The following is a 243,793-nucleotide window of genomic DNA, read 5'->3' as shown; positions in this document are numbered from 1 at the left end:
CTTTAAAATTGGCGTCTTAAATTGGCGAGGAGGCTTAGAATTGAAGACGAGAAATTTCCATTCTGCTTCTTTGCAGATTATTCGCCATTTTTCCGTCTTTTTATGCTCATGTTTTCCAGCTTTTTTTCTGTTGTTATATTATTAAAAGTCATGGAAAAATGAATGATTATATTCAAGGCCGTCTTAAGAGTATCATGGGCCCCCAGATCAAATGGTTTTTTTGAAACCCTACCTGGCAAATTCTAGAAAATTTTAACTAGATCTCATTTTCGTCAGGCAGTGTCCGGTGGGCCTATGCGTTAAGACGGCACTGATTATATTATTAAAAGTCGTGAAAAAATGAATGAATATGAAGAGCGTACATTTTCATCGATCCAGAGGGTAAACTATCTCTACAGTCCTTCGCCGAAATCCAGTAGTTAAGCACCGATTTGCCCTTAGCTGGCCGGTAGTTAGACATTTCGAAACTATCAGGACTAAGGACTGTTTTTAGCATTTACTTTGGACCATAACTATAAGGACTGCCCAGCACAATTTCGCGCTATTATATTTAGCGGTGAAATATGCTGTTTTTTTTATGAATTAAAATATATGATAAGTTAACTATGTGATAAGCTAAAATAAAATTTGTCCCGTAAAACGGTAGTGATATGACCACATGTCTTCTTGCTCTGAAGGTTGCGGTTTAAAAACCGACATAATCGCAGATGACCTAACACTGCCGATACAGGAGATGACCCGAAAAGGCATAAAGCTCTGTATAATTAAAGAAGAAGAACACGGCGGATGGCGTCTGCTTCAGTTCGACGTTCATCTGGGATTGAAGTGCCGAAATTGCCTCCGCTTCCCGAATTCTCGAAAGATTCTTTCGAGACGAAGGTCAGCGAAACTGTAATTTTTGCCCTCGTTTCTTTGTATGCATTTATTGAGATGGCCGTTCCTTTTCTATTCAACTTTTAATGAATGTTTTGGGGGCGGAGGTCTGATGTGCACATCAAATGCGCCGATGGATATATTTATGTAATTTTTTTTCTCCGATGTTGGTGGCATATTTATAGGAAGCGAGTGGCCTGGCGGGCTATGGGTCAGGGTGGCAAATTTTGACGAATCAATCAAGATAATTAATAGAATGGGAGAAAGGTGGCGAATTTGCATAGCCCCATAGGCGATGAAGCCAGAAACCCTCCTCTGTCTGGGGAGTTGGGTCAGTGAGTGACCAAAAGAGTAACCTACAGAGCGTAGGACGAGATCACTGATTGACCTAAAGAATATGGGACCAGGTTAGTGAGTGGCCTAGAGTGTGCACAAGCGTTTGAGGGACCAAAACAGCAAGCATGTGAATCACTTAGGGCTGTATTCACCGACATGGTTTAAACTATAGTCACAATTTTTTGATAACAGATCGACACGGATTGGTTAAATTCAGGGTTTTAACCAATCCGTGGCGATCTATTATCAAAAAATTGTGACTATAGCTCAAACCATGTCAGTGAATACAGCCCTTAGAGAGTGACTTGCAGAGTGAGGGACCAGTTCAGCGAGTAATCGAAAGAGTGACCCACTACTACTTAGCCGTACGTACACCTCATACATATTTCTCTGCATAATTTCCCATGAATTAGTAAGTGCAGGAACGTGTTGTGTGTGAGTCATTCTAACGAAATTGGACAAAAAATGAAAAAGTGACTAAAATCCAAAAAAAAAAATCTTGATACTCTTTTATTTATATGGGCATCTTTTTCTCAGCCACCTTGTTGGGCATTTTGCCTGTTGTGGCGTTTTATTTGTATTTGTATTAACCTGCTAATAAATGAAATACAGTCAGCAATGAAGTTTGTTAAAAATTCATGGTGAAAAAAAAAGTTAATTTCAACCATGTTAAGATAGACAAATGCGGCGAGGCATTTTGCTCATTTCAGTACTTGATTTGATATTCTAATGTTTGATAATTGCAACATGTTCCATATATTTTAGTCGTTTATTTTCAACTTGAACAATTTTTTTATCAATTGCATTTTTTTTTTTTTAATTTTTTTTTTTGCCGATTTTATGAGGGACAACAGATTTCTAATTTGTGTCTGTTTTGCAGGAGCACGAATTGCATTCTCAAAGCAGTCTTCAGATGAAACATTACTGCACGTTAATGTGTAACCAAGAAATATGGATTTTGTTTACTTCCCCCTTAACTTTCTGGTTACTTAATGCCAGGAGAAAGACATTTTTGCGTGTTTTGCAACGTTAATAAAATACTGTGCAAGTTGAAAATACACGCTTTTCCAAATTTTCAAAATAGAAGTCTCTAAAGTGAAAGTAATTTTCAATTATGTATTTCTCACAAAAAAATAGCTAGGAGAAAAAGATTTAATAAAAACACTCATCTCTTTTTTTTCCTGAATAAATATAATTTGTGAAAATAATTTACAATTCTAATTGATCTAACCCTTAACTGGCGTTGTGAAAATTCTGTGTAACTGGTGTGGTGGGGTCATTTTAACCCCACCAATATTGTTGCATTTTAAAATCAAGAGTCTTCATAAAAGCAATGGGTTTTTTTTTACATGACTCAATTCATCTGTCAATCAATTCAGTAAATTTTTAGAATTTCTTTAATTATTTTCCCAAAAAATTGATTTTATTAAGACGCACATTCAAAAAAAAATGGAGGAATACATGACTTGAAAGAAAAATTTAAATTTAATAATTTTTTTGAATGCAACTTTCATGATTAAAAAATGAACAGATTCAAATATACTCTGAAAAAATTTACAAATTAAAATGATGTTTACTATAATTTCACAAGCACCAAAATTAGTCTTATTGTAAATCAGAAAAACAGTATTTGCAAACAACACCATGAAATATTTATCCCACAGATCTTGCCCACAATTCACTAACAACACTATCCTCATGCTCCCCTCGGATATCTGATGTTTCACCATTTATTTGAAACCGTTATCGAGAAAACTGGAGCTCTTCCGAGATGATATTTCGATCTCAACACCACAGACATCAGACAAAAATGCCAGCAAATGGTGAGGTGAGGTCATTTTGAGCATTTGAAAACTGATCAATGATAGAGAGGGAGGGAAAAATAATATTGTAAATTCGTTAAGAGCGTGTGAACAATCTGCTTCAAAGGTACTGATAACAGGATGCACCAAATGCATTTCTTTCTCAAGGGAGTGGCATCTTGAGCTACGCGCGAGATCAAAATGGCCCCAAATTTCTAAATATCATGGGGGGGGGGGGGGGAAAGCTGTGGAGAATTTTCATTTGGCTATAAACTGTTGATAAAAAAAATTTAAATTAAAAAAAAAGATGCCATATGAAAGTACACTGGTCCTAAAAAAATGTATTACTGAAAAAAAGAATTATCAATTTAATATTTAAAAAATGGGCTGGGGTCAGGCAGGAGAAGGATATTTCCTAGACAAATGAAAATTTGTTCGAGCAAATTTTAAAAATCTGTTTATGAAAAAATCAAAAACAGAGTGTGTCTGCTGACTTATTAGAAACTAATATAAATAGAACGTGGCAAGAAAAAGAGAAAGTTCTGTGCTGTATCAAATATATGTAATTTAAATTGTGAACAATAAATTTTTATTGCTGGAGAAAAAATTTAGGCTAATTTCTCGAGAATCTCACATTCATGTCGTCAGAATTATGCATGTTTTGTGTTCTAGTGGTGCTGCCATCTGTGTTTCATATTTTGAAGTGAAGATGGTAAATGATTGAATTTGCATATTTTGTAACTTATGTTCTCAACCCATAATATAATTAGGAAAGGTATTTTCCTTATTCTTACGCTGATACAAACCGTAGGAGGGGAAGTTAGCTGCTGCCTCCGGAAATCAAACCTGGCTCTTCTTGCATACCAGGCAAGTGCCCTACTTTACACCAGAGACACAATCTTACTTTTTAGTGCATTTGCCGGTATGCAAGAGGACTCGCGTTTGATTACCAGAGGAGAGAGCTAACTTTTCTTCCTAAGGCTCGTATTGCCATAAGAATTGGGGAAAAAATCCCTTTTCCATTGTATTACCTGCCAAGGAAATAACATTTCTCTGTAGAGCTGCATTATGTTACCATAGGTGTTCACATTCATCAATAACATTTATTAGCAGAGACTATAACTGTGAAAAATATTAATCTTCAAAATGCAAGTGTTAACATTAAAGTATGTTACTGTAATGACCAATTCATATTTTTATTTTTAAATATGCATCAAAATTTTTGTACATGTAATTTATAGGTAGAAGTGCGGGAAGATGAAGAGCAAGAGAAGAAATTCTTTGAGATCATTGATTTTCTGTTGGCAGCTGGATATTTTCGAGCACGTATCAAGGGATTGTCTCCTTTCGACAAGGTTATAAGTCATCTAATGTTAAATTTGTCTCCCCTCTTCTTCAAAATTACATTTAAAAATTTGAATTTTCTTTTTCAGTAACAATATTATAAATGCAGGCTTCTTTGGCCCATTTTTTAAAAATTTCAAAAGTTCATTTTCCGATAAACCCAATATTATTATACCACATCTAAGTTCTTGTAACTTTTTTTATGTTGATAGGCTGTCGTATATTATGTACTAGCTGTAATACCCGATGCTGCCTGGTTTTCTTTAGTGAGGCTTTTTGGGTAATGTGATATCTCCCCCCCCCCCTCTTTCTTCGAGGGGCCTACAAATCGTGTCCAAGTTAACCGCTATGGCGACTTCCTGTGTGACTCATGAAAAAACAAATCGAGATTAAAGAAACGCAGAAATGAAAGTTTTTATCTTTTTGTTATTTAAGTTATCCATCTGCTTGTTTCTGCTTCAAAAAATGCTTAATTAAAGCAGTGGAATTTCTTCTATGTACTTTTTATGGGCCCATAATTCATTTTAAAACATTCTAAACTATATGAATTTATGCAGTTGAATATTAAAAGACAATATAGACATTAATTTTCATGCTTGAAAGGATATAAATAAAAAGTTGAAATCAATGTTATTGCATGGATATCCAACTCAAAAGTTGGTCCGGATAATTACTTCATATTCTGGGCTTCAAAAATCAAGAATTCAATACAATTTTTTAAATTATTGATGTGGTGGAAACCCATTAAATTTCCACATTTCTGCAGTAAAATCGGCAATTTTCACACTGATTTCTATGGGGATTATCCTTTGCCTGACCCTCAAAGTGATGCTGATTATGATTCTGACATCTATTCAAAAAGTCTCATTACTGGGAGGATTGAAAAAGTAACAAAAACCATTATCAAGGCATAAACTATTATACATATACTGGCAGCATTAAAAAAGTGACAAACCATTGTAAAGGCATACACACGTCTGAAACTCATTTCTAGGGAACCACGGTAACCAAAATAAACATTCTGAAAGTAATTGTTGGGGGGCCCAGAAACCAAACCATTTTTGCCCATTTCTGACAAACTTTTAAAGTAGCCTATCATTTATGTCGGGTCGTGTGTGATATGTATTGTAAAATTTGGCGATGATCGATCTAAAATTGTAGATTTGCATAGAGAACATATACACATTTTAAATTAATTTTATATATATAGATATGTAAATAAAGAACTGCTTTTTTTTCAACTTAAGCTAATTTATTAAATTGAAACAGTTTTGGTCAATGTTATCTAATGGTCATACTGGGTCATTCCCAAAAAAAGTGTACATTCCACATTTCTGAAATGAAGAATTCGAAGTTTAATTTTCAAATAAAAATTGATCTCAAATTTTGGTCAATGATTTGAAGTTTAATATTTCATAAATATTTTTCACTTTTATTTGGTAATATTTTATTTTTTGGGTTTATCCAATTTTTTGAGACAAAATCCATGACTGTCAACCATCCACCATGCTTGAATTTCTGTCAAATCATTCTCAAAATGGCCCGTCTAAAACACAAAAACATTCCAAAATCGGACGGTTTCTCTAGTAAAATACATTGCCTACTACCCTACCCATAGGCATACGCAGAATTTTCTCAAAAGGGGGGGGGGTTTGGTTCAATTTTTTTCCCTCAGAGGGAGGGTTTACGTTTTTTCTTGTAAAATAACACTATAATCTCGGCTTGGGGGGGGGGGGGTTAGAACCCCAAACACCCCTCTTGCATACACCAATGACTCCCACCCCCTGCAAAGAGCAGTATATGACACCACAGACAGTATAGTGATAATAAAGATTCACATTTTGATAACGCCCAGCCAGCAACACTTTTTTACTACTTGGTACAAATAATTTTCTTTCCCTATGGTATTTGCAATATGGCACATTCATACTCAGTAGGAACGAAAGTCTCCTCACATTGACTCCAAAAACCAGTAAAAAAGAACTTGCACTCAAGAGTTCTGCTTGTTTATTGACTTTTAATTAATTTATTTATTTTTCACATAAATAAAAATTTCATGGTAAAAATACTTGGAGTTTCAAGGAAACTCTCCAGTTTAAATTTTCCCAGTAAAAACGATTGCTCACTGGGAAGGGAAAAAAGATGAACACCCACCCCCTCCTCAAAATAATCCAGCACACGCTACTGCTCATATATATCTGTATCATGTTTTGTGTAAAAAACAGTTGGGTGAATTAAACAATGGGAAACACATATTCCATTCTTAAATTTGGATAAAAGTGAGGGGAAATAAAAATGTTGCTTTTCTCATAATCAAAGGGATTGCTCAATTATAATGCAGACTGTGACATCTGCAACCCCTTCCCAGCGCAAGCATGGATCCAGAAGAAGATTGCCCTCAAAAGAGACAAATGATATTGGGAAAATTTGTCTGACCCGCGCATGTTACATACAGGATGATTTGGTATACCTACACAAAAAAGCTGGGTATACACTGGACCGATAGCTATTCACAGCTGAAGATGCCTGCCTCAACTCTGTTTGCAGCTGCAGATGTCTATTTCATCTTCATTCACAGACAAAGATATCTGTTTGAGCTTCATTCACAGCTGAAGATATGTGACTTTACGACCGCTCCATTCCGACAATCTCTCACTGATATGAGGGAGAAGCGAAACAGATATGGAAAAGGGAAGGAAAAGAAGAAAACCAAGGAGGTGTGAAGGAAAAGAGACGCTTGGTTTGGAAGGGAAAAAAAAGAGACTTTCAGGACCTAAGGAGGAGGTCATAGATGTGGATATTCCGAGGAAAAGAAAAGAATACATTCATATATGCAGTTTGTAAATATCATAACTATACAACACGTGCTAATCAAGAGAATATAATATTTCATGATTTTATATATAAACTTCTCATCTCGCTTGGGACTTTTTGACTTGATTACTATGAAACAAACAAACCTGTGGGGTCAGCTGGCCTCACAATATCTGCCTCTCCTTTTTCACAGCTAAAGCTATCTGCATCGGATTCATTCGTAGCTGAAGATGTAATATGACGACCTAGGATTTTTCACAAATTCTTTCATTTCAATTAATTCTTTATTCTAATTTAGGCCCAGGGATCTCAGTTACTAGAAACCATCCAAGGTACCCACTGGCTGGGGCCAGTTATGTTCGCTAAGTCTGGCAGTTGGGGGGGTGGGATCTCCTGCTGTCGGGAAAGAATAGAACTAGAGGTTGGGCTACTGATGTCCCGCATAAATTCTACTTACACCCGTGTGGAGGATACTGGAGCTTGTCGTATTGCCTTCCTGTCCCGATCTTAGGGTCCTGCGGATCGCTGGTGGGGATCAAGCCGAGTCGTTGTTTGACTCAGTATAAAGAATATTAAAATATAATTGTGTAATGTTAATTGTGATAAATGTTTTGCAATATAGTTATACAAAAGAAATATACAGGGTCATCATTTTAACTTTTTCCGGGGGGGGGGGGGCAAAGAACATGTACTCATTGTATGTATATATATACCATTTTTAATGTATTTTCAAAAGTCGGAGGCAATGGCCCCCCCAAATGATGGGCGTGGAAATATACAATGCTTTACCTTCAAAACTGCCATTTGTGGGCCGCAGACCACTCTACGGTTAATAACTTCTTGAGAATTTCAATGTGTAATAGGTCTATTGTTGCTGTCCCTGGCCAGGTCTTCAATGTTTATTTTTTCTATGTTGCCAACTTCCATATGTCAAAAGTTGAAATAGTGTTTTATCGCGTATGATATGTAAATGAGTTTTACTGTCGAATATACTAAGTTTTTACAGGCTACTGATCCAGCTGTCTGGTTGGATCTTGGCATGGGAAGATTCCCTTAAAAGGTCGCCAGTGTGCTGAGAAGATTGGAAAATACACAAACGCACTTAGCGATCTGTTTTAATAAGACGTTTTGCCCTGAATAGGCATACGTCTCTATGTTCTGGTGAACCGACGGTCTAATCAAGTTTAGACATAATGGCTTAGGACCACTGGGCTCTTGTTCCTGTCGGCCATAGCACGGGCGCGTGGTGGAGTGTTGGTCCTCTTGTCTTTATGTCGACCTCTCTTCCATCCGGAAACTTGGTCCTGTATGGTTCACGTAGGATCTCGCCCATGATAGCTGAGCTGATGCTGTCACTGGGCCTCGACTACCTGCAATGTTGAGCTGATTCTGCCTCGGAGCTCGACCACCTGGGACACACTGCGGTAATATTCGTGCAGTAGAAGAAAGGTGCCGCAGACATGGAAATGTGGATCTCGTCTAATTGACTGACAGATTGGTGAGATCTTATTAAATTAATGTGCAATATTTACTAAAGTTAAAAACTCTAAAAAATTATTGTATTTATGCTTAATCCTTTTACAAGGATGACGTCACTCTCCGCTACCATACAAAGGTTTTTAACAACTGGCTGTTGCGAAGATATATTTTGGAAAGAGAGAAAATTCAACTGCCCCTGCGGGGAATTGAACCCCACGTCCTTTCACTTTCCGGGTGAACGCCCTAGACCACTAGACTACAGAGGCACCGAATCTCTCAATCTTTCCTTGGAGCTCGTGTACACTGAAAGGGACCGTACATGGACGGCCGGACCAGACTCAGGCCAAGCTCACAACTGCTTAATCCTTTTAACTGGTTCCAAAAAATTTAAAAACTTTAATGTTTTTTAATAAATCTTATTAGTGGAACGAAAACTGTGTTTCATTGTAGTCATTCGCAAATGCTAAATTTATGTTGGGAAAGATAAAAATAGAATCCGAGATGTAATGACGGCTAAGCAAGCAATCACATTATCGTTACAAAGACACCTGACTCCACTCCATTCGAAGCTAAAGATATCTGCATCAGCTTTGTTTGCCGCTGAATATGCCTGCCTTCGTTCAGGTATGGATCGGGCATGCGATGGAAACAACAGAACCTCCCAAGAACCAAATAAAATGTGAATATTTGTCTGTCCTGTAAAATGTGGGACAATGAAACAAACTTACACAATTCGCCCCTATCATCCTAGATGCACATCTGTCGTAGGGCCCTTTAGTGAGTGTTATATTATATAGCCTTTCCTCTGTTTCGAGTAGCATGGCAAAACCGAACTATATGATTCACCTTTTTTCTCTGTGTTCAATCGGGCATTTTGACCGTCTACGAGAAAAAGAAAGTTTTTCCCTATTGGTTCCATTTATTTATTTCGGCCTATGAGTGTCAGTGAATACAATAAACAATTGTTTCCTATCTTCATATTTCACACTCTTTGATGGTGTCATTTGATCATTTTTCATGCATCATTCTTCATTCTTTGCATGACAGTTGGCCAGAACTGGCCAATTTATTAATATTAGAATTCTAATTCTAATGTTTCCCCCATCGGGAAGGAGCATGATGGGATTAGGAAGCGTGGGTGGGGGAGAAAGGCCCTCGACGAAGAGAAAAGAAGCTTGGTGTGTTTTCAGTTAGTTAGAGAGTAGCTCCTGTGGACTCAAGAGGTAGTTTCAAAGGCTCGCTGTAAGCGAGGAGGACGTGTTAATAGTATAATGTTTATTGTTGAAAATTGTGATTAAACCAAGATGTATATATAAAAGTGGCAGTGCGTATGATTGTAGCAATCAGTCATTGTAAATACACCCGACATAATGTTTTGTTCCATTAACAGAATAAAAGAAAAGGGTATGTGTGCACGGGAAAATATCCAAATAAGCTGATGGTAACTGCTGTCATTCTTTACTTCATTTTCAACAATGAACACTTTCGGACTGGGACATAAAAATCTGTTTTTCCCCCTTTGCTTAGTGGTCATTCCACAATAGATCCTACGCCCAATTTGTTTAGTAGAACCTTGACAGCTGTACCCATAAGAAAAATTGCGTACCGGGTATTTCTTTCAGAAGGGGGAAGGGTTAATGACATGCTTGTGAGGAAGCTTTATTGATTCTGAAAACTGATAAGAATTACTGTGGCACCGACACAAGGAACCAAAAAAAAACTTGAAAAAGAACACATGAAAAACATGAAAATAGTAAAATGCCCTTCATCTTTTGTCAGGTCAACATTGTATATGGAGGCAGAAAAGCAGAATTCATTTTTTTGTATCAATGTGCTTTCAGCTCAGAAGCCACTTTGAAGTGTAGGCGGTGCCAATGTTGGTAAAATTTTGATTGCAAGAAGCAATGGCAGCTCCCAGTTATGGACTGGCCATGCAATGAAAGCTATGCATGGACATGTGTTCTATGTCACTGAACACATGTGCTTTCAAAGTCAGATTTACGGTTTTGCCGTCCTTTCCCATTCTTGTCTAATTTTCTGTGACCACACATTTTTCAAATTTGCTGCCCTAGGCTACAGCCACCCCTCCCCCCCAGTAAATATGTATCTGTCTCTACATCATTCACATGTTTATAGACTTTCTTGGTCACTTATTTGGTTGCCTCACTGCCTTGGATCTTTGCTCTTTAGTGCAGTCTTTTTATCATTCGCATGCTTGAGCACTGTTTTGGTCACTCGCATGCTTGTACTTTAAATCAGTGCTTCTCAACCACTGAATCATGATCCAATACCAGGCCCAGTCATCAGGGAAACTGGACCATGAGTAATTCCTCATTTAATTTTTACTTATAAATTTTCCATTAGTCGTGTTTATTTCCGGGCCTTACACTAAAAAAAAAAAATCTTTCTTCACTCTCGAGATCCTTCTTTTGATAACTCACTGACCAGTTCCCTCGCTTTCTTGGTCACTCCCATGCTCAAACATTCTCTAGGTTAGTGGTTCTCCACCAGAGCTCTGTGGCCACTTGAGAAAGTTAAAATAAATTAGAAAATTTGATAATGTTTTACAAAAAAAGCCTGAGGGGCTCTGCCATAGAAATTACATACTTAAAAGGGCTTTGCGAGTGAGTAAAAAAATGTTGATAACTAGGTGTTCTAGGTTTTTCTTTTTATTACAACATGCTTTTGTTTCAACTGCTCACTTCATTGATCTTTTTACCACTCGCCAACCTGTTCCTTCACACTAGGTCTCTCCCCCTTTGGTCACAAACTCTCTAGGTTTTTCTTTTGGTTACTCATTGACCTGGTCCTTCACTAAGATCACTCTTATGCTTGCAAACTCTGTAGGTCCTCGTTTTGTCGCTCACTGACCAAGTCTGTCAGCAGGCATGTATTAATTTTATATGATTTTACCTACTTTTCTTTCAAACCGAGCACAACTCAGCTCTATCCCCATGGGCAATTTACTATCTAGAGAGTTTTGCCAGAAGTGTAAGTGCGTGTACCAAACAGTCTGAATGTCTATATAGTGTTGTCTGATTTTTCAGTGCTGTCATCTATATTTCAGAAGTGAGTGAAGTGTAAAGATTGAATACTTGTACTGTTTGCAGGCATGTTGTTCTCTGTGACAAGAGACTTTTTAATGGGGAGATTAGCTTGCATTTGCACCTTAAAGTTGGGAATCACAGAAAACCAACTTCAGCCGGCCACCACTATGGCAATGGTGAAACTTGAACCTGCGATGTGAGTCGGTTACTCTGACCAATCGACCACCACAGTGGCGGTTTTACCTAGTGTGGGCTGTTATAGAAATTGTGCCACCCTTCTACCATTCTGCTCTGATTTTCTTGACCATTTCTTCCTTAAATTTGTCAGCCTAGGCTATAACCTGCTAATACCTTTCAAATAGGAACTATTAACACTTGTAGCCTAAAAAATAAAATAGAATTTCTCAAATCATTCCGGCTCATTCATAATCCCCACTTTCTGGAAGTTAGATTCATGGTTACATAATACAATTTCTAATTCTGAAATTTTACCACCTGAATATAATGCTTTTCAAAAAGACAAGTATGACTCTGCCTCCCCCCAAGAGTTTATCTTCACAAATTCTATTCCTCTAACTGAAATTCCATTAGATTCTCACCTTGAAATTGTTGGAGTCGAATGGCTTCAACCGAACTGCTCCCCACTAGCCATCTTTACTATCTATTTCATTCCTTCTTCAGACTTCCACCTTTTTGAACAACTTGAAATAACTCTTGAAAGGTTTTCTAATACACATTCTCCTATTTCCAGAGACTGGAATCTTCCCGGTATTGACTGGAAAAATATGAAATCCCTGTCCGGCAATCACTGAATTCACAACAAAATTTTAGATATCTTCCTTGAATTTAACTTAGCCCAATCAATCTTAGAACCCAAAAGAACCACTTTTCCCTCCAGCTCTACCTTAGACCTTATCACTACCTCCAATCGTATCCCAATCTTTAATACTTCCATCTTTGAGGGTTGCTCAGAGCATAAAATCCCATTCATTAATTTTTCTCTCCTCCATTCTATCCCATCCTATAAACTCATCCTTAATCATAATTTTAGGAAATCAAATTACCCGCTTAAATGTTCTTCACTCCAACTTTAATGATTTCCTATCCATATCCTCTTTTAACGATATTCACACCCTTTGGACGACTTTCAAATGTATTATAGACAAATGCTTAACTACAATACCAATTAAAAAAGTTTCTTCTAAGTATTTTCTTAATCCAGGGATCGCCAAAGGTATTATTCATCTAAAGAGGAAAATCCGCCATATTGCTTTCGAATATAAAATCAAAAAATCCAATTCACTTAAATCTGTAATTTCAGCCTGTAACCGAGACCTCAGAAACCTCATTTCCACCCAAAAGACCAAATACCTCTCTCATTCACTACCCTATTATTTAAAAACTAATCCAACAAAATTTTGCAGTTACTTTAGACCTAAATCCATTGGGCCCCACTTCCCTCAAAATTTCCTATGAAAAGACATGTTCAGAGATGGCTGCCGAATTCAATTTAGTGTTCGGCTCAGTTTTCTCAATACACCGCTTCTCAATACCAATTTTTTTACTCTATTCACAACTCATCCCGATATCTTTCCAAACAGGACATCCTAAAGTTATTGAAAAAATTGAAACCTCATTCTGTTGGCCCCAATGACATCCTAAATTCTATTCTTAAATTTTGTGCTGATGAAGTCTCAGACTATCTTTTAATTTTGTTCAATGTTTCCCTAAATACTGCTATCCTCCCTAGTAACCAGAAAATCAATAAAATCATTCCAATCTATAAATCAGGTCCACTTTCCAATCCCCTTAACTTTAGGTCAATTGCAATTACCTCCTCCTGTTGTAATATTTTCAAATATATTGTAGCAAAAGAAATTCATATCCACTTGGACTCCATCACCTTTTTTTAATGAACTCTGCTTTAGACAATCTCTCTGTACTACCTCACTATTGGCCCTCTTCATCCATGACCTCTTGGGAGCCATCGATAAAAACTACGAATGACTATACTACGAATGACTATTATTTTCCTAGATTTCTCTAAAGCTTATGATAAAGTTTCCCATGATAAACGTTTCCTTAAACTCTCTAACCTCGGCCTCAACATACAATTACTTGAATGGGTGGAGGCTTTCCTAAAATGTTGTAAACAGTTTTTCCATATTTTAAAGATCATAACTCCTCATCTGCCGGCATAAAGTTTGGTACCCCTCAAGGATCGGTCTTCTCCCCATTATTATTCTTAATTTACATCAATGACCTCCCAGAATCCCTTAACTGTACTACTAGGATTTTGCAGATGACTGTGTAATTTACAGTATCGCTCACCAAGAGTCTGATCAAGAACTTTTCCAACATAACCTGACTTTCATGGCTGACTTGTGTTCATTATGGCAGATGCCTATCAATATCTCAAAAACAGTTCATGTGAGAGTTACCCGTAAATTACTTCCTCTTGAATACTCTTACTCCATCAATAATTTAATGTTATCTGAAGTTTCTCAAATTAAATACCTCTGTGTAATAATCTCAGCTGACTTACGTTGGAACAAATAAATGTATGTTGACCATATTTAGAGAAAGATGTATTCGTGTGGGTGAATAATGTATGTATGGGTAAGTACATCTTTCTCTAAATATATGGTCGGCATATGGTCGCCTGATGTCATTTACGAGCCATTACTAGCTGATTGCTGTCACCAACCATGCATGGTACCATTCAGCATATATATGCGCTCCATTGGTTAAATATTCTGTCACTATAGCTTAGTTGATAAAGCACTCGACCGGCATTCGAGGGACCCAGGTTTGAGTCCTGATAGCGGCAGAGATGAAATTTTTCCAAAAATCAGTATCGCTATAAAATTAGCCCCTTTTTCTGTATATCTTGTATGTTGACCATGTTTATCAGAAATGTTTCAACAAACTTTTCTTTCTCTGCTGCAACCTTAAACATTCCATTTTGGATATCAGACTACTCTACTACCAATCATATATCTCTCTCCCATTCTTTCCCCTGCCGCTGAAATCTGAGACCTCCAGTAATATATTAAAACTTGAATCAATCCAAAATAAATCCACCTTATTTGTCCACGACTGTTGCTCATCTTTTGTTTCCATGTGTTCGAACTTATAAACAAACTGAATCTCTTCCCTTTCTCCACACCCTGTTATATAAGATTTTCCATGGTCCTCTCAACTTTGATACTTTGGGTATCCTAGTCAAACCATCCTACATCTAACGAAAACTCGACCAGTCCCTTAAAATAGACCTATTTTTGCTTCTACTGTGACTGCTTTAAATACGGCTTATTTCCTTGTATCATTGGTGAATGGAATGAACTACGCAGCTCTATTATCGACTCCCCCCCCCACTATCACTAGTTTTTTGTCCAATATCAAACAATATCTTGGTCACTTTTAATCGCATCCTCTTGTATAGGGCCCAGGGCCAACAATATTGTATAAATAAATAAATTTTATAGATATTAGATGAATTTGGAATGTTGTACTCAGGATACTGGTATATGAAAGGAGGAGGGTTAACTCCCCTCCTCTGAGCAGATTTTTTTTTGCAGTAGAAATTAGCCCTCTCCTCGGAAGAAGAAAAAGTTGATGATTCCTCTTCCTGACAAAAGTTCTGTGTGCGCCTTTGACTTAGAATGAGTTCACCTAAACTTTGCTGAAATAATAATGACTTAAAGATTTTTTAATTTTTCATGATTCAGCACTTTCATAACTAAGACTTAACGTTTCCAGGGTTTTTCGTCAATCCTGAAAAATATGGAATCAAAGTGATCATATTCCAGATATTTCCTTGGACTTTAATCTCATAAACATATGAGCAATTTGAACAAAAGTAGTAAGTTAGAATAAGTAATCAAAATGAAACTCATAAAAAATTAATTATTATTAATTGATACAAAACAACACATTGGTATGTAGAAATGAGTTCTCACCAGAAGGTTTCAGTACAGGCAAAAATAAAGTTATCAGGGGAGAAAGGAAGAAAAATTGTTTCGCAAATGGCTAATGGTGCTTCAAGCCTGAAGCTATGTTTAGTTATGGGTGCCAGTTACTTATTATAATTAAATTAATCTCTATTGTGACATACTTATTTTCTTGTAGAAATGTCAAGTGCAAATTATTCTTCAATATTGTTGCGAATGTAATAAAATAAGTTATTTTTTACAAAACTTATTAAGATTTGATTTTTTAAAAGTTCTACATTCTCTGCCTGTGTGTTGTAATGAAAATTTCTTCGGCATGTATCTGATGAGATCTTGTCATCTGATTCAATACTGTTTTCCTTCAGGGATCTCAGCTTATTTCCATAACTAAGCTTGAAGCTCTGATTGTATATTAGATGTATGATCCCAGTAGAGAAACACTTCTCTTGTTGACTTTAACAAATTCATCCTCACTCCAAGTATGCAATAGCCTTTCATTCAGAATTGGCAGCACTGGCGTGTGTTTGATGAAAATGGCCACATTTGCTGCCAATTCAATTACGTTATTTCAAATACAAATGCCACAACATGCAAATTGCCCAACAATGTGGCTGAAAGAATTATGCCCATAAAAATATAGACCTCAAATATAACCAAAATACAGCAACCTATACAAAAGCATATATCACCAAATATATATATACAGCCCATAGAAAAGATTATGGTTGTCTTTATCTAAGTATGGATAGCTTCTCGATTTATCCCAATATTTCTATAGTACTTCTTTTTAAATATACCAATTGTGTTAGAATTCATGATACACAAGGACGTGTACTCCATGTATGTATATCGAAATATGGATAGCTTCTCGCTTTATCCCAATGTATTTATCGTGCTTCTTTTTGAAACGTGTCAATTGTGTAAGAATTCCCGACCCCCGTAGGTAAGCTATTCCATTTATTGACAACCCTATCAGAGAAAAATTCCTTGCGACACCACGACCTGGAATTGTCTTTTACTAAATGATACTGGTGTTCCCTTGTTGAAGTAATTAATTGGCGGTGTGTTAATAACTCATGGCCTATCCTATCTATCCCATTGAAAATTTTAAACACTTCCATCATATATCCCGACACCTCCGTTCTTCCAATGTAAACACATTCAAGAAATCGAGTCTCTTCATAGCTCAAGCCATGTGTGCCAACAAGAGCACGCTAGCTCTTCTCTGAGGATGGACAGATACAGATGGACATATACAATTAGTTGAGGTATGGTCTCCAAACCTTACGGCATACTCCAGTCCAGGACTGACTAAGCACCGTAAAAGCGGAAGAATGTGAAGAAACTTTCTTAAGATTAAAACCGAGCATTCTATTCAATTTTTTGACCACTGCTAAACAGTGTTCAGAAGAATTAAGCCGCTGATCCTTGTTTCATCAGGGATTGTAATACCATTCAACTCATAGGTGAAACATGGGGTTATTTGAACCAAAATGAGCAACCATGCACTCAACGCTAAAGGTAATGCTCTATTCATTAGCCTATACTGCAATATTCAAGTTCATCTTGGAGCATCTCCCTATAGCTTGGATTTCCAACTACTCCCATTAGCTTAACGTCATCTGTGAATTTGTTAACAATCCCATCGATACTTAGATCTAGTTTCTCGATTTTTTTCACTTTTAATCGAGAGGTAAATTAAGGGCTCAAGGACACTTTATTGAGGGACTCTACTCTTCACACTTTTTCTAATCAGAAAACCCCCCATACACCATAACCCCTTGTGGCCTATGTCTCAACCACGATTCTATTCAATTCAATAAGTTACTCCTAATCCCAATCTGATGTAAACAGTTCAAGAGTTCACCATGTTGGACCTGATCGAATGCCTTCTGGAAACCAAGATAGACGAAATAAACGTGTTTGTCTTCCCAAAGCCTGCATCACGTGATCATAGAAGCAAAGGAGGTTGGTTTACACATGACTTCCTCATTCTGAACCCATCTCGGTTTTCTGACAATACATTACTCTCGTCTATCCAGTTTACCAATTACCTTTTTTATAATAATTGCCAACATTTTTGAGATGGAGCTCATCAAATTCACTGGATGATAATTAGACACGGTTTCTTTTTACTATATTTTTAAAATATCGTAACCACATTAGCAAGCTTCCAATCCCCCCAAGAAACAACACTCAGCAACACTACTGCAAATCTGCATCTGACTTAAGAAATTCATTAGCACATTCTCTAAGGATCCCATGAAAAATATCGTCCTGGCTTGCACACATATTTTTTACAAGTTTTAGGACTTCCACGTCAAATTTCATTGAGGACTCGCCATTGACACGCCCGTAATTATAACAAACTCCTACCATAAGCTTATGCCGCTTTTTATTTTCAAGCTCAACCCATGTAGATTCAATGTATCTACTCTGTTATACACTCTCTAGCCTGCAAACATGATTTCACATAAATCAAGACCACCAACCCTCCCCCTCCTTTCCTGCCAGATCAATTTTTCAAAAAGTATTGTATCCTGAGATATGTAAGAATGATTCATCCCCATTGTTTGCCCAAGATTCTGTAATGGCTACAAGGTCTAGGCCCACCACAGATATCATAGTTTTTGAAAATCTTTCTCATTTCCCAAGCTGCTGGCATTAATTAGTATACATTTTAATTCACCCTGTGATTTGGGGTCAATAGAAAAGCCATCCAAGTCAGAGGTGGGTAATTCCCTGTCAGTACTGTTATGATTATCACTAACTAACCTGCATTCTCGACTACGTGGTCTGGGAGTAAAAAACCTAACCTAAGACTATCGTAAACTTCCCCGACCCCCTCTTATTTAGATGGATCCCATCTGAACGAAGCCCGAAGCCACCTATCGGTAAATGCAGGAAGCTCCAAGAACGTGACCCCAAGTGAGGAGCAAATGTCCTTCAGGCCTATATTGAATTGGTGGATCCTACTCCTATGCCCCCTACTACCCCTCCACGTTTAAAAAATCATGGCTTTTTCTGCAAATTATTCAGTCCAGTACAATCATTGATAGTTATAAATTTTTCAGAAATTTTTTTTTTAGTCCACGTAGGCTATACTGCTTAGAGCCACCCTTTTGTGGTTTGATCTATAACTCCTAGAGTATAGGTATAAAGACGCTTTATTCATTCCACCATAAAAGTGAAAGAAATGCTAACAGATTACAACTTAAAAATTTATCAGAAAGAACAGGTACCCAATGATTGCGGTTCACCAAAAATAAGATATCTGTGAGTAGAGGCAGATTTATGGTTTTGCCGCCCTTCTTTTTTCTAGTCTAATTTTAACCACTCATTCCTTGAATTTGCTGCCCTTTGCTATGATCGGCTTGCTCTCCCCTTCCCACCTGTAAATATATGTCTCTGAGTCCTCCTTTTGGTCACTCACATACTTGCATACTCTTTTGGTTACTCCCATGCTGACCCACTCTCATTTGGCCACTCTCTCAAGTCACTCATTTTGTCATTCACATGCTTGCGCACGCTCTTGATCACTTTTGTTCACTCATGTGTTTGCATTAAAAGTAAGTCAAGTTCTACAGAATAAGGACGGGAACTTGAAAGTGTGCAAATGTTTGAGTTATTAGCGGATAAACTGCATGGTTTCTGGGTGTTATCGTTAATTACTATTACTCATACTCTTTTGTTTACTCACAAGCTTGGAAACTCTTGAGGTCAATCCCTTGACCTAGTCTCTCGTTCTCTCGGTAGGGTTGGGTTCATGGTTATAAAATTTTGCTGCTATTCTCACATGTACTAATTTTCTTAGCCACTCATTCCTAAAATCTGCCCGTCGTCTGAACTTTCCACTCTGGGCTATAGCCTGTATTATCAGAGACTGCGATCAGCAAAAAAAAAAAAAAAAAAAAAAATGGGAAGAGAGACTTTCAATGTCCATGCTTAAAAAAATTCTGAAATATAAAATGTCATGTTTTTTTTTTTTTCATTTACAGATTCAATATTGATTAAAATATACTTTTAGGGACCTGAGGGGGGAGAAAAATAAAACACCATTCAAGTGCTTAGGGCCTTCAAACATTTTAATCTTCCCCTGTACAGCAGGACATTCAGTATAAAACATTCTTTAATAATAATGGTGGCAAGTTTGACCATGAAGATGTTCGTGCAAATCTGAAATCAAGAGGAGTTCAAAGACTGACAGCTCTCTACACGCCTCAACAGAATGAAGGTGATGTGACAAATGTGAAATACACCATAGATGAAGTGGTCACAAAATTCACGTTATCCTCTGTGAAATATGACCTACGAATCAAAAGCTTTTACATCCGTGGCATAGATGTTATATGGAGTGTGAAGTAGAGATGCAATGTTACTTGAAATGCATTGTTTAATTTTCCTTTATCTTTTGTTATTCTGTTTCAGATGCTATTCTAATAGAGGCCTATAGAATGAAATTAAATGCCATTAATCAGTTTTTCAACCCAGTTTGCCCATGCTCTGACCTAAAACAGGTTTAAAAAGAAGATAAGTGGCATCAGGGTTCATGCTGCCGATCATCATTACGCCAAATCGTATTTGGCAGTGAATTCTTGAGAATTAAAATATTTTTTGTGGTGTTCTGGAATTTACATTTTATATCAGCAACTTTTAACTGTCCATGATTTGCATTTTGATTCATTTTTCCATCTTGAACTTGATATAAGTTGTTTTGGAATTCACATTTTATATGACGCGGTAATTTGGCTAAGGTTCTCTCTCATTTGGCTACAATTTTTTTTCATCTGATTAGCCAAATTACTATAATTGATATAAAGTCACGGGGAACCCTGGGTGGCATGATCACATAACTGCAGTGGAAATCACTGCAGAGAGGAGTTCCTTTTGATTAATTTTTGAAAATAATTGATAGTTGGTTCTTGTGAGGTTTATCTTGTTTTTTTTTTTTTGCTTTTCATTCTCTAGGTGGTTGGAGGAATGACCTGGTGCATTGAAACGTGTAGTGTTGATATTGATGTAGATCTTTTATTTCAAGAGAACCTTACTATTGGTCAGAAGATGTCAGTACACTTTTTTGATAATTTTTCTTTGTGTTAATGTTTTAAATTTTTTTAGTTACAGATCAGTAGCATATATCTGATTTGCATTCATATTTACCAAGTTAACATGATAATGATGGAAGTAATCGTTTTGATTTCAAAACTAATTTGACATGTGATTACACTTGAATTTTCCTGGTTGTTAGACCATAGTCCAAGATATCCCCTTCCTGAAGTTTCACCAACTTCTGTAGCAGACATCTTTATAGGTTAGATGCATTCTTAGGTGTCTGCGACAAGAGAGAAAGGCATATAACATGTAATCCCACAATATGGTTTGAAATGAGATGAAAGTGAATCCTATATGGATTAGGGTTCACAAGTCCCCCCCCCCCCTATTTCTTGGAAAAGTCACTCTTTTGTCGTCCTTTTCAGGTTTCCAGAATTATTCTTTTATTTCCTGGGGAAATTTTTTTTAACTCTGAAACATATATCTCTTCATTGGCATGAGTTTTATGAGTTTTTGTGGTCTTTTCCCCCACACATTTCACACTTTGATCAATCTTCTTCGAAATTTCCCAGAATACAAGAACCCAAGTTGCCTCCAAGCAAAGCAGCTGCTGTTGCAACCATGGCACAGCTTGTTTCAGTATAATATGAAAAGTCAGTCAGAAAAACAGCTCTGGAAGAAGAAAACTGCAACATCCATTTTGAGAATATTGTTTGCTCACCAACATGTGTTGTCGTAAACTGAAGTGGAGAGTGTTACTTCTTCCGTTCAGAAATGAAGAAAATAGGATGCAAACAACACTTGATGCTGATTCCTATGATTACTATTTATGAATCACCTCTGTCAAAAAAGCTCTCAAAGGAAAAAACTTTGAGGATTAGAATAATAAAAGTAACCAGACGGTGGGAACAATATTCCTTATAGGCAAAGGGAAACAAATTGTAATTTGCACTTTTTTTGTTCTTTTAGCATTTCTGTTTTAGCTGGGTGAACTAATTGTGATGGGGGATTTTTTTGTCAGTATAGAGTGGCTCCATCTATTGTGGAAATTGGGGGAAATGATGTTATGAAGAGTGTATGTGCAGGTGTCCTCCTTCCTCAACTTTTGAATCTGGTAGCCTTAATATGGATCTCATTGCTCCAGTGAAGCTGAAAGACATTCAGCAGGATTGGCCAACACCCATCATTATCAGTGTAAACTTTGACACATCAGAGAGAAAGAACCAGCTGTTCACTTTTTGTACTTTTAAAGAGAGAACTCGCCCTGGATCTTGAACAATTCAGCAGTCAAGCTGCTACATTTCATCGCACTAGCATTTATACAGAACATTTGTCAAGAAGTATGTAAATCAGTTCTTACACGTGTATTTTACTAGACATCAAGAAATATATTTCATACAAAAACATCTAAAAAAACCAAATTCAATAACATTTGCATATTCATAGCAGTTTGTGACATAAACTAAAACAGGTTTTTACAGGAATTCCAATAGATTTCAACCAAAACAACCCTACAGTGTAATTGGTGGTAAAATGTATCCTGAAACATGACTTACTTGTTGAAAAATACAAAATATCACTAATCCAGAAGATCATAAATCTATTATAAATTTATACAGAGTTAAGAAAATCCATAAAAGGAATATGCATAGCTAGCACCCTACATGCAGTAAGCACCACTATATCACTGAAGCCAATTGTTAATGAATAATGTTACTGTATCTTCCCACACCTCAGAGGATGTTGCTGGGCCCAGATGTAAGATAATTATTATTATTAGCATTCAGTAGGTACTTTGCTTTGAATGTTCTGTAAGCATTAGTAGCTCAGGACTATGTAACCTGTGCAGCCACACAGGGCGCTGCTATGTGAGGGGTGCGAAATCAACGAAATGGGGGGAAAATAATTACAGAAGAATTTGGAAAAGAAATGTATATAAAATTCAAATTTCAATTTATTAGATGCAATAGAATGAATGAAACCAGGTATATATATATACAATGAATATGCCTGTGTTCATGAAGTGGGGGAATGTAAAGCCCAGAATAAAGGCTTCAACAACAAAATTGTCTGCATTACCTTTCACTATATTTTGCATGGTGTATACAACCCTAAGAGTTCTCTTGGCCATTTTACTGATGCATCTTATATGCCAGATTGGTGCTAAAATGGTCTTGCATGAATGAGAAATTTGTCTTGAGCTATCCCTGTATGTAAGGTTTAAATGTTTTGTTCCATTCTTTAACTGTGTTGAAATTTTGATAAACAGCAGTGTATTTGCAAATCATTATTAAAAACAATTATTCTTCCATTTTATTGTAATTTTCTTCATAGTCATCTCCGTAGTAATGAAATTTTATCTCATATTTGTATACACAGTGCTCTTACAGAAAAAATTGTTGCAGTTCTACCCAAAATGAAGTGCCCTCATTCCCTTGAACCACATCAAATACAAGGATTGGATTTCATACATATTTTTCCAGTTGTTCAGGTAAATTTTCTTTTCAAAATGACATATTGTGTGCGTGCGTGTGCGCACTTGCTTGCTATTTCAAACAACAGTTATTGGTATCTAGTCTCTTTACAGTTGCAGAGTTTCAAGTTGGACTTTTTCAGTAGTAGTTCATTTATACAATTACAATTTTTGTAGTTAATGTCATATTGAAATGCTTGCTTTATTTCAGCAGAATAAATGTACACATGTATTTATTCTTTTATTTTGTGCTCTAGTGGCTTGTAAAGAAAGCAATAGAAACTAGAGAAGAAACTGGAGACTACATTCGGGCGTTTTCTATTTTGCAATTTCAGAAGCAATATTTTATACCTTGTGTAAGTTTGGAAAGATTTTGGTCAATTATTTCAAAAAGTTTGTGTGTAGGATGAAATAATTCTATGTGAGATCAGTGATGTTGAAACTTGATCATACTATTTTTTTTTTCAAACCAAGCACAACTCAGGTCTATCACCATAGGCAATTTACTACCTAGTGAGTTGTGCCGGAAGTGTGTGCCTAACAGTCTGAGTGCGTATCTAGTGTTGTGCATGATTTTTCAATGCTGTCATCTATGTTTCAGAAGTAGTGAGTGAAGTGTAGTGACTGAATGTTCGTACTGCTTGTGAGCCTGTTGCTGTCTGTGGTGAGACTTCTTAACTGGAAGATCGGCTCGCATTTGCACCTCAAAGTTGGGAACCACAGAAAACCAACTTCAGCCGACCACCACTGTGGTGACGGTGGGGTTCGAACCCGGATCGCTGCCATGCGAGTCCGTCACTATGGCCACTCGACCACCACAGCGGCCATACTGACTATTTGTAGAAGTTTGTATGTTTATCTTAAAACTGTCAACACGACTCTGGTATTATAAGATTTTGCATTTCTGTAAGAGAAAAATTGTGGCTATTAAAGTTCTATAAAGAAATTAAGCATCAGGTATCTTAATACATGTTCAGCTCATGCATTCGCTGCTGTGACACATGATGTTTAATGTCAGCGAAAGTTTTTCCCATGTGTTTTATTTCAATTTCAATATGTTTGTGACATGGCCTATAACAACAGCATGGTAAGGAGGGGAAGATAAGAGTAAATAAGAAGTGACACATTCCTTTCTCCCTTAGGAACTCTAATTTCATTCCCAAGAAATGTGCTTGATTGCCAGAGACAATCCTTACAGATTCTCCATGTCTTTTGAACCAAAAAATCCAAAATGTGCATCAATATTTTAGAATTTATGCTGGGAACATTGAAAATTTCTGGCTGCTTAGAACATAAGCGAAGATTGAGGATCTCAGGGATGGGGGACCAAGATGATGATGATGATAATACATATTACATATATACAGTGTTCATTTTTGATGTTGTAGGGGGGAACCCATCACCCCCCCATATCTCAGCCTATGGCTCAAAATGAGCATCAATGATGAAAAATACCTTATTTCAATGTATGGCATATGTATCCTTTCCCCAAGGTTTTGCAGGAAACTTGTAACAAATATATATATATTTTTTTTTTCAACCGAGCATGACTCAGGTCTATCGCCATAGGCAATTTAGTACCTAGTGAGTTGTGCCGGAATTGTAAGTGTGTGTACCTAACAGTCTGAGTGCGTATCTAGTGTTGTGTATGATTTTTTCAGTGCTGCCATCTATATCTCAGAAGTGAAGTGAGTGATGTGTAGTGACTGAATATTTGTACTGTTTGTAGGCCTGTTGCTCTCTGTGGCGAGACCTTTTAACGGCGAGATCGGCTCGCATTTGCGCCTCAAAGTTGGAAACCACAGAAAACCAACTTCAGCCGACCACCACTGTGGCGACGGTGGGGGCTCAAACCCGGGTCCCCGCGATGCGAGTCCGTCACTATGACCACTCGACCAACCACAGCGGCTGTAACAAATATTGCTTTTGAATGAGGAAACAATGAAAGAGTAAATTGTGTGCAATGAGAGGACAGTTTCTGTGAAGTTTTCTAATTGTAAATGTTTGGCTAATCACTACATAAGATCTATCTGATGCTTTCATTTTCATAATTCCCAGGTGTCTAACATGTAACTCTTTCAAGGAAAATTTATGCATCCAAAAGTGCTACCTCTGTCTAATTTTCCCAATAGTGATCAGTTTGTTACATACTGGGATCAGTATTTTTTATATTACCAATAGAATTTCGGTGTTACATCATTGATGCGCTGATTATTATCAATGAGTGTGATCTTGCTTCATTTTTTTCGCAGCTGGAAGCACCTGGCGATGTTCTTTCCGAACTGTTTCCAACAAAGCTTGTCGATTTTGATTTGAAAAAATTCATATAATTCCAGTGGTGTGAAATGAGTATCTGTATGTAATCAATGCATTTCTTGTAAAATATTTTGAAATCCTTGATGTCCTATTACGAGGAAGGTCCCGTGATATTTCATACACTTTCATCTGCACTATTTTTTCTAACGGGATATTATTGAAATCGTATATATTTATGGCATCAAGAGCATGCAGGGTCACACAAACCCTATCCATATTCCTAGTGTTCCACTGTTCATTAAAAACATTTCTTCACAAGTCAGTAGATGTTGTGAAAGACAATCTGCATTTTTATTATTTTTATAATATCAAATTTCATTTCCTACAGTAAATTTCAAATTTCAAGGTAGAATAATGAAATCTTACAACACATAATACAGACTGGCATTAGCATATGCAAAAGGGTTTTTGGGGTTCTAATCCCCCCCCCCCCCCTTGAGCCAAGATTATAGTGTTATTTTGTATTTTGCAGGAAAAAATTTAAACCCCCCCCCCCCCAGAAGAGAAAAAAAATCTGAACCCACCCCCCCCCCCCCTCGAGAAAATTCTGCATATGCTTATGCAGGCACTGATGATGCACACCACAAATGGTGATTTGGGGTCAATATAAATTCAGATCATTGGAATTTGGTACCTTTCTTTGTGGGGGTTATGTAAAGATGTCATAATAGCAGATAATTGAGGAAAATATTCTGCCTCTAGGGTAACAATTTCTGTTCTTTTAACACATTTCTTAACTTTTCTAAACCAGAGGGCCAGCGAAATGTCTGAAACAATTTGGCAGACCACTGAATAAAATATGGGTATCATAAGTTGCAGAGCATATTTTGCAGGGGGTAACTTGTGCAATGCACTTTCTTTCATTCGAGCACAACTGTGGTCTATCGCCACGCGTAATTTACTACTGAGTGAGTTGTGTTGGAAGTGTAAGTGTATGTGATAGTCCAAAAGTGCATATGTAGTGTTGTCTGATTTTTCAGTGCTGCCATTATGTTTCAGGAGTGAAGTGATTGAATAAATGTACTGTTGCTCTCTGTGGTGAGACTTTTAATGGGGAGATTGGATCACATTGATGACTTGAAGATGGGAACCACAGAAAACTAACTTCAGCCGACTGTCACTATGGCGATAGTGGGGTTTGAACCAGGGTTGGATTTTTAACATGACAAACTTCAAAAACTGGTTTAAACTGTCAAAAACCTAAATGAATGCTTTTGGATAATGTTTTGAACACAATTGTGGTATACGATGTGATGGAAAACTTCCTTTTTTTTGAGTATTACAATGCTTTATTTTTAAACATTAATTTATTACAAATAAAAGAAAATATTAATTATAATTTGCAATTTTGAATTTTTTGACATGAAAAGAGTTTAGAACAGATAATATGTATATAATTTTATGGTCTATTTTTTCTACCCTACTGATTACCTGTGTTCAGTTTACTTAGCAAAATATTTTATTTCGGAAACCAACTCAGTATTAAAACAGCCAAAAACTTATTGTCAATGTTTTCAAATAGTTTTTTTTAATCTGTAGATATGTTAAATAACAAAACACTTTTATTTAGATTAAATTGTTTCGTATTTTGAATTATAATTACTGTGTACAAAATATGTATTTTGATACTTTAAATTTTCTTATATGCCCAAAGTTTTATTCCATACTAGCTATAATATCCGGCGCTGCCCGGGTTTTCTTCAATGAGGCTTTTTGGGTCACGTGATATCTCCCTTTTTCTTTGAGGGACATGCAAACTGTGTCTAAGTTAACCAATATGGCAACTTCCAGCGTGAATCATGAAATAAATAAATCTAGATTCAAAGAAACGTAGAAATGAACATTTTTCCTTTTTTTAAAGGGTTGCTAGATATTTCGATTTCCCCCCCCCCCCTGAAATTCAAGTTATCGATCTGCCTGTTTCTGCTTCAAAAATGCTTAATTAAAGCTGTGGAATTTTTTGATGTACTTTACGGACCCATAATTAATTTTAAAACAGCCTAAACTATATGAATTTATGCAGTTCAATATCAAAAGACAATACGAAGACATTAAGTTTCATACTTGAGAAAGTTGAAATCAATGTTATTTCATGATTATCCAACTCAAAAGTATGTCCGGCTAATTATTTCATATTTAATTTTCTTTGCTTCGTATCTCTAAGCGAACTCAATACTTCAATAAAATTTTAAAAATTATTGATGTAGCAGGAAACCCCCACTAAATTCCCACCTTTCTACAGTAAAATTGACAATTTTAACACTGATTTCTATGGGGATCATCCTTTGCCTGTCCCTCAATGTGATGCTGATGAGGATTCTGCTACTATTGAAAAAGTGGCAAACCATTGGTAAGGCATAAATTATTGTAAATATACTGGTAGCATTAAAGAAGTAACAAACCATTGTAAAGGCATATACATGTCTGAAACGCATTGCTAGGGAACCATGGTAACCAAAGTAAACGTTCCGAAAGTGATTGTTGAGGCCCAGAAACCATTGTTGCCCGACAGTTTTTTGACCATTTGGGGCATTTGCCCTGCTCTGACGAAATTTTAAAAGTAGCCTATCGTTCAAGTCGGGTCCCATTTGGTATATATTCAAAATTTGGCGACGATCGATCTAAAATTGTAGATTTGTATAGAGAACACACACACGCGCGCACACACAAAATCAATTTTATACATATAGATTAAAAATTCTCCCACACAGCATCTTTTAATACACTAGTTGAACTCATTTATTCTCACCTAAAAATTTCTTTGCTCAAGTTGTATAAATCCAGAGTTTTAAAGAGTATTTTCAATCAAAGCACACCTGGCAGGACTTGATACCCAAAGCATTGTTTCACACGTTTAGATACAGCTTCGATTGGAATAAAAATTGTGTTATATAAATGTTAGTAAATGTACCATATCATAGCAAACTCAGTTATTTTCACTTTTGCACTAAGAATAGGTTATAGGTGTTTCTTAAGCATCATATACAAGTATGCAAGCTAGCACTGCCAAATTAAAGGACTTTTTTTAGTCCTACAATTGAGTATTTTGATTGCTAGATATATTCTAATGTTATGCACAATAAGGGTATTGTTTTATGTATCACAGTGATGATCTAGAGATAATTTAATAACAGAAATCAGCATTTGCATGTATGGTGTAAAAGAACTTTAAACACCTGTTATGAAAAGAGCACAGCAGATGTTTATATCAGTTAAAGAAATTTTTCAGAGTCAAAAATCATCTTGAATTGAAGAATATTAAATAGTTCCATAGTTTTCCCTTCAGCTTTTATGTTGTGCTCTATTCAAATTGCATGTTTCATAAGAAAAAATATATATATAATTGTCCAAAATGTGTAGAGTATAAAATTATTTTACAATTGTATTAAATATTTATTCTTTGTGTAACATAGTCACTTTAAACGTTACATGCAATTAATGTGTGTATTTCCCAATGGGAATTTTTATGTTGAAAAGCAATATTTGAGTTTTTTTGACATGACAGAGAGGTCTAGGTGAAGGTTTTGTACCAGAAGAGACATGAGACGGTTTTGTTGGGGAATTTAGATAATAAATGACTATAAGAATCAAGAATCATCTGTAATAACCATGAGCAACACGTCAACCGTAACAAAAGATTAAAACTGCCCCGTTTCAGCGGGGGGGGGGAACAGAAATTTCAGCAAGAAAAGTGAGTAACAAAATTCTAAACTTTTCCGTATCATTATTATTATTATGTGGTGCTATTCCTACATTTACACGTGAAAACACATTTAATCTGCTTGTTAATTTTTAGTTTTTTTTATTTAACATTCATTTTTCCCATATAAATTTAAAAAAAATTAAAATCCATAAGTTTTTGAGAGCCATGGTTAATATACAGTATTTTAAAATTATATGTTGCTTTCATGTTTGGAATTTTTTTTTATAAATAAATTTCAGCTGAGGGAAAGGGAAATATTGCGGAAAAATATTACTATGTTTTTTAGTGTTACTTTTACGCGCATTAAACTACATGTAAAAAAGATTTTCTCAATGAGATTGGCAAGAATCGGCCATATCTTAGCAAGACTGCGCCGCATCAATGCATTGGTTAAGAGGCTTTCATTCCCATAGGAATGAGTGATGCGGTTTCCTTGTTCCCCCTTCACTGCAAAGAGTCAAACTGAAACGGACTATAGTGGGTGCTATTGTCAAATAGATTGATCTGTTACGCTATTTTCAATCTATACAAAAATGTGTCAAGTGTGATGTTAAACTCAATCTATAAGATGCTTTGGACTTTCTTCAGAAACAATTTAGCTCCTTCAAAATTTTTTCAAGTTGCATCTAGGATCCTCCCATGGCACACTAGTTGAAAACCCTGCTCTATACCATGTTGATTTCACTGAAATTTTTTCAATAATAATTTTTTCACTGATAATTTTCCTAAAGTGTATTTACACATAGCGAGTGTGCAGGTATATCATAAATGCTTCCGTTTTATGTAGATGAAGAAGGAAATGTTGTAATGAAGTACATGAATGAATGAAGGGAGCGTAGGTGGCATGTTTAAAAAAGTCTTGTATTGATACAAATCAAAAATAGATTGATGTAATGAAAACTTTTTGATGTAATTCAAGCTTTTAAACCAATATGGTGATATAAGTTTTTTTCGTAGAAGCTGTCAAATCTTTTTGAACAGATGAAGTATTCATACAAAGAGGTCAAGGTATTCATAATTTTCTACACTATTGGCTCTAGTTTGCTGAAATTTTATTCATCTGCTTAAATTAACCTATTTGCATTTGTAACTGGAATAATCCACAGATGTTGAGCATCCCTTATGAGCATGAAATATGCTTGTGTGTATGGTATAAAAAAAACCAATTTATTTATTGATGTGTGCAGGGTTCGTTCATGTATATATATCCGATAATTATTTTCAAAATATCAAGATGTATTATCTTTTCGATATTTTGTGTCAAAAGAATTTGGTATTTTAATTGGTAAATGAGTTTATCAATCATAAATTAGTTCATCTGTAAATAAATAAACAGATTTGTTCAAATGTAAAATATTCAGTTGAGAATGGATTAGTACCTTTAGTCAAGAATGAGCTGATATTTTTAGTTGAGAATGAATCTGACATTTTCAGTTCAGAAGAGTCTGATATTTTCATTCGAGGATGGTTTGACATTTTCAGCCATGGATAGGATAATATTTTCAGTCTGGTGTTTTCAGTTGTAAAGGGCTGATATTTCCAGTAAAAAATGGGCTGATATTTTCAATTGCGAGAATGAACAGATATTTTCAGCTAAGAATGATTTGATATTTTCAGCCACAAGTGGGCTGATATTTTCAGTTTCACGTTTTCAGTTGTAAATGGCTGAGATTTTCAATAGAGTATGATTTGATACTTTCAGCCAAGAATGGTTTGATATTTTCAGCCAAGAATGGTTTGATATTTTCAGCCAGAAATGAGCTAATATTTTCAGTCAAGAATGGGCCGATATATTCAGTAGAGGATGTTTTGATATTTTTAGCCACAATTGGACTGATATTTTCAATCATAAATTGGCTGATATTTTCAGTCAAGAATGAGCTGATATCTTCAGCCAAGAATGGTTATTTTCAGTCGAGAATATGGGCTGATATTTTTTTATGGGCATCTTTTTTCAGCCACATTGTTGCACATTATGCCTTTGTATTTTGATTCAAGGATGGTTTGATATTTTCAGCCAAGAGTGGACTGATATTTTTTGTCTCATGCCATTGTAAAATGGGCTGATATTTTCAGTCATAAATCAGCTGATATTTTCAATTGAGAATGATTTGATATTTTCAGTTGAGAATGGTATGATATTTTCAGTTGAGAATGGTTTGAAATTTTCAATTGAGAATGATTTGATATTTTCAATTGAGAATGATTTGATATTTTCAATTGAGAATGATTTGATATTTTCAATTGAGAATGATTTGATATTTTCAATTGAGAATGATTTGATATTTTCAATTGAGAATGATTTGATATTTTCAATTGAGAATGATTTGATATTTTCAATTGAGAATGATTTGATATTTTCAATTGAGAATGATTTGATATTTTCAATTGAAAATGGTTTGATATTTTCAGCCACAAAAGGACTGATATTTTCAGCCACAAAAGGACTGATATTTTCAGCCACAAAAGGACTGATATTTTCAGCCACAAAAGGACTGATATTTTCAGCCACAAAAGGACTGATATTTTCAGCCACAAAAGGACTGATATTTTCAGCCACAAAAGGACTGATATTTTCAGCCACAAAAGGACTGATATTTTCAGTTGAGAATGGTTTGATATTTTCAGTCGAGAATGGTTTGATATTTTCAGTCGAGAATAGGCTGATAATTTTCAATCATTGATGGTTTGATGTTTTCAGCCAAAAATTGGCTGATATTTTCAGTCAAGAATTGTTTTCTATTTTGAGTTGAGAATCAACTGGTATTTTAAGTCAGGAAAAAGTATAGATTTTTTCAAAAATATCATATTTTACCCACTTCTCCAGTTAAATGTGAAAAAGGATTTAAAATATCTTAATAATTATCAAGTGTAAATCTTTGTCAAGTTTTAAATATTATAAATTTTAGTTTACACCATTTGTGAAAACATTTATAAACTACTATAGCTCGACTATTCTATCGAAAATATCAGATCACAATTTCGATGTTAAATGCAAAAAGTTATGTGAAACACAAATTTATTTATAAATATCTGATGAATGTTTTCAGGTAAAAAGATATGTTCTAACTATTAGTTTACATCAAGCCTGAAAATATTCATTATCACCAATATTTTAACTATTCTATCAAAAATATCAGATATATATATCAAAATTATATCGGATATATCAGATATTTTCGAAAATATGATATTTACGAACCCTGGATGTGTGGTGTGTGTGTGATACAGGTCCGATAGTCCATTTGCATCATCCCTCTAATTTCACTAAGTTGCTGATATATTAGATGTATTCATGAATCAAATTAAGTCTAGTTGAGTCTGATTTTCCAATTCTGCCTAAATATTTTTATTCCTATATAGACAAGGTGCATGTGCAATTTAGTAGTAGTAACAAATGATGTAAATAAAAAAAATTCTGGAGGTTGCTTTTTGAAAGTGGCTATAAATTGTTAGTCCTGGTCTAATTTTCTCTGATGTAAAGAAAATGATTATGGAAAAAACATTAATTGAATGATATTTTTTTTTGGCTTGATCAAACAGCAATGAATGAAAATGATGATCTTATATTATATGGCTCATTTATTATAACTAACCATGTATTCTGTTACCAAGCCAAGTAATTTTGTTCAAAAATTTGTTCTTATAATGAGGATGTCAACTTATATACAGGCCAGGTTTTGAGAAGAAAAAAAGTTCAACTAGAGTTTTTTTACCAACACACCATGTAACAGAGAACACAACCTCCAGCTATTCTAAATGCAGCCTGTAAACTGAGGTTCATCTTGCCCGTGAAAGCAAGGTCATCTTAAAAAACATTATTGGAACACAAGCCGAGCAGTCTACTGGGGTCCAGTATAAGTAGGTCACAATTGGTATGCAGTTTCATCTGAGACTCCCTCATGAGAGCCAAGATGACCCTTGAGCCATTTTTACTGTACATGGGTGAGCCCCATGGGTTAAGAAAGCCCTATGCAAAAGGTATTCTTTAGTAATTTATCAACCTGACACGATAAGTATGCCAGTTTGTAGCCAGCGAATGATAACTATTTTGCATATTTATTTTAATTATCTGGGTTTTTTTAGGGGGTTCCTCTTAGACAATAGGTTTTATATTTTTTTAACCTTTTGGTGTTCCTCAAAGAGAAGGGATGGGGTCTGCTTATATGCAGGTTTTAATTTTTTTGTCATTTTTGATGGTCTTTAGGGAGGGAGGTTGGCTTACATATAAACAGGCTCTATATGATATAGTTATTAATACCATTCAATTATGAGGCTGAACTTTCTAAAAATCTCATATATAAGATAAAATAGAAGATAACAAAGATAAGTTGAGAAATTTTATGGATTAAGATAAATTAAGAATAATGGCATGTGACCAATGTAAATGAGTAGTTGATAAAAATTTCATTTGACAATTTATTTTTCTATTCAAATTTTTAGAGTTCCTGTATACCACAGCGTATTTATAAACATCATGCTCCTCAAAAAATCAAACATGAGCAAATGAGAGTTCAAACTACTTTGCTGGAGTACGGAAAGTGAGTTAGCTGAATAACTTGAGTTTAATAAAATTTAAAAATCTACTACTTACTTTTGGTTCTAACAAAATATGTAATTCGCTCATCCAAATGTTAATTAGGAAATTAATTTTTGTAACAAATTCCACTGTTTCTAGTTTTTTCTCGCTTTCGTTAAAGTGGAGTGGTTTTATTATCAGTTTTTGTTTTCTTGCTCAAAGACAATTTCCAAGTTCGTCAAATCATTTGCATAGTAAATAAATAGCATAATTTTGAACTAACTTTTTAAGACTGGTGATAAAGTTTTACTCCATATAATAAAAAATGACCAAACCCTCAAGGACACTAAACTACTGTTAAAAAGGTGTTCTTGTGGTTTTCAGCTATACGGTCTACTCTACATCATGGAGAATTCATGTCATGTTCGTCCTTTAAGATTTGTCAACAAAAATTTGACAATGTGTTGAAGTCACTTTGTTGAAGTACTTTTTAAATTTTTCCCTCCCTTGCCCTTTTTTTGAATTTCTGCCCTTCTCTTTTTCTTTAAAAATTTCTACTCTTCTTCCACCATCCAAGCTTTTCTGAATTTCTGGTCCTTGTGTGCTTTCTTTTTTAAATTTCGCTCATCCTACTTGAGTTTTTCTTGCATTTTAAAATTTGTCTCCTGAATTTCTACACCTTCCTTGTATTTTTTTATGAACTTCTGTCCAAATCATTTTCATAATTTTTTCATCTTTAGTTGTTTCCTTGGCTTCTACTTTTGTTCCTCAAATACAGTGAAACCTGTATAAAACGGAACATCAATAGACTGAAATAATAATAATCCATTTTATAAAGGTGCAAATAAAAGCACTAATCATTGAGCATACTATATTTTGATTTCATTTAAGGCAGGTTTCTGTAGCAGTTTTGCTTGGCTGCATATGGTGTTCTGATTGACTGAGAAATATGAACTTGATTATTACACTGTAATTCAAGTTAACTAAATTATCTTTCAATAGTTATCTGCAGTAATCCCGTAATGCTTATGATTCATGCTTGAATTCAAGTACTAGGTATTTTTTAAAGAAATTGGTGCAATTCGTAATTCATGTAAATTTGAGTATTTCTGCATTTTAATATATTATTCATGTATAAATATGTACTGAATCAGATGTATTCTTGTAAAATTTACAATATATAAAAATGATATATTGTGATAGGTTCACCACCATGCTCTTAACTATTTTCAAACAGTGTGTATTAGGGTGGAACGAAAAAAAAAAAAAATTCGAAATCGCTATTGTAATAGAATTTAAAATATGCCTTTATGTGAAGAAATGCCATTCCTAATTTTTTTTCCCAAAATTCAAACTTCTTGAGGTTCCTCATCGCCTCTAAAGTTTTACGCACGTGTGGAATTCTATAGCATGACACCGCGGAGGAGGCTTTCCTATTCCCATGAAAATGTGATTTGTTAAGTGAACTGGATGTTTTTCCCTTGTTTCCAGTATTCATCTGTAATCTTACCCCTTAACTGAGAGGGCGTATAGCAGTCAAAATGACGACCAGAAGCTTTTATTGACATTTTAGGAAATCCTAAAGAGTTGGATTCTCGGGTCTTGCCCACCTATGGTGATGTTATGCTTTGTTATTTGCTGACTCCACGCAATATGAAGGCACAACAATCAAGAAAAAATCCAGCTATTGCAGACATTCTTGAAATTATCGTGACAAAGATAGAAAATATTTGGAAAATTGCTTCAATTCTTACGGTTTCTCACCAACGGATATGTAAAATTTTCAAAGACTTTTACTGTAAATACAAGAATCTTCAGAAAAATATAAAAGCAAGAAAAGATTCTCAAACTTTCAAGTTGAACTTGAAATCTTTTCACTGCGAAGAACGGAAATTGTTCGACATTGCAGCATGCAGATGTGATTTTGAAGAGTTTAAGTGTGACAAGTTGAGAAAGGTTCCAAATTTAGAGCAAGATTTCTTGCAATATCAAAGAAGTACACGCAAGATGGCCATTGGTCGAGTAGATGTCCTAACAACAAAGAAATTGAAAAAACAATGAACAAAGGAAAATGAAAATGGTATCCCATTTGAAGTCATCTCAAGAAGAAACGGCAGAAACTAGTTCATCAACCATTGAAAACTCATCTATATCCAACAATTCTGAGGAAAGTGATCTACGATATATGAGCCAAATCACAGTTTGCCGTTGAAGTTAGCATTTCCATCTACCAGTACCTGAAGCTGGTCCATCAATCTGTGCTGAAGCAAGTACTTCGTTTGCTTTTGAAGCTCTACCATCCTCACAGATGAGAACTAAATTACCAAATGTTGCTCTTGCTTGTGATAGAATTGGTGTGTCTGATCGATCAGCTGCAATTATTGTGAATGCTGTGCTGGAAGATGTTGGGTTATTGACGAGAGAGAAGACAAATATGACAATAGACCAGATGAAAAGAAGGCGTGAAAGAGCATCACAGAGTGTTCTTTTGCAAGATAAAATTCCTAGAACAAAATGTGCGAGGAATATATTTTGATGGTCAAAAAGACAAAACCTTAGTTAATGTCAAAGAAGGTGATTCTTTCCATAGAAGAACCATATCTGAAGAACACATAACCATATTGCTGGAACCAGAGTCAATTTATCTCGGTCACACAACTCCAAGAAGCAGTAGAGCAAGGGATATAAAGTCATCAATCCTAGACTTTTTGAAGCAAGATTTTGATACGAAGGAATTGATGGCGATCGGATGCGACGGAACTGTTACCAACACTGGTTATAAAAATGGTGTTATCAAATTACTAGAGAAAGAAATAGGCCATCCCTTGCAATGGCTTATTTGTCTTTTTGACTTCAATGAGTTACCTCTAAGGCATCTTGTTAAGCATCTAGATGGATGTTCCATCAGGCCACACGGCCTTCAAGGTGATATCAGAAAAAGTTTGGAAAATTGTGAAAGATTACCTATATATATATATATATATATTGTGATATTTAAACCAATCTCTAATACCCTTCCAATAATGGACAGTGACAGCAGTGATTTAAGTGCAGATCAGATATATGTCGTGGAAATAGTACGGGCAAAAAACTGAGAATCAAGAAAATTCTAAAAATTAGAAATGAAGGATTTTATCAGATGCACAAATCCGTACATTCCATGTTCCGAAAATAAACTTTTCTGCTAAGCACTATTCGGAACTAATTGCATGTGATCAAGTGCGAGTGACTGAACCACCTATTATAAAAAATCAGGAAATGGACCCACAAAAATTATCTGAACCTGCTTTTCTATGCTATCGCATCACACACAAGCAGTTGAACGGTGAGTACGACTAGTAACTGAAGCATCTATTGCTGTATCAACAACCGAGAGTTGTGAAGGCTTCATTCAAGCCAGAGTAAAATCAAGGAGTTCTCTTCCATTGTTCGAAAAAAAAACGGACTATTTTGCAAAAAAGTGAAATGTAATAAGGGTGATAACAGAGAAAGCAATAGAGGCATCCTCCTGACACCTTTATCATCAAACTATGTTTTTTTTTTTTATATAATTTGGAACATGGTTATAGTTTTGTCCCCGCCCCATCCCTCCAAAAAAGGGGTTATTTTATATATATGTAATGTTTACATAGATTTTTATAATGTACACTTAGAAAAGTCTTTTTGCTCGACCTTTAGGGTCCGTGAGGAACCTCAAGATATTAAAATATTTTCCTAGATTTTGGTATAACGTCTTAAAACCTTGAAAGGCATCTTTTGAATACTAAGGCAACATCAATTTCCAAAAAAAGTGAAAAAACACCCTTTTTCATTCCACCCTAGTGTGTATACTTATTGTAAAATTGAATTTAAGATGAATACATTTTTTTCAACAGGAAATTTTATTCCACAGATGTTTTGCAAAAAAAAGTAAGAATAAACCATTATTTTTATTTAATTCTGATACTAATTTCATTCTCTTGCTGTTAAAATCAGAAAAAAATACATCGCTTTTCAAAAGTTTAATACACGATATAAATTTTGAAATAATGAGAGTATCTACCATGATTTTTATTCAGTGAAACTTAAGAGAATTAATGGCAATATATGCAATTATCAAATGATTTATATATACTGCTGTGCAAGAATAAATAATTAATATAATAATAATAAATATATATACACAGCAGTATATATATATATCTGTAGCTTTTTTTCCCCAGACATGCTGGAATAGAATATGAATATACTTTTAAATTCAATTTTGTGAAAAATAGCTTTAAAAAGAAAACCAATATTTTCTAGATTTTATGCCGAGGTGAACTCTAAAAGAAAAGTAATCTATTCTCCGCTGGGATCAAAACCTAGGCCTTCTTGCAAACTGGGCTTAGAAGTTATTACTATAAAGCAGCGGTTCTCAACCTTTTGTGACTCGCGGAGCCCTTTCTGGTGTATAATGTCTATGGGGGAGCCCCGTAGGCATATTTTTTATTTATCAAAGTTACTGATTTCCTTTAATTATTCAAAAAATTTATATAATATTTTTTTCAAATTTACAATTTTTTATATTTTCCTCGAGCGGCCGCGGAGCTCCTGGAGAGTTCACACGGAGCCCCAAGGGCGGGCGGAGCACCGGTTGAGAACCTCTGCTATAAAGTATCTTATCATGGGAAATAAAAAATTAATTTATATTAAGTACTGGAGCCAAAGAGTATAAATAAGGTGTGTGACGTATTGTGTGGGATATCGGAACTTTCGTACAATTTATTTTTTAAATAATTTTTAGAGAATGCATAGATGATGAGATATATATTGCAACAACATATAAACATTGATGACTCTTGGGCTGTGCCACCCACACAGGGAAAGTACTGGATCAGGAGTAAAGAGGAAAAATAATTGTAGAAAAGTTTAGAAAATGTGTTTCTCTCTCTCGTCTGTGAAAACACTCAAACTATATTGGATTAATGACTCTCAGAGAAAACTAATTTTTTATGCATTTTATCTAGCTAGCAACACATTTATGAATTTTCAGGATCGCTTCACTAATGAGGCTTATACGCCAAAGTGACGCGTAATCATGTCTCGTGTGGGTGAGAATTTTGTCTCAAGGCTATAACGAGGCTGCCACCCCTGGTATACAGAATTTCTAAAAATATATATATATATATTTTTTAATTTTTACAAATTTCCAATTTTTTATACCCTTCAAGATGGGGCACCCCCCTAGGCTTATGCCTGTGTGAGCACCCATGGGTCAAAAATACTACCAATGCCCCTGGGCATGTTATTTTGTCATCATTGCTTTTGAGTTCACAATAAGGTTGTGTCGGACCATTGTCCATTAACAGCAGTGCTTCCTGAGGCAACTGTTTTTTGGCCATGTGAGTTCTAACTTATGAAACTTTGTGGAACCATTCTGAAAAAATTGTTTAGTCCATCTAAGCATTTTTTTGGGAATAATAGTTTACAGGCAATGCGTTCATATTTAAATTTTTGAAAGCACAAGGATTTTTGTATTTACTTATTACAAGCAGGGGTAATTTCATTGCCTGTGGCATTTGCAGCAACCATAGCAGTGATCTGATGTTTTTGTGCCTTAAGACCTGCAAAAATAGACCTAGTAAAAGCATCTGAAAACTGTATATAAGTATGCTTTCTGAATCCCTTCAAGATGGGAACATTCAAATTTCAGACAACATATTTTTGAGAGCAAAAGTTAACAGGTGTGTCAAAATGTAGTTATTATTTGTTTTTTGAATTGTAAAAATTAAATGTTTCACATTTTAATTTCCCCTTAATAATCTGTATGTTAAACTTATATTTTCTCCATCTAGTACCCTTAAAATGCTTTCCTGCACACCTGGTTAAGAAGCACTGATGTATAGATTCACTTCAGATTTTCTGAGCAAGGTAGTTCAGGATCAAAACTGTTTCCATAATACTTGGATTGAGTAGAGTGAATGAGATTTTTTTTTTGTAATATGATCATATGCATACGCAAGGTTTTCTCAAGGTGGGTGGTTTTTGCTGCAAATTTCACTTTGAAATCTGAGCTCGTTCTTCTCCTCTGCATACACCGATGTGTGTGATCCTAATTAGTTTGTCTATCTGGAATATTGAATCCAACTTTTAGAAGTTCATATTCACAGATTTCACAAATATTTCTATAAGTTTCAGCAGTGTTATCTTAACTTCTAAAACAGGTAGCGAAGTGCCTCAAATGTGATTTCAGATCATCCATGTTGAACAAACACTACAAAATATTTAAACTATACAAGATCATTATAAAGTCTGAACTGAACATCTTTGAGAACTTTTTAAAGAATAAACATAGCCACCAGCAGATGAAACTTGCATACATAAAAAGTATTCAGAACTTTATGAAGTTTTTTGCTCTTTAACTTAGGTAATTTTCACCCATTGCGAATAAAATAAATCACCACACACGTTACAGGTATAAGACTATAAGTTTTATTATTTTAATGAAACTTAAGAGAGAAATATGACAAATATTTTTTATTTCAGTAGCTTTGATAAGCTCTTAATTTTGTCTTTTTTTTCTTGTTTAATCCCTGCAACACAATCACCTTTTGAAATTTTGTTTCTTATTGTAGCTATTGAAGTATTATTGTTAATGTTAAAATTATAAAAACTGTATTTTAATTTCAGAATCAGGGCAATGAAGGGAAGGAAAATCAATCTGATGCAAGTACAATACATAAAACAGCTGAGGATGAGGTAATTACTGATTGAACTTTTCTTTATTACTGATAAATTAAACCGGTATATTTTTACTATTCTCTGTATCAACAAGTGCTGCTTTTGTAATACCATTTGTAATGCCCCACTCTCCTCAGGAGGAGGAGGGAGGTAAATAGGCAGGTTTTCTTTATTCTTTCCTATCTGATTTTTTAATGGGACTCGCTCTGGGAACATTTCTCTCTAATAACAAGACATGAGAAGCCTTCAAGCTGTGTTCAAAATGTGCCTAAATGTTTGAAAAAAACCAAAACTGTTAAAGGGTGAAACGACAGGCATTCCAGTGTGACATGAGTCTCGGTATTGCTGTAGTCACAAAATTGTAATAGAAAAAGGAATTGAAATTTTGTATATAAAGAGCAGTCCAGTAATGAGAATGAAAACATACTTGTTAGCCATGGCTAAATGTGTATGAATTGTTGATTAATTGTATTCAAATTTTGATCAAATACATTTTTTTTACATAGAAGAGAATCCAGATTTTGATGAAAAACATGTCAATGATGGACGAACAGGAGGTTTGTAAGTTTTTTAACTTTTTCAATGTACCTGGATATTGGATTTCAAAATGAATCAAGTTAAGATGTAGATATAGGCTAGTTTTATTAGCACTTCTTATGTGGACAGATTTTAAACTTAGTGATAAGACTGGCATGTACCATTCATATTGTAACCATGTCAGGGAAAAGATTTGTAATACCCTCACTCATACATTCATCTCATTCTTGCTTTTTCCCCTCACACTAGCACTGTTTATATATCATTATATGTGGTACACTGCACTTAAAAGCTTGTTTACATACGTTAAGTGATTAAGGTAACTAAATTTTAAGTTACCAATCATTCAAAAAAGTGTCCATATGATAAGTGACTGAGTAGATGCTTATTGGATCACTTTTATGGAGGCCAAGGTAACTAGTGCATGCTTATAGAACCTGCTCAAAGGGAGGGAGAGGTGGGTTTTTTTTTTTAAACGTATAGCTCTATTATGCGCTAGCAAAAAAATCCAGCTCAGCCCAGGTTTTCTGTATATACTGGGAGTATTGGAAAAATGACTAGCTGTTGTAAAGAGATAAAAATGTCTGAAAACATTGTTTGGGAACAACGTTAATCAAAGTTAACTTTTCAAACGTCATTTTTCCCCATATTTTTTTTACCATTTCAAGCATTTGCCTAGCTCTAACAAACTTTTAAAATAGCTATCATTCAAGTTAAGTCCTGTTTGGTATATATGCAAACTTTTATAGAGATCTGTCTAAACTTGTGGGCATGTGTAGAGAACACACACATATACAAAAACATATAGAAAATCAATTTTTTGTACTGTATTCCAAGATATGGCAGGCGTTTTGACTACCTCTGCATTGGAAATCCTCTGTGCAGGTCATTGCAGGCAAGGAGATTATGCGAAATCCTTGGGGTACAGAGAATCACTTCTGCTTTGATTGAAGACGCAGAGGAATTTATGAGTTTATTTTCATATGTTGTTAGTATGAGGTGTTGACTCCAGATTGATTTAGTGAGACTCTTAATTTACTTGAGAGATTTGGATTCAAGGGTGTTAATTTCATGTTATCAAGATCAAGACAAAAGCAAAAAAAACTCGCCTTCCCCTTTTTTCCCCCCATTTTTATCTTCCTATTTTATTCACAGGGCTCGGCAAGGGTCACTTTTTTCCCTAAAAGTCACTTTTTTAGAAACTGGTCACTTTTATTACGTATTTTCAGGCCCAGGTCACTTTTTTAGCAAAAAAACCTCGGTTTTGCACGCTTTTCTATTGTCAGTGTTTTTCTTTTCTTCAAGGAGGAACACTTTACCGGTTCAATATCGCTAATTTTCTCCCTCCCTTCATTGAACTACGATCAAAGGCGTCTTATCTTCCCGGGAACATACCGTGTGACGTCAGCATAACTTGATTTCAAGGGGCTTGGAAAGATAGTTCCTTGGTTAAAGAATCGTCATTTTATGGAAAAGCCGGTCGGAAAAAAAAACTAGCATAAAAGGCGTATACTTACAACAAGGAATTCCCCCCCCCCCCACTACCATTCATTCTTATTTCCCCATGTGCTCACTCGTTCTTTCATTTTTATCTTATTTTAAAATTGTTTAAAATTTATTTTATTTGTTTAAAAAAGTTTTAGTCCTAAGGACCGAATTCCTTTCTTGGAGCATCGAGCAAGTTACATTTGTTGTTTGTTCTATCGTTACTTTTTTCTAATGTTATTTGAAATGACGATTTAAGAGAGCCCGTGCAGAAGCTAACTTACGTGCAGCAGGAGAATGCTGAAGCGGTATTAAAGACGTGTATTATTAATATGTATTAAGCGTATTAATACGCTTTAGAGAATACTCTTGTAGCTGGCCAAGGTTAAAGAAGCTCGCAGGTATTTTGAATTTACTTACAATAAAAAAAATTATCCGATTGAAAGTCGCGATCTCTATTTACAAATAAAATTCTTACTATTTTTCTAACTGGATTTAAATCTCAGCAAGAAACCATAGTCCCAAATTTGATCGAGAGGAGAACTATTTATGAAAAGATCACAATTCAACCTGCAATTAAGCATTTAGTTTAACACAAGGGTTCCCAAATCAGATGAAAATTGGTCATCAGGCTGATAAAAACTCAGTTAATGCATTCGAGCCGTAAATAGAGGCGGATTTAACGGTGGGCACACCGAGCGCGCCTTTGGCCCCTACTTTACACTTTTTTCCTAATTTAAAGGGCCTAATATTAATTTTTTTTATGCCCGGGCCGCCAACTGTCCTTTATCCGCTTCTGGCCGTAACTTAATTTAGAGCATCTTCACGATACTGATTGTTGACTTAATATCGACATCTTGCACTCCATTCTTGGTGTTGTGTAAAAAAATCCCATTTTTAGACCTCAGAAGTTATTAGAATGTTTTTGTCTCGAGTCGCTATTATGACCGCAATAGGAGAGGGCAGGGGTCTGGTTCCACGGGTATTGAACGAGGAAAGGTGCCGAGTTTACTCTTTTTGTGTTAAAAAGAGTGGATACCGGCCTCGGGCGATGGTAAATTTTCGTTCGTACTTGCGACCCGGGTTGCTACATACCGTGATCAGATCTAAAACTGGGAGCGGGGGCCAATGCCTTGGACAGCGTTTTTTGATGGAATGGTATATTTAAGAAAAGGCAATAAAAATTCCTTTGCAAAATTATTGAATTTCACAGTCAAGGGGCAGTAAAATTACGTTTCCCCTTCAGAAAAACCAATTGTATTACAACCATGGTAAATCGGGTGCCCTGGGTGGGGGCCAATTCTTTGTTTTTGTTCGTTGAAAATTACGGGAGGAGTCAGCGCTAACGTGCTAAAATAGGTAACCCTGACAGCACAACATCCATAAACTGTATCAACCGCATATATAAACCCTGTATGTCGTTGATTCGATTTTTGTGTTCATTTTATCCTAATTTCCCGATATATTTCTATCGATTTTCGCATATTGCTGCATATTAGGTTGATTCATATAAATTATATATTTTTGTAATTTTTTATGCGCCCTTTGTCAGCCCCTGTGGTGTGGTGGTCAGCTGAAGTTGGTTTTCTGTGGTTCCACAATTTCAAGGCTGCTGGCCTGAAATTGGGAACCGATACGGGCCGATCTCCCCGTTAAAAAGTCTCGCCACAGAGAGCAACAGGCCTACAATATTACAAATATTCAATCATTACACTTCACTCCCAGTTTGAAGTATAGATGACAGCACTGAAATATCAGACACAACACTAGCTACACACTCAAACTGTTAGGTGCACTCACTTTGTTCCAGACTCTGCCACGAAAGCCGGGCTGGAAGAGATCTCAGCAACGGGATAAGTCCAGTGGCGAAGTCCCTGGCGTTTATTCATTGTGCCCTTTGTCAGCCATCTTGAATTGACTACCGCAAAACGGCGATTCCTTGGCGCGAAAAAAAGTCGCCACGTTGGTGCTTACAAGGTTCATGGGAAATTTACCAGGGAAGGCCGTGGAGAGTCTCTTTTTCTGTTAAAAATTACGGGGGGGGGGGGCAGGGGCAGGGGCCAAAATTATACTGTTTTCAGGGGTGGGAACACTGCGCCAAAATTAACATCTTGCGCCATCCTGCACCAATAGTGTATTTTCGTATTTTTCTGCGCCAAATAGCTAATTTTGCTTCCGTATGCCTGGAATTTCGGAAAGGACGGCAAAAAATTTTTGTACCTGCTTACAGCGAAACGATTCTTTCTAAGAGCGTGTTTTATTAAACTGTACGCCTTATTTAAACTATCTGCCTTTCCATCACGATAATACCCGTGATCATGCAACTGAAGATGGTTTGCAATGGTCTTTCAGCTTTAAAGCGCAAATGTGAGTCAGTTGCCGTTTAAAAAAAATTCTCCTCTGAAAGCAGCAGAAATTACTGTAGTCGATCATCACTGAGTCAAATCCCGATGTTTCGTGAAAAAAAATTTTATTCCGGGAGTAAAAAGTGCGTTTCCGCCGAATGACAAATGCTAATTTAGAAACTTTGCAGAATAACGAGTGTCAGATCACCAACATCGCCAAATAACAAGTGTCAGATCGCCAATCTCGCCAAATAATAAGTACTTAATCGCCAAACGTCATGTTGATTCTTCTGAAATTCTCTCCCATTTGCAACAATTTCTTTCCAAGTATGAAAAAATTGAAAACTTATAGAAAATTTTTAGCCCATTTGAAGTGCTGTGGTTCCAGACAGACAATAGTGCCCTTAGTAAGCAAAAATCATCTTAAATAGACTGGTGTGAAAAATTTTATGACAGCCTCTCTTTCAAACAAGCTGTCAAAAGCCTGAAATACCAAAAACAAAAAACAAGCTGATGAAAAGATGTTTGATAGCAAAAGACAGTGCAGTTGTTTTATTTTGAAAAGGGGTGAGGGTTAACAAAAATATTCTTGTTAATTCCGCCTGTAAAATAGTAGACTCACCCACTTTTCCCAGTCCAGCCATAGGTGGAGATAGACTTGAAGATCTTAGGGGTGTGGCACGATGACAATTGATATACAGCATATATATGTATACATCAGTAGGCTGTGCCATTGACGCTGGGGGGGAGGGTGGATTGCCCCTCCCTCAACGTATAATAATTAAAACAATGTAGTTAATTTAATAATTTAAATACTTTATTCAATTTAATAATTTAAATACTTTATTCAATTTAATAATTTAAATACTTTATTCAATTTAATAATTTAAATACTTTATTCAATTTAATAATTTAAATAATTTATTTATAATTCAGTAATTTAAGTAATTTTTTAATTTAATAATTTAAAATATTGTTAAAAATTTAATTTTATAGTTTTTAATCATTATAGTAAATTTCTTAAAATTTGTTGGAACATATTATACAAACCTAGGTATGTAAATCAAATTTGTACTAGTTAAAAAAGTTACATTTTGTATACTGTCATTCATGGCATAACATGAATGAAAAATCCACTGAAATGTAGATGGGACAAATTCTCTCATCAAATTTTGTGTTATTTCATTTTTTCCCCTTCTTTGAATGTGAAAACGTTTTCCCATTTTGAAGTTTTTCCTGCTTAAATTGATTTTAAAATGGATTGTGGAAAGCAACATGGGGGAAGGCATTGCTACTGTTACTCAGAAAGGATGTAATGCAGTTATTCTCTCACACATAGTTGTTGATAAATTTGATAAGTTATTCAAAACTTTTCTGGTTAGCAGAATGCGTTTGAGTTTGAATTAATTATTTCACAGTATTATGTAAAAAAAAAGCAATTTCAATGAGTTCTATTGAAATGCAAAGTTAAAACTAAATTCTATTCATTCAATTTGGTAATAATCAAAATTCATTGTCCATTTGGTCTCTTTCTAAAAACATTTTGGTCACTATTTGGTCACTTTTTTAAACACTTTGGTCACTATTTGCTCACTTTTTTAAACATTTTGGTCACTATTTTCATTAGTCACTATTTTCATGATCCGTGCTGACCCCTGTATTCACCCTTGTATAGTAAAACCTCTCTTTTGTGGTTACCGGTGAGACAAAAAAAATTCATCAGTAAAACGGGGGTGACTATTAGTCAAGCGTTTGAAATGCACTTTATTTTATTTTTTATTACACGAGGGGGAAATTATTATGTGGCCGTAAAAGAGTGGTGACAGCATCTGAGGGGCGTTTGTTAATAGTGCTTTTACTGTATTATAATGTGGTTCATATTATCTGAGCTTTTTAGCCATCTGAGGCAGGGTTGTCAAATTTTCTCCCTGGGGGGACGGGTATCTACCCATTTTGAAGTATTTTTAAAAGATTTTTGGGAGCAAAAATGTTATAAATAATTTCTTGGAACCACAAACACACTTTTTTATAATTCTTCTGACTACCTTTTCATATGTAAGCATTTAGGTGTAAGATTCGTGTATGTAACAAAAAACTGCTAACAGAAAATGTAACCATGAACTTGGATATGTAATATATGTATTATGCCTGATATATAATATGTGATAAACATATCCAAAGAAATTATTGCTTATTTATAATATACAATAATTTTTCACACACACACACACAAATCCTTGTATAAATAAATTGAAGCCTCTGTGAAGAAGTAAACCAATGTATGTAAACTGAATTTTCATCCAAAAAATATTTACATGTTTGCATTACAAATGGAAAAAATTAATATTAAATAAAATTGAGAAGAAGCAGATTAATTCTGTTTTCATGTGAAAATGCAGGAATAGCACCAAATAATAATAATGATACAGAAAAGTTTAGAATTTTTCTACTCACTTTTCTTGCCGAAATTTCCGTCGCTCGACCTCCCCCCTTCCCCGAACGGTATACGTCGATGCCACTTGTTTTCACAACAGCTTTGGTCTTTTGTTACGGTTAATGTGGTACTCATGGTTATTACGGATGATTCTTATCGAGTTTTGTTTACAGCGAGTATTCAAAAACCAAAAATATAGTATTCAGGAATGGAAGAGCAGAGAACTTTAGCTTGGCTATCTCTGGTGAAAATAAAGACACAACTGTCACATAAAAGATGAAAGCCCAGACCACTGTGGACTTCCCCCCCCCCCTCATTTATTTTATCTGAAGAGACACTAAAGGTAAGGGACATCCAGAGAAACAGGTGGGTGGAAGATCGCGTCCGTTCGTGTGAGTGGAAGTCGCGACTCTGTCAACACTCTCCGTGATCGGAAACTAAAACTATCCCATAAACATGGCAAAAAATAAATAATTTAAAAAAAAGGAAAACTTAACCAAAACTTTTGCACCCATAAACAGCCTCTCACAATAGTATCGGCAATCTCGTAGAAGAGAAACACTTCTTGTAATCTATGAGTGAATATCTGAACTCACTGAGCCAGTTTTTGGGAGAAAATAAAACTGATTGAATATTCGTTTTTATGTAAGCCTATAACTGCATGTAAAACAATGAAAAATTGTATCGTTATGGAAAATTCAACTAAATAATGAAAAAATATATATATACAGTATACAATCGTGTAACGGAAAAAACACGACAGTGATATTGGCGGGGAAAATTTCTAGGATATCACGCCAGAGTGCCGTTGCTATGGATTTTTGATAATGGTAACCAATATTTTTTACAATTTAAAAATTTTAAACAAGTAAACATCGGTTCAAAACGATGTTTTTTCAGTATTTTTTTTCAAAATCATAGAAAAAATCAAAATATTCTGTATAAAGGTTCATCTTAAACCTCTGATATGTGAGAACTATATTTTGCGGCGAAGGAATACACTCTCTACCTTTCTCTTCACTGCAAAGTTAACCTGAAACAGACTATAGATGCCGAATAATTTGTAAATTTTGCCAAATAACGAGTGTTAAATCGCCAATGTCGCCAAATAACGAGTGCTAAATCGCCAAACATCGTGTTGAATGTCCTGAAATTTGCTCCCATTTTGCAACAATTTCTTTCTGAGTATAACTGAAAAACAATAAGGAGAATTGGAAACTTTAAAGAATTTGTGTATGTATTGGTTCACTTTGAGCAAGAGGTGAATAAAGAGTTGCTGCAAATATAAATAATTTTGTAAGAAAAATCTTTGCCAGCTGTGGTTTGGATTGAATTGGGGGAAGGATTGAATATCTCTTAGAATTTTTATAATTTATGTGATGCTATTACAAGTCATATTGTTGACCGAAACTTGAAGGTTTTAGAGCACTTTGGTGACAACAGAAAAGTATGGATTATCTGTATGTGGACTGATTATTTAATAAATTCTTATGATGCTGGGTAATAAATCAAAAGTTGTAATTTCTGAACTACTTCTACGTCTATATTTTTCAGAAGAGGGAAAATTTGTTTGGCAAACTAAAAAATAAATTTGCATATGTGCCCCACCCTTTTTTTGTGTGCTGTAAAACTTGTAAGTTATGAAGTTTGCCATGACTCCTTAAAAACTCCTTAAAACTCAATTTTTATTAAGGAAATTTTCTTTAACCCTGATTTAGGTGTAAGATGTACATGTAAAGGATGTACATACATGTTTAAATGAGATATTTTGACCTTGTGGAAAAAGGAAATTCTATTTTCCCCATTTTGCTCAAAAAACCCAGTTTTTCCCCCTAAAAAACATGGGTTTTTAGAAAAACTTGCCTGGGCTGGTTTTTTTTTAAAATAAAATAAACCAGTTTTTTTTGCAATCCTGATCTGAGGTGGGTCTAGTCTACATTAGCTCTGGTGTAATCAGTTGTACATACTGTACTTTATTCTGAGAAACAATTATATTTTATAAGTATATTTGTTCGAGGTTTGGCCTATAAGTTTCTCTATTTCAATTTTTTTCTCTGTTCATTTTCTGATACTGTGAATTTAAAAAACATTTTCTAGAAGTTTCAATTTTATGTTTTTCACAGTATTTCAGTTTAAATTTATGCTATGTTATGATTTTAATTTGCAGAATAAACTAACTGCAAGCTCAGTTGGTTCTATTGTGGGTTTGCAATCTGGAGAAATACAACAGATAGCATCAGTGTTTGCTCAAAAAGTGTGTATTTTTATTTTTGGCAATGTTTTTTGTTAATTTTCATTCATTTCTGATATGCATATGAAAAGCAGCAAGATGACATTTGGCAAACTTTTATTTATTATTTCTTTTCAGAAAGTTGAGTTGACAAATGAGAGTTTAGGCGAGAGAGGTATAGGTGAAACAGAATATTATAAGCGCACTCTTGCTTCTTTGTCACATGAATACTTCGAAAAAGAACAGTCTTTGAAAGAAGTAAGAATATATGAGTTTCTTAACAATACTTTGAGCAAATTTTTTATCTTTATTGTGTTTATTGCTGTGAACAACAAATATGAACACATTTACAGCACTGTATTGAAGTGAATAAATTTCCAAAACTTTTTGAGTGGTGTAAAACTTTTGTACTTGATTTACTTACATACTTGCCAACTACTGTAGAATTTCTGTAGTTTCTGTGGATTTCATAAAATACGGTACTGTGGCAAATTGTGAAAGACTACGGAAGTCCAATTTTTTTATAAACTTCTTTTACTTGCGGGGAATGAACTCTCATCCTCTCGGTTTCCGGGTCATCAGGGTTATTTGGTTTAAACATTACAAGTAAAAGCTCGCTTTGGACGAGTTAGTCATGGGCTTCTGCCAATTAATTTTCAGCGCAAGAGGTTAAGCACCTGGCTATCAGTAAATAAGCTACAACTCAATTTTTCTAAATCAGTTTGCATACTTTTCAGACCTTGGCGAAAGCTGTTGGACACTTTGCTATTGCCAATAAAATTCAAACAGGATTAGTTAAAGTTTGTCAATTCGGTTAAATACCTTGGAGTTTTAATTAATGAGCATCTTTCATGGTCTAAACACATATTAGAAGTCAGCAAATCATTAAATGCCTATATATACATATTTTTGAAAGCTAGGCATTTTGTACCCTTTTTTGCAATGCACATGTTATATTTTTCACTTTTTTTCTCTAAATTAACTTATTGCTTGGAAGTATGGTCATCTACCACTCATGCATCTCTGCAACCCCTGATAACTGCTCAAAAGAAAATATTGAGGGTGATGAGCTCTGCCTCATTTAATGAGCACACAGCTCTTCTTTTTAAACTCTGGCGAATTCTTCCGTTACATAGCTTGGTAAAATATCGATTGGCTATAATGTATGAATCACTACATAAACCGACACATATTCCCTTTTTCCCTATCCCTACACACAGATATCAAACAAGATTCTCTTCCAGAAACTGTCTCCCGACCCCTACAGCAAGAACAAATTCCAAGAAAAATATGGTTTTCTTCTGTGGCGTATTCACATTTGAAATTCTCTGCCATTGAGTGTTCAAAATGACTGCATTTAACCATCTTCTAGATGAAAATTCCTTAGAATGAACAGTGTGCATGTGCTCGTCTGTACAAATGTACAAAAGCACTTGTTATCACTGATAAGCGGTTTTGTTTTCCTTCACCCCATCCTCTCACCAAAAACTATTTTAAAGCATATCTTTGTCAATGTTTCTCTTTTTTATATATTCTGTTGTTTTTTTCAACACTTGTTCTCCACAACCAGACTCTTAAAGTAACAATACCAAATTTTCAAATCGGCATGAGGTCTTCCATTCGTGTCCTTATCAATACCCCTACTTTATCCATACCTTTTATTTTTCCTCCACATCAACAAGCCTTGTGAAGTAATTCCCTTGGTGGTGCTTAAAAAATTATTCTTTTCGCTGACTCGTCCTTCTGAACTAATTATGCAACCAATTACAATATTGGTTGTATAAATCAATTAATATATTTACACCTATTAGGCCGATATACTTCGTTCTTTTTATCTTTCTTTCAGGTCAAAAGAAATAAGATTTATGTGTATCACAAGTACAGAGATGTCATAGGGTCGAGAGCATTTTACTAGCTTTTATCTACTGCTCTCTTCCCTGTCCCAGCTTTCTTCATCACATTATGAATTAACTGTTTTACCATGTCTATTCAAATATTTTTTCTTTCTCATTGCATTTTCTTTCAAATATTGTAAAATATATAATTTAATTGTAAACTCTAATTTGTATAGTATTATCATAATTGACTGGGGACAAATAAGTTATGTTATGTTATTAAATCTGAAGTTTGTCCCAATAATTCTGAGATTATTTTTTCCATTAACTTCAAATTTTCATCAATTATGAACTTATTTCTTTCAAAAACTTAATTTTTTCATAAATTACTACTTTTAACAATTCTGAAATTACTCTTTACCATTCCAAAATTGTTCTCAATAATTCTGATTTCTATCAGTACTTTTGCAATTATTGCTTTCAGTAATTCTATGACTATTTTTTCATTAATTCTCTAAAATTATTTTTCTCAATAATAAAAAAATGATTTCATTAAGGCGTTTTTATAAATTCTGTAATTATGTATACCTTTTAGATGCCAAGTTTGGCCTCTCAAAATGAAATGTGTAGTCTATATAAAATCACTAGCAAAAATACCCGGTGCTTCACGGGTTTTCTTCAATTACTGGGCAGATTGGAAAAGTGACAAACCATTATAAAAAAATTAAACTGTTATAATGGGAGCATTAAAGATGTGACAAACCATTGTAAAGGCATATATACAAATCTGAAACGCATTGTTAGGGAACCATGGTAACCAAAGTAACCATTCAAAAAGTGACTGTTGGGGGCCCAGGAACTATTGTTGCCCGACGGTTTTTCGCCCATTTCGGGCATTTGCCCAGCTCTGACGAACTTTTAAAGTAGCCTACGGTTCAATCCCGGTCCTGTTTGGTATATATGCAAAATTTGGCGACGATCAGCCTAAAACTGTAGATTTGTATAAAGAACAGACATACTTTCACATTTATATATAAGATAGGGTCCCCAGACAACCCCTTTAATGTTTCAAATGCACAACATTACTATTGATTCTGGGAAGCATCTTACAGTTCTAAATACAAAAGTACAGATTTCTGCGGTCAGCTTTTTTTTTGGAATTTAATATTTTAATTTAATTTTGAATCTATGTAAAGTAGCTAATTTCTAAAAATGGTCGGCGTCCTCTGCAAAAAGCCCAGAGGGCCTCGGGTTGAGGACCCCTGGTCATTGTCCCCATAAGGGTGGAGCTGACAGGAGACCTGGGACATTTCTCATAATTTTTTGTTCTTTTTTTAGGCTATAAATTAACCATAGAAGGGCCCTTAAAAAGTGTGAATGGGGGCGGGGGGGGGGGGGCTGCCAAAGATCCCAGCCTAAGGGTCCTACTTTTGGATGTGGGGCCTAAGCGAAGTTGTCATTTGTTTTCACTTTAGTATCTTATATTTTTAGTTTTCAGGTTTCTTCTCAAATATGGCTCAGAAAAACAAGATAAACTTTCATAATTTACTTGATTCCATCAAAGAACCTGAACTGAGAGATAGAGGGAAAAATGCAGTAGAATCCGATCACGTTAGATCCATTCACTATGATAGAGATGATGAGAATATATCTTGGGCATTATGAAAGTGTTTCCAATCAGGCGTAGAATACATTACCATTTTTCATAAAGGGCAAAAATGGCCGAAAACAATTTGTTCGATTGAATGATTGGTGGATTCAAGTTATTCATGGATTTAATACATTAATCAAAGCATGGTTTCTAGGATAAATATGAGTAAACATATAGCATGCGAGAAATAAAAGGCTTTCGTAGCTAATTAGAGGATAATTATTCATATATTTTTAACATTGCATTTTCACCAGTTTGAAGTTTCTATTTCAAGAGCTCTTAGCTCAAGCAAGTCTTATTTAATCATATTTTTTTCAGAAAAAACAATTTAAACAGAGACTCACCTATGTCCTATGGCATTTTCCTTTATAATCTCGCCCAGCTCATGTTTGTTTGGAATCAGCGCTGCCAGTGGTGACGTCACATTAATGTGCCCTATTGTGAATTTATGGCAGGAAAATACAATGATGGTAATTGTCCCGGGCCTTTATCCTTTTTTTTGTCACGGCGATCTTTACCGACTAGCTATAGCGAATGACAAATTGTGCAGTAAGTGCATGTGACTGAACGAGAGAGTTTAAGAAAATAAATCCTGAACTAGAATAGGGTCTGTGATCGAATTGGCAAATCATTCACCATTAATTTTTTTGCCACACAAAGTGTGCAACGTCGTGGCAGGGCTGTACCGTGGATTTTTGCCGCCCCCACAATTCCAAAATTTGATACTTTTAAAACAGAACAGTATTTCTTGTTCCCACCTAAAATGGCCACCCTTAAATTTTCCTCTTGGTGTAGCTGCCCCCACTCCCCTTTAGTTCCAATCCTGTATCACAACGAGCTTGAGGTATTGATTTGCATGCCTATCTGCTTCGAAGTGATTTTTTAAAATGAGAAAATCTGTCAAACTATTATGGGAAGCCGCCAATGAACCATGAGTTAGGCTAGGGAATCGCGGGTGACAAAAAATTGAGAACTACTGGAATTGGGTGAAAAACTTTCAATCTAGGCTGACAATAAAGCAAATAATAAGCCTATAATATCAGACTTCGAAATACGTGAATAGGAATATGGGAAATCCATCCTTATGAAAGGGTCCTTGTTTGGTCCAATGTCCCACATTCTGCAGCAGGACCCTAAGGTGAGATTCTCATTGCACACGGACCATTTTTTTCACGAGCCCCTGTATAGTGAGGCATATTATTTTGTGAAAAAGAATACTCAAGAATTATCTTGGGCCCTAAGCTGGAGCCGTGTTAGTCCCTACTGTGCTTCCCTGCATGAGTATATGGGTCATTGGCTGTCAGAATTGGAAAACCAGCCTTGCAGTATATTTTCACTCTCATGATGGTATATATGTTTTGTCTGTGCTCTGTAATGCAATCAGTAAATTAATTGGTTTATTTGTGCGCATTCTATTTAGACTGTGTTTTCTTCTGATGCACATCACTATCTGGCGATGCGCGCTGTTTCTGACTGCAAACTGTCTATCTTGCCAGTCAGTGCCGATCATTGAATCGATGAGACAAACTATTTGTCACTCACACTGCTCAGCGATGTTCTAGGCTGTTTTGAGTCCACTATTGCTATGCGTTACAGTGCTTCGATATGCAACACAGCTATCGTGCACACGGCTTAAAACGGTTAATAGTAGTTTTGCATCCGTAGGACACGCTTTTAACGTGTGCGAATGCCCCCGCGCAGCTTGTTTTGGAAAGTTTCGTCAAAGGTGCCAAATAAGGGCCGCCATTTCAATTTTTTCCAGGGGGGTACAAAGCACATGTACTCAGTGTATGTTTATATATATATATTTGTATATAAATATACCATTTTTAGTGTATTTTCAAAAGCCGGGGGGGGAGGGGCAATGGCCCCCCAAAATTACGGGCCTGGCCAAAGGAACTCTGATACAACAAAAACATTGTGGGAGGGAGAGAGTAGTGTTGCCAGATGTCTGTATATACAAGCCGCAAGGGTGTATGCAGGGATGGATTACATTGAATATTCATGACTTACCAAGGGTTTAGGTAATCTCGCAAAGTTCCTTAGGGGCATGGAGGATATGGGGTGAGTGGGTGGGTGATTCTATTTGAAAACATTGAATTTTGATTCATATGTGCTGTATATGAATGACCATCTAACAGCTAAGGTGCCTAATATATATATGAACATGTTCAGTTTAACAGGAATGGCGGAGGCATTGGAGGTGTTTCGAATCAGTGAGTGCTCGCTTGTCTTGAGCTTTATGTATAGGAAATTTCAATTTCTGAATAAATTCTGGGGTTACTGAGACCTGTGTCGCTTATTACCATTAGTGCTCGAGCACCCACAGCACTCCTGGTTTCAACACCACTGAGGACTGTGTTTTAATTCTCAATTGTAATTGGCTTTACTAGGTTTTGTTTAAATAAACCATTGTGGGCACAAAATGACTGTGGTGCTGCAAAAATGAACAAATTGAAAATTTTCACAGTAATGAGATTCTGATAGAGAAATTTAATTTCTGTTTGTGTTGTTGGACAGAGCTGACACTTAGAGACATACGTTCTGTATGGTCAATCAAAATATATTGTGTATATATGTATTGACATCATCATCATGCCCCATGAAAAGTTGCAAATGATTAAAATTGATTTCTTATGTTTCTATAATGTAAATTCATTCACATCCCCACATTTCATTATGATCTCTCCCCCCCCCCCTCATTTTTCATTTTATTAACACAAACTCATCTATGGGGTCGTGACTCGCAGTTTGGGAACCACTGAAATGAAAACCGTCCACCATGGTTCATTATGTTGAACGAGAAAAGGTCACCAAAAAAAAAAAAAGTAACCAAATTTTGCTTTTTGTATGTGGTAGACACCCTTTTAATATTCTCTCCTACAGTCTCCGGTCAGTGTGCCTGACTCGGAAAATTAACTCTAATATGAGCATGACAGTTTACAATATGAAACTAGTTGCCCCATTTTAATTTTTTCTTATAAATTCTGCTTGGCCAGGAGTTGACCGTAGACAAATGGATGGAACCTCCCACCCAATGCATGCAAAAGCTTATGGATGGGATCTCGTCTGAGGAAAGAGAAGTCTTTCACTTCAAACGAGATTAGAAAGATGTGTAAAAGGTGGGAATCTGTACAAAATTCTGTAAAAAAAGAACCAATCAAATAGAGCTGTAGCAATGTGCAAGCTATAAATATGTCTAACGAAACGAAAATGAAATTTCTCCATTTCTGAGAAATTTTAAAATGAAGACGAAAGCAAGTGTCATTGGATGGGTTTACAAAAAGAATAAGTTTATAGAGAAAAGTGAGTCCCTAAGTCTGCCTAAATGATAGTTCTTTCTTTCGTCATTTAAAGCAAATTAATTTTTAAACATAGTATTGCATGTTTATATATGATACTAGGGAGGCAAAGCCCCCCTGACGCCTACGGCGTCCAACCCCCCCCCCCCCCCCACCCCCCCAACTCATCCAATGTGGAGCTAACTACTCGTCACATTTTCTTTAATTATAAAGTAAAATATTCCTCAGGCACTGCGAATGCCTGCAAAATAGGCATTCAATTGCCACTCTAATTTCGATAAGCAATGCACTGCCATCATAAATACAACAGCATACTCGGTGCACCGCAATACATACGTGATACACCACGATAGGCAATATAGCACAATAAGTAATGCACCCACTACCATATCAGCAATACAGCGAATTAAGTAGTGATTCACTATATACGGTGCATCACAACACGCAAAACACCACCATCTGCAATAAAGCACAATACTCAATCCACCACTATATGCAGTGCACCCAGTAAGAAATATAGCACAAAACGCAATACATCACCATCGGCAATTCAGCAATAAGTAATCTTATATATAAATGTGAAAGTATGTATGTATGTTCTTTATAAAAATCTACAGTTTTAAGTCGATCGTCGCCAGATTTTGCATATATACCAAACAGGGCCGGGATTAAACCGTAGGCTACTTTAAAAGTTCGTCAGAGCTGGGCAAATGCCCGAAATGGGCGAAAAACTATGTGGCAACAATGGTTTTGGGGCTTCAACAATCACTTTCGAAACGTTTACTTTGGTTACCGTGGTTCCCAACAATGCGTTTCAGACGTGAATATATGCCTTTACAATGGTTTGTCACACCTTCAATTCTGTTATTATAACAGTTTATTCCTTTATAACGGTTTGTCACTTTTCCAATGCTCCCAGTAATTGAAGAAAACCCGGGAAGAGCGCCGGGTATTTCTGCTAGCCTATATACAGGGTATCCTGCAAGTGCTAATGCGGTCTTTATCTCATCAACCGCCCATCGTATAGGTATAGTTTCAATTTAAAAAAGGGTGTTTGAATAATATTTGCTGCACAAGCTGGACGTATGACGTCGCTGACAAAACTGGGAATAAAAATGTTCAACGCCAACTGATGACCTCAATGCTTGCTTCAAATCATCAGCACTCTGGCACGAAGTTAAAAAATTATCATTATCCACCAACATGCGAGTAAAACTGCAAAATGACTCAGCACTGCTATAATTTTCACATCAGTTGACCAACCAGTAGACCCAAGCACTGGACCGATTACGTTCCCAAATGGATTTTGCCAGTTGTTAAACTCAGTTCAAGAACTTGCAGACAAAGTCTTCCCAAACATTGAACAAAATGACCAAAACCATGTATGCCTTTCTGAGAGCGATTCTGGCACTGAAAAATGACAGTGTGAACAAGATCAACAAAAAAATCCTAAAAGTTATTCCAGGAGACTCCACATCTTACAAATCGGTTGACACTGTCACAGACATTTAGTTCTGTATCCTGCAGAATTTCTGAACTCCTTTGGATATTCCGGGTGTGCCACCACACAATTTGACCCTCAAAGTCGGAGCATCTATAATGCTTTTAAGAAATTTGGAGACACAGAGACTCTGCAATGGCAACAGACTCTGTGTGAAGAAATTGCACAATTGCATCATTGAAGCAACGATTCTAACTGGATGTGAAAATAGAAGTCTTCATTCCACGTATCCCAATTATCACCAAAGAAATGCCATTCACTTTCAAGCGATTACAGTTCCCGATTCGTTTAGCTTTTGCCATGACAATCAACAAAGCGCAAGGCCAGTCGTTACCAGTGGCAGGTATCAACCTACTTGAGCCCTGTTTTTCACACGGACACCTTTTCGTCACCTGTTCGCGTGTTGGTAATCACAAAAATTTGTACATCTACACACCAGATGGAAAAAGAAAAAATATTGTGTATTCAGCTAGTGCACTTATATAAATTAAATAAGCAATAAATATGCAATGCACCAACATCAGCAAAATAAGTAATAAATATGCAATGCACCAACATCAGCAAAATAAGTAATAAATATGCAATGCACCAACATCAGCAAAATAAGTAGTGCACCACGATAAGGAATGCACCACAATACGTAATACAGCATAATACGCGATGCATCGCAATAGGCAAAGTACCATACATCGTAAGCACTGCATTACAATAAGCAATACAACACAATATGCAATGAACCACAGTACGCAATGTATCGCATTAAGCAAAACACAATAATACGCAACACACCACAATACGCAATAAGCACTGCTTTGCAATGAGCAATACAGCACGCGATGCACGACAATATGGAATGCACCACTCTTTGCAGTACGCCGTAATAAGCAATACACCCCCAATATAGTAGTATTTGTATAATACGCAATAAGCACTCATTAAAATAAGCAATACAGCACGTGATGCACTACAATACGCAATGCATTACAATCAGTAATGCACCACTATTTGCTGTGCACCACAATAAGCAATATGGTATAATATGCAATCCACCACAATACGCAAACGTGACGTATTGCATCAAGCAAAGCAAAATAATACACTGCACCACAACACGCAATAAGAACTGCATTGCATTAAGCACGTTATGCACTACAGTACAAATCAACAACCAGAATGCACTGCTGTCAGCGAAGCATCGCAATAAGCAATTCACCACAATACACAATACAGACTGCATCGGACTGCATTATAATAAGCAATACACTATGCTAATGCGATGCACTAAAAATCAGCATTGTATTTGCAGTTGCACCACAATAAGTAATACAGCAAAATAGCAATACCTACTGCATTAGCTTAAGCAATACAGCACACGATACATTACAATAAGCAATACAACACAATACGCAATGCATTACAATAAGCAATACAGCACAATACGCAACACAGTGCACCACAATCAGCAATACAGCACAATAGAAATAACCACTGCATTACAATAATCAATACAGCACAATACGCAATGCACCACAATGTGGAATAAGCACTGCATTATAATAAGCAATACAGCATGCGATGCACTACAATGAGTGATGCACAACAAATTGCAATGCACCACAATAAAGCCTACAGCACAATAAGCAGTAGGCACGGCATTATAGTAAGCAATACGGAACACGATGCACTACGTAATGCACTACAATCAGCGGTGCACCACAATACGCAATACACCATACAATGCGCATACTGCATTGATGCATTACTGCAATACGTAATACACCACATTCACCATATTGCAGTGCAACACAATAAGCAGTTGACACAACATTATAGTAAGCAATACGGCACACGATGTACGTACAATATGCAATGCAGCACAAAACGCAATGCACCACAATACGTAATGCAGCACAAAACGCAATACACTGTAACAATAGTTGGGAACCTTAGAGGCAGGTTTGGCAAATTCCCCAATCTCTTATTTTTGAAACATGTTTATATAGTTGTAATTGTATAATCTTTAATAGAATTTGTTATCTTACCTTTTATAACCGTGCACGGTTAATTCAATTAGTCTGATATTTTCATTGTTCATATTCCGGTAAAATGTGTGATCTTGATCACATCGCCATTCTTGATCCTCGCATCGCGAGTCCGTCACTATAACCACTCACCCACCACAGCGGCTTTTTATGTAAGAAAGAATGGCAGAATTGTCTATAATTGCTTAGCGAAATCCTGGCTTACTAATTGTAGTTCTAATAACTCAAATTACCAGTACAGTGGAACCTCCCGTAACGAACACTCCCCATTAATATGTAATGCATGTGTAATGAGTAATGCATAACAACACGCAATACACCCCACAATAAGCAATACAGCTCAATATGCAATACAGCACTATACATTGCAATAAGCACCACAATACGCCATAACCACTGAAACACGATAAGCAATCGATGCACTATAATCAGCGATGCACAACTATTTGCAGTACACCACAATAAGCAATACAGCCCAATAAGTGCTGCATTGCAATGAGAAACACGGCATGCGATGCACTATAATGCATAACAATTAGCAATGCACCAATAAGCAATACAGCACGCGATGCACCACAATATCTAACTATATGCACACAATACAGTGCAATACACAATAAGCAAGGCACCATAATAAGCAATGCATTAAAATAGGCAATACAGCATGCGATGCATTACAATATGCAATGCACCAAAAATGGCAATGTACCACTATTTATTTACGGTGCCTCGCAATACAGCATTAAACGTAATACATCGCAATAAGCGAAGCACCATAATATATGCAAAAGTACTGTATTACAGTAAGCAATACATCACGCGATGCGCTGCAATGCACCACAATAAGCAATACAGCATAATGCGCAATGCCACACCATCGGCGATTCAGTGCAATAAGCAATGCACCATTTTAGGCAATGCAGCACAATAAGTAGTGCAGCCTTGCATTAAGGGCACCACATTAAGCAAGACAGCACAATATTTAATGCACCCTCAATAGCAATACAGCACAATATTTAATGCACCCCCAATAGCAATACAGCACAGTGCTTATTGTACCACCATCAGCAATACAGCACAATAATTAGTGCACCACCATATTTAAAGCACCGCAATAAGCAATGCACCACAATATTCAGTGCACCACATTAAGCACAATACGCAATACACCACAATAAGCAAAACAACACAATGCATAATTTACCCCCATCAGCAATACAGCACAATAACAAATACACAGCCACCGTAGGCAATACAGCACAATAAGCAATGCACCACAATATGCAGTATACCATAATACGCAATGAACCACAATACACCATAAGCACTGCATTAGAATAAGCAATATGGCACGTGATTCACTAAAATACGTAATGCATAACAACGTGCAATTGACAGATATTTACAGTGCACCACAATAAGCAATGCAGCACAATACCTCATGTACCGCAATACAGCACAATACGCGATGCATCGCACTAAACAAAGCACCATAATATGCAATGAGCCATAATAAGCCATAAGCACTGCATTACAATAAGCAATACAGCACTGAGTGTACTACAACGCGTAAAGCATCACAATCAATAATGTGTAATCAGTAATATTGTACACCACAAATAAGCAATGCAGCATAGTTTGCGATGCATCGCAATAAGCACTATAAAAAGCACTATAGTATGCAATGCACCACAATACGCATTAAACGCTGCATTACAATGAGCAATACAGCACGCGATGCACTATAATATGCAATGCGCTGCAATCAGTAATGCAGCACAATGCGCAATGAAAAGCAAGTATTCATCCTCGACTTAAAATGAAACCTGTCAATTTCCTCCATGATGGTTACCTGTCCAATGTCCCGCCCTGGGTACCCGGACCCTGTGTGTTGGGAGCACTGGGGATGTATACATACCTTTGGGTACTTGCACAAAACTTGGTCCCTACAGGTCAAGCGGTTCCCGATGTGTTCAGGAGTTAAATGGAAACTTGACCCAAAATCGTAACCGATTTCCGTCACTCAAAAAACGTCACCCACTTCCGTCACTAATTTTCGCAGTTGCGTAGAAACGGCCCATTTCGAGTTTGTGATTTTGTATTGTAGAGTAGATGTATATTATATTATTGTGTTGTATTATTGAATGAATGCTGTTTTTATTAGTGATTTTTATATGAATGAATAATTGTGGAACAAATTATCTGAGTTTGATTTGTTGATTTGATTCGAACAACAAGCTTTTCAGATAATGAGCACGTTATTGGAACAAATTAAGCTCGTTAACCAAAGTTCCTCTGTAATAGAATATCTAATGATTTATGGGCATTGTCACTGTGGATGGTGTATTTCACTTCTGACTCGAATTGAACAAACGGTTGGTAATTTAAGATCGTTTAATTTTTAGAAAACTATTTACACTGGTTAACAAGATTAATTCTGCATCATAAAAAACACCTATATCCACTTGCATGAGAGCAACACACTGAAAGGAATGAGGTCCTGAGAGGGAAACTGTTCTACTTGTCCCTATTTTTTGCCTCTGATACCTATGCATCAGGAGGGGCATATGTAAGTTCTCAAGACTGATCAGGCAGAAAAACGTGTGTACTTATATATAATACATGCTTATATTATGCATATAAGTTAATACATGTATATACTCGTATTGAAACACTAACTTTGATGAATTTTCTTTCCAATTGCAACCTTTAATATGTTTAAATTATGTTATGTACCTTATATTATTTATATTATATATATATATATATCATAACACATTTGAGAAATTTATATTACGAGTTCTTTTTGAATTGTCTACAGCTGTAAGGGCAACACAAAGATTAAATTTTATTACCATTTTGATCTACCTTTAAACTCATATATTGCAATCACCATAGGAAACAGATAAGGAAGGAAATACATGAGTAGAGCTTAAGATTCTGTTCAAGTGACTCAATGACAGCTCCAAAGAAATGGAGACTTTCTACCTTTATTGTCCCTCTAAAGCCAGAACCAGGGGGGTGGTGTCTGAATTTATGCCCCCTTCAAAAAATATGCAAGGGAGTTATTTTTTTAAACAAATTGAAAACTCGTTCTCACTCTGCAACACTGTGAGGCATAGTTAATATAGCAAGAATAACTTTCATATAGTAGAGGGATTCACTGTAATAAAGGATATACAGTAAAATCCTTCAACAGTTGCCACTAACTGAACCATGAAAATGTGGCCGTTATTGGGAGAGGGTTTTATTTCTAAAAAACAACTAAAATTTGTGATCCACGTACATAGCATGTGAAATGACAATCTATTCTGTAACTGATTATGATAGTTATATAATTGATTGTATTAAAATATATAATTATATTTTGATAATATTAACTGATCGACCTACAGCACTATTATGTCATTCTAAAATTCAGGCTTGCAGTGCTCAGGTAGAACACAACAAGTGAGAAAAACTGATATGGAGACGAAGATGTTGTACCAGCAACCCCAAATAGTTATTCGTTTACATTGGACCTTCAACTACACCAGTGTTTCCCAAAGTGGGCAATATCATCAATATCATAGCACATCCCTGGGGGCGATGGAATTATTCAAAGGGCAGTAGAAGTTATGGGGTTCATATAGGATCCTATGGGTTGGCTGGAGTTCGGGGGCGATGAGAACAAAAAATTGTTGAAGAAGGGGCACGGTGGAACAAAACGTTTGGGAAACTATGAGTGCCCTGGTCAAAGCATTTTCAAGTCCAATCCAATAGCTGAAGATATAGGTGCTGACATACATTCTTGTTTAAAAAAAAGATTGACACATCCCTCTCAAAAAATTAATACCCTTTACATTTCTATTCCTATTCGTGAGCATCATTTCTTTTGAACGTTACCATCCCTTGGACTAGTGAGTGCTATGAACTTGCATATCCCTCTAGTCATTAAGAGTGCTGACAACGGGTCGCTTCTGTTGTCCCCTATATTATCTCTTCACGATTTTTTCCTCTCCACTGCCTTTGATATACCCATCCATCATTTGTACCGAAGAAAAGAAAGCATATACAATCTTTTTTCCCCCAAAAAGTTTAACTCCCTTAAAAATCAGCTTGAAAATTATTTTCTCATAGCGATTTGCATATTTTTTTCCCCAACTCCATGTCCAAAGTGGCAGTTAATCAGAAATCATTGTTTGGTGGTTTCTTATAATGTTAAGTCTGTGGGACGCATTTGGTTTCAGCAATAATGTGGCCATTGTTTGGAGATTACTGTTATTTTAAGGTGGCGGTTAGAGAAGGTTTTACTGTAGTTGTATCAAGAGGAGTTTTACTATTAGGTAATTCCAAACTAGATTTTAAAAAATATTGTTGTAGAGGGATTTATCATTTCATTATTATATTGTGGATCGGTGTAGCAAGGTTTCATGGTATAAAGGCTGGATTTTCTCATGAGGAAGGTATATTTCTTGTTTTCCTCTCACCATCAATAGTCTTTCAGTGAAAGATTACAAAATATAAAATTACATTCAAATACAGAATTACATAATTTTATTTGCTTTACTTAAATATTTATTAATAGTATGTGTGTCTTATTTTGTTTTTCAAGTGTCAAATAAAAAGTGAGGAATTGAAGATTTCATTTGAAGAATCACAACAACATTTGAAAGAGGTATCAGATTTTACTCTATACTCATTTGGTACACACTGCATTATGGATTTGGGAAATAAATCAAACTTTTAAACTGATAATCAATCAAACTTTGAATTATTACCTGCATTCATGTAGGATTTTAATTGACTTGTTTTTTTTGACTGACAGAGGGCGCTACGGTGGCAGCAAAAATAGGGAACAATTATATATGCCATGTTGATAACAGAAAACAGTGTGTTGGGAAAGGTGGCACCAGCCATATTTTTAGTTCTCTGTGCATGTTTCATTAGTGTGCGCACATGAAATAAATTATTAAAATTATTTTTCCACTCTTTTATGTGTAAGTTTATTCACCCTTAGAGAATATCCCATGTAGAAAATAGAGGCTCATCAACCAGGGCTGTGCGGAAGGTTTTGCATGAGTCTTGGAAAAGTCGTGGGACACACTTTCCCATTTTTTTTTTGACATATGACATAAATAGAGAATTTGTAATCAATATTTAGTCATGTCCTGTACGTGATTTTTGTCAAATCGTAGATATGTGTATTTCGTCTCAAGAAAAGTAATTTGTATGGTAGTATGCACGTCTAAATCCTGTGATTGTCTAGTTTCTTTTCTCTCTTGTGAAATCCATTAAGTTAATATTCGGGAAATGTCCTAGCTCAAGTAATTATTAGGAAAACGAGTAGGTTGCACACCTACTGTTGGTGCACACTGTATGTTTTTCAAAATTTTCAGAATTTGGATGCGATTTTGATGTCTAAGAGTTTTGCCTTAGACATCATTTTCTAATTTCACTAGATTAATCCTTAATTTTTTTCCCTCCTTTGTATTAAGTTTTGAGCCAAATTGAAGTGTCTTTGTGGAAGAAATTGATAGTTTTTGTGAATGTGAACTCATCCGGTTATGGGAAGGCAAGAGATAGCCATTTTTCTGAGCTTTCGTTTCCGATGTCGAAGGTGACACGGAGAGAGAATTTCTTTATTTTGTTCTTGAAATACACATAATCACTGCATTTCGTGTCTGAATTTTTTAATTTTGTCACCAGAAGTTAACTAGAAAATGAGGTATTCACACTGAACTAATTTTTGTCCACAATAATTAAGTAATTTGTTAAAAAATTTAAATTTTTGGAAAAAGAAAGTTCTCCCCATGTGCCTTTGAAACATGTCAACAATGAATATAGATTGTGATTTCAATCAGAAAACATGGAGATATTTCAGATGAGTATTCTATGTATCATTGTGAAATTAAGATTGAGTGTTAATTCATTTTTTAATTTTCTTTGTCGTGTGGCGAAATATTTTTCTGTACTTTTATTTATGCAGTAAAATGGGTGGTTTGACCTCTTGTTGTAAAGCTGAATTAATTTCCCACATATGATGGTAAAACTTATTTTTGATCATTTGATCATTTTGTCACACCACTGTAATTTTCTGTGCGCAAGGGCTAATTAGACCGGGACCTAAAATTCATTGCCGATTTTTATTGTACTTTATGAGCCGTTTCGGTAGTGAATCATGAGATGAACGATAATTCTTAACTAATTTATTACGGAACAATATTTACATCTCGTTCCCGCCATGTTGTCATTCCCTTCAAGTGTTGCCACCTTCGTAAAACATAATACTGTATTTTCTGGTGTTGCCAGATACATAACAATTCTCCCACACTAAATTAAGAGATGATTAATGATACAATCAAAAGTTATACACAAGAATCAACATTTGAACAGTCACAAGTTCAATCTTTGAACTGGTTTTCTGGAACGAGTTGAGCGTCTCAGTTGAGTAGTCTGAGCTGGAGGAAAAATAGTTCTTGTTGATCGAGGAGTTGCATTTGAAGTTTGCTCTGTTTCAGTAGAAGCATCTACCATAGATGAAGTCTTGTGTTGGCAAATTGCAGGAATCTCTCGTTGACTTACATGATCACTAAAAGTGACAGATTTCTTTTGAGGGAAGTGTCTCATAGGAACTGATAGTCGAATAGGAGTTGGAGAAGACGGTCGATTGACTTCACACCGTCGAAGCTGTTCAAAATGTCTCTTGATAATGTATCCATCATCTAGTTCAACTAGGTAATGAACATGACCCAATCGTTGAACAACAGTTCCATACTTCCATAGGCTTGAATGAGTGTAATTTCTTGACTGTACTCTATCTCCTTCCTTGAAAAATTTGTCAAAGACTGGCTGTGTTGCATTGTTCTTGTATGACTCAGGAGTTGTAGGTTTGAGGAGATCTAGCTTTGTTCTGAGATTCTCTCCCAACAATAATTCTGCTGGTGTCTTTCCACATGAAAGAGGTGTAGCTCTGTACCGAAACAGTAGTTTACATAATTTTTCGTGAAGTGTTCCTCGTTCGAATTCCATGCATTTCAGTTTTGTCTTCAGGGTTTGGCAATAACGTTCTGCTTGTCCATTTGTTGAGGGATGACCAGGAGCTATCATTCGTTGTCGAATACCATTTCGTTTGCAGAAGTCCATGAATTCTTGTGATTTGAAAATTGAAGCATTATCACTAACGAGAATTTCTGGCAGTCCATGTCGACTGAATATTTCTCGCAGGAAATGAATTGTAATAGCAGAATCTGGAGCTTTCTTCATGTAGTAGATTTCTGGCCATTTAGACTTTGCATCGATGACAAGTAAGAAAAAATGTCCCATGAAGGGTCCCGCATAGTCCATGTGAACACGTTGCCAATTTCTTGTTGGACTTTCCCAATTGTGCACTGGAGCTTTCTGGGGGTTTTTCTTGACGTCACAATAGTTCTTGCAACTTTTCACTAGACTTTCTATGTCAGAGTCAATATTCTTCCAATAGCAGTAATTTCGAGCAAGTGCTTTCATCTTCACTATTCCACAATGAGTTGAGTGTAGTTCTTGAAGGATGGTTGGTTGAAGTGTCTTAGGTATTATTACACGCTGTCCACGAAGTAGAATTCCTTCTTGTAATGTTATTTCTGGGTCATATAAAGTTCCTTCCATCACATTTTTCTTTAGTTCACGTAGATCATCATCCAATTCTGTTTCTTTTCGGATTTCTTCAGAAGTAATTGTGTCTGTGGATATGTGTCTAATCACTGATGCTTGCAGGATGTATTCATCATCAACAGTATTGACTTGTACATCTGTCAGTGGTAAGGGACTTCTTGACAAATAGTCTACATTTGCATGTTCGGATGATTTTCGATGTTTGATTTCATAGTCGAAGTTGGAAAGGAAATGTGCATACCGCAACATTCTTGTAGCTGACAATGCTGGAAGTTTTTTCTCTGGATGCAAGAGAGTCATCATTGGTTTATTGTCCACAACCAATGTGAATTTTCGACCAAAGATGTAATCATAGAACTTTCTGCATGCCCAATATACAGCTGTAGCTTCTCGATCGAGCTGGCTGTAATTTTTCTCAGCAGCTGTTAGTGATCTTGAAGCGAATGCAATAGGACGTTCACTTCCATCAGGCATAATATGCGATAATATTCCGGATAGACCATGTGGACTAGCATCAGTAGCCAAAGTCACTGGAAGTTCTGGAGTAAATGGTATGAGGACTTGGTCACTAGCAATTTCAGACTTGATTTTTATCCATGCTGCTTCACAATCAGCTGTCCAGTTGAACGGAATACTTTTCTTGAGAAGATTATTTAGTGGGTGAAGTAACCTTGATGCACTCTTGATGAATTTCGAGTAATACATAACTAAGCCCAAAAATTGTCTCAATTCGTCAACATTTTTTGGTCTGGGTGCTTCTTGAATAGCTTGAATCTTAGCTGGAGATTTGTTCAGTCCTTTGGAAGTTATAACATGTCCAAGGTATTCTACACTTTTTTCAAAAAATTTACATTTGTTGATATTTACATGCAAATGATATTTTCGTAATTTATTTAGAACATTCAGCAAGTGTGTTGTGCATTCCTCATAAGTCTTGCCTTGTATAATTAAATCATCAAAATATGCAGTTACTCCATCTAAATCTTGAACAAACTGATCCATGAAAGAATGAAATTCGTTCGGTGCAGTTTTAATACCAAAAAACAATCTTTTTGCCAAATAAGTACCTCGATGTGTAGAGATCGTTTGAACTTTTGCACTATCTTCATTGACTGCTAAATGCAAATATGCTTTATGGATGTCCAAGGTGCAGAAATATGATCCACCTCGTAGCTTGTTGAATATATCTTCAATCTTGGGTATTGGGTGTCTGGCATCATGAAGTTGATTGTTTACAGTCACCTTGTAATCAGCACAAAGTCTTACAGAACCATCAGATTTTGGCACGATGACAAGTGGAGTTCCCCATTCTGAATGATCCACTTTTTCTATGATCCCTTGATCACACAAGTTATCCGGTTCTTTTTCAACTTTTTCACGCAAAGCATATGGTACTGGACGAGGTTTAACAAACACTGGTTTGGCATCTTTTCGCAATTTCAGGGAGCATGTATAATCTGGAATCTTGCCCACTGTTTGTTCAAAAACATCAGAGTATTCATTGACAATACTAGGAACAGATTTTTTTACGGCACACACAGGTATATGCTTGACACTTGAGGAATCATGAATGTCATTTATGTTGATATCCAATTTACGCATCCAATTTCGACCAAGGATAGGTTCTCTCTTCAAATTGACAAGGTATAATTCTTCTTCACTGGATTTAGCATTGTAGCATACAGTCACTTTGACGTATCCGATAGGTTTGAAAATTTCACCTGTATAACTTCGGAAAAATATATTTGTTTTCAGGATCGGAAGATTTAGGTTTAAACGCCTGTAGTCACTTATGTTCATGATGCTCACACGACTACCAGAGTCACATTCGAAACGAAAATTTTTCCCATTTAATTGAATGACTGCAAATATTCTATCGTCTTTTTCAGCAGTGTTAGTGCATATATCAACAATTTGGCTCACTTGAAAGTGATCTGGATTTTCCACATATTGAACAGTATTTCCTTCAGATCCGCTTTTATTTTTCCGTTTCAGAAGCTCTGTAATACATACTCTACTGATATGACCTTTTTTGAAGCAAATCTGGCATGAGAGCTTGTGTTTCACTCGACAGTTTTGAGTCTGGTGGTTGTTTTTTCCGCAATGGAGACACACGTTTTCTAACCCGATGTCTCTCAAATTGAGGTTTCGCTTCCGACTTGCCGATCTGTCGCGTCGATGCGGAGTCGATTTCCGTCGCGAACTCCCGCTGTTATTACATTGCGCAATTTTATTCACACTGGAACCGTAATTACTCTTGTAGAGTTCTTTATTTTCGATTTTCGAAGCTTCAATCGCTAATGCGACTTCGAGTGTTTCGTCGAATGTCAGTTCAGCTTGTTGTAGAATTCTTTCGCGGATTTCGGCATCCTGTAATCCTCGTATAAATTGAGCACGTAGCATGAGGTTGATGACAGATTTTGAGCATTCAGCATTTTCACAACTAGATTTGAATTCGGCGGTTTTCGAAAGTTCTTTTAATGTAGCGACATAATTCGAAATCGGCTCACCTGGGTGTTGTGTGCGGCAAAGAAACTTGTGTTGTTCCGTCAGGATGTTTACCCTTTTGCAGAGATGATCTTTCAAGATTTTCAGCAGGTCGTCGTACGTCTTCGATGAAGGGAGATCCGGTGAAGTTAGACTGGAAAGCAGGTGATAGTACTTGGATCCGAGACAGTTGATTAGCACCATTTTCTTGGCTTCGGCGACGTCGGCTGTTGAATCCGTGAGTCCTTTGAGCTGGAAGTAGTTTTCGAGTCTTTGTACATATTCACCGAAACTTTCGTTAGCTTCGTCGTAGCATTCAAACGAGATCGATTGTGACTGGAGAAGCGTTTTCACATTGACGCTGGTTGAGTTTCGTTTAGTTTCGAGACGAAATTACTTAAAACGGTTACTAGATCGTCGATGTCTGCCATTTCCGATTCTTTTTTTTTCACTCGTCGCCAACTTTATTGTACTTTATGAGCCGTTTCGGTAGTGAATCATGAGATGAACGATAATTCTTAACTAATTTATTACGGAACAATATTTACATCTCGTTCCCGCCATGTTGTCATTCCCTTCAAGTGTTGCCACCTTCGTAAAACATAATACTGTATTTTCTGGTGTTGCCAGATACATAACACGATTCCGAAAGGGAGGCTTGTTTTTATACTCATCGAGAGGTTGGTGCACTAACCCCTCAATGGGGGACTCCCTGCAGTAGCAATTTTTTCCTGCGGTCAAGTCGCCATTGTTGTTGTACCCCCTGTGTCAGGAAATTTTCCTGACGAGGACGAACAGAGTATCAAACTCGCGACACCTCTAAACATCCTTTGGTACTTTAGGCGAGTATCTTATCGACCTGGGCTACCACGCCCTAAATTTATTTTTGATTTCGATATGTTTTGTGAGCTTAATTAAGCATTTTTTGTATTTTCGTTATAAGCCGTTTATGTCTCAGTGCATCGCCCCTTGATGCTTCAGTTGATGCTCCATAGTTCAGTTCTAGTCCAGGTTTCGGGAGTGCCCCTTTCATCTCAATTGGTCACAAGTTGAGTGATAAAATTTTGTACTACGAATGAAAGGGTGCACATTCCTAAGCCACGCTCCCTTTTCATTTTATATACACTTCGAAACGTTGGAGGGTCGGTAAGTCTCTTGGTTCTTGAGGCAGTAAAACCTCAGCTTGTCTGAGTAAAAATTCCTCTCTTTTCCCATAAATTTTTGGAAATTTGAAGTTTTCCCGCACTATGGAATAACACTCCGGTTGCCTGAGGCTACTCACAAGATGGGAGATCCTGGAGAAATGGTCTGGAAGTGAGTCACCGTGATGGCAGAATGGAAATCGCGTTGAGACTATGTCTGCCAGAAGAGTCAGCTCAGTCTATCAAGATTCCAGGAATGGAGTTTTAGTTCCGGTCATCTGCTGCTCAGTATCAGTTGGACTGTTCGAGTTACCCAAAGAGAACTGAACGTGTTTAAAACGAGAATGGCCTCTTCAACCATGGGACTGAACCCCTGAGGACCTGGAATACGAGCCCCTTGGATCAAGAAGGTATGTGAGTAAAATTTTCCTTGTACCTCTCATATTTGGAAAAATTTTGGCGTTTGTATTGGCATAGAAATTTTGAGTTTAAACAGCAATTTAATGTCCGCTCCAACTCCCCGTTAAAAAAATTTTCAGTCTTATTTAAGTTAAAATATTCTTTGAAAATCTCCTGAAACATTGGTGGGATGAATTTTTGTGGAAAAAGTGTCTAAATATATCTGTTAAATAAAACATTTGTTGGTAAGGTTAAGGTAGAAAAGTCAAATTCTGTGTGAAGAGACTGGTTTTTTTCTTGTGTGTTTGAAAAATTTATTCTATGTGTTATGCTTGAAATGGAAAAGTTCCTATTAATGAAAAAGCCATTAAAAAACAAGTTTCTTTATTTAACCCAATCATGTGTGTGACAAAAATTTATCTTTTTTTCTGGTGAATTCTTAGTTTTTGTTTCATGTGGTAAGATTTGATAACTGTGGTAAACAAAAGCACTCCCCATAGTAAAGGGTTGCTATGGTCACGGTAACCGTGCACTGTATGCACTATACTGATATCCAGCCTATGCAAATGAATACGATCTTATTAAATGGGATAAATATTTGGTTAAAATTCAATTAAATCAGGCAAGATCATGAGACATTTCTTTTTATGTGGTGAGGGTCAACTTCGACATCTGGTGCCGTAATTTATAACCACCACATTTAGTGCCATCGTAGTAAAAAGCAATACAACACTAAGATGTTGTTGAGTTTTGTTATGTGCAAGTTACCCTGACTAGAAAATTTTGTCTTCATGTGAGTTGCCATGATGTTTGAGTTGTGGTTTTACGTTATACTTTTGAGTTAAAGTTTTATCATTGTGGGAATTTCCCAGACTCAAGAAAAGTACAGTGTCACTTTGACTCAAAAATTTTGTCTTCCGGTTTGTGTGCTCTAATTTAGAATCGCCCTAACTCAAAAGCTTTGCCTTTATGAGAATCACCCTGACTTAAAAGTTTCACCTTTGTGTGAGTTGCTCTGACTCAAAAGTTTTGGCTTTGTGTGAGTACAGCATTAGGGAAAAATGGGGAAAGATTAGATATGTCATGGGGGCAACACAGTGTGTGTGGGGCAAGATGGTACCAGCCACAATTTTGTTTGGTTCTTTGTGTATCATTTTTTTTTTGTGGGTGGAATAAATGAATAGAAAAATGATTTTATTTATTCTTGGCAGAAGTTTATTCACCCTTAGAGAATATACCATATCATATTTGTGATTTTCAATGAAAATGTTTCAAATAAAATGTCAGTTAATGCAGGTGGGACCACAGACTGCTCCTCCCTTCCAAGGCAATTGAAAATAATAAAACAAAACAATACAGAATTATTTTTTCTATAATTTAATATAGTATTCACAGTTTATGTTGGAAAAAAACCCATGAAATTCCTCCAACTTTTTCAAGCAAACTAAACTAATTTTACTATTTTGATTACTCCTCAATCACGTTGCCCCAAATCCAAGCATGAGGAGTAAATTTTAGGTCATTTTCTCTAGGTGCTGTGTATTGCAAAGTGTACAATATAAGTGTGTTGGTTACATCATGTATCACCTAAATTGTCAGATATTTTATATGAATTTAAAGATGTTGAAAGGGATTGGTGAAAGCATGAAGGAAGTCATTTCACAACCAAATGCAACACCATCATAAGTGTAACTTTCAAAATCCCTATAAAGCTTGAACAAAAAGTCAAAGTTGAGCTTGCCAGAATGAAACAATACGGTATTATTGAGCATGTGACTAAACCTACAGATTGGATAAACCCAGTTATGATCGCACCAAGTAAAGACAATTAAATTGGAATTTGTCTAGATATTTGTCGCTTGCACAAGTTTGTCAACATTACAAAATCCATTGTCAGAATTAATTGCTCAACAAGTGCAAAGATTCCAAGTACTTTTCCTTACTGGATACTAAGAATGTATTTTATCACATACAACTGGACGATGAATATGTTGACCCGTGTACTTTTATTACACTTTGTCACAGGTGCAGATTTTTTAGTCATGTCTTTTGGCTTGTCTTATGCTCCAGAAGTGTTCCAAATAGCCATCTATTTGAGTCATTTCCTGATATTCCTTAATATTTTGATGAAATTATTCTACACAGTCGCACCCTCGATAAGCTCAATTTAGTTTTCAATGCTACTAAGCAAAATGGCCTCAAAGGAAAAAAAATAAAGTCAAAATCGTGGTTCCAAAATTGCAATATTTAGAACATATAGTATTATCAAAGGGAATGTTACCAGATCGAGAAAAATACTTGAATCACAGGTTTTTCTGTTCTAGCTGACAAGCAAGAACTTGAGATTTTTGTGTATGGCTATCTACCTGATGAAATTTACATTTCAATTTTTACATAAACTATAGAAAAGGTGTAGACAACAGGAGGTTTAAACCACTCCATTCTATGGGCTTGAATTTGTATAACTGAGACCAACCCCCTTAACCAATATTTGCTATCATCTCCATAATAAGCCTAATAAGCCCTGCTAATACTTCTTTCTCGGTTATCGCTGGGGGCCCCCAGATATCTCAAGTAGAGGTGCTTCCAAAAATAGGATCCTCATAGACAATGTCAGACAGGATTAAGCGTGTTCATCTCTCAACGGATTAAGGCACTCACGGAAAGACGGATGACACCGCGGTAACAAATAACAGGTTTATTGCAACAATTAACAATTAAACATAATTTCGTTAGAAGTTAAGATATGCTACACAGCACCAAGAGCTGTGAGCAGACAGAATATAAATTTACATTTGAGAATTAACGGTTACAACCAGCGAGTGAACGGAGTAAAGCAGCGACGACCTAACATAGCTCAGTCCTTTTATACACAGCACACATCTCCGAGAATATGCAAATGACAATCCATGCAACAACCGTGGATCGGTTGTGACGAAGGTTGGCAGCGACTCCTTGTACGTCACTACAAGCAGAACATCCCCGAAGCGATGACGTCGGCCAGCAATGACAGAATTAGCGTACCGCCACAGCCACCCTCCTCCTCAGCGAAGCGGTCCTGGAAAGCGGAATCGGATAGGTCTTCCTCTCTTCGAGAAGATAGGTGATCCTGGAAGTTTGCTGGACGTCTGGAGATTGACCTATTGTGGTGGACCGTCCGGATGTTGCTTTTTCTCCTGGATCACCGGAGACAACTCTAAATCTTTCACTGGAAGAAATGCTGGCTTCATTCTGTCCAACGATACTCATCTCTGAGCATTCTGGAACTGCAAAAGAAAAAACTTCGGCTTTCGCCTTATTACAAGGAATGGTCCATCGTATGGCGGTTGTAATGGCTTGCGAACTGCATCATATCTAACAAAGACATGATCGCAAGTGAATAAATCTTTAGGAATATAAAACAACCTTAGTACCGTGACGAGTACCTTGTACCGGCTTCACATTATGGAAAGCCGCTTTCAGCTGTTGAATTAGCTCAGGCTGGGCCAATTCCCTCACAGATTCAGTAAATAACTCTCCAGGTAGTCGTAATGACTGTCCGTAAACAAGCTCAGACGACGTATGTTGCCAGTCCTCGCGAACAGCATTGCGCAGTCCCAGCAGAATAAGTGGCAAGGAGTCAACCCACGAATTATTTTCCACACACTTCAAGGAAGCTTTCAGAACTCGATGAGTTCGCTCAATCATGCCGTTACATTTAGGATTATATGCTGTCATTCTGCATATCTCGATACCGAATGTTTGAGCAAGTTTCTTGAAAGTTAGAGATTCTAATTGCCTGCCTTGATCACAAATCAATCGGGCCGGAACACCAAAACGCACCACCCAATTAAAAAGAAATGCACGTGAGCACGTTGGCCGTTATATCAGGCAAAGGAATAACCGCCAACCAACGGGTGAACCTATCTATGACTGTCATAGCAAAACGAAAACCATTACACACTGGAAGTGGGCCAATAAAATCAAGATTTATAACTTGAAATCTGGCATTCTGCATTTCTATGAAGCCTAGGGGTGAGTACGTGTGTCTATGCACTTTGGCTTTCTGGCATGGTACACAAGTTTTGCACCAAGCGGCAATATCCTTTCGGATAGCTGGCCAGACATACTTCACACATATTTGCTTCAATGTAGCCCGTGTGCCAACATGAGCCAATCCATGGATCGAATCAAAAATCAAACGTCTAAATTTTTTCGGAATATATAATCTAATGGGAGACTGAGAAATATCATAATACAAAGTTAAATTTGGCACTTCGATTAATTTTAACTCCAAACTGCACATGTCTGGATTCGATAAAATGTTTTTCAATTCAGGGTCATCCAACTGCTGCAAAAATAATTCAGAATAATCAATATTTACAGGATACTCAATTTCCTCAACCCTTGACAGAGCATCTGCAACAGAGTTCTCAAGGCCAGAGACGTGTTTAAAGTCTGGTAAATTGAGATATAAACTCCAAGTGACGTAAACGTCTCGGGGAGCATTTTTCAAGTTTCTGGGTGAATGCATAAGGCAGGGGACGATGATCACAAAATACAGTAAATGGACGACCTTCTAGCATATAAGAAAAATGTATAATTGACAAATAAATAGCTAACAATTCCTTATCATATGCAGAATAATTTTTTTGAGCAGAATTTAACTTCCTTGAAAAAAATGATAATGGTAAGAGACCATCAGCAGTGATTTTATGCAAAGCACCAGCAACGGCGATATCACTGGCATCGGTAAAAATAACTAATTTTGCATCAGGCTCAGGATGAGCAAGCTGCGTTATTTTGACAATGCTATCTTTACATAGCGTAAAGGCTTCAATCAGATCAGTAGACCAGTCAATATCACGATATGAATTTTTACCGCCAGTTAGCAAGGCGAAAAGAGGTGCCTGCAATTCTGCTGCTTTAGGCAAAAATCTTCGATAAAAATTAATAAAACCCAAAAATCGTCTTAAATCTTTAACTGTTTTTGGCAAAGTATAATTAACGATTGCATCAATTTTATCTGACAAAGGTTTACAACCATAAGCATTAACAGTGTGACCAAGAAATGAAATTTCAGAAACTCCAAAAACACATTTAGTAATATGACATGAATGACATGAATGTCGCTCTCCACTTGTTAATACAAGAATTACAGAAGACTGGATGTTGTGAAGATATTTATATATATATTGTTGTGAAGATAAATATCTTCACAACATCCAGTCTTCTGTGTGCATTTAGTAATATTAATTGTTAACCTATAATTTTGTAAACGTTCAAATACAGTTCGTAAGTGCATTAAATGATCATTTTCACTATTACTTGCAATTAACAAGTCATCTAAATAAGGAAAAACAAAATCTAAACCAATAAACACTTCATTTACAAATCTCTGAAAAGTCTGAGGGGCATTACATAACCCAAATGGTAAGAATAAAAATTCATATAATCCAAATGGAGTGATTACAGCAGTTTTTTCGATATCTGGTTTGTATACAGGAATTTGATTAAATGCTCTCACTAAATCAATTTTACTAAATACAGTCTTACCGTATAAACCTTGAGAAAATCTTGCAAATTTGGCAAAGGATATCTGTCTGGTTTAGTTTGACTATTGAGCTTCCTGTAGTCCCCTGTGGGCCTCCAGTCACAATCGCCTTTAGGGACCATGTGCAAGGGACTTGACCAAGGACTTTTTGACGGGCGACAAATCCCATGTTGCAGCATATAATTAAATTCAGCTTTTGCTGCCTTCAATTTAATAGCGTCCAACCTGCGAGCTCTGGAGTAACCAGGGGGACCCACAGTCTGAATACGGTGTACCGTATCATGTTTGATCTCGGTAGAAGGACATGTTCTCACTTTAGTGATATCCACATACTCCTGCAATAACATATGGTGTTTAGAATTGCCAACTACGGTTTTAATTACCGGCAAAGAGGTCGGCAAAATTTTGCCACTACTACATGAGGATGTAGCGGGATCACATAATTTGCAATTTTTTATGTCCACGATTAAACCAAAATGATCCAAAAAATCTGCGCCTAATATAAGTTTCGACACATCAGCAATTACAAATAGAAAGTCGAAATTTTTTTCAAGTCCAAGATCGAGTGACACTAACTTTGTTCCAAACGTTTTAATTGTGGTACCATTGGCAGCACTAAGCGTGTAAGATGTTTGTGGTCTACAACCCCTAAATGACTTGGGTAATATGCTAACATCGGAACCACTATCGACTAAAAATTGTAAACGTGATTTCCGATCACTAACAAATAGATGGTGACTAAAAGTCATACCCTTTTGGTCTGGGGTCACCACATCCAAGACCGGGTTTACTAGTTTTAATAATCACACGGTTTAACACACTTGCTCGCCTTATCGCCATATTTATAATGGTACCAACAAAGGCGTGACCGTCGATCGCCAGTTCGCTCTACCCTAGCCCCTTCATTCCGGAGCCCTCGGAAGGGATACTTAGGGGTCGAATTATCCGAAAATTTTGCAAACTGATTTTTTAAAGCTTTCACTTCACGAGTTAAGTCATCAAGCTGTGATCACAAAGAATCCATATTTCCAACTTCTGAACAGTTGGGAAAATTGAAATTTGTTACATCAAATACTCTATCAGCGAGATCAGCAAGATCGGACAACTTCTCGTTCAAAATAGATAATACCGATTGAACGCATTCGGCATATGCGAGAGCCATATAGTCCTCAAAACACTATCGGAAAAATTCGAACCAGCTAGGTCCCTCATTTTGCAAAGCAGTGCCGAAGGTCTCGAATCACCTAGGGATAGTTCCTGAAGCAAAGTTCTGATTCTACAAGATTCGGACACTTCAAATGTTTTAATTAGTTGATCCTTAACCACTGAATAGGGACATTCGGGATCAGGATTTCTGATCAAATCAGAGACAGTAAACAAAGTTTGCTGATCCAAAATTGCAATCAAGCTGCAATATTTGGTACTTTCTGTAGTAATTCCAGACAATTTGAAATTTGCCTCAATTTGGGCAAAATACAATGATGGATTTTCGATCCAAAAATTTGGTAAACGCAAGGCAATTTTTTAACATCACACGATGCTTCTGTTTGGGTTACTATACTACCAGAATTAAACATATTGCAAATAACCCGAAGTATGAACAAAAATATAAATGGAAAATTCAATAATAAAATCCTATAAATTCAATTAAAAATTAGGTGTATAAACATATACGAATTAAAGTTTAAAAAAGAAAATTGTATAAGCATATGCATACAAAAGCAATTTGCAGCCGGATGACACCGAAAAGAAAAACATAGTTACCGCCCTTTGGTGTTCCGCATCACAATTCCAGTCTTGAATAATCCGCTGGAAGAACTACGGGTCACCAGATTTCTCGGTTATCGCTGGGGGCCCCCAGATATCTCAAGTAGAGGTGCTTCCAAAAATAGGATCCTTATAGACAATGTCAGACAGGATTAAGCATGTTCATCTCTCAACGGATTAAGGCACTCACGGAAAGACGGATGACACCACGGTAACAAATAACAGGTTTATTGCAACAATTAACAATTAAACATAATTTCGTTAGAAGTTAAGATATGCTACACAGCACCAAGAGCTGTGAGCAGACAGAATATAAATTTACATTTGAGAATTTACGGTTACAACCAGCGAGTGAACGGAATAAAGCAGCGACGACCTAACATAGCTCAGTCCTTTTATACACAGCACACATCTCCGAGAATATGCAAATGACAATCCCTGCAACAACCGTGGATCGGTTGTGACGAAGGTTGGCAGCGACTCCTTGTACGTCACTACAAGCAGAACATCCCCGAAACGATGACGTCGGCCAGCAATGACAGAATTAGCGTACCGCCACACTTCCAATAAGTTTACACTTATGGTCAATTCAATCAATTCTGAGAAACTAGATTTATTTGTGCAATATTGTCGGCCCAAGGCCTATACAAGATATTCAAGAGTTACCTGGAATATATACTCGTATTTATAAAACCCACATTTGTATGGCGAAGTTTTGCCAATGCTTGGCGTTAAAAGCGACTACGCAGATTACACTTGCCAAGCAATCAGAAGGAAAAATATATGTAGTTGTTGCGAGTCAGTGTCAATGTCTTTCTGTGTTGTGAATTTTTGTAAATAAACTCATATTGTGATTGTTGAAAAGTCATCTTATAATTAGAGTGGAATCAGATATTCGTTATCAATCAACACAGTCAGTATCCCAAACATGGTGACCCAGACGTGATATGAGCACGCAACCTTCTGATATACCTAAGACCACCATAATACCATTTGTGTTACTTGAATTTCCATATCTAAATTTTGGCCTCTGTTCAGCAGCTTAAACTTCCCAAAGATTTATCAGTGATTTTATGTCCGGGTTGGACAGTTTGAATCTGGTCTTTTTCTGGCTCTTTCCCGAATGCTTGGCATCCAAATTGCAAGGGCGGCTGCATATATTCGACAGTGCAGTGTGGTGGAAAGGTTCCATAGGCCACTGTAGCAACCTTTGATGTGCCACATGCTAAAACAATTCCTGGATGGCCCTGACTCAGACTGGTATGAAGCTCTCCTGTTGGTCTTTCTTGGGTTAAGGTCAGTATACAGGAGTGACCTTGATGCCTCAACAGCCCAGCTTACTTGTGGTTCTTCACTTCATCTTCCTGGTGAGCTGTATAATGATCAGCCATTGTTCAACCCTCCAGACTACATTGCCCGATTGCAGAGGATCATCCGCTTTCTGAAACCAATGAATCCTGTATGACATGGACTTCCAACAATCTATGTTCTGAAGGAGCTTGCCACCTGCATTCATGTCTTAATCCACCATGGTCCCATAAAGAAGTCTCTCCAGTGCCCGTAGGAAGGTCCGTTCTGTGTCATGCATAGATTGACCAAGGACTTGGTGGAAGTAAATGACAAAGAAAAGGTGGTCAACATCGACAGAATAAAGCCAGCATTTTTGCTGTAGGATGAAGCTGTTCAGGGTGACTCATCAAGTTCCAGTGATAAGAACAAAACTTACATCTCCGGATATGGTCGAAAGGTTTGGTTTCATCTCGCAAATGAAGTGTGAGACTGGTGGGGGAAGTTGTGTGGCTGAGTTTCGCCTCTGCTTGGTGTTAAACCTAAAATTATTGAAAAAACTGAAACCCTATTCTGTTGGCCCTGATGACATCCCAAATTCCATTCTTAAATTCTGTGCTGACAAAGTCTCCGACTATCTTTTAATCCTGTTCAATGTTTCACTAAATACCGCTATCCTCCCTAGTGACTGAAAAATCAATAAAATTATTCCTATCCACAAATCGGGTTCACTTTCCAATTCCCTTAACTTAAGGGCAATAGCAATCATCTCCTCCTGCTGTAAAATCTTCGAACATATTGTAGCAAAAAAAATCTGTATCCACTTAGACTCCAACTTCCCCTCCCAAACCAACACAAGCTTTAGACAGTCTCTTTCTACTACCTCTCAATTGGCCCTCTTCGTCCCCAACCTCTTGGGAGCCATTGATAAAAACCTACAAACTGATATCATTTCCCTACATTTCTCTAAAGCCTTTGATAAAGTTCCCGGTGATAAACTTCTTAAACTCTCATACCTTGGCCTCAATGTACAATTACTTAATTGGGTAATTGGATAGAGGCTTTCCTAAAACATTATAAACAGTTTTTCCATTTTAATTATCATAACTCCCCATCTGGCGCTGTAAAGTCTGGGATCCCCAAGGATCGGTCCTCTCCCCATCACTTTTCTTAATTTACATCAATGACCTCCCAGAATCTCTCAACTGCACCACTAGATTATTTGCTGATGACTGTAATTTACCGTATTATTCACCATAAATCTGATCAAGAACTTCTCCAACATAACCTGGGTTCTATTGTGGACTGGTGTTCTTTATGGCAGATGGCCTATCAATATCTCAAAAACGATTCACATGAAAGTTACCCATAAATTACTTTCTCTTGAATACTCGTACTCCATCAATAATTTAACATCCCAAGTTCCTCAATTCAAATACCTCAGTGTAAATTCATTCGGTTTGCTCAGGACTGCTGGTCATCTTTCGTTTCCATGTCTGAACTTAAAAATGAACTTTATTTCCTCCCTATCTCTACTCTTCGTCTAATTTCTCGATTAACATTGTTATATAAAATTTCATACCATTGGTGAATGGAACAAACTCCCAAGCTCTATTGTCGAATCCCCCACTATCACTAGTTTCTTGTCCAATATCAAACAACATCTTTGTCACTTTCAATCGCATTCTCTTGTATAGGCCCCAGGGCCAACAATATTGTATAAATAAGTAAAATAAATAAAAGCGACTATGCAGATTACGCTCGCCAAGTGACCGGAATAAAAAAATATATGTATACTTGTTGCGAGTCAGTGTATATAACATGCCAATGTCTTTTTGTGTTGTGAATTTTTAAAAATAAATTCATGTTGTGATTGTTGACAAGTCATATTATAATTAGAGTCAAGTCAGATATGCATTATCGACCAACGCAGGCAGCATCCCAAATTTGTTAGCATGCCATAAAAGAGTTTTCTTAGCATTTTGGTCTATTCACTTTTTTTTTGGCATGGATGCCTTTAAAGTGAATCCTTGCTTATCTGAACAGATATGTAATATTGTGTTTCTTCATTCAAAGTTTTTTAAGCAAATGTTTTTGTTTGAAAATAAATGTCAATACAACAAATTTTATATAGTTTTGCAAAAAAGTACATTTTGCAAAATATATATGTATTGCAAAAATACATTTGCAAAAAAGTTGCAAACTTTAATAATCATCTCTTTTTTTATGAATAGTTACAAGAAACACAGGAAAAATATGTGAAAGAATTGTTTCAGTTGGAAAATGCTGAGACAGTTGATAACAAGAGGTATTTTTCATATTTATCAAGTAAAAATTTCCCAAGTGTAAAATTCTACTGTGTAGTAAAAATTACTTTAAACCACTAAGAATAATACTGAGTTTCTGTTCTCAAAGGAAAATAAAACTCACAATATTTCAAAATAGCTGTAAGCAATTTTTAGTAGGTTTACTATATAAGCACTTACTTATATTTCATATGGAAGCATTACATTTGATTTTGTTCATGAGATAAATCATTTTATTATATTTATTTGTAGGAGAGTTAATTTTTTTTCAAAATTATATGCAGAGTTGTTTAGTTTAACCAGTCAGGTGGTTACAACAGCATATGCTGCCGTGCAAATTTTTAATCTAATTATTTCAAATTTTAATCAGGAAAATTCATTTTATTAGCCTCGAACTTTTAAAAAAAAGGGAAAAATGAGAAATTAATTGGACAGCTGACTGGTGGGGCGGCCCAATGTACAATCACTTTGGTTTCTCACTGCCCTCCCCACCCCAAAGTGCCAGTTGTCCCTTCAAAATAAACTTCTGGCTATGGTCCTGCCTCAGACATTTTAATTTTCTTTCCATAAGTTGCATCACATCTATCACACTAGGTTTAATATCCCTGATGTTCTGTATTCTAGTAAGTGATTTATGAATAATAATCAACTATATACAAGGTGATTATAATTGAAATTCCTATTTCAAGACACTGTAAAATAAGAACTGTAGAAGAATATTGAGAACGTGATGAAGACAAATAACAATTTACAAAACACTGACATATGTTTTGGCACTCATGGGTGTAGTTATCAAAGGTGGAAAAAAACAAACAGGTTTTGTCCCAACGAAAAATGTGGTCAGAATTAGAGAGCATCTGCGATGATCAGAGTTGTTTCCTTCACTTCAGTATTTTTTTCTCAGTTTTGACATTTTTTCCACCTTGATAATGGGCACTCATGAGTGTTGAAACATATGTCAGTTTTTGTAAATTATTATTTGTCCTTATCAAATTGCCTGAAACTAGAGAAGAATATTGACAGTTTTTCTTTTTGATTAAAGAACCACTAATCAGAATGATTTGAAAATGTGCATGAATACTCCTGAAGCAGTGGAGTTTTTTAGCAAGGAAAAATAATTAATGTATTGATAGATGGCGCTGTACTCATAAAATATCAAAAATTTGCACTGGGAATGGATGCAATAGTCAACATAGCTCAATAGTCAAGCTAAAATGAACATTTGTGAAAGGTTTCTATCTGCAAGGGGCGGTCAATATGCAAAATTTTTTGTAGGAATCATCTGGATTCAAAAATGTTGTCTCTCTCTTTCTCCCAGCAGTTACAATATTAGGAAATTCTGCGAAATGTCACATTAGTGCTGAAAATTCACACTTACACATTTGACATTTTTGTTCCCAGAAAAGTAGAAAACAATAATCCTATGCATGCATCCTTTTGTCGTTTATGTATTTTTTGTCAGGAATTTTCAAGTTATTCACATCTGCACTGGCAAACAGTCTATGCAAATGCAGTGATTGCCTAATTTCAAAATGTCAACGAGTATATGTATACCTTGCATGCACATGTGTTGGATACCTTTTATTATGGTCATATTACTTTTCCATGGTCAGACAGTCATGTAGAAGCAGAATTTTTTTATTTTGACTTATTTTCAGCCTGCCAAGTTTTTCTGTATTGAAATTTGTTTTACCAAAAAATGAAACAATTTTTTTTTGTAAAAAATTTAATGGTTTTTTCCTGTTTTCCATCTCATTGATGTTATAATTTTAGTAACTTTTTTTTTGTTTCATGTCCAGTGTACTCCATAAACTTAAATCACTCGTAGCTATGAATGAAAATTTGAAGAAACAAGAACAAGAATTTCGAGCTCACTGTAAAGAAGAAATGTCTAGACTGAAGTTAAACATTCAAGAATTGAATACATCCCCTGAAGAAGGGTTCTCAGAAGATGAAGTTAGTGGAATTGTCTCTTTTTTTTCTCTATTGATCCTTCATAGTTACATTGGATTATTTCAAAAGACCAGAACACCCCAGAAACTTGCAGGGTTAATAAAATGGTCAAGTTAGGAAGTCTAATTTTACCGTATGCCTTAAATTTGCATTTGTCTTGCCTGAAGTTCTTTCTGTTTTGACAGGTATTGTGATTAAACTTCTACCATACATGAAGAATATACTTAAAGAAGAGGCAATACTGCAATGTATTCTTATGATATCTGCATTTGCTTTTCCAAAGCAACAATGAACAAACCATAGACCTGTACTCAATGAATAATGAAACAACAGGATCCCCAGCATTATCGGTAGCAATATGTTACATGAGGTTTGATTTCACAAATACAAATTTGTGGTCACAGTCCTGCTCTTAACCTATTAGAGGTTACATTCGAACTGAAGTACTAGTATTTGATAATTGTTATGAAAGATAATCGAGATGTGGATCCCAGGCATTGTTTCTGGATTGCTGATTTAATGGGAGTAAAGGTTATAGGACGACCATGTGTCCCATATTTTACTGGACAGGCTTCTCACCTGCTACAGATAGTCACATCAACTACAGACCTTGTTTTGCTACAAAAATAATATAATGGCATAAAATACAAATTTATACAAAAGAAAGAATGTGATGAAAAACATTATGCAGCTCTTGAGGACATATTTGTTCCTTTCTAGAGTTCCATAAAATATTTTTTAATGTAATGTTTAAATTCAAAATTATGGAAATAGCAGATTATTTGATTTTCTTACAGTAATTTTTCTTTTTAAATCTCTCATTGATCTATGGCAATTAGCTATGATGGCCAACAAAAATTTCATGCACATATGGGAAAACTGAAAAATTCTGATAGAAGATGTTTCATCACAGAATGGAAAAAGGTTGATGTTTGATTAAACTAACCAGGGATCAATTCAAAGATTGAACTTGTGACTTTTCATTATCAAAATGTTGATTTTGTGTTCAATTTTAAATTGTGTTATATTTACCATCTCTTAATTTAGTGAGGGATAATTGATATGTATGTGACAATACCAGAGAAACACAATTTATGCTGCCCAGTAGGAAATAACATGCCAGGAAGAGAGCCCACCTGTAAATAGTGTCCTTAATAATGAAGTCAAACAGTGTGCCTCTGCTTATTAATTATACTTTAATGGCTCCTCATTAAATATTTTATGCAATAATCCGCACACTCAAATTTCATTTGCCAATAATGAAATATCAAGGAAGAGAAGTTTGTCACATTTTTTTGTTACCCTAAACTCTTTTATGAGTCTGATCCGCAGTGAGAGAAAGCAACCCATCAGCTTTTTAGTTGGCATCATATGACACTCGGCAGACAACGTGAATATGCAAAGCTTCTAAACATTAGTAATTCTTAAACATTAGTCCTCAGCTGTGGAACTTTGGTATTTCTATTGATATTGCTATCTCAAAGTCAAAATATGTTTAAAATTTTTTCTGGCCTTGCCAAACACTCTTAAATCAATTTATTTACAGTCTGAAGTTTTACTTTGTACCAGGACTGGATAAATCTCCAAAACTTTGCATGCCCAAATCATATTTAATATGCTAGTACACTAGTTCTCAACTTTTTCTCCCATCCCGCACCCCAAAGCAATACAACTTACTTTCCCCTCATCCCCTTTAATAATGAGTTCTCCATCTATTGGAACAATTAGTTTCTTCTGTTATTAATAAAATAATTTTATGCATTAATTTCACTTAAGAAAATTACATTGTAATTAATTTGGTTCGATATCTTTACTAGGACCATTTGAGTTTGGCTCACATGTGTGAACTCTTCAAATCTAAACTTGAAAAAAGAATCATCAAACTATTTAAAAATCATTAAAAATGAAGGTGCATATATGTCTACCTCTCTCTGGAGCGAAGAGGTTAATGTCATTTTTGGCTATGATTAAACATTTAATTGTATCTTTTTTAAACCAAAATAAAAAGTTGCTACTTTTTAAAAAATTTTGAAATTCTGAAATAATGTAAGGTTCAATGAATTCTTCACTTATTGATTACAACCGCAACAACTATAAATAAGTATTTATTTGACACTTGATTAAATTTTTTGATGTTTTTCCTGAGTTATGCTCATGAAAGTATCAAATCTAATCCCAATATACTAATAACATGAGGTACAAATGTAATCAAACTGCAAAATATTTTGGGTATTAATAGTATTGTTTTATCAATCAAACTGGAGGATAAATACAATTGCTTATCGAAAAAGAAACTTTCATTTCATACATTTCTTGAAGCAGAAGTCAAAAAGTGAGGTTTCAAAATATTAGTTTGATTCCTACTTTTTCAAGAAATAGAAAATTCAATTTTTATCATTTAAATTTTCTGAATTATCACTCAACTTGTTATTTATTTTTCCATCTTTCACTCCTGGTTAAGAACCACTCAGCTATCATTAGGCATTTATTTGAAAAAAGACATACTGAAATTTTAAACTCCTAAAAATTTTTACATGCCTGGGGCAATAGGGATGGAGCCCTGCTAGTGTAGCCCTTCTCTGTATAATATTTAATTTACATGTGATTAAATGTTCATCATGTGACCATTAAAAAATAACAAACTTACCATGGCACCATTTATTTGCAATGATGCTGAATTTAGTTCAGTACAATTGTGGTTGAATTAAACATGGCAAAAAAATTATGCAGAATACATAAATTAATAGATATAATTTATAGAATGGTTTTTATTTCTGTTTGAGTGTATTTTGAAAGTATTTTATTCTCACACAGGAAAGACAGCAGCTTATAGAAAAGCAATATGGTGTTGCCAAAGAAAAACTGCAAAAGATACGAGTGCTGCTGGTGAGTTACCGCATCTGCATAATTATTGCTTCCATTTGAACCCGCTACATTTCATTCATGACCTCACATAACCACAGCAATTTGCAATGTGTATATAATCATTAGCCCTTTTCAATTCTCTGTTTAACGTATGTCTTGTTTAATTTTTTCTATTTTTCTTGGTCTGGTGTCTGTCATCCAGTAAACTCCATTCAGCTTTTTGATCTCACCACTGCATCTTTTGTGGGCACTTAGAATATCTATATTTCTTGCCCTATCTGCTTTGGTGCTTACATTTTTAAAAACATAATTTTGGGTGCTTGTTGCACTTCTGATGCAATTCCTACACCAACTATTTGTTCCAAAAAAAAAAAAAAAAACCATTTAATCTCATTTAATCTAAACCTTAAGTATTTCAACTTTTCAGAATTGGTTCTAAGCATTGGGTAGTATTAATCCAATATACCTAACAAACAACCATTTGTGAAATACAAGAAAAGAGTACCTTCATATGAAAGTTAAATTGTACAGTGGAAAAGTGAAGCAGATGCAAAGATAAAGTGCTTACATTTAGTTAGCAAATTTACTAATCCTACACTGTGGTATTCATTCAGAGAAATATCATAATAGGAACACACATATTTTTGTAAGCAGTGTACTTTCTCTGTAAGGAAAAAGTCCAGATACACACTAAGATGATGTTATTATAGCAACTTTTGCTTTAACCCTTTCACTCTCACAATCAAACAGGGAAGCTGATATATCAACCCATTGAGCATCAAAGGGTTAACCTTCAAAGAAGTTGCCAGTAATGTGTACTGCCAATTTTATATATATATTTTTTCGACATCATTATGAAGTTAAATTTATATAATTATTCCCTGTGTCAAGAGAAACTTTGTCTAGAACACTATCTTGAAGAACATATAGCTAGAAAATATAGTTTTTTTTAATGGAATGGCAATTTAAATTATACATGGCAATTGATCTTGAAAACGGTACCTGAATTTAAATCAGCTTGATTTAAATCATAATTAGACTCATGATTTAAATCACTTGATTTTTCTTAAAAAAATCATTGATTTAAATCACAAAATTTAAATTTCGCTTTTCCTTTATATAACTTCAATGATACTAAAGTAAAAGTAACCTATTATGGTAGGCATGTTATTGATATGTGGTAAAGTTGATGATTAAAAGAAACATAGAATTCTTTGGGGTAGATATAGACTTAAACTTAATCCCTATATACAGTGCGGAAAGCAAGCTATTCTATTTCTATGAAAAGAAATTTCTATTCCCAGAAAAATATAGGGATCTAACCTGCACTAAGTATTTTCAATGTGTTACAATGGGGCACCAGGGTTCCCCTGTTGAAAAAACAAATTATTTTTTGGATAAAAGCCTTGAATTCTATTCCCTAATTTCTGATTCAAAACAATAATAGATGTTTTACCAACATAAATATCATTGGGCTTTAGACTTTTTTACTGTTAATGCTAAAATTTCGAGTTTGCTCATTTTTTTTACCAAAACTCATTGAATCTATGAAAGAATAAAAATTTGTAATTATTAAGCAACATCGTGCAAGACGGGAACACGTAATAAATGCATCCATCAATTGTGCAAGAAACAATCTTGTTAATAGAATTTGTTTTTTACTTGGTTATGCTGAATGGCCATTTGGTTGTACATCGAGTGAATTAAGGAAACCTGTGCCATGTGTGTGATACTGAGTTGCCACCAGGCATTCACTTTAATCGGGGAGGGGCATTCATGAATAAAAGCACTTTTCTCTACAAGTAAAATGTTAATCCATAAAGAGAATTTGGGCTCAACAACCTTTTCATGTTGCATAAACACAGATTTTTGGCATTTATATTTCTTGATTGTAGTTTATTCATTAATGCTGAATTAAATTTGAGAGGTTGGGGGGGGGGGGGAAAATAGGTAGGTGATAGGAAAATATGCATTCTTAATGATTAACAAGATTTGTTTTAATTAATAAGCAGTTAATTAAAACAAATAAATAAATTAATTAAATAATAATTAAAATAAAAAAATCTGATTTAAATTAAAAAACTTTTTTTTTTCAAAAGTATGTGATTTTTTTATAGCCTGCTTGAAAAAAATCTCAGCCTGTGCATTTCTCTTCCTATTCATCATTTATATCTCTCATAATGTTTTTTGTATTTATGCTTGTTTTTTAAATATTGGTGGGTATGGTTTTTTTCTGACTTTTATTGATTCCCAACAGGAGTTGAAGCAGCATTTTAAATGAACTTGTGTGAGTACTAAAAATATGTCTGTGGAAAATGAATTTTGATGTGGTTCTTTCTTTTAGGCTCGAAAAAATAGAGAAATTGCAACACTACAGCGGAAAATTGATGAAGTGCCCTCTCGTGCTGAACTAAGCCAATATCAAAAACGTTTTATTGAGCTTTATAACCAAGGTTTAATTCATTTATTTGGTACATTTTTTTATGCTTTCAAATAAGTTGATAAGATGTTTTAAATAAATGTCAGCTTCTGGTGAGATTATGTTCTTTTGGTTTTTTGTGAAAAAATTCTTCTTTTTTTTTCAACATAGCCAATGATATTTGCAGTTCATATGAGGCTATAATTTATTGTTTTTTTATTTCATATTTACAGTGGCTGCTAAGCATAAAGAAACCAAACAGTTTTATACCTTATATAATACTTTGGAGGATACCAGAATGTATTTAATAAGAGAGGTAACATTACATAAAAGAAATTTTAACAATGTGAAATTAAATCAGTTATTTTCTGTGCGTGAATTTCAATATTTGATTTTCCAGGTGGATCTTCTGAATTCAATTCAAGATAATTTTTCTGAGTAAGTTTTTTTTTCCAATTTTGCATCATTTGCTGTTTATTTTATAATCAAATTACACAAACATCAATCTAAGCTGTTAAAATGCATGTTGCATATTAATTATACCTTACCGATTGCCATTAAAATATCTCGTAAGATCTTGGTTCATTCCTGTTTTTAAAAATGAAATTTTTATGATTTGATATAGAAAATTTTCATTGACTCTATTTTTCTTTGGAATGTCTCAATAGAATATACGAATATGAAGTATACAAATACGAATACAACGCCACAACAGGCAAATTGCCCAACGAGGTGGCTGACTTAAGAACATCATAGATCCCCGAGCCATTTTTTGGAGGCCCTACCTACTACTACTACACCACACATGCACCCCCGGAACCCCCCAACGAATCGGTACATGCGGGAATGTGCGTGTATGTGTAGTGAAACCTGACGTGAAGTTTTGTTGTTTCTCTGTAATGCTTGTTATGTGTAGTGCTGCCATCTGTCACAGTTTTTCTAATTATGAGTGAAGTGTTATGATTGAATGATTTATCGTTGTAGGACTGTTGCTCTCTGTGGCGAGACTTTTTAACGGGGAGATAGACTCGCATTTGGGCCTTGAAGTTGGGAACCAAAGAAAACCAACTTCAGCTGACCACCACTGTGGGGTTCGAACCCGGATCCTCGCATCGCGAGTCCATCACAGCGGCATATATTTTACCATACAAAGATTAAATATATTTTTTTACTTAACTATTAATTTCATAACTTGTACATAAGTTGTGTGAAAATACACGCACAAAATACATGTAGATTTTTTTGGCATTGTTGTGATTAATCAGGATCATGCTTAAAAGTTTAGGGTGAGTCAATTGACTCAATTTTGTCAAAATTTCCAAATCAACTTTATCATTTTTTTTCAAACAAATAGTCATTTAAATTATGTTTCTGTCTGTAAGATTATAGCAGAAAATTAAGAAAGAAAATGATGAGGTGTAGAGCATTTAGTAATTTGTATGTGTATCAATGTCATTCATCATATTAATTTTTTCAAACACAAAAAATCTGTAGAATTTTTTTTTTCCAATTTCACTTGTCTCCTGAATGTAACTCAACATATGATCATAATATTGTTCAGTAAATTTGCCATATCAAATGAATATTTACCTCTTTTTTTTCCCTCTCTCTTACAAGGGCCATGTCGAATTCTGTAACTAAAGAGCAATTTCTTGTTCAGCTTGATCAGATTGTTGAAAAACTTCAGTTGAACAAACAGAAGGTAAGTATTACAACCCCTCATTCCATGTGTCTAACCCTCTAACGGTGAAAAAAATTCCATATATTTTTTTAATGCAAAGAAAAATTACTTTAAAGTGATCACTTTATTGTGGACATTATTTATCTGTCACCTGAACTACAGCCAAACCTCACTTCAACGATACTTGATACAACAATAAATTCCTCTACAATGATATTTTTTCAGAGTCCACAGAGAAAATATAAATATCAAAACCACCAAGCTCTTGACAATAAATCCATATTTATTTGATGAGGTCCTGAAAGAAATAATTTCTACACCCAGAAAAACAAAACAGTTTAATATTAACCACTTTTCGGTCAAAGGATGTAATATTGTGTCCAAACACGAGTGGAATTAATTCAAACAAGTTCACTGTTTCTTTTCTCTCTCCTGATCATCCTGAAGCTTTATTGCAACATTACATTTTTTTTCCTTTTGACTTTTTGTATACCCTGATTGTGATTCCCCCCCCCCCCACATATGATGTATCTTAGAAAAGTGAAAGAGAACAATTTGGGTGAGGGTGAAAATAAATCTTTGTACCTACATTCTTACCACCTTATCTATTATAATGTCTTATTTCTTCATTTTTTTCTTCCTTTTTTCTGACATGTGGTTAGGTTAGGACAAGGTTGCTATATTTATTGCCAATTCGTAGAATAAAGAGCATCCAAATTTCTTGTCAATTCGCTTGTAAGCGGAGTTAAGGACTTGAAAAGGCTTTCACCAAAGATAAGAAGTCAGTCCCGATTCCTCCCTCTTTCCTCGAGCCAAGATTATGGTATTATTTTGCAGGGAAAACATGTAAACCCTCCCATCAGAAGAAAAAAATTTTGAAAACCCTTCACCCTAAGAAAATCCTGCTACCACTCATAGGCCAGAAATTGGTGTACCGATCATGATGTTTGTATTGACACTTTTCTTCCAAAACACCTTTCACGGGCCAGATGAACTTGGCATTCACGTTTGGTTTGTAGGCTAAGGATGTGGTGTGGCAAAATCTGGCATGTTTCAAAGAATGAAAGCCTGCAAGATTTTTTATTTTATGCTATACTAGCTATAATACCCGGCGCTGCCCGGGTTTTCTTAAATGAGGCTTTTTGGATCACATGATATCTCCCTCTTTCTTTGAGGGACATGCAAATCGTGTTAACCAATATGGCGACTTCCTGCGCGACTCATGAAATAAACAAATCTATATTTAAAGAAACGTAGAAATGGATATACTTTTTTCCTTTTTTATAGGGCGCTAAGTTTTTCGACCCCCCCCCCCCCGAACTTCAAGTCATCCATCTGCCTGTTTCAGCTTCCAAAAATGCTTAATTAATGCAGTGGAATTTTTTCGATGTACTTTTTATGGGTCCATAATTTCAAAATATCCTAACCCACATTTGTTTATGCAGTTGAATATCAAAAGACAATACGGAGACATTAATTTTCATGCTTGAGAAGATATAAATAAAAAGTTGAGATCAATGTTATTGCATGAATAGCCAACTCAAAAGTAGGTCCGGATAATTACTTCATATTTAATCTCCTGAGCTTCGTATATCTCTAATCGACCTCAATATTTCAAAAACCGAGAATTCAATACAATTTTTAAAATTATTGATGTGACAGAAAACCCCACCAAAAATTTCCCCATTTATACAGTAGAATCGACAACACTGATTTCTATGAGGATCACCCTTTTCCTGACCCTCAAAGTGATGATTATGACGTCTATTCAAAAAGCCTCATTACTGAGAGTATTGAAAATGTGGCAAACCATTATAAAGGCATAAACTATTATACGTATACTGGCAGCATTAAAGAAGTGACAAAACATTGTAAAGGCATAAACACGTCTGAAACGCATTGCTAGGGAACCTCGATAACCAAAGTAAACATTCGGAAAGTGATTGTTGAGACACAAAAACCATTGTTGCTCAACAGTTTTTTGCCCATTTGGGTCATTTGCCTTGCTCTGATGAAATTCTAAAGTAGCCTATCATTCAAGTCGAGTCCCATTTGGTATATATGCAAAATTTGGCGACGATCGATCTAAAATTGTAGACTTGTATAGAGAACGCACACACAGACAGACAGAAAATCAATTTTATATATATAGATACACAACCCAGTCAGGTTCATAGATGTCCCCATCTATTTGTGATTTTTGTCAGCTAATTTCTGTGTCTGATACATGCTTATGGGAAAGATAAGCTCCCAAAAAATTCAGGCCACTCAGTTTCAGGGTGTCTACCATCACTGAATGAGAAAAGGGTCACAAAAAAGTCACAAAAGTTTGGGTGAAGATCAGAGATTTTTTATATTTTGAAGTTTTTTTTCTGAATCACTGTATTTTCTCCCTAAAATCTGGGCTTATTTTGTATTGGTGGCATTCAATATTTTTTCTTCTTTTACTGTTTCTTTTCGCCAAGTTTTTTTTTTTGCTGAGGTTGGATAAACAAAAAAAAAAATCAGAATAAAGACATTATCTGTCAATGTGTATATTGGGGCAGACATTATGGATAGGGGAAAATGCTATTTAACTGGATGAACAAAAAAAGAACTGTTTCTGTCTTTGCTTGTTGGAACCTTTCAACATCTGACAGGACATGACCCTCACATCATGCAGCAGGGCCCTAGGTTGGGATCTTTTTCAGGTCTGCAAATCCAGAGTTTTCACAAGGGGGGGAGGGGCTCTATATGGAATTCATAGCATGAAAAAACAAACAATGATGGTAATTGTCCCATGCCACATATACAAGCCAGATTTTTCATGGGGCCCCTGTATAGTGTATTTATAGTGTGAAAAATAATAAGAATTATTTCGGGGCCCTGTCAGCCCATTGTCAGGTTATTGACTGTCGGAATTGGAAAATCTGCCTGCAGTATAAGTGTGCCCTCACAAAATGGTTTTGTCTCCTATGCATAGGCGGAGATAGACTTGGAACACAGTCATTATTGCTGGGGGCGCAATGATGATGATGATGTCAATTCATATATATATTAGATCAGGCGACTCCACCTTTGACGCTAGGAGGGCATTGCCCCTCCCCTATGCCCCCACCGTATATCCGCCCATCATGGGCAGAGATACAGGGGGGGGGGGCGTGGGGTCAACGCCGATCCTTGAACTGATGGGACAAACTGCTTGTTACTCACTCCTCTCCCTGTTCAACAATGTTCTAGGCTCTTTTGAGCCCACTATTGCCATGTATATGCAACACGGCCATTGCGCACATGGCTTAAAACAGTAGATAGTAGTTTTTCATCCGCAGGACTCGTTTTCAACATGTGCAGATGCCCCTGCAGAGCCTGTTTTAGAAAGTTTCGTCAAAGGTACCAAAGGAACTCCTATATGATGAAAACATTGCAGGGGGGTTTCCTACAGTTGCCAGACGTCCCTTATACCCATTCTGCAAGGATGGATTACAATGAGGGTGTTCAGGCCATCTCGTAAAGTTGCTATGGGGATACGGGGGCTTTTCCCCAATCTATGTCTGCTTATGCTGGGGGAGGGGGTCTTTTGTGGCTTGAACTCTTTAGATTCTGTGGGGTGTTGTATTAAAATGAATTTTAAATTGAAAAGTTTTATAAATTCAAAAAAAAATTTTTTTTTATTGTAGTCGGAGAGGGTTCTCCCTCTGGTGAAGCTCCACATTCATCACTACTGAGGGGCTCCACGCCATGTTGGCATGTCTGCGTATAAGGGGCCATACAAATATTATGGGGGGATGTAAAGTTTCTAGATTTGCTGACTTTTGATGACAATGGAGGTAGGGATTTGAATGATTCTTATGTCACATCAACTACTGAAAAAAATGAAATATTCATAATGGCATCTCTTCACTGGAAATGCCAAAAATAAGAAAAACCTTTCCCAAGTTTGTACGCACCCCTAAAATAACATCCCCCCCCCCTATTGATCAGTCCCTGTAGATCTGCAGCCCCCCCCCCCCCCATGTCTTGTCTTACTCATTGAAGAAAGGGGGATCAATTAAACTGTTTTGTGTTCACTCAGTGTATCGTGTGTGCTGTCCTTGAGATATTTTCTGGACTCCTGTACATAAGCGGATACATGCTCTTTGAACAGGAGAGGGATGTGGTTCACCGAGAGGGTGTGCATGATGAGTGGAGGTATCTACTTTTGCTCTGCTGCTTGTACTAATACAACAAATTTTTGTGGATGTTGGATCGCCCCCAACCTCTATACGGTTTATGTTCTGGTATGATGTGGCAGAGAAAACAAGTTGAGATGGTTTATGGGACTGGTACAGAAAGTAATACTCGTGACAACAGTTTTCTTGTATGATTGGAAATCTGTGACCCCAAATTGTTTGTGCATAGATGAGATATTAAAAAAGAAGCAAACATTTGGTGTATATATACCCTTCCCCTGACCTACTTTATCATGTGTGGTGTGGGCCCTTCTTGCTTTAGGCAAAAAATTGGTTATCATTGGCTAGACAAGACCGGACACATCCGCAATAATTCCATTAATCGCACCCTCACACCTGCCTAAGTTCTGTCCTTGAACATAAATCAGCTTTGATTTGATGAGTGGAGTAAATTGTAACTAACCAAGTTCTTTTCAGACACCAACAGAGTGGAAAATTATTATTGACTGATCTTAGATTTTTTTAGTGTGTGTGTGACCTCATTAATTTTATAATGATCAGCCTCGATAGTCCAAAAATTGATGATTTGGCATTTCCCTGCATTTAGTGGAATATCTTATTGGGGGGGGGGGGGGGAAGAATTCTGACAAGGGGCAGTAAAACAAACAAGATTGGGGAACTCTGTGTTAGTTTTCATCATATCAACAGTGAGTGACAGAAGTGATAAGTGGAATTCAGATGATTTATGTAAAAAATTTGTGTATTCATTATGATTTTTTTTAAGAGGATTATGTGAATAATTGTTACTTTAAGCTATTTTAAGTGTGATCAACAATGAAAAATATTTTTAAATGAAATAAGTAGATCTAGTAAATATATTTAGTAATATTTTTCGGGCATTTAAAATATTGATTCTGGCATGTATTATTGAGTCACATGCCTGATGGGGCATGTACATTTTTTTGGAGATTTGTCCAGCCCTGATCTAATACCAGAGGAGAAGAACATTTTGTATTTCATTTGACCATGTGAGTCACAATTTAATTTATGTACCCACTTGTGGCAAATATAAATTGATCTTATCTAAGCATTTTTAAATGATTGGCCTGGTGGCTACCTAAAAGTTGATCTACAGTCGGTTTCAGATGGCTACCCAAAAGTAACAAAATGGATGCAGAGCGGAGAAAGATTTTAAAATTATTCGAAAGCATTGAATTTTATTGATTAATATGCACTATATATGAATGACCATCTAACAGCTGAGGTGGCTAATATATACAGTACATGAACATGTTCAGTTTAACAGGACTGGCGGGGGCATTGGAGGTGTTTTGACTCAGTGAGTGCTCACTCGTCTTCAGCTTTATATATAGGAAATTTCTATTTCTGAATAAGTTCTGGGATGCTGAGACCTATGTCACAAATTTCCATGAGTGCTCGAGCACCCACAGCACTCCTGGTTTCAACATCACAAAGTACTGTGTTCTAATTCTCAGTTGTAATTGGCTTTACTAGGTTTCATTTGAATAAACCATCCCAACATTCGATATGGGTCTGTAAGGGTCAAGGTTTTCAGGCTTACTCCCTTGTTTCAGGAATAATGTAATTGCATTTTTAATCTTGTTGCTGTATTTTTGAAATATATGACATCCATATTTATTATGGGCATCTTTTTCTCAGCCGCCTTGTTGGGCATTTTGCCTGTTGTGGCATTGTATTTGTATAACAATAATAGCATGCTATTTTTGAAATGTTCTAATGCCCAGGCATTTATTGAACAAGATATAGAATAGAGAGAAGGGAACCTACAATGGAGTTTTTTGATGGTTCTGCTAGAAATTCCATCCATACCTGGTGCCTTTCTATTGTTTAACTTGTTAATGATTCTTGTTATCTCCATGTGTGTGATAGTTTAGAGAACCTAAGGTACTCGTGGATGAAAATTCCCAAATCTGTGATCCTAGTTGCATCAGAAATGGTTTTACCATTCAACTCCTGAGTGAAATGTGGGTTACTGAAACCAAAACAAGCCACCATGCACTTGTCAAGGCTAAAAATCATGCTCTATTCATTTGCTCATGCTGCAATTCATATTGAAGTCTGACTCAAACATCTTCCATTCCTTGGATTCCTGACTATCCCTCATTAGCTTTATGTCATCTGCAAATTTGCTAACAATCCTATCAATGCCCTGATTGAGTTTATCAATAAAAAGTAAAATAAGTATGGAGCTAAGAGGGACTTGGGTAAACTTCCTTGTGGGGACTCCACTTGTCGCAACTGTCCAATCAGAAAATTCCCTGTTCACTAACTAGGTATAACCTATCTTGCAACCATGATTTTATCCAGTTCAGCAAGTTGCCCCCCAATCTCATGTAAATGCTTTAATAGTTTAACATGTTGGACCCAACTGAATACCTTTTGGAAATCAAGATAAACAAAACAAACTTTTTGCCTTTATCTAAAGCCTGAGTCACATCAGCATAGATACAAAGGAGGTTAGCTATTTCCCTTCCTAAATCCATGCTTGTTTTCCAACAATACATTATATATTCTTGTCTATCCACTTCACCAATTGCCTTTTGAGAATTTCCAAAATTTTTGAGAGGAAGCTTGTCAAATTCACTGGATGATGGTAATTGGGCATAGCTACTCTTCCCCACTTTTCAAGTATCAGATTTGAAAGACCATAGATCATGTGTTGAAACTAAACAGCTTTTTATATAGCCCTCATCAATTAATAAATTTCATCCAATGGCGAGTAGTTTTTTAAACTTTCTTTCCCCTTTCTTATTAAATCCCTCAACATATGCATTAGTAATCATAAACCTTGAAATGAATATTAAACTTAGTTCAATGAGTGCATTTCCTTGAGCTTTTTTTCTAAATGCAGCTGGAGAAAAGAAAACAAGAAGAAAAGTTGCATAGAGACACAATGAATGATCAGTTGTTAGACCTGATTGAAAAACAAAGGCTTTACTTTAAGACAGTGAAGGAATTCAAAGAGGTAATTTATTGGTTCATCAAGATACAGATCCTTTTTTAAATATAAATATTGAGGCATAAATAAACCATGCATTCCAAATAATACTTCATATAGCCTATATATTGTTTATTTTGTTTTCAATTTAAGATTATTACAGTTAATTAATGAGACATTTAATTACAATTTTGTTTCAAAGGTGAATGTTTATGCTAAAGAAAATGTTTTGGTTTTTTTAGATTGTCAATAATTGAAGGCGTAGCATAACCTCTGTAGAAGCTTTACATTTTTTCCAAGTCTCTCTATTGCATTTTCCTTCTTACATGAGACTAGTAAAAATGTCCACAATAGAAGACTAGAATGTCCACATACTGTGTGTTTAAAAGTAAAGGCTGCCCTGACCACCTTTTACAAGCACACAGTGATGATATTGAATTTTGTTAAAAAGCACTTAATCAAAAGAGAATGAATGTTTGAAATTTTATGTCTTTTTATGTGAGTTTATTATCTGAAAACACATTTTACTGTTCATTCCCCCTAAATGTGGGCATTTCTACTGATCCAAGAGAGTTTTAAATCATTTGCGATTTTCCCTGAAAAAATGTTTTCTTTTGCATTTCAAATTATTGTTACTTTCCTCTGCCAATCTGTTGACCACAACCTGACTGTACCTTTATATTCAGAATCAGTGTTTGCCAATTTGTGGGGTTCAATAATCAAAATTCAATTTTTCTCCTCCAAATTTCATTGCGGAGACAAAATTCTCCTTCAAATTATGAGTAATTATTTTACTAGAATTATTTGGTTTTTTTTTTCATAAAAACTGCCCCTTCTTTTCACATAATTATCCCTTAAAATTTTAGAGAGGAGTGCAATTACTCCTTTTTGGATAACATTACTCAGAATAAGAAATTGTAAACCAGTGTCTTAAGATTCTGCCTAGTTTCTCGAGAAATCAATCTACACTCTTTTTGAAACGAGGACCTTACTCTTTCTACAAGAGAGAGTCTTGTGACATCTTTATGAATCAAGTTTCACAGAAAATCACCACTTCAAATTATTCAAGAAGCTCCAAGAAAATATGCCCAGCCATAAGCAGGGCAGCAGGTCTGGTGCCTCGGGTGCCAGACCAGTGGAGGGGCACAGAATCGACCACATAACTGCTCTTTCTACATTTTACAGGGCACCAAAATGAGTGCTTCAGCAGGGTGACTGAGTACCTGGTTGTAGCCCTGGTCATAAGGATATGCAAATTAGGTAAGTGACAGAAATAAAGGGAAGTGGCAAAAAATTTTTTTAATAAGTTCTTGAAACATTAACTACAACTTTACTGCACACCAACTCTGGTCATATATCGCCATACAGCAATTTCCAACCAGTGGAGTTAGGAGGGAAATGCAGGCACCATCTTGGTGGTCCCCCAGGCTTGGTAGGTAAAGAACTTCTTTCTAATGCTCTATGCGTGAATTCAAACATGTTGGCCTTGACGGTTGTCAACTTTGATAGTGGAAGACAAGCATCTTACCATTGCATCACTCGGGTAAGTTTTCAAAACATAATTTTCCATCATAATCAACATCATTGAAAAAAAAATCCAAAAATTCTGATGTATAATTTTTAAATTGCCATTCCTCACCAGACCAATGACTATGAATTTTCACTTATATGCACCATATGCCTGCTTCACTTTTCAAAGTCTTGATTTAAAAAAAAAAAAAAAACTTTTTCAAGCTATTAAAAAGTTGAAATGTGTGTTTTGGAGAGAATTTCATATTTAATAAAAGGAATTCATTTTGATGTTATTTTCTATAACAAGAAAATTCCAGGGTTTTGATGTTTTGTATGTTTTTCTGTACTTAAATTCTGATAGTTTGGTATGAAATATCATGGATGTTTTAAATGTTTAAATATATCCCTTTATAAACTTCTGTGATTATTGTTATTTTGGTTTTTTTTTCACACTTGCCATTTTAAACAGCCAGGATTTTCAGTTATCCACAAGTTTTGTTTTCAGTATTCCATGATATTTAAAAAAAAAAATGATGGCAGCTCTATAAAAAGCATTATACAAAAACAAACTTCACATTAGATTCACAACACATATACCACACACTTTCAGGTCTTTGACTACCAGCTTCTCTTCCTTGATACAGAGGGTTGGGCCATGATCTGGTAAGGGGTAGGAGTAATCCATGATAGCACTTTGGATAAGAAAGTTTCTATCATGTACATGTAAAATTTATTATTAATCTCAGTCAAACCTTATCCAAGATTGAGTGTTGGAAAAAATTTTGCCTAAAATTCTGACATGTTTGAGTGAAAGTTTTATGCTGAAATATATAGAGAGAAATGTAGTACATGTAGTGAATCCCCACTGCATGTGAGTAAGACAGGAGCAAATCATTTTTTGTCATGCGTGGTTTTAGCTTAGAAGGAACATTGGTCTTATATGAATGTAGTATTTGTGAATGTTTTTTTTTTTTTTTTTGCATCCTTGCACTCATCAAGTGCATTTTTAAATGAATTGTGCATTTTCTTTGATTCCCTAATTAGTGTTTTTAAATATACTTACAGGAATGCCGGAAAAATGAAATCTTAGTAACCAAATTGAAGGAAAAAGTAAAATAATAAACAGATATATATATATATTGTCTTAGGCTTTCATGGGTCTAAGTATTATTGATACATTGTTTTTTCTGGTAAATTACAGTCTATATTATATTATCTTGATTTTATCAGTATGAATAATTTAATTACAAACTTGTTTATGTATTATTTTTGTACACCTTTTTTTAATCTTTGGATAAATATTCCATAAATATAAATGACTTTTTTTCAAAACATTTTGTTTGTCGTGTATTTTTCTTATAGAGAGGAAAACAGACAAAAGTACTTAAATGTACCCAAAAGTAATTAGTGGTATTACAAAATTCTAAGTACACAGCCTTTTGTGGATGTAAATAAATAAATAAAATGCACACACATATATCTACAATAATGAAACTCAAGTACATGTTATTTACCATTATGTGTGAAATTACAAGGACATCCAAGAAACAGTTTTTTCATATTTCAATATTTTTGTGAATTCCAGTAAGAAATTATAAGAACAAAAATATAAGACATTTTCATTTCCACTACTTTAAAGTAGTGTAGCATTGCGTTACTTTATGCAAATCATTTTTTTATATCATCTTTATGTCACTGGATAACAAACCAATAAAAATATACCACCTTTACTTCATCAGTAGAAAAAAATGCCACGGGGTACAGAGCTGCAAGAAGCTGAAATTCTCATTAAATTTGGCTGTTGCATGGCACCAATGTGTCTAAAATATATACAACAAATTAAATTGGACGTTCTCAATGTGCCATTACAAATTTTTTAAACCAAGGAATATTTGACTGTAAAAAAACTATCTGGGTGCACCCCAAGCTTGTCTTCCTGAACAAAGCATAATGTTTGTGTTCTAGTAGTAATGACCAAGATGTCTTTCGGATATATGAAATCTACCTTACAACTGCAGCACTCACATTGAACACTTTAAAGAATTTCAAGTTTTACAAGTAACATAAAATTCATGAAAAGGAAGAAAAATCACCATATTAATTTTGAAACACAAACAAGACCATTTGAATTTTGCAAAATGTACCACGTTTTGGACTCGTCAGTGGTACCCTATCATGTTCTCTGGTGAAAAAATAATAATTTAATCTTGATGATCCCGATGGTTTCCATTCATATTGGCATGATTTGAGGTCTGTAATGCAGCAGTTAATGAGCCGTCAAATGAGTGGTGGTGCAGTGATGGTTTGGGGAGCATTTTCTGCCTAAGGAAAGACCGCTATAGTTTTTCTGCTCTCGGGGATGAACTCAAAAGCTATGTAGAACTTTTTCACAAGCAATTTAATGTATGTAAAGAAGTCCTTTGTGGCAAAGATTGCATATTCCAACAAGATAATGCATCAATTTCATGTGTTGGGTGACACAAAACAGTGATTCAAGCAAGAAAACATGAACATCCTTTCATGGCCAGCTCGTTCCTGCTGATCTCAACCCGTGGAAAACTTGTGGGACATTCTATGTATATACAGGTAGGAGGCAATTTTTTTCCCCACCAAGCATTTGAAAGCAGCCATATCACAGGATTGGAATGATGTCTCTTGTGACATGCTGATTGATTTGGCTAAATCATTTTTTTTTCTTATTAACAGACAGAAATGGATGCACAAAATATTGATTTTGATAAATCTACATGCAATTTATTTAAATTTTATTTTAGTCTTCCTTAAAAATCAGTGGGGTGTCATAATTTTGTCTATACTACATACATACAGTTGAAGCTCGTTATAATGACCCCCACGGTAGAGCGACCATTCCATTATAGCGATTGTTGTGAGAAGTCCTAAATTTTTCAGCACTCCGATTATAATATTCGTTTTCCTTTCGATATAACGACCACCCAATATAACCTGTTTTTGACAAGGCGATGAGGGTCATAATAATAAATGACCATCATAAAATGATAATAGAATTTTTGATATTTTTTGCTTGCTCCTTCTGCTTTCATAAAATTTATGAGTGTCTTATAATTGTCTCCCATTGTAGACATTGTTACCTGGGGTTTCTTACTTCAGATTGTGTTCTCAAGGAGGGTAAGCAAAGTAAATTTTCATTTGTTGATGGAACATACAGCAGAAACTAGTGATATCCATCAACAGACAGGCCTTCAAGTTTGAGTGGTCCCCCATTTCCAAAATGAGAGAACCACTACCTCTTCTAATTGCCATAACTTTCGTACTGTTTAGCGAGTAGCGATGGGAAATGTAGATAAATTCCTGTAGGCTATGAAGTACCGCTGAAAGACCATTACTCAAATTCATGGCCCCCACGAGGGTGGGGCTGACGGGGCTCAAGCCCTGGGGCCCCGGGATGATTCTTATTTTTTGTTTCTTCATGCTATAAATTTACTGCAGAAAGGGCCCCTGCTCAAATGACTGAACAAATTGGTCATTGAAGTAATGAAAATCAGCACACTATCAAAAAATTCAGACTAAATTAGACTCTCAGAGGGAAGCAATCCAGGGATGCAGACGAAATAAGTGATAAAAGTGTATTTGTGTAATAAACAGAAAATAAAGTTCTAGAACTGTTCCCAGCAGAGGGCAGGCTTGATCTAAGTGTATGGTACTAAATTATCTTCCAAACTCATAAATTTATATTATGATAATTATGACACTATATATAGTAGTTCATCTCAGATATTTTTGTCATGTTGAATGTGTTATAATCTATAGAATTCATTTTGATCCAATTGCTTTGTCTCCTGCCGTTGGTGATTTTTCAGTGATTTCAGCAATATTTGCCAACTTTGGGCATCATTTTTAGTGATAATTGGCAATGTTTTGTATTTAGAATCCCGATTTCCTCAAGGAAATTTTTCTGATTTTTCTCAAGGAAATATGGTCAGCCTACATCTCATGCTTGTGTTTGAAAACTGTTAGCGGTATTTGTTATGGTGTCAGTACAGTGGTGCCATCCAAGAGTGCCGGAAATCAAAAAAACTTTTCTCGAAGATCTCACCTATATATTTTTATCACATCTACATCAAGTACCATACATCCTACTTTTGATCTAGAGCTTGAGAAATTTTTATTCTTACACACGATTTAGTGTTGTGAAACTGCATTCTGTCTGAGGCTTTCACAGTTAGAAGGAGAAGCAAACAATTCACATATTCTGTCTACATAACAGAATACTACAGTCGGGTGTAGATAGATTCTTGGCTATATATCTGATCGTGCAGTCAAAGGGCAAAGCATCAGCGAAATGAAATAATTTTTTTGGTGTAGGAAAAATACTTTAGGGCTGTTATTTATGAAGATGCGAAATTAGGAAAGAAAAGTTAGTTGCTTCTTCCGGGAATCAAACGGGGCAGGCAAGTGTGTTTGCAACAAGACCCAGGTTTGATTCCTGGAGAAGATAACTACCTTTACTTTCCAAAGTTTGCTTTAGCATAATATCCAGAAAATCTCTTTCCCAGAAGTGTTGTGGGCTGAAAAAAAGTGTCCCAAGTCCCTTTAGATTTACGGTAAAGAGACATGACTGTATTAATATTCATCTCATAGTTCCTCCACCAAATGCTACAAATCAAGCAAGACTTAGAATCGATTTTGAGAGTCTAAGCACTAGTAGCATATTGCAGTCAAACTCTGATGCCTACAAGCTTTTTGGCTGGCAATATGAACGACATAACCCATTGTGAGAGGGTTGTGATTTATTTAATAAAAAAAGAAATATGAAACTTTTGTCCACGTAGGAAAAAAAGAATATTTTATTTCAAATAGAAAAAAAAACAAACAAATATATAAAAATAAGGCACTTATACATCAACGGCACTCACATACAACTATATGCACAAAAAACAATGCTTTGTCTTTGGCACACTCAAGCTATGAAACGATTTGGACAAATATACTTGATGAATAGCTTATGAGGGAAACACAAAAATGGGTTGTAGTTAGTGCTTTTTTTTTTTGGTAGTATGCAGTATCTGCACATTTTTTCTTTCAAGCTGAAATTAGATGTGATGTGCTGTAATAAAATGTTTATGAGTATAGATACTTACACTTCCAAAGAGAAAAAGCACTGGATGTGTGCAGGGCTGGACAAATATATTGCTCGACATGCTTGGGGCATGTAAAACTTTTGACGGAGCGAGTATTTTTTCATTCACACGCCCACTGCTAACATATGAAATATTGATTCTCAAGCATGTATTATATCAAGTGTGGCATGCAAAGTTTTGGAGATTTTTTTTTTTGGCCAGCCCAGCAAGATATATAAATAGAAGATTCTTAAAATAAATTTATATGCATAAAATTATAACATATCCATTAAACCTTAGTTTTATGAGATCAATATATTACTTGAGCAAATATGAAAAAACTTTTCGCATCCAACCAAACCAGTTTCTCATCATTATGTATACACGGCGTTAGTTATATTACATATTTAAGATTACAAATCTTTCATGTACCTTATGCATATTTTCCATCTTTAGTATTGGTTCATTATTACTGGTAATGAATAATAATTTTAAAAAGTAGTTTCATGGATTTTGATGGTGGCATGCAAGTTCAAACATGTACTTATGAGAGAACAAAAAATACAGTGAGAATAAAATAAACAAGTAGATATAAAGTTAAACTCTGATGCCATGTCACCATTTAATTCACAGAATTCTGGTGCTATAATGAGTTTTGCACTATATCTGATACACGATTTAACCTGTTTATATAAGCAGAAGATTTTTTCCACTAAAAATTTCTCATCCTAAGCAGAATTGGTGCATCATTGAGGATGCCACTAATAGTGTTCAACTGTGTGTATATTAGATATAGTCAATTCACTATTGTGCAGATTCATTCCTCAACCTTACAATTGTTGCGCATTCAGTGCATTGAAGTATACGCAAGTACTATCCTTTGGTTTAAATGGAAATGAGCTAACCATAGAAAGTTATGTTTGTTTCCATGACAAGGAAAATATAATGATATAGCTGTAGTTGGGCACGGTAGCCCAGGTCAATAAGGTACTCATCCAACGTACCTAAGGATGTTAAGAGGTGTCGCAAGTTTGATATCCGGTTTGTCCTTGTCATGAACTTTCCTGACACAGGAGGTACAACAAAAACAGCAATATGACCACAGAAAAGGATTGCTACCACTGGGAGTTTCACACTGAGGGGTTAGCATACCAACGTCTCAATGAGTTTTTAAAAAAAAGGCTACCATTAGGAATTGGCAATAAATTGTAGGTCCCACCCTAACCAGCCCTTGTATGCAGAAAATGAGTGGTGTGAAAAAAATGATCAACAATCATAGTTTTCTAAACAGTAATTCATTCAGTAGGTCTAAACTATTCTTTTACTGGATCACGTCACAAAAGTTCTCATACCTCTTCAAATAATAGCATTAAGAAACATGTTCTAGTTCCTACCCAAAATTGCATTTCTGCACCCCACTCTGGTATATTGAAAAAATTCACACACACACAAGAGAAGTATTCCACATACCTCCATTTTCATAAGATGCATCTTATGCTGTCCTCTTAAATCAGGTTCAATCACATTTTACAAATATAAAAATAATTAAACAATGATATTCTATAACATTCAATAATACTGAACAAAAACCACTTGTGTGTGTGTGTCTGTGGGTATCACCTCAAACATTGGAATGTATTGAAAAATAGTGAAAAAACAAAACGGTATCACATTTTAAGATCTTTTCCACAAAATTACTGGTACTTGGACATGTAAAACGTGCAATCTGCACAGTACACAGATGATTTTGGGATAGGTTTATTATGACACAAGTTACACTGTGCCAAATTTTCAAGGTTTGTGTTCACATTTTCGCTTTCAGTATTATTCTCAATGAGCAGACTTTTTCCTGAAATGTCCCCCTCTTCAGCGTATAGCATAGGTACTCTCAATTCTGGCAATTCTGTTCCTCCACATTCTAGATGCTTTTGGTAAACACGCTCTAAGAGAGGATTCGTAAAAAATCCACTATCATCAAACTCTGCACATGCAACAAGAACAACTTCATCTGAAAATGTTACACTCTTCTTTTGAATTTTTTTCTTAGGTGATCCACTGATAGGTTTCTCGAGAATCTCTTCATCTGTATTTGCTGTGAATGCAGATGAACGCATGTGTTCAAGCCGCTGCATAGCAGTCTCATAATCTGGAGGTTGTTGAGGTCTTTGTGGAAGAACTAGAATGTGTTTATTCACTTTTTCAGCCAATTTCATTTCATCAGCTTCAGGCTTGAAATTTTCAGTCAGTTTGTTTTCTTTCACTAGATCATCTAATGCTGTTGCAGTAATACTTTGATGGTAACTGTTTTCAATTACAGAGCCAAGTGATTCTTGTAGGTGAACGCCATTGTACTTGTTAAGCGTACTAGTCTTGCTGCACGAAATAATTTTTTCTTTGGGAAAGATTAATATAGACTCAAATTTTGAAGCCAAGTCTTTCACACTTGATGCAGTTTTTCTATCTTCCACATCGCTGCTTTCCTGCACATGGGCCATTTTAAGTACTTTAACAGGAACCTAAAAATATTTTCAAGGAGAAAAAAATGTTGATGAAAAAAAAATTACTTGACTGACACAAAAACTGTGCAGCACCAACTAAATCTTGCAAATATACGCATATAGATAAATGTATAGTTGCCAACTGCAGAGGATTGTTCATAGTTTCTATGGATGGCTGCACTCAACTATGGAGCTATGGGAGATACTCTCAATACTATGGAATCATTTTAAATGTGTCTTTCATTACTTTATTTTGAAAAAAAAAATGGGTCTGTTTCTCTTGTAGTATTTTAATAATTTTTATTTTTTGAATCACGCCCTTTCTTTACGATATGCCCTCACCATAACAATAAATTTGTATACACATGTGAGAGAGTTCAAGAGAAGGCAAACTTGAGCTACAAACAAAGGAGTCAGTGAAAGAATTGACATATCCTTCACTATTAATAAGAATGTCGGGACAGAATAATTGGACCAAATTGAAAGGTGACAAGCTCATGATCAATGCAGATGCTAGAGCATGACGATGAGCAAATAACGAGCTTCTAAAGTTGCAACTTCTTAATTTGACAAAGAATATGGTGGTCAGGAATAATACTGGTCCCCAATATCTGGTAAAGTCTGTTCTGGATTCACAAAATCCACAATGACTAGAAACCAACCGAGAGAATTTAGATGAATAAAGACAAATTCAGAGTTCCACATCTTTGCCATGCTTTTCTGCCTTATGTCGTGCCACAAAAGTACAGAAAGCTGTTACTCCATTAAAGGGAAATAATAGAAAAGTAAGACAAGAATGTATGACGACCTTACAAAATTTTGACACTCATATAAGTAATTTCCCCATTATTTTTTTCTTTCACAGTAGAACATCTCGGTAGCAGACACCTGTGGGGCAGAAAATTTTGTCCACTACTGGGAGTTGCATAAGACTTAAGTACATTTAATCCTGTTGATGGAATTTGAACAGGTGTCCGCTATGATGTTTCACTGTGTTTTACTTGTGTCAGTCTGTCTTGTCTATGTGCAAAAGGTAATCTGCCAAGCTGAGTCCAGATGCTCACTCTACTCTATGCCCAAGCATGCAAAAACCTGTTTTTCATCAGAGTCAATCGCTCCTTGCTCTGTGCTAAAAACAGGTTTTTGAGTGGTTTAGCCCAGCGGCTCTGGACCTAGCCTTATTTGCACGGTCGAGATTGGAATGTTTTGTTCTGGTGTGTTTCGTTAGTGCCATAGGCGTTCTGATATGAAGAAAACAAGCATTTGGAATCCTCTAGGGTTGCTAGACCCACAAAGGCATATGTTGGGTGGGATTTTAATAATTATGAATTACGGACTCTGTGACCTCAGAAAGTTGTTTCGGGAGGGGGAGACTCATGTAGCCTGAGCCCCAAGGTTTCGATGTCCCTAAAAGGTGTATTTAAATGAAATTTCAATTAAAATTTAAAAAATAATAAAATTTTTGAGGTTTTTTTTTTTGACTGGTTATGTTGACCTATGGAAGTACCACCCCTCCCTCCCCCTGGCAAAGCTACATTCAGCACTACTGATAGGGTTCATGCCAATTTTGGCACATGTATGTATATTTTCTAAACTGACCTACATGAAAATCACACCCATATTTTATTTCGTACAGCCTAGGAAATTGATTGAAATATTGTTCTCGTAGGGCAGTGGTCTAATGCACAATTGATCACACTTGCACTGGCTGAAAATCCTGTGTCTTTGCTGCCAGTGATGGTTGGCTCTGCCATATTTCGATATTTAAATAAAATTCCAGAGGTGGTCATCTCCATAGAGGAAATCATGGTGCTGAAATCACTTTGTGTGATATGGCATGGATGTCTCTCTCTGTGTAACGAACTGGATGTTGGTTTGATTCCTTGCAGAGACCTGTAGAATTTTTTTTCCGAAATTCATCTTCTTACTGTGTTTAGTCATCATTATATGTTTATGTAACATGAAGGTTTGGCAGTCCTCATTTTTCTTATAGAGGAGGAGGAACTCTTTTATTTACAAGCACCTTCTCTCTGGCAACTCAGTATCAAGAGTGCAGGGTTTCCTGAAAAATCCCACTTGCGAGGTCACTGTGGTTATTAAAAATTCTATACCTAGTTGGTAGTGTGATTAATTGCGTGATAAATTTGGGTCTGAAAACCACACAAATGTTGGAAAATAAATTCTTGGCTCCTGGTGCCTAGTTTTTTTTTTTGACTTTACAAGCCAAGATTCCTTATTCACCCATGCAGGTTTTTCTCTTTAACTGAAAGACATAATTAATGTGTCCTAATTGTCCTAACAATTGTGTTTTATTATGTGTTTTCAAATTTCATGAAATTACTTACTCCCTTTTGAAACTCTATTCGTTCATATATTTAAAAAGATTTTATACAACTTTGACAGTTTTATTTCTCGTATCAAGCAAGTTTCATTTGAGAATTCAAAGTGAGCAATTCTATAATAATATATACAAAAGAATTTGTTGAAGGCCGGGATTACACTACAAAAGTTTGACTAAAAATCTTTTACAAAATATGAAAAAAAAAACCAACAAGAGTGCATAATTACATTCGAGCGAATGTGATCAATAGGTTTATTGGTTGTTTTTTTCAAGTGTTGTAAAAGACCTTTTATCAAACTTTTATAGTGTAATCCCAATCTAACATACTTTTTACATGTAAATTTCATTGTATGTGTCTAAAATGGCATGTATATACAAAAATTTGTCGGTACCTTATTTGATATCACTTGCTGTGTACCTTCAGAAACATTTTTGCATTCTGGAAAAAAAAATATTTAAAAAATATATTATGTATGCATATGTATTTTAATTTATATATATGAGCTTGCATACTTAAAAATAACTTATGAATGAAAAGTAATTGTTATAATTAGAGCCTGGAAGTTTAGGCACTGAAAATAGTAGAAATTATCCACCTCGTTGGGCATTGTATTTGTATAAATAGCAGGCAAAAATGCACTAAAAATACCTAAAATAGGCACTAGAAAGGCATAATTTATGGAAGGAACTAAAAACTAGGTATTAAGGACCCAAAAACAAGCTGAAAAATTGGTTGCACTTAATTCGTCTATTGTTTCAATGACAGTTTATAATAACTACATTATTATCCAAGATAAATTGATTTCAAGCCCAAAATAAAGTGTTTGAGTTCCCTCAGGTCAATTCCATGGCCACCATTACCAGACGTAGAGACAGAAGAGAAATTGATGTGTGTTGCTCCTTCGAGTTGCGAATAATTCTCGTTTATTTGATGTATTATTTGGAGCAATCACTAACATTTCTATAGTTGAAACATAGCTACCTTGTTCTATTGTTTAAAAAAATGTTTTTCTTATATTTCCACGTATGTGGAACTTCTCCAAGTGCTGAGGCCCCTGTGTGGCTACATCTGTCGCACACCACTGAGGGCAACTGGTCAATTTAATCGAATACCAAAAAATATGTGTATTAAATAAATAGCCATGGTTATTTGCAGTGCATTTATAATGTGGAAAAAAATCAAAACACATGAGCTCTACCCCTGCCTTATGTGACCGTCGACTAATGACCTCTTAGGACAGTCATCGGTCAGCTATACGTATGCAATGCCTGAGCGAGACTGTGAAGCATGTGGAGAAACAAATTTCTAATTTTTCTCTGCTTTTCTAATATATGGACTATGTTCATCTGAAATACTGCATCTAACACCATCCTATCAAAAAAATACATTTCTTTTGTTCTCAATGCTCAAAATACCCAAGTTTTACATGTTACGGTCTCTGAAATGCACCAGTAAACTTAAAACTATGTTAAAATATGAATTTATGGCAGAAAAGGCATTTTTATAGAAAAGCTTGAAAATGGACAAAAAAAAAAGGCATAGCATTTTGCCTGAATTTCTGGGCTCTAGTTACAATAGGGCGCAATAGCCCAGGTCGCTAAGTTACTCGTCTGAAGTACCAAAGGATGTTTAGAGGTGTCACAAGTTTAATACCCGATTCGTCCTTGTCAGAAACTTTCCTGACAAGGGTACAACAGAAACGACGACATGACCACAGAAGAAGATTGTTACCATAGGGAGTCCCCCAACCTCTCAATGAGTATAAAAAAAAGGCTGCCTTTCGGAATCTCCAATAAATTGTAAGTCCCGGTCTAATTAGCCCTCGTGTGCAGAATATGACCATGGTGCAACAAAAACAATAAAATGAACTGGTTATAAAAAACATTATCACATTTCATTTTAACCATACATGTTCCTCTGCAGAATTTCTAAAAAATTGGTAAATACCAGAACATGTGTGTATTTGAGTATGTGTGGCCCTAATGTATTTATTTGTTGTTCACAATCTGACTTCTTTAGAAACAAGCAGTTAAATTTCAAAGATTCTGTAAGAACAAATGCTATGAATTTGATACAGTACAGGAACTACAAGAAATATAAAGTGTAACTATACATATATAATCTTCAGTTCCGCATTTTTAACACTAGAACTGCGGCACTTTCTGTATACCTAGAACTTCAGACTGGGTCAAATTCACCCAAACTGTGAAAAAACTGTTTCATAGCTAAAAGAGGAATTTCTTTTCAGTTCCTGGGTTTTTCCCTACTTTCATTCAATGTTGTTTAATTGTGTATTCATAACGGGAAACTATATTTATGTATGAACATAAAATGGGCTTTAAAATTAACTAAAAAATGATGTACAGTCAAAGCTCTCTTTCTCAAACTCTATTTCTCGAAAAACTCTAATTTCAAAAAATGAAAAAATTCTTGCATTTCCTGTACTAAATTAATGCATTTGTACATTTCTATGTCAAAGTAATTTTCGAAAAAAAAAAAAAAACTATCAAAGACCAAGCCCAATGATAGTAAAAAGAAAATACCTAAATTCCTTTTCTTTCGCGAAATAAGGCTTTTCTCCAGAGGTGAAAGAAACTGATAAGAAAATATTATTTGTATTATAGCCATTGTGTTGCTGAATCTTGTCATTCATAGGTTGGTACTATGATTGACAGGGTGGTTGTCGTGTGGATGGCTTGTTCAGCATGGCAAAAAGTTTGCCAACAAGCAATTCAAAATTGCTTCAAGAAAGCTGTGGATTTGGAACCAGTCATCTCAGTGATGAAGGATATCAGGTGATTCACTTGAATTTCAACGATTCTCTGAACAATGGTAAAGATGAGATTGCAAAACATTGGGGCATTACTAAAAAAACGAAGCTAGAAATTTTATTTTTGGATTTTGTTGAAATAGACAAAGTTCACTACAAACTTCCAGCACCTGGACTGTGATACAGAAATTATTGGTGAATGTATGGCCGATTCATGAGGAGAAAATGCTTCAGAGGAATTAAAACAAAGTAAATGAAAAATTCTTGATGCATGTTGTAAGTAAAAACACATCATTTTCTGGAGTAAACTAAGAAGATAGGGCACAAAATATTAGTAGCTCTTGCTAGTATGGATGAAATTGTGAAGGCTGTCGAAGAGCAAAAAATATGTATCGATCTAAACTTACGGATTATTTTGAATATGGTATGTAAATAAAATAGCAATAAAATAAAGCAATTTTTTTCCATTATTCCATATTGATGTTTTTGTTTTTTTCTCGATTGAGCACAACTCAGGTCTATCACCATGGGCAATTTATTACCTAGCGAGTTGTGCTGAAAGTGTAAGTGTGTGTACCTAACAGTCTGATTGCATATCTAGAGTTGTGTATGATTTTTCAGTGCTGCCATCTATATCTCAGAAGTGAGTGAAGTGTAATGTCTGAATACTTGTACTGTTTGTAGGACTGTTGCTCTCTATTGCGAGACTATTTAAAGGGGAGATTGGCTCACATTTGCTCACATCAAATTTAGGAACCACAGAAAACCAACTTCAGCCGACCACCACTGTTGATGGGGCTCAAACCCGGGTTCTCACGATGAGAGTCTGTCACTATGACCACTACCACCACAGCAGCGCATATTATGGGTTTTTTTTTCTCAAATCGAGCACAACTAACGTCTATCGCTATGTTTTTTTCTAGAGTTAAGCTTTTACTGTCCCAAAACCTTTCTTGAGTACTGTCAGAATACCTGGTATTCAAGTCTTCAAAGGAAAAGAATATTTATCTCTAGTGGCTGTTCTTTCGTGAAGAAAAAGATAATCTCCTCAGACAATAAATTGGCCCTGACCTTGAAAGACCTTTATTCTTCACTATCTTCATTTAGAAATACTTTTAGAAAAGGGTAACCACTTCTGAGAAAATTCTACACACACACCCCCTTTTTCCCTATAGAATAGTATGTTAGGTCAAAATAATCCAAACCGCAGTTCTAGGTATAAGTGCTTACAGTTCTGAAATACGAGATGTGAAGAGAATAAAATTTTCGTGAATTAATATTCATATGATGTGAAAAGTCACACAATTTTTTTATCATCTGCGCTTAAGTTTTCGAGATAAATGAAAATGAAGTTTGATTTTGGCCAAATTGACCCACTCCACAGTTCTAGTATTAATAGCTACTAGGTACAGGATTTTTCAAGAATGGGGCCATCAAGCATATTAACACAATTCTGAGGTAATTTTTCATTTTTACCTAGCCTAAAAATTTCTCAACTCAGGTTGTATAAATCCAGAGTTTAAAGAGTATTTTCAATCAAAGCAGAGCTGGCAGGACAGCATTGTTTTGCATGTTTAAGATACAGTTTCAAGTGGGAAAACACATTGCATTATATATATAAATGCTACTAAATATACCATATCATAATCAAACTTGGTCATTCTTACTTTTGCACTAAGAATACGTTATAGCAGTTTCTTAATTGCATCATATGCAATTAGCACTGCCAAATTAAAGGAGCCAAATTAAAGGAAATTAATTTTTAGTCCTGCAATTTAATATTTTGATTGCTAGATATATTCTAATGTTATGCACAATAAGGGAATTGTTTTAAGTATCACAGTGATGATCTAGATCAGTGGTTCTCAACCTTTATTGACTCACGGAGTCCTTTTTAGTAAATAAATTCTATGGCGGAGCCCCGTAGGCTAATTATTCATCAAAATTACTGATTTATTTTTGCTATTTGAAAATATTTATAATTATTTTTTTAAATTTTACTGGTTTTTTTTATTTCCCTTCCCGCGGAGCCCTTGGAGCTCCGTGGAGCACCGGTTGAGAACCGCTGATCTAGATAATTTAATAATAACAGAAATCAGAGCATTTGTGTGTAAACACCTGTTATAAAAAGAGTACAGCAAATGTTTACATCTATGCACATATATAAGCAGAAAGAAATTTTGGAAGGTCAAGAATCATTTTGAATTGAAGAAAATATAAATTATTCCATAGTTTTTCCTTCAGCATTTATGCTATGCTTTATTCAAATTGTATATTTTTGTAATAAAAACATATATTGTCCAAAATAATATTCTGTGGAGAGTAGAAAATTATTTTAAAATCTATTAAGTATTTATTCTTGGCATAACATAGTCACTTTAAACATTACATACAGTTAATGTGTGTTTTTACAATGGGAATTTTTGTATTGAAAAGCAATATTTGAGGTTTTAACGTGACTGTTTAAACCACGGTCTAAACCAGTGTTTCCCAAAGTGGGCAATATTGCCCCCTGGAGGGTGATCGAATGGGCAAAGGGGGTGATAGAACCTATGGATTTAACATGGAATCCTATGGGTTTACTTGAGTTAGGGGGTGATGTGAGAGAAAAATTTCTGAAGGGGGCGACAGAATGAAAAGTTTGGGAAACTAGGGTCTAAACCAGTGATTCCCAATGTGGGCTTTAATGGGCGATGAAAAGTTCCAGGGAGCGGTGGAAGCTACGGGTATAACATAGGATCCTACAGGGTAGATTGCATTGGGGGGCAATGGGAGAACAAGGTTGGGGAACTATGGTCTAAACCAGCGTTTCTTAATCTTTTTTTGCCCGGGGCTCTACTGTCTTGCCCAGATTCTTCGACCTTCAGCTAGAAGCAAGGTCCTTCATACATATTGTATTGATTTTTTCAGTGAATTTATATTGAATTAAAATTTTGCAAATAGGATTGGCCTCCAGACCACTGGCCTAGAATTTATTGAGCTTCCCGCTAATCCGAGTTCTATTCAGGACTGTCTCAACCTTGGGCCCCTAGGCAAAGTGATGCTATGGTAGTCCCATACTTAGCCGGAAGTAAACAGCCTACATATTTTCTACTTATTTTCAAAATTTTATTATACTATATAAAATATGAGGGGTGGGGTCACTTATGGACATTAGACCCCCAGGCATGACCTCTCACAAGAGTGGGACTGACACAGATGCAGCTCTGGGCCTGATATATATGGTTTTCATCATTTTTTGTTTTTTCACTCTATAATTTTAATATGGGGGGGGGGGGTGCTGTGAAAAATCTAGCCGGGGGACTGCAAAAAACCCCATCCATGTTGGATTCTGTAAGTGTATAGTCACTAATATCAAAGCTTATTATATAATAATTAATATTAATAAACCATAGTTCCCAACCTTTTTTGCCCCATCACCCCTTCAGAAATCTTTTTCTCCCATCGCCCTCCAACGCATTCTAACCTATAGGATCCTATTATACTCGTAGCTTCTACTGCCCCCCCCCCCCCCGGAACATTCCATCGCCATTGTTGGGAATCACTGGTCTTGAACTATCAAAAACTGTAGTGTGTCAAAAACCTGTCAACCCTGATACAAACCACGTAAAACCTAACTTTGGAGCTTGCAACGCCAATGAGTGTTGTTGTCAAAGGTAAAAAATGTTTCATGCTGTGTTCAAAAATTTTATGAACTTTATATTTTTTTCATCTTATATCAAGGCGAAGTGTTATTGTTTTTCAATTTATAAACTTGTATAAATAAAACTAGCTAATTTATAAAATTTTCATCTCTATCTTTTAGTTCCTCATTTTAACACTTCCGCAGCTCTGCTTTGATGTTTGTCTGCTTTTAGAGGGTGAGGGTTCAACAAACAAGCTGACCAATGAAAATGTTATTTTAATACCTCAACAGCACCTATGCACCAAATTTGAAAAACTTGAGATAAGAAACAACTAATAAGCCTATATTTACATTAGCTAGAATGTAACTGATGTGCTTATTGGTTACATTTTTCAAAGTTAAACCACTTTACGATCAAAGGATGTAATATTGCATCCAAATGCAGTGGAATGAATTCAAACAAGTTCGCTCGGTTTTATTTTCCTCTCTCCTGATCATTCCAAAGCTTTGTTGCAACCTTAGAATTTTTTTTTTTCTTTTGGTTTTTTGTATGCCCTTGATAGTGAGTTTTTCCTCACATATGATGTATCATATGAGTGAAAGAGCAGGTAGGGTGAGGGTGAAAAGAAATCTTTGTGCTTAAATTCTTATCACTAGAGCCCGGATTATGTGCATATGCATTTGCATATTTTGGCCTTTTTTTAGCATTAATGCATATAAATGCATAAAATCAAAGAATTTTCAGTTTAAGGGCATATGTTTGAAGGTTTATTTGAGCTCACTCAATTTTTTTTATAATTTTTTTAAATAAATATTCACAATATTTCCATAACATTGGTTTTTTTCCTGCAGGTGAAATTTACTGAATTAATACATATTTATAAAGTATTTTACAAATACTAACTATTTTATTGTAAGACTATTTCTAGAGATATGTCAAAGTGTTAAATTTTTTTAGAAATAGTGTCGAAATTCTTTTGTTATTGGTATTTTTGTTATTGAGCAACTACAACAAACAGAAAATTAAAAAAATGCCTGAATATAAAATATGTAGAAGTTATTTGTACATGCGGTATATATATATGTCTGAGGTGATATGTTTTGTAAATGAAATACATATGCACTAAGAAATAGAAAAGAAGCCTTAGAAATAGAAAAGAAAAACATCTTTTTTTTTTGCATGGCGATTTTTTTAATGCTATTTTCTTATTTTTTGAACATATTTTAGAATTTTTGACTTTTTCAACATTTCTATTGCATATTCTGGGGTGTTTAATGCATATTTTGTGACTTTCGGTGCATATTTTGGCATTTTAAGTGCTTATTTTTGCATTTTTAAGAGCACATTTTTCATTTATAAGTATATAATATATTATAATATTATAAGAATATTTTTGCATTTTTAAGTGCATATTTCCATATTTTTAGAGCATATTTTGCCACTTTTTAGTGCATATAATCCAGGCTCTACTTATCACCTTATCTTTTATACTGTCATACTTTTTATTTGGTTTTTTTTCCCCTTCCCCATTTCTAACATGCGGATAGGTTAGGACACAAGGTTACTACATTTATTGCCAATTCATCAAATAGATCATCCGAATTCCTTGCCAATTTGCTTGTGAGCAAAGGGTTAATAAAAGGATTTTTCTTGTGACCTTTATTGGCAAGTTGCTATGGAATAAGCATGTAATAGCAAAACCCTAGGGAACTCCAAAGCTCATGCATATTTTCTGTTCACAATCTTTTTCTGCTTCAGAATTTTCTGGATTTATTCTTCATCCCGCTTGAGAGATTATGTATCCAAGATGAGTGACTTCATATCTAACCAGTCAAGTGGCAATGACGAATATATGGGTCATAATGTTTCCAATCCTTGAGTGGTGATGACGACTATATGGGTCAAACTTTTTCCAATCCTTGAGTGGTGGTGACGAATATATGGGTCATGGAAGACCTGTTCCTTCCCCCTTGACCTATTGTACATTGACTGACACCTTCAACGCCTCCTAATCCTTCAAATGAATGAAGCGCTCGGTTGAACAGTACAATGAATTGGTTATAGACCGTCACAATAAATACCGTCTGTACAGAATAAGGTGTGGCTTTTTTACTGGTATCTTGAAAGTAAGAATGCTAGATTGTTAAAATGGAATTAGGGAGGGGTGGTACAGAGAAAGAAGGAGAGAAACTGTTTATCTTTCTAAGGAGGGGAACTGTTTTTTCCACACTTATATTCACAACATGTGATGCTGTACGTCAAAATTTTTCTCAAAAATATTTTTTTATTTTATTTTAATTTTTCAGTGAAATCTCGATATAACGATATTCTCGAGACCATGAAAAATATCGTTGTAGAAGGGTTATTGCTATATCGAGAGGCAGCACTTCAATATTAAGCTATAGGCATTGCTAAATAAGACGAAAAAATATCGTTGTAGTAGGATTTATCCATAGCCCCCACAAGGGGTGGGCTGGCAAGGCTCCAGCCCTGGGGCCCGGGACGATTTTCATTATTTTTGTTTTTTAACGCTATAAATCCATCATAAGAGGGCCCGCGAAAGTCTGGTCGGGGGGGGGGCCCGCAAAAGATTCCAGCCTGGGGGCCCTAGTCCAGGAAGTGGGGGCCATGGATTTATCGTTGTATCAGTGACATTGTAACGAGATTTCACTGTATATAAACATAAATAAACGTATGCAATCCACTAAAATCCAACAAAAAGTTTATTGACTGGAAGATGAAATTAAAATTAAATTTTTTTCCAGAATTTTTTTTTTTTTTTAGAATTTATTCTAAGTTATATGGATATAAATTTAACTTGAGACTTGCATAATATTTCGTGCTATTTGTTAATTCACAATTTCTGTTTTAATTATAAATGTTTTAATTATATTTTACAAATTTTTTAAATACAGTGGAACCCCGCTACAACGATAAGCGATAAATCCTTCAACAATGATATTTTTCGAGTTTTGTGCGGAAATGTCACTACTCTAATGTTAAATTGATGCCTCTCGATATAACGATAACCAATATACAACGATATTTCTCTTTTGGTCTGCATAAATAAATATATATATAAACGGGCAGGGCCGCAACTAGGGAGCAGGGGTGTAAGTCGATTGCGCAGAAGATAAACCGTTTATAGGTCGATTGCGCTCACCCCGATATCCAAACAACCCGATTTCCACACTCGGCGCAATCGACCTGTTGGGGGGAATACAAACACTCCCATTTTCGGCGCAATCGACCGAGTCCTGGGAGCAGGCGGGCCTCGTGCCCTAGGCGCTGGACCAGAGGGGGGAGAAAATTTCATTCTCAAACCTTACTTTCAACATTACAAGCGGGTGGAGGGGGGGGGGCAAAATGCGCACTTGCCCCGGGTGACCATGCATCTAGTTGCGACCATGCATAACAGTGGCGAAGCCCGAAATTGGGCAGTTTGCCCAGCCAATGTCCAAATTTTGTGCTTTGACCGGCCCCATGTATCGATTCCTATGATTTAGGGTCATCACCACGTTGGCATAGTGTTTGGTGATAATTGTGACCATTTATAATTATGGCTAGCGACACCAACTCTAACGATCAAAGAAATCGGTATATCGATCAGAAAGACATTTTTTCTCTTTTGAAAGCAATAATAGTCTATGTGACTTGCACCCTACCAAGGGAACTAAATTTTATAAAGAAATAGCTCGTACGCGGTATACGTCAAAACCAAGACTTTCTTTATTTGAAAACGTATGTGATGTGGCCTTTTTGAAACATTGTGCTGCATGTTTAATTTGTCTTCGAAAGCAAAATCTACTGTATTTTCCGACATCTTAATTTCCTCAATTTTTTCTTTTTTATGTGAAATTTGAAAGAAAAAAAATCATAGAGAGATGTCGGTTTGTCAAAAATAATATTGAAATTGACATGTTTTCTGAGCAGCGTCAAGGCATGAAACGATCCCCCCCCCCCCCAAATACAGAATGTTTCGTTGGCGTATGAAAAGGGGAGAAGGGGTTCAAGCTTTGGCCGAGATTACAGCGTTATTTTTCAGTAAAAACTTCACTGCCCCCCTCCTTCAGAAGAAAAAAAATTTGACCCCTCCTCCCCCCCCCCCCCATTCTTGAGAAAATCCTGAGAACGCCTATGTTGTATTTAGTGTAATTTTGATACACAAAGCTACTCGATGTATATATAGTAGTTTTCGTAATACATACCATGCATGCAAAAAAGAATGGGATGATTGTGGTCCGGATTTGATAATATAATTCCTTTTGTATAATTCTTTCATTCTCTTTGAATGATTCAAAAAAGAGACCAAAAATTGTTTGGTGTTTATGCACTTACTAAAATAAAAGACATATTTTGTGCATGCTTATTTGGCAAAAATGATTTAAACGCAATACGGTTGACATTTACAATCATATCAAGAAAAATAATAATCGGTACATATTATTTTCTATATAATAACATATTGATTATATAACAACATTCATATGGAATGTTATTATATCATCAATTAAGTTTTTAATCTTTATTTTAATCTATTCATTCTAAGAATGTTCAGATTACTGAAAAATGCGTATCGCTCGTGCAAGATGTGTTATTCGCTTAATCGTATCATTTTCCAAGCTGGTACGGATGTAATAAAATTCGCTTATATTGAATACATTCGCTGTTTTTTCTAGCTTCGTTATAAGTGGGTACAACTGTGTGTATGTATGCGGGTTTTTTTTTTTTTTTAATGTGTTTATAGAATCCTATGATAACACATGTAATTTATGCGAAGCGTAAAAATTCAATTATATGTGACCAACTGAATGTGACATTACATTGAGATAAACCCTGAAAAGCAGTTGTTATCGTTGATTCAATTAAAATTTTCACAAATATTCCATTCCTTTTGTTACCTTTTATTTTTATTTTTTGGTCTGTATATCATCAAAGAAAGTAAATTTCATCAAAAGAAAAAAAAATTCTGTAAGATACATTGCGTTGCTAAACATGCTACCTATCGAAATGAGGCTCAAATAGGCTTTTAAAACGTTTGCGTTTATAATGTATCTTACATTATTAATGGCATGTATTAAATACATCATAATAATTGATTCCTTCCATATACACATAAAATTGATATATTTTATAATCAGTTAGTCTTTTTACGTGAAGTATAAATCATTTCGTGTTGTATAAATAGATTAAATAAAAACGAAGGTATTTTCCAATTCATTGCATATTTCAAATTTACTCATAAGGTATAATATCGATATTTGTGTAATTAAAATCATCGACTACTGTTATTTTCAACTTTCTAGGAAATTCAAGGTACACCATATATGTATATTTTTGTGCCTTATCACACATAATGTGTGTTGCTTTCATAAATTTCCTATACTGTTCAAAACTGTGCAGCCTTGTGAAAAAGCTATTCGATTAAACTGAAAAGTATGCATTGGAAAAGTGCATCACACTTCTCGGATAAAATGTGCTAAGACACTTTAGTGATACCACAAAATGATAAGTCGCATGCAACGTCAGCGAAAGAGGAACGAAAAAATTGCAAGGAAGTGCGATTATAAAGTATTGTAACGCCGTGAAACTCTACGTAGAATCAGAACGGGCATAAATATTTTTTAAAATAAAAATGAAAAGAAAAACTTTGTTGCGTAATCCTTGATACCCCGTGTGTTGCTGTGCATTTAGAGAATATAAACGCTTCTTTTCGCCAATAAATTAGTGAGAAAAGTACAATATATATACAGTGAAACATCAATATAACGATAGTCTGCGGACTAAGAAAAAATATCGCTGTAGTGGGATTATCGCTATATCGAGAGGCAGCCGATTAACATTAGAGTATAGACATTTCCAAATAATACTTGAAAAATATCGTTGTATCAAGTGTCATTTTAGCGATGTTCCACAGCAATAGGAAAAATGAACTTCTAAATATGTCTATGACCACGACAGGGAGAAAAAAAATGGCCAATACTGTAACAAAAGAACAGGTACTGAAGTTGAGTGTGTATTAGTAAAGAATAGGATGACTTAGGAATAGGTGTAGCCAACCTGTCACTTGGATGGACCCCACCAACCACGCCTTCTCTGTTGTCCTGCATGTTTGTTGGGGGGGGATAGCACTACTTGAGATAACGAAGCTTCGCCACTTTACAAGTATTTTTCCGTATAACCTCACACCGTTTTTCAAATAGAAATCGAAAAACCTTTCACCGCTCAACCGGTTAAATAGACACCACTTAGTTGGAGATCCAATTTTAAGTTATCTTCTTTGAAGTTCTGAAACATCAGGTGGAAGACGACACAGCTTCAGAATCTTGTGGTAGCACTAGTGTAAGGTGTTGCATAGGCCATGTTCAACTGCCCATAAGGTCATGCTGAATACCCTCCGATATTATCATATAAACTTTTACTTGTTCTGTGGTTGCTTCTACATGATTATGACGCTCGACTGTGGTTCTCACTGCAGTTTCTAGCTCGCGTTGAGGTTGCTTCAGAATAGCCTTGGAATATCCTCTGGACAGACGAAGACTTGGATGTTGCAGTCAATACTCATAACTGCCGAATATGGGAACAAGAACATCTGCACGCTATCTTAGAGGTTCCGTTTCATTCACCGAAAGTGACGGTATGGTGTGGATTTGTTGCATCATCTATTCTTGGTCCCTACTTATACGAGGAGTTATGTTCTACAGGTCCACTGACATGTTCAATCACCAGCAAGCAATATGCATTGCTGTTACAGAAAGGAATTGTTCCGGCCATGCAAGCACATCACTGCCTTGTAGACACAATCTTTATACAAAACGGAGTTCCTCCACACATTGCAGTATGTGTTAAGAATGTTCTTAAAACACATTTTACAGAAGAATGTGTCATCAGCTGGCACTTCCCTAATCTATGGGCTCCCAGATCCCCAGACTTTATCCATGCGATTTTTGGCTTTGTGGGGCATTTGGAACGTCTGGTAAGTCATGACAATCCAAGAACTTTACCTGACATTAAAAGCAGCATTTCATGCCACGTGCTGAACATTTCCCACGCACACTTCGATCAGTTGTGGAACATTCCATCTTGCGATTTTACATGGCATCTGAAAATGATGGTCATAATGTGGGACATGTTTTGTTTGCAGTAACGATTGTAAAAGTGTTCAACAATTATTAAAATTGTAAATGCTTGCCTATATGTGTCATTCCTTAATAAAACACCCTCTGGTGGCAACATGTGCAACTAATTTTCCCTCCGAAAAAAATTTCCATCATTTCATGAAGTCCTCCACAAAATTTCACTATTTTCTGATGACTGGTTTTGCTTGTATGCTACTTTAAAATAAGGTCTTTTAATTATGGACGCCCTGCATTTATGCAAATACAACGCCACAACAGGCAAATTTCCCAACGAGGTGGCTGACTTAAGAACATAATGGATCCCCGAGCCATTTTTTGGAGGCCCTACCTACTACTGCTACACCACAAATGCACCCCGCCCACAGAATGTCCCAAACGAGATGCACGGTTAAAATTTTAACCCATCGTTTTTTGCAATCTTGAGTATTTGTTACGTGTTAGCAGCATCACCAATAATAATTAGAGATGGACATGAATTTGAGATGCAAATATGAGTATGAGATAAAAAAGCTTCTCAAAATCTACATATACTTTATGTAAATTGCAGGAGACACGCATACACACAAAAGTTTTTCTTATTAGATGAGAATGATGTGTTTTGTTATCTTTATGCACTACAGAAGAATTCCAAATGTCTCAGAGTTTTAAAGGCATTCGATGATGTACTTATTTGCATTCCCCCCCCCCCCCCCGTAAATTTTCTTCCTGCCCCATGCCACCATGAATCAATAATTCCCTAAAACAAATGAAACTCACATAATATGAGTCTCATACGAGACAAACTGAAGTCAGATATTGTAAAATAATAACATTTACTCTAATAAATACTCGTATCACTCACCTGTTACAACACCCACAAGTGCTCTCATTGTCACCTCTGTGTTTCTCTCAGTTGAAGTTTGCTGCATTCGCTTTTGTTTTGACTGTAATTCTTTAATCCATGACATACCTCCACTTTGTTCTGCTGGTTTTGAAAGTTGTGATGATCCAGTTTTCAAGGAAGCCATCTGCATGCTATTAGAATCGTTTTTCTCAAAAATCCTATGATTATTTTTTATCATTTCTTTTTTATTACTTATCTCTTTTCTTTTTGCCTGTAGTTCAGCAAGAAATGGATTGTCACTGTTCAGTAATCCATTTTTTGATGGTATCATTTCTTTATGTGAAACTTCTTCATTTGAAATTTTTGCTTCTGGAAATGTTACTGCTGCATTTATATTCAGATTAGGTACAGGCGACACCACATGTATAGGTTTTGTTGAACTAGTTATATGCAAATCACTTGAAAACTCCAATCTACCCGGGCTTGTCATGAATGGGATTTTCGAAGGACAATCAAATTTTGTTTCTGATTGAGTTTTCTCTTCTGAGGGCTCTTTTAATGAGGGAGAAAATGAATGGTTTTTTTTTAATGTTGGCACATTGAATACTGAACTCTGTACATTTGGTGGATTCACTTTAACTAATGATGGTCTTTGTTTCAAATCTTTTTTCACAAAAGCATAATGTGGTTGATGAAAACCTCTAGTGATTGTAGCAATATTGGATGGAGATCGGTCGTTTGACAATGTTAAAGCAGCAACAATAGATCCCTCTGTGCTCTCGTTTAGTTGATCACAATCATCTGAAAATTCATCAGTTCTCAAATCTGGCAAACTTCTATTTTTGCGTTTCATGAACCCACCCATTAGCTTTCTTTTAATTTTATGTTGTCTTTTATCTGAACTATTGCTATCGTCAGGTGTTTCAGAATACTTCATATCTTTGTCACTTGTATTTTCATCACCTAGGGACTGTGTGACCTTCGGCTCATCAAATAATTTTACATTCTTTTTTTTCTGTAGGCTGATATCAACCTCTATTGTTGGATTTATGCAACTATCTTGCTTTTTGCGTGGCTTTAGTGGTGCTAATTCAGCAGGTTTTTTCAGGCGTTTAGTTTCGGGTGAAACGATAGGTTTTGATCTTGTGTTGTCGTGAAGTTTTTGGTTTTTATGATCATTTATCATTACTGTATCTATATTTTTTCGTTGTTTGTCCAAAAAATCTTTGTATATTTGATCTTCCTTTGGTCTTGGAACACTTGGTGATGTACACCTTTTTTTCTTGTTTCCCTTTTTCGGGAGAGTTCCATATATTTCTATATTTTTTCCAAAATGTTCAACATCTATAAGCAAGTTGTTATTTTCTTTACTAGAAAGTTTAGAATGGCAGTTGTTGTCTTTGCTTCCTTGCCTACTATGGCGACTGTGTGTGCTATCACGACTAGATTGTCTACTATGGTGGCCTTTGGACTTTCGTCTTTCATCAGTTTCATCCTTCAGTCTCCTATACAAACATGAAGATCTCATCACGCAAGTGCTGTGCTTCATCTTTGCAGATACCAATGAACGAGAATTGTTATAGGGTGCATCCATGGCAGCTCTTGCACGTGCTATGAAAATGATATTCATGTTTATTGACAGTATAAGCAAATAGAAAAAATATTATATAAAATAAAATGCTATTTATGAGGAATAATTTTTCTTATCTTTTAAATTAATGCTTTAAAAACTGCAGCATGTTTGAATAAAGTGAAAATTGGTGTTTAGAGCTTAAAAATAAAGAAATCTTTTTGGTAAAAAACTTTAAATTTTAAAATTAAAATAAATTAAAAACAAGTAATTTTTATTTCATGAATTTGACACATTGTTTATCACAAATAGAATATAAGACATACACTGAACAAAGTTGCTGAAGCTGTTTGAAGAAAAAATTTAAACTGAAATTTCTTTTTCAAGAAAACTGACATTGCAAAGATCAGAGAGAAATACTGAAATAGGTCAAACACATTGTGTTTCTTTCATTAATGTACACCAGCTCTAGTCATATAACCATAAGACAGTTTACTGCAGTAGAAACTCTAATCGGAACACCCATAATCTGAATACTTCTGCTGAGAATTTTTCTATTGCATACTGCATTTTCAAATTTTTTTTTTTTTTTTTTTTGTACTTGTTATTGTTGTTTACCACTGCAGTTTCAGGCTTCTGAGAAAATGAAAATAATGATGGCCCCATCTTGTGTCAATGAATGTAATTAATCAAAAAGTCAGCTATGATCAAAAGATCATAGGCCGCCTGGCAGTCAAGTGGTTAGGGAACTAGCTTCTCACTGTGCAGGTCTGGGTTCGAATCCCGGTTCAGGCATGGATGTCTACTAACCTAACACTAACAAATTCCCTGGACGGATCAGGCTGATCCCTTGGGAATACGTGAAGATCACATTATTATTAAAAAAAAAACAAAAAACTTTTCTTTCTTCATTTCTCTATGCTGTACAGTTAACCTTATAGCATTTTAGAACCTGTCAAGCACTATTATTTTCTGTGATTATCTAAAGGAATTTCCAAACATTTTGAAAACATCAAGTTATGAGGCAGGTATAAGCTGCAAACGGAAATATAACACTTCAGATATATGTGAGAAAGTTGAACTTTTGAAAAAGCTAGAATGTGTAACACCTATATGAATGTTGTGTGAAAAATATAGAGTTGGAAAATCTACCACTTATGATCTTTAGAAACAAAAAGTTTTCAGTTATTCACATCTGAGCAATACGTACAAAAATGCTTAAAAATGTAGAATCTAGGTAATAAAAATAGAAAAGTACACGGATTTTTTTTATGGATAACTAGTAATCAGGGTTTGACAAATTGAAGAACAATTTAGCCACTAGCCAGATCTTTTGGAAGCCAAAAAAAAAAAAATTCCCCATGAGGAAAATGGTCCAAAATAATTTTTCTTCTTTTCCAGTATTATTGATTTTTTTTACATTGGTAACATGCTAACATGAAGTCTGAAACTTTGTGTTGCCCTTAGAAACCAATTTAGTAACCACACACAGAAAATTTTAGGTGCCTATAGCAACCTGGTATCTGGAATTCGTCAAGCCCTGCTAGTAACTGTATGTAAATTGGAAATTATGGTTTAAAATAAAATTATCCATTATGTGTGCATATACGGTATATGTACGCATATAAAATTGCTTTATTAAATTTCTTTTTAAAAAAATATGAACCAATGTGCTGAAAGATGCAACTGATTTAAATATGAAAATTTATGAAACAAACAAAACTTGATCCATAATCCGAAAAATTCCCTAATCTGGAATCACCTTGGTCCTGGAGAGTAGAGAGGAGATCAGAGAGGTTCTACTGTAATGATTGAATTGGGTCTGAATTTTCTTCCCTTTAGAGTATAGAAGCTCTGTTTAAAATTCTTTCACCCCTTTCAGTTCCAGCCGGGATGAGATGCGTTCACACATCAAATTGTAATTTCCATCTATAGCCAGAAGGGACTAACATATGGTGATAGTAACATTTATTTATGGTCACCTCAAAGTTGGGGAAACTATACCTATCTCCTGATACTTGCCTTCAAAGATAACAATCGAGCATGGCAACTGCACCATTAGCATTCTGATGCATGGGTTGTCTTCAGGAGGAATTTCTTACTTTAACTACAACCAAATGCATTTCTGATGGGTAGTAAAGGGCTCAGAAAATAACCTACCCACTTTTTAAAAACCGAATAAAAAATTAACTACAGGGACAAAAATGTTGTTAAAATTAAAAATTCCTGTAGAAAAGAGAGACCTACAGAAGTACAAGAATCAAATCAATATCCTTGGCAAATAAATACTTGAAGGGTTGTAATTTCTGCATTTTTTTTAACATTTTCTTCAAAATATTTTCTGTATTTCCTTTTTAGGCTCCAGAATAATAGTAAAATGTTGTTCTTTTTCTAAGAACTTAATAATTTATCATTTTGAGACAATATTTTTTTTATGATTTTTTATTTATAAATGCACTCAGGGTATTTATTTAAGTTCATTTGAAATATTTTAAATGGCTCAAATTTTCATCTACAAAAAAATAATTTTTCAACCAGTATTATTTTCAAATCATATTTCACTAGTTCTTCACAATTAAAAAAAATAAAAAATTAGCCATGAGCCAGACATGCTGACATAAAGAAAATTTTGTGTCACCCTAAGGTTCCAATTTAATAACCATGCATAGGAACTTTTACAGGCCAATTCCACATTTCAGTGGCCTTGGCAACCTTTCGCCTAGGATTTATCATGCCCTGTATTTTACTATTTTTTTTTTTAATTCTGCTTTTTTTAAACACAATATAAAAATTGGGAGGGGGCAGGGAATCCTCTGTTGCTATCTCTATTCTATGTGTTTTAGTTTTTTCATAATCAGGGCTCCCACTCAAAAAATGAGAAAAAGTAGGAAAACGCAGGACTAAAAAGTAGGATGGGGGAAGGGTAACCCCCTTAGACAACATAATCATAGCATAATGGAAAAAAATCCCTAAAAAAATTTTTTTTTGCAAAAAAAAATTTTTAATTAACTTTTTTTTTCATAGCACTATTTCAGTTTCCTATAAGATTGACTTAAGCCAAAGCAAAATGATAAATGACTTGGTTACAAAATCAATTTTTGGCCAAAACAGTGTACTCACAACCACAGATAATTCTTTGCTGTCTCTCCTCATATGTATTACATTCTTTTTTTGGAGTCTTCCAAAGTGCAGAGCTTGTCAACTCTCTTCAACAAGGGACCGCAAATTTTGAAGACATACGTTTTTTAAGAATGACGCTCCTTCGAGACCACTTTCAAAAGCACAGTGCAAAATGTGTAGATTACAAGATCCAATGTAAATAAGGCAAGGTTAACCTGTTTTACTGCGTTGTCCATCATTTTTTAAAGGGATTTGTTCACATTTTACTGTTCAAAATGCTAGTGTAATCATTTTTGACAAATGAAGCACTTTCATTTCTAGCTCTTTGCTGAGCATTGTAAATATTGTTTATGCCTCTTCATGCCTTAAAAATACAGAAGACAACTGAATGCTATTGGGTAGCATCAGAATCACCAAACCTAGAATAGGCCTAGAATTATCCAACTGCTTTGAAATGCAAACTGTTGCTTCACCTATTTGCACCGTAATTTTGAATGATGAATGTTAGTTACTGTCCAAGACCATGAAGTAATATATACAAAATTATTTTTCCATCCAGACAGAAGTTTTTTATGACTACTATATTTGTTGAACCCTCAAACTAAGCAAATGAAAAATTAATCAACCAAATGGTCCACATACACCCCCCCCCCCCAAAAATGATAAAATTTCTGCTTTGGTAGAATCATTAATTGCATTCTTCAACATTTGTAATATTTGGCAATATATCAATGATTTCCTGCTCAATTAAAATCAATTACACAAATTTTGTCGATAGGATTTGGTAAAAAAGTAGGAAAAGTAGGACAAAACCGATAAAGTAGGACAAAAGTAGGGCATTTTACCGAAAAGTAGGACAAAAGTAGGGCATTTTACCGAAAAGTAGGACGAGTGGGAGCCCTGCATAATTGATAAATGCTTGAATTCAAAAATTTATTTGTTCATTAAAGTTCACTAACATAAATAAAACTATTGTAAGTTTTTATACTGTAAAGCATAGTTTCCCAACCTTTTTTGTCTCATTGCCCCCTTCTTCAGAACATTTTTTTCTCCCATCGCACCCAACGTAATCTAACCCATAGGATCCTATGTTATACCCGTAGCTTCTACCGCCCCCTTGGAACTTTCCATCCCCCACGTTGGGAATCACTGCTGTAACGTATAACCTGAACCCTTGAAAATCAAGTATTCATTTTACAGGACTTATATAAGTATTTTTGACTCACCTGCAGCTGTATCCGAAAGTAAAGCAGCCATTACCATGTCTCCTTCTTTCTCTTTCTCATGAGATTTAGCTAATAACAAGTCTGCTTCTGCACAGAGTTTATCACAATCTGGCGGACCTAATTTAAAGAAATAAGCAAACACAGACTTAACTGTGTGTTTTTAGCTAATTATAAAACTTTAAAAAAAATTAAACCTTAACATTCCTATAAATGCTGGTCAGTAAACAAAGATCAATATAATATTATAGAATAAATTGGGTTATCAGATTATTACAAAAAAATTAGAAATAATTATTATTAGAGCTTGGAAAAGTGCTAAAAATGGTCGAAATAGGCAGGCAAAAAGGCATTTACAATTTTTAGAAGGAAGAAAAAATAACTAAAAAAAAAGTATTAAGGGTCCAAAAAGTAGCTGAAAAAATTAGGTGCACTTAATCTGTCTATTGCTTTAATTATAGTTTCTAATAACTGCATTATTATCAAAGTCAAATTGGTTTCAAGCCCAAAATTGAATGTTAGTAGACTCTCAGGATTAGAAACCATTCCAGGACCACCATTACCAGACGCGGAGCTGATAGAGAAAATGATCTGTGGGGGCTCCTTTGCATTGCAAATAATTTTTGTTCATTCGTTGTATTATTTAGAATAATCATGATTATATCTATAGTTGAAACATGGCTCTATCTCATTCTATTTTTGTACAAAAAAATTTTATTTTTAAATGTTATACCACGTTTTGGGAGTATGAATCACAAGTGCGGGGCCCTGTGTGATTGCATCTGTAACACACACACCCCTGAGGGCGACTGTGGTCAATTTAATCAAATACTAAATATGTATGTTTAATAAATAGCCATAGTTGTTTGCAGTGCATTTATGGCACAAAAAATCAAAACATGGGCCCCAGAGCCCTGTCTGCTCCTACCTGCATTGTGTGAGCCATGCCGTCAATTTGTCCTCTTGGGACAGTCATCAGTCAGCTATACACAAGAAACACAGTCCAATAGCTGAGCAAGACACATTATGTGAAGCATATGGAGAAACAAAAATTTCTAGTTTTCTCTTGCTTTTCTAACATGGGCTGGCTGCGTTCATCTGAAACAAAATCATTCATGTCTAACTTCATCCGGTCAAAGCATGGCACCACCAATCTCTTCGATCACTTATTTGCATCTAAATGGGGCTGAAAGGGGGGAGTGCTTTCTGATGATGATTAATACTGAGAGTTGGAAAATTTTAAAAAAAGAGCAATTCTTTTTTTTTTTTGAAGTTCTCAAAGTATCCAAGTTTTACAGATTATGACCTGAAATTAACTAGTAAACTTAAAACTATGTTAATATAGGCATTTATGGCATGAAAATTTCAAAAAGGGCATTTTTACCACAAAAGTTTGAAAATAAGCAAAAAAGGGTATTTATAGCATTTTGCCTGAACTTCCGGGCTCTAATTAGTACCAATAATATGTTTTAGATGTATTCTTTCTGGCATGAAATGATTGTGTTTCTCTACTTATTTTAACAAACATTTCTTAATTTCGAAGATGTGACTCTGCTATTACTACAAAGGTTTTGACAGCTTGCTGATGTGAAGATAAGGAAAGAGAATTTGCTGACTTTCTAGTTTAGGGTGTTCACCTGGTACTCAAGTGAGAGGAAGTGGGGTTCGATTCCCTTCAAGACCAGTTGAACTTTCTTTCCTGGAGTTATCTTTGCATCAGTCAGCTGTCGAAACTTTCTCAAGTTCTTCAAAGATGCAAATCAGGGAATATTATATTCACCTTCTTCAGTAACCAACTTGAGCTTCTTGTCTAAATCTTTGCTGAAATCTTGAGTGCTCCAGTCTTCGGGTATTTGTGTAAGGCGAGGTTCTACTTTCATAGGAGAGCTGTGAATTGAGGGATAGCTGTCGGAACTGGACACAGAATATGAATCATAACCATGATCTGATGAATTAGGCATTAAAGTGGAGTCTGTACACTGACTTTTGCCTGATGAACCATTGAGATCACAGAAAAGCCTTCATTGTAAAAACAAAATTACTTTAGTAAAAGTGAAAAAAAGTATTTTTGGAAATGTGGTGTGAGTGCACGTGGTTTGCATAAAAAAAAACTTATTTCATTGACAATTTTTTTTTTTTTGGCAGTTTCTGGCACAATTTCGATGGATGTTTAAAGGAGTGTTTAAATGATTCTTGATCAAACAGTTTTAGAGAAGGCATTCAGTTTCACACAATGCGCACAAAGTCTTCAATGCAAACTATTGAGACATGGTGTTTACATCAAAAAAGTTATGTCTCCTTTATGTTAGACTGCTTTTATGGTTGTGCTGATAAAAAACAGTAACACTGTTTCAGAGCAATGCTTTTTGCATGCATACTTTGAGGGGATAGAAAGCTGACACATTAGAATTGATGCAACAGTCAGGTGGTGTCACACTATGATGTGAAAGGAAAATTAACTTTTTTATTTTTATGACAATTTTACCATGCATAGAGGTATTACAGTGGTGAGCTGGTCCAACTCCAGTTGTTTTTTTTCAACAACAAATTGCTGCTGTTTTTGTGAGTCTGCAAAGCAGCGACACTAATCTTCTCAATGTGTTGAAATTTGATTTTTGAGCAATTTCTCTGGAAAATAACAGGCTGAGATTTTTGAGGCCCTCTACAGACCTCAAGGTCCCAAGCTGTAGCCTGTAGGGAAAACTGGCACTGGACAGGGGGTTTCTTGGTCAGGGAGTTGATGAAAACTTGATTACAACATTAAAGGGACCAGTAAATTGTGTTGTGCCCGAGTGGCGCAGTGGTAAGATGGTCTTCTTCCCCTATGAACGTTACCACAAGGTACACAGGTTCAAATCCACGCTCAGAACAATAGAAATAAGTTCTTCACCTACCAAGCCTGGGGCAACCACCGATAGATAGTGCCTCCATTTCCTTCCTAACTCTACTGGTTGGAAATTGTCACACGACAATATATGACTGGAGTTGGTTTGTGGTAAAGTAGTAGGCACTAGGTCACAAAGGTGACTAAAGAATCTGTATTGGCACCTGAAATTTTCTACATGTGATTACCAGGGCCGTATTATCACATGGGCAAATCGGGACTTTGCCCAGGGCCCCCAGCTTGAATGGGGCCCCCAAATCTATAATAATAAAGTCTGAAAAGTTGTTTTTTTTAAGTAAAACTTAAATACTTAGAAAAAAAGGAATTTCGTTTTTGTAATGCATCTAAACTTTTTAGAGAATAGAAAATATAAATATATAATTTTTTTTTTACATTAATAAAATATTTTTACAGTTATTGGGAGAGAAATTGAACTTCTATTATTCAACTGCAATACTACTTTTTCTAATAAAGGAAAAATGAGTTCCGATTAGTCGGTTCGGGGAATTTTCTGTTGATACCAAAAAAAGTTAAATCTCAGATGAGAAGCAGCACCAGTGCTGCCATGCTAGCCGTTGAAAAGGCATCACAATCCATAACAGAGAAAAGCAAACAATGCTTGTTTTCAACGTGTTTAGCATTTTATAGCTCAATGGTAACTTCAATATTTTAAGTTTAATTATGTCCTCTCAAACTTATTTATCTGGCTCTGCAAAGAGAAAGTTGAAAAAACAGAAAGATGAGGGAGAAAAAAATTGCTAGTTCATTAAAAAATTATTTTACAGCAGATGCAAAAGTCAATGCGCCATGTAATGAACAATCTAAAGCTGAATCTGAGGATGATGATGAAACAATAATTAATGAATGTGATAATTCCAGAGATGTTTGAGGAATGATGAGATTCAAGATGATGATGATAATAAGCCTAGTTGCTACTGAGAAAAATGAAAATTTTCTTTCTTCAGACCCAGCAATGTGGACTGTTATTAATAATGAAATGGTGGAATATTTTATATGTAATCCCCCTCCTCAAAATACCGATTTGCTGTCGGAGACTGAAAGAGTTTTTGGAGGTGAAAGAGAAGTCCCACCATTTCTCAATTTTATCATACCAAAAAAAAATGGTGAAAAACTTTTAAGGAAATGGTTGGTTTTGTCGGCTTCAACGAAAATGTTATTTTGTTGGGTGTGCAAATTGTTACATGCCAATAGCAACAGCTCATGTAAAGGTCAGCTAATTGAAGGATTTTGGGACTGGAAGCATGCTGCTACCAGATTAAAAGAGCATGAAAACTCTTCTTCACATAAGCAAGCCATGACGGATCTGTCACTCTGGGCAAATTCTCACAAAGAGTTGATTCATCTTTGGTACAGCAATATGAAGAGGAGACGAAGTATTGGACGTCTGTGCTTAAACGAGTTGTTGCTGTTGTGAAATTTTTGGCTATATGGGGTCTACCTTTTTTTGGTGATAATGAAACTGTTGGATCTAGGCACAATGGAAATTTTTTAGGTTGTTTAGAAGTGATAGCCGAATTTGATCCATTTCTTTCAAAACATTTGGAGAGATATGGGAATCCTGGCAAAGGAAATGTAAGCTATTTGTCCTCAACATGTATAGATCAGTTTATTCATATAATGGCTAAACAAGTGGAAAAACAAATTATTGATGAAATTCTGCTTGCCAAATACTACCCAATTAATATTGATTCCACCCCAGATATTACTCATCTTGATCAGTTGTGTTTTGTGATTCGATATGTTGTCGGAGCTGAACCTGTGGAAAGATTTCTGAAATTTGTTCCAATGTACAGCCATAAATCAGAAACCTTAGCAGAAATTGTTTTAACAACTCTAAAAGATGCTGGAATCAATGTATTAAATTGTCGTGGCCAAAGCTATGACAATGCGTCAAATATTCTGGGTTACAAGCCCGAATAAAAAGCATAAATCCTGCCGCTGATTTTGTTCCTTGTGCAGCTCATTCTCTTAACTTGGTTGGTGTCAATGCTGTTGAGTCATGCAGTGGTGCAATGCAGTTTTTTGTCTTGTGCGACAAATATATACTTTCTTTTCTTCATCAACACACAGGTGGCAGATACTAAATGAAGAACTGAGAAAACGTGGCGATTTTTCAACATTGAAGAACCGCAGTACTACTAGGTGGTGTGCTGATGCTCATGCCGTTAAATCATTAATAGAACTATAATGCCATTGTACTTACTCTTAACAGGTTAGGTACAGAAGAAAATGAAACTGCATACACAAAATTGGAGGCACAAGCCCTTTTGAAAAAGTTGGAAACTGTACTGAACATTGTTGTATGGGATACCCTTTTACAAAGGCTTAATCAAACCAGTGTGGAACTTCAAAAATCATCTATGAATTTAACGTGTGTCACACTTTTGTACCAATCTTTAATTGAATTTACTCAATATGTGACACAATTTTGAGGAGTATGAAAAATTAGCAAGAGATATGTGTGAGCCTGATGTTGATTAATTTTTTTCTTGCTACATCGTAAAGCCAAGAAGCAAAGATCCTCATGCAGTACATAGCTGTGAAGTTGACCTGACACCTCGTGAAGCTTATAAATCAAGTATTTATTATGCTGTTTGTGATGCTTTAATTTCACACCTTTCTTTTTGTAAAGAGCCGTATAATAGCACAGCGAAAAAGTTTGCTTGCCTGAGTGAAATGAAGTTGAAATCAAAACTTATGGATAAAGCGATTTCTTTGCAAAAATCCTACCCTCAGGATTTAGATGATTCTTTTCCTGAAGAGCTACAGCAATTTTCTTCACTTGTGGAAGATGGATATAATATTGCAGATATGTTTAAAAAACTGAAATGTTTAAAGCTGGAAGAGACATTTTCCAATGTTGATAGTGCCGTAAGAATTTTTTTAACATTGCCAGTAACAAATTGTTCTGGTGAAAGATCCTTTTCTTTGTTAAAGCGGTTAAAGTCTCCCATACGCTCTAGTATTCTGCAGGAAAAACTAAGCTCTTTAGCATTACTCTGCATTGAAGGAGAAGTAACAAAAAAATTGGATTTCAGTAATGTAATTCTTGATTGAGAAAATTAAAAGCAGAAAAAAAAGTGAATTACTTCACAGTAAAACATTTATGCATGATGCATTAGCCATGCAACTGGTGATTTTATTGATGTGGTTAGTATTTGTCTCATAGTTTATTATTTCCTGATAACTAAACGGTACACGTGAAACAAAATGGTTTAAATTTTCAGTTTTATGTTCAAACGTTTTTGATCAGACAAAAAATTCTAAAAATATGCAATTTATATCGTTTTACACCCGAGAAATCTATTTTAGATTAGAGGGGGGGGGGGGGGGGAGGGCCCAAAAGTATCCTTGCCCAGGGCTCCGATTTGTCATGATTGGGCCCTGGTGATTACTGAATCAAAGTCTGAGGACAGTGAAAAAATTTTTGGAATTCATGTAACAGTTTCCACCAACATGAGAAAAAATAACCACATCCTATAAAAAGTGAAAAAAAATTAATTTGGCTGTTTTTCTAAAAAAATATTGGGTCTTTCTTAGAAAATTTGGTAGTGTCTACATTATTTATTTTTTCAATCTGTCAAGTAGAGATTGGATGAATATTCGGTTACTATTTAGTTTGGTATTCAGCCTGGCCAAATATCTGTGTAAATTTAAGTACATCAAACAAATTTTGAAAAATTATATTAATTGGAATTTTCTACTGATTATATTTTACTGTGTGGTGTATATTCATGGCATCTCTTTTATGAGGTTATGTCGAGGGAATTTCTAGGACAGGGAAAATGAAACTGAAAATAGAATCGTAATAAGACAAAAGTGATCATGAATTACACAAGTCACGTTCACTGCTGAAGGATGTATATATATGTATATAGACAAGATACTGTTACATCTTGGCTAGAGATGAGAGGTGAGAATATTCTGAGAATATTTCTCCTGGATGTAAAAATTAGAGAACAATCGAGAATATTCATTTTTCTTTTAAATAATTTAAATTTTTTTACTAATTTTGTTTATATTATGAAATACTGGCTATAATACCCGCCGTTGCCCGGGTTTTCTTCAATGAGGCTTTTTTGGATCACGTGATATCTCCCTCTTTCTTTGAGGGACATGCAAACCGTGTCCAAGTTCACCAATATAGCGACTTCCTACGCAACTCATGAAAGAAACAAATCTAGATTTGAAGAAACGTTTAAAAAAATGAATATATATATTTTTCTTTTTTTAAAGGGTGCTAGGTATTTCGATTCCCCACTTCAAACTTCAAGTTATCCATCTCTGCCTGTTTCTGCTTCAAAAAATGCTTAATTAAAGCAGTGGAATTTTTTTTATGTACTTTTTACGGGCCCATAACTAATTTTAAAGCAACCTAAACTATATGAATTTATGCAGTTCAATATTAAAAGACAATACTGAGACATTTTTCATGCTTGAGAAGATATAAATAAAAAGTTGAAATCAATGTTATTGCATGGATATCCAACTCAAAAGTAGGTCTGGCTAATTGCTTCATATTTAATTTTCTGGGCTTCGTATACCTCTAAGCAAACTCAATATTTCAAAAATAGAGTATTTAATACAATTTTTAAAATTATTGATGTGACAGAAAAAAACCCCACCAAATTTCCGCATTTCTACATTAAAATCGGCAATTTTTAACATTGATTTCTATTGGGGATCATCCTTTGCCTTACCCTCAAAGTGATGCTGATGATGGTGTCTATTCAAAAAGCTCTCATTACTGGGAGAATTGAATAAAGTGGCAAACCATTATAAAGGCATAAATATTATACATATAAGCGTTGAAGAAATGACAAACCATTGTAAAGGCATATACACGTCTTAAACACATTGCTAGGGAACCACGGTAACCAAAGTAAATGTTCGGAAAGTGACTGTTGAGGCCCAAAAGCCATTGTTGCCCTATAGTTTTTTGCCCATTTGGGGCATTTGCCCTACTCTGATGAAATTTTAAAGTAACCTATCGTTCAAGTCGGGTCCCATTTGGTATATATGCAAAATTTGGCGACGATCGATCTAAAATTGTAGATTTGTATAGAACATACATACACACACAGACAGAAAATAAATTTTATATATATAGATAAATCAGTTTTCATTGCTTGAAACATTTACAACAAAGCAATTTTTTGTATAACATAGCTGCCAACTTTTGAAAATGAAAATTCGGGAGATTTTCGCACAAACCCGTATTTTATGCTTAAACCACTCCCTAATAAATACAATAGGGATTTTTCCAAATAAAATAGGAATTTTCCAAACATAAAAGTTAAAGCGTAGGGAATAAAATCCCTACTCAAAAACTGAAGTCAAATTAAAATATGGATTTTACACACATGGAAGTTAAACCCTTGGGAATAAAATTCCTACGCAAAAAACAAGTGAAATTGGAGGCCAAAACTTCAATGATGTAAAAATAAATATTGTGTTCAATCAGAAACGCTGTGAACAAACATTCTGCGCGAATGACCCCAAAATCATCGGAAGATGAAGGAAAACACCGTCAATTTTTGAAGAACACTGACTTTTTGTGACACTTGCTTGATGTTTTTTTTTAAATTTCACGAGTGATGATGGTAGTCTTTCCATGCCCGATGTTTATGTCCGTAACACAACTTGTACAAAAAGGAAAAGTCGGCCCTCTTCTGGAACGTTTGATGAAAGGAAATTCATCGGAATAAGTATCTTTAAAATTGATTAAATATGTTTTTGCTTATCAGTATTCATGCTTTGTTATATCGCACGTACGTAACTTCAACAAAAGAAATTTTGACCATATGCGCGTCACTATAATCTTCGATTATTATCCAGGACTATTGGTTGCTAAGCCATTTCCCTGCACGATAAGACAAACAACTTTCTTGTTACCATCAGAGGGTTTGTAAAACTTCCTTAAAAAGAGAATTTCCCCATTTACGACGTGTGACGTCATTTCGAAAGGGAAAAAAAAGGGCTTCATGCCCCACAAGAAATTCCTTATAGGGACTGTTTTCATAAGCGGGGATTTTTTTTAATGAAGTAGGTAATTTTTAGGGACAATTAGGGATTTTTGTGATTTTTGTAAAATTCGGGAGATTTAAGAACTTTTCGGGAGGTCGAGCGATGAAGCTAAAATTCGGGAGATTCCCGGAAACTTCGGGATACTTGGCAGCTATGGTATAATCACCCCCCCAATACTTTTAGTTTGAGGTCATGATCAGAGGTTTTAAAAGTTTGGTTATAAAGATTTTAGAAACCTTTAGATTAAAACCTCAAAGTTTATTTTAAAATTAGATGAATTTTTAGAAATAAGTTCACAACACACAAAAGTTAAATTAAATTAAAGTTGATTAATATTCTTATATAATCACCTTCATTCTAAGAAGATACAGAACTGTTGTTTTCTTCAATGCACATACACTTAAATTCTGTATCACTCACATTTCTTTAAAAGTTGTGCAATTCAGCCCTGTTGGTTTAATTTTCTTGCTTTCGAAGTTTAATATTGTGGTCTACAAACTTAAATGTTCCCATCTTCTCGACAGGAAGAGAGACAGGGACAGAGAATATTCTCTCAAAGGATTACTGTTATAAATTACTAGGGAATACATTCTTATCAAAAATAATTATTATTCTCAAGTTATTTATCAAGATTATTTATTATAATACAATGTTATTACATATATTCTTGATAATGCTCTCTGGAAAGATTTCGGTAACTGAAGAATATTCTCATCGAGGAGAATATTCTCTGGAAGGACTATATTATTAATAACTACAGAATAATTATTTTCTATAAGAATATTCCCCAGTAATTTATGAAAGTAGTCCTTTCAGAGAATATTCTCAAGGGTAAGGTTATCAATAGGGATAGAATTTCTATGCCTTTGCTTCTTTTTTTTTTTTTAATATTTCACTACTTATAACGTGATAGAGCATATTTCTAAAATTTGAAGGCATATTTTGCATATTTCATAATTTTTGAAAAGGAAATTTTTTTCTCCGCTACTCCATTCCATTTTGGGCTGGTTTTTTTTATTTCCTGCCTCTGACGAGAGCTCTTCTTTTCTGTTATTTATAAAAGCATAGCTGCCAACTTTTGAAAATGAAAATTATGGAGATTTGCGCACAGACCTGTATGTTAAAACCACTCCCTAATAAATACAAAAGGGATTTTTCCAAATAAAATAGGGATTTTCCATGTATAAAAGTTAAAGCATAGGGAATAAAAACCCTACTCAAACATTGAAGTCAAATAAAATACGGATTTTACACATATGGAAGTTAAACCCTCTGGAATAAAATCCCTACGCAAAAAACAAGTGAAATTGGAGGCCAAAATTTCAAAATGATCTAAAAAAATAAATAAATATTGTGTTCAATTAGAACCAATGTGAACAAACATTCTGCACAAATGACCCCAAAATCATCGGAAGATGAAGGGAGAAAAAGCATCAATTTTTGAAGAACACTGACTTTTTGTGACACTTGCTTGATGTGTTTTTCATTCCATGAGTGATGTCAGTCTTTCCACCATGACCGATGTTTTGGTCCGTAACACAACATGTACAAAAAGAAAAAGTCGCCCCTTTTCTGGAATGTTTGATAAAAGACAATTCATCTGGGAATAAGTATCTTTAAAATTGATTAAATATGCTTTTCTTATCAGTATTCATGTTTTGTTATATCGCACATACGTAACTTCAACAGAAGAAATTTTGACCACATGTGCATCACCATAATCTTCAATTATTATCCAGGACTATTGGCTGCTAAGCTATTTCCCTGCACGATAAGACAAACTTTTCTTGTTACCATCAGAGGGTTTGTAAAGCTATTCCTCCATTTACAACATATGACGTCATTTCACAAGAAATTCCTTGGGGATTGTTTTCAGAATTGGGGATTCTTTTTAAATGAAGTAGGGAATTTTTAGGGACAATTAGGGATTTTTTGTGATTGTCGTAAAAATTTGGATATTTAAGAACTTTTCGGGAGGTCGAGGGATGAAGCTAAAAGACTTGGCAGCTATGTAAAAGCCTCCAAAACTCCAGAACATATCCCACCCTCCTCAACCTGGGTATCTACAACCATTTATTAAAGGATCAAACTTCTGCCAAACACTAGAAATATGTGAGTCAAATAATCTTAGCAACCTTTTTTGAAAATCACGCAAGCTCAGCTAATGTTTAGAGTCTATTATTTATGGGTAGGATTTTTATGCACTTAAAATGAAAGGTAGTTGCTTTCTGGTAAGTCCTGAAATTCAGGTTTTTCAACCAGTCAGTAACAGCATTGAGATTTTAGAGCATGAAAATACGTCTTTCAATGACACTGATGTGTGGCTGTAAATAGATTGATCATCTGAATAGGTGATGGAAACTCGTGGGGAAAATTGACTAGAATTGGTTCATGGGGGAAATTTTGAGAGTTTTTGTCAATTGAAAAGAATCATCGTTTTTTTTTAAATTTTGTGCAATGCTTTTCTAAATACTTGGCTAGATATTTTTACCTGTAGATGGCAGCACATTAATTCTGAATTTGGGGGGGGGGTGAACTTACTCAAAAAGGAACTTTTTTGAGAAATTTTGGTTTGATGAGAGAGAGTAATGTGTGTAAATGTCCTCTTCTGCCTACGCCAATAATTTTTTTTAATTGGGTGGGGGGGGGGGGGGGCAATCGTCCCTATCGCCCTTTCTCTCTGTATCCTCACCCATGCCTCCAACCAACTTTGCCAGGTCGCCTAAGCCCTCAGTAGATCATGAATATCCAATGCAATCCATCCCAGCATGCATCCTTGGGTCGTATATATGGACGTCTGCCAACCCCCACTGAACTCCCCAAAAAACAAGCTCCACGGATGCGACCACGCAAGTTGAAAACACGCTTCTGATCAGATATCAAAGCGAATGCAAAACTACTGAACACACTAGTAATCGATATTGTTCCAGACAATTTCCACAAGACTTCGAGATTGCAAAACAAGAAATGTTCGACTGACAAACAGAGATTTATTTATAGAACAGCAATTTATACACTTATTTGCAAGCTAATCAGAGAGCGAACAACTTTCTTGCAAAGTTCAATCACAACTGACTTTTCATAGAGTCTCTCTCTTCTTCAATCCTCATTGTGGTCCAGTATATAGATTCTGAGAAATTTCTAGTGAGTTCTATGTGGTTCTGGAAAATGGTACCACTGTCTGGGGGGAAATCTTCTGGAATGTTCTCCACGAATCGCATTTCTTTGTAATTAACAGAAAAAAGTATCAGCTGCCATTGCTAATTAGAAGATTGCAATATTTTTAGAGGCCCTCTAAAAAACGAAAATTGCGTCATCTATCATCAATACGTTGTAACAATATTAAGCGGTGTGCACAACAGCCGCATTGCGTTGCGGAGCACTGACGCATAGCAATAGCGGGCTCAAAACCAAGCAAAAAACTGAACAACATTGAACAGAGTGAGATGAAAGTGATTGAGCAATTTGTTCTATCGGTTCAACAATCAGCACTGACAGTTGAAATTGGCAGTTCGCTGTAGGAATCGACATGCATCGCCAGACAGGAATATGCATCAGAAGAAAATGCCGTCTACACGAATGAGCCCATTTCTTTACAGATTGCATTACCTGATGCAGACAAAACATATTGTTGCAGGTAAAGCTGGATTTTCCTAGGATTAGGTTTTTGCGCCATGTGTGTGAACCGAAACGTTGGCAGAAATGTGTTACATAATCATGCTATGCATTTGTTTTCCTAGCGTAGCGCATCAGCTCAGGGTGGCTATACAGCATATAGCCCTGGCATCAGCTACTCTGCCATCTGCATGCTCCGGTTTGAAGGGAAGGGAAAAAAAACAAAAATGAAGCAAAAATCGGTGAAGTGCACAATGCATTTGGCTCCCTCCAGAAGCAGTCGGCCAGAGTCGTATTGTGCTCTGTAGAAAAACAGGCATGCTGCTCTTCTTATTGGTGAGTGGACGGCGTGTCATGATCGGCGATTTCTGTTGCGCGCGGCACAGAAAACCTTCCTTTAAATAAAAAAATTTAAAGAAACATTTCTTATATACACGAGAGCCGAAACCATCATGTAAGGGTACAAACATAGTCTGGCTGATTTTCCAATTCTGACGGTCAATGCCCCATTTACCTGTGCAGGGAAGCACAGTGGGGGCTAACAGGGTTCCTGCCCGGGAACCTGAGATAATTCTAAATTTTTTTTTCACACTATTAATTCAATATACGGGGCCCATAAAAAATCTGGCCTGGGCCCATCGAAGATCTCAGCTTAGGGGCTTTACTGCAGGATGTGGTTCACAAACTTTGGAATCCTGCAGCACGGTTGATTTCTTTTTCTTGATTACAAGTCCCAGCCATGCACACGATTAATTGGAAATAAATGGGTAAAAATGAAACAATAAACCACTAACGGCCCGGTTTGGCTGATGTCAGGGCCCGGCAGTTGAGAAATACTGCACTAGACTGGGGCCTTCATGATAATTTTTCCCCTCTTACTGGAGTAAGGGGGAAAAATCATGATGGCCCTGACTACACCAATCCCAGCTGGGACCTCCAGAAAGACGGATTTCACATGTTCCTTTTCCTATTCACGTTTTTCGAAGTTTGATATTAGACGCTTGTTATTCCTTTTGGAAGGTCACGTCCTTTCCATGGAAAACTAATATTGTTCCCAAGAGGGCTCCCAACTGTCCTGCCAGTCAACCCCCCAGCAATCATGTGATCCTGAGAAGACTGCTGTAGGGGAATATTACAGATGTTGAAAGGTGAAAAGAAAGAAAAGTTTTTTCATGTTCATTCAGGCTAAATAGCTTTCTTGCCCCAACCTGCACATTGACATTGTTCTTTTCTGTTGCTACTCACCCATTCATCCCTCCAAGGCAACAAAAAAGGAGAAAAGAACCTGAGAGAGAAGAAAAAATATTGAATGCCACAGCTTCTCCAAAGCCTAGATTTTAGGAGAAAAATCAAAAAAAGATCTCTGTGGAGAATCATAAAAAAATCTATGATCTTCACTAAAATTTTGTGACTTTTTCAGGACTTTGTGACTTTCCTGTGACGGTAGACACCCTGTGAGATAGGAATGAAATTTTTTTTATTGCATATTTAGTTTTTTAAGGGCATAAATGAATTTTTTTTATTGAGCATTTTTTAGAAGTTTTTAGGGGATAAAAATATCAGCCCTACTAATCAATGTGTCAGCTTATGAATTTTTTGGGTAACAAAGATTTTTTTCAATGTTTTTCTACCTCGGCTAATGAATGCAGATTTGGCTAACAAATGTGGATTTGGTTAACAAACATTTCAATTGATATGGATGTATCAGCCCTCATAAATAGCTGCATCATTGGCTAAATTTTTGTACCAATTGAAATGAATCCAATGCGTAACTGTCACTTGAGCCAAATTAATATTTCTCCACCATAAAATCTATTTTTAGATACAATCTCTTTCAGAAAGATTTTGAGCCATTTGATATAAAATGAATAATAAAGCTAAGAGAAAATGCATTTAAAAAAGCCTTGGACATGAACGGTTTCAATTCAGTGCATACAGCAATTTTTAATACTCAATTGGACATTCTGGGAACTTACTCTTTCAATCTGCATGAGAGAGAGAGAGAAATAGTCTGGCTATTACATAGCATACTACCTCTCACACACTTTTTTTCACTGTCTCACAAATCCAACTGCATAGTGCAAAATTAAAAAGATGTTCAATTTTTCATCTTTCTTTCAATTTTTTGTTTATTTAGTTGTGAAGTTATTTACCTCAGCCTTCGGTTATTATTAATCTTTTTTGCAGTGCTGCTTATTGTTTCATGAAAGTTGCTTTGAAATTTTTAGAGTTCCTAGAAAGAGTTTTTCCATAGAAGCCTAGGGAAAATCAGGTTTTAACTAATGAATGTGATTCTGAAACGATCTTATTATAATATTAGCTGAAGTATCACTATATTAAGCTAATCAAAAGGAAAAAAAGATCTAAATAGGTAAAACAAGAAATGAGTCATAAATTTTATGATGCATCACTAGTTTAGAGCAAAGATAAATAAGTAAATATTTCTTAATTAGATGTGAAATTATAACAAGTGTTAAAAAAATTTTGATTCATTAAAATACAATATTAATATATCATTATTAAATTTTATTGTCAGTATCATGGAAATAAAAACCTTTCTATTGCATAATTATAATTCAATTTTAATCATTTAAAAAATTACCAATAACTTTATTTTCAATAACAAACACAAATTTTATTTACAATTGTAATGAATTTTAAGAAAATTGATATTCGGCCAAACCACTATTCGTCCCATCCCTACTGTCAAGCCCTGCCATCCAATGCATTTCATTTTACACAAAAAAAAACCTATTTCAACAAAACAATTCCTTAAAAGTTTTAACATGCGAACAGATACCCAGCTTTAAATATTGTCATAAAAACTACCTTTGGTAAAATGCATCATCTCCAGGGTAGCTGAGTTGACGGTCAGTCTCAATTAAATTAGTAGTTGTTGTTTTTTTCAGGAAATTTTAACCAATATCCTTGAGGTTAAAAAGTGATTCTTCAGATTCATAGATCCAGCGCGAGCATCCATGTTTTATTTTAGTACACTTTTGGGATTGTTGCTTGCACAGTCAAAATGGCTTATAACTTATGAACAAGAAATAGGCAAATATTTAGAGGCATTACTGATCAATGAAAAGAAAGAAATTTCTGATTATAAACAATTAGTGATCATGACTTGCCATCTGAGATCAAAATGTAATTCCAATCCAGATGAAACTGACTCATTGGAGGGGTTTTTTTTTTGGAAAAAAATGGGACAGTTTTTTTTCCCTTGTACTTTTGTGAACATGAAAGCTTTGATTAATATTTTCATAATCTAGAACAGTGGTTCTCAACCTTTGGAAGCATGCAGCTTGGTTGATTTCATTTTTGTGAGTGAAAGGCCCAATCATACACACGACTGATTGGAAATAAATGGGTTAAAATGAAACAGGGAACTACTCACAGCCTGGTTGGACTGATGTCAGGGCCTAGCAGTTGAGAAACACTGACCTAGAACCTCCAACCCTTCAAAATAACTGTCATTCTCTGTATATCTGAAGAAAAACAAGTTTCCTAGGACTGGCACAAGTACTAGTGTTAGGTTAGTGTGAGTGGTCACAGGTAGAGTTAACCTGAAATAATGAGAGGCTGAGCTTTCCCATTCAAGACTTTGAAATAAAGCAAGCTCAAACAGATCTCTACATTAAATGAATTTTTTTATTTCTTCACCTTTTTCAATACGTGAACTCTGACTTCAAAGTTCATTTCTTTCTCTGATAACACAATAGAGTCAGCACTGTTGGGAGTCAATCATTTATTTTCCAAACAAGCACAACTCAGGTCTATCGCCATGGGCAATTTACTACCTGGTTAGTTGTGCCGGAAGTATGTAAGTGTGTGTGTGCCTAACAGTCTGAGTGTGTATCTTGTGTTGTTTGATTTTTCAGTGCTGCCATCTATAATTCAAAAGTGAAGTGTAATGACTGAATACTTGTACTGTTTGTAAGCCTGTTGCTCTCTGTGGCGAGACTTTTTAATGGGGAAATGATGGCTCACATTTGCAGGGGTCAGCATGGATCATGGCCTCAAAACTAGTGAAAATAGTGACCAAAATGTTTAAAAAAGTGAGCAAATAGTGACCAAAGTGTTTAAAAAAGTGACCAAATAGTGACCAAAATATTTTTAGAAAGAGACCAAATGGACAATGAATTTTGATTATTACCAAATTGAATGAATTGAAATTGAATTTAGTTTTAACTTTGCATTTCAATAGAACTCATTGAAATTGCTTTTTTTTTACATAATAGTGTGAAATAATTAAATCAAACTCAAACGCATTCTGCTAACCAGAAAAGTTTTGAATAACTTATCAAATTTATCAACAACTATGTGTGAGAGAATAACTACATTACATCCTTTCTGAGTAACAGTAGCAATGCCTTCCCCCATGTTGCTTTCCACAATCCATTTTAAAATCAATTTAAGCAGGAAAAACTTCAAAATGGGAAAACTTTTTCACATTCAAAGAAGGGGAAAAAATGAAATAACACAAAATTTGATGAGAGAATTTGTCCCATCTACATTTCAGTGGATTTTTCATTCATGTTATGCCATGAATGACAGTATACAAAATGTATACTGTCGGATTTTTTTTACGCAACACCAAGAATGGAGTGCAAGATGTCGATATTAAGTCAACAATCAGTATCATGAAGATGCTCTAAATTAAGTTACGGCCAGAAGCGGATAAAGGTCAGTTGACGGCCCGGGCATAAAAAAAAATTAATATTAGGCCCTTTAAATTAGGAAAAAAGTGTAAAGTAGGGGCCAAAGGCGCGCTCGGTGTGCCCACCGTTAAATCCGCCTCTATTTACGGCTCGAATGCATTAACTGAGTTTTTATCAGCCTGATGACCAATTTTCATCTGATTTGGGAACCCTTGTGTTAAACTAAATGTTGAATTGCTGGATTCTGTGATCTTTTCATAAATAGTTCTCCTCTCGATCAAATTTGGGACTACGGTTTCTTGCTGAGATTTAAATCCAGTTAGAAAAATAGTACAAATTTTATTTGTAGATAGAGATCACGATTTTCAATCGGATTTTTTTTATTGTAAGTAAATTCACATAAAATACCTGCAAGCTTCTTTAACCTTGTAAATTAAATTAATACCATACGCGTCTTTAATACGCGCTTTGGTATTCTCTCGTGCACGTAAGTTAGCTTCTGCACGGGCTCTCTTAAATCGGCATTTCAAATAACATAAAAAAAATTAACAAAAGTAACGATAGAACAAACAACAAATGTAACTTGCTCGATGCTCCAATAACGGAATTCAGCCCTTAGGACTAAAACTTTTTAAAACAAATAAAATAAAGGATCAATTTTAAAATAAGATAAAAATGAAAGAACGAGTGAGCACGTGGGAAAATAAGAATGAATGGTAGTAGGGGGGGGGGGGATTCTTTGTTGTAAGTATACGCCTTTTATGCTAGTTTTTTTTGCCGACCGGCTTTTCCATAAAATGACGATTCTTTAACCAAGGAGCTTTTTTTCCAAGCCCCTTGAAATCAAGTTATGCTGACGTCACACGGTATGCTCCCGGGAAGATAAGATGCCTTTGATCGTAGTTCAATGAAGGGAGGGAGAAAATTAGCGATATTGAACCGGTAAAGTGTTCCTCCTTGAAGAAAAGAAAAACACTGACAGTAGAAAAGTGCGCGAGACCGAGGTTTTTTTGCTAAAAAAGTGGAAAAAGTGACCAGGGCCTGAAAATACGTAATAAAAGTGAGCAGTTTCTAAAAAAGTGACTTTTAGGGAAAAAAGTGACCAGTGCCGAGCCCTGCATTTGTGCCTCGAAGTTGGGAACCACAGAAAACCAACTTCAGCCGACACTACTGTCGTGATGGTGGGACTTGATCAGGGTCCCCGCGATGCTGAGTCAATCATTTGGGGATATACTGGGCAGTACCGGATGAAACCCTATCCTATATGCCATAACAGACAGGTATAACTTTGAAGTGAAACATGACTAACACTCAGAATTTTTATATTTCAATTTTTCTTACCTTTTTGATGTACCCATCACAAGTAAAGGGTTCTCCATAGATGTGCTGCTAGATGAACTATTGCAATCTCCATTCCAGTTTCCAGAAATGCATCTTTGTGTGTAATGAGGAACTGGTCTGTACATTTTGTTGTTTGTTTGATTAGAGTTGAATTTTATGCAATGAATGTTATCAAATGATTCTAAACTACTATTGCTATTCCTGTTTCCGATTCCTCCATGTACTACATGCTGCTGATTGAAATTCACATGTTTTTGTAGTTTTTGTAAATTCAATATATTTTCAACTGTTTTGCGGCTTATATACGTGTCATATTCAGGGTCATCTTCAGTAAATGCAGAGTCACTGTCTTTTGATGAATCTGTAGATTCTTTCACCTTACGCAAATGCTGCATGTCTGAGTTTTCATATATATGAAGATGTTGCATATCAGAGTGATCATTTTTAATCACCCCTGTGGTCCGACACCCAGCATGATATATGGAATCAGATTTTAAACGAATACCATTAAATTTCTGAGGTTCATTAGAAGATAGAATTCCAGGTAAATTATTTGACCTGGGGTGCTCAGGAATCATATTTTGGTAAATATGATTTGGCATACCATTATGGCTGCTGTTAGTTGATGACTGTTTATTATTCATAACATAATTTATAACAGGAGTTCTTAAAGAACTGGTATTGCAGTAAACTGGACTTTGCCTGCAGACTGGAGAGTTTCTGAAATTTTGATTCAACTCTGAAACCATATAATCTGTAGAATATGCATTGATGCTGCATCTAGAGTTATATTGTTGCTTTGTCAGGCTCATATTTAAACTAGAGTGTGCTCCTGAATCCTTGAACTTGTCTTGCATTTGTGCATACTTTTGTAAAAATGCATGTTTTTCACTATATACTGTTGTTGGGCAGCTGAACGCAAGACTTTTATTTATCTTTGCAACTGAAAAGCAAGAGTCAAATTTACTAACATATTTATTGTATCAACAGCAAAACAAATATTGTAGACCAAGCAAAATGCTGCATGTTTTAAGATATACAGTCAACACTCAATTATACAAACCATGCGTTTTTACGAACTAATTTTCTGGTCCTAACAAATATATCATTTCTTTTCAACATCTCTCCTATTTACAAGCTTTCAATTTTACTAACTAATTCTCCCTGTCCCTCTGGATTCGAAGAGCATCGACTATAATTATTATATTGGCTATTTCATATATTTGAAGGACATGTGTAAGTAATAATTTCAATTATTGTACTAAAATAACTGTTATTTTTCAAATACAAGTATCATACATGTAATTTCCACTGTTTTTAATTATTAGAAAAATATGTAAATGGTATATTATTACATTTTCGCAGATGTCTTCTGCAGTTTTCAAAAATCAAAGTGTTTAAGCATCTTGGTGGGCGAGAGCTGGGCTCAGTCCCACTTCAAGAATTAACTCTGATATTTATTCAATAACAATTTAAAATTATCAAAATAAAAATTCTAATTTTTTCTTCTATTGCTTGCTTTTTCATGAATGCGTGTTTATGAAAATGAAAAACAAATGAGGGGATGAGGTTTTACCATTCGTGGGGAGATGTTTTCTACTTTGATTAGCATACAGAAGGAGAAGAGGTTGAAAACGACCTTTTTGACATTTCTCAACCACCATTTCCCATGAAGGACCAACCTGAAAAATAATATTTTATTTGAAAAAGCTAGACAACTTAATTCAAAAATTCAACTGTCAATCTTTTCTATTTTATTATTTGCCATAAGAATTATAATGTATATAGATGCCTCAGATATCAAGATTCATATTAAGTTTTGAGATTTAAAAAAAACTACCTCTCTCACAACTGCATCATCGAAATAAATCCACTTCCTAAGTTTTGCATGGAAAAAAAAGGTGGAGTAATGCTTGCCATAATAAGTAACTATTCCTACTAGCTCGTGATATGTTGCTTCTGCACATTCTTTTTCATAAACAGCATAAAACATCTGAAATTTTAATAAATTATGAAATTTATTTTTATTGAAAATAGTAAAATATCTCAAGGAAATATTAAATAAGCCCTTGTGTTACTGTACTCTTATACTGCTTTTAAAATTTTTTAACCCTAGATAACTAAACATTCGTCTAATAGACTACCAACTAAATTAGTTAACATTGATTTTTTTTAAGTTCAGTTATCTAGGGTTAAGTTCCCAGATGGATTTCCCAAGGCCGTCATTTCAACTTTCTCCAGGGGGGGGGGGGGGCAAAGAACATGTACTCAATGTATGTATACATATATATTTGTATATATATACCATTTTTAGTGTATTTTCAAAAGCCAGAGGGACAATGCTCCCCCCCCCCCAAATGACGGGCCTGGGATTGCCCATATATCTACTCTATAATATAAAATCACAAACTCAAAAAGGGCCTGTTTCTAAGCAACCGAAATTAGTGACGATTTTATGTTACAGAAATGGGTGACGTTTTTGTGTTACGGAAGTCGGTTACGATTTTGGGTCAAGTATTCATTTAACTCTAGCATATATCGGGACCCATTTGACCCATCGGCACCATGTTATGTGCATGTAACGAGAGGCTCCCACATCCTACAGCAGGGCCCTTAGGCTGGAATTTCGATGGCGAGCCCCCAAACCAACTTTTCAGGGCCCCTCTGTGGTTAATTTATAGTGTGAAAAATCAAAAAGTGATAAGAATCGTTGTGGCCCCTGTCAGCCTTGCCCTTGTGGGGGGTTCATGCAGAGAGGTATGCATATGTATAATATACATATAACAGCAGTGCTCCCAACACACAGGGTCAGGGTACTCAGGAGGGATTGCATGTATACCTTCATGGGAAAGTTAAAACTTTTCATTTTTCAGGGCCCTTGACGGATCTCATTGTTTTCTTGCTCCTTTAACGATGAAAAATGTGCATAGCGGAAGCACGAGATATATCCAGTCTGGGGGCCCCATAAAATTTGCAAATTTGGTCACGGGTAGTTGCTTGGGTGGGCCTGGATTTTATTCGTTGATGAAATGAATACAAATGAAAATTTTTCATGGCACTCGCAGCGGGGGATGGCAGACAAGCTTCCAAGTCGGGTGTGTTGCCACTCCTCTTGAAGTAGGACTTAGTCTATTCAAGAATGATGAACCAAAGACCGAATTTGAAAAGGAAGAGATGTCCAATGTACCTTACAGAGAATTAGTTGGCTCTCTCATCTTCGCTGCATATTCAACGAGGCCTGATATAGCTTTTGCTGTTGGTCATCTAAGCAAGTTCAACAAAAATCCTGGGAAAGCTCACTGGACTGCACTGAAGCGTGTTCTTCGGTACATCAAGTCAACTGTTTCCATGAAAATGATGTATGAAGCTGATCACTCTAAGCTTTCTGCATATGCTGATGCAGATTGCGGAAGTTGTTTGGACACCAGAAGGTCCATATCTGGATATGCATTCATGCTGTCAGGAGGAGCTGTCACCTGGATGTCAAAACAGCAACACTTCGTAGCTCTCAGTTCGACTGAAGCTGAATATATGTCTCTAAGAAGTTCAGCAGCTCAGTATAATAATGTGTGAGCTGAAATTGAAAGGACATCAGAAATCCACTGTGATTTATTGTGACAATCAATCTGCAATAAAATCTGCAGGGAACCCAAAATTCTGTGCTCGCACTAAACACATTGATGTAAGGCATCATCATCATATTAGATCCAAGATCAGAGAAGGGGACATACTACTTGAATATGTCCAGAGTCAAGATATGATTGCAGGCATACTTACGAAAGGACTGCCAAGACCATCTCATCAAAAGCTTTGCAAAGAACTGGGACTTGTCACCTGATTTCCACTAAGATAATTCAGACAGACTGAATTAAACAGTGAAATATGTTGGTGTAAATAATGTCTGATAGATGGCAACACCTATAACGTATGTTGTTATACTCTGATCAGTGTTTTTAAAATGCATCAACTTTGTTTATGTTTGAAAAGATTTTTATAATGTGTACTTAGAAAAGTCTTTTTGCTTGACCTTTAGGATCTGTGAGGAACCTCAAGATATCAAAATATTTTCCTAGATTTTGGTATAACTTCTTAAAACCTAGAAAGTATGCGAATTGGTATCCCGGGTAATTGGTTGGTGGCCCTGGGTTTTATTCGTTGGTAAAACGAATACAAATGAATATTTTTCATGGCACTCACACCAGGGGATGACCGACAAGCTTCCAAGTCGGGGGCCCCATGTTTACATGTTTCATTTTGGGGGCACTGGATGAATCTCATTCTTTTTTGTTGTTTAACATTGTAGAATTTGCAACAGCAGAAGACCGAGATAAATCCAGTCTGGATTCCCCACTAAAAATCTGCGTATTGTGTCCCCACTACTGGATGTGGGGCCCAGGATTTTATTCGGTATAAAATTGATAAACATGAAAAATTTTCGTGGCCCTTCACAGGGGGGTGTCCGACAAGCTTCAAGGTCAGGGCTTCATGGAAATGTTGACAGGTTCTAATTCGAGGCCCCTGGATGTAGCTCATTGATTTTTGTTGTTTAACATTGTAAAATTTGCAACACATCGGTAGCCCGAGATATATCCAGTGTGGGGCCCCACTGAAATTCAGCGAATTGAATCTGGGGACCCCCATGGGGGAAGGTTTCTGGGGGGTACTTGATGAATGTCATTAGTTTTTTGTTGCTTTATTATTATTTTTATTAAAATTCGCTACTTCAGTAAGCTGGTGCTTTCACACGTCCCTTTCCATAGCACACTGATGAAGTGGGACAAAATAAACAAGATATGTTCCGAAGAGAAATGGGGGGGGGGGGGGGTGTTGGCTGCCAAAGGCTTACATATGTATAGAGCAAAGCCTGTCATCAACAGAATCTCGAGTGACCGAGATTTTTTTCCATTGAACACAGGTTCCCGTTTAATATAGGTTCAATTGATATAGTGTGGGAAATTATATAACGATCTAGAAAAAAATGAAATAAAAAAATCAATTAATTGAAAATAAAGTAAATAATTTTAAAATATAAAGTAAATAATTTTAAAATATAAAGTAAATAATTTTAAAATATAAAGTAAATAATTTTAAAATATAAAGTAAATAATTTTAAAATATAAAGTAAATAATTTTAAAATATAAAGTAAATAATTTTAAAATATAAAGTAAATAATTTTAAAATATAAAGTAAATAATTTTAAAATAAAGTAATTGCTTATTAGTAAGTAATAATTAATTATTAAATATTCATCACTTGGTATGATGCATTATTTATTAAAAATACAGGGGATCCATAATTAAAATACCCTATTTTAAAGTAGCCTACAGGCAAACCAGTCATCAGAAAAGTGTGAAATTTTGTGGACGACTTCATGATGTGATGGGAATTCGTTTCAGGGGGAAAAAGATTAGTTGCACATGTCAACACCAGAGGCCGTTTCGCATTGAGCACCTGTAGTAAACATGTAAAACTTGCATTATAATGGGGTTGACTGTATTTCCCCGCCCGCAAAAAAAAATCTGACATTTTTGTACTAAAGTAATTGAACTTCAGCAATTTGATCTGAAAACAGTCCTTTTTATAATGATCATGTCCTTTTTACTTTTATAAATTTAGGAAGAAAACAAAAGGGAGAAAGGGTGGGGAGAGAAAAATAAAAATGGCCTAGAGGGGCTCGGTTGTGCGTAAATGTCTTGAAATTCCACTTGTGCGCAAGGGGATTCGCGCCTCACTCTCAGTTTTATGACAAAATTTATTTCACAGTTAAGAGACGTTTGACTATGGTCATGATTAATCTCTAAGTATAGCTTTCAATATTAAAATATTTCATATATATACAAAGCACAATTTCAATTATTTGGCATTTTCAATTTGACTCGAACTCCAAATCTTTGGCATTTAAACTATGAAGTCCACACAGTTTTTGCAGATTGTGAAAACGCATCGCTGAATTGATTTTGCATGCGTATTATCAACACTAAAAACCATAAATTTTAGGTTGACAGATGCAAAGAGATGCATTGAGCCGGTTATGGACATTTCAAAGTGAAGACTTATGTGAAAATTTATTGCACTTTTCTGAGAAATCAGCGGATGCAGTGAGTATCAAATCAACGGATTTAAATTGCTTTAAATGTGGTCATATACGACCTTTTAGAATTTTTTTTCCAATGTCCACAGCATTGTTCTTGCAAGATAGGAAAATTGCATTGAAATTATTTGTTATGTTGCAGGCCAGTAGGAGGCCAGCAGCAGACTTATGTAGCAGGGAAGTTAATAGGCAGCATTATAGTATCGATTTTAAAAAATTTGAAGATGTGGTGTTAATCATAGAGGAAGTCCCAATACATTATCTGCTTGGATTGCTTATAGAAACCAATCGGGAAACCAAATGACGTTAAGACCGTCTTAAATATGTTTAAAATTGCGTTTTTCTTGTTAATTTGAAAGGAATGGCATATGAACACTTGCGATTGAAACAACAGTAATTTTGTGCAATTACAGTTTCTTAAGTAAGAAACAGCAATGTAGTTTTAAAAAATTAAGTTTCGCGGGTATTTTTCCTCGTGTATTATTTGGTCTCTTGTAGTTCGTTATAACTGGATTCGACTTTATTTCTTTTCAGTAGAGGCAATGGATCGGCACCCCCTAAAAATTCATAAAAAAATACCCCAGAGCAATCATTCTTTATCCGATTTTTATAAATATATTCCCCATCAGACCACTCAGTGCCGGCTGAAGATAGCTTTGTGCTGAACTAGATGGCTATCTGTCTGTAATTGCATGAAAATTATGGGCTTTTTTTACAAGCTTTCATTTTTCACCCATCTGCTTCTTGGATTACATTTACTACCAGCACTCAAAAGAATTACAGTGAATGGTCAACAAATCGTTGCTTTCTTTATGGCAGCCCTCTTTGAATGAAAAGTATTGGAACACACACAATTTTTTGTCTTTACACAGTTACTCCATTTTGCTTAAACCTCTTCTATAGTTTGTGTCAGGGCCTACTGTCACCCCCAAGTCATAAAACCATGGAGATTACATTCAACAACACTTGTACATAAACTAGCTGTGGCTTGATAAAAAATTTGTGAATGGAATATGTAATTAGTTGATAAGGTTTTCGCGGCCATCATTTGATAAAAATTGTTTTTTCGGGTTCGAAGACCGTCGTCCGTTTGAGTTAGTTCTCAACGTTTCCCCAACACTAGTGGTTGGCATCATCAGGAGAATTGATAAACTGGATCAAAGTCAAGTTTTCTGGAGTCTCAGGTTGTATTTATGCACATAAGTGGCTTGAACTACACTATTGTTTTGCGATTGGTCAGTTGATTCTATGGCTGTCAATATATACCTGACCTGGTCAGGTATATATTGGAACCACAAAAAGATCTGTGGCCACGAGAATAAAAGAGCACGAACGATGCTGCAGAATGGGCCAAACAGAAAAGTCGGCGGTGGCAGAACATGCGCTTTACGACAACCACAGTGTACAGTTCAGCAAAACACAGGTAATAGCTAACTTCTTCCCACGAATCTACAGAGAGGCTATTGAAATATACAAGCACAAAAACAGCTATAATAGAAGAGAAGAAACTTTGAAATTGAGCAGATCCTGGACACCAGCTCTCAGAAGAACAAGAACCTTCCCCTTCAAGATCCAGCAACAGAATGACGACAACAGCCAATCAGATAACTCCACATCTCTCGGCCAATCAGGTTCTACCAGCATAACAACTGTTTACAATACGCTGCCAGCCATAGAATCAACTGACCAATCGCAAAACAATAGTGTAGTTCAAGCCACTTATGTGCATAAATACAACCTGAGACTCCGGAAAACTTGACTTTGATCCAGTTTATCAATTCTCCTGATGATGCCAACCACTAGTGTTGGGGAAATGTTGAGAACTAACTCAAACGGACGACGGTCTTCGAACCCGAAAAAAGGAATATGTAATGTTTTTCACAAGATATAAATTTGACGTCCTACATAGTCAGCTATCTCAGAATGATAACTTATAGGGGAGAGGAACAGTTTGGTACACCTTTAGCTTCAAAATGGGAAAAGAAAGGACAAACTTTAAATAAATAAAAAAAAATGGTAGCAAACCAAAATCCTGATAACTATGCACAATAAAATTTTTGTATGTTGTATATACCTAGTCTGTACTATGAAAAATGATAACAATACTCAAATGATAACATTATCAGTGGTGAAGTGGTATCTATTGTATATTTTTTCAGCAAAATATTAAGAGTTACTCACATCCTTAATGTGAAGGATCAATCCTATGCAATGAAGAACATCTGTAATTTTCTGCAATGATGGACTTTCAGAATCCCACACCAAACCAAGGCTCACTGGCAAAAAAAAAATTAGTAAACTAATGCAAAACTATAACACACAGACAGACAATGTAAGTGATGTATGACAAAAAATACAAATAGCTGATTAGGTTTTTATGGCTGTCATGAATTTGAGTCAAATCAACTTAACAGGGTTCAAACACCAGCCACTCGCGCAGTGTTTTCCAAAGTGGGCGATAGAAGCTACGGAAATAACGTAGAATCCTATGGGTTGATTTGAGTTGGGAGGGGGGGGGGGGGCAATGAGGGAAAAAAATTTCTAAATAAAGTGGGGGTGATAGAGCAAAATGTTTGGGAAACTCTACTGGCGTAATCAGGAGATATTAGATGAAAAACTTCTATTGGTGGTAAAAAAATTTTATTCCATAAAAAATAGAAAACAAAATACAAAATCGGTAGCAGATTATAAATTCTTGTCATTTACTTTCTGTTTATAAGTTTATTAAATAGAAGATGCATGTGACACACATGCATAATATGCGAGTTGAAAAGCCAAAGTAATGGGTTTCAAAATCATCAACTTTTTTTCAATGGGAAATAAATTTTCTACAGGTTTTAACAGAAAGCATTGTTTGAAATAAGAAATAATGGCACACACACCTATTTCTGGAAAGTTCATCAATGTCGTCTTCACAAAAACGTTTGAACCACATCCACTCTGCAAAACCGAAAAATCAAAGAATTGAAATAATAAAGGCATACCACACTTTATATTTCTAATCTAACAGACAGCTTTTTACCAGTATTTGTATTAACTATCTACACAATCACAGTATTTGTACACAATCACAATACCAGTATTTGTATTAACTATCTATATACACAATTACAATATTGTGTATATAGATATATATCATTGTCTATAGTTTATCTCTTTAATTTTTTCCCCTATTGGAGGCACCTAAAGGTATACAGTACCAGCAGTTTTGTCTTTAAAATTTTATTTTAAAATACTGTGATACAGAGTGTTTTCGTGTCAATACTTAAGTATTTCAAGAATAGCACAAATATCAGTGAACTGAACATACACTTTTCAAACATTGCTGTAAGGGTGTATATACATGGACTCACTCGCCCCCAATCTTTTGACTGTGGTTTTGCTTTGCAAATTTGCTCTGTACCCTATTCCTATTTTTTTCTCTCCCATTCCCCCACACACAACCAGCATCTGTCTACAGCCACAAAATCAAAAAGAGGAAACACAATGGTTTCATCAGACAATCAAAATTTTAATCAGACTGACCAAGTTGATTAATTAAACTGAAATTTTTACCTGTGATTAAGCAGCGCTTAATTGGTTAATTTTAAAATTTTGGAAAAAGGGGCCATTCAAGTATTACGTCAGCATCAATAGGGGAGCGGGTTTCCGATTTGCTAATTTTTTTATGACAAGGGGGGAGGGGTTGGATAATGCTTATGTCATGAACCACCCTTTATGAAAATATTAAATTTTTTTTTCCCTGCATCTTACTTAAAAAGACGACAAAAACCTTCGATAGTTTGTGGGCACTTGAATTAACATTCCCCTCATTGATAAGTGCCTTACAGAGCCACTTTAGTGATCTCTAAATTTTTCGCGGATCCAAGTGATCTGGAAATGTGTTCAGGCCACTTAAGTGCTCTAGAACTGTGCCATGCATCACTGAATTGATCTGTAATTATATGCCGTGGATCACTTAAATAATCTGAGAATGTGTCATGGGTAACTTGAGTGATGTAGAACCGCACTGGGGGCCACTTAAGTGCTCTAAACCTACATCACGTCACTCAAGGATCCCTAAATGTGTCACGGATCGCTTAAGTGTTCTGAAACTGTGTCCCGGGTCATTTAAGTGATCTGAAATGTGCAGCTTAGTTCATTTTTACAAAATTAGGTTTGAGAAGGGCAAGCCGCATAAGATAACCCCCAGAGTCATATTTGATCTGCGGGCCAAAGGCCTTTATGCGATTTATTATTATATGGCTTAGAGAGTGGGTCACAATGAATTTATTAAAGATAAATTTTTTGAGTTCATAGCATTCAAATGACATTGAAATTAACAGAAGTTGATTATAATAACATATAAAAGTATTTTCCTTCGAAATTACAATTAAAACAAATATGTTTTGCATTAAAAAATAAACTTTATATCATTGGGGGGGGGGGGATCCACTTTTCCGACATTTGCATATCATCCTAATCATTTATGTTCCCATAAATTGAATAACTTTTTTGTTTTTTTAATTCAGGCTGAATTTTTGAAATGAATCTTCTACCAAGGAGTTCTGGATTCATGCATTTCAGATCATCTTTCTATAATGAACCATAATTTTTCCAATATTTGTGCGACCCAGTGTACACAGCAGGGGCTTGGGTGGACTTCTAAGCTAAGGTCATGCTTTTATGAAGTGATAAATGATTCCCCCCCCCCCACACTGGGAAGAAAAAATGGATCCTTCCTCCCTCCCTGAGAAAATTCTGCATACTGTTCTAAATTCTGTTTGTGTCATTCAAATTTTATCATGTTTGAAACAACAAACAAAAGAAAATCATATTTTCCAGAGTTCTTTCTTTTTGTGTTCATTTTGGAAGCTTTGGCACCTGAAAATGTTTTTTTTTTTTTTTTGCTGAATATGCTAAAAACACATGCAGTTATGAAGATATGTTATTTTAATTATTTCTTAATGTTGATCTTTCAATCTTAGCAAACTGTTCTATATATATACACTGCTCAAAACAATTAGGGGAGCACATGGTTTTAACAAAATTACGCAAAGATGTATACCGATAAGTAACATAAAATGAATCATCCATAATTTATAGCCTAGCAGGAAACGGAAGAAGAAAACTTCATATGCAAATCAAAGTTCATGACGTCAAAAACCAGAAAAAGGAGATAAGGGCAGAAATCGGGATGTTGCAGAAACGTCTGTTTTACTGCCGTAACTGTGAAATTCGATTGCGCAGTACTTTTTTTTGAGACAAGGTGACTTGAGGATGTCTCAACAATGTGATTTACCGGAATCCATGGCATAGCGTGTTATAGGCAGACTGGAATCAGGGCAAACACAACGTAGTGTCGCGGACGCTGTTGGAGTCGCCAGAAGTGTTGTTGCAAGGCTGTGGAATCGATTCCAAGAAACAGGAAATCTTAGACATCGACCAGGGCAAGGTCGGCCACGAGCCACTACAGCAACTGATGACCGGTATACATGGTTAACAGCCCGTCGAAACAGAGCAGAGAATGCTACGCAGCTGCAAAGATGGTTGCTCTTGGCAACAGGACGAAGGGTGTCCAGCCAAACAGTACGTAATCGGCTTCATGAGGGAGGGCTCTATGCACGTAGGCCAATGGTCTGCATTCCGTTGACCCCACACCACCGTGCGGCCCGAAGAAGATGGACTGCTGAACATCGAGATTGGGAGCAACATGATTGGAGCCAAGTGCTGTTTACAGACGAGTCCCGATTCAGTCTGGAGTGTGACACCCGACGTGTTCTGGTATGGAGGGACAGAGGCACTCGAAATAACCCCGCATTCGTTCGTGAAAGGTCACAATACAGACGAGCTGGTTGGATGGTATGGGGTGGAATCAGCATAGGCGGACGTACGGACCTGCATATCATTCGGAATGGCACTTTGACGGCCCGAAGGTATGCAGACGAGATACTGTGACCTCATGTCATCCCTTACGCTGGAGCCATTGGAGATTCCTTTGTTTTTCAGGATGATAATGCCTGACCGCATAGAGCTCGTCTGGTGGAGAACATGCTTGAAGCTGAAAAATACAGCGTATGGAATGGCCAGCATGTTCTCCTGACCTGAATCCAATTGAGCATGTTTGGGACATGCTCGGACGACGCATTGCTGCGCGACCAAGGCCGCCTGTTACTGTCCGAGACTTGCAGATTGCACTTCTTGAGGAGTGGAACAGTATTCCCCAAAGTCTGATCGATAACCTCATCGCATCCATGGCAAACAGGTGTGCAGCAGTCTTAGCTGTTCGAGGAGACCTATTAAAACTCATGCATCATGTCTAAACAGTACTTTTTTTCATCGTTTACATGTAACCAAATTGTTGCCCTAAATCATCTTTTCATGTTTTTTCCATATTTTCAAAGAATTAAAGCTTAGTTCCAAATTTTTTTTATGTCTTTTTTCTGTATTGCGCATTGATACGCGTGTACTATCCATTGTATGCCAATACGTGGCTGTCTCGCACGGTTTTCTTCACTTTTTTGCTTGCTCCCCTACTTGTTTTGAGCAGTGTATTTTCTTAGAAGCAAATATCTTTTGCAGAATGTTTTCTGAAAATGTAATTCAAAAAGCAATACCTCTCTTTAAACCTCCACACTTGCTTATAGATAAAGGCAGGATCAACATTGTTGGAATTTTATAAGGGTTTTTATGATAATATATTTAAGAAAATATGAATTTATATTATTCAGAAGAGATTTTCTTCCGGACCAGTCATGATGTCTAGTTCAAGTGGTACAGTGGCAAGATGCTCATCTTCCACTATGAAGGTTACCGTCATGGTCCGAGGGTTTGAATTCAGTCAAGAACATAAGGAACAAGTTCTTCATTTACCAAGCCTGGGGTGACCACCAATATAGATTTCACCTTCATTTCTCACCCAACCCCACTGATTGGAAATTGCTGTATGGCAATATATGACCAGAGTTGGTGTGCGGTAAAGTATTTGTGATGTCTGCAGACCAGTAGGTTTTTGTATTTACTGGTTCCACAGACCAGTGACTTTTATTTTTAAATTCTAACACCGGATGTTTACTAACACTATTCCCTCGACAGATCGTATGGATTTCTTGGGAATACGTGAGGATCACACGTTATTTATATTTAAAAAAAAAAAACAACAGGCACGAAAAAAAACTTTCATTCATGGTTTGAAATTAATTTAAAGATGACTGGGTGAGAATTGTCCTTGATCACACACAGCATCAAATTAGATGAATTTTTTTAAAAGTTGGCGATAATGTTGGATTTTCAGGTTAGCCAGTCTGCATAAAGGCAGATGCCATGCAACTGCCCCAGCTTATAGTGCAGTCTTTCAAAAATCAGTGCAGTTCAGTACACATGCTATTTCAATTGACTGAACAATTATTACTTGGTTGCAATTTAATAATTGTAACCATTTCAGAGCAATTATCCTGTGATTATATTTAAATTTGAGGGATGTGCATTGATATGCATTCGAGGACATGTTCATAAAACTTGTTCAGCATACTTTTCAGTGTTTCTTACTGCTAATACTAAGGCAGAGATTACACTGTAAAAGTTTTTAAAGGGTCTTTTATGAAAAGTTTATAGTGTAATTCCAACCTAAGAAGCAGTTATCTATGTTTGTCTTCCTCATCATTATGATACTTCACAAAAACTTTGAGCAATTTATGACAACACCCTTCCATCCATGCCTTTGCTTGGTTTTTTGAATGGAAACATCTGCAAGAAGTTAAAGTTCCACAATAATATCAGCGTACTCTACACCAGTGGTTCTCAACTGGTGTTCCGCGGACCACGTGAGGAAAATAAAAGAAAAACAGTAAATTTGAAAAAAAATAATTATAAATATTATTTTATTAAAAATAAATAAATCAGTAACTTTTGAATAAATAAAAAATAGGCCTAGGGGCTCTGCCATAGAAATTATATACCAGAAAGGACTCTGCGAGTCAAAAGAGATTGAGAACCACTGCTATACGCTAATACTGTTGAACTTTGTTAATTCAAAGTCCTAAGTAACTGGAAAAAAAATTCAAATTTTCCAATAAAACTATCCTGCATCTGTAAAATGCCCACAAATTGCAACTTAATCATCAAAATTTACATAGGATAATAATTATTGATTACATGAAATTGTTTCTCAAATTTTAATGAATTTATTAATTATAATATATAATTGAGCTAGCTAGCTGCTACATTATTCCACTGTTCTGGAATCAGTATCACTATAGAATTTCTTGACCCTGATGAAAACCTGATTTACAGAAACAGTTCATGATCATCACTTACGAAACTGTTTTCCGAATTTTGCTTATTCTTTATGCTATCAAAAAAAAAAAAAAAAGACTTTGATTAAGGTATTACAATCTGAACTTTCTAATATTTTCATACTCTTACTGACGACAAAACAATTCAGATTTTGAATGTTAAGGCCTCTTTACACATATGATTTTGCGCAAGCAGCAGCTGTAAACAAATTCAGAACCGCCTTCAAGAGTGTGCATGTAAGGGTGGAAAAAGTGTACGGTTACGAGTATGCTCTAGGACAGGTCATTCCAGCATTCAATCGGGGACTGAAAATCATACGTCTAAACGCAAACCAACCCTTCATGCAAAAACAAGGCGAATCCCTCATCTTCTGCATCACCTCCTTCTAAAGAAAAAGATTTATACAACAAAAATAATTTTTTTCAGCGATAATATGTTCAATTTTTTTTAAGAGTCTATTTGACGATCATTTTTCCTTTTTCCAATAAACTGTTTTAAACAAATGATAAATTAGTTTAAATGTAATTACATTTGTTAGGTTATTGTAATAATTTTCAAACTTTGATTTGGTTCCTTTATCCACTGACATTATTATCTGATTTACAGATATGTTAGATTACTATTATTATTTTGATTAATTCGCAAGCTTTCATTTAAGCTTAGGGTGTGGAAAAATTTAAAATAGTTTAAGTAGGGCTCTTAACCTGTAAGTTATGTTTTGCCTTTTTAAATGAAATAATTGCTTTATATATATAATGTTTAAAAATTTGAAGTTTTTTTTACTCCTGGATGTAAAAATTGGAGAATGATCGAGAATATTCATTTTTCTTTTAAATAATTTAAATTTTTTTACTAATTTTGTTTATATTGTGAAATATAAATCAGTTTTCATTGCCTGAAACATTTACAACAAAAAATTTATTGGCGTAATCACCCCCAATGACAACTTTTAGTTCAACAATATTCTCCAGGTCATGATGAGAGGTTTAAAAGTTTGGTTATAAAGATTTTAAAAACCAATTGATTAAAACCTTAAAAAATTATTTTAAAATTACATAAATTTTCAGAAATAAGTTCACAACAAAAGAAATTAAAGTTGATTGATAAAGGAAACTATTCTTATATAATCACCATTCTAAGAAGATACAGAACTGTAGTTTTTTCAATGCACATACACTTAGATTCTGTATCACTCACATTTCTTTAAAGCCCTGTTCACATGGGAAATAGAAAAGCGGGTTTAAAACTTGCTTCAAGAATTTTCGCCAAGACCATGAAGTGTAGTAAATACAATGATGATATTGACAATTAAGTTTTTAACTGTTTTAATACTGAGTTAGTTTCTCTGAGGTTGAAACCTAACTCTGATGCCCTATCACACATATTTTTAATAAACAGCTCTATTTTGCTTGGAAAATTGAACACAGGTAATCAGTAATTTAGAGAAAATGGACCTTAAAATTATGTATCTGTTCTTGACTCTTTATATGTCACAAAATTAAAAATTGCTAATTATAATTAATATTTTGTTTTAATTTTTGTACTGAATTAGTGTTTAAAAATAATTGTGTTCAGAATATTATCCAAAAGTATCCATTTAGGTTTTTGACAATTTAAACTAGTTTTTGATGCTTGTCATGTCCAAAACCCAACCCTGCTGCTAAAGTTAACATACATAACAGCTAATAAGTTTGGTTGCTGACCCCTTGTATGTTATACAACAATAGAAATAATGTTGAAATGCATTATATTCTATCAGAGGATATAAAACTTACAGAACATTTCCTGACTTCGCCTACATTTCCAGCATGTTGTAAAATGCCACCAAAAAAGTTGTTTGGTGAGTATCCTTGTTGCTTCAATTCTGAGGCTTTAGAGCTGCAAACAAAAATACCCCGTCTATTTAATAATAATTTAATAGATCAATCCTGCTAATAAATAATAATTGATGTTGTGTTACATTAGTGCATGATAAGTAAAAAAAATCTATATATTTCAAATAGTATATCAACTTGTTTCTTTTCTAAGTAACAGAATCTGTTTGGATTAATTGTTTAAATGCTGAACCTGTCTGTTCATAGATTCAATCTTAATTTAGAAAAAATTATTTGTGTTTACAATGCCCCATAAATATAACATTGGTGCTTGAGGAGAGGAGATAGTGAAAACAAAAACTGATTAAACAGGTGTATTTTCACACACCTGATTAGTTTTGCAAATTATCTGCAAACATTTCAAGCTTTGACTACCCGAAATATTTATCAATTAAAAATGTTGAATACTAGGCATATTCATTTGCATAAATGAGATGAGTCAAACATATGTATGTATGTTGACTCTGAAGTATTTTTGTAATCTTTTATCATGTGCATAAAATTTTAATGAGCAAAGCAAAAACTTAAAGAAATGCATGGAAAAACATGATGTTCTAATACAAAACTGGCAGCATATTTCTTCATTCTCTGAACGTGCAGTTAAACATACAGAATACAATATATGTACAGTAAAACCCCTCTTAACGGACACCCCTCAGATGCAGTCACCCTTTTTTTACGGCCAAATAATAATTTCCACTTGTATAATAAAAATATGCATTTCAAACCCCTGATTAACGGCCACCCCTCTTTTATGGACAAGATTTTTTGTCCCACTGGTGTTTGCAAAAGAGTGGTTTTACTGTACTTCGCATAGGGTTGATGATAATTGAATTAGAGCAATAATTATATATAAATGCTCAATTTTCATTACCCCAATCAAATTCCTGGGCAAATTGCATTAAATCCCATGAAACACTATCATTTTATTTGCATTAGCTTATTTATTAAGTATTTACCATAAATTGATATTGGATTTTTGGATATATTCAGAGTTCAGCTTCAGTGATCCTTATTAAATCTCACTTTGCCCAGCATTCCGGGAATGAACCAGACTTCAACATTAAGAAACTTGTGTCCCCCAATTTCTTTCACATGCCGACTAATGCGAGGGTACACTGTGTATTTGCAAAAATAAATATGAAAAACATAAAATTTGCCATTTTTATTGAATAAATGGAAAATTTTGATCTTTACCACTTTTTAATGATTCCTTTGTGCTTAGATATCTTCAACCTTTCATAAAACTTTTAAAATTTTACATATAGATTAAGTAACCTCCAAATAATAATGGTTTTGATGTTAAATATATATATATATATTTCCTCACCAAAGAGCAGATGTTGTTACATAATGCACCATCTGTGTAAACAGCAGAGGTTCTGACATAGCTTTGCAATTGTAACATATTGTCTGTTAAAGAAAAAAAACTATATCAGAGTGAAAGAAATATTACCTTCGAATAACGCTTATTATTGCATAAAACTCAATAAATGAAAACAATAAAAACAAGCAATTTTTAATACAGTTTGAAAAGCATTAATGATGAAAATTAGTTGCATGATTGAAGCCAATGCTGTATAATGTTTCAATCAAAAATTTATACTACAAAAAGAATTATTTCTTTTGCATATCACTCTCAGAAGTTAACTATGCTTCTCAACATTATAGCCTCATATTCTAGATGTGATCATGTTAGTTTTATCACTGAGATCATTTACACCAGTAATCAATTTTACATTGTCTAATAATTTACTAACGCCATACATTTATAGGAAGCTATCTTTGAAAATATAAAAGCATTGTCTGAGACCATGCCAGTGCATTTATGTCATCAACGATATCTGATTTTTTTCAAAACAACATCTTGCTGCTGCTTTTACAACCAAGATATAATAACATCCCCTCATGAGAAGAATGTTATAATCTATTTTGATTTGTACTGCATATCGTATGTTGAGAGGCTGAGTTTTTTTTTTTTTGTTGGTAGAATATGGATGAAAGCACTTTGTCGGTATCGACAGTTGCATGGAGTTTCAATCCAAGAAAGACATCTTATTTCACATGAAGGGACAAACTTTCTTTACACTACTTTCTTCTACAGGACAAGAAACAAACTAAGTGATAGCTTTATTGATCACACGATGGCGCTTCGAGCGCAGACATATCAATCAACAACCCCTATAGTTTGTTTCAGGTTAACTTTGCAGTGAAGAGAAAGGTAGAGAGTGTATTCCTTCGCCGCAAAATATAGTTCCCATACATCGGAGGTTTAGGATGATCATTTATATAGAATATTTCAAATTTTTTTATGATTTTGAAAAAGATACTGAAAAAATACCGTTTTGAACCAATGTATATTCGTTTAAAATTTTTAAATTAGAAAAATATTGGTTACCATTATCAAAAATCCATGGCGAGCTCAAGAACATTTTGGTGCAATTTCCAAGAAATTTTCCCCACCAATATTACTATCGTTCTTTTTTTTTGATTGCACAGTTATATATATATATTATATTGTCATTTTGTTGAATTTTTTCCAATATAATTTTTCATTCAGTTTTGCATGTAGTTATTATTCACATACAGACGAATATTCAATCAGGTTTTTTTTTCTCGCGAAAATAACCTCCAACGAATTCAGATATTCACTCATAGATTACAGGAAGTGTCCCTCTTTCACGACAGTGCCGATACCGTTGTGAGAGGCTCTCTTTATGGGGGTAGGTTACGGTTCCAGACCCCCCTTTTTTTATATCTATTTCTTGCCGTGTTTGTAGGATAGGGGTGGTTTCTGAATTCCGATAGCCGAGGGAGTTGACATAAGTAATGTCTCTTTTTCACCCGCACCAACTTCCTCCCCACAGCAGAGGCTGTTCCTCCAGTTGCCCCTTCAGTGTCTCTCCAGATAAATATAAATAAGCAAGAGAGAGACCCACAATGGTTTAGGCTTGCAGTGTATTTTTTTCTTCTGTGACAGGGTATCTTTCTTTTCACCAGAGATAGACACGCTAAAACGTTGTCTGTTCTTTTTGGCAATAATGCATAAAGCACGTTATTGAAAAAGAAGAGGAATTTTGGATTGCAGGTGGCTTGATGGAGCAACAACAATTAATAAGTAATAGAGAATCAGATAGATCTACAACGTCAAGTGAGGATTCCATAGAATGGGAATCCATGAAAAATGACTAAAACTGTAGTGATAATAAGTGGCATCGACATATACCGTGCGTTTGGGTGGGTGAGCGACGGAAACTTTAGCAAGAAAAGTGAGTAAAAGAATTCTAAATTTTTCCGTATCATTTTTATTATTATTTGGGGCTATTCCCAAATTCAAATGGGGAAACCGGGTTAATAGAAGTTACTAAGATACTTTTCAATAAAAAAAAATGATTTCAAAAACCGCACTTTAATTTCTGAAAGTATCGACAATGATTTTTATTTTCATTAGGTAATTTTTTGTTACTAACTGACTGCAATTTTTTCTACAAGCATTACGTTACACGTAAAAAATATTTTTTTCTGCGCGATTGGCGAGAATCAGCCATACCTTACCGAGGCCCTGCATCGATACATAGGTTAAGAGGCTTTCGTTGTCATAGCAACGAGTGATGCGGTTCCCTCGTAGCTTCCTCTTCATTGCAAAGTTAACCTGAAACGGACTATAGTCTCTGACTTGGTCTGGGGTGTGACTTTCTCTTCCCACATATGTTGGCTGGGCGACGTCACAGACTATCCCCCAGTGAGTGAGCGAGCGCTAATGTAGGAAATACAAGGTTGAGATTCATATTCATGATACAAATTTTTAGCAATGAAATAATAAGTATATGCACATATGTGTATAAATATGTGCGACAGGTTGGAATTCAGTATTTTGCAGAGTAGAACGAATGAATGAGAAAATATTAATGTGGACGATATAAACACATTTGCATGGATGTGAAAATAATATAAATAAACATGCAAGGATCCGAACAATATTCTAAACCAGTGGTTCTCAACCTTTTTTCGCTCGTGCAGCTCTTCTGGGTATATATAGTTTCTATGATGGAGCCTCCTAAGCTTGTTTTCTATTTATTCATTAAAGTTACTAATTTATATTTATTATTTTAAAATATGTATAATTTTTTTTCAAATTCACTTTTTTTTACTTTTCTTGAGCGACTCTATTATTTGACATTTTTGCACTACTGTAATGTTTTATCTAAAACGAAATAGGATTTTATCCACTGTGACCCATGAGTCCCCCCCCCCCTCCCCGATCACGTTAAAACCCCCAAAGCAGAATATGCTGAAATCTCTGACATATGTCGCAGAACAATCTTAGGAAGAATTTAAAAAAAAAACCTTTTTTGCATTGAAAACGTTCTAAATGAATATCTACCACAGAACATTTTCAGTCAGCTGAGGGCTCGTTGCAGAACATTCTTCTTTGGGGGTTAAAACATCAAAAAGATAAAAATTCACATTAGATGGATGCTAAAGGTTTGAAAATCAACCTATATTCAGAACTTATTCTAGTCACATGAATCCTTTTAGTGAGCTATGGTGTGACATTTCAACCGGCTTACCTAGATCTGTGTTCCAGGCTTGTATCATAAGCTGATTTTTTAACACCTTCCAAATCTATTGCTGTAATGGAAACCTTATTTGCTCATGAAACATGAACAAAAACCATCAAAGCATGGATCCGCTGCTGCCAATCATGCCAGCAATCAAAAATACAGAGGCTACAAAAGCACCTCTGAGTATCTTTGTACTTCTAGTTGCTCGTTTTTCTCATATACTCATTGACATTATAAGTCCTTATCCACCATCAAAATCCAACATCTACTGTCTCACTATGACAGACAGATTTACAAGATCGCCAGAAGTGACACAGATACCGGACATATGCATTGAAACCAGTCAAGATAGATCCAAACCGATCAGTTGGTTTGATTGTCCCTCAACTGCCACCGCAGATCACAGTACTCAATATGAATCTGATCTCTTCCAGCAGCTCACAACACTTTTGAACAGATCAAATACGAACCACTGTACACTATCCGATTGCCAATGACCTGGTCGAATGATTTCATTGCACCCTAAAAGGTACCATCATTGCTCACGACAACACCAAATGGTCAGAATCACTTCCTATAGTCGTCCTGGGTCTACAATTCACTTTGAAGGATGATCACAGGAAGCTAACTGTGCCGAATTGGTGTATGGAACTACTCTTCGATTTCCATCCGATCTGCTTTCTGATGAGATGTCCAAATCTATGCCAGACACTGCCTATGCATCAAAGCTGTCTTCAACTCATGAGAAATTTGTCACCTATTTCTCCATCTCATATGAATACTTTTAAAATTTACCTTCATCCTTTATTAAAATCTCATTCTCATGTGTTCCTACATATAGGCAAAGTTTGGCCTGCATTTGAATGCATTGTTTGTTTTTTTTCCAAGACGTTCCACTAATCTGGTGTACCCTGGTCTGATATGTAGCAGATTGCAGAGAGTCTATTGTATTTCTTTATGTTTTTGTGCATCCTTTTATATATAGATGGCACCCCCCCAGTTCTTGTAGTATGTATCCTTTTTGTATGCATTTCTGCTGTGTCGGTCGAGTGGTGAGATTGACAGACTTGCATCACATGGACATACATGGGTTCGAACCCCACCGACACCATAGTGTTGGTAGGCTGAAGTTGGCTTTCCATGGTTTCCAACTTCGAGCCATGAATATGAGTTAATTTGCTTATTAAAAAGTCCTGCCACAGGAAGCAACAGTACAAATATCCAATCATTGCACTTCACTCACAGTTTTAAATATAGATGGCAGCACTGAAAATTCACACACAAACACTATATATGCACTCAGACTGTTAGGCACACACACTTCTAACGCAACTTAATCAGTAGTAAATTGGCCCATGAGATGATAGATTGGAATTGTGCTCTGTTTGAAAGAAAGTACCCTGGAAAGCAATAGCATTATATAATGTTACTATAAATATGTACATTGAAGAGCCAAAAAAACTGGTACACCTGCCTAATATCGTGTAGGGCCCCTGCGAGCCTGCAAAAGTGCAGCAACACGATGTGGCATGGACTCGACTAATGTCTGAAGTAGTGCTGGAGGTAATTGACACCATGAATCCTGCAAGGCTGTCCATAAATCCGTAGGAGTAAGAGGGGGTGGAGATCTCTTCTGAACAGCATGTTGCAAGGCATCCCAGATATGTTCAATAATGTTCATGTCTGGGGATTTAGGTGGCCAGCAGAAGTGTCTAAAGTCAGAAGAGTGTTTCTGGAGCCACTTTGTAGTAATTCTGGACGTGTGGGGTGTCGCATTGTCCTGCTGAAATTGTCCAAGTCCGTCGGAATGCACAATGGACATGAATGGGTGCAGGTGATCAGACAGGATGCTTACGTACCTGTCACCTGTCAGAGTCATCCCATATCACGCCAACTGCACATGCCCCATACCATCACAGAGCTTCCACCAGCTTGAACAGTCCCCTGTTGACATGTAGGGTCCATGGATTCATGAGGTTGTCTCCATATCCGTACACGTCCATCAGCTCGAAGCAATTGGAACCGAGACTCGTCAGACCAGGCAAGGTGTTTCCAGTCCTCAACAGTCCAATGTCGGTGTTGTTGGGCCCAGGCGAGGCATAAAGCTTTGTGTCGTGCAGTCATCATGGGTACACGAGTGGGCCTTCGGCTCCGAAAGCCCATATCGATGATGTTTCGTTGAATGGTTCGCACGCTGACACTTGTTGATGGCCCGGAATTGAAATCTGCAGCAATTTGCGGAAGGGTTGCACGTCTGTCACGTTTAATGATTCTCGTTGGTCCCGTTCTTGCATGATCTTTTTCCGGCCGCAGCGATGTCATAGATTTAATTTTTTACCGGATTCCCGATATTCATGGTACACTCGTGAAATGGTCGTACGTGAAAATGCAAATTTCATCGCTACCTCGGAGATGCTATGTCCCATCTCTCGTGCGCCGACTATAACACCACGTTCAAACTCATTTAATTCTTGATAACCTGCCATTGTAACAGCAGTAACCGATCTAACAACTATGCCAGACACTTGTTGTGTTACATAGGCATTACCGACCGCAGCGCCGTACTCTGATTGGTTCCATATCTCTTTATTTGCATACACATGCCTGTACCAGTTTTTTTGGCTCTTCAGTTTATAATAGGAAATGTGTTTGTTGCTATGATTCAAAAGATCACTATAAACAAGCTATATCATTACAAGGTATATGAGGCACGCTTTAGAAACATAATGGGTAATAAATATTTTCTTCAATGAAAAAAGTTCAACCAGATAGTTGGAACTAATACTGGCATGATTTGAGATGAGACTCTCGCAGTACGTCTGCTGCGTGTTCATGTGAGTATTCTACAAGCAGATCATATCAGCTATTAGGTAAGCTTTACTTTGCTGCTGTAAATATACCTGTATTTTTGGAAATAAATTCATTCTAAATCTTTTTGAATAGCCTATGTATATTGGAGTATGACATGTTATAGCTTCATACTCATTTGTTTGCTCAGCTGAGATATGTATTGGATTGTTGGAAATGAAATTGCCATTATATGATTCGGGTTTCAAGCTGCAGAAAAAAACAAGCGCTGAGATTTATGGAAATTTTTATATTAGGTTGCGATATATTTACAAGTTTGTATTGGAAAATTCTGCATCTGCTGCAGTAAAATACAACTATTAAAGGATTTGGTGGAGAAACAACTAATGGGAGTTCCACTCGCCATTGGTTTACAAAATTTTGTTCAAGAGATTTTTTTGAGGCTACAAAACAAATCCAGGCCAATACATGATGAATTGTGCCCCAAGAAACCAGCACTTTAAATAGACATGGAGTCCTATTGCATCGAAATAACACTTGATCACATAACGTATTAAGCAGGTATACTTCTTTTTTCAATCATCCCTAAAATCGGCTATTTCACTTATAAGTGTGAAGTATAAAGTATATTTTACTATTATATCATAATTTGTACCTGTTCAACCAGCATCATTGAAAATTTCTGGTGAGGAATGCAGTTCTTGTCATTGCATATGTCTTCAAAGTCTTTATTTACAATGTGCACATGAATCCTTAGTAGAATATTTTCCTGAAAAAAAATAAACATATACACACAGTCCTAATTAAGTAGTTTAATAATTATATATAATTTAAAATTATACTAAACATGAATAATATTGATATATTGTTGAGAGAGTCAGAATTGCTTTTTAACACTAATTCATGAAGTTACAGCAATTGTTACAAGTGATTACATTCAAACCTCCCAAAAACAGCCACTAACAAGACCAGACTAATGTGCCCATTATTAGGAGGTTGGCATTGTTAAGAAGTTCAGTATTACTGAAACATAGATTTAAATTTTTTATTGCACGTAACATTATAACAACCCATATAATTAATTAGAAGAAGTTGTTTTGTAGCATATGACATTTTTTCCAAAGTTGAGCTCTTCTAATGTGTGCTTTCCCTACCACAGGCCCTCCACACATCCCTCAAAGTGGATTTTGTGTTCGAGATTACCTTCTAGTTAGCATGTGAAAGATTACCTTGATGAATTTTACCAAGATTACCTTGTAGTTGTTTCATGAACTACTGATAAAGAATTAAGACACTAAGATTAAATTTCATGTGTATGTAAAATTGATGCGCAGTAGTTCTATTGTGAAGAAAAGCTAAATAATCTAGCAGTTGCTCTGATTAGTCTGAATTAAAAATTACTAGTATAAACCAAACTGTACCAGTATATTTCAACACAATAAGTGAAGTAATAAGAGCTCTAAAAAGGTAAAAATTTCAATTTTTTCTTTTGGAATCTATAAATTTCATTAATATTGAAATTTTAATTCATATTTTAATAAATGTTATGTTACTTTAAATTTATATGATTTTCACATTGAAACTGACGGCACTTCGCTTAAGTCATCATAATTTTTCGATAACATGAGCTAACAACTTATCAAGGTTTTACTGTATTCTCAAAATCAACATTGTAGGACGAAATTAAGAAAGCACAGAGAGTTCCTTGCTTCAGAAGCAGCAGTAAGAAAGTTAGTAGGCTGTTATACAATACTCTACCAAAGAAGCATGAACATCTCAAAAAAATGCACCGTTCAAATCAAGACAATGGATCCAGTTCTGCATTTGTAGAGACTGGGCTAGCAAAATACACTCAAATACAGAGGAAGATCACATTTTTAGATGTGGTTTTTGTAATTAATATGAGAAAAATAACAACTTGAGCTTTTCTGTAATTGAAAGTATAAAACTTAAAATAAATAATTTAAAAAATAAAAAATGTTAAAAACTTAAATTGGTCATAAAATGAAGAGGATCTTGTTTTTCTTACAGTAAAACATACTACTTGAAAGACATATTTAAATTTTTCATTTTTTTATTAACTTTTTGATAAATAAATTTTTTTACATGTATTTCAGTAAGTCCTTTGTCAGAAAAAAAAACAAACAATAATTAAAGAAAAAATTTTTAACAAAAAAAAAAAATCACTTATATTCATTCAGTTGGTATTCATAATAGTATCCATTGAAGCTGTATGACAAAGTTTTATGTGATTTTATTTTCATGCTTCAGAATAACATGCACTCAAACATCTGGTACCCGAGTTTGTCCCACTTACCCCTATATCACCATATGGGGTTTTTTATTCTTTCATCCACACAAATTTTTACTCTAGATTTTCAGAAAATATTTGATGTTAGACCTCGGAAAATTTATTTTCAAGCTGAAACATTGCAAATCTGTATTGTTAAACTTCTTTCGCACAATTCCCACTATTGCTTCTGTAGTTGAGGTTCTTGTTATTGCCAAAAAATTTTAGGATGATATACTTGAAACTGATCTACAATTAATTTTTGTATTACATTCGTCATTACTCCAAAATTTGCCTTTTTCTCAAAAATTTGTAGCTGATATTTTATTTCAAGAAGAAAACCTTTCAAAATAAGCAACTAGTATTGGTGAGAAAATGTTACTAAAGGACTTGTTTGAGTTTCACACTTTTTAGATAGAATATATCAGTGGTTTCCAAACTTTACAAATCACAGCACTTTTTAGGTGAGAAGTTCATAGCAGAGCACTAATGTTGACAGGGATGCCAAAATTCATAATAGATTTGCATGTAATTAACATTTAGTTTCAATATGACCATACTACATCCCAATTTCAACAAAAATGTCTCGTTTTTGGAAAAAATGAAAGTAATTTCATTAAATACCGTATCTCTTCCCTTCCCCCCACCCGCCCGTTTCAGCTAGCATGCTGCCAATTACGAGGAACACCTGATTTTTTTTAATGTTGGGGTCTGGTCCATTCCCAGCATGCCAAGGAAAGTGAGGTTTAATAATACAAATACAAATACAACGCCACAACAGGCAAAATGCCCAACGAGGTGGCTGATAAAAAGATGCCCATAAAAATATGGTTGTCATAGATTTCAAAAATACAGCAACCCAATTAAAAATGCAATTAACACAAATTACAAACAATATATACACATGATAAAATATCATACAATGCCCATAAAGAATACTTATGGTTGTCTTATTCTAAGAATGGATAGCTTCTCGATTTACCCCAACATGTTTATCGTATTTCTTTTTAAACGTGTCAATTGTGTTACAATTTACTACCTCCGGGGGTAAGCTATTCCATTTATTAACAACCCTATTGGAGAAAAATTCCCTGCGACACCATAACCTTGCATTGTCCCTCACCAATCGATACTGGTGTCCCCTTGTAAAAGCAGTCGATTGGCGGTGTACTAAAAGTTCATGGTCCATCCTATCCATCCCATTGAAAATTTTGAACACTTCGATCATATCTCCTCGACACCTGCGTTCATCCAATGTAAACATATTCAAAAAATGAAGTCTTTCTTCATAACTCAAGCCCTGTGTGCCAATAAGGACACACGTAGCTCTCCTCTGCACCCCTTCAACCAAGTCTATGTCCCTCTGTAGGTATGGTCTCCAAAACCTTAGAGCATACTCCAGTCCAGGACGAACTAAGCCTCGAAAAAGCGGAAGAATGACTTTAGGAGAACGCGAAGAGACCTTTTTGAAAATGAGACCAAGCATTCTATTCGATTTTTTGACAACCGCTGAACAATGTTCAGAAAACTTAAGTCGCTCGTCAATGAGAATTCCCAAATCGGTGACTCTAGTTGCATCCGGGATAGTGACACCATTCAACTCGTAAGAGAACCGTGGGTTGTTCGAACCAAAATGAGCGACCATGCACTTATCTACGCTAAACGTCATGCTCCATTCATTTGCCCATGCTGCAATCTTGTTTAAGTTGGTCTGGAGCAACTCCCTATCGCTTTCATTTCCGATTACCCCCATTAGCTTCACATCATCTGCGAATTTGCTAGTAATTCCATCGATACCCTGATCGAGTTTGTCGATAAAAAGTGAAAAAAGTATGGGGCCAAGGACACTTCCCTGAGGAACTCCACTTGTGATGTCTGTCCAACCAGAGAATTCCCCGTTCACCATAACTCGTTGCGACCTATCTCTTAACCACGATTCTATCCAATTCAGCAAGTTGCCCCCTATTCCAATCTCGTGTAAACGCTTCAAGAGTTTGCCATGTTGGACCCGATCGAATGCCTTCTGGAAATCAAGGTAAACAACGTCTACATTTTTGCTCTTACCCAAAGCCTTAGTCACGTAATCATAGAAGCAAAGGAGGTTAGTTACACATGACTTCCCCTTCCTGAACCCATGCTGATTATCCGACAATACATTATTCTCGTCTATCCACTTCACAAACTGCCTTTTGATGATAATTTCCAAAATTTTCGAGAGGGAGCTCGTCAAACTCACTGGACGATAATTAGACACCACTTCTCTACTACCCTTCTTAAATATCGGAACAACGTTAGCCAGTTTCCAATCTCTCGGGACGATACCCTCAGCAACACTACTCCTGTATATCTGTGCGACTGGCCCCAACAATTCATTAGCACCTTCCCTGAGAACCCTGGGATAGATATCATCTGGTCCTGGTGCTTTGCTTGCACATACATTTCTTAGAAGATTTAGGACCTCCACGTCTTCCACTTGAATATCGTTGAGCGTTTTATTACCCCATGCAACACCCGTATATCGAATATCATTATCTCCATTAAAAACCGACGCGAAAAAGTCATTGAAAGCACTACACATGCCTGCATTGCTCTCTACTTTTGAGCCTCCTATCGAGAGGGGGCCAACTGTCCCCTTACATCCATTATTGACGTATCGAAAAAATGATTTTGGGTCAGAGCCAATGTTATCTGCCAACCTAGATTCAACTTGCTTTTTACTATCCCTTATCGCTTTCTTCAACAGTCTTCTTTTATCAGTAAACAATGATAGGTCACCTCGTCCACTTTTATACTCTCTGAATGCTCTTTTCTTTTCAAGATAAAGGTTCCGCACGCTATCCGTGAACCATAGAGGGTGTGATGTACAAACACGCTTTTTTCGAACAAAGGGTATGACGTCGTGCAAAACAGAGGACAGCTTCGTACTAAATTCTTCCCATTGACTTACCACCCCTACTGATTCCAACCGGTCTTTGAAAACTTCCGCTAACCTTCTTCTCAAAACATCAAAGTTGGTTCTCCGAAAACAAGGAACCAGTCTTTTGTTATCAACTTTACCCGAGGAAAAGTTACAGTGAAATCTGACGATACGATGATCACTGGAAGAAAACTCTTCCCCCACCGAAACATGTTCAACTAGATCCTCAGAACTAGTAAGAACTAAATCCAAAATAGCAGTACCCCTAGTGGCTTCTGATACATGCTGATACAAAAAATTTTCGAGCACCAACTTAAGAAAGTCTCTTTCATACTGATTTCCAGATGAAAGGTTCTCCCAATCAATACCCGGGTAATTGAAATCCCCTAGTATGAGAACCCTCTTTCGCTTACACATGTAGGAAATTCCATCATGCATTTTGGCGATATAGTTTTGATCCCTATTCGGTGGATTGTAACAAACCCCAACAATAAGCTTATGACGTCTTTTGTTCTCAAGTTCAACCCATATGGTTTCAATATCACTTCTCTGCACGTTACACTCTATAGCCTTCAAACAGGATTTCACGTATATCAACACTCCACCCCCTTTCCTATCAGATCTATTTCTCAAAAAAGTATCGTATCCGGAGATGTGTAAGAAAGATTCATCCCCATCGTTTGCCCAAGATTCTGTAATGGCTATAAGATCCAAGTCCTCCACAACTATCATAGTTTCTAAAAAATCTTTCTTGTTACCCAAGCTCCTGGCATTTATTAACACACATTTTAATTTGCCCGGTGGTTTGTTGTCAATCGAGAAGCCATCCAAGTCAGAGGTGGGTAATTCCCCGTCAGTACTGTTGTGATTATCATTAACTAACCCGCATTCCCGACTACGTGGTCTGGGAGTAAAAAACCTGACCTAAGACTATCGTAAACCTCCCAGACCCCTCTCTTATTTAGATGGATCCCATCCGAACGAAGCCACCTATCGGTAAATGCGGGAAGCTCCAAGAACGTGACCCCAAGTGAGGAGCAAATGTCCTTCAGGCCTATATTGAATTGGTGGATCCTACTCCTATATCCCCTACTACCCCTTGGCAGCACTGGAATCACTGCCACATCTGAACCCCCTTCCCTAGCGGATAATAGTAAATCCCGGTATTCTGACAGAGACTCACTAATATTCGCTCCTACCTGATTTGTTCCCACCCACAGAATCACCCGCAAGGGCAACTTTCGGCGATGAAAAACGTCTCGAACGTTGCCAATCTTCCCCCCAGGAAGACAACAGCGCTCGAAACCCCGAAAATCCCTACACACTCGGTTCCCAAGTTCCCTAACCATAGAATCGCCGATGATTAAACCCCTATCACTATCCCCCTCTACCTCGTCCACGACCACCCATTCGCCCTCTAAAATGTCGTTGTTCGTGGAGATTGCTTCTTCATCAACAGGTGGCTCGACGACCAGAGGGTCCGTTATAACCGGGCCCTCTAGCACCCTAACTTTTTCCCGTAAAGCTTCGACCTCGAGTTCCAGCCTTTTTCTATCCAAGCACCCTTTACAATTGAAACTATCAGCTACTATACCCCTAGACCAGGGAAACCTCCCGTCGCAAGCTCTACACAACACTAGTCGAGGTCGAGGCATACTAACACTATTGCTAAAGCTAGATAATAATAATAATACTTAACAATACGAAAATGAGAAACGTTAACTGGAAATTAAAATAATGTAAAATACATTACAATGCAAAATATACGTAAGAGACTATACGAAAAAATTACGTAAAGTAGAATGCTCAGCACTAAATCACGAAGAATAAAATAAATATGTATATAAAGAATACAACACCCTCTAAAAAAAGTATTAAGCTACGAAGTACAATTTATACTTATTAGAATTAGCTAACTATCTCAAAACACTAACACTACAACAATAGGCCCAAATGGAAGGAAAACAACGTTATTGAGAGTACCCGGGAAAAAGTATACACTGTTTGCTAACACTAACGTCCAAAAACCTACGAACTTATATCAAAGAAGCGACCGAACCTGGCGAAAAAACAACGAAAATGAAATGCGAACGAGAAAAATAAATATAAGTCGATCGAAAATACACAACGAAAATTTAAAAAAAAAATGAGAGCAATATAAAAAAAAACACTTATCTCACAATCCAACGTGCGCTAAAAAAAAAGAAAATCACCGCAGAATATGACCCAACAAAAAACAACACGCTAAGTAAAACTCACGAGAACGAAGAAAAACGAGGATCGAAAACGAAAAAATAAGGATCACAATATGCATTCAGCCAATTTAATTAATTTTTAAAATGAAGATATTTAAGAATTTCTTTCAGAATCTATGATTTAAATTTCCCGGCATGCTGGTCGTCCTTGATGTTTCCTGGCATGCCTGCTAATAACCATGGTTCATACAAGTAAAAAGTTCATGAACGTAAAAAAATTCAAGGAGTACTCAAGCACTTTTCCAGGCAGAAAGACATTCATATCATGGTCGATAAAAATCATGATTTTTTCGAAAAATGAAATACTGTAATTACAGTAATTTAGAGACAATAGTAAGCTCTAAAGGTGTTGCTTAAAAAACCATTGTAGTTTAGTATAAAAAATCACATTTTAGCAGAAATCATTTTATGTTTGAAATATTACTGAAATTTGCTTTCGATAGAAAAAAATCAGAAAGCATTGAGTCATATGTGTAGGGTGACCATATGACCCATTTTTCCTGGGACATTTCTAATTTTCATGTGATTTTGGCCATCCCCAACTTTTCCATAAAAATGTCCCATTATATTTCAGGTATTTTTTCGACAAAGTTTATTTAAATTTTTATTCCTTAATGAAATTATTAAAATTATTTTCCCAACCCAATAAATTATACTATGTTAATTTTTTGATGACTTTAATATGAATATTCATCTCACACCCCTATTTGCCATGTTAATGTTATTTTCCATAGAATTCTTTAAAATCTACTGCTTCAATTCAACGGTGCTTCATTTTCTGCCTTTGATGATTTTTTGGCAATTTTAGGTATAATTAGCAATTTTGCTTACCTTTTGGCATCATTTTTGGTGACAATTAGCAATTTTTTCATATTTTTATTGAGGAAACATGATCATCCTACATATATGCAACTGACACTCATTAATTCAATAGTTGAAAATATTTTGAAGCAACATCTCAAGCATCATGTTTTGCTGCCAGATTTCACGCAATATCTTATAATATATTCACAGATAACTCAGGTATGCATGACCATATGTCCTGTATTGTCTCATAGCTCAATGTTTTTGCTCTTCTAATTTTCGTCCAGTTGAACATGGTTTAGGGAACTTCAGTTGAGGGGAAACAAAAATTGATGGAAGAAATTCACTCAATTTTTTTCCAAGCACTTATGAGCACTTGCAAATTATTACTTTTTTTTCTTCAAGGACTGCGATGATTTTTCAAGGACTTTTAAAGATGGAAATGAATTTTTTTTCAAAAACTTTCAAGGATTTTCAAGGACTGTACAAACCTTGATATAACATAATTTTTTATTTAGTCAAATTGCTGGTCTCCTGAACTGATAACTCATTTTTCTTGCACAATTTTTTTTTATCCTAGGAATGATAGATAATTTTACCTGGTTTTTTTTTTCCAAGAGGTACTTCATAACTGAGGGTTTCCGCAACTCTTAGTAGAAGGACGTGGACAAGTTGACAGAGCTTCTGTGGTGATCTAGAGACCAACAGTAGGGCCATTCACCTAGTGCTGCCCAAGGTTAATATGAAACTAGTGGGATGGGTCAGAGAAAAGATTGTTTTTCTCACACACCATTGTCCATCCCCTACCTATCTTGAGCATTTAAAAAGACAAGCCTTGACAAATGTTTATGCAGGGCAGTGGGCAGCACCTACTTCATTATGCAACTGCTTGCCTGCACACAAGCCAATTTCATGTGATGAAACCAAGGGTAGAATTAAATGAAGAATGGTACTGCAGGATCACTGATCATCCAAGACTCTGGGGGATCTCACACAATTTCTTGAGGAAAACCTAGAGCATAATAAACGACTTCCAGAACAGATCGAGTGAGGTAGCAACTGGTACCCTCCCACCTTCCCCTATAAATGTTGCCAGAGCATGGAGATGCAGAAGATATCACTTACAAGGATGACAACTCGAACTTTCTCCCACAGCCACTGGTACCACACAAGGGCATGGAATAGAGAGTGAGGGAGTTACTTAACATGTATGTTCTTGAATTTATGCATGGGCATTTTCACATTTCTGCATCTGTAGCCTCTGTAGGTCATATTTTTTTATGACTCCCATGCATGTCGTTCCCTGTACCACTTTGTTTTTGTTTTTCCATACGTCTCCACTATGTTTTGATGGATAATTTTCTGTGCCCTTGGCACCTTCTGCATTTGTTATATACCACCTCATTATTGCATATCATATTTTTTATTTGCACTGTTTCTTCTTTGAGAATTTCTATATCCCCCCCCCCACACACACACAAACACATTTGTTATACACACTGTTCCCTGTACTGCTTTGCTCTTCCATACTTCTGCCCTGTGTTTCGATATTTGATTTTCTGTGGCCCCATGCATTTGTTTTGCACCGTCCACTGTACAGCTCTGTTTTTCCGTACGTATTTGCACCTCAAAGTTGGAGAACTGCCAAAACTGCACCAATGTCAGCTGACCACCACTGTGTTGTAAATGGGTTTCCAACCTGGATCCTCATCAGGATTCAAGCCGCTGTTCACCATTACGTCGAATCGTGACAAAATATTTCACTTGGCGAATAAATAAAAAATCAAATTTGCCAAATCGCAAGTGTCCAATCTGCCTCTTGATGGTCAACGTGGCCATTTGACGTATGTGCAAAAATCTGGAAGTGAAATTTTTGTAGGCCAATCGCAAACAATCTTAGTGATTTTTGGTACGGTTCCAAAGGAGGGGGGGAGTTGACACAGGTGATCAACCTCATCTGGAAATGCAACTAGTTAACTGCACCCTGAGATCTTACATGCAAAAAGCAGCCTATTGTTTGAACCCTTTACTTGATGGCAGTCCTTCCTTCAATATCATGAACCTCATTAAAATACCATGGCGGAACAGAACAGATATAAGAAATACAAATAACCATATATCTGTTTCTCTTTATGGTCCCAGCAGGCAGCAATTTAATTTTAAAAATGCTTTTGATTGTAGGCAGCAAAAACATTTTGGTGAATTCCTGAGAATTGAAATATTTTTTGTATTGTAATTAAAATTTTTTATTAAACAATTTCTCTTTGTAAAATTTTTATTTTATTTTTTCATCTTGATCTTGATATAAGTTGTTTTGGAATCTGCATTTTATGACGCATGAATTTAGCTACGATTTTCTCTCATTTGGCTACAACTTTTTCCATCTGATTAGGCAAATTGCTACAATTGATGAAAAGTCAAAGGAAGCCCTGATCCTCATGATAAGAGTCCACCACGATGCCAACACATTTCAATTATTAATTAGTTTCTAGAACTCAGCTTTTCACGTGCGACTGAAGCAAGTGTATAGTGAGAGTATAAAAGGATTGGGAAAACCACAGAGTTGTTATCAAGGCCAGATATCTAAATCAGGTTACCACCCAGCTGAATGAGGAATACAGTGGCAGTAGGAGTCTGTATATGGACCATGCAATATACACTTTACCATGTGGAATTCATGGAGCCACAAACTGATAAAGTTATCTTTGCTGAAAGCAAGTCATCACACTGAATGTTTTACTGAGCCAGAGTATAATGCTCTTATGCTTACAATGAGAATTTCTAGGAGCTATTTCTAGGAAAACACAGTGAACAGACTATTTGCAATTAGGAGGAGATAGCATGGAATGACTTGTCTCATTTCCAACTATACTCGACTGCTGCATGGCTGAAAATATTATGGAGCCATCCAGAGGCGTGCTCAGCGGACTCTAGTCTCTCCCCTAAGCCGACCAAAAATTTAGAAAAAAAAAGTTAAAAAAAAGAAAAAAATTTAATATTTCAGTGAAAAAATTTAAAGATAGAAAGAAAATACTCGTACTATATACTATATTAACTAATTTCTGTCACTTTAAATACTTTTTGAAGGGTGGTAACTCAAAATTTCTTGGGAAGAAAATTTTTGTCCCCCCCCAAGCCTTTTGTGCTCCCTCCAAAAAAGGCCAATCCTGCATATTCCCCTGAAGCCATTATGAAACTATGATCTGGCATACCTAATTGAAATTGTACATGTTCATTGTGATTCAACGATGACATGATGCAGAACCGTCTTAACACATGGGATCAACCCGGGAAGAAATAACTATGGAAAGTTTCATCTGCTGGTTGAATAAATTCAGTTTAGTTCAAAAACGAAACCTCAGATGTTTGCTCCAATACATTTAATCATATCAACAGCATTTGCTTTCTTTGATTCAAAAAGAAGATAGCTCCCAGGTTTTACCTAGTTGTAATGTAAATTTTTGAAAGTACTTGATTATTGATAAAAAAAATTATTTATTTATTCTCCAGTCTCTTCGCAGAGCACTGTCAAGGTGGAAAAGTCATGCCACACTTTTCCCCCTCTTTTGACATATGACATAGTATTTTTGTGATCGAGAGTTATTCATATCATATTTTTGTGTCAAATAGTAGATATGTGTCATGTGTTTTGTGTTGTAAGAAAATTAGTTTGTTGTCCTTTTTCAGTTGGGAAAACGAGTAGGTTGCACACCTATTTTTTGTACACACGGTATGTGTTTTCGAAATTTTTGATTTTCCACACGATCATGTCGTAGACTTTGACCGATTTTTCTAAATTAATCCCCTGGAAATTTTGCTCCTTGGTGTCAACAGTGAACCGATTTTGAGGCATCTTCGTTGGAAAAATTAAGAGTGTAAAAATTTAAATTTGTTCCAGGATAGTGAAGCAGGAGATGGCCATTTTTCGAACTTTCGTTTCCGATCTCGAAGGTGACGTGGAGAGAATATTTTTTCTGTTTGTTTGTTTATTTTTGCGGAGGGAAACACACAAAATTACCGCTTTTCGTGTTTGAAACTTTTTGCAACGTCATCAGAATTTTTCTGGAGGATGAGACATACATGCTGATCTATTTTGTGGAATCATTAAGTAATTCATTAATAATTTCGTTTTTTTTGAGATGGAAACTTACACACGTGCCGTTGATATTTGTTATTGTTGAATTTGGATAATAATTCTGTTTGGAAAATATTTAGATAATTCGAGAAAGTGTATTCTATGTGTCATCTTGAATTTAAAATCATGTGTTAATTAATTTTTTTAATTTTCTTTGTCATATGACGAAATTCTTCCTGTATCATTAATTATGCGTCGAAGTATGTCATGTGACCTATCATTGGAACGCGGAATTAATTTCCCATCTAATGGTAAAATTTAATTTGTATTTTTTTAATGATGTGTGTGCATAATTAAGCGTTTTCCTTTTTGTATAACATTTAGATTGTCCTTGGGATCAGAAGAGTCTCCCCGTAGGAAGAAAGTTTCGTTCAGGGCGTTATTTTGTCCGGATTTTAGACATGCCCTTTCACCTTAATTGGTCAAAATTGATGTCATAAAAATTTACGCCACGAATCAAAGTGTGCGCATTTTCGAAGCCACGCCCACTTTTCATTTTACTTATACCCTCGAAACGTCGGTGGGTTGGTCATTTTCTTTGGTCAGTTTTGGTTAGTCGTTGGTCAGTCTTGGTGCAGTCTTCCGTGTTTTCTCTCGTCGAGAAAAACGCGGTAAATTTGATGTTAGTAATGTGAAATCGTTCTCGCGAGATGTTGCTTTCGCTACCGCAGTAGTATCTCCATTTTGTTGCCGAGGCAATCCTGAAGCCTGTCACCATGTCCAGAGCAGAGCCTGAGAAGGATCCGGAGAGTTTTGTCCTATCTTGGATAGGCCGCCTGTTTCCCGATGCCCCTAGAACTTGATTCGAGATCCAAGAACTGTGGCAGGAACACTGACCCCTGGGTGGCAGAACGTCGAGTCACTCGGAATTTGTGAGTATGTGAGGTATTTCCTCTTTGTTCTCTCTCTCATTCACCTGTTATTTTGAGTTCATGGCGATGATCTGGAAATTTGTAAAGTTTTTGTTAATATCATGATTTCTTTGAGGTTAGATCAAACTCCCACTCCGTTGAATATTTCAGTTAAGTAGAAATTTATTTAATGTGTCTTAATTCTAATGATCGCTATGACAATGCACATTTTTGGGATTATTCTGTTTGTTCGCTGTTTAAAGTAAAGATTTGTTAAATGTTGATGTTGGAAAAGCATTTTATTTCTGAGCAAATTCAAAAGTCTCTTATTGCAATGTCAGTTCTGAAGTATTTTAAATGATGCTGCTGTATTGTTAAAATATCTCATCGAGGAAGAAAAGTAATTAAAATTTAATTATCTTAACTATTTATAAATGCGTATGTGTGACTTGTAGTAATTTGGTTCTTTTTACTTGTTTTCATGTGGTAAATATTAAGATGGAACACTAGCACTCCCCGTTGATAAGGGTTATTTTGTGGTCAAGGTAACCACGCTCTGTATGCCCTATTCGAATCACTGGCCAAAGTGTTGAACGATATTCATATAAGGGGAAAAATGGTCATAGGTCTCATAAATAAAATTGTTATGGTAAAATATATCTTTTGGGGAGAACACCATAACATATTGGTGCCGTGTTCTCTATAGCAATTGCAACATAACAGCACCAAGAAATATTTGGTGAAGCAATAAGTGCTTCCTGGAGCACAGTTTGGGAATCCTGGGAATATATGAATAATTTCCATGGTGATAGGTCATGAATAGTAGTGGAATATACATGCATAATAAGTTTAGTAAGTAAATCTATCTCTACAATATGCAAAATAATTCTCTTGGGAAAAAAAATTGTCTGATTTTTTTAATTTAACTTTTATTACCAAGTAAATTCTAATTCTTCAGAGGTAGTCCCACAGCAATTTCTCATTGCAAAATTTAAATCTGGTAACAAGTCAAATAAATTGCTTAGCGTAAATCTTTGTGCTTCATTGTTAATTTCAGAACTGCTGTACAATTTACTAGTGTCACTGCTGTGCTCAACTCAATTTTAGAAAATGTTGAATGACAAAAATCATTGAATTTCTGATTTGGGAGATACTAGTATATCCCTGTTTTTTCTGTTGCCATTTTGTTTAGATGTTAATTTTAAAGCTATAGTAATAGAAATTATGCTGTTATACATTTCACTATTATGTTACTAACTAAGTTAGCATGTCAGCAAACATTACGAAAAATCTGTACTTGATAGATTTAGGCAATAGCTATTTCAACTTTAATTATGTGAGGTTTACGATAAATCACTTGATACTCTGCAAACTCCAGAATCATGTGCAATGTTTTATAATAAGAATGAAGTATAATGATACATCAAAATAAATAATGAAACTAAAACTACAGGCACAGTTAATAATTTCTTGAAATCAAATTTACTCACAAAACATTCTGCTGCATCATCCATAAAACCAAGCTGGAATCGTCTTTGATCGCAAAATGATTTCGCTAAAGCATGTCTCAATGCATCAGGAGGCAAAGCTGATTCTTGGCTGTATTGAAATTGCGTGAATAGCTCCTGAAAATTGATTTAATGAAGTTTTGTAATGAATGAAAATATTACTATACTAAAGCATTTGACAAAATAAAGAAATTTGATGATCTATCCACAAAATTATCATATATTATGCCTGACAGAAGCGAATGCCTTATTGCATTTGCATCAAGATCACTTACAGCTGATAAAAAAAATTAGCTCAACAGAGCAGCTATAGCTGTCTGGTGGGCTTGTGGAAAGTTTTATGATTACATCTTGTGTCAAAAATTCCCATTAGTGGTGCACAATAAACCACAGATGACTCTTTTGTACCCAGGGAAAAAAAAAACTCCCAGCATTATCAGCTACAAAAGTGTATATTATACACATTTCCTCTCCAGCTTTTTCAGTAATTCATGGGCTCCTATTTGATTTGGGTCCCACCTGTTGAGATGCCATTGATTGCAGAAAGAATTGCACATCCATGGGACAAAGCCCATGAGGTGCTGTCCCACCCACAAGCCTAAATCTATTTAGAATATTGGGAGGGTTCAAACCCAGTATTTCTGTAGGTATTATGGAGATGGTGGCAAATATATACAGGGTGTGGCAGAAAGGTTACACTGATTTGGTAGAGGGGTTGTTCTGCCTGTAGTGGGAATAAGGCAGTGGGCATGGTCACTTTGGATGCATAAGATCATGTCATTTTCAAACATTGCTATTTTTATCACACTTCGTTGATGGCAACTGCTGAAGCTAAACGATTTTCAATGTTGAAAAATTCAAGTAGACTCACTGTACAAATCGTTCATTAATGTTGCGTTGATAAAGCATTATTATTTTTATATGGCATAGATGTACAAATAACGTAAAAAATAATTTGACTACCAAAATAACAAGAATAGTAGATTACCTGTATATAGAACCATAGGTGCTAACTTGTATTGGACCCCTGGGCCCAGGACACCATCCTCCCCACCTCTAATATTTGCCACACTTTTCATAATACTTATAGAAATATTGGATTTAAGCGTCACAATATTTTGCAATATATTTACGCCTATTTCTGGATCTCAGGGACAACCCCCGCAACTAAAGTCTGTAGCAACAGGGTCCATCCCAAGATGGCGCTGTCATCATCATTTCTCCCCAACAAGGTTCATGGGATCTGCTCGTTGCATTCTTTCTTGCAGACTTCATGTTTATACTATTATTTAATAGATATATTTTAATATCTTTAAATGTGGGTGAAGTGTTGCCATTAATCGCCACACTTCCCCTTTAGATTAAAAATGATCATCAGTGTATATATGTTGTTTAAATTTTGGAGTTCCCAAAATGATGAGGCCCTTGGCAAATGCTGCACTTGTCCATAAGAAAATTGGGCCTTTCCTTATCATAATAAAATGCAAATGATTTCAGCACACCCTAGAATTTTCTGTGATAAGCTAGCTGCCACTGATAAATATCTTTTGGTTTGAGTCCAATTGCTGTTCCAGTGCATAAAATATGAAGAAACATGAATTCGTGTAAAATGATATTATCAATTGCAAAATGTACTGTTGCCCTACCAATAAAATAAGTAATAGTTGTACAAACCTTAAGTGCACAGAAAATGCATGACTCGGCCATGCAGGCATGGCTTGAGAGTTCTCGAAATGTCTGCCGGAAGATATCCAAGTGCCATAAAACCTATGAAAGACAATAATAATAATACATTATTATTTAGTAATAAATTATAATTAATGTATTAATTCATTTTATTGAATCAGTATCATGAATTATAGGTCGTTACTTCACTGCCTTACTATCAATATGACACAACTACAGCTCTATTTTCAAAAATTTCAAAATTTCACTGACTTTTTCAACTTCATCAAAAGGGATATGTTGGTGGAAAAATTAAAAATTTTGAGTCATATCATTAAATTTTGAAAATTACACCTACCTACCACTACTTTACTGCACACTAACTTTGATCATATATTGCCATATGCCAATTTCCAACCAGTGGAGTTGGGTAGGAAATGAAGCCGCTATCTAGTGGTTGCTCCAAGCTTAGTGGGTAAAGAACTTGTTTCTGATGTTCTTTGCCCGGATTCAAATTCATGGTCCTTGACATAGTGGAAGACAAGCATCTTACCACTGTGCCACCCCACCTACCTACCAAGAAGTCATTTTAATGCAATTGGAAATTAAAAATCTTTTTCAAAATTTGCCTTTGAGGTGTGAATTATCTGTCACTTTCCTACTAAGATTATATTTGTTTTGAAATGTATTTCATGCGTCATGTCAATTTTTCAGGACTTTGATCAACAAAAATGTGACAACATGTAGAAGTCTTTCTAATAACTGCCCTTTACTAAACCTCTTCACCCATTTCTGAATTTTTGCCATGTTGACTCGTTTATAAATTCATGCAATATTTTAAATTTCCCCCACTTTCATTTTTCCCTCTAAATTTCTACCACCCATGCCTTTCTGCTTCTGATGTCCAGTTTGGTTCATCTTTTTGGAACATTACTGTATAATGTTTCATACAGGGCAACACAAAACAATATCCTTTTTTTTCCTCAAGCTTGACTAATGTTTGATACAAAAGATACTAGGTATGTTTAAACAAATGTTCAAAGGATTTTTTTAACCAAAATAATAAAAATTCATGATTCATAAATATTTATTTTAATATCAGTGCATTTAAACCTTAAATTGTGTTATTTGTTTATGAATTTTAAATCTATCATTTTTAAAGTTTACCTGAATGGCACTGTTTAAGAAGCAGTTGTTCTGACCAGGCATGTTCAGTAGGCCCTTGGTATTTGTGCACGATGTCAAATTATTGTTCTTTGTTGATGCTAACAGGCCAACCGTGGGATCACAATGATTGAAGGCTTGCTGGTTGGATTCTAGATTTGATGGCCCTGGAATAGGGACCATCATCATGGTATACAGTCAAATTGCAGCACACTAATCAAACATGTGATTCTCGTTGAGAACCACTGGATCACATCCACATGCCATTTTCTCTTTTTCTTCTAAAAAAAAGAATAGGAGAAATGAATTAAATAAAATAAGACAATGGTAATTAAAAACTTTGATTGCAACAGTTTGTTTTCTGGAATTTGGCTCTGAGGCATAAGGGAAGATGGACTTGAAGGTCTGAGGGTTTCAAAATAATGATGTCAATATATATATATATACACATATATATTAGGTCACCTGCACATGTTTTTGATGTGAAGGAGCCACCCTCTTATGGCCCTAATAGGCCAAAACAAGTAGCTAAATTTCATATCATTTAGCTATTTGTTTTGGTTTGATTAAATTGGTCCTTCCGCCAATGAAACCAAAATCTAATGACCCTCCATATCTTCGCCCATGCTCTAAGGCAGTGTTTCCTAAAGTGGGCAATATCACCCACTGGGGACAATGGAATGCTCCAGGGGGGCAGGTGGTAGAAGCTATAGGGGTTTAGTATAAAATCCTATGGGTTTGCTTGAGTTGGAGGTGATGAAAACAAAATATTTGTGAAGGGGGCGATGGAACAAAAGTTTGGGAAACTATGCTCTAAGGTGAAAATGCAATCAGATGCTGCATTCACACCTGCGGAAGACATAATACAGTCAATTCTGAATAAGTCAAAGTTTTCTCTCCACTTCAGAATCAGCAATATTATTTTGGTATTAAAATTTTTACTCATATCAAAGTTTTGGTACAAGATGAATTTTTTAAAAAACGCATTTATTCTCTCAATGGAGAATTAAAGGTGTGTGATACATAATTCAAAAAACTTCTCTCCCTGCCTTTCTACTTCAGTTTTTTGATAAACACTGACCAAACTAATAACAACAAACTTAGTCATTCGTACTTGCAAATAATTTTTTGCACATATCCTTATTTCGAAATTGCCATTTTGCTTTTGCCTATTTGTGTGTGAATTCAGTGTTCAAATGTTAGTACAAATTTTGATTGTACATAGATTTAAAATATTTCAACACAAAAGTTGGAAGCTTTGGATTTGGAAGAAAAAGAACAAATTAAAGATAAAATAGAAAAATCCATTCAAGTTATTGTTATTTCGACCTATCAGAAATTATGATTTCAGGGAAGTAAAAAAAAAATTTTTTTTTAATAACTGGGTCATTTTTATGATATTACATTAGTAAAAAATGTTAAACTACTGAACAAGAAAAAAATCAGCAAAGATGAATTATTCTGATGCTAATTATATTGAATGAGAATATTAAAAAAACATACACAAACATATGTATTATCAGTTAAGAATACAATATTCGTATAAATCAAAATTATTCTCCCCAACAATTTTAATAATTTTTGAATTGCACCTACAATGGAGGGGCAAAGGCTCAGTTGCAATGAACAAAGAAAAAGGTAAAGATTGCCGAGTAGAAATGCAGTGATACCTCAGCTTATACATTTTTCCTTTGTACAAACACAAAGGTCCCAACAGGCAAATTGCCAACAAGGTGGCTGAAAAAGAAGCCCATAATTTTTTTAATTATGGGCCGATAAACTTTCAAACTGAGCATAACTCAAGTCTATTGCTACGGGCAATTTACTACTTAGTGAGTTGTGCCGGAAGTGTAAGTGTGTGTACCTAACAGTCTGAGTATGTATCTAGGGTTGTGTGATTTTTCAGTGCTGCCATCTATATTTCAGAAGTGAAGTGTAATGACTGAATGAATGAACGCCAGAACTTTGCAACTGGACTTATCCCGTTGCCAAGATCTCTTCCAGCCCAGCTTCATGACAGAGTCTGGAACAGAAGTGTAATGACCGAAGTTGGGAACCTTTGACCTTTGAAGACCGGATACACCCCGCTTCCCATCTCAGAGAGATATCGAAGCGTTCCCGAAGGATGGGTGTATCCGGAAAGTTTTATTAAAAACAACGTAACATGACCACCTCAGACGAAGGCAGCAAAATAAAATAATTTACATAAAAATTGATCGCCAACTTCTGAAGTCATATAACAAATAAATAAAATCTAAACAATCAACGCCAATGGGCAATCAAAATTATAAACGGGATTATAAGATGCTGGTGTATAGCCGTCCATCCCATAAGAATCCAGTAATCGTCAATTGATCGAATGATTGCCGATAATCTTGGTATATAAAATTTCGAATCACTGTGAATTAGCCGCAGATCATCATCGTCTAAGCCGCCAGTCGTTTCCCGAATCGTCACCGGGTGAACTGAGATCAGCACAATTCACTATATAGCCGAGTAAATAACACTTAATTCGTCCTTGCCATCGAGGACTTGATTCGTCTCCTTGCAGGTGAACTTGCTTCTGTTTTTCATTTCTCGGTTACTTTTGTTGACGCCGACGTGGTCGAAGATCATATTTCCTCTTAAGATCAATCGCTGGGGCTCTTGCCGGTTTGAACTCGTCATCGCTCCCACCGCTCAGACGCGCACTTCCAGTCTTCTTAGTATGTATGCGATGTAAGTTGCTATCGAGGAACAATATAATCCACCGCACCCGAGCAAGGCCCATAGGGCTCTTCAAAACTCTTTTTTTGAAACACAGTCGACCGTTTTCGGGAATAGCACCAAAATGAAATTTTTTTGTATATGGGCAAGATGTCAGGTAATGCCATAAAGATCCAATCTCACCACAAGCACACATGGCGTTGTCCGACTTCTTGAAACGTTCAAGATACGTCGGTAATGGGCCGTGCTCAGTTATCATGATCACTTTCTCTCTAGACCAAATGGAACTATTCCAACGGACGTGTTTCTGTATCTTATAGGCATCTTTATGTGCATTCTTGTCCCATAGCTGTTGCCACTTTTGTAACAGGTCACTTTTTAGCACGTGTTTGATGTGACTGCGTGGTAGCAAGAGTTGTTCTTCCGTTGGGAGATTAAGAGCATCTTTGGCCAATCTGTCCGCAATTTCATTCCCAGCTATTCCTGCATGGCCTTTGACCCATTTGATACTGATAGACGGATGGTCGTATAAATGCTTGCGTATTCGCCGAGTATTTTCATGTGGAGTGCGCTGATCACGAATCGCATTAATACTAGACGCGCTGTCAGTATATATCGTCGTCTGCTGATTTTGCTTAATCGCCCATTCTACTGCAGCTAGTATGGCCAGAACCTCCGCCTAAAAGATACTGTTCCCTTGACGCAACCGTCGACTCCAAGCCTCTTCAACAGATCCTTCTGCATTCATAACTACGTATGCACAGGCCGTGGATGTCTCTGTTTTTGAGCCGTCCGTGAATATACTAATAGCTTCATCCGATGAGCATTGTTCCGTACCAGGCAGCGGAACTTGATTCTGGAACAAGTCCACACTGGGATGATGAAGCCAACTCCTATTGTTCCCTGCGTAGGCATCAGGTGTTATAAGAATTCCGTCCATCCAGACCTCCTTACCCAAATGCAGGATTGTAGATCGACGAGCGTCATATTCAACATATAGGCTGAGCGGAGGGTTTCCCGTAGCAGTATACAGAACATCATTGGCCGTAGTTCTGTATGCACCAGTTACATACAATAAGAACGGGCGTTGGGCAACATCTAGTAATTTACGGAGTCTCTGTGTCGGGTTTTGATACCAGATAGCGCTTGCGTATGAAATTTGCCGTTGTACAACCGATCTGTACAAAATGTTCCTAAATTTTTGGCGTATACCCCACTTTGGACCTGCTATGCGTCTCAATTTTTGCATGGTGTCTTGAGCCTTATCAATTTGTTTCGCCACATGCGTCGTGAATTTGAACTGATGGTCAATATGCACTCCAAGATATTTCATGCATTTAGATATTTGCAGTCGAACACCATTGATTCTTATGCAGGGACGTTTTTTCTTGGGGTGTGGCCATAGTAATTTAGTTTTAGTCACCTCCATGCTGAGACGATTATCTTCTAGCCATTTTGACAGTTCGTCAAACGCGGCATCCGCAGTGCTGCCAATGTCGTTGGGAGTTCTCGCCGAGATCACAAACACCAGATCATCGGCGAAAGCTTGGACATAGACATCCGGTCCCCAATTCTTTTTCAGCAGTGAGTCAAGCACGATAGACCATAGTAGCGGACCGCTGCATGAGCCTTGAGGACAGCCCATGGCCTGATGCTTTTCCGCGTCTCCTCCATCAGTTGGCATCACAACCGTTCGATCTTTTAGCATGTTCTCCACTATACAAATGAGATTGTAAGGAATTGGTAATTTTCGTACAGTATTGATTATTATCTCATGGCGGACCGAATCAAAAGCACCGCGAATGTCTATGGATACTATGGCCGTTACTTGACCTCGTCGATGTCTAGTCGTGATCTCTTCCATCAGTGATGCTATTGCTTTTTCTGCCGAGCCACCTGTACGAAATCCGAACTGTCTTGGGCTAAGCCAGTCTGCCTTCTCTAGATAGTAGGTGATCCGTTGCACCACCAATTTTTCTAGGACTTTACCCATTGTAGAGAGTAAACAGATGGGGCGATACGACTGCAGCACCCCTGGATCCCTATCTTTCTTCAGGAAAAGCAAGACCTTACCACGTTTGAAACACTTTGGGAACACCGACAACTTGACTAAACTATTGAAGATATCTGAGATAACATGACCATGGGCTGCGACTAGGGTTTTCAAAAGAGGAATATTTATGTTATCAATACCCGGAGCTCGTTTATTGTTCAGTCTTCTGACTATTTGATTGATCTCCGTATGAGTGAATGGTGGGTCCGTCATAATCATAGATGGCGTGTATGGAGTCAAATTTATAGTATCCGGGAGGTTCGGAAAAATCTCCTCCAATTGTGCTTGGGCCGCTTCCAGCATCGTGGCACCAGTATGTGGACCGTTGGACATCATTACCTGTGGTGGTAGACGCTTCGTTTTGAACATAGATTTGTATGCTTGTCCAAATGGGCGGCTTTCCTCTGTGCAAAAGGCAATCCAACTAGTCGTTTTTGCCTTGTTTACGGCCTTAATATGCCCTGCTCTGAATTTTCTAAACTCCATCCTCGCCTGTACTCTATCATCACCCTTGGCCTTAATGAAACGGCGCTCTAGTTTACGAAGTTGCCTGCGTGAAGCTGCTAACTCATCAGTCCACCATTTCAAAGAAGCGGTAAGACGCGGTTGTGCATAGCCCAACACCTGGATACATCGTTCTTTCAGCCACTGCATTGAGGCGTCAAAGCATGCATTAACCTGATCCTCGTCCAAAACCATATGAAGTTGTTCTTGGAGGTCCATGAAGATCTGCTCTGTAGCAGGCCTGATCTTTGCTAATCGTCTTGCGGTAGTTCTATACTTCGTAGGTTTTTGATATCTAGGCGTAATATTGAGTTGTAGATGGATATATTTGTGCGCACTATACGAATCTTCCGTACCTACTGACCAATCGGAACGCCTGTAAATATTTTCTGACGTTGTAAAAGTAAGATCTGGCCATCCTTTTGCGTCATAAAATTCGTAGGTAGGTCTTGTCCGTCTAGAATTAAACAGAAACAAGTTCCTGCTGGTGAGAAATTCCTGCATCGCGCGCCCTCTTGGATCCGTCTCTCGATAGCCCCACCACGAAGAATGACAATTTGCGTCCGCACAGAAGATAATGTCGATACCTGGTGCTGACTCGCAAAGATCATCCATCTCCTCTATGGCTTCGTCTACTTCTTCGTACGGAGAAATGTATACACTAGCAATTATAAGTTCACGTCCCGGCAGACTTATCTGAACAGCTACCAGGTGGCGGCCGATCTTGTACGTGGCCGGTCTAATATGAGTCGATGGGACCAATATAGCACTTTTGCATAGTTGCGCCGTCCACGACTGCCATGATTGTGGAATACCACGTAAAAGACCTCTATTTTGCCATGGTTCTTGAAGTAGAACCACATCTACTGACTGTGCTCTTACGAAAGCCTCCATATGTTCGATACAGATTTTAGCTTTGTCTGCATTTAATTGGAGGAGACGAAGTCCGTGTCTTACTTGGTTGTTTTTTGCCGAATGTGACGTCATCAGTTTCGTGTTAATTCACTGCCTAGATTCAGGCCCATAGTTAGTAACTTACTGTTACACCTTTCTTTTCGACCATCACGCCTTACCAATCTCTGCGTCGCTGATTAAATAACTGGCGAGTCGACTGCAGACCTATTGTGAGGAGAAAACTGGGACATTCTCTGCTCCTCGACCTGTGGTCCGTGTTAAAGCGGAGGTCTTGCGCCATGTTCATGAGCACACAGTCAACACATCTGCCCGTTCTGTCCATATGAGTGTTGATCGGTTGAGTATACCCGGTCATCTGCATTCGTCTCGTCGATACGCCTCGTATATTTTGCCAGTTTCGATGGCGATGGCGTCCGAGTTCATGTGTGTCAACATATACCCGCCTTTCCTCACGTACTACTCCTTGTGAGAGATGGTATTTTCTTCGTCGTTGGTCTTGTCGAAAGTGTTCTCTCGCTGTACCCAGTGTACTGTCCCTATAGTCGGAAGTATAATGGTCAGACGTAATGTGTTTCCGTCGGTGTGGTGGATAACAGTCACGCCCATGAGGATCATAATCAGACCTCCTGACATTTCTTTCAGCATCAAAATTGGGAGGGTTTGTGGCCTTCCTACTTGACGGCTGAGCCAACTGCTCTTCTGCGTGTTGTACCTGTTGAAGTTGGGAACCACAGAAAACCAATTTCAGCTGAGCACCACTGTGGTGATGGTGGGATCGGGTCCAGCGATGTGAGTTCTGACTATGACCACCACAGCGGCAGAAGAAAAAACCATAAACTATGGATGTCCAACATATATCTAATACATAAAAGCAAAAAAGCTTTTTGGCTAACAAAGCTTTCTTTTTATGAGATTTCAGGCAAACAAATGTTTTGTGTATGTGCTCTGAATTTTTGAGCCAAACATCAGAACTATACTGTCACTCCACCCAATGAATTTATGTCTGCACAATCATTTTACAGGAATATCATTACTTCTCTTTAATGTAAAATGATACATTAGTTAGACATGTAGGAATAATCGAGAAGCTATCCATACTTAAGTTAGACAACCATAATTCTTTATGGCCAGCATATTTATATTTTATCATAATTAATGGTTTTTTATTGCTCTCATTGGATTGCTGTATTTTTGATATAGTTTAGATATAATGTATATCCAACAAGTGTTTTTTTTTATAGGCATCTTCTTTCTGCCACCTCATTGGGCATCTGCTGTGGCCTTTGCATTTATATTTGTATAACTGAATGGAAGTCTAAGGACAGCAATTTATTATCAGAAAATATGTCAGGGCTCTCATTTCAACATTTTCCGGGGGGGGGGGGGGGGGGCAAAGCACATGTACTCAATGTATGTATATATATATTTGTATGTATATATATACCATTTTTAATGTATTTTCAAAAGCCAGGGGGGCAACGCCCGCCCCCCCCCCTAAATGACGGCCCTGAAATATGTCAGTGTGTCTGACAGAGTGGAAAATGGTGTTTTAAAAGTCACTGTGTACACCATTTTGAACCCATTTTGTGAGGAAAACAAATGCTTGGCACCCATGACATTTTGTTGTCGCCTAATTTTTTTTCCCAATATGTCAAGACCTGACCTTGATTATCCAGGTTAATGATGGGAAAAAGAAACGTAGATGACTGAAAACCTCAGTAAACCGTCCCAGAAAGAAATAAGTTGTAACATTTAATCATAATCATAAAATGGTTTGAATGCAACAAACATACAGTAAAACCTCCTCTAACGGTCACATTTTGTTGGAACCAAACACGTCCCATAGACTTAATATTACAAGTAACCCCAGAGCAGCGATTTCTGAACAATAACCACTTTGGACATGGAATAGAAAAAAAAAGATGTATATTTCTATAAGAAAAATAATTTTCAAGCTAATTTTCAAGGGAATTTTTTTCCTCCTCCTAAGTCTGTGGGGGGGGGGGGGGGGTATGTATGCTTCTTTTTCCTGAGTACAAATGCTCGATGGGGTTATTGAAGGAAATAAAAGGGGGAAAGGGCCACTTAAATCATCAATAGTTGTACTGCGGGCCACACTCAGGTGATCTTTAAATGCACTGCAGGTCAATGAAGTGATCTGAGAATGTGCTCATTTGTGTAAGTTAGTTCACTCTTACACAACTAGGTTTGACACTGTGGGCCACATCAGATGACTCCAAGGGCAACTTTTGGCCTGTGCCTCATGGGTTGGTGTGCTATGCATGCTTATGGTCAATGGTGTGCTATGCTATGCTTATGGTCTAGTTCAGGGTTTCTTTACCTGTGTTCCTTAGGACTCCTTTTGCACTTTCCATGGGCTCTGCAGCCACTTCAGGACTGTAAAATAAATCAGTTAAATTTGATAAATGAATTAAACTATGGGGCTTCACCATTGAAATTATAGACGAAAAAGGGCTCTGCATGTCGAAAAAGGTTGTGAATCGCTGGTCTAGTTAATTGTGGGTGGGAACCAGGGTTGGCAGGTTTTTGACACATGGCAGTTTTATATGGTTTAAACTGCAGTTTAAACTGTCACGTCAAAAACCCTCCGTAAAAGCCTTTGCCAAAAACCTCAAATATTGCTTTTCAATATAAAAATTCCCATTGGAAATACACACGTTAATTGCATGTAATGTTTAAAGTGAATATGTTACACAAAGAATAAATATTCAATATGATTGTAAAGTAATTTTCTACTCTCTACAGAATTATTTTGGACAATATATATGTTTTTCTTTCTTATAAAATATACAATTTGAATAAAGCATAGCATAAACACTGAAGGGAAACTATGAAATGATTTGAAATTCTCTGATTCAAGATAGTTCTTGACCTTCCAAAATTTCTTCAACTGCTTATATATAGCGATCAAAATACTAAATTGTAGGACTAAAATGTCATTTAATTTGGCACTGCTAGCTTGTATATGATGCTTAAGAAACTCCTGTAAGTTTTTCATCATGTTATAACCTATTGTGTTCAAAACATTATCAAAAAGAATTCATTTACGTTTTTGATGCTTGTCATGTCAAAAACCAGTCAAAAACCCAACCCTGATTTGGAGCAATGAGAATCTTGATTAAGCAAAGCAGAAATTCTAAAAAAAACTTATATATATGTTCATACAACTATGGTTTTTTGAAAATTACTGTACATACCGGGCAGTCCTGTTTTTCAAATTTGAAATTGATTTGCAAAAAAAAACCTGGCCGCCTTCATTATTTCATGATTTTTCCTTGACTTTCGTGACTTTTCCAGGATGTAATGACTTTTCCCCCATGATGGTAATGGTTTTATTAAATTAACCATAAAATATGTGGTTTTCAACAATTAAATTTTGGGACATGTTCTTTCAAGTATGATTTTAATGCAACAAAATTTCAAAAGCAAATAAAAAAAGCCAACTGGCAGTCCAGTTGTTAGGGAGCTAGCTTCTAAATGTGCAGGTCTGGGTTCGAATCCCGGTTCCGCCATGGATGTCTACTAACACTAAGAAATTCCCTGGAGAGATCATAAAGATCTCTTGGGAATATACATATTCCCAAGAGATTTAAAAAAAAAAAACCATTGGGTTGTCAGAATATTTTCTGTGGGAGGGATCATTTTTCAAAAAGTTTCAGTTGTGCGATTTTAGCATGTGTAGGATGTTTTGACACGGCCTCTCAATCACAAGGTAATTAGTAACCACTGTAATTAGTTCCACTGTAATTAGTAACTCGCCTGTCTTTCAAATGAAGCAAAACTACGGTATGTTGCAATTTACTACCGAATAAGTGGCGCGGGAAGTGTGTGTGTGTGCGCACCTGAATGTCTGAATTCGTATCTTATGCAGGGCTGGACAAATTGCACAACAAATTTTTAAACAAAAAGCGCCAAACTCTGACTTTTTCGGCACATAGTGACCCTCTTTTATGTTGGCAGACGTACTGCTATAAATTCCAAACATTTTGTGCTACTGTCAGCCTGCAATTTAGTAACTACACAAAGAAATTTTAACCAATACCAATTTTTTAATCGCCATGGTGACCTGGCACTTGGAATTTGTCCAGCCCTGATATAGTGTTGTGTGTGTATTTGTGGTGCTATCACATCTACAGATATGCCATTAATAAATCAAATACCCAAAATTTCAGAAAAGGAGCATAACAGTTTTGGTAAAAATTTTGATCACGTGTTCCCATGTTCTGTCCAAAAGAAGAGAAGAAAAAGTACTGAGGTCTCCTCCATAAAACTTTCTTCCCCTTCCCACTATAGTCACTAAATAGCCTTATCAAGGCGCCTTACTCACCATCTCGTGACTTAGTACTGAAAATAGTACAGGAAAGAAATACCACGCTGTGCTGGTATAACCCACAGGCTATCAAATAGGAAATATCTGGGGTCCCTGAATAAGCAGCTACATGCCGAATTTTCTCCTGCGGGTTATATCAACACCTCTTATAACTACACTCTAGCTATAGATGGCATTAGTTATATACCGAAAATTACAATGCTTTCATGAATATCTACCTGAATTCAAAGACAACATTTTTAAGGCATATCTAAGACTTTTTGGTCCCGCAAGACTGCACATGTGCCTTTGTGGAAATTTGCATATGTTCACCCATTTATATTGTGAACATTTCGGATTGGTGGGGAGAGAAACCAAGTCTGAAAAACTCTTGCTAAAATATCCACAGTTTTTCCATCTGGCTGCTAGGCGGCCATATGGTTATCATCAGCATTTGCTGGTCGAGACAGACCCAGGTGGTGGTTGTCTGAGGTTTTTTTAACTTTGAGTCAGCTATCCCATGACAATCAGCAGGACTACAAGACAAATCTGCACATTGGCGATTTGGAGATGGTAAAATCAAGTGCTGGTTTTAAACTGCATGCAGCATGATGAACACTTGTTTTTTTTTTCAAAACAGGTGTAAATCTTATGTGCCCTAATACTGGTTAATATGGTTTTACGTTTTCCACAAAATCCCTTATGGCAAGCATCAAAATAACATGATATGGTGCTGAAAGTTTTTACTAGTTTTCAATGTAGAAGTAGAAAATATATGGTACAGTATCACAAATTGTTCATTTTAAGGCTACATACCAATTTAAAACCAACAACCTCAACTTTTACTCACCAGGTAGTTGTATTTTTATTTGATAGGTGGCAACAGGGGTCCCAGTTCAACAATGTTTCTTGCATATGTGTTAATAATGAATATCAAAAGTCCGTAAGTAGAAAAGGTTGAAGAACATTGCTATGTTCAGGGTTTCCTGTCAGTCCTAATGCGTCCTTTATCTCATCAACCACATGTCGTAGAGGTATGGTTCCTATTTAAAAAATGCTCAAAATGTGTTCAAGAATCAGTCTGTACCAGATTCAAGAGTGAAACTACAGTGTATCATAAAATAAAAAGTATAGTTTTTTATACGGTTCCCTGTCTTCTACCTTCCAATTAGGAAGTTGTTGCCCTGTCTGTCTCTCCTGAGGCCAACAAAAATAATCCATGTTTCTAAGTGCAATATTCTCTGGGATATATATATATATATATATATATATTTTTTTTTCAAAATCAGTGGAAAATTGGGAAAGAACAGCATAAACTAACAGGCAACGCTTCTTTCCATCATTTATGCTGCCCTAACTTTTTTCCCATTTTTGAATTCAAATATATCGGCGAATATTACACTTATGAACATGGATTTTTCCCCCTTAGGAGAGGCAGGATAACAACTTTCTAATTGTATGTTAGAGGACCGTTTAAAAAATTAGCTTTTTTATTTTCTGACACACTGTATTTTCACTCTCCAAACTGGTACAGTGTGATTCCTGAACACATTTTGAGCATTTTTTTTAACTTGGAACCATGCCTCTACGACGAACGGTTGATGAGATTAAGGACGCATTAGGACTTACAGGACACCTTGTATAGACCAGTGGTTTATCTTTATCCACTCGCAGACCTTTTTTTAAAGTATAATTTCTATGGTGGAGCTCCCGTAGACCTTCTTTTTCATCTATATGTATCAAATTTTTTTGTTAATTTATTTTCCCGGGGGATGGGAAGATCCTGGGAAGTGCACATAGGAGTCGAGGGTTCCTCACCAGTTGACAACCGCTGCTATAGACAACTAAGCCTCAGCTGAGCATTCGCCGGTCTAGTCTAGTATATACAGTCGGCCCTCCATATTTGCGGGGATTACATTCTGGGGTGACCACGAATATGGAAATTCGCGAATAACCAAAACCATGGGGGGGTTTTTTCTGTCTATTTCGTTTACATGAAGACCAGGGTGCATACGTAGAAGGGAATAGAAAAGAGGGTACAGGGATTGTTGGCAATGTTTTCTGAAAGAACATTTTCTGTTTGCCGTGTCTTCATATCATCAAGTATGTTGACAAGGTTTCCTCTACTAATTTTTCTACATGTGAAGAACGTAAAATAGAGAGATCTATGTTATGGAAATAATCTATTGCTGATTTTAGCTTGGGAAGCCCTTCCACTGTTACTTGTGGTGAACTTGTCTTCTACTTCTTTATCTTGATCTTTATCTGGTACTGCTTCAGTTTCAGAACCAGTCAGCTGCATTAATTCCTCCTCTGTCAGTCCAGTATCAAAAGAACTTTAAATAGCATGTATTCACTCTCAAGGTACCTCCTGACTTCTGGAACGAAACACAGTTCAAACCAATCCAAGAAAAGTGTTTTCATAGTCCAAGCCTTTTTATTGTTCGTCCAAAATACTGGGAGCTTTGGCTTATCCTTCCCTTCAATGCTCACGGATTCGCAGATTTTAAAATGATGGTGGGCTTTATCATGCACCAGGGGCGTAGCCAGAAATTTCGTTCGGGGGGGGGGGACCACTTTCATTTTGGGGGGGGGACCAAAGTGACAGAACAATGGATTTGGCCATCTTTTTCCCTTTTTTCGGTCATTTTCTCACATTTCGGGGGGGGGGGGGAACCAGACCCCCAAGTCCCCCCCCCCCTCGCTACGCCCTTGTCATGCACCCAAATACGCATTTGTGCAAAACAACATAGCAAGTCTTATCTCTACTTGCCTTAAAACCAGGAGCTCGCTTTTTTTCCCTTGCTTAACTTCTTTGCGACATTTTCTTCCAAAATAGTGTAGTTTCATCAGCATTAAACACCTGCGAGGTGTATAACCCTTCTCTTCAATAATTTTCTACAAAGTCTTTCGAAATTTTTTAGCTGCCTCCTGGTCGGCAGAGGCTTGATCGCCAGTGATTTTTACATTAATTTTTACATCTTAAACGTATGAAACAACCTTTACTTGCATAAAATTCTGATGAAATAGACGTTTCACCAGCCTTTTCCTTGTGGAAGAGTAACATTTTTCGCCTTTTCTGTTATAATACAGTCGAATCCCGTTATAGCGAAAATCTCGTTTTAACGAACACTTTTCTAATCCCCCAAATAAGTTTACATAGGAACTGCAATAAGTTTACATAGGAACTAGGTAACCTGCAATTCCTTTATAACAAAATTTCGTTTTAACGAAGTGATTCCTCCGGTCTCTTGACGTTCGTTATAAAGGGGTTCGACTGTATTACAATCAATTGGAATACTTTTTTTGTATGTCTTGTACCCACAAAAAACAGAATTTTCTGTACAGATAAACTTGGAAGTCTGGGGGGCACGATGATGATGATGTCAATTCATACACACATATATACATTAGATCAGTGGAGTCGCACCCACGCCTCCCCCCCCCCCCGTATCTCCGCTCATGAGTAGCAGTAGAAGAATGAGCCATCCTAAACAAGCACAACTCAAATGAACGACATGAATGACGATTGCTGTGTTAAAAAAAAATTTCCAATAAAGGAAAGAAAACTGCGAATACGGGGGGGGGGGGGCGACTGGTGGAGAAAGTAAGTATTGGTCAGGGATATTCTGAGAGAAAGTCACACCCCCCCCCTTTTTTTTTAGAGTTACTTAAAGAGCTGCCACCTTTTGCCCTTTCTATAACTGCACTTATGGAGCAGCTGCTGTTTTGCCAAGGCTTCTAGAATATATATAGCTGGTTTGCTCTCTGGTGGGGGGGGGGGGGAGAGAGAGGAAAAACAAATTGGGTCATGATTCATAAGATTTTTATAACGTGGAAACAAGTTTTGTTCGGCCTGACCCCGTCCACCATCGGCGGCGTATTCTACTTCTACATTGTCCTCAACAGAGCCGGTTTATGGAGGACGGCAACAGGTTCTCAGAGTGAAGCTGATTGTCGTACAAAAACACCTGTCTATAGTGGTCAAGAAAAATTGGGAAATACTTTTCCCTCAGAAGTGTCTCTCAAACTGGGTAAATGAGAAATAAGACGTGAAACCTTTGGAATCACGAATTAACTTATATGTAGGAACAAGAACACATATTCAAGCATCATATTTGTGATGATATGCAGTAAACGCTGGTTATTGGAATTTATGCTTTCCCCCCCCCCCACATCTTGCATCTGGGCCCCTAGGATGGGATCTTTGCCTGACTCCAGGGCCAGACTATCATGGACAACCCTCCCCCATACCGAATTCATAGTGTAAGAAACAAAATACAGTAAAACATGCCTTTAACGGAACCTGTATTTAGCGGAAACCTGTCTTCAATGGAACAAAATCTTGGTCCCATGATTTCAATGCCAAACTACACATTAAAAAACCTGGATTAAACGGAACCTGTCTAACGCGAAAACGGAAAGAAAAATTGCATGCTCTTAACGGAAAATTTCACGCCGAACATTCGACTGAGTTTCGCGAACAATAGAACAAAGGATAATACAAAATTTTGAAGTGCTTCATCGAAATTTTTTGTGCAATCTTTGCTTGCCAATTAGAGTTCTACTTCACCCACTCTTATATAGATTAGCAAAAAAAAAAAATTCAGTACGTGGTTATTATGGTTAAAAGCCATATGTAGTGGAGTAGTTGCTTTCTGAAATTTGTAATCTGTAAGGGTTGGATTTCCAAATGATGTGCGACTTACAAAATTGGCTTTCACAGTGCTGAGTAGGGCCGGAATTAGAGGAAGACGAAGATCTCTTTGGCGGACCCTCTATAGTGAATGTATAGCATGAAAAAAATGATGGTATTTGTCCCTGGCCCTGTCAGCCCCACCCTTGTAGAGGACATGGCGGACAATGCCCGGGCGGCAAAATTTAGGGTGGCAAATTTTAGGCGGGAGCAAAAACACCGTTATATAAAATTATCGAATTTTACAGTGATCGGGACGGCAAAATTTCCCTCCCCCTCTCAAAAATCTTATTTACGGCCCTAGTGCTGAGGATTACATAAACAGACGACAATGCGCAAATTGAACCTAACATGACAGATATTGACACCCTCATTGAAAATTTTAGAGAACCGTAATTTCACACAACTATGGTCCAAACGCCCGTGCTCACTAAAACATCCAGATCTGCCACTGGACTCTAATTTACCTGGGTCCCGATTTGAAAAATCTGGGCCCCTTTTTGAGTGTGAAAGTGGGTCCCTCTCAAAAAAAATTCATCTTGAAAAAAAATTATGCTCCCCCCCATAATTCACTGGTATCTCTATGAATTTTCTTCCAGTATGCTCCAGGTCTTTGATCAACTGCTTATATTTCTAGACTGAGCGGTGGGTCATGGTCGGGGTAAGAGAAGGTGTCTGTGGATCAAGTAATTTTTTAATTTCTAAAAACATGTTCTATCCAAAGGTTTCATTTACTTTCATTGTCTACTAGTAGGAAAAACTTGCAAAGAAGCTCATCAGCACTGAGAATTTAACGTATGGAATTCCGCACATGTAATAAATCTAAAACAAATATACAGTTGATCCCGCTTATAACGTTTCTCCATTTAGATTGTTTTTCCACTTGATACAACTTATTTTCATGGTCTTAACAATAAGTAATTCTCATAGCGATTTCCAATTTATTACGTTTTTTATGACGGTTTTTGAAAAACGTTATAAGCAGTATCCACTTTAATTGACAGTTGAATGCACACATTTATATATTTACTAATAATCAATGTATGAATTCCCTTCTGATTGATCTTACATTTTGTTTTCAATATCTTCTGATCAAAAATTTAAAGCAAATCAGATTCTCTCTCTCCTCTCTCTCAGACACTCATCTTCTCATTCCTTATTCATACTTTGGTTATCCTGGTAAAATGATTCTATTTTCCTTCCCTGATGGTCCACAATTCTGATGTCTCCATTTAACTGCCACATATTTTAACACCTGAATATGGGTGCTATGTCAGATTTGTGTAGGAGAAACTTAAGTGTGCTTATGTGTGCGTGCCCAGCATTAGGAGTGTTTTGTGTTCAGTAGGTGGTGCCATCTATTTAGCGACACAATTAGATACTTTCTCAAACGGGGCAGTACACATTTTGGCACACCCATGTAATGTAGAAGAAGCAGTTATAAAGAGTGAATTTGGTGAGCCCCTCTAGTTCATAGCCCAGGACACTATGCCCGCCTGCCCCTCCCAGTTGCAGCCCTGCGTCTATTCTCCAAACTGGTAATGCGTGCATTTGAAGTTCAATGTATGCATATTTGTGTTGTAGGTCTGTGCGATCGCCGTGGCCACCAGAAGTTTTTCAAAGGAATAGCCAATTCAAAATTTGAAATCTTTAGAAAATCACATTTTTAGCCGATTACCATTGCGCAATCGTAAGTTCAAGACACGGATTTTCACCCAAAGCAAAATTTGGGGGAGGTTATAAGGGGCCTCTTCCTTTCCTCTCCCTCCCCCCCCCCCTCCGTAGATCAAAAATTAAAAATACTTTTGTAGAGAATTAAAATATTGGAATAAAATAATTTCTTTTATACTATCTGTGAAGAATTAGATCCTTGTGCCCCTCCAAAAGCCGATTCTGCTTACACACCCATGATTTTTGCGATGCGAAACGGTGACTACCGCATAGCAGTTAGGTGACAAAACTTGATATTCAAGGTCGAGATTTTACAGATTCGGTTTTTACCACGATATCGGGAAGGTTTTACAATTTGAACGGGCATTCCAATCCTTTACGATTAAAAAAAAACGCGCATTCGCAATATTGTAGGAACAAGGCAAATTTACGTCGCATAATCGCGGTCTTTGAATGCCGGCCGATAGCCGCGAAAGTACCGTAATTTCCTGTATATAGCCGGAAGGGAGAAAATCTGTAGGGTAATAAAAATCCGAAATTTGAAACTTCTGTACACGGTCCATCATTCAGGGAAGCAACCAAAATTATCCCTCATCTTATTCTTCAACAACCCGCGTGTATATCAATACATTATTGTACAAAGTAGTAAAACCAGTTTTTCAAGGTCGCGGATCATGATACACGGTAAAAAGAAAAAAAAGCTGGGAATTTTTTCCTGTCTACTTTTTTCTTCTTAAAACTAAGAAAGAACACGTCCCGGAGGACGCATGAACAAAATTTTCACGCGTCCTTTTCCGAAATTCCGGGTATTTGACGCGTTATAACGCGTCAATGGCATCTCTGACATCGATAATCGAAATGCTAACAACATCTAATGGACTATTTTTGAAATTACTTTTCAATTTTGAAATTACTTTTGAGATTTGAAATTACTAAAAAGTTAGTTTAAAATGGAGATGTGGTTAGGACGCCCTCACCGATATTTTCCCGCGAATCAGCTGTTAGTTGGGGTTATATTTTCACGTTATCTTGTCAGCTGCAAACTTTCCGGGCTACAAGTTACTGCAACAAGCTATTCTGCGCTATTGATGTTCTGTATTAAAGGCTAAGAACATAGTGGAAGCGGCGAGGAAAGCGTCGAATGAGAAAGAAGAGAAGCGAGATGAGAATATAGCTGCTAGCAAGGAACATAGAACACATAGAGGGGGCGTTTAATATAGCAGAGAGTATCGAATAGAAACTCGCAGTCAGCTTTGTTTTTTTAATTAAAGCATAGTCTCCCAACCTTTTTTCTTCCATCGTCCCCTTCAGAAATTTTTTCTCCCATCGCCCCCCAACGCAATCTAACCCATAGGATCCTTTGCTATACTCGCAGCTTCTACCGCCCCCCTGGAACATTCCATCGTCCACGTTGGGAATAACTGAATTAAAGAATGCTTTAAAATTTGCCAAAATTTCGTAATTATAAAAGCCATTTCTCAGACAACAGTTTAGAAATAATAGTGTTGTGTGAATATCGCTATTTTTAAATATAACTACGGAAATATATTCCCCATGTTTTGGTCACTTTCCTGCCTACATCTTTTCCCGCGGCACTTGAGCGTGATCGCCTCTCGAACGATCAATAATATTTTCTACTAAATTTATGAGTAGAAAGTTGAGAAAAATATTAAGTTTATGAAAGCTCCCACCTACCGTTCAAATTTGTATTATTAGTATAGGGAGTGTAGAAGTAGAAAACCATCCTTCTCCCCCCCCCCCCCCACCTCCTCTCGAATAGCTTTATTTGTATGGATATTTGCTGGTTTCATTTTTTTACACAAGAAACGTAATTATTGACTCACAAAAATCCAGCATAAGAAACATTCGGTACGCTTCCTGTATGAAAATATTGACGGGATACAAAGAAAATGAACAAATAAAATAAATTTTATTTGTTTATTTTCAAAGAAAGAGGGAGATATCACGTGATCCAAAAAGCCTCATTGAAGAAAACCCAGGCAGCGCCGGATATTATAGCTAGTGATTAATATTATTTATTTATTGTTAACGACCTTTCATACAGGGTCGTAACTACGATTTTTGGGAGGAGGGGCAAACATGATTTTACTGCCCCCCCCCCCCTCCACTCCAAATTTCGATGATTTTGTAACGGTACTTTGGTTCTTTCCTGATATTTGCCACCCTCTAAAATTTGCGCCCTAGGCAGTTGCCCCTTTTGCCCCTCCAGTTTCAGCCCTGATTTCATCAAACATCTTTCTTACTATTTTCTGGTTCTTTTGACAGCTTTTTGCATTTCGTGAATTTTAATTTGAATACTTAAATGAGATCAGTGATCAGGAAAAACCATGGGCGTTTGTGGAATACTATTTACATAGCAGTGGAATATGGTAGCCCAGGTCGATAAGATACTCGTGAACTGTGCCACAAGATGCTCGGAAATGTCGTGTGTTCAATACCCTTTTTGTCCTTGGCAGTGCCTTTTTCTGATACCAGAAACTATTGCAAAAATAGCGCCATGATGATCAAATAGCACATTGCTAGTGAAGAAATCTGCACAACAAACGTTTGGCGTTCGAACGTCTTGGTGAGAAATAAAAAAGCCGTTCGGAATCTGCTGTGAACTGTATAAATTACGGTCTGTCTCATTATTGCGTGCAGAAAATGAAGGGGTGAAGGGGAAAAAAGATTAAATGAGCATTTTTTTTCGTTATCCTGAAGTTGTGTGTGCATTGGATGACCAAATATATGAAAAGAAAGAAAAAAGAAAAGAAACGGGCATTTTTTTTTTTCATCGATGCATAGTTAAAATAATGAATTCGCGATTTAAAAATTTCAACGTGTTTTTTTAGCAAGGTTGACAAAATTAACATTTTTATTAAAATAATGAAATAGCTGAATATTATTGAAAAATAATACTGCCCCGTAAAATATGGATTTTATGGTCACACTTTGTGTAACTCAAGAATATGTATATTTTTAGACACTTTTATCTACTACAAATGAGGATTCTTGTTCCGCAGATCGAATGCGGACTTTTGGGACACCTTGTACTACGTATATTGAAGAAATATTCAAAATTTGTTAAGAAACAAACAAACGTGGAATAGCCTCAACCATAAAGGGTTCCGCGCAAGCTTTCACGTTGGAAAACCCTGCCCTATAGCAGTGGTTCTCAACCTTTTTATGCCCATAAACCCCCCCCCCCCTCCACCATCAACCATTTCTCGTTCACGCCCCCTTACGATCATGATTAATTTCCTACCCGCTAACCCCCTCCCCGTTTTCCCGTTAGAAGATACTTATTCAAATATTGTTTGAAGTATAAATATGTTTCAATTTAATTAATTTTTAATTTATGAAAATAATGGAAAAGCGAGATAAAAAAAAAATAATTCAATACAGTAAAAAAGTACAATAAATTATTTTCAAATTGCTTTGGGAGACGTCACAATGTTATCAAGTTACTCTAATGGGTGAAATTTGCATTATTTATAAATTAATTTTTTCTTGGATAAATGTTGATACGTATTTCATTTAGAATTATCAGCTGTAGCTTTCAAAATACACATTCTCATAATGATAAAAATCTCCAAAAATGGTAGCAAGCAGTTTTACTACATTCTCTTCATGCAGATAAAAGTAGTAATAAGAAAGTAGCCACACAATTGAGAGTCACAAAGTTGAAAGTTTAACCTTAGCCATCATTTTCAATTATAATACATGTATCAAGAATATAGGTTGATGTAGCCCTAATAAGTGTGAAAAATTTTAGAACATTTCTTTGAACCATTCGTTCCAGAGAAATAATGTACGCAGTGACAAAAATGTGTATTTTGAAAAAAAAAAAAGTTAAAATAATTTTTGAATATAAATAATGATTCATTTTATCAGAATTTCAAACCTATCAGAACTATCAGAAATGATAAATTATCAGATTTCAAATAAGAAAATTATCGGTATGTGTGTTGGGGGTCATTCAGCATCGGGGGGGGGGGAGGTTTCGGATTTGCTGACTTTTGATGACAAGGGGGGAGGGGGGTTTGAAGGTTGCAACCACGCCTTTTTGAAGGTATGAAATATTCTAAGCTGCTGACGGGGGGGGGGGGGTCAGTGTTTTGCTGACAAGGGGGAAGAGGGTCAAAAATGGTTGAAAATCTGCTTACGTAATACTTGAATGACCCCTTGACTTCGATTTCGATGCGGTGAAATTTACATTCATCATGAGAATCTAATGTCTCGTTGGATGACAAACTTCCTCCAAAAGCCTTTTTGGTTCATAACTTCAGGAAGGAAATATAAGAAAAAAAAAAGGGGGGGGCACAGAAAAAAGGAAGAAAGCCCAAGAGGGGCTCGGTTGTGCTTAAATGTCTAAATTCCACTTGTGCGTAATCCGAGACTCAGTGAGACCCTATTTATGAGATGTTTGACTTCTGTCACGATTCATCCCTATGGGGTCATTCACACGGAGCGGATGCGGACGCGGGTCCGCATACCCTTTCAAACGAGCGCTGAAGATGCGGACGAATCGCCCGCATCTTTAGGCCCCTTTCACACGGAGCGGATGCGGGTCCGGAAGAAGTTTTAACAATTGGAATATACTGCGCCTTTCAGACGAGCCGAAAAATCTCCGCACCTAGGAAATGTTCATGCGGGTCCGGACGTCGTCCGCATGTGTCAAAACCTAAGTGCGGGCTCCGCATCCGCACATAGAAGTTTTGACAATAGGTTCATTCGGAGCTATTCACACGATGCGGATGCGGAGCGAATTCGTCCGCATCTTTGGCTACTTTTTGAAGGTGATTTTTCACGGAATTTTTTTAATTATTTGCCATAAATACCCTTAAAAACACCATATGATGGTCCCTGCTCATTAATATAATGTACCTACATACGTCTATCCCTCCGTTTCCTTCTGAGATGGAGATATAGCAACTTCAACTGCCTTTCGTCCATATTTCACAATTTTATACAATAAAACCTGTCAACAACGGCCACAGACGGGACAAAAACTATAAGCCGTTCTGTTCATTACGAATATTTAATTGACTACATACTTTAATAACTTTTAAAATTAAAAATTAATTAAAATTTAAATTTTTAAATTTTTAAAATTATTTAAAAATATAAATATCTCAAATATTATTTTAAATATTTGTTATTTTTTAAAATTTTTAATCTGTTAATTTTTTTAAACTTTAAAAAAAATACTTTTATTAAAAACAACGTTATCCACGTACGGTGTTCACTCAGGGCCGGATTAAGACGTTTGAAGACCCTAGCGCTTGAATATTTTTGGTGGTTCCCTCGATACCTACAAGTTTATTTTACTCTATATTCAGTCTATAAACTGAAAAAATGAAATTTTATATTTCAGAAGTGACTAATCTAAGGATGGGATTTCACTCTAAAAAGTTTATGAAAGTTATTTTATAAAACTTGAAAAAAGAAACATAAATTGCAAGTGCAACCGATAAATTTATTAGTTGCTTTTTTAAAAGAATTATTATAAAATTTTTATAGTGTAATCCGTACTTGAGGCCCGGGATTATACTATAAGGTTTTGTAAAAGATCTTTTATAAAAGTTGAAAAATTCAACCAATTGGGGCATCGGTTGCATTCAAGCAAATGCAACCGGTGATCTTAATGGTTGAATTTTTCACGTTTTATCAAAGAGCTTTTACAAAACTTTTATAGTGTAATCCCGGCCTAAGACAGAATTGTGATGTGAATATTTCTAAGCACAGACATTTTGAAAGTCTCTACCCCTCCCCTTTTTTACTACTTGCAAATTCTTTGATATCTCCTGAATTTTTTTTTTCTTTGGAACATCGAATGTTTTGGATGTTTTTGGATGTTTTTGGATTGGATTTTTCGAACATTGGATGTGTTTTTGGAATTTTCTTTCATATTTTTCCGAAAAGACAGATTTTTTTTCAAAATTTTTTGAAAATATTTTAAGATATTTTCTCCCATCGACTACTTGTGAGGATCGGAATGGAGGCATCTTTAGGCTCAATGATAAAAACCACCAAAGAATGCCTCTAGGCTGCCTATGGGCACTGAATCAGGGGTGAAGGAGAAAAATAATTACAAAAATTGCGGAAAAACAGTTTTTATGCACGAATTTCGAACCAAAGATGCGGGCGATTCGTCCGCATCTTCAGTGCTCGTTTGAAAGGGTATGCGGACCCGCGTCCGCATCCGCTCCGTGTGAAAGGGGCCTTAGTTCGAAATTCGTGCATAAAAACTGTTTTTTCGCAATTTTTGTAGTTATTTTTCTCCTTCACCCCTGATTCAGCGCCCATAGGCAGCCTAGAGGCATTCTTTGGTGGTTTAATCTAGAGCCACATAGAATATGGGAATAAAGATGTCTTCATTCCGATCCTCACAAGTAGTCGATGGGAGAAAATGTCTTCAACTATTTTCAAAATATTTTGAAAAAAAAATCCGTCTTTTCGGGAAAATACCACCAAAAATACTCAAGCGCTAGGGTCTTCAAACGTCTTAATCCGGCCCTGAGTGAACACCGTACGTGGATAACGTTGTTTTTAATAAAAGTATTTTTTTTAAAGTTTAAAAAAATTAACAGATTAAAAATTTTAAAAAATAACAAATATTTAAAATAATATTTGAGATATTTATATTTTTAAATAATTTTAAAAATTTAAAAATTAAAATTTTAATTAATTTTTAATTTTAAAAGTTATTAAAGTATGTAGTCAATTAAATATTCGTAATGAACAGAACGGCTTATAGTTTTTGTCCCGTCTGTGGCCGTTGTTGACAGGTTTTATTGTATAAAATTGTGAAATATGGACGAAAGGCAGTTGAAGTTGCTATATCTCCATCTCAGAAGGAAACGGAGGGATAGACGTATGTAGGTACATTATATTAATGAGCAGGGACCATCATATGGTGTTTTTAAGGGTATTTATGGCAAATAATTAAAAAAATTCCGTGAAAAATCACCTTCAAAAAGTAGCCAAAGATGCGGACGAATTCGCTCCGCATCCGCATCGTCTGAATAGCTCCGAATAAACCTATTGTCAAAACTTCTATGTGCGGATGCGGACCCCGCACTTATGGTAGGTTTTGACACATGCGGACGACGTCCGGACCCGCATGAACATTTCCTAGGTGCGGAGATTTTTCGGCTCGTCTGAAAGGCTCAGTATATTCCAATTGTTAAAACTTCTTCCGGACCCGCGTCCGCTCCGTGTGAAGATATGAAATATTCTTAATGGCATCTTATTTGGTGCGCCAAAAACGGAAAAAAAACCGTTCGATAATATTGGGCACCTGAACTAGCATTTTCTCTTGATAAGTGCCCTACAGAGCCACTTTAGTGATCTCTAAATGTTTCACGGATCCTTCAAGTGCTCTGAAAATGTGTCCGGGTTGCTTAAGTGCTTTGGATCCCTTAAGTAATCTGGGAATATTCCGCGGGTAACATAAGCGATGCAGAACCGCACTGGGGGCGCTTAAGTGCTCTAAAACTGTGCCACATGTCACTCAAGGGATCTATAAATGTGCCACGGATCGTTTAAGTGTTCTAGAACTGTGTCGCGGGTTACTTAAGTGATCTTTGAATGTGAAAGTGATCTTTGAATGTGAAAGTGATCTGAAAGTGTGCCACGGGCCACTTAAATGCTCTGGAATTGTGCCACGGGTCATTTAAGCAATCTGTAAATGTGCCGCTTAGTTCATTTTTACAAAATTGTGTTTGAGGGGGCAAGCCACATCAGGTAATATTCATGGCCATATTTGGTACGCGGGTCAAGGGTTTACCATATATGGCTTAAAGGGTGGTGGGTCGCAATGAATTTCTTAAGCAGAAATTTTGAGTTCTTATTCTTCAAATAGCATTGAAATTAACAGAAATGGATTATAACAACATATAAAGGTATTTCCTTTCGAAATTTTAGTTTTTTTGAAAATGTTTATTGGATTAAAAAAAAATTTTTTCGTCCGGGGGGGGGGAAGGCGCACGAGCCCCTATGCCCCCCTCCCGTGCACGTTTCTGACCCCAAATATGCGTTAGGAGGTAGGGGCAGTGCTGACGAAATTTTGCTGACAAGGGGGGGGGGGGTCAAAATGGCTAAAAATTTGCTCATGTAATACTTGAACGGACCCTATGATTTTCAACTTTAAAATATTTCATTTATGCGACTCACAATTTCAATTATTTGGCATTTTTACTTCGACTCGAACTCCAAATCTTTAGGATCATTCCCAAATATCAAATCCGCACAGCAGGGCCGTCATTTCAACTTTTCCAGGGGTGGGGCGGCAAAGAACATTTACTCAATGTATGTGTGTGTGTGTGTGTGTGTGTGTATGTATATATATATATTTGTGTGTGTGTATATATATATAAAGCATTTATAATGTACAAATGATGGGCCTGCCGCACAATTTTGAACTAGTTTTTCATGCGTATTACCAACGCAAAAACCATAAACTTTATGTTGACAGATACGAAGAGAAGCATTGAGCCGGTTATGGGAACATGTACACAATATCGGTTAAAAAACCTTTAAAGAGAGAGTTTCTGGTTTTTTTACAGTTTAGGTCTCAATACATTATCTGCTTTGATTCGATGCAAAGCCGCTTGAAAGTTAATGCAGCTTTGGATTCGATGTAGAAACCAGTGAGCAAACCAAACGACGATAAGATATTCTTGAATATGTTTAAAATTACGTTTTTCATGTTAATTGTCGCTTTAAACGGGAAATCAGCTGATCAGAATCAGTTGAGTTGGGACTACGAAAATAAGACGTACTATATATATGCCAGAAAACGTAAGTTGTATCGACTGTATATGGGGGGGGGCTAATTTCAAAGAAATTTCAGTTTTGCTTTTCGTATTTACACTAAGTTTTGACGTGTCCTCTTGAACGGCATATAAATCTAACAAAACAAGCAAACACTTAGTGTGTTTAAATATTGAATGATATGTACGTATGGAATGAAGATTGCTACGACAATGACCATCCGGTATTTTAGGGCCTTAAAGTTTGTTTTGAATTTTGACGCACCCACACATACGTATTTTGTGTAGATATGAATAGAGAGAAGTCCCCGAATTATTATCAAGGTCTACATTCCACACTTTCTTGTTCTGGCTCGAAACAAATACATAGCACCAATTTATCATTGCCATTCGGGAAAAACAAAGCGTGCAACTATTCTCAAATGTTTTCCTATAGTAACTAAATAAGTTTGACTTATTTCTGTAAAGTCCACATTTGATATTTTAAATTGAAATTGAGAAAAAGAAACACACACACACACACACACACACAAAAAGTCTTACCTAATTTAAGATTGCAAAATATGATTTCAGATTCAATAAAGTGACACTCTATATAATTATACACATTTGTCTCGAAACCTTATAACTATGTAACACAAAACTTATGACAAATTGAATAAACACAAAAAATCATATGCTTGTTTTTCTGAAACTCTTAGAATTTCTGTTTATTAAATAGGGAAAAAAATTCTATGTACAGTATTGTTTGAAATAAAATGTTTTTTGGTCACTTTTTACAAATTTCTTCGTGGCCCCCCTTTGGCGAGATTTTCATCGGTGGCTCCCCTGGAATATCCTAGGGACCACGGGAGAGCCACTGGTGAGAACAACTGTCCTAGAGAATATGATTATGGGGCTTTCGAGTTACGAATGATTTTCATTTATTTTTGTTGCATTATTTAAAAAATTCATTTTCATTCCTACAGCCAAAACACAGATGCCATGTTTTATTGTTGTAAAAAAAATTAATTCAGATTACCACGTATGCTGACACAATACTTTGAGGCAGGACCCGGTGTGGCCGCACCTGACTCCTGAGGGTAGGGCCGGAACTGGAGGGAGGGGGCAGCTACCCCGGGGCGGCAAAATTTAGGGGGGTCGCAAGTTTTAGGTGGAAACAAAGAACACCATTATAAAATTATCGAAGTTTAAATTGGCGGGGTTTGCCCCGGACGGCAAAATTCCTAGTTACAGCCCTGCCTGAGGGTGTGTGTTCAATCGAATACTAAGTACCTAAAATAATTTGCCATGGTTGGTCAACCGATGACCTCTTGGACTTGGGACAGTGATCAGTCAGCATTTTCAGTGCAGTCCAATGAATGAGTAAAATATGTTATATAAGGAGAATAAAACTTTTCACAGCTTCTCACATATAGATAGATGCTGCGTTTGCCTGAAACAAAAGCATTGTTTATATAGAAACGTCCTCTCCACTTGTCAAAGCTTGAAAAGCATTGTTGTCTAACACCATCTGGCCGAAGCAAAGTTGATACAAAGCAACGCCAAGTTTTCTACCTTTCAGGCACTTCGTTTGAATAGTGCTGGAACGGGGGGGGGGGCGCTTTCTGATAATAATTACTACTAAGAGTTAGATTTTAGATGTCTCGTCTTTTCAAGTTCTTCATGCTCAAAATAACCAAGTTCTACAGAATATAAGACCTCTAAAATTCACGAACGAACGTATAACAATGTTAAAATAGGCATTTGTGGCAGGAAAAATTCAGGAAAGGCGTTTTTACAAAAAGTTCAAAAATAGGCATTATGGAATTCATTATGCAGACTCAAAAATTATGGCATGTTGCCTGAATTTCCGAGCTCTACTTATTACCGTGGATTGCAATTATAAAATATCAAGATCGATAGTCTCTATATACTCACTCATTGGCGTACGCAAAGGGGGGTTTGGGTTTCTAACCCCCCTTCAAGCCGAGATTGTGTCATTTTGCTGGAAAAAACTTAAACCCCCCTAGAGAAGAAGAAAAATTGAGAATCCCCAGAAAATTCTGCGTACGCGCCTATATGTATTTATTTATAATAAAATTCCGGATACGCACACCCATCCTTGGGGAACGCTTCCATATCTCCTTGAGATGGGAAGTGGGGGTGTGTCCGGTCAATTTCAGGGGCGTACGCAAGTTCGATCTTTGGGGTCGGGGCATAAGGAATTTCTTCCAGTGAAATTTGAGTCACCAACTTTCGAAAAGCATTTAATAGATTAAAATAAGCATGTAAAAGGTATTCGATTGTTTTATTTTATCTTACGAAAATGTTAAATTTTTCCTTTTTCACCCGCATTCGCCTCTGGACAGTCTGAATGGTAAACATTAAACAAATTGCTTTTGTGCCAACACTATAGTAAAGTAAAGAACTTTTTTTCGAGTTTATAGTATGTGTTTACTAAAACAAACGAGGTTTTTTTATTTTTGAGTTGTGCGAGCACATAACAATACACACAGTACATGCATATTCCTCCAACTACGAGGTGTTTTAATTTTTTAATTTTCTTTTCCAAAGTTATGGAATTACCTTTTTCGAGAGCAGGGCAATCATTTCAACTTTTTTCGGGGGGGGGGGATATGTACTCAATGTATTTGTAATTTTACATATATACATTTGTATGTATATATACAGGGTGATCAGCGAATAAGCCCTTATTTCAAAATTAAATATCTCTACAACAAAGATCAATAGAATTATGCCGTAAACGGTGCGTTTATTAGCAAAACTGTAAGAATGTTGTACAGAAATTTTGAAAATTTAGTGGTTTTTTTTATTTTTAAAAATTTAAAAAAAAAAAACAAAACTGGAGATTTTGGGGTTCCGAAAATCCTCATTTGTGTGAAGAGAAACCACTGCATTCGCATAAGTTACTACGTGGGCTGCGGTATGCGCCAGAGGCATTATCGGCCCCTTCTTCGTGCGAGAAACGATTTACTACTGAACGTTACCTTACAATTTTGGAACAATTTGTCAGCACACATGGCGCATACCGCAGTCCATGCAGTAACTTTAGGCGAATGCAGTGGTTTCTCTTCACACAAATGAGGATTTTCGGAACCCCAAAATCTCCAGTTTTTTTTTTTTTTTTAATTTTAAAAAATTTAAAAAAAACTAAATTTTCGAAATTTCTGTACAACATTCTTACAGTTTTGCTAATAAACGTACCGTTTACCGCATAATTCTATTGATCTTTGTTGTAGAGCTATTTAATTTTGAAATAAGGGCTTATTCGCTGATCACTCTGTATACCTAATAACAAAAATTTTAGTGTATTTTCAAAAGCCAGGGACCCCTCAAATGACGGGCCTGTTCGAGAGTAAAAAATGCATATACAGTAAAACCTCGTTAAGTCGTCACCCTAATAAGTCGTCATTTTTCTTCAGGGCCTTCCACCTCTCATAGACAACAATGTTATGAAACCCTCGTTTACTCGTCGCTAATTTCGGTTAACTCGTCACTATGAAAAAAATTGAGAAAGTGGAACAGACTATTTTTATGGCTCCCATTAAAAAAAAGAGCTTATTAACAGCATTGCCACATATGCTTAAAAGTCACCAGAAAACTCTATTTACCCAAAGTGAACAGTTTGAGTAACGAAAGTAACGCTGGGGAAGTTCATTTGCCGACTAAGGTTTTTGGAACGTTGGGGACTGTTCAAGCTAGATCTCATTTCTGCATGGGCTCTACTGGAGAAACCGCGAGACACCCAGGCTACGTAAGCAACGTAAGCACTTCGGCCCCTAAGGGAGGGGAGGGGGGGAGGAGGACCAGGGCACCTCCGGCAAAACCAAAATTTATTGATACGTCAAAGATTACACATAGTGCAAGGAAATCAAAAATTATGTAAATCGAAGAATCAAATCAATTTAAATAATCAAATTAATTCAAAGTGCAACGCGCGGGCACGGATAATAATCATAGAAAGCATGGGCTCTACTAATTTAGGGATTGAAATTTAAATAAAATATCTTTGTTGAAAAAAGTAGACATTCTTCCCCAAGTTGAGATCTTTTGTTTACTTTTGCCTGCCCAGGGCACCTCCACCAAGTCAAAAGTGTTCGAGATTCCTTTGTAGTTGTATCATGAACTACTGATGAAGAATTAAAATACTAAAATATTAAATTTGATGTCTCTGTAAAATTAATGTGCAATAGAGAGTTCTATTACGAAGAAAAGCTACTTATAGCTTTAGACTAACAGTTGCTCTCTGTTAGTCTAAATTAAAAATTGCTAGTATAAATCAAAGTGTATTTTACCACAATCATTTAAGTAATAAGAGATAAAAAAAGGTAAGAAATTGCTATTATTTTTTCTTCCGCGATCTATAAATTTTATTAATATTGTTATTTTGATTCATACTTTAATAAATTTCATATTACTTTAAATTTATACGATTTTCACAACATTGCACATTGAAACTGACGGCACTCCGCTTAAGTCGTCACTCCGCTTAAACCGCCATAATTTTTCGCTAACTTGAGGTGACGACTTATCGAAGTTTTACTGTACTTATAAAATACGCATGTATTCGGAAAGATATTTGAAGCTGTTCAGGTAAAAACGGTAACGCGTCTAACGAGCATGAAATCGCGAGCAATGACTGATAGTGACGAACTGGCGAGAATAGAACTTACCTGCGTAAAATGCAGTGGAGCTAATCCAAAGAACTTTTCATCACTCTTGAATCACTCACCGCATCCCATTCGCACAGCGATCGCGAATCGAAAACAATTTCTCGAATATAATTCAATCTTGTACAATTCCATGATCAAATATCGAGATCTCGAATAAAAATTTCCACAAATATTGAAAATAAAATTTGTTTTGGTTAAAACACAACGCTAAACTTTTTTTTCTTCTACAACCTCGCGTACCAGTGGCTTCCAACAGGGTTGCCTCACCGTTGTAACAAAGAATAATATTATCGTCGCCAAATTTTGGCGGGCTTCCCGAGACCAAATCACAGCAATGGTTTTCGCGAGAAGTTGTGAAGAAATATTTATTTTATTTTTCAATTTTTCCCCTCTCGGTGAAACCTCGCTGCGACGATACATTAACGATATTTTTTCGTCTTGTTCTGAAGGAGGTTTGGATCCAGATCAGTTGGTTCTTATCGTACAGGGCCGTCACCATGGGCGGCGAAGATACGAGGGGGGAAGGGCATGCGTCAAAAAAGGTAAAAGTGGCTGATCTAATGTGTTAGCGCAGCGGTCCTCAACCGGTGCTCCGCGGAGCCCTTGGGGCTCCTTGTGCACTCTCCAGGATCTCCGCGGCCGCTTGAGGAAAATAAAAAAGAGTAAAAATTAAAAAAAAAATTATATATAAAAATATTTTTAAATAGTAGAAAGAAATCAGTAACTTTGATGAATAATTAAGAAATGGGCCTATACAGGGCTCCGCCATAGAATTTTTTCACTAAAAAGGGCTCCGCGAGTCAAAAAAGGTTGAGAACCGCTGTATTAGCGTATATGAACTGACATCATCATCATGCCTCTCCAGACTTTACAGTCTATCTCCGCCTATGTGGCCGTAACGTGCCTTCTCGGGGCCCTGGGCAGACTTTTTCTTGCCCCCCCCCCCCCGAAAGGGTTATTAACTATGCAAAATAAGTACATTTTTTTGTTTAGTGCCATTCGGCCGGGAGGCCCCGGTTTCCCCAGCCCAGTTACGGTCCAGTTATCATGTTTCATTGATAACATGTAGGGAGTTTTGCTGAGTTCTTGCGTGTAACAACAACATTGCAGTCATATTGTTTATTGAACACATTTTCTGTTCACTATAATATTTTTCATTTTTCTTGAAAGTGACTGGTTGAATATCACGGTATAAAAACAATGAAGGGTAGGGGGTAACATTTCTGAAGTTTTTTTCTCAAATATTTTAAATTGATTATAATTATTACTGTTTATTTTTGTTCACTTGGATGTTGCCATGAATCTTGCAAGTTGCTCTTTATGACCCATGAAAGGATCATCCCTTTGGGTCTAACAGTGTTTGTTTTGTCTTTACCTTTTTGTCTTGTTTGGGTTTGTGTTCTTTTGTCTTGTCTAAATGAACAAAATGTCTAGGAACGACCACTGGCACACTCGGTGACAGGGTGATGGGGTTGAAATCCCCATCGAACTGAGATTATGTTTTTACAATGAAAGACCGAACCAACCCCACCCCCTTTTTTAAGGAAAAAATACTCACGAACAGCCCCCTCCCCCCATTCTGACAAACCTTGTGCATGGCAGCCCAAAAGGGTGCGGCTGACAGGGCTCCAGCTCTGGGGCCCGGGACCAGTTACCGTAATTTTTTGGTTTTTCATGACATAAATTTACTGTAGAAAGGCTCTCAAAATCCTAGCCTAGGGGCACTGCTCCAGAATGTGGGGCCATGACCCTGCTTCCCGAGTCTTACGAGACAGACCAATTTTTCTCCATATTATCCGGCACTTGGGGAGAAGAATAGATTGCACCCATCGTTCTCCCTCTGGATCAGCGTCTGTTTTGAATTACCTATATCATGCCCCCCCCCCCCAAGGGTAGGGCTGACAGGGCTTTATCCCTGAAGCACGGGACGATTCTCGTCATTGTTTGTTTTTTTCAGGCTACAAATTCACTGTAGAGAGGGAAAGTGAAAAGTTTTGCCTGTGGGTCTGCCAAAAATCCCAGTCTAGGGGCTCTGTCCAGGATGTGGGAGCCATGGCCTACATGGCAACTGTTCTCAAAGTGAGCCACGCTGCTCCTTGGGGCACCGCCAATCATTATCGGGTGGAGAGATGTCCTTACTAATTGTGTGTGCATGCTCAATACCATGAAGCAATTCTTTGTAAGACTATTCAGGGGAGCCGCGGTTACATGTCCACTAACTAAGGCAAAGGAGTCGCGGGATACAAAAGTTTCAGAACCACTGGCCTATAGTATAATGTTTAACTCTTCTCGATGAAATGATGTCCTATACATCAGGATTGGACAAATACCCGGTGCTGGGTCGCTATGGCCAGAGCCGTAACTGGATGGAGGCAGGGGGCAACTGCCCCGTGCTGCAAAATTTTGGGATGGCAGTTTTAGGTGGGAACAAAGAGCACCATTACAAAATTATCGAATGTTAAAGTTGTGGGGTGCAGAAAAATAATGTTTGTCCCAGGGGGCAAAATGCTAGTTACGGCGCTGGCTATAGCGACTAAAAAATTGGTATCGGCGCCTAAAATTTTCTTTGGTACTTACTAAATTGCAGGCTGAGATCATGACAAAATGTTTGGAATTTATAGTAGCATATCTGTCAACATCAAAAAGAATCACTATGCGCCCTGAACAGGCCAACAGAAGCATTATTTTGGACTTTTTTCGTCCGGTAAAAATATTTTTGGTGAATAAAATTTTTTTCTGGTGACTAAGATTTTTTTGCGATTTGCCCAGCCTTGCAATACGTGTACTAAGATCAATCCCTTGAAAGAAAGAAAGAAAAAAAAAAAAAAAAAAAAAAAAAAAAAAAAAAAAATAATAATAATATATATATATATATATATATATATATATAATTTTTTATATGAAAACAGAAAACAAATTAATTATCTGAACTGGAAAGCAAAAAATATGAACAATGAAAATTTAAAAAAGAAATTGATCGAAGAATTCAAAAATGGAAAAAGTCATAGCCAATGTCTAGGGCTCTCATCAGGGGGGAACACCCTGACATTGGCTTACACAGAACGTTTCTGAGTGAGTGAATTGGTGAGTTTCGAAAAAAATTAAATTTTCAATGTTCATTATGTACACTTTTCTATATACGTAGGCTGTGTATATATATATATATACTAGCTATAATACCCGGCGCTGCCCGGGTTTTCTTCAATGAGGCTTTTTTGGATCACGTGATATCTCCCTCTCTTTTTCCTGAGGGACATACAAACCGTGTCCAAGTTAACCAATATGGCGACCTGCGCGATTCATGATATAAACAAATATAGATTTACACAGAAACGTAGAAATGAATGTATATTTTTCTTTTAGGTTTTACGTATCTTCTAGGTATTTCGATCCCCCCCCCCCGAACTTCAAGTTATCCATCTGTCTGTTCCAGCTTCCAAAAATCCTTAGTTAAAGCTGTGGAATTTTTTCGATGCACTTTTCACGGGCTCGTAACTAATTTTAAAATATCCTAACCCACATGAATTTATGCAAATAAATATCAAAAGAGACAATATGGAGACATTAATTTTCATACTTGAGAAGATATAAATGAAATCAATGATATTGCTCGAATATCCAACTCAAAAGAATAGGTTTGGCTAATTACTTCATATTTAATCTCCTGGGCTTCGTATATCTCTAAGCGAACTGAATATTTCAAAAATCGGGAATTCAATACAATTTTTAAAATTATTGATGGGGCGGAAAATCCCACTAATTTCCGCATTTCTACAGTAAAATCGACAATTTTAGCACTGATTTCTATGAGGATCACCGTTTTCCTGACTCTCAAAGCGATGCTGATGATGATTATGACGTCTATTCAAAAAGCCTCATTACTGCGAGTATATTGAAAATGTGGCAAACCATTATAAAGGCATAAACTATTATACATATACTAACAGGATTAAAGAAATGACAAACCATTGTAAAGGCATATACACGTCTTAAACACATTGCTAGGGAACCACGGTAACCAAAGTAAACGTTCGGAAAGTGATTGTTGAGGCCCAAAAAACCATTGCTGCCGGACAGTTTTTTGCCCATTTGGGGCATTTGCCCTGGGCTGACGAAATTTTAAAGTAGCCTATCGTTCAAGTCGGGTCCCATTTGGTATATATGCAAAATTTGGCGACGATCGATCTAAAATTGTAGATTTGTATAGAGAACATAGACACACAGACAGACAGAAAATCAATTTTATATACACTGCTGGCCACCCAAATTGCAACACCAAGAAAGACAAGAGATATCGCAACAATATTTATTTTGTAGATAACATGTTGACCAAGCATCAAATGATTAAATTTATAGACTTCTGTGAAGTGTGGTTCCTGCCAAAATCAGTAGCCAGAGTAGCCGCCATTGTTGGAGATCACCGCTGCCACACGCCTCGGCATTGATTCAAAGAGACTTTGGATGTGTTCTTGGGGTACAGCAGACCAAGCAGCTTCCACGCGTTGCCAAAGTTGATCTGGTGTGGCAGCTGGGGATGTAATCTGGGTCAATCGTTGAGCAACCATGGACCACATGTTTTCTATCGGCGAAAGATCCGGAGAGCGAGCTGGCCAGGGAAGCAATTCAATCTGGCGATTGACGAAGAACCTTTGGACAATGCGTGCCACGTGTGGTCGCACATTATCCTGTTGAAATATGGCTGTGGGCAAGCCCTGAAGGTAAGGAAGGACAACTGGCTCCAACACCTCGGAGATGTTGCGCTGGCTTTTTAAAGTACCGGCAATACGTACTAGAGGAGTGCGAGAGTGATATCCAATACCGCCCCATACCATAATACCCGGTGCAGGACCAGTGTGGCGGTGCATAACGCAGCTGTTCAGCATCCTCTCTCCACGGTATCTCCAGACTCGAATCCGACCATCGTAGTGTGGCAGACGGAAGCGTGACTCGTCAGTAAAGACAATTTCATTCCATTGTGCCGTCCACATCCTTCTTTCATCGCACCATTGGCGGCGGAGACGTCTGTGGTTCTGCGTCAAGGGTAGACGAAGCAATGGACGTCTTGCGGACAGACCACTCTGCTGTAAACGGCGTCGAATGGTACGCGCAGACACTGGATGATGCGGTACAGACTGAATGTGCTGTGCTATGGTTCGTGATGTGGCTGAGCGATCCGTCACTGCCATACGCACAATACGCCTGTCATCACGTGAAGTGGTGCACTGAGGTAGATGCGATCGAACACGTCGGTCCGTCGTACCCTCCTGCATCCAACGATCACATATCCGCATTACAGTTGTTTGGTTTCGTCCAACACGACTACCGATTTCCCTGAAAGATAATCCACAATCTCGGTAGACCACTATCCTTCCTCTGTCGAACTCGGATACTTGATCAAAAGATGATCGCTGTTTTCTACGAGGCATAATTGATCGTTTTTTTGAAAAAACCACAAGAAAAACACAATTGCCGTACTTCAAATCGTCGAAATCTCCAAGCCTTAAATAGCGCTTTGAAGTGGCGCCACAGGCGCGCGTGATGTGCGTCTGCGCTGAAATTCTAATCATTTGCATATCTCACCTCCGCTAATGCATGTTGTAAATTTCATATTATTTGCATGCTTCCTTCAGGGTGTTGCATTTACGGTGGCCAGCAGTGTATATAGATTGAAACGATATTTTTTTGATATCCCACTCACATTACCTTCAATGTACCGTATTTTCAAACTTTTTTTACCTGTTTTTATTCTTCTGAGGGCGTCTAGTGATATCAATGTTTTACAGCACTTGGTCACTGAAAGTGTTAATGAAGATGCTGGTATTGATATTTTCTGAGTCAAAACATCTAACATTTTATTAATCAACAAATCCATTGTAATTTTGTACATCTTATAGTGCATTTTCTGTTGGTATTAGCAACTCCGATTTAGAAGATATAACAATAACAAAATAAATTTTGTAGCGCATGATAACTACACATATACTGCCTCTAGATAGAGATAATCTTTCTATAACAGCATTACTCAACCTTTCAGAGCCCAAGGATCAGTAAAATATCTGAAATGATTCGACGGACCTCTAACTTACAGCACTAGTTGCATGATCATGTGTTCCGTATTTTTCGAGACATTTCGGTATTTTTGTCCGGTGCGACATTATACAATTGTCTCGTTTATAATTATGACTATATATAAACTCTTGTCTCACATATTTGACACATGATCAATGTTTTTTCCGTGAACTACATTTCAATTCACTACGAGTTCCAGCAGTCCTTCATTTTTCCACTCATCCATAGCGAGAATTAATGATTTCTGAGTTTACTATTTTTTCGTTCAAAAGTACAAAGGAAGGGGGTTCCAAAATGACCATTAGCCACGAGCGCAAGCCTAAATTTTTCATTTCTAGTTGTGACCCTGCCTTCAACATTATAAGCGAGAGCCAAAATTCATGCTCTCTCTAGTAGACCTGCTCACACCCCCTTTCCCCATCTTAAAAAATGGGTCCTTCGTACGGCCCGTCGTTTCCAGTCGCAGTTCCAGCAAATCTATAGGCAACTTCGAATTTGCTTCGCAAGACCCTCCCTCTATTTTCGTTTAATTGAAAACAACTTAGGCATAAGAAAGAGGCCAATAAGGAACAAAAAATAGCAAGCTATATATATATATATATATATATATAAGAACAATATTCTGAATAAAACCCTTTTAAATCTATCGAACCAGAATAAATTTCTGTTTTAAGTAAAATGAAATATTCCCACAAATATTTTTTTTTTCTGTGATACAAATACAAAAAACTTTTATCTCAAACTTACTGGGTACCCGTGCTTCATGCATGCAGTGCAAGAGTGCATACTCAGCATTTTCTCAGAGATGGGGAAGGGATGGTATTCATTTTTTTACTTGTACTATACTAATGGCACCGAACCTTCTTGTTTATGTAAGTATAGCGTTGAAGGTCTGCTTGCACTCTGCGGAGCTTTTTTTTTCTTCAAATGGGAAGCCAGCTCGTAAGTCGCACCTCGAAATTAGAAAACCATTTTAGTCGTTTAGTCGTAAACCATCGATGCGGCATTTATGTTAATTCTTCGATTTTTGCTTCAAGAATGCTTTGCTGCATTTCCTAACAAACACTTGTTAAAACAATGCAAAGAAAAAATACTGTAATTATATAGAAGCTACATTTCAATCTGGAAAAGTGCGACTCTTTCATTAAAAAAGAATCGAGAAAAAGGGTTAAAAAATAATACACCTTACAATTTATAAATTAATAAAGATAGCGTAAAAATTAATGAAACAAGCTGCGAAACATTTTGTTTCAAATTAAGTAAACTTTATAAACAAGACTTAGATCAACTAAAATATACCGAAATCTTCTCAACTCTCATTTTTATACCGTTTTGGTTGTATCAAAAATGATACTTTTTTTTTTTTCTGATAATTATTCTATGATTTGTTTTATGTGCCTGAAGTAATGTATAAAAATAATTATTAAAGGCATAGAGAGAGAGAGAGAGAGAGAGACATGTAATAGATTCAACTATAATTAAATTAATGCAATCATCAGAAAAAGGAAACTCCGCCCTTCGGAAGAAAAAATGGTAAACCCCTTCCTCAGAGAAAATCCCGCGGACCCATAGGCGGAAATAGACTTGGAAGTCTGGGGGGAGGGCACGATGATGATGATGTCAATTCATATATAAATTAGATCAGTCAACTTCACCTTTGACGCTGGGGAAGGGGGGGGGCAATGCCTCCCCAAGCCCCCCCCCCCTCCCGTATCTCCACCCATGCACGGACCCTATAAAAAAAATTATGCATATATTCTAGAAACCTTGAGTGTATGTGAAAGCCACTTTCGAGTGGATCAGTGCGACTGACCATCATTGTTTTTGCCAACACCATCGAGTTTTACACCAAAACACATGATTAAGTGCCAACTTGAATAACCAGCAGCTTCTTTTTCTCTCCCCTTATCAGTAACAGGTTCTGGTAGAGAGATGTTCCGGAAACCGGTTCTTCTATGACCTGAAATAAGAAAGAAAGGTTGATTGGGAGTTTTCTTGCCAGGAGCAGCTTTTTCTACGCTTCTTGTTGATGCTTTTGTGTGAGTCAGAGAGAAAACAATGCATACACATATATACATACTGTACATATACAGAAAAAAGAACGCTCATATACGCTTATAGTACGGGGAGTGGGGGAATAGACGTTGTGGTTGAGTTGAGATCATGGGCCTACAGTGAGAAGGTATTTCTCTTCTTCATGTAACATCTTTATTTTAATACATATCAGCCAATATATCGAGCGCTACCTCGGCTAACGAAGATTTTATTTACGCAGGGCCGCAACTAGGGGATCTTGTGCCCCTGACACCGGACTAGGGGGGGGGGGCGCAAATTTCACTCTATAACATTTCCTTCAGCATCATGAGGAGGCGCCAAAATGCGTGCTTGCCTCGGTTGACCAAACATCTAGTCTCGGCCCTGTTTCTACGTTGGCTAACGAACATTTAATTGGCATGGATGCACGCACTAACATAAAACACAACATCGTGTAATCACATGATAGCATCGTCAGCGCTGTCGGTGAGCTAAACTTTCTCACAATTATCAGCAGAATTACTGTCACTCGAACCAGATTACATTATGTTCGCCTCTGTACCAGATATACCTCAATAATGCCTATTACTTTTTCAGGAAGCTTTTGAGCCATTTCATGTGAAATGGATGTTTAGGGAAAAATGTACTAAAAAAGAGCCCAGACTTGAATAGAATCGGTTCTTTCAGTGCAAGACTTGGCATCAAACTGAGTGAGCTGGGCATTCAGGGATTCTTCTATCTACAGGTATGAGACACAGAGATGAGCTGACCTCGTCACATAAGAGAGAACTTACTAACCCGACTAGGTTAACACCAGCTATAGCGGAGTCAGGGCCGGTCCTAGAAATTCTGCTACCTGAGACGAATAATATTTTGCAGTCCTCAAGATACGACTATTTGAAAAGAGTTTTTTTCTTTTACCTCTACAGTAGTTCCCAAATTGTTGGTCACAACCCAAACGTTGATGATTTAAGATGTCGCGAGAGAATTTCCTAAATGAAAACGTCCTAGTGAGAGTATAAATATATCAGACCAATATTATACAATAAGTCTCCTTTGAAGAGGGAGGGTGGTCCTATTAGTGGGCGCACCTGTTTACATTTTTTCTTATGAGTTTTGGAAAAATGTCTGCCTTTCAAAGGATTAATTGAGCTATTTAAATAGCACATATATATCATACAACGCAGTGTTTCTCAACCTGGGGCCACGTGGCTCCCTTGTGGTCCTGGGATATTCTAAGAGGGCCACTGTTGAAATCAGATGAAAAGGCAGCCACGACAAGTGGTAAAAATATGAGTACTTTCAGAATTCAGCAGAGCTGTCCATAGAACAAATGTCTATTTTAGCCCATGGGCCCTATTCTGGCATGGCCAGGCGTCTTGTAAATTACTGGTCTACATGAAAAGATGTAGTTTCAATATTTTCTACTGTATTTTCGTATGTAAGTTGTCTACTTCCAGCTAACTATCAGAACATCACATCGCCCGAGGACCCATGATGGTGAGACAGCCAGGCATAGAAACCCCACCGGTTTACGGAAAATTCACCACCGTGCAACTCACCGCCATGCAATTCACCGCTAGGAAAATTCACCGCCGAAAAATTCACTGCTAGGAAAATTCAACGCCGGAAAATTCACAGCTATTAAAATTCACCGACAACAGTTCAAGGAGAGTCAGAAAGCGAGGGAGTGAGCGAGTGATTGAGTGAGTGACCAAGCTACCGAATCCGTGAGTGGATGAGTGATCTAGTGAGTAAGTGTGTGAGTGAGCTACTGAGTGGATGAGTGATCTAGTGAGTAAGTGTGTGAGTGAGCTACTGAGTGGATGAGTGATCTAGTGAGTAAGTGTGTGAGTGAGCTACTGAGTGGATGAGTGATCTAGTGAGTAAGTGTGTGAGTGAGCTACTGAGTGGATGAGTGATCTAGTGAGTGAGCTACTGAGTGGATGAGTGATCTAGTGAGTGAGCTACTGAGTGGATGAGTGATCTAGTGAGTAAGTGTGTGAGTGAGCTACTAAGTGGATGAGCGATCTAGTGAGTAAGTGTGTGAGTGAGCTACTGAGTGGATGAGCGATCTAGTGAGTAAGTGTGTGAGTGAGCTACTGAGTGGATGAGTGAGTGAGCTATGAGTGGATGAGTGAGTGAGCTACTGAGTGGATGAGTGAGTGAGCTACTGAGTGGATGAGTGAGTGAGCTACTGAGTGGATGAGTGATCTAGTGAGTAAGTGGATGAGTGATCCAGTGAGTAAGTGGATGAGTGAGCTACTGAGTGGATGAGTGATCTAGTGAGTGGATGAGTGATCTAGTGAGTGAGTGAGCTACTGAGTGGATGAGTGATCTAGTGAATAAGTGAGTGAGTGAGCTACTGAGTGGATGAGTGATCTAGTGAATAAGTGAGTGAGTGAGCTACTGAGTGGATGAGTGATCTAGTGAATAAGTGAGTGAGTGAGCTACTGAGTGGATGAGTGATCTAGTGAATAAGTGAGTGAGTGAGCTACTGAGTGGATGAGTGACCCAGTCAGTGATCCTATACATGATATATGGCAGAAAGTTTTAATAATGACTTTATTAGAAGAAATTGAGATGATACGGAAGAGAGAAATTACAAATTGCTGTTGCACAAGAGAATATACTCAATAATTCCATTAACTCTATGTTTTACTCAGAATCTTCTAACGAAACGTTAAAAGGAATAATAACAGAGAATTAAAAAGATAATAAAGTAAGTAGATACGCGATGAATAACCTTCCTAGAATGCTTAAAATCATCTCCTGTTATCACTTTGATATTATAAAAAACATTTTTGATCATCAGTAAGCAATGGATTATTTTTTTATGATGCTCTAGCTGGTACCAGCGACTTCACTGGTGTGGATTCTGCAATCTCAGATTTACTCAGCAATGATTACCCCCCCCCCCCATACCACTTTAACACCTCATGATCCCCATGGGTGATGAACTTTCAGAAATCCCGTGTCTTAGTGCGTATCTACATCTATATACTGTATATAAAATAACATGTTCTGACACTGATTCGTCATCGCCGAGCCAAAACCGCTGAAGCTATAAATATCATATTTTGTGAATAGTTTTGTTTCACGATGTAAAGACTCACTAAGAAAGGTTTTTCCATATTCGACTCCTAATGGGGTCATAAGGGGGGTTCAATAATGCAGTATGTCATATGTTGGAATCACGCCGAGTCGAAACCGCTGAAGCTATAAATATGCCATTAGGTCGATATTGTAATATATACAATATATTTTTTAATCATTTGTGACACTACTAGGTTAAAACTAACTAATTCACTCACTCCATCACTCACTTACTCACTAGGTCACTCGCTCAATCACTTAATCACTCGCTCAATCACTTAATCACTCGCTCAATCACTTAATCACTCGCTCAATCACTTAATCACTCGCTCAATCACTTAATCACTCAGTCATTAGATCACTCACTCACTAGATCACTCCACTCACTCACTAGATCACTCACTCACATACTCACTAGGTCACTCACTCACTCATTCAGTTACTAGGTCACTCACTCACTCACACACATACTCACTAGGTCACTGACTCACTCATTCAGTTACTATGTCACTCACTCACTCATTCAATTACTAGGTCACTCACTCACTCATTCAATTACTAGATTACTCACTCACTCATTCAATTACTAGGTCACTCACTCACTTCTGGATCTGTGCCTGGCCCAGACATCGAGATAGATTTTATTTATAAAATTTTTCTTCATTTATAAATTTAGTTTAGACTAAATTCAATTCAATAAGTAGGAAGAGCGTCGGTCTTGAATGAGGGTGGTGGAGGGGGGTGCATGAGAAAAAATATGGTTCAAAAGGGGCCATGGGCTAAAAAAAGGTTGAGAAATAGTGATATAACGCATTAAAATTCTACATAAAATTTATTGAAAATTATTTGAAAAATCTTATTCCATCAAGTACCACAGATGTGCTTTCACGCACTTTTATGGAAATAAAATTAATAAATTAATATTTATTCTGAATTTAAAGACAAAATTTATTTAAAATCCAAGAATCCTCGTTTTCTAGTTTTTAAAATCGTGATTCTCAGCGTTATATATGTTGCCCCCACACACGTAGCATAAAAATAAATTTTTCCTGACTTTTTATTTAAACGTGGCTGAGAAATTTGGGAGTGGAGCCCTGCCAGGCCCCCCCCCCCCCCTGTGGGGACATGTCAGGACCTCAGTTGACTAGGAGCTTCCATAACAACTTTGGCACAATGATTTATGACAATAAATATGTAAATTAAGAGGTTGTGCCCAAGTCATCTTTCATTTTGCCTGAGGCTATGATGTTATTGGGACGGCAATGGGGGACACATTTTGTTTGAGTTCTGTAGAACCTCATTATTATCAAGGGTTCTGCGGAACAGCCTTATAATAAGAGTTCCGCGAGAAACTTTATGTTGGAAACCCCTGAGAGATAGATATAAAGAACAGATATAGGTACATAGAATTAGGGCCGAAACTAGGGAACAGCAGGCGAGTCTGGTGCCCCTGGCCCCGCACCAGAGGGGGGAGGGGTGCCAATTTCAACACTTCCTTCAACATTACAAAGTGCGCCAAAATGCTTGCTTGCCTTGTTGACCAGGCATCTAGTTTCGGCTCTGTACAGAATTTTTTTTTTTTGCTTCTGTCCCGCCCATTTAACAGAACTGTGATGTTTGTCATGTTGTTCTTTCCTGACAATTTCCACTTGCTGTCATTTCTGTTCAGTGCCTGCTTGTGCCATGTATGTATGCTTTCTTTCAGGTGGCAGAAGAGCTGAAGCGAGTGATTGGCAGTCGAGATGCCATGAGTCCATCTACAGATGGATTGGTGGGGACCATAGGCCATAGACTAAAGATATAAAGATATTATTCTTACTCTGTGGTGGGGACAGAGTGAAATGATGACATCGACAGACACGAGCTGCTGGAAAAGTACGGACGTTTAGTTTCGTTCTGTCGTTCCTTTGAGCGATGAGCCATGGACGAAGGTGTTCTTTCGTGACGTAGCCGGTCAATTTGTCACACTCAACTTGTCGCGATCAACTCGTCGCGCCTCCGTTTGTCGCGGTACAAGTTTCTCGCAGTGTCAATTCGTCGCGGTACAAATTCGTCGCAGCTCCAATTCGTAGCTGTACAAGTTTGCCGCCGTGTCAATTCGTCGTGACGTCAATTTATATATTACAGCGCAGAATCAATTCGTCGAATCGTCGATTCTTCACTGTACATGTTCCACGCGAGCTTGTATGTATGTCTTACACGTGAAATAAAAACATGAACAAAAGTGTACACGCAGTTAACTGAAAATAATTAATTTTTGTCAATGCAGAAAGGTCATCGAAATTAAAATTACAATATCAATTACATTTAAAAATTTAACTGCATATAAAAGTTTAATTGTATTTTAAAATTCGGTTATAAAAATTTGAAATGTTAAATAATTGATTTTGGCTGTGATAAAATTTCAATATCATGTGGAAAAATTTCGGTTTGTATGATATTCCCCAAATTACAGTGAGCCTTTCTTTAACGGTAAATTTCTATCTGCCCCATTACAGTATCTCCATAAGAACCTGAAATATTTAATTAATTAATAATTCAATTAAATTAATATTTAATTTCACCGTATAAGCCGCACTTACAACCACACAAACAAACCAGCCAAAGATATGCGAATAAACATAAGATTAATGGTTATATTATATTTATGCGACTGACCCATAGTCATCTTTCTTATTGTTGATTACATTGCCTTTGTCGGTGCTAATCCTGTGGGCATTATGAAAACTTTATCGAATCGCCATTCACAAGCACTGTACATTTCCACCCTTGATCTGCGCCCAACTCCCTTCGCTGTGAGAAATAGAAATCCCAACAAAAGCGGGAAGTGCGGCTTATACGGTGAAATTAAATATTAATTTAATTGAATTATTAATTAATTAAATATTTCGGGTTCTTATGGAGATACTGTAATGGTAAATGTTGGTGACTCTCGAAGGGGGGGGGGGGACTCTCGAGCCCATGGGGCACATAGAACTTTACCGTTAAAGAAAGGCTCACTGTAATTTGGGGAATATCATACAAACCGAAATTTTTCCACCTGATATTGAAATTTTATCACAGAAAAAATCAATTATTTAACATTTCAAATTTTTGAATGTTAAAAGTCTGATTTCATTCTTTTCACTCGAGAGTTGTTACTTTGGAGTTGGAAAAAAAATCAAAAATCGATTGACATTTGCAGTGGTGTCAGAGACAGAGATGCTGTTGGTGCCCAGGGTACTTTATGGAATGGGTAGGAGCACAGAGAAATGATTCAGAAATCAAAATTTCCTTTTTCAAGATCAAGACAAGAACCCACAAGTTCCAAACACTTCCGGCATCCTTGGCCAGTCATAGGTGCCGACATGAAAGAAACATTGAGGAGGTGGGGGGGGGGGCTAAAAATCGCCATTAATTCCGTTTATAAGGGACTCAAACCCGTACTCAGGAGGCGAAATGGTGCATTGAATTGTATATTCCTGAGTTATTGGAGTCGGGGGGGGGGGGCCTCAAATGGCATCAGCCCCCAGTTTCTGGTGCCTATGGTCGGAGTGTTTGAATATTATTTCGGTGTGATAATACAAAGTGATTTGAAATGTACACTGCATTGCAAAAAAATAATTCGAAAATAATTCTTTTCGCAGCTGTTACACATAAAACTTAGATACATTGTCATAAAAAAATTCCTTAAAGATATATTCTCTGCGTGGATACATAGAAAGCGGGAAGCGCGGCCTATACGATGGAAACTAAATTTTCAAAATTTAATTGATCCCAATTTATTATTTGGGTGAGCTCTTCAACATCCCTCACTGCGAGAAATAGAAATCCCGACAGAAATGCGGCTTATATGGTAAAAATTAAATTTTAAAAATTTAATGACTACATTGAATACTTTCCTTCATTTGTTAAAAATTAAAACAGATGGGAAGGGGGGGGGGGACATTTCCAATAAATGAGAAAAAAAAATTAGTTCCATTTTTTACGCCTAAAGCAATTACCCTATTTATAAGATCACCACAAACATATGAATTTTAAAGAAATTCAAATTTGTCGCGATGAAATGAGTCTGCGACAAATTTGTACCGCGACGAGTTTGTAGCACGACGAATTGACGCTGCGACAAATTGAATGCGACGAATTGTCCTGCGACAAGTTGAGCGCGACGAATTGACCTAGACCCTTTCGTGGGTTGGTGGGTACGAGGGCCGCCGGGATGTTTTTGCTGGGTTGGAGATCTGGTGGTACGATGCTGGCGGGCGGTCCACCTGTGCTCCTTCTTGACCGACGGAGGTTTCCAGGAGCTTCCCGGAATGTGGCTGCTGCTGCTTGCAAGGGAGTGGGGTCCCGGCGGGGGCTTTCGAGTCGGGGGATGTTCGCCGGGCCCAGATTCCAGGAGAGTTCTTCCAGCATGGCCCAGCCGCAAGGTAATCCGCTTATATCCCGCAAGGGACAGAGCGGGGGCGATGTTTGGTGTTATGTATGTACAGAAATGGGAGGTCAGAACATTTCCGGAGCCAAACAGCACTACACTAGAGATTCTTCTAGTATAGTGTTAGCTGAAAGAGACATTTGTCGGAATATGAACAAGGAATCCAAGCTTGTAGCGGGGGATTCAACTTAAGAAAGGAAAGTCAATTGAAAAAATGTTGAGAAAGAGTGAAAAGAATCTCAACAAAAAAAGAGAAGGAACCTAATTCTTTCTCAGAGAAACCAGCTTCTCTAGAGATAGGGAAGTGCAAGAAAGGAGGTTTGTTGAGATGAAGAGAGCAGAACAGTTGAATAGAGCATTTAAAACTGTTGCATTTACCTGCGCTTATTTATCCACTCGTGCTTTCTCTTCGAAATTATTTCGATGTGTAAAAATTTTCAAACACAAGAGTGAAAACACCGTCATAATAAATATGTCATAAAAATTGCCGCCCCTGTTATCATGTCGCCCTAGGCAGCCGCCTCGTCACCTCATGCCTGGCGCCGGCTCTGAGTTGAGTGTTATACTATAGTGGAGTGTATCTCTAATATGACTATATGACTATGGTATGACTGGCGGTACACAATGCAAAATGACCAGTATCTAATAAATATTCTTATAAGTTTTCCTCTGAGTTATTCTGTATGACTATATTTTACTTATACTTTCGAGGAAAAAAATACTTTTTAAATATTATTTCTTTTAAATTTATAAATTAAAATTATAATTGTATAATGAAAACTGTTGCAACTTTGCAAGTCATTTAAATTTTTCATAAGAACGAGCAAGTTCTAGTCCAGTTCCCTTTGAGCCCAGGGCAACAAGTTCAGATGTATGGAAAATTCAGGAAATGGATGGTTCAGGTAATTGGACTAGAACGGAAGAAGGGTGATAAATTTGATGTAGCCCGCAGGCGGTGCTTTAAACAATGGGCATACTAAATGAAGTTATTGAACGGGAAAAATTGATAATATCGGGAGTACTTCTGAAGTAGGAGAAAAAAAAAATGGAGAGAGAGAGAATCAGGACTGTAATAACAGGAGACTCACTCTGTTACTTCTTCGGTCTTAATAAAACTAATCAGAGTATTTTGACCGAAAAACATTTGATTCATAATTCATTGGAAATATTCTTGAAGTGGGAGTGGGGGGAGATGCGACGATAAGAAGTGTGAGCTACAACGCACACCCGTTGGACGACTGATATGATATTAGATCCTCAAAAAGAGCAGGGTATTGAGAATATGTATTGAGATAGGATCAAAAAGAAGAGGGGGACTCCTTGTTTTTCTGCCCTCAGTGACATGAGCTACATGTACAATACATAAAAATGAGTTTGCGTGTGTCCGTTCATTCGCGAGAATATAATTAAGTCGGGGGGGGGGGGGGGGATGCAAAATGAAGATACATTCGCCTGTCATTCTCTTGACTGCGATAGGAATACAAAATGAGCGTTTTGAGGTTGGGGCCGATTGGTCGAATGATCCGCCCAATTGAGACTGTTTGCGCATGAGGGTCAATTAGGCCCCTTTCACACGGAGCGGATCCGGAAGAAGTTTTAACAATTGGTATATAACGAGCCTTTCAGACGAGCAGAAATTCGCCCGCATCTTCGAAGTGTTCATGCGGGTCCGGACACCATGCGGATACGGAGCGAATTCATCCGCATCTTTGGCTACTTTTTAAAGATGATTTTGCACGGAATTTTTTAATTATTTGCCATAATATGAAGGTCCATGTGAAGGTCCCTATTCATCAATATGATGTACCCACATACGTGTATCCCTCCATTTCCTTCTGAGATGAAGGAGATTTAGCAACTTTAACTGCCTTTTGTCCATTATAATAATTATAAAATTATTATAAATTATTATAAAATTTTTAATATTTATAATATTTATAATATTTTAATTATTATAAAATTTTTATAGTGTAATCCGGCCTTAAGCCCGGATTACACTATAAAGTTTTATGAATGATCTTTTATAAAATTTGAAAAATTCAAGCAACAGTCTTTTCCAAAAGACAGATTTTTTTTCTTCAAAATCTTGAAAATATTTTAAGATATTTTCTCCCATCGACTACTTGTGAGGATCGGAATGAAAAGGCATCTTTATACCCATATTCTATGGGGCTCTAAATCAGTGGTTCTCAACCTTTTTTTGTCCATGGCCCCCTTTCAACCATTTCTCATTCCTGTGGCCCCCTTGCGAACATGAATAATTTTCTAATCCCCCTTCCTTTCCCCCCACCCCCATTGTCCCATTAGAAGATAGTTATTCAAAAACTGTCTGAAGTATAAATATTTTGGAATTCAATTTGATTAATTTTTAATTTATGAAAATAACGAAAAAGCAAAATAAACACAATAGAATACAGTAAAAATAGAATAAATCCCTTGGGGTCACAAAGTGTCTGTATCATCGTAATGTTACTTTTTGTGAAGTTTATTGTTTTGTGTTTTTCTCAGTTTGATTTTTATGTTTTATGTGTTGTGTCAGCCCAATTAAAAAAAAGAATATTTTTAATCAATGTAAACTCTGCGCTTGAAGACGGCACAATGTCATCAAGTTCCTGTACTGGATGAAAGTTTTATTATTTCCAAATTAGTTTTTTTTTTATGTAAAAGATTATGGTTTCATTGAGAAATGTCAGTTGTAGCTTCCAAAATACGCATTCTTATAATGATAAAAATCGCAAAAAGTGGTAGCGAGCAGTATTATTAATTTTATTCTCTTCATGCGGATAAAAGTAGTAATGAGGGAGTACCCACGCAAATGAATCACAATTGGAAAGTTCAACCTTTCACATCGTTTTCAACAATAATACATGTATCAAGGATATAGGTTCATGTTGTAGCCCTACTATCAATTTAAAAAAATGAAATAAAATACGTGTGAAAAAATTTTAAATATTTGTTTGAACCATTCATTCCAGAGAAATCATGTACGCAGTGACAAAACTGTTCATGTGGACATAATGATTCATTATCAGGATTTCAAGCCTATCGGAAAATACAAATAATCAGATTTTCAAATAAGAAAATTATCAGTTCGTTGACTTCAATTTTGATACGGTCAAAATCTGATATTTCATTGGATGACAAGCTACCTTCAAGTGGCTTTTTGGTTCATAATGTGAACGCTCTCTCGCAGGCGAACGAAGCAACGTGCGTGTTGGCTTAAACACAACACAATATTTCTCATAACAGTCCGTACTATATTTAATATACAGGGCGCATAGGTAACAGGACATATGGCATTTTACTGGCGAACCATTGGTCCTAGTGGCATACTTCCAATTGGAAAAAGTACCCGAATAATGTGTAGTACTCAGATATTTGATTCATGTTGCCATGGGTTACATAGTTATTAAAATAAAAATGTTAACTTCTTAAGCGGACACCCAGTGCCCTAAAACCCAATTGGAAAGTTGTTTCCTGGTCTCCAACAAAAAAATTCAACGTGTCTAAGTTCAAATTTTCACTGAGATATTCCAAGAAAGTTGGAAAAAAAAAACAGCATTAAATGAGGGGAAACCATTTTACCCGCATCGAATGCTGTTTTTTCGCAAATTTCCTCAATTTTTCGAATTCGCATATCTCGGTGAATATTGCACTTAGAAACGGGAAATTATTTTAGTTGGAATCGGGAAAGACAGAGCAACAACTTCTTAATTGGGTTCTTTGGCACACGGGGACGGTATAAAAAGTTTTTCTTACTTTATAATTATACATAATTATACTTGCAACATGAATGACATATCTGAGTTGGACACGTGATTTGGTTACATTTTCTAGGTGGGTATGTCTCTAAGACTAATGGCTCACTAGTAAAGGGCCATACGCCCTGTTACCCGTGCAGCCTCCAAATACACGTAAAAAAATAGTTTGAGATGAAAAACAGTCAACTCTTATTTTAACAAATACCATCATAACGGGAAAAATATCGTTTTAACGAAAACTTTTCTAATCCCTCGGATAAGTTTACATAGGAACAATATAAAAATCTGGAATTCCTTTGTAACGAAATTTCGTTATTACGAAGTGATTTCTCGGGTCTCTTGGAGTTCCGGTCTAATGGGGTTTGACCAAAGCGTATTAATAAAGGGTCTTTAATACGCTTTGGGTTTGACCCCCCCCCCCCCCCAAAAAAAAATCTGACATTTTTGCAGTAAAGTAATTGAACTTCGGCAATTTGATCTGAAAACAGTCCTTTTTATAATGATCATGTCCTTTTTACTTTTATAAATTTAGGAAGGAAACAAAAGGAAGAAAGGGTGGGGAGGAAAAGAAAAATGGCCAAGACGGGCTCGGTTGTGCGTAAATGCCTCGAAATTCCACTTGTGCGCAAGGGGATTCGTGCCTCACTCTCAGTTTTATGACAAAATTTCGCATTTATGAGACTTTTGACTACGGACACGATTAATCTCAATATATATAGCTGTCAATATTAAAATATTTCATTTATACGAAGGACAATTTCAATTATTTGACATTTTGATTCAAACTCCAAATCTTTGCCATTTAGACATCATTTCCGATTATCAAATCCAAGCAGTTTTTGCAGATTGTGAAAACGCGTCGCTGAATTGATTTTGCATGCGTATTATCAACACTAAAAACCATAAATTTTAGGTTGATAGATGCAAAGAGACGCATTGAGAGGGTTATGGACATTTCAAAGTGAAGACTTGCGTGAGAATTTATTGCACTTTTTTTAGAAATCAGCAGATGCAGTGAGTCTCTAATGAACGGATTTAAATTGCTTTAAATGTAGTCATACGCCTTTTTAGAATTTTTTTTCTAATGTCCACAACATTGTTCTTGCAGGAGAGAAAAATTGCATTGAAATTATTTAGAATGCTGTGCAGGCCAGTAGTAGGGCAGTTAAAAGGAAGCATTACAGTATCGATTAAAAAAACTTTAAAGATGTGGTGTCAATCTTAGAGGAAGTCCCAATACAGGGGCGGCTCGAGCTTACCTGCCGCCCGGGTGCGAAGCCTCATGTGCCGCCCCTACTGGCGACCCTGCCAGGAGGCTGATGGGGCTTCGGTGAAGGGCACCTGGAGATAAACCTGATTTTTTTTTCAGAAGAAAGCCGCACGTCATTGTTTACCGTGCAAAATGTGCGTGACCATACGTCCCGCTTTTGAAGTAGAAAATTTTTGTGTTTTGTTCTAGAATTATTTTATCTTTTTTTTTTCCAAACCTATCACAACTCAGGTCTATCGCCGTAGGCAATTTAATACCTAGTGAGTTGTGCCGAAATTGTAAGTGTGTGTACCTAACAGTCTGATTGCGTATCTAGTGTTGTGCATGATTTTTTCAGTGCTGCCATCTATATCTCAGAAGTGAAATGAGTGATGTGCAATGACTGAATATTTGTACTGTTTGTAGGCCTGCTGCTCTCTGTGGCGAGACTTTTTAACGGGGAGATCGGCTCGCAGTTGCGCCTCGAAGTTGGGAACCACAGAAAACCAACTTCAGCCGACCACGACTGTGGCGACGGCTCGAACCCGGGTCCCCGCGATGCGAGTCCGTCACTATGGCCACTCGACCACCACATCGGCTTATTATTATTTTACCATTCTTAATAAATGCCAGATAACTTAATCCCTGAAAGAACACTTATTTTTGCGAGCCATCTTAATTTTTCCCGTAAAGATGATATTTAACGGGGTAATTTTTACTAAGAAAAATTTTTCAAAGGGGTTCCTGGTATTCCAGGGGCCGGACAAGTGAAAAAACAAATTTTTCCTTTGCCTTCATTTGACTATTGTGAATCAAATTCTGAGTGAGGGTATGGGCCCCTAGGCTGGGATCTTTTGCAGGCCCCCCTCCCAGTCAGATTTCTCACGGCCCCTTCTATAGTTAATGTATAGCCTGAAAAAGCCAAAAAATTATGAGAATTATCCCGGACTCTTGTGGGGGCCATGGGTGAGGGAACCAAAATGCACACATGACCCTTGTTATAGAGTACACGGGTGGCGCTTGTCCATGCGACCCATTGCGGCCACACGGGGCACCGCTTAAAAGGATGCTAAATCCGGGGTGAATGGGTAAAAAAAATTCCATTGTAAAAAAAACCAAACTGTCGGCTCTGGATGGGCGCAAAATCCGAAATGAAGGGCCGAAAAAAATGTTTTGTTAGGAATTGTTTGGAGAAATTGTGAGGGAGGGGCATGATCTTCTAAGGGTAGGGCTGACAGGGCTCCAGTTGAGGCCCGGTTAAATCCTTTTAACTTTTCTTTTTCCACTCTATAAATTAACTGCAGAAGGGACCCCGTCCGTGGAAAATCGGGCATGGGTCCCACGAAAGATTCCCTGACGCAGGAGGTAGGGTTATGGAGGGAGCAATAGGTAGGAAGCACAAAAAATAAGTCCCACACGGGTACAGATTTTGTCTCGAGCCGCCCAGATAGCTTACATTCTTGTTTCTGGTATTACGATCAGATTCCTTAATCCTTGTCTATTTTCTCAACGTTTCCGTTGTCGAGGTATAGTATGATTTAAAAGCGTGATGTCGTGAATTTTTACTGTGTTAAATTTTGTTGTCTTAAGTAAAGTCTACGCTGCCGCCCCTTGCAACCTGCCGTCCGGATGCGCCGCACCCCTTGCACCCTCGCTTAAGCCGCCCCTGTCCGTACATTATCACAGCAATGTAGTTTTAAAAAATTAAACTTCGCGGGTATTTTTCCTCATGTATGATTTGATCTCTTGGAGTTAGTTATAACTGAATTCGACTTTATTTCTTTTCAGCAGAGGCAATGGATTGGCACCCCCTTTCAAAATTCATAAAAAATACCCCAGAGCAATTCTCTTCTCTTATTCTCTCTTCGATTTTTATAAATATATTCCCCATCTGACCACTCAGTGCTGGCTGAAGATAGCTTTGTGCTAAACTAGATGGCTATCCGTCTGTAATTGCATGAAAACGATGGGTTTTTTACAAGCTTTCATTATTCACCCATCTACTTCTTGGATTACATTTACTACCAGCACTCAAAAGAATGTCAATGGATGGTCAACAAATCTTTGTTTTCTTTATGGCAGCCCTCTTTGAATGAAAAGTCTGAACACACACAATTTTCTGTGTCTTTACAGTTATTCCATTTTGCTTAAACCTCTTCTATAGTTAGTGTCAGGGCCTACTGTCACCCCCAAGTCGTAAATCACCGAGATTACATGAACCACTTTTTTTATTTCCTTCCTCATGTTAATGTTACTTGAATGGGGAAAAATTACGAAGATATTCTATGCATTTTTTTTGAAATAAAATTTTTTTAGTCACTCTGACTAAAAAAAATTTAATGTCACAAATTTCTTCGTGGCCCCCGTATCAGTAGCCTTGGCTCCCCCTTTGCAAGATTTTCATCCGTGGCCCCCCCTGGAATATCCTAGGGCCTCCCGGTGGAGAACCACTGCTCTAGATTAAACCACCAAAGAATGGCTCTAGGCTGCCCATGGGCACTCTGAATCAGGGATAAAGGAGAAAAATAAACTAACAAAAATTTCGAAAAAAATAGTTTTTACGCACGAATCACAAACATTCTTAGTGCTCGTGTGAAAGGGCATGCAGACCCGTATCCGCTCCGTGTGAAAGGGGTCTTAAATCGGGTATTAAAGTTTGTAGCTCATTCCGAATGGTTTTATCTTTTCATGTACCTCATCGAGAGGTTGGTGCTTTAATTCTTTGGTGTGAGCAATGCGGTAGCAATATTTTATGCGGTCGTCTTGGTGCTTCCTTATCCGTTGTATGTCTGCGTCGACAAGATTTGTTCAAAGAAAAAAGAAACACTTGAGCAAGTAAAGATGTATCATTGGTTCCAAGTACATACTCACAAATTTTCTCCGCATGACCGTATCCCCATCTCCACCGAATTTTCGAACGTTGTAGAAAAGGCGTTTTTGAGTTAAATTTCCCATCGGTTCAATACCGTTTTGCAACAATTATAAGTCGCAATTT

At 36.3% G+C, this 243,793-nt stretch overlaps 2 protein-coding genes and 1 non-coding gene across 5 annotated transcripts; 1 reads left to right on the top strand and 2 right to left on the bottom strand.

The window, feature by feature from the left end:
* Positions 1–748: 748 nt before the first annotated feature.
* On the top strand, positions 749–101,219 carry fidipidine (coiled-coil domain-containing protein 93). 3 transcript variants are annotated; one of them, XM_089255944.1, is made up of 22 exons: positions 749–879; positions 4,253–4,366; positions 20,617–20,711; positions 23,080–23,191; positions 23,431–23,529; positions 30,150–30,200; positions 33,636–33,733; positions 37,587–37,620; positions 40,363–40,431; positions 40,920–40,970; positions 49,382–49,468; positions 49,583–49,702; positions 64,370–64,432; positions 82,257–82,330; positions 84,128–84,284; positions 87,096–87,167; positions 89,491–89,599; positions 89,799–89,881; positions 89,966–90,003; positions 91,183–91,267; positions 98,288–98,401; positions 100,952–101,219. In XM_089255944.1, the coding sequence occupies exons 1-22, from the start codon at positions 787–789 to the stop codon at positions 101,003–101,005; spliced, it is 1,872 nt and encodes a 623-aa protein (XP_089112070.1). In that variant the 5' UTR covers positions 749–786; the 3' UTR covers positions 101,006–101,219. The 3 variants fall into 3 exon arrangements, with proteins under 3 accessions (XP_089112070.1, XP_089112071.1, XP_089112072.1); XM_089255945.1 differs by having other exon boundaries at positions 30,153–30,200; positions 100,952–101,214; XM_089255946.1 differs by lacking the exon at positions 30,150–30,200 and having other exon boundaries at positions 100,952–101,214.
* On the bottom strand, positions 8,840–8,914 carry TRNAS-GGA (transfer RNA serine (anticodon GGA)). Its single transcript has one exon. It is a non-coding gene; the product is annotated as a tRNA-Ser (tRNA).
* Positions 101,220–104,694: 3,475 nt separating the features above from the next.
* On the bottom strand, positions 104,695–220,431 carry LOC149086495 (uncharacterized). Its single transcript, XM_089255943.1, has 17 exons — positions 220,176–220,431; positions 189,851–190,128; positions 188,693–188,785; positions 187,001–187,135; positions 172,914–173,027; positions 166,216–166,298; positions 164,787–164,889; positions 157,620–157,677; positions 156,919–157,013; positions 150,486–150,638; positions 150,222–150,327; positions 148,646–149,588; positions 131,877–132,115; positions 130,100–130,216; positions 124,202–125,794; positions 110,217–110,263; positions 104,695–107,501 (listed from the first exon to the last, which is right to left on the bottom strand). Exons 2-17 carry the CDS (start codon positions 190,034–190,036, stop codon positions 106,680–106,682), a joined length of 4,887 nt encoding a protein of 1,628 aa, XP_089112069.1. The 5' UTR covers positions 190,037–190,128; positions 220,176–220,431; the 3' UTR covers positions 104,695–106,679.
* Positions 220,432–243,793: the final 23,362 nt, after the last annotated feature.

Source organism: Pholcus phalangioides, unplaced genomic scaffold (genome assembly GCF_987345545.1).
Source record: "Pholcus phalangioides strain wild (caught in Gottingen) unplaced genomic scaffold, Ppha-v1.0 ptg000004l_1, whole genome shotgun sequence".
In the NCBI taxonomy this organism is placed as follows: domain Eukaryota; kingdom Metazoa; phylum Arthropoda; class Arachnida; order Araneae; family Pholcidae; genus Pholcus; species Pholcus phalangioides.
Note: the sequence above shows the minus strand (reverse complement) of the source record. Positions and strands in the feature narration are given on the sequence as shown.

Bases quoted from the DNA above. Each gene is read 5' to 3' on its own strand.
- fidipidine (XM_089255944.1), top strand. From the start codon at position 787: ATGGCGTCTGCTTCAGTTCGACGTTCATCTGGGATTGAAGTGCCGAAA. The intron at 40,432-40,919 runs GTAATTACTGAT...TTTTTTACATAG, and splicing joins ATAAAACAGCTGAGGATGAG to AAGAGAATCCAGATTTTGAT. The intron at 89,600-89,798 runs GTTTAATTCATT...TCATATTTACAG, and splicing joins TATTGAGCTTTATAACCAAG to TGGCTGCTAAGCATAAAGAA.
- LOC149086495 (XM_089255943.1), bottom strand. From the start codon at position 190,036: ATGATGATGGTCCCTATTCCAGGGCCATCAAATCTAGAATCCAACCAG. The intron at 149,589-150,221 runs GTAAAACCTCAT...CTTGCTTTTCAG, and splicing joins AAAACATCTCCCCACGAATG to TTGCAAAGATAAATAAAAGT. The intron at 107,502-110,216 runs GTACCGACAAAT...AAATATTTTTAG, and splicing joins AGCAAGTGATATCAAATAAG to GTTCCTGTTAAAGTACTTAA.